This window comes from Pogona vitticeps, chromosome 3 (assembly GCF_051106095.1).
Source record: "Pogona vitticeps strain Pit_001003342236 chromosome 3, PviZW2.1, whole genome shotgun sequence".
Lineage (NCBI taxonomy): Eukaryota > Metazoa > Chordata > Lepidosauria > Squamata > Agamidae > Pogona > Pogona vitticeps.
Window position 1 is genome coordinate 110,469,870 of NC_135785.1, and position 288,358 is coordinate 110,758,227.

Here is a 288,358-nt window from a genome sequence, read left to right on the forward strand (position 1 = left end):
GTCTCCCTTTCCCTTTAATTCATTTCTTAGCTTCTTTTTGTGTTTTCCTTGTTCAGCTTAGACAATTGCCAAATTCTGCTTCATGCTCTTTCCAGTGAATCCTTTACAGGAAAAATGCCATTCTGTGGTGGAATTATAATAATCCCATGCAGCTTGGCATTTCTTCCTGGAAAAAAAAATGACCACAAAACATCTGAGAAGTCCTTTGAGATTTTGGGGGCTGGGGGCAGAATCTTCTGTAGAGAAATCTCACTGTAAGGAGAAACAAGTATTTTTTTTTTTACCCCTTCGTTTGTGTCCTATACGAAGAGCTCTCTGAGATTCAACTCCCTAGCTTCACAAACAGGGGGTTCATACAGCTACCCATTATCATACAGTGTAATGTCTGGCACCACCTGCCCTCTGTGCCCTCCGTTGATCTTTATGGAAACAAAGACGCTATTAAATGTGAACAAATAAAGGACACACTTCTGTAATAGTGCCCAGGAAATAATAAGATAATTTTCCAATCTCCTAGCCAGGAGATTGCTGTTGACATGTGCAAGTCATTATTATTTGGTAAAAACCCTTGAATAGGAACTATCAATATGAAATTTCCAAACCTGCCTTAGTTTGATTCTGTTTACTTAGGGTTGCATCAAGAAGCAGGGATTCCTTTCCCATTATAGTTTCTTAGCACAGTTAAGGAGATGGAGTCACCAACAATTAATGCTATTATGAGCAGTGAGTGACCTTACTCTGTGTGAATTTGATGTACATGTTTGCAGAAAATAACACTTCACACTCCTGGAAATGCTGTAGTCCACAAAGTCTTAAATAAACTTTTGTTCTGGGGTTTGGGCAGTCCTGGCCCTCTTTCTGCTTTTTCTTTTGCTATACCCTTTCCTCTTTTTCCTCTTCCACAATTGTTCAGAGACTCCCAGACAAGGCCAAACTAGACAATCTTCATTACTGCACTGAAGTGAATCAGTGTCAGCACAGATGCCTCTAGATTTATGTAGCTGAAAAGGACAGGGATTTTGAACAGAAGGGTTCTCCTCCAAGTGCCAGGAGTTGGAGAGATCCACTCCCAAGAGATCCTAGTAACCATTCTTACCGCCAAATCGTTATCCTCCCCTTTAGGAACTAAAGTATCCTCCCCTTTAGGAAGAAGACAACACAGTTGGAGGCTAGCAGTTTCAATAAATAAATCTCACAAAGTATTCAGCCTTCCAGGGAATATCTCAACGCTGAATTGCAGCTGGATGAGTAAACTGTACCACATAGAGAAGTGGGTGGTACAGATTTTGTAAATTTGTAATTCCATTTTTATTGCTATGGGTTCATACAGCAGTCTTCAGTGTAGCTGTGTTTCAAGTGGAAACATTGAACAAGTACAAAGAGGTTTTCAACAGAAATGTATAGTTGAGTTTGTGTGTGTGTGTGTGTGTGTGTGTGTGTGTGTGTGTGTGTGTGTGTGTGTGTGTGTGTGTGTGTGTGTGTGTGTGTGTGTGTAAGAAAGAGAGACAGAGACAGAGAGAGCTTGAAATGTTATTTTTCAAAAGGAATGTTATCTGTTACTCCATAGTTTCGGTCAATAGCACATCCTTACTGTGACTGCCTACAAAAGTAACTTGTTCCATTGTTTGTTGCTGCTGCTGCTAAAGTGGCCAGCTCTGTTTATTGAACTAAAACTCCCTGTACATGATCCAGTTGGAGGTGGTATTTGATTGGCTTGTATTCCAGGAAATAAATTGAACTGTAAGAATAAAATGGTTTTCTGCAGAACTCAGTCCACTTGATATTTCTATGTATATCTAACAAGATGAAAACAAGGCATTAAAAATTACATCTATCCTGGTTAGTTGGAAGAACTACAGGAGGTCCTTCTAAATGAAACACCCAGGTTTAGAGACGGTATACCTCTGAATACCAGTGATAGTTTGAATAACTAGTGTGGTAGAATCCTGTTTATGGATCCTTCTCACATCCTGTTAACCCACCACCTGCCAGTCATAGACTAGAGATTAATATGGAAAATTGGTTTATTGGTTTTGCTGATTCCATGTACAGTCATGCCCCACTGGACGATTACCCCTCTCTACGACAAATCCCCTTTACGTTGGCATTTTTGCGGTCGCTTTTGCGATCGCAAAAATGATGTTTTAAATGGGGTTTTTTTTCGCGGTGCGATGATTGGTTCCCTGCTTCGGGAACTGATTTTCGCTTTACGACGATCAGCAAACAGCTGATCGTCGGGTTTCAAAATGGCCACCGGCTGAAGAAAATGGCCCCCGCTGTTTTCTAGGATGGATTCCTCGCTTTACAGGCACAGAAAATGGCCGCCGTATGGAGGATCTTCGCTGGACAAGCAGGTATTGAGCCCATTGGAACGCATTGAACGTTTTCAATGCGTTTCAATGGGTTTGTAAATTTCGTTTGATGACATTTTCGCTCTACACGATTTCACTGGAACGAATTGACATCATCAAGCGAGGCACCACTGTACCCCAAAGATAACTACAATCCCCTAGCAATCACCTTTAACTTGGCCTTTTATGCCAGTGAGTGAGCATGAGCATGCACAAAAGAGGGAGAGACAGCAGACTTTTACACTGGCAAGAGAATGGGTTGCACAAGAGAGGGAAGTGTCCATTAGAGACAGTGCAGGCAGATGCAAGAGAGAGGACATAAGTAGGTGCAAGAGAAAGTGAAAACAAGGGGATGCATGCAAGAGAGACAGTGTTTGTGTGTGGATATGTGTGGAACACAAAGTGCATGTGGAAGAGAAAGCATGAGACTGTGCATGTGGGAGCTCCGTGATCCAGGGTCCCTCTCTGCCACCATCACCGCTGCCTGAGGCCTCTGAGGGCTTCCCCACTGCTGCCGGAGGCCTCTCGGAGGTCCCTTACTACCGCCATCGCCACTGCCCAAGGGCATCCCCACCACTGCCGGAGGCCTCTCAGAGGTCCCCCGCCCCCACCGACACAGGCTTTCCCAGGGTGGCCCAGGCCTACCAGGGGAGGGCTTCCCCTGGTAGGCCTGGTCTACCATCCACTCCCCATAGGATGGAACTTTCCCTCCAAATCCATGACAGACAGGTAACATCAGTGCTGTATGTAACACCTCCCCTCTTTATAAGTTGTTTTGTAGGGGGAAAGCTAAGGTGCTTTTCACCAAAAAACAACCTGGACCCAAAACATACAAAAACAGTTATACATTAACATACAATACCATACTTACTTATACTTACACTCTATTAGGCATTTAAACATTTACCATTAACAATACATCAAGTTACCTTTATTCATACAAACCAACATGTTTAATAAACAGACACATTTGACTTTTTGTCATCAAAATATATACATAGTCCATGTTTCTTTCGCCGTCTTCATTCTTCAGGTCTTCTTGACAAGGCGTCAGCAACACAGTTCACTGACCCTCTGACCACCTTCACTTCAAAGTCATAGTCTTGCAGGTTTAAAGCCCACCTCATAAGTTTACTATTGTGGGTTTTCATTGTCTTTAACCATTGCAGTGGTGAATGGTCAGTGCACAGAATAAAATGTCTTCCCCAGATGTAAGGCTTGGCCTTCTGGATCGCGTAGACTATGGCCAGGCACTCCTTTTCCACGGTTGCCAAATGTCTCTCACCTTTCTGGAGTTTCCTACTCAGGTAGGACACTGGATGCTGGTCACCATTCTCATCCTCCTGGCAAAGAACTGCTCCTACCCCGCTGTTAGACGCATCGGTGTAGATGATGAACTCCTGGTCGAAGTCTGGAGCACGCAGCACTGGATAGTTGATGAGCGCCTGCTTCAACCTCCGGAACGCCTCCTCACAGTCGCTGGTCCACGGGATGCGGTCATCAGCCTTCTTCCTCGTCAGATCGGTCAGCGGAGCTGCAATCTCGCTAAACCTCGGGATGAACTTTCTGTAGTAGCCCACCAACCCAAGAAATGATTTGACTTTTCTCTTGGTGTTGGGCCTGGGCCAATCACGAACTGCTTCTATCTTGGCCTCGAGGGGTTTTATCACTCCTCCCCCTACTATGTGACCCAAGTATTTTGTTTCTGGACTACCCAGCTGCAGTTTGTTCTCTTTGCAAGGCCTAGGCCAAAGCACTCCCTCCCCTGGGTTAAAGTGCCTCTCCCTGCCTTCCTGGTCATCCCAAGCTTTCTTTCTGACCTTTTGAGCTTGCAGGGTCTCTGCTGCTAGCTCTAGGTTTCTCTTTAGGTCATTCCTTAAAGAGTCTCTATATGTCACAACGTCTTGTGGGTCATCCTGGGTGATCTGCTCCCAATTTTGTTTGATCAAATCAAGGGGCCCTTTCACCCTTCTCCCAAATAAAAGTTCAAACGGACTGAACCCGGTACTGGCTTGTGGCACTGATCGATAAGCAAACAAAAGGGATTGCAGCTTCTGGTCCCAATTGTTTGGATTCTCTGCCAAGTAAGCCCTAATCATGCGCATTAGAGTCCCATTGAACTTCTCAGTTAACCCATTACTTTCAGGGTGATAGGCAGTGGTTTCCTTGTGCTTAATTCCACAGATTTGCCATAACCGTTTCATGAGCTTCGATGTGAACGATGCGCCCAAATCTGTGATTATTTCTGAGGCAAATCCCATCCTGGACATATACCCCACCAAGGCATCTGCCACTGTGTTAGTTTCAATGTTAGTCAAGGGAATGGCTTCAGGGTACCTCGTGGCATGGTCCACAATGGTGAGAATGAACCTGTTCCCCCTCTTTGTGGCCTTGGGCAAAGGTCCCACAATATCCACCCCTATGCATTTGAACGGAGTGTCAATCACAGGCAAAGGGCACAACTTTGCTTTGGTCCTGTCGCGGCTATTCCCCTGCCTTTGACACACATCACATTGTTTACAGAATTCTTTGATCTGCTTCCCTATTTCAGGCCAGTAAAAATTCTGTGTGATTCTCTGCTGTGTTTTGTTCACCCCTAAGTGCACAGCAAACATGTCAGAGTGCCCCCTTTGTAAGATCATGGGGCGATACTTTTCAGGTACCACTAGCTGACTTCGGATCCCATCTCCCCCTTTTGAGATATTCCTCAGGGTCTCTCTATACAAAATCCCCTTTTTCTCTAGAAATCTCACTGGGGTTTCAGGTGTTAGCTGGGCGTCAGTCACCTGTTCAAAACACTTTTGGAGAGTGGCGTCTGCCTTTTGCTCTTGGCCAAATCGGCTGTCTGTGGTTAAGGTTTCCACCACAGCTTCTGAACTCCCCTCTGCTTCCGTCTCTGGCTCATCAGTACCCCCCTGAACTGTCCCCGTGGTGGCTTGTGAACGTGTAATCACTAGCACCCGTTTCACATGTTCAGCCAGGTCATTTCCCACGAGCACGGCTGCTGGCAGAGTCGATGAAATCGCTAGCCGCCAAACTCCCCTCCAGCCTTGAAAGTTCACAGGTACTTCCGCTACTGGCAGTGAGATCACCTGCCCCTCAATCCCTGCCACCTTCATGCTCTCATTTGGGATTACATACTCCCTAGGAATAATATCTGGATGGCACAGGGTCACCTGGGAACAAGTGTCCCTCAGCCCCCTATACTGATGGTCAAGTATTCCTACGTCCACCCCTGCTGTTTCAAACAACTGTGACTCTGTTCTCACAAGTAAGCAGCGCTTGACCTCCACAAGAGGACCATTTTCCTCAGCCTGATCAGCAGATGTCACTGTTCCAGATTGAGTAGCCATGGCAACAGGCTCCCTCAGTGACAAGGAGCTTTGCTCTTTCTGGACACAGAACACAGCTTTTGGCTTGGTTCCACTAAAATCATGAGGCACATTTCCCTTTATCTGCTTCCATTTCTCACACCCTGAGATTAGATGGCCCTTTCCCTGACAGAAATAACATTTTCTGCTGTACTTGGAGTCTTTCTCATCTTGTTTTGGTTTTCCCTCCAAAATCTGGTTCCTGGACTGGCTCTGCCCAGAAGTTTTATCAACAAAATGGCCGCCCATTTTTGGCGGGCTCTGAACTAACCCTTTGGAGTCCTTAGGGTCCCATGTTTCCCTCATGTTTTCTTCAGAATAATTCAGGTTTTGATGTTGTGCCTTAACCTGTGTGCCTTCTTTTGGTTTCTTTTCTAGCTGCAATTCCTTCTCTTTTATTCTCAAATCCAGCTCCTTTTGCTTAGCCTCAAACTCAGCCCTGATCTGTAAAAGTTCTTCCTCAGCCCTAGCTTTTATCTCTTTTACTTTTTCTTCAGTCTTATCTCTGATTTCTTTTAATTTAATGTCTTTTTGCTGATTATATTTTTCAAGATCTTGCTCACTTTGTCTGACCTGAGCCTCATACTTTTCTTTCTTTGACATTTCTTCAACTGATAACTTGTTATTTTTCTTATTTAGGAATGTTACTTCTAATTGTGCCATTCTAATTCTGTGTTTCAGTTCCATCTCTTTCATCCTCATGGCCATTCCCCTTTTCTTGGCATCTGCCTCTGCCTGTCTGATTTCAGCTCTTTCTCTGGCCTTCCTCTCCCTCACCCTCAGCTCATGCTGTTGGGCTAGGAGCATTTTTCTGAGTTCTGGGTTCTGTTCTCCCGTGCTGTCCTCCTGCACTGAGCCAAATTCATCCTCAGAACCTTGGTCTACCTGGGGTTCCCTCACTTCACCCATTTCTGCCATTTGGCTTCGAGTCAAGGGCATAATCCCCCCCCCCCCAGAACAGGCTGCTTTCAAAAGTCAAGCCTCAAAATAAAGCGACCACTTTTTTTTTCTTTTGCCTCAGAACCAGCTTTCTATAGATTACTGCTGTTCTTCAGCACTAACTTGCAACAGTTGCGAGCCAGAGTCTACCCCCCTCTGCTAGGCCTCTCAGCAGGCAGGCTAGATCACTGCTACTACACAGTTTTGCCTCAGCTTTTTCCCGCCAAAACAGGTTGCCTCAGAGCTCCCTAATCTAGTCCCCAATCTGAGGTTACACGTTCTTCTACTAGCACACCTCCCCGTGAGGTACACCTAGAAGATTACCTACGTGCTCTCAGATTGTCCCTGACTAGACCCCCCTTGCTCTGGGCACTCTTGCCAAGGCTTTGCTGGACCACTGGACAACTGGACCAGTCGTATCCCACACGCTGGACACCAATCAATGTGACAAACCCAGACCTACTAGGATATGCCACACGTTAACTAAGCTGCCACCAACCATTCCCTATAAGAAGTCACACAGACCAGGGATGGATTTTTAACAAATAAAAGAACAAGGTTTATTAAATAACACACAGGGAAAAATAAAAGGATCAAGTGAATAAGATACAGTAACGTGGCTTAGTCTCAATCATACATACACACAGTTTGGTTCACACAGAACACTTAACTTGAAGCACAGACCCTGAACCTATCAGTTCTGGCTAACCATACAGACACCTGAACCTATCAGGTTGGTACTGACTGACACACAGTAGTACCCTGTCTGACACACAGACTCCCACTCAAGCTTCTTCTCTCAGCTTCTCCTCCAGCTTCTCCTAACTTCTCCACACAAACTCCACATATATATACAGTACAGCCCCTCCTCCTGATGTTCCGCCTTCCACTCCCCATAGGATGGAACTTTCCCTCCAAACCCATGACAGACAGGTAACATCAGTGCTGTATGTAACAGGCCTGGTCTACCAGGCTTTCCTGGGCAGTAGATCGGGCCTATCAGGGGAAGCCCTCCCCTTGTAGGCCCAGGCCACCTTGGGAAAGCCAGTGGTGGCGTCGGGCGGACCTCCAAGATGCCTCCCTTGGTGGGGGAGACAAGGAGGAATAGGTTGGGGGCAGCAATGGACACAATCTCCTTGTTCACTCTGAGCCCCCCTCTTATCACTCCCTCCTTACTGTAAGCTTTAACTTTAAACTTGTATTATTTGTTTTTTTTAAAACAGCACCAGCGGAGAGCTGCAAGGTCTGCGGACTGACAGTTGCCTTCTTCGTTTGTTTGTTTTTTAAAGGCAAACTGGGTGGGTGAAGCCCAAGGTTTTCCCCCTCCACACCCGAACCACGAAGCAAATTGTGGGGTTGAGCCGGTGCCCAGTCCCCCACTCCTCTTTGCCTGAAGTCGCACGGCCACGTGGTTGAAAACAAAACCACCGTGGACCGCCGTGCCATCAACCCTGCTGCATCCAACTTACCTCCGATGAAGAGGGCGACAAGGGCCAAGAAGCCCTTTTAAGGCTTCTGTTCTCACCCACTTGCCCTGATCCTGCAGTGTCTCGCCTCCTCTGGACAGGCGGGCAAAACAACCCAATCACGGCAGCTGCGTGCCTCACGGAGAGGCCGTTCTTTTCCACACATATTTGCTTGTGATCTCTTCTGCACACCACAGTCTCTGACCCACACAAGGCTGCTCAAAGTCTCAAGTGTGCACATCAACTCACATTCCCTCTGCTATGTTTGCACCTGCTCACTCACCTTATCTGCCTGCCTGAAGTTCCATCACTTGTGCATGCAACCTGTATGCTCTCTCGTTGGTCTCTCTCTCTCTCTCTCTCTCTCTCACACACACACACACACACACACACACACACACACACATTTCTGTCCTTTGTCTTGCACTCTCATCTGCCCCCCTTCTTTCTCTCATGCATGCCTTTCCTCCCTATTCATTCTGTCACTGTTTCATTCTATTTGGACTGCACCCCTTGCCCAAGATGGATTTAGAAAAAGTAGCTTAGGAAGGCAGGGGCGGTGAAAGAAGCACAACTATTTCAGGACAGAGTATGAATGAGTAGGGGTTAGGGTTAGGGTTGGGGTGGAGGTCTGTGGCCTTGAAGCAGCACATCATCCCATGGTGTGTTTACATTTCTTTGTCAGCTCCTGTCCATTACTGCTGCTCTCCCTCCCTAGTTCTTCTCTCCCTCCAATGCATCCTCCAACAAAGGGAGGTCCAGCAGATAACATCTCCTCCTTCTTTTTCACTTCTGAAACCCTGCCTCCCCCAGTAATGAGTAACAGGCAGACACCCATTTGTGTTCCATTGTATCCAAAAGTAGTAATTTCCAGTTATGGCCATTAAAAGAAAAAAAAAAGTAACTTTGTTCATTCATTGTATGTAACTTGTTTCCAGAGTAACTTGTAAAAATGAGTTATTTCTTAGCTCTGATGTTTGAGTGTGTGTGTGTTTGCCTGTCTTTCCATCTTCACCAGAGATCAAAAATTGGGAAATTTTGTATCCAATATTTTGATTTTAAAAATGGATTAATTAATTAAAATCAATATATAGCCTGCAGTACTGTTTTCAGACGCTAGATAGTAGACTTCTCCAACCTTACCCATCTGCAGAGAAGACTCCTGCAGAAATTCTGAGATAATTATTTCCCCAGAGGGCCTTTAAGCAGATCCATTTTCCATTTGATGCTTTCTTTTGCAGATGCCACCTAAGACTTCAAAGTGGTTAGAAGGGGATGACCCTGAAAGAATAAAGGTTCTGCTGTCTGGCAATGGGGTGCAGAACGGGAGCAGACAAAAAGACTGAAAGAGTGAATTATGACGGGAGAGGAAATTTAGCAAGAAAAGAGACAGGAGTGGGGGACTGAAGAGAAGGAGCAGAGTAGACAAGAAAGAGTGGGAAGTGGGACCATTACAATGCTGGATCCTTCTGCTGGTGATTGTTATTGGCTTGATACCAAGCCTGTGTTCCAGTGGATAGCTTTCAAATGGGGAAAAACTCAATCAAACCTGAGAGGAAGAGAATTTCTGTGGTCAGAGTGTTCTGTGTGATGGACATGAGTTGCCGTAGAGATTTATTGTTACAGAGGCCAAAAGAGATCACATTTGCAGTGACCCCTGTCGTGTCACATGATGTTGAGCCCTCCTATGGTTCAAAATGGCACACAATCTGATTCTTTTCTGCTCCAGTTTTTACAGATGCACAAGAGTATCTGGCAAGTACAAGACAGCCCCCTTTTCCCACCAATTGTCTGCCTGCTCCTTCCCCATCCTTCCTTGCCTCTCCCTCAGCCAGTGTCACTGCTTTGTTCTTTTTCTCCTATGCCTCTCTGTTCATACATGCAGATATGATTCCTTTTTCATTAAGCTGTAATTAAAATCTCCTATCCAGAGGTGTGCATAAACACCTTTTTTAAGATATAAAAAGAAGGGTGAGAGCAGGGCATGATGTTCCCATAATGTGATGTCTCACCCAGCCTCTGACATATCCACAGTGGCCTTGTGCATGGATAAAAACAAAGGGGAAAAGGCACTGTCATTTGGCCGTGTGTTACAAGCAGAGTTGTGTCTTTTTGCAGCTAACCCACAGCAAACACACCCTGCCCTGGTTGATCACAAACATGTATTTGCAGCCTGAGGGTAATTAGAGTGGGCCATGTCTGACTTCAGCATACTTCCACATGTGCTGAAGGGGATGTTGTGTTGATTTCTCCCCATTAGCAGCAGTTTTTCCTGCTGCTTAACAGAGCAGTGCTTTGAGGAAAGTCTCATGTGACCGTCGGTAGCAGCTTTTCTGGAGCACAAGATTCTGCGGTAATTAGAAAGTGGTTGCAAGTCTCCCCTGCAAATAGTGGTCCTAAGAAAAGTCTCCTTCCTACTTGATATTTTACAGCCTTTAATAATAATGTTAAAAGTGCAAAGTTGGATGGGACCCTATGGATCATTGAATCCAATCCCTGTCAAGGAGGTGCTGTGGGGAATTGAACCTCTAGCTCTTTAGCCAGATCCCCAAACCACTGAGTTATCCAGCAGTCCTTCAATTAGTGTACATGTTGCTGTTAGATTAGCAAAAGGAAATGTCCTGTCCTGAGGGGCTTATATTTCAAATGGAGATGAATAAGAAGCAAATGAAGCTGTGTGGAAGATATTGTCTGAACCATAGAATCGGGAACTAAGCCAAAGTCATCATAGAAGAGTTAAAGATTTTTGAGGAGAAGGCTGGAAAAAAAATATAGAAGTGCCATTGCATAGGAATTCTTGAGAGACTTTCCAGGTGTAATATGTAGCAAGGAGAACAGGCCAGTCAATTAAAAAAGCAGCTGTTGTATAGTTTGAGGCTGTAGAATAGGTGAGGATTTGTGACTTAGGATATGCAGAGCTACTCATCTTGATCTTGTCAAAGTTCTTCTTTGTTTAGGCTCTAAGCTTGTTCCAAACTGGGTCCATGTCTGATAGCAAGCCTTCCCTCCGACTGACAATGTGAACATATTTCCATATAGATTTTTCAAAGTAGCCAATTTTTGGATGCTCCTGTTTTCCAAATTTCAGATATTTGAGTGTATCCTCCCATTGGCTAAAGTATGTTGGTGTACATTATTTAAAAAAAAAAACAAATGGATTTCCCATTAATATTTTTCCAACATGCTTCCAGCACAATGGCAAAACAAGAAACACTTTCCAAATTGTGTTTTCCACTTCTGCACAAAATAAAGTAGCAAAGAATGAATATCTTTTTTCTAAGCATACTCACACGTGAGGCACAACAGGATATGCTGAGTGCTGGTCAAAATGCCAAGAACCCATCTAATGCTTCTATGTTTTCAAACTCCATAGTAGAACAAAGAGGAAGTTGTTATAATTTCAATTGTTGTACCACTGTGCAAAAAGCAATCTGAAAAATGTGCAGATTCTATCCAAGACTAACCCCTTGCCCAATCTTTGCCACCTCATGATGAGGAGAATATTTTTGAGATGTATTGTCTACTTCTTGATGATAAGAAAATCCAGGATTTGCATCTTTTATTTTGTACACAAAATCTGATCTGCAAATCAAGGGAAACGTCAAACATATGGATTCCCATAATGATTTGATTCATCCTCATGTAGTAAACCTATGCCCCTGAAGATCCCTTTGCTAACCCAGAGAGGGGCCCATGAAGGAGGGCACTCCTACCATAGGAATAGCTGGATCATGTTGTGAAGAGAAGCTTTTCTTCAAGAAACACTCTTTTTAATGTTTGCTTAAATGCATGTCTTCAGATAATTCAATTTATTCTCCTCCAGTGACAAGGACGGTGCAATCGCTTTTTTCAATGAGTATTAATTTAGACAGAGTTGTCAAGGAGCTGGAAATTATGATTATATTTTTCTAATCAAGCTAAATCATTGCTGTTAAGGCCAAAATGGATATAAACAATATTTTGTTTCACCAAGGACTTTTAATAAGTTGAATACCAAGCAAATCAACTAAGAGTCAATTATCTTTATTAATGCTTGCAGGGCTTTTGCCAGCCTTGATGCCTAAAATCCATTCTCCTTTTCAATGAGGTGTATGTCTGTCCTTCGTGCACATAACTAAGCTCATTTGTTTTACAAAACATAGAGGATACCTCCAGGAGTCTCCCTCAAACAGTTAGAATAAATTTGATGCAAATATTTTTTTCCATTTTGTAACCATATATTGAATGAAAATTGGCCAAATATTAGACTGATAGATTATGAGATGAGGTAGAGACAAAATCAAAAGGATCAAGAAACATCAGAAAGGGCATGACACTCAAGTTTTGAGATTTATTTTAAATCAAAATGCTGATTAGTAGTCCAAATATTACAGCAAAACGTTGTTGTATCTGTAAATGTCTGTCTTTTTCCTTCAACCTTCATCAATTAAAAAAGAATACCTTAACTGATTAATCTACTGACTAAAGGGAAAAAAAATAAGGTTTCAAGCAATCATAAAATGCAGTAATTTAAGTTGAACTTTTGGTCATTTAATGATATTGTATTTACTGTACTTCAGTTATTATTTGCAAAGATGGCAGTATGCAAACCTGACATTATTATGGTTAAGTATATGCATTTCTTGTCCCTGTCTTTCTGTTCATTTTCCAACATCTCTCGTTTCTATTTTGGATCAGTCAGTCTGAATGTCATGCAGTAATTTCCCCTCTTTAATGGGTTTATTCTGAGGATGGGTGGCCCTCTTCTTTTTCAGTTTTTAAATATTTTCAACCAACCATTGCTCCCACTCTAAAACATGGGTTAATGCAGGAAATCCATGCCATCAATCTCTCCTTCTCCAGACAGTGATGAATTTGCTGACACTAACAGATACCACCTGCCGTTTTGCCTCTCTCTGTGAAAGATGATGTTTGGGGTATACGTGAGCTAAAATGGCAAGATTCCTCACGAGTTATTTCATCTCTCCAGAATGCCTTCTACAGGCACAGCCAGGCTTTAGAAAACAAGGAGCTTGTTTTTCTTCTCCTTCCTTTCTTAGGCTGCAATCCAATACATCTTTATTTGGGAGTAAATCTCATTTCCACACATTCAGTGCAGAAACTGCACTGGATTGTGCAGTTCCAATACATTTATCTTTCTGATTAGCTTTGTTTTAACTCCATATTTCAAAACTCAGCCACACCAAATAGCTGATTCTTTTTCGTGGCCTCTGTGATTCACACCCTGGATGATCCGTGCCTGCGCGGAGCCTCATCGGAAAGTTCTAGAGCTTCTGTGGTAGCAAAAACACATTAGAATAAGGCCCCTCCCCCTCATATAAGTACCTTGGCGCCAAGGCTCCCCTTTCAGTTTTCTTTCAACTGCTGCGTTGAGAACCTCATACTTTTGCTTCTGTGGGTACAGTGAAATAGCGAGAGAAAAATCCTTTGTTGTGTTGTGAGTTGTGTGGCGTCTTTGAGAAGTAATTTTTTTATTTTGTAGGGTTGGAGATGGTGGAGTGATGACGTGTGTTGCCGGAGGAAGTTGGAAGAAATGGATGCGGTAGCTGTCGAGTATCATGGACACTACCCAGGCATCTTGGTGGTGGATTCCCAGACAGGTAGGAGTTTCCAGAGGGCAGGATGGGTGGCATGGTGTGCGATCTCGGTCATGGGAGCATCAAACGTGATGTTTGGGCTTGTGGTCGTTGCACCTAGTAATGGGTTGTTGGCAGGGTTTATTTCTTTGATTTCTGAAATAAGGTGTGTAAGATGTTTGTTTTGGAGGATCACGTTGGAATTTTTGATATGAGTTGTACGGTCATCTCCACTGATTTTGTTGGGGGTGTTGTTGGTAAGATGGATAAACTCTCCAATGTCTAGCTGCTGATTTTTTCTTTTGCACGTTTTCCAAAATACTGTCAGTTTCAGCATTAAAGAGGCCTGCCCCGTTGAATGGAAGGTCTTTGATATGTGTGTGGGCATCCTCAGCCAGACCAGCTGTCCTTAGCCAAGAGAAACATTGTAAGGTTACTGAAGTGGCCATTGACTTTGCTGTGGTGTCTACCGTGTACCTAGCAGAAAGCATCTGTTGTTTGGCCATGGAAAGACCTTCTTGTTGAAAGGTATGGGCGAGTACTTTTTTATCTTCTGGTAAAGATTCAACAAAGGTTGACATATTGTCCCAAAGGAAACATTAATATACACTCGTGGTTCCCTGATAGTTAGCGAGATGCATGGTGAACGCTGATGATGAATAAAGCCATCTTCCCATTGAGTCATTCCTTCTACTGTCTTTATTTGATGGCATGAGGGTTTGTCAATGTCAAGATCTGAACTGTTAGGCTTTGACAAAAATAGTTTGAAGCTGGTTGTTTTGAAGAAATAGAGCTCCAGGATCATGAACTCTGTAGAGGTTATCATTTAGACATGGTATGGGAAGAGGTTTGTTTTGTCCAGGATCATTGAGCAGTGCTGAATAGAGAGGGAAGCATCGAGATGTGTACTAGAGTAGTTGTATCTTTAGAGATAGGGTCGTATAAATGATCAGACGGTTCTGTCGAAGGTGGATTTGGAGATTGAGAGACTTAGCCATAAGTCTGGAAGTCTTCCACCAGTGATGGTGGGTTGGCATTGGCGAGGTCAGATTCCAGTGAGGTGAGTAATACTGACAGTGTCTGAGGTCTGGATCCATTATCGAAATTACTGGGATTGTGTCGGGAGTCAACGAGTTGTCGATCAACCTCGGTGTCGATAGGTTGAGTGTCATAGTATTGATGTTTGTGGCTCGGTGTCGATGGAGCCGGCATGTCCTTGGGCATTTGTCGCTGTCAACGATTTTCGATACCGAGAGATGTCATCCGAGTGTCCATGGACCTTGTTTGATATGTTTGCACATTGGTGTTGAACTCGGGGTCATAGTGATGTCGAGTTCGATGGCTTGGTTCTACTGGGCGATGGAAATCATGCATCGATAGAGGGACAGAATGAGTGTCCATGGACCAGGATGGATATCAAGGATCATGGATATCAGAGCCTGTTTCTTGGTGATGACGAAACAGAAGTTGTTGATGAGCTGGTAAAGCAGTGGAGTATATAGACACTGGAAATGCTGAGCGATAGGAATGATTTCCCTCTTCTGGATTAGCAGAAAAATATCAGGAGGCTGTAGCTGTAAAAGCCTTGTGCGTAGAAGAAAATTGCTCAACCATCCTGGATCTTATAGGTGCCAGGTAGGGAGCCGAACCATCAACTCATATGTCCTGCAGCGGCAGCTCCTCTCTTCTTCCAATGCTTCAGAGCGCCGTTCGGCTAGCCACATGGCAGCCTTGCAGGGACGCTCATCCTCCCTCCCTCTCCCAGGAATGGCTAGACAACTGGGAAGAGAATGGTGCTTGGGAGCCATCGGAAGAATGAGCAGGGCCAGCGGTGGTGGCGGACATGTGGGTGGTCGGTGGGCCGGACCCTCGTTAACTCCAGCTGCGTGGGGATATTCATATTCGTATACAAATATGGATACCCCCCTCTCTATTCAAGAGCTATTAGTTTATTCTACATATATGCTTTGCTGTAAACATTAAAGTTTTTACCATAACCAAGTGAATATCAGATCCAACTGCTGGCACACACAAAGGAAAATATGATTCACAATTTTCTGTGATTTTTTTAAATACTAGGTTTGAATCACTGTGTACAAACCCTCGACACTTTGTGACCATTTATCAAATGCCATTGCAATTGGCTTCTGCAGGAGGACTGAAGTTCAAGATGCCACTTTATCCTTCACTTCAGGTGGAAAAATATTTGGTCCAGCAGTGCTGCAACTTTCATTCTCTCCTCCTCCCTGATTCCCCAATATTCTTGGACCTTTGTAGCGGAAGAATGGGCCCATGGTGCTGGGGAGGGGAATACCCCTTCCTTCCAAGGATATCAAACAGCCCTTCTTCTTTTTACCATCCGTTCTTCTGCCTCCCTTTTCTATGAGGAGAAGCCAGCAGGAGTGACGAAGCCATATTATCATGTTAGATAGATAGATAGATAGATAGATAGATAGATAGATAGAGAGAGAGAGAGAGAGAGAGAGAGAGAGAGAGAGAGAGAGAGAGATAGGGATAGATAGATAGATAGATAGATAGATAGATAGAGAGAGAGAGAGAGAGAGAGAGAGAGAGAGGGATAGATAGATAGATAGATAGATAGATAGATAGATAGATAGATAGATAGATAGATAGATAGATAGATAGATAGATAGATAGATAGATAGATAGATAGATAGATAGATAGATAGATAGATAGATAGATAGATAGATAGATAGATAGATAGATAGATAGATAGATAGATAGATAGAACTGTCTGGGAGAAATAAACATGCCAGAATAATTAAGCACTTGCCAAACAGAGGAACAGCTTTAACATATTGCTGCCACCCCCTCCCTCTGCAAAACTGGAGGATTTTTACCAGCCTGAGAGGAATGCTAAAGCTGGCATATGCTACCTCTTACTTGTATCACTTAATCTTGAACAAATATAACAACCCTTCTGATAGAGGCGGCCAAGGGGCTAAGCTGCAGTGGCAAGCCCCATCATGATGATATATGCACAGTTCACAGAGTGCTAAATCATCGCATTTGGCTCTATGGCCCACAATTATCCACGCAGCAAGTCTCGGGATCTAAACCACCCTCCTTGTCTTTTTTCTTCACAGCTATTGCAGGCCCTGGAAAAAGGAAGATCCGGTTTTCTTTGTGAGTAGTGTAACATTTACATATTACAATTCTGTCTTGTATTATTAATTTTTTTAAAAAAACACCAACTACGAACTGCATTAACAGAGTCACTGTCAAATTTTTGCAGTGACTCTGTTAATGCAGTTCGTAGTTGGTCAGTAGAAAGTTTGTGGGAGTTGGGTACCTTTGATGTCTTTTTAGTTTGAATTCCAGATGTCCAAATGGCATCCAGATCCAACCTTCAGGGTCTATAGGAAGGGTGACCACAATTTGTTCATCAGTGCTGCTTGGAAGGTTGAATAGCATTGTTTCCTGGCTCCACGACTGCAGTTTATCCAAGGGGATAAGAGCAGACGGAGATGTGTGCGCTGAGATGGGGAAGGGAAGGCTCCGTGTCTATATCCATGTATATATACCTGCATATATGTGTGTGTAGACCCCACTTCCCAGTCAATGCCACCAAAGTTGTCCTCTCCTGAGGGATCCAGTCCAATTTATCCAGTGCAAAATGGTGGAAGTTGTGTCTGTTTGTTTTTGGCTTAATTGTACAGTAGCTTATTTTTGGGATGTGCAGCAACTTGCATTTCATTCTTTTTTTCCCCTTTAGGCTGTCAGATTAGGACACAATCCTTAAAACACTGATTATGAAATTACTGCAGGTGGGAGTTTTGGTGGTGTTGCATGACATTGGAGTGGCTGCTCATTTCAGAGGTCCTAATATTGCATGGCATGGAGATTTTATTTAAAGAGTTAAGGTAGTTTGTTTCAGATTGTTTCTATTTAGATGGCTTTAGTGAGAGTAGAACTGTAGTCTGCATTGTGTGGGAAAATTTCTGAATGTAACAATTGGCTTGATTTGGAGAATGCTACCCTTTTCTTCATTGGAACATTTCTGTTCTGACTTTTACTTGAAAATGTTTTGTCCTTTCTAAACTAACAAAAGGCATTCACGACGTCTCCCTGTTCCTTGTGCGAAACTTAAGCAATTTTTCCAATTACGTGCACCTGTAAACAGCCTTGAGTCATTTCTGGTTATACCCTTCTTCCCACTGGGATAATAAGGACCACATTTTCCACTGCAATTGAACACAGTGGAATTACTTCCAAGGAAGTGAGTCAAGGCTTTGACTGCATGTTTAATTTGGTTTCCTTGGGCCACCATAAGGAAGGGTGACAAAGAAAAATCTCCTCAAAGGTAAGGCCTTATCCAATGGGCCACTGCCATCTATGGTAATGTAAGCCTTTGTACATACAGTGGTGCCTCGCTTAACGAGCACACCGTTTAACGACGAATCCACATAGCGATGCATTTTTTGTGATCACTAATGCGATCGCATTGCGATGATTCCAATGGGCGAAAGTCGCATTGCGATGATCGGTAAGCGTTTCGCTTACCGATCTTCGCATTGCGATGTTCTAAAAACAGCTGATTGGCTGTTCCAAAATGGCCACCGGAAGAATAAAATGGCAGCCCGCTCTGTTTTCGCGCCCTGCCCTCACTCACCGAGGCAGCGAAAATGGCGGCCAGATGGGGAATCTTCGCTTACTGGTGAGTTTTCGCCCCATAGAAACGCATTAAATGGAGTTTAATGCGTTCCTATGGGGTTTTACATTCCGTATAGCGATGTTTCCGGATAGCGAATGGATTAACGTCGCTATGCGGGGCACCACTGTATTGCTCATGGAATTGCCACCTAGTGGCTAAAGTGCAAACCCCTATTGCTTGCAAAAGTTAAGGCTGTGCATGCTCAGATGTTGGACCAAGATGAATAACAGGCTGAAGCTTGGATGGAATACAGGAGGAAACAAAATAAAACCTGTTTATTTCTCACATTGTTGGTATAGCTTTCATATATTATAATAAGTGTTTGAGAGTGGAAACATCCCCAGACTGTTGAATAACAAAGTCATGCCCTCTTCCTCCAAACAAAAGGATGTAGAACATTTCATTATTTTAACATTTTCAGGTGCCATGTCCAGCTCTAAGAACCACCGTTTCATTAAAATACGGACAAACTGGAATATTTCCAGAGGAGGAAAACAAAGATAGTAAAGGATCAAACATTATGAAGAACAGTTGAAGAAACTAGTTCTGTTTAGCCTGCCTAGTAAAAAGAAAGAACCAGCTCTTTGTTACACTTGTAATCACATTCGACATCGGAGGGAGAAAAATGAGCACAAAAATATGTAATTTTTTTTTAATGAAGGATACCTACCCTGCACAAAAATGCATATCAAAATGCACTCAGGTGCCTGTATCAGGAGAAATGCACACACACAATTAAGCTTTCCAACCAAAGATGGAAACAGGAAGGAATGAACTTAGCAATGGGTTTGGCCATCCCTATTTCAAAGCTAAAATGGAAAACTAATCTTAGTGCTTGACACCAGAGGTGTATGTGTCAAGGTGGCTTTGGCCCATGAAGAGATAGGAAATGAGCAGAGTGAAAAACTGTGCTTCTATACAGAGTACACGGATCTGAAACTTCTTTATTTTGTAATGTTTGTGAAGCCCTGCCCAATAATCTTGGTTCTTGAAGTGTGTCCCAGTAACTGCATTGGATTTACAACCAGATGGTATTTCTATCACATTGTAACAGATCTAGAATGTCAGGTGCTGCGTAGTGTCAAACAAGGATAGCCTGTGGTCTTCTGGCTGTCCTGCCCTGAAAGGGGATAATGGCAAAAGGGGATACTGGAAGAGACAGGTGTTCTCCAGAGAACCCTCCCCAGTCCGCCAGGTGTCCTGGCTGCCCTTATCATTGCCGCTGCTAATCTGAGCAGATGGCTTCAATGGGAATTAAAAGAGAAGAGAGCATGAAATCGACTGCATTCTCTAGGCCTGTCCCTCTTCTCCATAATCACGCTGCCGTTGTATTCACAACACAGTTTTCTGAGAACATGCAGAATTGATCTTGCAGGCAATCATGAGAGGGGGGGGAAGAGCATTCAAATGAACGGTGGCATAAAAATATAAATTCATCATCGGATTTTCACCAAATGTTCTGACAAGCAGTCAAGGAAGGAAGGAAAGAAAAATTAAGAGTTTTTTTTAAAAAACTATAATAATACTACATGGCTTTGAAGAAATGGTTGTGGTAGTTTGCTTTGCTTTCTTTTCTTTTCTTTTTCCCCCTTTGGCTGCAAACTATTTGCTTGTAGCAACCCTGTCTGACTTGTCGTTTCATTAGTGGAATATTTTTGTATACCATGCCATTTAACCTTGCTATGATAGCTCCTGAAATCCCAATCTGAGGTTTGATTGACATGTCAGGTCACGCCATGGGCATCCTTTGCTCATGAATAAGGCAAAAGGCGACGTCCTCGCCCGCCGGAGAGAGGCTTTGTGTTGCACATATTGCGACGCAGCTTCCCCTCCACTGCCGCCAGTCGATTACACAGAGAAGTGAAAAAATAATGACTTGCCCTTATTGGTGAGAGCGCACCCGGTCTTGCCAATGGTGCGGTGCTTTTCAAAACGGGTCTCAATTTAGTCTCCAAACAAAAGGAAGTGACAAAAAAAAGGCCATGAAATCTTAATGAGGGCTGTATTGGGCCAGGGTGGTGGTTCAGCTGGACCATTGTCTTGTCTCTGCAAGTAGTCACTCTGTCAGATGTGGCTGTTCTTGCCACTCTGAACGAAAGAAAAAAATAACACACACACACACACAGCCACAAGCTCATTCCTACTTGTGATGGATCTCGTTGAAGAGCAGAGCTACTTATCAATCTATGGCTTTTGGTTTGTTAAACATGTGGTGTCTTCTTCAGGAGCTTTAAATCTAGTTTTAGATTTAAGTGGGGTGTGTGTGTGTGTGTGTGTGTGCATGTGTGTGTGTCAGTCACACTCTGGGGCCAACTAAGGTGAGGGTGATTGATGTGGTAACTAATGTTTCTCTTTGTTTGCAGAAGAGTCTGGAATGTAGGGATGTGAATCTTTGTTTATTTCATTCTCACAGCTGATTTGTTTAAACCCTGCTGGATGAGGTAGGGATGAGATTTTTTTTTTCCCTCCCCTCCCTTTTTTTTGGATTTCAGCATTTACTCGTATCTGCAAAAAAATTAGTGGAAGTGGGTCCCCCTGGGGAAAAAACATTCTATTTTGTGCAGAAAATGCAGAAAGGTTTTAAAACATTTTAATATATAACAATGGGCAGGGTTTTTTTGTGATTGTTGTCACTGATGACAATGTTTATGATTTTTTAAACTCCCACATATGACCAAAAATTTCTGCTATCATTGCCTATTTTTACGGCTAGATGCCTGGTTGTGTCCTGATACCCTTTATTGTTGGGAAGAAGAAAAATTGTAAACATGTATTACACCTTACGTGTTAGCAGACCAGCTCTACTAAATTCTACACTTGGAGCAAGACCCCTGTGATCTGACTTTTTTGCTGTGTCACAGATGTTAAAATACCTGCCACTCATGCAACTTCCAAAGCCCAGCCTCACATACAATGAACCCACATAGGGACTAAATCAAAACAAATCAAACTATCTCTCCTTTCATGGATTCACAGGAATATATCTACAGTATATGTTGTACAGTATAGCTATATCTAACAATGGTTAGATTCTTAATAAGAATATTAAGAATATTAAGAATCTAACCATTGTCTTCGACCATCTCTCTCTCTCTCTCTCTCTCTCTCTCTCTCTCTCTCTCTCACACACACACACACACACACACACACACACACACACACACACACACACACACACACACACACACACACACACACACACACACACACACAGAGGAGCTGACTCGATAGCTCAGTAGTTTAGGTATTTGGCTGCCGAACCAGAGGTTGGGAGTTTGTTTCCCCATTGTGGTTCCTGTGAATAAAGCCAGCCTATGGGGCCTTGGGCAAACTGCACAGTCCCATGGAGCCCTCAAAAGAAGGGAGTGGTAAACCATTTCTGAGTAGCCTCGACCTGGAAAACACTGGAAAGGGCAGCCATAAATTGGAATCAACTTGATGCCATGCAATTATCATCTACTATGACTACTTCGATACCTGTCCCTTCACATTACAGCCAAAGGTGGCTTCCACCCTGCTGTCCCCCACCCCGTTATTGGGTGTTTGTGTGGTACAGCCACTCTGGACTCTTGGGAAAGCTTGGAGGAGGGGGACCCAGGTGTCTCCAGGGAACTTGCAGATGAAAACATCTGGTGGGATGAGGAGAGCATCTGTCGGCATCAGTAAGGGGGGGCGGAGTAGAAGATTCAGGGTATCCTGAGTCTGCGGCTCCCAGTGAGGGGGGTTGGCAGAGGAGGAGGGGCCCATCTTTTACATGGGGGGTGAGCTGACTTGGCACTGCGAGGATGGCCCCTGGCGGGAGTCAGCAAGCAACTTCACTGTCATGTCAAGGCTGGGGATGAGGGAGTTTGACCTCACCAGCACCACAGAAGTACTTCTGAATACTGTCTACCTAGAAAACCCTGGAAAGGCTCACCATAAGTCAGAATTGACTTGATGGCATGTGGTTATTATTATCATTCATGCATCAGGGCATCTTCCAAAGACCAAAAAGACAGATCCCTGCCGCAAGGAGCTTACAATATAAATTTCAAAAGAGGAGGAATGGAAAAAAAAAGATGAGGAAAGAATACTAAAAGAGGGAAATGCCTACCAAAGAATGTACATTCAGTAAGCAAGCAAATTTACTTCTACTTTGCCATTTCAAGATAGACTGGAGAATTAAGCCAAATGTATTTTTTTGTGTTTACATTAAAGACTCAAGAAGGGGGCAGCATCACGTTTTTGAAAACAGCCATTGTGATTTTTGGTATGAAAAGGGTCTATCACATATGAGGCAAGTTCACTGATTATCTCTTCAAACAAATGTCCATCGTTTTGAAGTACCCCACTGACTACTATGGGCTTTGATATCTTAGAAAGGAAAATGAAAAAAAATAAGAAATGACCTTTGGTTTGGGATGAGATGAATTAACTACAGGACTGTTACATAGATACTGAAATCTACTCTTTTTTGTTGTCGTTTCTTGGAGTTAAAGTTATTTTAGTCAATGCAATACATTCTCTTTCCCTGTGGTAAGCCCAAATGTTGGACAGGCGGAGAGAGCAAGCAGCCCTTCAATGAGCAGAAACTGTTCCTCTGGGAGGAGAATGGAGAATGATTTGGTGGCCATGCTGAGCCTGCCTCTAAAGGTACTGGAAAACAAAGGAATGTTTAACGTTTTGTAAAGAGACCTATAGACAGCCAGGGTGGTGTAGTGGCTACAGAGTTGGAGTACGATCCCAGACACCCGGGTTCAATCCCCTGCATATCTATGCAATCCATTGTGACTTGAGCCAATCCCACCTTACAGTCGTGCCCTGCTTAATGATTGCCCCGCATTACGATGAATCTGCTTTACGATGGCCTAAATAAGGGAATTTCGCTTAGGGATGATCGGTTCCCTGCTTTGGGAACTGATTTTCACTTTATGACGATCAAAAACAGCTGCTCGTCGGGTTTTCAAAATGGCCACCGGGTGCTTAAAATGGCTCCCCGCTGTGCTTAGGGACGGATTCCTCGCTATACAGGCACCAAAAAATGGCCACTGTATGGAGGATCTTAGCCCACTAGAACGCATTGAGGGGTTTTCAGTGTGTTTCAATGGGCTTTTTAATTTTGCTTTACGATGTTTTCGCTTAACAGCGATTTTCCTGGAACGGATTATCGTCATTAAGCGAGGCACCACTATACTTTGCTTTGTGCCAGCACTGAATCTGCCCATTCTCCTTTGACCTAAATCTCTTAGAGATCAGTCCAAATCAAGCTTATTTACTCAATAATTCAAGCTTTGGACAAAGTTGGTGCACATTACAGTTCCTGCTGTCCTTCCTTCCACCCCAACCCCACTTTTAAACATTTAAATACATTTAAGAAAGCCCCAGGTGTGTGTTTGGTTTCTTTTATTTTTTTAAAAAAACTTTAAAAACGAATTAAACCAATATCCTAACAGTTCTTGCATTTATTTCTGACAGAATACATGAAGAGCAACATTGAGGGAGTAGGATTAAGAGCAGTGATTCCTGTTGTTTTTCACACTGTGATCCCCTTTTAGAATAGCCAAGTAACTTGCGACCTCTCAGCCACTTTTGCATCAAAAGGCTGTTGTCGACATGGTGGCACCATTGATGATGACTATCATTATGATACACACCCTCCTGCTGTTGACACTAGCTCCACCACTACTTCAAAACTTGGGAGGGAACAGGCTAGAGGAAGTTAAATGTAGGGAGAAGAGAAGGCAAAGAACTTCAGTGATGGGCCACAGGACATTGCAGACTCAGGGAGGAGACAAAACCTTAACATAGAGAGGATCCCCCTCAGAAAACAAGCAATGAAGCTTTCCCTGTACCCACTGCGGAAGAGATTGACCATTTGTTTTTGTGTCCCCTTCGTGAGGGAGGAGGGGTTGTTGTATCTGTGGTTTTCTTCTCTCCCCCCTTTCCTCCCTTTCTTTAGGCTCTCTGGACGTGATGTGCCAGAGTTAGAATCCCTTTCTTGTGGATTCAGCAGCAATTATATCTTTCCGCTAACATTTCTTTCTTTCTTTTAATTAAAAAATGGTCCCAGTCATCTTTTCTCAAAAAGTAGAGGTTTCTTTCTTTTTTTCCCCCAGCATGTCCTCTTTCTCATTCCCATCCAGTTTTGGCTGAGGAGAAAGGTTAGTTGTAAAATGTTTTGGTTCTTGCCCAGGGAAAATACCTGAGGAATTATGCTAGTTGATCTTTCACAAGGCTTAAAAGAGAGAGAGAGAGAGAGAGAGAAATTACACAGATTTAAACAGCAAGTATCATTTCCCCAGACTGTTAAAAAAATCACTTTTTTTGGCAAAGCAAGCTTAACAGAATGATGATGAAGGAAGGAAGGAAGGAAGGAAGGAAGGAAGGAAGGAAGGAAGGAAGGAAGGAAGGAAGGAAGGAAGGAAGGAAGGAAGGAAGGAAGGAAGGAAGGAAGGAAGGAAGGAAGGAAGGAAGGAAGGAAGGAAGGAAGGAAGGAAGGAAGGAAGGAAGGAAGGAGAGTGATTAAACTGGGTCTCTGTAGGAATTTTTCTAGAGTGGCTTCAAAGCTTCATAGTAGCAAAGTAGCATAGTTTTTGTGCACCACTGAAAAAAGTATTTGTATACATTAAAACGATGAATTTAGGATTCTGAGATGAGGCAAGCACCACCTTGCTCCCCTGTGGGGGTGCCTATGATTAATAACACCAAGCTGAATACCTTTAGGTCAAATGAGCAACTTTGGAGTATCCAGGACTCATTGCCCTCCCAACCCTGGAATAAAGATGCGAGACAATGATATGGGTTAAATACGGGCCACATTTTATTGATATAATCCAAATCCAAAATCTGCCAACCTTTGGCAAAAAGAGGGGGCCTGCTGCAGTGCGGAAAAGGTAAATGGCAGGGGTATCCAAATACCCTTTGATCAATAAATGGGGAAGTCCCTGGCCCCATGTTCCATGCAGTCTAAAGAAAGCAGGAACCTGGCCAACCGCTAATAAACACCCCCAGACCTCAATCCATCTTTAGTTGATGACTGTTAGTCTGGAAGTGGCCCAGTGCATCTCCCCCCCCAGAACAATCTGCAGTGCTGGGAGGTCAGATGCGCTGTTGGCTTACCTGAAATTACATTGAGACACACCGAAAATACCTGTTATTTCTGCACTACCCACCACAGCATCAGGACTAGCCATGCTATGTCCCATTCCCGCCACAGAGCCTTTTGACCTCAACAAGCAGGCCCCCTTTGATGTCTTCCAAAAAGACCTCTAAACCTGCCTCTGAAAGATGGACACCGTCGCTCCTGAACAATCCAGGCTTTTCCACTTGGATCCTGTGGTGACCTATCACTGATCCAAGGCCGCTGCAGATGCCTCTGCATACTTCTATGTTAACGTACCACTGGGCCTTGTTAACATCGCCAATCCTCTCAGAGCCTCGCCAGACTAACCGAGAAATAATTGTGGACCATAAGATCTGCATTGCAGGATACTTGTCATTCAACCACTTTAATTAAGGTTGGTGTTACGGGCATAAAGTTTGGCACCCATTTGTTTAGGATTGGAGCGGCATCCACTGCAGCAGCTCTGGGTTACAGCCCAGAAGAAATTAAACAACTAGGCTGGTGGTCATCTTCAAGCTATAAAAGATATATTAGGACCCTACCTAATGTGTAGGCAGGGGCATGGCTTGTTCTTTACAGGTCCCCTTGGGTCCGGAAAACGAAAGTGATCATTGGCCATAGTTATATTCACTGGGCAGAGCGCTATGCTGCCACATCCATGGGGGGGAGCGATTTGAGGCTTGGAGACCAGGCGCACATTACATGGAAAAGGCTGCAAGGATGATGGCTTTTGGGCAGTCCCTACCAGATGTGCTGGTAGTTCACCTTGGAGGCAATGATTTGCCTAGAATATCTGGTAAGGTGTTGATACTGGACATTATGCGTGACCTGGAACATGGCGGGCATGCACTAATATGTTAAACTTCAATGCCCACAGCGTAAAGGCCCTGACCAGTGTCATGACCCATTTTGATTGCGATGTAAGATATAAACAACCACTTGGTTGTCACACCTGAAACTAACCACTGCGTTTGACCATTCCTCTGCCCAGAGCCATATTGCACCCACAATTAGAAAAAAATTCATAAAAGGTCAGGTCCCTCATGATACCATTTTTATGCCATCCATCTGGCCTTGTGCCTGAGCACCACCTACCTTGGAAATAGATGCCGGATTCTAAAGATCCAGCCACGTCTGAGTTCACCTGGAATTCTGCTTTCAGCCCCATATCAGCTCTCCAAAAGGATATCCCGTCGAAGTTATCGAGGAAATGACTCCAAACCAGGAGATCTTCCCTCATTCCTCGAGTTACCCTAGTCCTATGCGTTGGTCATTTAAGAGCCCTCATGGTTGCACACAGGCACCTGAGGAATGCTCGTCCAGGTGCAACAATTCTATAGGCAAAGCTTAAATGCCCAACTATTTCCTGCAGGTCCTTAAGTGATGCTTTTCTCTTAAGCAACAGAGCATCTATCCTGGGACGTGGTGGTGCTGCAGGCTAAACCGCAGAAGCCTGTGCTGCAGGGTCAGAAGACCAAGCAGTCATAAGATCGAATCCATGTGACGGAGTGAGCGTCCGTCGCTTGTCCCAGCTCCCGCCAACCTAGCGGTTCAAAAGCATGCAAATGCAAGTAGATAAATAGGGACCACCTTGGTGGGAAGGTAACAGCGTTCCGTGTCTAAGTTGCACTGGCCATGTGACCACGGAAGATTATCTTCGGACAAAAACGCTGGCTCTATGGCTTGGAAACGGGGATGAGCACCGCCCCCCAGAGCCGAACACGACTGGACAAAAATTGTCAAGGGGAACCTTTACCTTTACCTTTATCTATCCTGGACCTAAGGTCAACCAATTTATTCTGGGGTAACCTTGACAATTGCTGAACCGTGTCTAGCTCCATACCCAATAAAGTTAGGGATGTGGCTGGAAAAGTGGGCCTGAGCTACCACAGACCTGTTAAAATGAAAATTCCTCCAAACTAGAAAAAAGTCATGCTCATTTTTCGAATGCATATTCCATAGAGTCTATGTTTTTTTATCTTTCGCTATTTTGAATGCAATTGCCATTTATGTGTTATTCTTAAAACAATATAATTCTTTTTCAAGTTCTATATTTTTATTTCACATTGTCTAAGAGAAAATGTTTACCTATACTTGTCACTCAAGTTGTCGTCAAAATTCAGGCAATTTCAGAATGGAGTTTCAATAGCACTGCCTTCATAAATGACAACCCTGTGCCAATTTTCTTGTTCTGTTCTCAGACTTGTTACAGTTTAGCTCATGTACCAAGACAGAGATGCTCTGCACGTTCCTGTGTACACAAACATTAGCTGCCACTGGCTTGTGAACAGTAGGATAACCAACTGGATGACAGAGGTGGAGAGGAAGATGAGTATGCAATGCAACCCCAGTAAAATAGTGTTAAATTAGATATGTAACGGTGCTCTTCAGGACATTCCCTATAACCAGCTCTCTGGCAAACAGAGCCCAATAAATCCATATCAACAGACAAAGAGCAGGTATTTTATAATGCTAATGGCTCTTAATTGCACATTCCGTATTAAACTACTGATAAATACTTCCCATTAGAAGAGGTAGAGGTAGAGCTTGCAACAATATTCCATCTCTGAGAAAATTCATCTGTCTCTCAGCTGCTATGAGGATTGCAGCGAAGTTCAAAGGGAACAGAGAAGCCTGAGGAGGGTGGCAGGTGGTATCACAGTCAGTACTAATGAAAAAGTCACAGGGCGCCAATCCTATAAGCTCCACTAAGCCACTGGGCAACCCCAAGTGATCTGGGCTGAGGTTTCCTAAGGTCCAGGTCAAAGCAGAATGGATAGTTTTGGTTCTAGGGCAAAGTGAAGGTTATCTGGACTGATCCAGTGATTCAAATGTCTAAATGAGAGGAGAAAGTCAGACTGCAGGGAAGGAGAATGTAACAAATCATTGGGAGGGAGGAGGACAACCAGGCTTTGCTCAGTGACAGCCTTAACGTGCAATCTGGGGCCACACTTTCACTTGAATCTCGGTGCTTTCAGGGATCAAAGTTTGAAGATACTGAGTACAATAATCATAAAGCTAGCTATCTGAAATTTGGCAATTTTACTCCTCTTCTTCGGGTCTGTCCTATTTCCAAGTGTCATGTGCATCATTACAAAAAGAAAATACAGCTACAGTTTTTGGTTTTCCCGGTCAAGTCAAGGGGAGGTCTGCTGATCTGATTTTACAAATAAACCCGATCTGAGACACAAATCGAATAAGGCAGGACACGGATCATTCAAGACCAAATCAGGATCCATCCCAATGTCCTGCATTGGCCTCCAAATTGAATAAGGGGACCCATGCACAGCCCTAGCATGCAGGTAATGCAAGCAGGCTACAAAGATGGCTTCCAAAAGGTACTTTTAAAAGACAACATGCCATTGCCTCATCGAATGTTGAATATCTCCCTCTGTTGAATGTTCAGTTCTTTGGAAGGCATGCTGGGCATATAGATAATCCTGTGCAAGATGCTCACATGCATTTTGAAGCATGGGGCAAATCACTGCTGAAATGGCAGCTTTGTTAGCCAAGACTCAGAAAGCTGACCCTCTATACCCTGAAACTTCCTGTTTTCCTCCATCAGTTATCCCTGTGGTGGTACATTGCCCGTCCAGCCCAGAATAAAGAGACGAGACATGTGAAATGTGCTTAACTGGGCCACAATGTTATTAACTTTTAACTTTAATTCCCATTTCGCAAGGGGGCCTACCGTAGTGCAAATTCTGGTCTGTGTCCAAAGTCTATCAAGACATTCTGGTCCAGACGTCTCTTTAATGAATTCCTGTTCCTCAAGCGTGCTGTTCTACCATACAGCATGCATTCAGGCATAATGTAACCAGAGTACCCTTCATCCCCTCCCCTCAGCTAACCTCTGCTAATTCCAGCCTGAGAGGTGGGGTGCTTGGCAACCCTGGATTGCCCCCTTTTGAACTTACCTGAACCTCTTCCTTTTACACTACCCACCACGGCAATGGGGCTATAGTGTATGCTCCACGCCCCCACCAAGCCGAATATTTCAGCCCTAAGGCCCCCTTGTAAATCACTTAGGAAAATATATAATCCCAGATAACATCACGTCCTTCCTCTGCAAAGAGGATATCAATGTGTCTTTTTTTGCTGATGCTATCAATTCACTAAAACGCAGGGCCCCAAAAAACACTATCGACATTGCCACTTTGAAAAGGCAAGCCTAAAAATGGCCTTTACAAACTAGCATCCACGTTTGTACCAATTTTATTAAAACATCAGGGGTAAAAGGTGAACGAGAATCCTTAACCTTACCTTGCTCATGATCCCAACCCTCAATAATTTTCCTTATGTAGAAATCTACAGCATAACCCTTGCACCCTTGCACCTTGGCATAAAACGCCAGGGCAGACATCCGCCCTTGAATTGACCTGGGTGCTAATCCCTTTCGATGCAGATGCACTGCAAAGTGCTTCATATGGTCATCCAGAGTAGGCCAATCCTACCTAAAACCTTCCTATTCCCTAAAATTGAAGAATTTGTTGCAAGCTGCTGTATAACTACGTTGGTACTAGGAGCCACAGCTAAACTCATGACTCTGTTGGCTTCAACCCACCAAGATTCCATACCTCGATCAGCAGCATGTCCGGATAAGCCTGTGCCCCCGGCGCCAACATCCTGAACCGGTCCTTCTGTTGATGGGACAGGGCGTCAGCTATGGCATTGTCAACTCCGGGAAGATGATGGGACTGAAAGACTATGTTAAATTGCAAGCAGCACAACACCATGGCCCTAACCAGTGTCATCACCCTCTGGGACCTGGATGTCGGTGAGCTAGCTATGTGTACCACTGCCTGGTTGTCACACCAGAAGGTAACCACAGAGTTAGCCCACTGCTCACTCCATAACCAGAAGGCCCCAACTGTTGAGAAGAGCTCCAGGAAAGTTAGATCCTTGGTAATTCCCAATATATGCCACTATCCTGGCCAAGTCCCTGCACACCAATGCCCTTTGAAGAAGATGCCATAACTCAGTGATCCCGCTGCATCAGTCTGCACCTGAAGAGCCTTTCCTAGCCATACCTTATCTCTCCAAAAGGAAACTCCGTTAAATTCTTTGAGAAATTGTAACCACGCCTTTAAGTCCTCTTTCATATCCCGAGTCAACCTTCTCTTGGGATGAGGTTTCCTAAGGCCCTTCATTGCATCACACAAGCGCCTTAGGAAAGCTCTAACTGGGGCAACCACTTTGCAAGGAAAGTTGGGGTGCCCCACAATTTCCTGCAATTCCCTTAAGGTGACTTTGCTTCACACCCTCAGTTCCTGTAGCCGTGACTGCAAACCTGCCAATTTCTCCTCTGGCAAACAAATGGACTGTTAAACCATGTCCAGCTTGATCCCTAAAAATACCACTCTCTGACTAGGTCCCTCTGTTTTTTTCCTCTGCTAGAGGTACCCCTAACTATTTGGCTAGCTCCTGAAATGCATTCATGAGCCCCAGGCATTGTGAAGTACCCCTAATTCCACAAAATAATGAAAAATCATCCAAATAAGGAACAACTCAGGCACCTCTCACCTTATGCCTTACCACCCATTCAACAAATGAGCTAAATTGCCGAAAAACTGAACAGGATATCAAATATCCCTTCGGCAACGCCATATCCATATAATAACTTCCCTCAAAATAAAATTCCAGATCAAAATCATGGAGTTAAACTGGGAGTAGTCTAAATGCTGATTGAATTTCACATCTCCCTAACTCTGCCCCTATCCCGCAACTCCACACCATGCACACTGCCTCATCAAAGGACATGTAGCAGATGCTGCACAGCTGTTGCGGGATTCTATCGTTAACAGGATCGGTCTCAGGAAAAAATAAATGGTGAATCAAACCTCTCCCCCAATATGGGATGTGACGGAGTCATCAACCTGAGCCACAGAGTGTCATGTGGGATGTCCCAGCGCATGCTGGGGTGCAGCACCACATGCATACAAAACCCCTCATCATAGAGCAGCCACACATACCCTGGGAAATCCACATAGGCTCTGTAGGTCAGGTCCATGTACTGAATCAATGCCCAGGCACTTTCTGGATGAACACGAACTATCATTCCCACATAAATAAAAAACCTTCTCTCTCTCGCTCTCCTTCTCTTTGCCCTTCTTCTTTTCCCCACTCTTTCTATTTAATAAATCAAAAACATCTACCTATTTTGCTTTTCAAATTTTCTCAACTGTTGCCGGTAGGAGATGGTCACCAAAGGGCAACGATTGATCACCTTCAGGAAGGGTTCATCACACCACTGAATTATACTCTGTGTCAGTTACAGTTGGAAGCACTACTTGCTGTGCTCCCGGCACTCCACTGGCTGGCTGCCCACAGAGCACTCAGGGAGCCAAGCCTAAATCTACTCCTGTGGGTGTATGAGTTACCACCGCTATGGACTGCTGAGGCAAGGCTGAAGGGACCGGCACCTGCTGGGCTGGACAGCTTTTTATGGCTTCTGTTTCTAGCATGCCCTAGCCTCACAAGATCTCGTTGCCACTGGACAGGTGGGCAAAGCGGCCCCACCTTGGCAACTCTGCGCCTCAAGGAGCAGCCATTATAGTATTCTCCTGTCCTCTAGGCGCATGTTGTGTATCTAGATAACACATAGTAAATGGATAAAAAGCTCCCAAGAAACAATTTGTTATTAAAGAGGAAGGAAGGAAGGAAGGAAGGAAGGAAGGAAGGAAGGAAGGAAGGAAGGAAGGAAGGAAGGAAGGAAGGAAGGAAGGAAGGAAGGAAGGAAGGAAGGAAGGAAGGGAGACTTTCATTGTAATTCAATTTTTCATTTCCCCCCTTTCTTTGAACATGTTCAACAAACGTGATGGTTGTTGAACATGTTCAACAAATGTGATGTTTGGTTGAAGCCTGCTGACAAATTATCTGGAAATTATAAATTATCTTTTATAAAGAATGCCAGCACCTCTCTCTGCAAAGCTTTTTTCCCAAGCAATTCTTTTTAATAACATATGCTTTGCAGATGTCCTGTTTATTTATTTTATATACCTTAACAATTCATCCAGTCAACAGCATAAGATGAGGAAATTGAGTCTTTGAGGACATAAAGCCTTCTTCAAGCAGTTCCTTTGAACTGCACTACCTACAGGAAATTCAAATGGAACTGCAGTTAGAAGAGACTTTTTCTCCTCTGTCTGTATGGTCACTTACATCAATGAGAACTGGACACTCCAGTGTGATTTCTCAGTGAGAGAATGTGAGTTAATCTGCATTTCCCTTGCTGTCTAGTCACACCTTAAGTTACAACCCCATTATGTTGTAATTGTAACTTAAAGACAAATAGATCAACTCATTTTGAAGGGTAAAGGTAAAGGTAAAGGTTCCCCCTGACAATTTTTGTCCAGTCGTGTTCAACTCGAGGGGGTGGTACTCATCCCCATTTCCAAGCCATAGAGCCAGCGTTTTGTCTGAAGACAATCTTCCGTGGTCACATGGCCAGTGCGACTTAGACATGGAACACTGTTACCTTCCCACCGTGGTGGTCCCTATTAATCTACTCGCATTTGCATGCTTTCGAACCACTAGGTTGGCGGGAGCTGGGACAAGTGACGGGCACTCACTCCGTTGTGTGGATTCGATCTTACGACTGCTTGGTCTTCTGACCCCTGCAGCACAGGCTTCTGTGGTTTAGCCCACAGCGCCACCACGTCCCTTTTGAAGGGTAACTGTAACTTATTAATGACTTCTGTGGTTATGGGGAGATGGCCTCATGGAACAGTGGAGGAGCAATAGTTGGAGGAGCATCACATAAAAAGTGGTTCACGGGACTTGACTTCAAGTGATGTAGTTATGACTTCTGCTGGTCCCTTATCTTCTGTAGTGGATGTGAAGACAACAAGTGGCTGAACAGGAGGAGAGTGCCTTTTTTTTTTAATGACCTAGTGGCTTCTAGTATTCAGCTCCTCCCCCCACCAATAACCAGGGTTCTTTCAAGCTTCATCAGGCTGGGGCTCCAAAAATCACAGCCAAATGTCCGTGCTTGTCTCCATTGTTTAAAGGAAGTTTCAAAATGGGAGCTGCAGATTTAGGTCAGAGATGTAGCATCTAGACTACACCTCAAGTGATGCAGATAGGAATGCCTCTCCCAAGAGGAATTCCAGGCCTTTCTGAAACCCCTGTTTCAAAACTGCCTACAGCTCTGTACTCCCATGTTTGTCTTGCACCATCCACCACCCTCATGGAGACTCAAGTAAGCTCAAAAGCTAGCTCATGTTTGTGAGTTTACAATGGCCTACTGATGGTGTATCACTCATCCTTACCTTTGGATTGTGTATGAGGACCACACAACTATTTTTAATGGTACATATGTTATTTGTGGGCTGATCTACAATGGCATGAACAGAGTTCAATTGACTGAATAGGTGAGTTTTATTTTTATTTTATTTATTTTTTTAACTTATATGCCGCCCACACTATCCAAAGGTCTCTGGGCAGCTTACAACAATTAAAATACAGATTAAAAAAATAAAACAATTAAAATACAATTAAAATATATACTCCAAAAATTGCCATCAGGACCCACAGTTGATATTATTTCAATTGAAAGCCTTCTGGAACAGGAAGTTTTGACCTGGCACTGAAATGTCATCAGCGTCGGCAATAGATGGATCTCAATTGGGATGACCTTCCATAGTCTGGGGGCAGCTGCCGAAAAGGCCCTTTGTCTACAAGCCATCCCTCTTACCTCCTTGAGGGACAGCTCCTTCAAAAGGGCCCCCTGGCTAGATCTTAACTGCCTGGTAGGCTCATATGGAAGGAGGCGGTCCTTCGGGTATCCAGGGCCCAAGCTGTTTAGGGCTTTATATGTCAAAACAAGCACTTTGAACTGGGCCCGGGCAGCAACTGGTAGCCAATGTAATTTAAACAGAATCGGCTTGATGTGTTGTCTTCATGGAAAAACAGTGTCTGAGTTGAGTTGAGGTCATATGAACAATATGATCTCTTGTGGTGGCATATTCACACATGCAAGTAATTACAAGGATCATAAGGGTCTATAATGTCACATCAGCATCACAGAACAGCAGACCTGGAAGGAACCCTATGGATCATTGAGCCCAGCTCCTGTCAAGGAGGCACAATGGAGACTAAAATTCCCAGCCCCTGTCTCCACAGCCAGATACTTCAGCCACTGAGCTATCCAGCAGCTACACTTGATTGTGCACGCATAACATTTCACACCAGATAGGACTGTACAACAAGTTAAGTGCATTCAGCACTTTGTTGCATATTTTAAACATATGGAGCACAGTAGAATTTCCCCAGTTTTAACCCACCAGATAATAACACCCAAATCCTTTTATTCCATAAAGAGCTTGCTTTTGCTGAATGGTATTAGAAATCAATAGCAAAAGAGACTGAAAATTAAGTAATGTGGTTAAGTACCTTTGAATAATACCATTTTAAAGAGCTGATTAGAAATAAATATGCCAATTGACACCTAGATCTGAAATAAAACGATTCTTAATCAATTTAAGCTGGTGAGAGAATGAGAGGCTCTTCGCAACGAGAGTCTGGAGAATGCATTGTGCAAGCCCTTGTCAAGGAAGACAAAAAACCGGATTTTTATTGACACAGCAGCTGCTATGAAATGGGAAGCAGATGAACTCCCAGGGAAACCAGGTGAGACCGAAAGGGAATCAAGATCTCCATTCACAGCAGCAGAGCTAAGGATGACCATCACTGGCCTCACAAGAATGGCTGGCCGAGGAGATTTGAGAGGATTATGCGGTTCAATTAAGGGTAAGCTCCTTAACCTACTAACCTATGATGATGCGCCAAGAAAGAAATGAAGTGACCATTGTCGATGGTCTCAAGCTGTCTGGGTTTTGTTTGGAGGCACCTAATTATCAAGCCACAAAAACATCTGCAACATTGATGTAGCAGCACATTCAGAGAAGGGTCGAGGCACTGCCTCTGACCAAAGGAGCTGGCTTTGTGTAACTAAGAAGCCCAGCTGCAGTTTCTTAAAAAGAATCATTTGGAGCACATTAGCAAGCAAGCAAACTAGCCAGCCTGCGAGGCGAGACAGAGAAATTGGTCAGAGGGATAGAGCCAAAGGGGAATGCTGACATCTGGAGCTTCAAACAGTGCCGGAAGTATGTAGAGGAAGACTGACATACATGTGGCAGAAGGGCATTGAAATGCAACTGAAAGGCACTGCTTGATTTTGCGGCCCAGATGGCTTTATATGTCAAAACAAGCACTTTGAATTGGGCCTGGGCAGCAACTGGTAGCCAATGTAATTTAAACAGAATTGGCCTGATGTGTTGTCTTCATGGAAAAACAGTGTCTGGGGTCATATGAACAATATTAATCAGGCAAAAGGGCTGATTAATAGGGAAATGGTGCTCTCTAGAGCTCACTTGGGTACCTGGATATGGCAAAAATAGAAACACTGACATTTCTGGACTCACATGGTATAGTCTGTATAGGGCTGGTGTGAAACTTTGGCTAAGGAAAAGGAATTCCTACTCCTCACCATTAAAAAGCCTGTGCCCATTTGGAGTTGGTGTCCTTACCCACTGAGCTGGCCAAGACTCAAACAGAGACTTGCATGCCTCTCCTCATTGTGTTATGGGGGTGCGGCTAGGAAAGAGGGCATAACCAACATAGGCAGGACCACAGTCTGAACTCCTCAGATCGTGAGCTGCTACAACAAAAAACAACATCAGGCATTCCTTCCCACACAGGAGCAGCCCTGCAAGGCTTCCCTGGGTTTAAAATGAAGCTCTAAGCATAGTTTTTCTGCCTGATGTCACTTCATTTTCAAATGTGAGCACTGGCAGGAAATGACATTCAGAGAACCACTGCCAACCAAAGAGAGGACTTACGGGATCCCTCCTGTATAGTGAATCTTTCCCATGCCTCATACCGCACCCTGTCCTCCAACCCTTAGGGAAATTTTTGTTTTACCAAATGATGTGTTGGGGGACCATAGAAAGGGACCATGCCACTCAAAGATTTGGGCATCTCCAGCATTCCTGTAAGATTGTTTTAAAAGTCAAAGTGTTCTTTTTTTTTCTCCTAAAGTTTAAGCCACCGTGGCCAACACAAATTGAAGTGTTGCCCTGTATGAACTGTTGAAGCTTCCTGTCCTTAACAGCAGCTAATGGATTGCTGCCTTCATTTAAACACTCCATTAACACATGTAACACCCCATCCCAGTGCCATATTGCACACACAAACACACCCAAAATACTCTTAAAACCTATGCTGCTGAATTTCTGCAGCAAAACTCACCATCGAATTTGGACATCAGGGTGGTGCAAAGCACTGGAGCTTTTTGCTGCCAAAGTCTATAGGAAATTAGGGGAAATCCCATTTAAAGAAATAAAAAATAAAAAATTGTAGAAATCTACCCCCAAATTTCAGCAGCAGGCCTCTAGAAAGGTAGACCTTTTCTGCTGTTGTTTTGGCAGTGTCAGACAGCACATAGTAGACAGTGGAGAGACCAAAGTGCCTTCAGATCACATGGAAATGTCCATGCTCTCCTTTAAAAAAGGTTTATCATAACGTCTGCACAAGCCTAACTTTACTTAACATAAATCAAGGTCCTCTCTTAACCAGGATTTGAAACCTATTGGTCTGTTTGAGTATTTGTTTCTGAGTCACTTTTTGGGACAAATAATAACCCAGCCAAATTCCAGTGTGGTGTAGTAGATAAGAGAGATGAACTAGGACTCCGGAGAACAGAGTTCAAATCCCCACTCAGCCATGGAAATTCATTGGGGGGATGGAACTGGTACAACCACTGCTTAAATATCTCACAACTTGAAAGCCCCATTACAGCCTCTCTAAGTCAGTTCTGACTTGAGAGCACAGAACAGCCCCACACAATAACCTAGCTGCCTTAACATAAATGAGGATCCTCTCTTAATCAAGATTTGAAGTAAAATGTTGTATTTGGATGTTCATGAGTCCCTTTTTTTCACCAAATAGCCCCCCCCCTCCACCTAACATAAACTAGGGCTTTATTTAACCACATTTGGAAGTCTTGTTTGTTGATATATTTTTGTAGTCATTATTTGGTCAAAATTATCCCCCTCCATGTGTATTACAATTAAATATTTACTACAGTTAATAATGGTAGTACTTATATGCCTCCAAGCCAATTCTGACATATGCTGACATTCCTCAGGGCTCTCTAAGTGTAAAGTACTCAGAAGCAGTTTGCCATGGACTCTGCTTGGCACTCTGGGACCAGCTAGCTTGCCCAAGGCAGCATAGGGCAGCTCCTGTACTGGGAAGTACAGGGCAGAAATGAATTTTTGACCCTTGGCTTCAGAGCCAGATGCTCTGATCCACTGAGTTATGCCAGCAGATTAATAATTAAACACTGAAAACAGTGAAACACAATTAACTAACTAGCAAACTAACTGAACACTTTTAAAAAGTGACCCTTTTTGATTCTGAGAAATCCTCATGCCCTCCCCACTGCTCCCACACTATCATCCAACTTCCTTTGACCAGAAGTTCAATTCCAAATGTAAACTTAAAATTAATATAAAACATAAGGAAAATCCTTTTAAATTAAAGATAGACAAGCTTTTTTTTTTTTTTTTGAGATATCCCAAATTCTTATAATCATGTCTATTTAAGGTAATAAAATATTTTTCCCTATATGAAAATCCCACAATTTCCCCACTCCTTACAATACCTTGAAATCTCCGTAGGGGAAATGATGCAGTCCCCAATTTCAGAACCTGTGCTTATTACACTGCAATTCCAAATGCTAGCGATTACATAAAGCCAGCATAATTTTGCAGTTCAGAAGTCTAATCCCCATCCCTGCCCTTTATTGTTTTGCCACTTCCCTATGCAAAAGGAAATGGATAGCCCTAATGATCTCTGTAGTGCTCAATAAAAGCCCACAAGCAGCCGCTGTGGCGAGCAAAAGCACATTAGATAGTGAAAGGTGCTGCTGCTGTAGCATTCAGCAGTGCACCCTGGCTCGTCTTGAATACATTTCACATGGCGTACGCAAGAGCAGAGCTGTTTCATTGTGCGGGGGGAAAAGCTTCTCATCTACAGCAAGGAGACCTCATCTGCTCTTTCCTGCCTGCCCTTCTCCTCCTCCTCTTTTTATTCAAGGACATGACTGCCAAACTCTGAGCCTGGCTCCTGTGCGCTCTTTCCCAGGAGGCCCTGTGAAATCAAGTTGCTCTCTTCATGCCAGTGTGGCTTTTGTTCCATCCCCGATCAAGCCAAGAACTGGTCACCCTGCCAGGCACACAGGCTGCCGACGTCGGGAATGGAAAGGTGGATGGAGCGGGAGAGGAGGAGAACACCCACCTCCTGTTTTATGCGCCGAGTGGTTTCATCTTTTAAAGCCAACAGCATCTACAGCCAGCTGCGGCAGGGAAAAACATACAGACATTGCACTTGGTGCTAATAAATGTGTTTTCTATTAAGTGGCTGTTGTAATGCTTTGCTTGTTTGCCTTTCTGGCTGCACTTTCATCATTCACTGTAGCACCGGTATTGCCTCGTTATTTGTCTTGGACGTTTACACTTCCGGCTTCCAGTGCACAACCATGTTAAATCAAGTAATTGCTTAGGTGTGTGATAAGAAAACATCCCTGCCAAAATCCAGGAACAGCCTTGAGACAGCCCGCAAATTTACTGATAGTCACATTCCCCAATTCACTTCTCCTCTATGACAGACTGAATTATAAAATGCCATTAATTTTTTTTAATCATTATTGTGCATTTACACGTGCAGACATGTACACTCTTAACAGGCACTCTGGCAAGAATCCTGCTCGTGTTCATAACCTGAAACAGCCAACTGGCTAATTGATGGAGTTCCATTGTTTGTGCACTTAGGAGAGTGAGCAGGCACATGGTGCGTCATCTTCCCTGGTACCTCATCAATTAACTGCAGCTAGCAACAGTAAGTTGCACAAACTTTAGATAGAGAACCAATAGGATTCTGGCCTTTCTCCATTACCTAATTAGTCATTACCTACCCTGTAGCAATCTACCGTATTTTTCTGTGTATAAAGCGACACTTTTTCTTAAAATAATTAGAGGAAAAATTGAGGGTCGTTTTATACACGGAAGGAGGCAGAGGCAAAGGAGCAGTCGCACATGTGCTTGGATGCCTCGCTGCTGCTGCCACCGCTGCCCAATTGGCTCTTCCAAGACTCACGGCTTGTCTTCTTCAGTGGCAGAGGCGGCGGCAGCAGGAGATGGAGGCAAAAGAGCAGTCACACGCACTTGGGCACCTCTTGCTGCTACCTCCTCCGCCCACCCGATCACCTCCTCCAGTGGGACTGACGGGGTTCACCTCCAGCTCACGTTGCCCGCCTTGTCCCCTCTGGAACTGTGAAGCTCAGTTTCTCAGCATTGAACTCAACCATCTGAATTGGACCCTACAGGCAAATGGCTACTCCAAAAATGAAATCAGAAGAGCCATCAAACCGAAAAACAACAACACTGAACTGAAGAAGAAAAGCAGCCACCCACAAATAAAGTATTTCTGCCATACATCAAAGGGGTCACGGACCGCATGGGAAAACTTTTGAAAAAACACAACCTACAAACACTATTCAAGCCACCACAAAAATACAACAAATTTTACAATCAGCAAAGGACAGAAGGGACCCACTCACCACTGCAGGAGTATACTGGATACCTTGCAGTTATGGCCATGTATATATTGGAACCACAAAACGAAGCATCCACACCAGAATCAAAGAACATGAGAGGCACTGCAAACTAAAACAACCAGAAAAATCTGCAATAGCTGAACATGCCCTAAAACAAACTGGACATGAAATTCTATTTCAAAATACTGAAATACTGGACAACACGAGCACTCATTACGTCAGACTGCACAGGGAAGCCATTGAAATCCACAAGCATCAGAAGAACTTAAACAAAAAAGAGGAAAGTTTGAAGCTCAACAAAACTTGGTTCCCAGCTCTCAAAAATACAGAGTGCAAAAAGGTCAACGAACCCTACCCAGCCACAAGGACTGGGGATCACTACACACAAAATGACACCCATCAGTCACAGTGACAGATAATCTCTCCTCCTTATCACAATACACCCAAAACAAGACACACTAATCACCCATTTACAGACAAAAGACTATCTCACAGCCATAAATACTTCACTCCCAAGCCAACTGCACCAGAGCACAGAGTGCTGTCCTCTGAAGATGCCGGCCACAGAGACTGGTGAAACGTTAGGAAGAACAACCTTCAGAGCACGGCCAAAGAGCCCAAAAAACCCACAACAACCATTAGATCCTGGCCGTGAAAGCCTTTGCGTATCACATACTCCTGTATTTACATTCTATAGCAGTATCCCCATTGATCTGGAAACCAAAAACCTTACGTTGCTGTAGACTGAAAAGTGATTGCAAATTGTTAGCCACCTTTTTGGCCATTGCAGACTGGTAGATTTTTCATTTCACTATGCTTTTAAATAAAAATTTGGTAAAAATCTAGGATTGCTTCATATTCAATATGGAAATAATTTTCTCCTTAAATTGCCTGAATGCAATTCACTGATGCAAGTGAAACTAACTTGCTTCTTCCATCCTTACTTTGGCTTTTTGTCAGCCCTGAGATCTGAGCCCCCAGCAGGTTTGGCGTCAAAAAATCCGAGAAATTTCATGCCATACCTACACAGCTGTGACCCCTGTCTACTGCTTCCCTCCTTTTTATCAGGCCAACACATGCCATACTTCTCAAGAGCTTGCCAGCCCTTAATGTTCTGACAATGACCCAGTGTGTCAAGTCTTATTCAAAGGAAGAAACCAAATTAATTCATAGTGAGAATTAAATGCTATTTAGCCTTGCCTATATTCCTGCCGACTTGTCAATTTGTCTGCCTCTGATGTAATTACCTTTCATTTATGTCCTTAATCCTACTTGCCCTATATCTTGCCTCTCCCTTCCACCTTTGATTCAATCAAGCTACGTGGAAGTATCTCATCAAAGGAGGAGACACACTGAGGCAGTGTTGCTATGTATCTGGGATTCATGTTTCCCCCATCTCAGAGAGAAGCAAGGTGGAATATGAGCAAATATGAAGTACAAATTCAGGCTGCAGAGCAGGAAGACACTATCTAGTCCATGTCACTAGGGCCAACCCAAGACATTTGATGCCTGAGACAAAACAGATGGGCAGGTGAATCTCACTTCTGCAGCACTGAGGGGAAAAAATGACCTCCACCAACCTGAGGACAGTAAGCTAGCATAGAGGGTCATGCATACAGTTTCATCTATGAAAACCTCATTGCCACACCTGCTATTCAGTCTCCCCTTCACTGCATGAAGCAGTTGCCTCATTTTGCCTAATAGCAAAGTTGGCCCTGAATCTCCCCTTAAGAGTGAGATGTGTTTTAATAACCCAATTGTCCTAAGGCCTATTTGGCATCTACACAGAAGAAGGGGTCTCTTGCTCAGCCCCTTCCTATTCCATTCTTGCCACCACATGTTCAGCCATCATATCCTGGAGTCTAGCAATGGTCTGTATATAAATTCAGCATCAGAGAAGCTAGTGGGGAAGACCCCTGGGCCAGGCAAGCCAAAGAGCCCAGAACCAGTGAAGTCAGACACCTTAGAACAGAAGAGATCCAACATCCCAAACCTGAGGCCTTCATTCCTGCTATACTCTTGGCATGTTCATCCACTCCAACATTAACCATATCCTGTGTTCATAAGAACAATGAAGTTTAACCATAACCACTGCAACCCACCACCTATCTGCATAGCAGGCAGTGCAAGTGTGTTAACAGAGCGCTGGTCACCAGTAGTTTTTCCTGAAGCAGAGCTGAGGCAGGAGATGAGCTGTGTTTGGGAGGACATTTTAATTGGTGAGGTATGGCAACCCAGTAGTTGTTTATGTTTAGTCGTTAAGTCGTGTCCGACTCTTCATGACTCCATGGACCAGAGTACTGTACACCAGGCCCTCCTGTCTTCAGTAGTAGGACATATCTGTTGCTCTCCTCTGCTGGGTTGGCTTTTTTTTTTCTTTTCCTCTTTTCGCTTCTCATTCTTTCTAATTTTTTTACCTCTACTCTTTTGTATTCACTTTAACTTTATTGTACTTCAGTTCTAGTTATACCAAGTTTTAAGCTACAGTAGTTAGATTTTGTTTTGAGCCTCTCTTTTGTTTCTCTTTTTGTTTTTTCTCCTCTCTTTCGTGTTTTGCATTCTGCTTTTGGGTTTTTCACTCCCTCCCTGACCCCTCCCGCTTGCCTGGGCTTTGCCTGCTGAAGATAGAAGTCCTTGAACAGACTTTTTATCTATCTATCTATCTATCTATCTATCTATCTATCTATCTATCTATCTATCTATCTATCTATCTATCTATCTATCTATCTATCTATCTATCTATCTATCTATCTATCTATCTATCTATCTATCTATTTATTTTATTTTATTTTATTTTATTTTATTTTATTTTATTTATATCCCGCCTATCTGGTCAATTACAATTAATGCTTTGCAACCGGGCTGCTGTGGCCTCAAGGAATGGCGGATGGTCCCCTGCTCCTGAGTATGGGCGTTTTCCCCACAGTAGTAAGATACAGCTTGCACCACGGAGGTTTGGACTGCAGCTTGGAAATGTGATGACTCTGGTGGTGATTCAAACATTGACCACCATGGAACTTCCTGGTAACGTGATAGAACTGAAGGGAGCTGTGGTTGCTAAGGATGCCAAGACAACACTGCTGGTGTGCTTGCCCCAGGTGGCTTTTTACCTCTTGCAGCCATCATTCCTTCGGGGTGCGATTGTTGGCATTCTCTCACAGATGACCCTAGTTTCAGCTGCTGTTACTCCTGCCTCTGTTCCCCGGCTGTGCTGGTTGATATTCGAACGAACCTGGTCCATTGCCTTTTGGAAAGTTGTGGTGTTGTGGTTCCTGCAACAGCAGTCGGGCCCTTGGAGAGTGCAGGCCATTCCATCTCTGTCGTCCATTAACAACACTGAGAGGAAGAGAGAGATTAAACCCAGTGATTCTATTCACACCTTTTGTTCTGGAGGAGGCAAAGTCTCTGTTATCTAAGTGCAATGGGGAAGAAGGAATGATGGGGGGACTCTTCGCCTATACTCTTATTATTTTTATTTTGTTCAGTTTTCCTTAAATTGCTTTCTTTTTGCATAATTCTATATGAGTTATAGTGTTAATTGTGTAATTTATGTATATTGTTAGTGATGTCTGATTAATTTGGATATTATTGCATTTATTACGTTATGGTTTGTTTATTTTGTTTGATCATTTATTTGATTTTATTGTTAATTCTGTTACTAATTGTCAGCTACTCTTTAGTTCTTAAATCTTTTGGTTTCTTTTTTCTTTCTTGGTTGGCATGGAGTAGAAGGCTTTCCCCTCTCCCCTGGCAGAGGGAGATATGGTGTAGGTGCTGTTGCCATTCGTTCCAGAAGAATGGTGAACAGATGCTTGAAATCTGTTCACTGTTATGGCACTGTAACCTCCTGCCAGACTCAAGGTAGTCAACTTAGCTGCCCCTCCACTCTAAACCTGGTGTTGTTGAATGCCAGATCTGTATCAAATAAATCCCAGATTATACAAGATCTGATTGTGGAGGAGGATGAAGATCTGGCATGCATAATCGAAACATGGATGGGCAGGGAAGGGGGCATTCCCCTGATTCTTGCCTGCCCTCCTGGTTATGCAGTCCAACACCAGGGTAGACTGGAGGGGCAGGGCGGGGGAGTAGCCATTGTCTACAAAAACACCCTTCAGGTTACTAGGCACTCTGCTGTGGTGACGCCAGGTCTAGAGGCCCTCCATGTGTCAATTGGGGCCAGGGATGGTAAAGGGATCTTGCTGGGTTGCCGCGCTCTCCGCAACCCAGTCATTTCCTTACCGGAGCTGGTGGACTTTGTCTTCACACCACTGTTGGGGTCCCCAAGGTTTTTGGACTTGGGTGACTTCAATGTACATGCGGAGGTGGCGGTTTCTGGTCCAGCTCTTGAGTTCTTGGAGACCACGGCCACCTTGGACATGTCCCAACTCACGTGGGTGGCCGCACACTGGACTTGGTGTTCTTCACTGAACAGATGAGCATGCTCCAATGGTGACTGGTCTAGTGTCTGTCCCCTTGTCATGGTCGGATCATCGCCTAATTAAATGCAATCTCACAGTGGCTCTCCCTCGCCATGGGGAGCAAGGGCCTGTTTTAATGGTTCGCCCTTGAAAATTATTGGTTCCTATAGGATTCCAGGACACCATGAGAGGGATTCTGACCAATTTGACTGGCGCTCCTGTCAAGGCTCTGGTTGATAGCTGCCTGTTGACATGATCACACCTAAATGCCCTCTCCGGCAGAGATAGCCCTTTGCCCTGGTTTAATCCAGAGCTGCGATCAATGAGGTGAAATAGGAGAAGGCTAGAGTGCATATGGAGGTGAAATACGATGGAAAATACTCAAATAGCTATCTGGATTGCGACTAACCTCTACCAATTTAAGGTGAAGGCTGCTAGTCGATCTTACTTTGCTGTCCACATAAGTGAAGCCTCCAACCAGCAGGTGGAATTTTTCCGTATAGTCTGCAATCTATCCGGAGCTGGTCATAGTGACTAGCCTCCCACTAGCATCTCAACTGACCAATTTGCAGCCTTTTAAAAATGAAAAGCGGAGGCCATCCACCAGGATCTTACCCCCTATTTGAAAACAGTGGATAGAGTAGAGATGTCCAGCGCTCCATCTTGCCCGATGAGACTTAACCACTTTCAGCCTGTGATATCAGACATGGTGGACAGAGTGCTTGACCGCTGTCATACCACCACCTCCTCCCTTGACCCTTGCCTGGCCTGGCTAATCAAAGCAGCCAGGCCTATAACATCTGAATGGGCTACGGCAGTAATTAATGGCTCTCTCTCAAGAAGACACTCATTAGGCCCATTAGGAAGAAACCAAGCTTGGTGGCGGACGATATTGGTAATTATAGGCCCGTCACCAATGTTTCTTTCCTCAGCAAGGTAGTTGAGAAGGTGGTGGCTGATCAGCTGCAGGCTCTTCTGGATGAAACCAATGCCTTGGATCCATTCCAGTCAGGCTTCAGGCTGTGCCACAGCACAGAAATGGCATTGGTTGCCCTGTTTGATGACCGACTGAGGGAGGCAGACAGGGGCAAAATGTATCTGCTGGTCCTCCTTGATATCTTGGCCACTTCTGATGCAGTGGACCGTGGTATTCTCCTGGGGAGGCTCTCCAACTTGAGAATCGGTGGTCTGGCTCTTGCCTGGCTCCATTCCTTCTTGGAGGACTGTCCCCATAGAGTGCAGATTGAAAAGACTTTCTTGGCCCTGTAGAGCCTCAATTGTGGGGTTCCGCAGGGCTCAATTATCTCTCCAATGCTATTTAACATTTATATGAGGCCACTGGGAGGGGTTATCAGGGGATGTGGGACTTCATGTCATCAGTACACTGATGGTACTCAGCTCTATATCTCCTTTTTTCCAATAACAATGGATGCTGTTTCGTCCCTTGAGCGCTGCCTGGGGCCTGTTCAGCAATGGATGAAGGTGAATGGACTGAGGCCGAATCCGGGCAAGACAGAGGTCCTTCAGGTAGGTGTCCCAGACATCAGTAGTCTGGGAAACTCACTTTCTTTTTTGGGGGGGTGACTCTTACCACCAAGAGTGCAGTTCGCAGTTTGGGTGTACATCTAGACCCGGCACTCACCATGGAGACCCAGGTGTCGTCAGTGGTCCATTCCACACATTTCCACCTTTGGCGGATTGCCCAGCTGCATACCTATCTTGATGTAGAGACGCTCACTACATTGGTCCATGTGCTCGTAGTCTCAAGATTAGACTACTGTAATGTGCTGTATGTGGGGTTGCCTTTGAGACTGACGTGGAAACTTCAGATGGCACAGAATGTGACAGCCAGACTTCTTACATATTTCCCCCACGCTGGCCGTCTTGCATTGGCTGCCCATTCATTTCCTCATTGATTTCAAATTTCTTACAATTACATATAAATCCCTAAATGGTTTAGGACCTCGATATCCGGCAGACCCAGATCTGCCAGAGTCACTTGTTCTAGCCAGGCCGAGAGGCTGAGGGGCCTAATGCCTAGGGAGGTCTGGAAGGAAAGAACAAGGAACAGGGCCTTCTCAGCAGTGGCCCCTCGCCTTTGGAACCACTTGCCAGTGGAGATCTGCCTGGCTCCCTCTCTGGGTGTTTTCAGGAATGAACTTAAAACCTGGCTATTTGGGCAGGCTTTCCCTCCTGCTGTATCTTAATTTCTTATACTTTTGCCACCTTGGATCTATAATATATGTTTTTTGGTTTTATGTCCACGAATGAATGAAATAGTAATACGCTATCATTTCCATTAGAGAAAGTTTAGACATTCAGTGTATGGCATTATATGTCAGAACATAGTCCACAATTGCTTGGCTATGATAAATAGTCTTTATAGGCAAAATCTGGTTGCAAAATACCATATATGTAGTGGTATGGTTTTAATAATTAGCTCGTTTTCATTAGAGTGAATGGTCATGCAACCACATGCACATTCCTTCACACACACACACCTAGAGGACAATGGTAGTGATAAAAACTGCCAGTGAAATGTCTCCTGTTGTTTGTGCAAGTGCACAAGCACGCAACACAATAGAAGCCTATAAGCCTACTTATGAGTAAGATTAGTGATGTACGACTTTAATTAGTGGGTTAATCAACACAAGCCACAGATGATTAATTGCCAGGGAGGCCATTTTAACCAACGAAGGCAAATATTCGTGGAGTGAAAATGAGAGTTAAGACCTGTACGTGTGTGTTTGGGGCAAGATGTTTTATTTTGGTTTTCTTAGGTACTTTGGATTCTGCAATGCTAGCTCCTGTGTTAGAGACTGAGGGGGGAAATGAAAGATGTCCACTGTATCTAACAGTGGGTAGCAGCGTAGATTTAATTATTAGATTTGTAAATTACAGTGCAAGTTTCCTTCAATTAAACTGTTACACGTTATATCAAGGCTGTGGTGAGATGCAAATAGATCTAAATGCAACCTATTCAACAGCTGAAAGGCAGATTATTAATCAACTGAATGTTCTGTAATTGGCTGACGGCCCTTATATATTAACACAAGGAGTAACTCTCTACAGGTGCCTCTAGCTGGTTCTGCGCTAAAGAAACAAGGCATGGCAGCTCAGCTGCCAGCCAATGCAGTCAGGCTGCATTCGAAGGCGGGGGAAGGTTTCCGCTGAACAATGCATGGGCTCCCCTCCCAGAAATCTCTTTAGCTTTCTCAAGTTAAATATGATGCATGTGGGAAATAGAGTGAAGTACATTAATTGCCTTATTCATCACATCGTTAAAATTATAGGCCTTGCTGCAGAGTAGCCGCCGATGTCTTAGCAGCATTTCTGGTATACATCATTAATAAAAGCATTCCTGTTAGTCGTACGCGAGATGTACTTTCTAAATAACTGTGCAGCGATTTGGGGCTCACTTATGCAACATATTGCTACAAACCATTGTAATACCCCTGGCGCTTGCTTAAATTCATCGGGCTAGTGACGGAATTAATGAGGCCGCCGCTGCCGCGCCAGTATGCTGAGCACGCTCAGTTCCCTTTTGCCGTTCTTTGTCTGCAGCTCTTGTCTTTCTAAGCAGGGCTGTTGCTCTGTCTCCAGGGCTGATCCTTGGATCCGATAATGAACAGCCTATCGGGTGGATAGTGGTGGGGATTGCTAGGGGGTGGGTGGGTGGATGGGTGGGGAACCGGAGAAGACTTATTATTCCTTCACTCTCAAACAAAACAAAATCATTGAACTGTCAGGGTCATTAAGGACCCTGGGGTTGTCATGGAAACGACCTTTGGGGGTTTATGGCTGTAAATGCATGAGTGACTGTATTGTGTGCATGCATGTAAGAGGGTCAGAGTTTTTGTTGGTGGTTTCTTTTCTCTCTTTTTTTTCAAGAAAGAGAAAAATCAGATGGTCGGTATTAAATAAATGTGCTTTATGAAGTGACTGGCTCTTTTTGGAGGTAGCATCTGGGACCCAAAGAAGCTGTATTGGACAACTTTTGTAAAGATGGTGTTCTCTGATGTTCAAATACTTCTCTTCTGCCCATGCCTACCCACACACAAAAAGTCCATTCGTGCATTAAAAATCTCTATATGCTCACAGTAGCCAGGGGAGAGCATTCAAGCTCCATCTCTCTGTTCTGGGGTTTGTTGTTTTCTCACATGTGGAGAGCAAGAAGTCTGGAGCAGAAGCATTCCTCACAATCTTTGCAGACTCTCCATGAGCTGGGCCCTCAGCTTCATGTGAAGAGAGAGAGTGCACCTATAGTGAATCTTTGCCTCTTTGGAGATAGAGTCCTCTACATCAGTGGTCCCCAACCTCGGGCCTCCAGATGTTCTTGGACGTCAACTCCCAGAAATCCTGGGTAGCAGAGGTGGTGGTGAAGGCTTCTGGGAGTTGTAGTCCAAGAACATCTGGAGGCCCAAGGTTAAGGACCACTGCTCTACATGCAGAAGTGCAATGAAAACAGAAACATCCAATGCTTCCCTCTGACCAAGGCGAGTGTACTTAGATTTTTCACATCTCGCGTCTCTCCTTCTATGCCTAGCCACATGACGTGTGATGTCCGGACTATAACATTCCACCAGATTGCTGGTGTTGGAAACAGTAGGCCTGCAGTAACTAGCCTTGAATCCTCCAGTTTTTTCTATGTTTTTTTCTTCCCATTTTCACATCATTTTGCAACTTTTTTTTTTAAAGCGCATTCAAAAAGTCATGTACACATTTATGAGCATTTCTCCTAATACCCACACTTATAAGCATCCTTCCCCCAATTTTGTGGTCAGTTTTCTCCAAGATCAGAGTTTTACAATCCCATTTCCTCAGAAGAATGTGTTCCTATGTGTGATTTTCACAATGTTCGCGTTTTTCTGCTAATATGCACTTCTCCATCTGCACTGTGTAACTGGCAAATGGCAGTGCAAAATTAAAAAAAGTGCAGATGTAAATGTTGAATTGCCCTTGGGTTTATGGAGGGAGAGCTAGATACTGTGAACTGAAAATAGTTTTCCTGTTCTTGGTCTACAAATCATGTGATCAACCAACCCAAACTCCAAAGCCATGAATGCTCGCCAAACATTTTTGCAGGTATTTCCCTGCAAAAGCAGGAGCTGTCAGATTGTCATCAACTTGACATATGAGAGTTGTGAACAGAGTTTGACTTGATTGCTGCTAAGCTGTGCAGGCCTGTAATAAGGGAAGAACCAACAAGTACTTCACAATTACACAGTGAAGAAAGCTGAGAGGAAAACATATTAATTCATTTGAAGTGTGGAAAATGCTTTGCAGATACCATGGACTTCCAGCAAGACAAACAAGTGAGTAATAGATCATTTATATATTATTTATTTATTGAACTTAAATCCCATCCATTTAGTGGTGAACCTGCTTAATATAACAATAACAGTAACAAAATAACAAGCCAAGCATCATAGACATGGTGACAACAATCATGTCAGAATTCTTCCTGTTAGCCAAAATGACTAAATAAGTTATTGTATTTTGGCCACATCACAGGAGAAGACTCACTGGAAAAGAAAGCACTAGGAAAAGAAGATCAAATAAGAGATCAACTGACTCAATAAAGGAAACTACAGCTTTTAGTAGAGGAGTTGAGGAGCTGCTGACAATAGGGCTTTTTGGAGGTCACTAATTCATAGGCTTGCCATAAGTTGGAAGGGACTTGATTGGCATATAAAACCAACAAGTGTTTTTAAATAATTGGGACAATTCTAATGCTTTTAAACTAGACAGTGAGTGATACTACATATTCTTGTTTCAAGTGATTCTGAAGGGTTTTCTTCTTCTGTGCTTTGTAAATTGTAAGTAAACTGTGAATGCTCTGTAAATTAAAACAAGCGAATACCTTGCTGGAAAATCATCCTTTGGAAAAAAGCACCAATGCTCTAACATCTGCTTGCTTCCAACACAAAAGCTCTGACGTCCTTGGGTCAGTTTGTGTACAAACCATAATTTGGAAACCCAAGACCTTGTGGCCTTACATGTTAGTATTAAGGCTTACCATTTGCACACTACTATTCAAATGTGAGCTCCCATCACCTGTCCCAGCTCCTGCCAACTAGCAGTTTGAAAGCATGTAAAAATGTGAGTAGATAAATAGGTACCACCTCAGTGGGAAGGTAACAGCGTTCTGTGTCTAGTCGTGCTGGCCACGTGACCACGGAAACTGTCTTTGGAGAAAAGGGTGGCTCAATGGCTTGAAGACAGGGATGAGCACCGCCCCCTAGAGTCAGACACGACTGGACAAATTTGTCAAGGAGAACATTTACCTTTACCTATTCAAATGTCCAAAGAGTTTTGTATTAATTGTCAAGTAGCCTCCTAAAGTAGCTCTGTGGGGAAGAATATATACTGTTCTTACACCTAGATCTACTCAGATCACCCGCACGAGCCAAGAGGTGAGGTTGAGGAACCTAACACTGAGGGAGGCCCGGAAGGAAAGGACATGAAACCGGGCCTTCTCGGCGGTGGCTCCTTGCCTCTGGAATAACCTTCCTCCAGTTATTTGTGCGGCCCCTACACTGGGTACTTTTAAGAGTCAACTAAAAACATGGTTGTATGTTCAGGCCTTCCCTCCTGTCAATATTTAATTCTTTCTTTATTTTTTCTTTCATTTATTATTTGTTTTATTATTGTATGTGTTATGGACTGTTTGTAAAATTCTTATATTTTATCGTATACACTTTATTGGAAGCCGCTCAGAGTGGTTGACCAGACCAGATGAGTGGGATATAAATCAAATAAATAAATAAATACTGTAAACAAACAAGCAAACAAACAAATAAACAAACAAACAAATAAAATACTGTACATGATGAAGGCCCTAATACAGTGGTTCCCAACATTTTCCATTTGCTCCTCCCTTAACTTACTGGCCATGGCTCCCCAATTACAATATTTTGGATGAGGACAGAAAAAGGGATGGAAGGGAAGCCTGGCCTTCCACAACAGACTTCTCCCACAGACATTCCACACCTTCTCCTACTGCACCTGCCTCCGGGGGGGGGGTGTCCCTCTTTCTTTCACACATGCATACCTCCTTGACCATGCTGTTTCTTATTCTCCATTCTGCCCACGGAACCCACCTCATGCCATGTGTCATTTGCCCCTTTGAAAGCCTGTCATTTCTGGCCCCATTCCTGTGATTCAATGTCGGCCAAGCCCAGCCATCAGTCAAAACCACCCCCACCCTCTTCTCATTGTGCCTCGGCCACCAAGGATGAGAGAATTCCTTGACACCCCTGGCTAGGTTTGGCAACACCCCAGGGTGGTGTGGCTCACAGTGTGGGAACTACTGTCCTAATTCCTTGCTATAATCTCTCCAGTTTAATGGCTCCAGTTTAATTACTACTACTACATTGTTTTTGCTTTACGACTACATTATGTGCCACACACTCAAATTTGACCATCAAAGGGCTTTCAAGCTATATGAAATATTTAAATAGTTTTATTTGTGACCACCTCACAGTAAGATTGTGTGGCTGAGCAAAGATTCAAATGCAAGTCTCCTCAGTCCTAGTCCATCACTCTATACCACACAAATTCAACAAATCCAAGGGATAGAAGAAAGAGGACAGAGAGAGGGAAAACTAGTTCACATTAATAAGGACAGAACAATCATAAATTAAGCACGTGAATTAATTGTTGTTGCTGTTTAGTCGTTTAGTCATGTCCGACTCTTCGTGACCCCATGGACCAGAGCATGCCAGGCCCTCCTATCTTCCACTGCCTCCTGGAGTTGGGTGAAATTCATGCTGGTAGCTTCGATGACACTGTCCAGCCATCTCATCCTCTGTTGTCCCCTTCTCCTCTTGCCTTCACACTTTCCTAACATCAAGGTCTTTTCCAAGGAGTCTTCTCTTCTCACAAGATGGCCAAAATATTGGAGCTTCAGCTTCAGGATCTGTCCTTCCAGTGAGCACTCAGGATTGATTTCATTTAGAATTGATACGTTTGTTCTCCTTGCAGTCCAGAGGACTCTCAAGAGTCTCCTCCAGCACCATAATTCAAAAGCATCAATTCTTCGGAGGTCAGTCTTCTTTATGGACCAGCTCTCACTTCCATACATTACTATAGAAAAAAACCATAGCTTTGACTATGCGGACTTTTGTTAGCAAGATGATGTCTCTGCTTTTTAAGATGCTGTCGAGGTTTGTCATCGCTTTCCTCCCAAAAAGCAGGCATCCGTTAATTTTGTGGCTGCTGTCACCATCTGCAGTGATCATGGAGCCCAAGAAAGTAAAATCCGTCACTGCCTCCATATCTTCCCCTTCTATTTGCCAGGAGGTGATGGGACCAGTGGCCATGATCTTAATTTTTTTCAGGTTGAGCTTCAGACTGTTTTTTACATTCTCCTCTTTCACCCTCATTAAGAGGTTCTTTAATTCCTCCTCACTTTCTGCCATCAATGTGAATTAATACACATGGCCAAAAGAGTCCAATAGAAGCTAAAAGATACAGGTTTGAAAACAGATAAAGCAGCAAGATCTGTAGACCACTATGTGAATACACAGTGTGTGTTTATCCCACCAATTTTGAAGTCTCTTCATAATTATAAGGTCTCAGAGAATCTGTTTATGCTGTCCCTCTATTAGATTTTACTTTACAGATTAAAATTAAGCAGTGCGTGAAAATCTTTAAATATCAAAGATTCTTCTGAAACAGAATTGATACAGATCATAACCTTGAACCAAGAAAAAGCAACCAAAGGTCAAAACCTGATCGTATGCCTCAGGGAGAGATTAATCTGCACTTTATCTGATGTTCTGGAATATTGGACACTTATTTCAGAAGAAGCTAAGTATCCAATATTTTCAGAACATCTTTCTTTTCCCAACCTATCTCAGTTTTGAATATAGATAAACAGTACATACGGGGATAGGACAGCTTTTCATTGTTTGTGTGGAACATTGTAAAACTTTTTTACTATCAAATACATTACATTATAACAAATATTTATAAGCAACTAAAGTGCAGCACAGTTCCCCTGCAGATGCAATTAATAGTACCAGAGACTCCAAAGCGCTCAAAAATGATGGCTCATAAAAGGACACCAGAAGGTACTATAATTACAAATATGCCATTCAGTACTCTTTGCTGGATGGAAGGTGGAGTACCACAGGACATGAAGGATGCAAACATCGTCACATTGTAAAAGAACAAAGGAGACAGGGGTGACTGCAATAACTACAGTGACATCTGTCTTCTCAGCATTGTAGGGAAGCTGCTTGCCTTTGTTGTGCTGAAGGGACTCCAGGTGCTGGCAGACACAGTCTATCCAGAATCACAGTGTGGATTTCGAGCTAATAGATCCCCTCCTGACATGGTATTTTCCCTCAGACAGTTGCAGGAGAAATGTAGGGAACAACAACAGCCACTCTTTGTGGCCTTCATAGATCTCACAAAGGCCTTTGATTTGGTTAGCAGGGAGGGCCTTTTTAAAATCCTTCCCAAGATTGGATGTCCACCTCGACTCCTAAACATCATCAGGTCCTTTCATGAGGAAATGAAGGGCACTGTAGTTTTTGATGGCTCAACATCAGATCCCTTTGACATCCAAAGCGGAGTAAAACAAGGCTGTGTCCTTGTGCCAACCCTGTTTGGGATCTTTTTTGCTGTCATGCTGAAGCACGCCTTTGAAACTGCAACAGAAAGTATCTGTCTCTGGACTAGATCAGATGGAAAGCTCTTTAATCTCTCTAGATTGAGAACGAGGACCGAAGTCCAGCTGAAATGCATACAGGACTTCCTCTTCACTGATGATGCAGCCATTGTTGTCCACTCTGCTGAAGACCTCCAACAACTCATTAATCGTTTTAGAAAGGCCTGCCAAGACTTTGGACTAACAATCAGCCTGAAGAAAACACAAGTCATGGGCCACGGTGTGGACTCACCTCCCTCTATTACCACCTCCAAACAAGAACTGGAGGTTGTTCATGACTTTGTGTAACTTGGCTCAGTGATCTCTGACACTCTCTCCCTAGATGTTGAGTTGGATAAACGCACTTGCAAAGCAGCTACCATGTTCTCTAGACTCACAAAGAGAGTATGGCTTAATAAGAAGCTGACGACACATACGAAGATCCAGGTCTATAGAGCCTGTGTCCTGAGCACACTCCTATACCGCAGTGAGTCCTGGACCCTTTGTGAACAGCAGCAGAGGAAGCTGAATACATTCCATATGCGCTGTCTCCGATTTTTGATATCACCTGGCAAAACAAAGTTCCAAATAGACTAGTCCTAGAACGAGCTGGAATTTTTAGCATGTAAACATTACTGAAACAGCAATGTCTATGTTGGCTTGGACATGTCATGAGAATGGGTGACGGTTGGATTCCAAAAGATCTACTGTATGGAGAATTACGAGTACAGGGAAATTACCCCAGAGGGAGACCACAGCTGCGATACAAGGATATCTGCAAGTAGGATCTGAAGGCTATAGGAATGGACCTCAACAGATGGGAAACCTTCACATCTGAGCGTTCAGCCTGGTGGTGCATCATGACCTCTTCTATTTTGAAGAGACCCTTGTTCAGCAGGCTGAGGCAAAGAGGCAGTCCCAAAACCAGCAAAATCAGTGAGCTGGACAGAGGACAGATTGTATTTATCTTCAGTGTGGAAGGGATTGTCACTCTCAAATTGGCCTCCTCAGCCACACTAGACGCTGTTCCAAGACCTCTATTCAGAGCACGTTACCATAGTCTCTCGAGACTGAAGGATGCCTACTAGGATTCAGTACTCACAATAGGGATGCCCATTCTTGCTTATTGTATTCTTGGAGGCAAGAACACATTTTTAAGTTATTCCCAGTGGGGAAGACTTTTGATTGATTAGTGCATTTCAGGACTCTACCCAAAAGAAAATATGAAGTGATATTTGCACAAAATTTTGCAAAAAATATAATTGCTGATACAGCTGATGCTAAAAACAAACAAACAAACAAACAAACAAACAAACAAACAAAAACAAAACAGAAAAGCCCTGATCTTTTTCTTCTCCATGGTAGTAAAAAAATACCATGGCTGTTTCTAGCTTTTTCGACAGTTTGTCCCAATAGAAGGTAGCCTCTTTGTTGTTGTTGAGGACCGGAAAATGTTCGTGTTTATTACATTCTTAACTGACTAGGCACAGAAACTGCAAGGAGATGCATGCTTTCTTCTTTCTATATGCACAGATCCTAGTGCCATCCACCCAAACAGGGATGCCTTGTGGAGTGATCCTGAAATTACGCTTGAATGCTACTTACCATAAAAGCAATATGCTTTATTATGTAACCTCAGTATGTGCATGTTCATTATTTGGAAAAAATGGACAAATGTGGACTGAATCAAGGGTATTTGTGCAGTTTTGGAGTTCTATGGAGCGGAGTCAAGAGCTCAGAGACACAATTGGCATTAGCCCAAACAGACCCCTCATATTAAATCTGGCATCTACTGTAAGTGTCATGATCAGAAGTGGGGAAAGGGAAAGAAAACTAAGAGTGATCCTTAGTTGATGCCAATTGTTTTGTCAAGGCAAGACCATCGGAATCTGGAGACCTCCATTGAGGTCTCCAGATTCCGAAAAGATACAAAACCTTATTAAACTGACAATAGAGATTAAAGCGAAAGAAAGAAAGAAAGAAAGAAAGAAAGAAAGAAAGAAAGAAAGAAAGAAAGAAAGAAAGAAAGAAAGAAAGAAAGAAAGAAAGAAAGAGTAGTGAAGGAAAAAAAAAACCTTCTGTCCTTTCTGCATGCCAGAACCCTCTGAAAAAAGGCAGCAGGAAACCCTTGGAAGTCAGCTGTTGCACAGCACCTCTCTGGGGTCTGGCCAATGCTGGTGATCAGCAGTGGCCAAAGCCATAGCCCTTTTCAGTCATTGCACCTGTTCATTACTACATCTTTCTCTCAACTAGTTTCTTGGATGTCTGGATTTCATTAATTGGCAAAATGATGAAAAGCAATTTACTAATGAGCAAACTGGTGTCCAAACTAGACATCAGGGGATGATAAACTCAGACATCAAAGCATAACTCCTTCGAGGAATGTCTGACCAAGATATGGCTTATTGGTTTTTGAACTTCTTAACTGGAACATCTGGAATAAGCAATTTGGTCATTTGGTCAGACTGGTTTCTGCCAACTTCCAGCCCTTGACATTTTCTCTAAGTGAGTTGTATTAATCTCTGATGGCTTGTGAGATAGCAACAAAGGCATTTCACAGCATCTTGAGCACTAGCATTTAGATCATCTTAAGCAATGGAAACAAAGAAGACTGTTAGTACATATCACACATGCCACACAAGCCAGAAGTGAACACTGCGTCTTCCTTGTCATTCTTCCATGTTAGTGCTGCCACAATGAAGAAGAAGGGAAAGGTAAAGAATGAGGTAAAAAGAAGTCTGCTCTTTACCTCACAAATGAATCTCTCTTGTCTCTTTTGGTGCAAAGTCATTGGTTAGATCACGAAAGTCTGTATTGTGGCCATAGCACAGATCAAGGGAGGGGAAATGTCAAAGGGAAAGAAAAAGGATGAAAAGTACTGATGGGAAGAGCAGTTTCCCTTTGGTGCCTTTTAAGAAGAAATCAGAAAGGGTAATTTCCTATTACTTTTATTCATTCTTTCTCTTTGGCATAGGAAGCTGCTTGAGGCTTCTCCAGGCACCTGAGAAAATGAAGCAGAGGAATAAAAATAAAATGGAGTCCTGCCTGCACCCTAAAGTCTATGACCCAGCTTTGCTATTTGCTTTTCCCTTTCCCTTTCATAGGAAAAGGGGTTTCCACAGAGAACTAGAAATGCATAAATATCTTCATAGACTTGGACAGTGATAGAATCAGAGCGTCTCCAAAAGGGCACAAGGCAAATTGGGCTGTAATCTGCATATCCTTATTTAGGCATGCACTGTGTCAGGGTGTCAAAGAACATCCTTAATAAACCCAAATTTAGAGCATGGATAAATTACTTTTTTGGTGGACAGTTCCCTGATCTCAGTGGTTTAGACCTCTGGTTGTGGAGCCAGAGGTTGGGAGTTCAATTCCCCACTGTGCCTCCCTGACAGGGGTTGGGTTTGATGATCCATGTGGTTCCTTCCAGATCTGCCATTCTAAGATTATGATGATGATCCCCCTACCAGCATGACCACCATCTTTGCTGGCTGCCAGACTCTTGTGTGTTTAGTTCTAAAAGCAACTTTTAAAAATCTGCAGCTTCTAATCATGAGCATCCACCAGCTTCAGGCTCTAGTATTTGAATCTCCCAACTTTCTTACCCTTCTGGTTCACCACACTGCCTGTGGTCCAACATCTCTTCGTAGGAAATCCTAAAGTCTCTGTTTCGGGGGTGGGGATGGGAAATCTTCTCAATATAACCTCGCTCAACTTATTACTCTTCAAAGGCACATGAATTCTCATATTAGATAGCGAATTATTTCACTTTCATTATTTAGCCAGTACCATCTAGATGTTAAAAACCAGGTATGTTTCAATTAATGCTTCCTCTAATCCTGTCTTTTTCTTCAGATTATACGGATTAACAAATGTAAACTATCTTTACTGTCATGACTTTTGCTCCTGGGATCAACTCACTAGTCACTTTTCCCTGCACCGTTTCAAGTGTTATAATATCTACCTTTCTTCAGGAGGATAGAATGGTTCACTGGTAATTCCAACCAGGCTGATTTCCTGTTTCCATGGCTTTGTATAATGAGGACATTTAACACAGTTAAGCAAATGTTTCTGTTCTTTGATTTTTCTCTTTTTTTCCCCCTTTCCTTTCCTTTTCTCTCTTTTTTTGGTTCTGTGCCGTTCTTTGGTGATGTGCGATGTAGCTGAAATTAACCTCTCTGACATAAAAGCCAATGGCATCTCACTTTAGAAAAGACACAGAGCTAGAGATGGGAAATTGCATTTATAAAGAAGAGCACTGAAGCTGCAGGTCCTTCCTTTCAAAGGCTGTCAAGTGTTCCTGAGGTGAAAATTTTGGGACAAAAAAAAACAACAACATCAAAGGGAATGGTTACTTCATTTTCAACCAGGCTAAGGCCCACTTGTGTAGAATTTTAGTCCAAGGAGGTGTATTTAACAGATACAAGTCAGCCCACAAGTCTGCTTCAGAGGAGGGATCACACCAGCAGCCCACTCTATGGGATAACTCTGTAGACTATCGAAAGAAAGAGAAAATTGTACCCTAGGGCTTCAGGGTCCTCCTCCTTGGGCAATAACCACAACACACACCTTTGTTTTCTTTTAGTTCCCTGAGATACTTCACTCCCTTGTAAGCATCAAGTAGAAATACTGTATCCACATTATGGAACCAGAGTAGGTCAGATGTCAGGTATTGTCTCTTGACATTCCTGCCAGTTGAGAGGCAAAGGGTGGGGCACACCCTGCTTTGGTGTATAGCTTTTCTCCCTCACTTAGAACAGGAGCAAAGCAGCGGCTGGTCTGCTTGGTAGTGCTGCCCAATCCTGCAAAAATTCATCTGCCCCAATATCTGGGCCCAGATTGTGTTATCCCAGTGCCAGATGACTCCAGCTTCAGCTGAGCTCCACTTAAAACATAGCACCGCATAGAGTTTCAAGCGCCCAACATAGGACTTATATCAGTGAACTTTTCAGAGTAACACACTTAAGAGCCTACACATTTGACACATCTAATTACCTGGCTCTAGATTAAGGTGACTAACTGGCAGGTATCAGGTTTAAACCACCACCACCTTGATGTTCCTGTGTGCACTCATCTCCCCTTCCATTAGAGCAATAAGTAAATGTCATTCACTCCACAAGAAAAAGTAAATTGCTGAGCCTAGAAATAATGCAAAAGCAAATTTACTCTCTTTCCTCCTTCCCTGACTTCTCAACCAATCCTTGCAGTTTATCAGTCCCTTTTTTTGCACACACTCCACTTGTCATTGTGATAGGCCATTTGCTCATATTGTAATATATGACAATAGCGAAGAAGTAGCATTTTGTAAGGGCACATTAACCGTTGTGTGCTAATAATTCCATTGCCAATACACAATCTTCATTTGGTGCCAAAGATTGGCAGAAATCAAGTGGCTGGGGGAGAATGGAATGAATGAAAACTATCCCCTCTTGTCCTTCCAACAGCTGCTGCTTTCAAAACCTGCACATGGGAGTTGCTCTTGAGCTTTCATTCATCTTGTTGCAGCTGATTCTGCTACAGAGGAGTGGCCCCCATCCCTATTTGGTGAGAATGGGTCAGGCACAGCCTTTGCAAAGGTCAAAGTGAGTCATGGTTAGACCATGGTGGGCAAAGGAACCGGTGCAACCTGCCTCTAAAGGAGCCTTGGTTTCATATTTGATACCTCTTAGGAAATGAAAGAGACTTAGAGCAAACAGAGAGGAGATGTTGAGCATCTCACATCCTAGTTAACCTCAGTCTGATGAGAGAGGAGGGACTAAGAATCCGAGCCCTTTGCACAACTCACTAAATCCCCATAACCTGGGACTGGTCCTTCCAAACAGTACCCAAACTGCATATTTCCTGGACCCAACACCCCATCTCAAAAAGACTATCTGACAGTGAAAGGAGCCAGTTTCTCTCTGTAGATCAGCAACCCTTTTTTGTTTGCATAGCCCTGCTTGATCCTGGATTGTACTGCGATCTGTTAAACTAAGCTTTGAAGCATATGGAGCCCACATGCATCACTGAGATAAGTAGTCTAGCTCTAACCCCTCTATCATTGTTTTAACTATATAAGGATGGCTGTTAGAAGAGGGGGAGGTTATGGAACAAAACCAAGGTTCTACCTCACATGAAGAGGCTACACGGATATAGCAGTCTCTTCAAATCTCCAGATTAAAAGCATTTGTTCATGTGCTTGAATGTCCACTGTATAGTCATAAAAGAAGAAATAGCTCTACCCACTTTGTACACAGGAAATTTCATGACAGGAAGGAGAAAGATACTGTCTCTCATAATCTTCCGTCTGCATGAATTTGCTTCTTTTCTCCTAGAGTAACACAAGCCCCCCACACTTTCACAGCATAAAGTGACACAATCCCAAACACTTTTTTCACTTCATATGCCATTTGTGAGGAGTGTAAAAACGTCTTGCAAAAGCATGACACAACAGAAAGTTGGGCAGTGAGGAACAGGGGACAGTTGAAAAACCACTGTGTTGAATAGGCTGCAAACAGTGCACTTCAGTTCTTTTCCTAACTTTAGCAACATTTAATTGTTGGGCCAGAGAAAGAGGTTTTGCTGCCTGAAGCAGGTCCTTCCTCTAAACCCAAGTACAGGTGCCCATCTCAACTTCTCCAACAGCAAAATAACAGTGAACAATTTGCTGCCCTTTTGTGACACCCAAAATCCATTGCCTGAGGCAGCTGCCTTGCTGTTTACATGGCGTAAGAAAGCCAATAAGAACTTGACCATTACTTCCAGCCCCCTTGATGAGGCGGAGAATAGCAGAGGGCCCTGTTTCATCCCACATGAAGTGGTCATAATGGGTGGTTGGCTCTTAACTTTTGGAGAAGTAGCTTGTACAAACTTCTTCCCAAGAGCCATTGTAACAGAGGTGGTTTGTATCAGCAGTGGAATTAAATTAGAACCTCGATTTTACTCTCTCAGGTACTTAATAACAATCAAATCCACTGAGACAGTCTAGGCTCATTTGACTTCATAATGTTACATCTCTTTATACCCAGCAGAAGGTTTACATTGTTTTCCTAAGAAATGAGGAATATATTCAGAAGATAGCAGAGGTGGGGGTGGGGGAAATGCAGCTGAGAGGAGATCCATGAACCAAGGAATTCTTAGTTGGTTAATCATCTGCCTTTTAGCTGATAAATTAAAGATTGCATTGAAACGAATTTGCATAATAACAATATGTGCCCTGTTGAGATAGTTGAGGAAGTGTGAGAAGTTATAATTTAACAAATTAAAGCTACCACTCATTGCTGAAAGGAAAGGCAAACTTAAATATTTTCTTTTTAAAACATCAGAACCAAAACACTTTTTGTAAAACACACACACATACGTTTAATCCTCCTGCTGGTGGATTTTTATTAAAAAAGAAAACCTGCAGTGACTTTTGGAATATTTTCTGGGCCCATGGGAACTGCAATCTATTGCTCGGTATAAAAATGCCCTATATCTTTGGGAGGGTTCATGGATGCAGAAGTATATTCCATAATATTCAAATGTCCACATCCACAAAACACAGGGGCACCTGGATTAAAATGTTTGTTTTGACCTGCTGTCATCCCACTTTAAAAAAAATGAACCTGTTTCAAGTGTTTCCCGGTCTGCATCCCCCTTCATGCGCCCCAGCACCTCTCTTGCTTGCTCCAGGCTTCCTCCTTGACTCTGCACATGCATTTATTTTCCATGATTAGGACAATATGCTATCTAGGGCCAGCTTCCTGGGAGGCCTAGGGTATTGTGGGAAGTTTAGTTCTTCAAGGGTTCCCTATATGTAGCCCAATGGGCAAAAAGAGCAGCTTGTGGAACAGGCAACACAGTGTCTTCAACTTCAAACATGCTTAGTCTTTAGTCATTCTCAGAATCACTCTGAAAGAGCTGTTCCAGTGCCTCCTTGAAGTACAGCATTTTTGTTTTATTGCATGTTCAGACTGCAACCTATATATGCAGTACATAGCTACTTTTCTCCATCTTTTCTTTCATCAGTTCGGAACCAATTTCTCCTATTCAGTCCCACATCGAGCAACATGAAGGTGAGATGATATTTCCCGTCCCTACGCATTGTATTCAGATCACAGCAAAATAATTTGGAAATATTTGCAAACATATCTATTGTTGGTAGAGATCCAACCAGAATAGACCACATGCATTTATTTTTCAATGAACACTGACTTTTCTAGAGGCTCCTGAATGTCTAGGTGCAAAGTAACTGATGGCATACAGTATTTCCCCCCCTCATAGGGAGGAAACTTGAATATCTTTGTAAACTGTAGGTAATCCATATTCATTCAGGAGGAAGGATTTCAGATTACAGTTGTCTTCTAGTTTTTCTCTATTTGGGCAGGGGAAGGGATTGTTTCTTGTCCAAGCATTCACACCAGCTTCTTTGCATCATACATGAACCACAAAACTCTGTGGAATATTTTTTCTCTTCATAGTTTATGTTGTCTGGGACAAAAGAAATAAAGTGATGCCCTGCTAGACGATTACCTCACAAAACGACGAATCCCATGATGATGAGTTTTTGCGATTGCCATAGCGCTTCGCAAAACAGTGTTTCCTATGGGCGATTTTTGCTATACGATGTTTTGGTCCGTGCTTCGCAAGAAAGATTTTTTTTGGGGAGACGACAATTTTGACAGTTAGGTCCACGACTCACAAAATGAGTGTTTTCGGGACTGATTTTCACAAGACAGCGATTTTAACAGCTGATCGGCACTTCGCAAAATATTTTCTCTATGGGTGATTTTCGCAAAACGATGACAATTGGTCCCCATGGGAACGCATTAAACGGATTTCAATGCATTCCACTGGGGAACTGCATTTCGCAAGAAAATGTTTTCACAAGAGAGCGATTTTCGCTGAACAAATTAACATCTGCTTGCGGGGCACCAATAGCCTAATAGATTTGTTGGGACAATGAATTTGCTGGGATGAAGCCATTTTTTGTCTGTTTAAGTGTGCTTGACAGGTGGCATGACTTCTGGGGTACTAAAATGTCCCATCTGCCTCCATAAAGTTTAACCAAGTTTAAATTGGTTAAACTTGCCAATCAATCAAAACATGGTCATTGTTGAATCAAAGCTGGCCCCATCAGTGAAGCAAGTGAAACAAAGTTGATTAGTGCACGGATTAAATTTAATTGAAACCCAGATAGTGAGTAACAGAGTGACAGTATAATCTTAAACATGTCTATTTAGAAACAAGCCCTATTGCATCTAGTGGGACATACTCAGAACTAAGTGCTACAGAATTGCTATGTAATCTCTCCCTGAACTCAATGGGTGTTAATTCCATGGGCTTGCCCTGTATAACATGTAACCCAGTTGGAGCTTGCAACCATATTAGAACTGAGCAAGGTGAAACAGAAGATTGTCTGCAGATGTAAAGACCAGGTACATTTTAGTAAATCTCTAAGCAATTCGGATGGACCGTGCTGTACAACCATTCTAAATCTCAATATACCACCGGCACAGTGGTACCATGGTTGCTCACGCCTGTTTCAGACCCATGTCTGAACTGTTCACATTTTTCAGGAACAGGCCACACAGGATCTAGTCTGGAACTAGAGGAACCTGTTTTATTTTCAATCGCTCCCTCCATTTATTTGGATGGGCAGACCAGTTCCATTCTGGGAAAGCTGGCCCAGAAGTGAATGCAAGTTTGCTTTAGATAGCATTTCCCCATAAGAGTTCCAAAAGGGGACAAGAGAGCTGAGATAATGGGAAATTCCAAAAGGAGCATATTAAAAGGCAATAAAAGACAAACTCACCTTAGTTACACAGAGTATATATCAAAGTTAGAGATGGGCACGAAGCGGATGATTAGTGGTTACCGACAAACTAACAAAACATGAACTATCATGAACTCTCCCCAAAAGGTGAACTGGTTCAAAGTTTGTTTTTCAGGTTTGTGCTTCTGAGAACCGCCCACCTGCCCCTGCCCCCATCACCAATCTAACTTGTCTTGAAGCCACCGCCACCTCCTCCACTGCCACCATCCTGAGAAGCAAACAGAAGCTGGCCAAACCAAACACACTAGGACAGCAACCTCAAGGTGATCAAGAGTCCCCAGAAAACAACAGGAATTCCAATGGGTGGAAATGTAAGAAGCTACTAGCCAATGAAGGACTCAGCAACTACTTTGAGTCGCTTTTCTGTTTCCTGTACCCCAAGTTTCAAGACATAAGAGTAAAGGGCAACGGGCCAGTTTCCTCAGCAATTTCTCCTATTTTAGGTCTCCATCTCTTAGCTCCAGGATGCATTTGTTTTCTGAGAACTCTGAGGAGTTCGTGGTAGGTTAGTGTGAGCTCTCTTTGGTGCTGAAGTTTCTACAGTCCTTTCTTAAGACAGGAGCTAAGCCATGATGCGCAGGTTGAATGTTGGCCGCCCTGATTTGAGGTCATTGCTTTCTCCTTTTTGATAGTGGTGAAGTTAATAATAATAATAAAATGATTATACCATCAATATGCATGTCACGCTGCAGAATACGAAGTGGTAGTCTCTGTCCTGGGAAGCTTACAATTTAAAATCCTTTGAACGCAGGAGAAACAACAAGACAAGGTCATTGAAAGGAAGTGGGGACACAGGAGGGAAGCATTAGATGAATGTTTCAGTTGTACATGCTTAGGGCTAGTGACAAGTTCAATTACTATCAGGCTTGACCACAAACATTGGCCCAGATCCAGATGTTAACTCTGTTATTCCTCTGCATAGGAGGTTTCTGATCTTTTGGGACTTACTAGGATCTACAAGCATGCAATTCTCAATATAATTGCCACATTATTTATTTATTTATTTATTTATTTATTTATTTATTTATTTATTTATTTATTTATTTATTTATTTATTTATTTATTTATTTATTTATTTATTTATTTATTTATTACCCCACCATTTTCCTTAAAAGGACACAAGGTGACTTACATCATTAAAAGACATTAATGAAGCTAGCCACAGTGAGTATACAAATATTAAAAAGGAACTACAAATACCATATCCCCCCCCCAAAAAAGCAACACCTAAACACATTCAAAGAAGTAAGGTAGAACAATCCATTAAAAAACCTCACTCAGGCAGCCAGTCACTGAGAGAAAACCTTCCTGAAGAGAAAGGTCTTCACCTGCTTGCAGAAGGACAGGAAAGATGGGGGCAGCCCAGCCTGTTGTGGGAAAGAGCTTCAAAGTCTGGGAACAGCAACAGAGAAGGCCCTCCCCTTGCACCAAATACACCTGTGAAGGTGGAAGGACTGAGAGGAAGGCCTGTCCTAATGATCTTAATACTTGAACAGGATCATAAAGGGAGATGTAGTCCTTGGGATAGCTTTGAAGGAAAATCACAAGGGTTAAAAGAGCCTGAGAAAGATTCAAAGTTTCCCAATGCATGCTGTCCTATTAGCAAACTATATGTGAAAAACATTTACAGGGTTTTGCTTTGTGTGTCTGCTCCCATCCGCCATCCACATCCCCGGGCATACACAATTCAAATTAAATACACCTTCTTTGAAACCTAGACAATGTAAAGACTTCCACTAACTGAGGACTTTTCTGCCTTGTCAGAGTGACCAGACAGCCATGAAACAGGGGAGCATAGACGAGTGAAAGCATGGTATGATGTATCAAAACTACAGTAATGTTTCTTTTTCCTACAGGGTAAAGTTTCCTTTAATTTCCTAAAGTCTACTAGGCAGCATGTTAATATAACCAGATAGTCACATTATGCCAGGCCATCTTTTTATGGTCAGTTTAATGATGTACCTGCTAATTTACATCTCATATATACCTTGTGCTTGGAGGTCCAGGCAGCTTATAGGAGAGCGCTTCTTTTTATTGAGCCCGGATGGGGCAGTTGGAGACATGCATTAAATCAGTGCAAGTACATTTCTAACCATGCAGACCTAATTAAGTTGTTCAGCCAACTTTTGGAAAAGTAAAAGTCTCTTCTGTTAATGCAATAAGTTGCTTCGATGAAAGTCTTGCATTGCTCTTCAGAAAGAGGGCAGACGCTTTTCTAATTGGCCATGCTGTCACAACTCAAGAACAAGATTTTGAATTTCTCCATGTACTGTTCCTTCTTGACTTTGTTCCAAGGGGGCTCCGAGTGTGAACGTTTCCGAGAAGGATTGTTTTTTTCACAATGCTAATATATTTTCCACATTATTATTATTCATTCTGTTTTTTAACATGCTTAAAATAGCAAGCTGCTGTTTGGGATGGGGAAGGATCCCATTCCATTCACACCATGATATCGACCCACTCCCTTCACATTTCTCAAATCAATATGTGAACCAAAATACATTTTCTCCTCAGTATTTCTGCTTCTCTAGGTTTTGCCATGCAGTTCTCCCACGGGGGAAAAATGTTTTTAAAATGCACGCTTCAGAAACAAATATAGCTCCCAGGGTTTTGTTCTTTAGTATCTTCTGGAAGCTTCTCAGCAATACTGTGATAGGAAAATTAATAGCAGTAGGTCAGCTATCCCAAAGTAGTCTGTCCATTATTGAAAATTTGTACCATGCAATGTAAAGCTTCAGAGAGGTGTTAAGAGATTCCACATGATTTTAATTAGGAATGTAGACCAGCTTTAGAGAAAAGTTTCTAAGCCACACAGTTCATAGGAGCTTTGCCTACACTGAAGGTCACTCTGTCCCACGTTGTATCCCTTTGTTTACACCATTTGCAGCACGCCCCCAATCTGGAATCATGCAAATGCCTGCAAATGCATTCAGTATTAATTATGCTGGATGCTAGTTAATTTAATTTTAGGGTAACAGCAATGCAGTTCCTTGGAATAACATATCTTATATATTAATGTTTATTTGTATTGTGGATATTGGTCACTGACTGTAATAAAATCTATCTATCTATTTATCTATCGATCAATTGAACAGGAAATGTATAAAATCACATCCATTTGGGCCACCTCCAGATCCGGTCAGGGTGAGTCAGTCCCGATATGCATAGCAGTTTGCAAACAGTCAGATAAAAATTGGATCAAATGGTACTCACCCCCACCCTATCTTAGCCCTCGTTTTAACAGCCAGGAGCAAGGCCTACAGGACTCATTCAAGTAGTAATTAAAGTGTCTTAGCAAACTAAAAATTTGTGGCTTAAAACCTCTAACTACACAGTGGAAAGTTCAGTGATCCTACAGGAAGTCCTTCAAGTTTCCCCACAATAAACCACCACTTATTGTTTGTTCTCATCAACTGGTACTTCTGTCTCAATAACTAACTCAGAGACAGTGGTAAGAGAAATAATAAAAGATTCCATTTACTCACAATTCTGAATAGCTGAAAAAGAGCATGTTGAAAAATAATGACTGGTTATGTGAACAGCTTAACTGAGTCATAGTCTGCTTACTGACTACATGGCTGACTACATGACTGACTGGAAACTGACTACATATTGACTAATTGACCACTGAGTGAAAAAGAGTGGCGAAAGGCCTCCTCTCATCAAAATCTGAGGCAGAGAGGGAACATCTGATGACTGCTTGGTTGATTGACAGTCACTTCAGCGCAGAAAGGTTCCTCCCAGCCAAAACCTCTTAAAGGCAGCATATGAAGGTTGCTAAATTCCAACAAAAATTGCATCCCAAAATTTAAAACAATAAACGTAGGTCCACATCTGGTATTTTTAATGCAAAATGCAACTTGGAGAGCTTGTAGCAAGCCCAATGTGTCACCTACCTATGAGCTTATAATGTGCAGAATTTAAAGGAAAACATGACAAACTCCTCAGAACACTGGAGGAGAACTGAGCCCACGTTTTCAAGGTGATGTCAATTCCATCCAAGCAAACAGATCTGGTAAAGGAATTGGCATAGAGATCAATTAGCAGATAAATAATTAGTTGTGGAATCTGAAAAGGGAGAAACTTTCCAGACAGGAACCTAGTAAAGTGGTTTGGTTTGGCTTGCTTTTTTGTTGCAGAGCCTGGCCTCCTCAGATATAATTACTATTAATATCTCTCACAGTAAGAATACAAATACCATATTATCTGATTGGCTGGAATTTCCCTAGAGTTCAGGCTTGTCAACCAATATCTGTTTGGGGTACCCTATGGCCTATATATATTGAAAGTCAATCTGACAGCCCTTGTGATCGTCATTGGATGAAAACATTCTCAGGTGATTTGACAAACAGAGGGTGAAAGAAAGGGCCCTAAAACGTTACACAAAAGAGGAACATGAAAGAAACATGAAACTTTCTTCCATCCTCTCTTAACAATAGGTCATGGCTGTCTTAGAGACTCTCTTTTGGCAATCAACAAGAGAACACAAATTATACAAAAGAGAGCCTCTTTCATGTTTTGGGGCTTTTGTGTAAACCCAAAGAAACGCTCAGCCCCAATCTCTCTTGCCTTCAGTGGAGCCAGGATGACAGAGGTCACCAGGATGGAGAGCATTCAAATTATTAAGTCATCCTCTGCATTTCTAACAGGATTCCAGCCCATGTATTTGCCTTGGTATGACTCCTTTTACTGCTCTAATATGTCTCCTCCTTAGTAAGATAGATATATCTTACATTTCTGTAAATATGCACAGAAGTGTGCTATTAGGAAGGAGAAACAGGCAAAATTGCTTTCTTTCAGAGCTGCTCTCAGAATATCCTAGCCAACATGGTCAATGACTACCTGGGCTGAGGTATTTTGGATGCTATGGTCCCAAGAGGCAGTTATCCAAGCTCTGCTGTGAATCTCATTCACAATAGATCCCAGAGCAGTGAAACAAAACAGCTGCAGGTAGATGTTTAGGATGGATTTATAGTGAAGAGGGGTGGAAGCAAAATATAGAGGTGCCACATTGGATTAACACTTGTTTTGACACACACGACCAAATTCTGTTATTTACGTCCACAAGTGTAATGAAGACAGAATCTTCTCAAGCCAAGAAATCACTATAGACAGATGGTGCCTGTAGTGATTTATTAACTCGAGGCAATTTGCCTGTAAAGGTTATGCCACTGAAGTTACACTGGCACAAAATCCTTGTAGGATTTTGGTCATAGAACTGAAAAATTGAAAATGATAAGGAAGTCAAGCTGGGATAGTTTCTAGTTATAATACATTTAGTTTTGATGGAATTCATACCTTATTTTGCCCCTGATTTCTGCTGTTCCTCCTTGTTTTGCCCTGCCCCTTTCTCCCTGAAAATCAGATAAGAGCGTGCTACTTATAAGAAATTCCTGTAATGTTCTCATGGATCTGTAAAAAAAATCTGCCCTCAGTAAAAACTGATGGCAAAAACTGACAGCGTCTCATGAGAATATCATCTAAAGCAGCAGTATATAGCAAAATACCATTATTTCTTTATTGGTTTTATTTATAGACATTGCTGTTTTGCATAGTTCCATGCCCTTTTTGTCCCCAAACCATCCTGTAAAGCAGAGTTGACTGAGCAGTGTTGATTGGCTGAAGGACACCAAGTAAACTGTGTGATGAAGCAAGGATTTTGACTTTGGTTTCCTTGTTCTGAATGCAGTGCTCTAAACATTTCACTATATTGTCTCCTTCAGATCAGTTTTACTATATAAATGATGTCAAGACTGAAGCCAGATCAGGACACCAGAAATAATTAATTTAAATTAAATGAAAGCTTCCTAGCCACATACCCCCTACAATTCCCTTTTGTCCTGGGGAAGCCTTTGAGAGGCTCAGGATGGGGAAAGTCTTTAAGGATCAAAAATTAAAGAAATACCATCACTGGGATCGGAACTTCTAGCAGTGAAGTGGCAGCAATTACCTACCTACCTACCTACCCACCTACCCACCCCCAGTCACAAGATGAGTTAATGAACCCTAGGGAGCCTTGGGACTTGAAATAGTGGTGGGAGTAGGAAGCTTACGTTTAATTTCAATTAATTATATTCAGTGCCTGGATCTGGTTTATGCCAGCATATCACACCAACAGGACTCTTAACTTTTTTGTTGGGGGAAAAATATAATTTAATGACCTTATGTTCCAAAAAGGGAGATGCCAGATCCAGGTGATCATTCTCTCTCTTTTGGATTATCCTACACTTCAGTTTCCTCACTCTCAAATTCTTACCGACCCTCAAACATGAAGAAAAAGAAGAATTTCAGCATACAGTAGTCTTATAGGTAATTAATTGAGTCTCCCAGATCCCTAATGTACTAAACAGACTTCTTCATGGCAATTCAGGGGTATTTAAAAACTAGCAGTAAGGCCTACACCATTACTGGGGCCTATGCTGTCACACAGCGTTGAGATGAGCCATAAAATGTCTGAAGTGAGACCTGGTTTGATCCGTTTTTTAGAATTTAGAAGCATTATTTTCATTTCCTTAGGACTGGAAGGCAAACTTCATTACCAGACCTTGCTTGATTAAAATTGACTGTCTGCCAAAGGCCAAACAGAGTTTTATTCAGGGCTACTTTAAGGCTGCAGGCTGCCAGTTGGCCACCCAGAAAATATATAATTGAAAGGTCCAACATACACAGGAACTGAAGTAGTGCATTTAAGACAAACTGGACTAAAGACAATTTTATAAGGCCTGGCTGACAGCCCTCCAAATCTAATATTTGTAGTCTAATAATCAGCCTTTACTGGATTCTAGGACTGAAGAACAACCAAGTAATCCACACATGTTATTTAAAGATCCCAAATTATTTCTGTGGCAATTTTGCACAGATTTGTATTGGCATGCATGGGATATGTGCTAGAAATAGCCGTTAGAACACTTGAGAAATGTGAAAGAATGTTTGAGAATGGAATCTTGCTGCCTTGCTGGAGAGGTTCTGTTTTGTATATAAAGGTGTATGTGTGAGGGAGAGGATAAATTAAGTAATAACTGTAGATTAGTTAGCGATGTCATTCAGAGCTGTGTGAGAGTGGTCTATTTTGGGAAGAGGTTGTGAATGAAAGTGTGGTTTTGTAGTACCTGTGTCAAAGAAAGTTTATCTATCTGTCTGTCTGTCTGTCTGTCTGTCTGTCTGTCTGTCTGTCTGTCTCTCTCTCTCTCTCTCTCTCTCTCTCTCTCTCAGAAAGACCCATTTAGGACAAGTAATTCAAGAAAAGGAATCTAGATTACAGGTCACATACTGTATATGTACATTTGTCGTCAAAGAACTGGACAAAACACAAACATGGACAAAACACAAACACATCTTCTATTATGTACACAGGAATTGTACACACTCTCAGAGATGCACACACAGAGAACTCAGAGTCACAACTTTCCACAAATTTTGGTATGTTGTCTATACACAGTACTCATTCCTGTTTAAGGAAGAAGGCGCGTGCTGCTCATTCCCTCAGTTACCATTTCTGTTACCCTGCATGTGTCACTAGTTAAGATAGCTCAGTAGTTTAGGTATCTGGTTGCGGAGCTATAGGTTGGGAATTTGAGTCCCCATTGTGCCTCCAGGGGAAAAAGTCAAGTCTGTGTGGCCTTGAGTAAGCTACACAGTCCCATGGCACCACCGAGAAGAAGGAGACAGTAAACCATTTCTATGTATTACATATCTAGTAAACCCTGGAAAGTGTCATCATACGTTTAAATCAACTTGACAGCACATTATTATTATTTATATATGTCACTAACACACCCTTATCCCTAATATGTTTAACTCAATTCTGATGCTGCCTTAACAGGGCTAGTTTCTTCCTCCTGTGTGTGTACGAGTGATCTCACAACAACACCACTAGCTTGGCTCAGCCTGACCGGGCTTGTATGCAGAATGTCCATTGCATGATTAGTCTAGTCTTTTTCCTCTTGGAAGGGCTTGGCAGGAGAGAACTCTTTGTCTCTCTGTCGCTTGGACTGATTCATGGATTCAGACTTAGGCATCTCTTTTGCAAGCCACCTGCTGCCTGAATATTGGATACCAGCCTACTTGTCTTGATACCAGCAGAGATACCTGCTTGAGGTCCGTCTGTGTACCCATTGACTGCAACATTCCTGTATGGCTGCCATGTCCGCTGTGGTTCATGGCAGCTACTGATTGGCCCCATGGTATATGTGGTAGCCATTTTTGTGGCTGGTATACTCTTCAGCCACAGACTCTGCTCTCTTTCTAACCGCAAGAGAACTGTACACCAAAGATAATGGATTGACCCAGATCTGTGCTCATGCAGTTGGCCTGGTGGAAATGGATGTCCCCTGCCTCTCCTCTCCCTAGCTAGAGCTGTTCCAGCTATCTGAGGAGCCTTTCCTGAAAATCAAGCAAGGGTATATTCTATCAACAAAACCTTTTCCTTCACAGAAGGCCTAGCCAATTCAGTATATATAAATGCAGTTATTTGATGTAACAATAAAACATTTCCTTGTGGCAAAAGGGCTTAGAATGGCCCTCCCTTCTGTTGTCCGCCAACATTCAAAAACTCTGATTGTTTATTTTATTGTTTATTTTCTCTGATTGGTCAGCAATGGGGAATCTTTATAAAAGCACCAAACTGTCATGGAGGACAGGTTACAGTAATAACTGGTGCTTTGTAGACAATGTCAGCTGCAAGTTTCCCTCAGCCTCAGGCTGCAGTCTCCTAAGTCTGTGGTGTGAACAATAACACCTTCTGAGTCATCGTAAATACAAGCTGGTCTAGGGTGGTTCTATGCACATTACTCTCTCTAATCACCTAAGTGTTCTTTGCAGTCGGGGCTGATTTGTTAATTTGCTCTCAGCCTTGAAGATTCCATAAAACTTTATTACTGCAGCCACAAATTCCAAACACATACTGTTTCTTACATACAGTATTTGCACATTCCATGAATACCACATTGGTATGACATGTTTCGAAAAGTGAAACTTAATATTCAAAACTGGGCTTAAATCTAAATCTGTGCCTAAACTGTGTGCGGACACTGTATCCTGCACTGAACGCTAAATATGGGATGGCACTTGAGACACATGCTATAGTTATTTCCGGGCTAGATTACTGCACAATGTGGGGCTGCCAATGGAAAGTGTCAGGAGACTTCAGTGGGTCCAAAATACAGAAGTCAGATTGCTAACTGGGGCTGCTTGCATGGGTCATGTAACCTCCCTCTTACAGCAGCTCCTCTGGCTGCTGATCAGTTTTCAGGCATAATTCAAAGTGCTGGTTTTAACCTATAAAGCCCTAAGTGGCCTGGGTCCAAGCTATCTCAAAGTATGTATCTCCTATTATGAACTGGCTTGGGTGCTAAGATCATCAGGGGAGGCCTTTCTCTAGGTCCCACCATCTTCACAGGTGCATCTGATGCGGTCACAGGAGAGAGCCTTCTCTATTGCTGCTCCCAGATTTTGGAACTCGCTCCCACAGGAGGCCAGATTAGCCCCATCTTTACTGCCCTTCCACAAGCAGGTGAGGAACTTTCTCTACAGGCAAGCCTTTCCTCATAACTAGCTACTGGTGTGTGATTTTTAGATGGGTTGTTATGCATTACGGCTTTAACTGGGTTTTTAGTCCTAATTGCGTTTTCCATTTTTGTGCTTTCCATTTCTCAGAGTAGCATTTTTAAATATTTGTATGCTCATTGTTCTTCGCTTTAATATTGCCTTTTACTAATGTACGATGCCTCTTTATATTCATTGCTCTTAGTTTTAAATAATGTCCTTTAATGATATTAACCATTCATTGTTTTCAACTTTAAATATTGTCTTTCAATGTTGTAAGCCGCCTCTGGCCCTTTTCAGGGAGAAAGGTGGGGTAAAAATATTTTTAATAAACGAATTTTTCAAATTGATGCTCTGGCTGTGGAGCCAAATAGATGGGATTGTTAGGGTCAAAATATGTAGACAGAAATTCATGACAGCTCTGCTGTGATCCTTACATTTTTTTCCCTTTGAATGAACGACAATAATTTCTGTCTGGGCGGCACTGTGCTGTACTGGTGTGCTCTTATGTGTGCTACTATCACAGCATAGCTGCCTGAATACCATCTGGTGTGCTTTTCCTACTGATGTGAAAAAAAGAAAAATCCTCCCCTTCTCCCCTCTGCTCTTAAAGATACCTTCAACAGATGGATTCTTTGATAAAAAGTGGGCCACTGTCTGAGGGATCTCAGACTCTGGAAAAGAGGCAGCTCTTCCAGGGCCTTGAGATGAGATAAATAATCAAGCAAGAGTAAATACCGTTTGTTTCCACCGAGGTGTTAAAAACCCAACTTGTGATAAAATAAGGTCAAAATAAAATGGTCCTTGTTCAGAGGAGGGAGGAGGATGCCCCCAGTTTCCTAACTGCAGCAAACACATTTTCATTCTGGGCATACATCTGTTCTCTTCCACGCACATAATACAGCATGTTGTAGTCAGGGGGCCCTCGCTGCTTGTTCATTATAGGCTCTGCCTGCTGATAAATGACAGGGAATAGGTGCAGATCAAATGGCAGTGGTAACCGTCAGATAGCCTCCCTGACTAATAGGCAGGAATTTGAACTAGTGACCTAGAAATTGAAGAATCGGTATGTCATTACTGATTCCTCATAAAAGGCCCATCTAGACTCCTCTATGCGTTTACCTAAGTGGTAGTTTCTGGGAACCCTTTGAGAAGGGTTATAATTACATGCCTATACTTGTTTGGTTAAAGAAAATACAGCTTCCTTCCAAGGACTTACACATTCTGCTACAAGTTACAAACAAGCTACAGGTACTCCATGCTTTAGAAAACAACACACCTCTGTAGAAAGAAAAAACAATCCTTTGGTTTGTACAGATTATGCAAACTGAAGATATTTGCATAATTCCAGTAACTGTGGATGACTCAAAAGACCGCTACCATTGTTACCTTGCATAATTTGTAGTAATCTTGCTAGGTGCTGGGGAAAGGCATGGAAATCTCACCCCTATCATATTCAGTTATGATTCTGAGATCATAGTCATCTTAGGAATTGTTAATGGTGATCTTAGAATGGCAGAGCTGAAAGGGAGCCTATGGAGTCCAGCCCTTGTCAAAGAGGCAGAGTGGGGAATTGAACCCCCAGACTCTGGATCCTCAGCCAGAGACCTAAACAACTGAGCTATTTAGCAGTGATGTCATATATTGCACATTCCTATATTTCACAGCCACAACTATATGATTTATACACTTTATTTTGAAAACAAAAGCAGAAATTTCTTGGAAGCTGAATTCTGCCACCTCTGCTACATTCTACAGCAGGGGTGTCCAACCTTTCACCTTCCCTGGGCCACATTAGAAGATGAAAATTTGGTTTGGGCCGCACATACATTTGGTTTGGGCCGCATGAGGGGGGCAGCCCTAGCTGTCCTCCGCAGCCCTGCTCCAAGCGCGCTTACCAGCAGCTGCGATCTCAGAGGGCAGAGGCTGCCAGATTCTACTCCGGCAGCTTTATGGGGCTGGGAGGGGGTCCACCTATTGAAGGGGATGGTGCAATGCAGTCATGCAGCCCTCCTGTCCCCTCCCCTCCCACCCCTTCCTTCCCTCTCTCCCCCTCTACTGTTGTGACATGCCCCGGCCACATTCCGGCCACAAGCGCCGGCAGTGTAACTTGAAACTTTGGAATTTCTTTAAAAATAAAAAATTGCACTGGGCCGCATTACGAGCTGACCTGTCCCGCATGCGGCCCTCGGGCTGCAGGTTGGACAAGCCTGTTCTACAGTTTCCCTGTGCTTCCATCATGCAATTTTTAATTAAGTTCTGGCATCCAGGAGTATCCTGATTTATTGCACCCTGCTAACAAATTTGCACAATTTGGTAGGAAAATACTAAAAGTCACACTCAAATTATTGGGGCTTCCTATGAAATGAATGCTTTGGTCTGTCTTGGAAGTACTCTTCACATCCATCCTGAATTGTTTTTTTAAAAAAAGGACATACACAATCAGATACATGTCATTAAAACTCTTAGTCTGCAGAGGTTTTATCAATTGATCATATCACTTTTTGTTCTTCAAAAATTCATTGGGCACAAAGAGGATGGACATGGGGTCATGCTGGTGTCATTGAGGTGCAGGATGTTGGGGAAGATGCGCAATGTATGTTCGATCAAAAGTTAAGTATTACTAGTATGATTTCAGTAGCAGAGATTTAGTAGATGATTCAGTCGCTCACTAAAATCAGTGAGAGTTGAAAAAGCTTCCGTTTCCCTGCCTTGTACTTTCCATTACATATCTTCAAGACTAAGAAACTGCACATGTAAGTGCAATTCTTCATTTTACCTTTTGTGAGCACGGAGATGTCGCAATGAAACTTGATGCATGCATCTATGAAACTATCTCATGTTTAACCAGTTTTAAGCCCTGCCCCTTGCCTATGGGTGGAAAGCTGGAAACTGCATTTATATTTGACAGTCTCCCTTGAAGACTAGGCATGAGAATGTTCATGACATTTTGTTTGGGGTCTGAGCAACAGTTTAATATTCACGGCAGTTCATGACAGTGATGGAAATACGACCACGTGCATCATATAATATCTGATTAGAAGGGATCATACTATGAAAAAGAAAGTGCCTCTGGAGATGACAGAAGTCTAACAGTGTATTAGATGAAAGAAAGAAAGAAAGAAAGAAAGAAAGAAAGAAAGAAAGAAAGAAAGAAAGAAAGAAAGAAGGAAGGAAGGAAGGAAGGAAGGAAGGAAGGAAGGAAGGAAGGAAGGAAGGAAGAAAGAAAGAAAGAAAGAAAGAAAGAAAGAAAGAAAGAAAGAAAGAAAGAAAGAAAGAAAGAAAGAAGGAAGGAAGGAAGGAAGAAAGAAAGAAAGAAAGAAAGAAAGAAAGAAAGAAAGAAAGAAAGAAAGAAAGAAAGAAAGAAAGAAAGAAAGGAAGAAAGAAAGAAAGGAAGAAAGAAAGAAAGAAAGAAAGAAAGAAAGAAAGAAAGAAAGAAAGAAAGAAAGAAAGAAAGAAAGAAAGAAAGAAAGAAAGAAAGAAAGAAAGAAAAGACTTTATAGATTGCAAACCTATATAAACTTACTTGAGAACAAATTACAGAATGGCATGGACATAATTCTGTATATACGACTGCATTTTCTCTCATGTTGAAAGTCGGGTTCTTACCTCTTAAAAGGTCAAATGTCAAATTTCACTGTACCACTAAGTCTGTTTGGCTTTAGAGTGGCTGGTGTTCCTCACTTCTAAGCCAAAGCACACAATACCCTAAACTGATATAATAATTTTTGCATTCAAGACAGACTCTTTCACAAGCACCTCCTTCACACAAATATAACAAATTAAATACACCTTCCTTCAAAAACGCTGAGATTGCCAGGCCCTTGTGTAGTTCAAAATCTGTGTGTAATAATTACGTCCCTCCCAATGTGACTATCTGTCCGTAGGCATCCTTCAGTCTTGAGAGGCTATGGTAATGTGCTCTGAATAGAGTTCTTGGAACACTGTCTAGTGTAGCTGAGAAGGCCAATACGAGAGTGACAATCCCTTCCACAATGAAGACAATCTGTCCCCTGTCCAGCTCCCTCATTTTGTTAGTTTTTGGACTGCCTCTTTGCCTCGGCCTGCTGAACAAGGGTCTCTTCAAATTGGGAGAGGCCATGATGCACCGCATGCCTCCAGGCTCAATGCTCAGATGTCAAGGTTTCCCATCTGTTGAGTGTTACATAACAGCACTGATGTTACCTGTCTGTCATGGGTTTGGAGGGAAAGTTCCATCCTATGGGGAGTGGAAGGCGGGACATCAGGAGGAGGGGCTGTACTGTATAAATATGTGATGCGTGTGTGGTGGAAAAGGAGATGCTGAGACACTGAGAGACACTGTGAGACACTGGGTTGTGACGAAGCAGCAGCTGGGAAGAAGAAGCTGTTGTGGGAGTCTGTGTGTCAGACAGGGTACTACTGGGTGTCAGAGTACCAACCTGATAGGTTCAGGTGTCTGTTGGTTAGCCAGAACTGATAGGTTCAGGGTCTGTGCTTCAAGTTAAGGGTTCTGGGTGAACCAAACTGTATGCTTGTATGAGGGAGAATAAGCCACGTTACTTTATTTTATTCACCTGATTGTTTATTTTTCCCTGTGTGTATTTAAAATAAACCTTATTCTTTTATTGTTTAAAAATCCATCCCTGGTCTGTGTGACTTCTTATAGGGAATGGTTGGTGGCAGCTTAGTGTAACTGTGTGACATATCCCAGTAGGTCTGGGTTTGTCACATTGATTGGTGTCCAGCGTGTGGGATACGACTGGTCCAGTTGTCCAGCGGTCCAGCAAAGCCTTGGCAAGTGTGCCCAGAGCAAGGGGGGTCTAGTCAGGGACAGTCTGAGGCGCGTAGGTAATCTTCTAGGTGTACCTCACGGGGAGGTGCGCTAGTAGAAGAACGTGCCAACTGGGGAGACTTAGATTAAGGTGCTCTGAGGCAGCCTAGTTTTGGCGGGAAAAAGCTGAGGCAAAACTGCGTAGCAACAGCGAGCTAGCTTGCCAGCTGAGAGGCCCAGCAGAGGGGGGTAGGCTCTGACTCGATACTGTTGCAAGTTAGTGCTGAAGAACAGCAGCAATCTCTAGGGAGAGCTGGTTCTGAGGCAAGAAGAAAAAAAGTGGTCGTTTTATTTTGAGGCTTGACTTTTTAAAGCAGCCTGTTCTGAGGGGGGATTATGCCCTTGACTCGAAGCCAGATGGCCGAAATGAGTGAAGTGAAAGACCCCCAGATTGACCAAGGTTCTGAGGATGAATTTGGCTCAGTGCAGGGTGACAGCACAGGAGAGCAGAACCCAGAACTCAGAAAATTGCTCATAGCCCAACAGCATGAACTGAGGATGAGGCAATTTGAAATGGAGGAAAGGGAAAGAGAAGAAAGGGAAAGAGAGAGACAGCGGCAATTTGAAAGAGAGAAAATGGCGTTTGAATTAAGAAAACTGGAACTGATGAACCAGAACAATAATAACAATAGGGATTCTGAGGGAGGCCAATTGTCTAAGGCTGACCTGAAGAAATTCCCTGTGTACCACAAGGGAGATTGTCCTGAGGTGTTCTTTTCCTTGGTGGAAAGAGCGTTTGTGGACTTCTCAGTGAGGGAAACTGAGAAGATGACCATCATGCGGTCTTTAATCAGTGGTAGCCTGGCTGAGGTTTATGCCGAGATGCCTGAGGAACTGATGAAAGATTTTGCAGAGTTTAAGAAACTGGTGTTTGCCAGACATGGGATAAATGCGGAGCAGCTGAGACAAAGATTCAGGTCCCTCACCAAGAAACCAGAACAGACTTTTACCCAAGTGGGGGCCCAATTGGTGAGGCTGCTTGAGAAATGGCTATCGCAGGAAGGGACAGAGACCTATGAGCAGCTTAAAGACTTGATAGCACTGGAACAGTTCTATTCAGTCCTGCATGGGGAATTGAAATTCCAGGTGAGGGAAAGGAAACCGAAATCTGTGGCAGCAGCCGCAGAGATCGCAGATTTTATTTCCCAAATAAGAAAGCCCTTGGGTGAGGGGAAATCTGTAGGTAAACCCAAAGAAACCTACAGCAAGTACTCTCAGGGACCAGGGAAAAGCCAGCAAGGGGGAGGGGCCCATGGTGAAGGGAAGCCCTCAGACATGAAACTAAGACCTCAGATTTTGGAGGGAAAACAAAAACAAGATGAGAGAGAATCAAAATACACCAGAAAATGCTATTTCTGTCAGGGAAAGGGTCATCTAATCTCAGATTGTGAGAAATTAAAGCAGCTAAAAGGAATGGTACCTCAGGAGTCTAGTGGGACCAAGCCAAAAGCTGTGTTCTGTGTCCAGAAAGAGCAAAGCTCAGTGTCACTGAGGGAGCCTGTTGCCATGACTACTCAGTCTGGAACAGCTACCTCTGCTGATCAGGCTGAGGAAAATGGTCCTCTTGTGGAAGTAAAGCGCTGCTTGCTGGTGAAAACAGATTCTCAGTTGTTTGAGACAGCTGGGGTGGACGTAGGAATACTTGACCGTCAGTATAGGGGGCTGCGGGACACTTGTTCCCAGGTAACCCTGTGCCATCCAGATATCATCCCTAGGGAGTTTATAATCCCAAATGAGAGCATAAAGGTGGCAGGGATTGAGGGGCAGGTAATCTCTCTGCCAGTAGCAGAGGTACCTGTCAACTTTCAAGGCTGGAGGGGAGATTGGCGGCTAGCGATTTCATCGACTCTGCCAGCAGCCGTGCTCGTGGGAAATGACCTGGCTGAACATGTGAAACGGGTGCTAGTGATTACACGCTCACAAGCCACCACAGGGACAGTTCAGGGGGGTAATGATGAGCCAGAGACGGAAGCAGAGGGGAGTTCAGAAGCTGTGGTGGAAACCTTAACCACAGACAGCAGATTTGGACAGGAGCAAAAGGCAGACGCCACTCTCCAAAAGTGTTTTGAACAGGTGACTGACGCCCAGCTAACACCTGAAACCCCAGTGAGATTTCTGGAGAAAAAGGGGATTTTATATAGAGAAACCCTGAGGAATATCTCAAAAGGGGGAGATGGGATCAGAAGTCAGCTGGTGGTACCTGAAAAGTATCGCCCCATGATCTTACAAAGGGGTCACTCTGACATGTTTGCTGCACACTTAGGGGTGAAAGAGCCCCTTGATTTGATCAAACAAATTTGGGAGCAGATCACCCAGGATGACCCACAAGACGTTGTGACTTACATAGACACCTTGATGAATGACCTAAAGCGAAATCTAGAGCTGGCAGCAGAAAACCTGCAAGCTCAGAAGGTCAGACAGAAGACATGGTATGACCACAAAGCTAGAGAGAGGCACTTTGACCCAGGGGAGGAAGTGCTTTGGCTTAGGCCCTGCAGAGAGAATAAACTGCAGCTCAAATGGGCAGGACCATATAGGGTCATTTCCAAGATGTCAGACCTGAACTACCTAATAGAGCAGGAGGAGAACCAAGCAAGGAGGGTGGTTCATGTGAATGCCCTAAAACCCTACTACAGAGGGGAACAGAGGGTTTTATTCGCGATAAAAGCAGCTGAGAGTGAGGAAGCGGAATTACCCTTCTGGGAGGGTAGAGGGGAAGTAAAATACAACCCAGAGGAGGTAAAGATCAGTCCTGCACTCACCCAAGACCAGCAGCAAGAACTAAAAATGCTGCTTAGTAAATATCAACAGGTGTTTTCCAACAAGCCGGGGATAGTGAAGGGAGTGATGCATCGGATCCACACAGGGGATGCACCCCCGCAGGCAGTATCCCCATACCGAGTAACGGGACCCTATAGGGACAAGGTGCGGAAGGAGCTGGACGAGATGCTGAGGGAGAACATAATCGTCCCCTCCTCTAGTCCTTGGTCCTCTCCGATAGTCCTTGTGGACAAGCCTGATGGGAGCATTAGGTTTTGTGTTGATTACAGGAAATTAAACCGTATAACCACTCCTGATGCCTACCCAATGCCCAGGCTAGACAACCTGATTGAAACCATAGGGGGTTGTCGGTTCATCTCATCATTGGACCTGGTAAAGGGATATTGGCAATTAAGAATTGATCCCAGGGATCAAGAAAAGACTGCCTTTTGCAGCCCTTTTGGTCTCTATGAGTTTCGAGTCCTGAGCTTTGGTCTCAGAAATGCACCAGCCACATTCCAAAGGCTGATGGACCAGACCTTGGCAGGGCTCAGTGACTTTACAGTGGCCTACATTGACGACATAGGGATCTTCAGTAATACCTGGGAAGATCACCTGATACACCTGGAGTTAGTGCTGCAGAGGTTAAGTGCAGCAGGGCTAACAGTAAAGGCCAGCAAGTGTCAGCTGGGTAGCCCAGAAATAAAATACTTGGGTCACATGGTAGGGGGAGGAATGATAAAACCCCTGGAGGCCAAAATAGAAGCTGTTCGTGATTGGCCTAGACCCAACACCAAGAAAAAAGTCAAATCATTTCTTGGGTTGGTGGGCTACTACAGAAAGTTCATCCCGAGGTTTAGCGAGATTGCGGCTCCGCTGACCGATCTGACGAGGAAGAAGGCTGATGACCGCATCCCGTGGACCAGCGACTGTGAGGCGGCGTTCCAGAGGTTGAAGGAGGCGTTAATCAACTATCCTGTCCTGCGTGCTCCAGACTTCGACCGGGAGTTCATCATCTACACCGATGCGTCTAACAGCGGGGTAGGAGCAGTTCTGTGCCAGGAGGATGAGAATGGTGACCAGCATCCAGTGTCCTACCTGAGTAGGAAACTTCAAAAAGGTGAGAGACATTTGGCAACCGTGGAGAAGGAGTGTTTGGCCATAGTCTACGCGATCCAGAAGGCCAAGCCTTACATCTGGGGAAGACATTTTATTCTGTGTACTGACCATTCACCACTGCAATGGTTAAAGACAATGAAAACCCACAATAGCAAACTTATGAGGTGGGCTTTAAACCTACAGGACTATGACTTTGAAGTGAAGGTGGTCAGAGGGTCAGTGAACTGTGTTGCTGACGCCTTATCAAGAAGACCTGAAGAATGAAGACGGCGAAAGAAACATGGACTATGTGTATATAATGATGACAAAAAGTTAAATGTACCTGGTTTTGAATTTGGTTTGTATGAATAAAGGTAAATTGATGTAATGTTAATGGTAAATGTTTAAATGCATAATTGCTATGGTTGACTTAGAATGTAAGTATGAGTAAGTATAATATCGTATGTATAAATGTTGTTGTGTGTTTTATCAAGGTTGTTTTTTGGTGAAAAGCACGTTAGCTTTCCCCCTACAAAACAACTTATAAAGAGGGGAGGTGTTACATAACAGCACTGATGTTACCTGTCTGTCATGGGTTTGGAGGGAAAGTTCCATCCTATGGGGAGTGGAAGGCGGGACATCAGGAGGAGGGGCTGTACTGTATAAATATGTGATGCGTGTGTGGTGGAAAAGGAGATGCTGAGACACTGAGAGACACTGTGAGACACTGGGTTGTGACGAAGCAGCAGCTGGGAAGAAGAAGCTGTTGTGGGAGTCTGTGTGTCAGACAGGGTACTACTGGGTGTCAGAGTACCAACCTGATAGGTTCAGGTGTCTGTTGGTTAGCCAGAACTGATAGGTTCAGGGTCTGTGCTTCAAGTTAAGGGTTCTGGGTGAACCAAACTGTATGCTTGTATGAGGGAGAATAAGCCACGTTACTTTATTTTATTCACCTGATTGTTTATTTTTCCCTGTGTGTATTTAAAATAAACCTTATTCTTTTTATTGTTTAAAAATCCATCCCTGGTCTGTGTGACTTCTTATAGGGAATGGTTGGTGGCAGCTTAGTGTAACTGTGTGACATATCCCAGTAGGTCTGGGTTTGTCACATTGAGGTCCATTCCTAAGGCCTTCAGATCCTGCTTGCAGATAGCCATGGTCCCCCTCTGGGGCGATTTCCCTGCACTAATTCTCCATATAGGAGATCTTTTGGAATCTGACTGTCAGCCATCCTCATGACATGCCTGAGCCAACATAGATGTCGCTGTTTCAGTAATGTATACATGCTAACAATTCCAGCTTATTCCAGGACTACACTATTTGGAACTTTGTCCGGACAGGTGATGCCAAAAATGTGTCAGAGATGACATATATGGAACGTGTTCAGCTTCCTCTCCTGCCATGCACAAAGGGTCCAGGACTCACTGCAGTACAGGAGTGTGCTCAGGACACAGGCTCTATAGACCTGGATCTTGATATATGCCGTCAGCTTCTTATTAAGCCATACTCTCTTTGTGAGTCTAGAGAACATGGCATTAACAGTTGATTCACACACAACCTATGTCAGGCTCACAGTATGCCTCAGCACCCCATCCAGCCACCATGTGGAGCCAGTTTGACAGGACAGGGGTACGGCTGAGTCACAGCCATCAGATTGGGGGGCACTGTACTGCCAACAAGAGGGGACAATGTAAGTCCAAGAGACAACTTTTCTCAGGCCGCTTCCTGGAGATGAGTATCAACACCCTTTTTATTGAATATTTATTTATTGGCGAGCAGGGAGTGTAGAACCAAACCTTTGCTGCTCCTGTGCAATTCGAGGGAGAAGTGTATCCAGTTACTGCCCTGTCATAAAGTCCCAAACTGAAGCAGCCACTTCACTCTGCCTAATTTAAGGTTTCTCCTCTCAGCTTACCTCCATACTTCATATCTGAAAATGGGAGAGGGAAGCATAACCCTGGCCATCTGAGAAATGTTACATTTGAAATGTATGTTATGTTAACACATTAGAATATTTAAAGAAAAAAAAGGAATGAATACTAAGTCTTGTTTTGTAAAACTTTGGAAATTCACATCTTTTATTTTTCTGAGAAATATCAAAGGAAAATTTGAATTCTCAAACAGATTTGATCATTTTAGTCTGATGTTTAAACTCTACACTTATTGGCATATTTGGGTTGTTTTCATTTACACAGCGCTTCAAACATTAAATCCCACACGCTGTCAACTGTCAAATCCTAATTCGCCCTGCATGTTGTCGGTCACATGTTAAAAGATCATAAAATATTATCTGCCAACTACTGGACACCATCTAATGCCAAACATGAAATGTTAAGCATCACTGCATCCGAATAATCACTTCTGCTCATTTTTGGTGTAGAGAAGAATGGTAAAATTGCTGATGGATCATAGAAGCTGGAATGACTCTTGTGATTAATTCCATAGTGACCCCTAACATGCATCTGATGACTGAGTTGAACAAAAAGTAAAAGCTTTGGCTCACTTGATGTGTCTTCTCTTCTTTAGATATAGTAGCAGGAGATTAGGGCTATATAGGGTGCAATAAGAGGACTTCTAATTCTTCTCTCCCCTCCATGTTCCTGACAAAAATCACCCTATTTGTCTCTGGGATTCCCCTTTTTCCATCCTGGAGGCACCTCCCGATATCTCTACATAAGCCCAGAAGCTACTATACAGCTGCACACCCTAGGTGTATTCTAGAAACACTTCTTCATGGGCCAGACACTAATGTTTGGCCTTAACCTAAACTCACCAGTTTGTCTACAGAAGCTTATTGTAGTTTTTGCCCATTTTTCACAGTTTTGGACTTTCCCCAAAGCATCTCATGAAAGTGTTCTTTCTGCCAACACTATGCATTTGGCAGAAAATCCCTTGTAGTTGTTGTTGTTGATTTTTTTTTGCAAAATATTGTTTTGAATATAAGTGTTGTGTGAAATACGAATGCTTTTGCTAAATGAAAAAAAATGCTGGCCTTTTTATTCTTGGGCAGGAATGAAAAATCTTGCAGTAGGTTTTTTTTGGACAAGGTTCAATATGTTGAGATATCTTCTGCCACTGAGGACTAGAACATGTGTGAGTATTCATTACAGCCTCATCTTTGGGATCTGTAGCAGACCCCACAGCGGTGGCATTGTTGTTGCCTTTCTTTATACCAATGCTCTCCACCAGGCTTCCAGGCTCCAAGCTATGGATCTCCTCACAGAAGCATCTGCTCCTTCACTCACATGTACAGTAATGCTGCTACTCTTCCTTTCCTGCTTCGTCTATTTCTTTTGAATCTATCTTCAATGACTGTATTCTAGCCATCGTTAAGTCTCATTCCACCAGGTTTCCATAATGCCTTTTAAATCCTACTTGCCTTCTGAGTTCAAACTCATCTTGCTTGTTTTCGAGGCTCTGTTCATTGGGGAATGTGAATTTCACAGCCTCTCAGTCTCAGAAGCTCAAGAAAAGGGAATCCCTCTTTTGTTCTTGCAGTGAGATTTCTCTGCATGAGGTTTTTCTTTTCTCCCTGAGAAACCTTGTGGGATTTCTTGGATGCTTTGCACTTATATTTTCTTCTTGAAGAAACCCCAGTTCCAGTGCATAATGGCCTATTTCCTGCACAAGATCCCCTTTTAAAAGGGCATTCAATCTTCCTGCACAAAACTGCAGATGAAAAAGGCAAGGAAAAAGTGTGTGTGTGTGTGTGTGTGGGGAGGGAACAAGATGGGAAGTCTCATGGGAAGTCAAGGAATTTTGCTGGTGCATGGGGAATTATTGGTGACAAGTCTCAGCATTGCAAGTTTGGTAGACTGCTGAGAATGATATATATATTTTTAGAATATTTACACCTCTACTTTTGTCTAGTATAAGAGCAGACATGCATAGAAGGCAATCGATCTGCTCTGTACCTGAATACTGGGCATACATATTGTGTCCAAGCTACCCTCTGCCTTTTAATAGACACTTCAGCTTGCTTTGTCTGGAGTCTGTGATGCTATCTGTCAAGTTCGGGTGAATGCAAACAGCTACAGACCAGCGTTCCTGACGTCGGGGGAGTTGCCTGCATTATCTGCCATCCCCAGGCACGGGGTGAGAGACGTGTCTGGGAGAATTTCTGGCCTGCACTCCCCGGCCTTTTTCAGGACCGGGACCCTGTTGCTACTGCTCCTGCTGCTTCAGGCCACCCCATCCCCTTCCATAACATCAGCCACCTGGCTGGGAGGGGAGGGAGGCCATAAAAGCTGGAAGCTTGTGCCAGGGCCCTCACAGACCAGCGTTCCTGATGTCAGGGGAGTTGCCTGCAACATCTGCCATCCCCAGGCACGGGGTGAGAGACGTGTCTGGGAGAATCTCCGGCCTGCACTCCCCGGCCTTTTTCAGGACTGGGACCCTGCTGCTACTGCTCCTGCTGCTTCAGGCCACCCCATCCCCTTCCATAACATCAGCCACCTGGCTGGGAGGGGAGGGAGGCCATAAAAGCCGGAAGCCTGGTCCTGGGTGGTATGCCATGTATATTATTTGTATCCACTGTATATGGTTTATTTTTAATTATTATTTGATTTATTTGTATTATTATTAATTGTATTCAATTTATGTTTATTTACTTTATGTATATCATTTTTATGCACTGTCTTACTGTATTTGGTTAATTTTCTTTTTTGTTATTTGACCTAGTCTTATTAAGTTAATTTTTTTTAAAATGTAATGTATTGTAGTGTTTTTACTAATTAGAATTGCTTATTTATATTGTTATTGTATTTTATTGTTGTTAGCCGCCTAGAGTGGTCCTCACCGACCAGATAGGTGGGGTATAAATTAAATAAATAATAATAAATAATAATACAACCTGGGAGGTCACACAGCACTACCTATTTCAGGGATGCTGGAGCTAGGTTGGCAATGAATGTTAGTCAGAGACTGAAGAGACAGCTGGGGGAATTGATATTTGAGTATCAGACCCCACCTTTCAGTTTGCTGCCTGGATAAGTCACTAGTCTCCACATAATCCAGCATTCAGACAGTTAATAGAGGAACATAAGTAGGGCTCTGAAGACCCAGACCAGAATATAATCTAATCTAGCATCCTCTTTCTCCCAATGACCAACAGCATTCACAGGAAGCCAACTATCAGGGTCTGAAGACAACCTCCCCAACCCCTAAACTGTTGCTCCTCGCTGATTTCTTGGTCTCTATGTCTCTGCTAATGGTGGTTCCCCATAAGTTAAATCCATACTGAACAAAGTTCCCCCATGCCCTTTTAAAGGGATTTCAGCTACTGGCCAGTATGACACTTCACAACCATTATTACCATAAACCAATCAAGTATTCTTTCCAGAAGTAATTTCTTTTATCAGCCCCAAATCTACACCCAAAACTAAATTGCATTGGGTGACCCCCATCCTACCATTATAGCATAGGGAGCAAAGCTTCTCTGTAGCCATTTTCATCATATAATGCATAATTATATAAACCTCTATCATGTGATCTTTTAGTTGCCCATTTTCTAAAACCAAAATGCACCTGGGATTTTAGATTTTGACAAGAAGGGTTTTTCTAGTGACATGACGATCAGAAATGTTCTCCCCTTTTAAATGATGCTTCCTAACAAACTCGCAAGATAAGATGTTACACTAACTGTCTGGCAGTCCCCTGGAGCGCACTTAAATTTTTGCCTTATGACGGATATGTTTGACTCCTCTTAGACAGGAGACCATTTTAAGGATAAGAAGTGTGGGAATTTGGTTTCTGTTCATTTTTTTATTAAAAAAAAACTGCCAGAACTTGTAATTTTTATCCAATTCAGTATGAAAGAATTTGAGATTTATTTTTTAAAAAAATCTGAAGGGAAAACTCATAGATTTGCTCATTCAGTTGTGCAGAGTGCACTGTTTGACTTTTAGAAGTCTCTGCTTGAAGTCCTATGTATTCAGACATATTTGTGGTCCCATATTAAGGTGGCCATTGCTTCTTTCTCCCAGGATTTTCATCTTTAACAGTTGTTTGGCCGACAAAAACAACATAGACCCCTTAATGTAGAGAGCAATTATATTTGATCAATGAAAAATAGCGAAGAAATTCACTGAAGTTCATTTTTGAAGAATTTTGCAAAAAAGCAAACACAAATTTGCAAATTTTTTCATATTTGTGATGAAAAGAGTTTTTGTTTTGTTTTCTTTTTTAAGTGAGTGCAGGAGAAAGCAGAGCTTTCCCTGTTGTTAGGGCCAAGGGCAAAGTACCAACACTTGGGAAGTTCACAGGCAGGATATGAGCTGTTCAATCTGGCCATGCTGACACATGCCTTAGTTAAACAGTGGTGCCCCACTTGACGCTTACCCCACATGACGTCGAAAACGCTTTACGATGAGTTTTTTTGCAATCGCTATTAGGATTGCAGAACAATGGTTCCAATGTTTTTGGTTTTTTTTTGCTTGACATCGATTAGGAGCCTGCTTCACGAACCATTTGTTGGCTAAACAATGATTTTTCTGGTTCCGCAAAATGGCTTCCCTTCATAAAATGGCTTCCCTCTCTTCTCAAAATGGCTGCTTTCCGGACCCCTGCTCAGAAAACAGCTACTGTTTTTAAACAGCTGATTGGCGGTTCTCTATGGGCAGTCTTCGCTGGACAATGAGGTATTTCCCCATTGGAACACATTGACCAGTGTTCAATGCCTTCCAATGGGTTTTTTCTCGCTTAACGACGATTTCACTTAACAGCGATGTTCCTGGAACGGATTATCGTTGTCAAGTGGGGTACCACTGTATCTTGTTTGAGGTTTGGGAATGTGCTCTACATGGAGTTGCTTTTCAAGAGTTTTTGAAAACTTCAGCAGATTCAGAATGTTGCAGCCAGACTGATGGATGGCTTTGGTTATAGAGAGCATACACCTATAAATCCAACAGTCTCCCTGGCTGCCAGTCTGTTTCCAGGCGCAATTCAAACTGTTGGTTACTGGTACTTATAAAACTCTATACAGCTTGGATACAGGCTATCTGAAGGATTGAATTGGCCCATATGAGCCTTCTTGGCTTTTGAATCTTCTGGGAAGGCCCTTCTCTTGGTTCTACCATCTTCCCAAACTCATTTGGTGAAGACTCAAAAGACTGCCTCATCAGTGGTTGTTCCCAAGCTTTATAATGAATGGCTCTGAGAAGCCAGTTTGGATCCCTCTCTCTTGTTAGGAAAAGTCTTTCCTTTTCAGGCAAGCTTTTAAGCAATAAGTGAGAAGCTCAGAAATGCTATATTTATTAAATTTAAAGATGCCTGAACTGTTTTTAAAATGTTCTCAAACTTTGAATCTTAGTGTTAATATTGGCAGATGTTTAACTGCTTTTAATGTAGTTTTTAATGGTATTTTTAAACATGTGAGCACTCTATAGTTTTGGTTATTGCAAGCCACACACATGCATGTATAATTTTTGTATTATTTCTATCTTTCCATAAATTATATATATTATATAGGTTATTTCTGCTAGCCCCTGGAAAGATAATTTTTGGACTATCATCCAAAAAAAATAAAATCTCGTAGCAGGCCTGGGCACAAAAGTCAAAGTTCAAAAAGAATGGTCCCCAAAAATTCCTTTTTTGAAGCTCTGATCTCTACCATGTGCGAAGAAGAAAAAGGATCGGCAGATCTGAAAAGACTGTAACACTAAGAGATTCTTCCTTTTCTGTAGCTGCATAATGGATTGTGCTCGATTGCCGCAGAATGTCAAGTAACCTAGCCTGGGATGCCTTGTGACTTTGTAGGCCCCCAGACCGTAATAAAGAAAGGCGCATGGAAAAAACATATGGGGAACTGCATGACAAAATCTTTGTAATATCACAAGCACTTTGCTGCAGCCATTTGGAAGATACATTAGCAAGATAAGTATTAACAGAAGGGCTGCCCATCATTTGACTTCCCCCTCCCTTTCCTAAAGCAACCACCTTTTATTACTCCCGGGAGATTTTTATAAATCACCTTATTATTTGGATGATTTTTAGCAACCCTTGTTTTATATATATATATATATATATGCATGCTGGCTGAAACATCTTGACTGTAACATAAAAGGGACCTGGCTTAATCCTCACATTAAAATATGCAGGGAATTGCCTTAATGGGCCAGCCAGATTGATGGAAATGTTTTAACCTTGGCAGACGTCATAGGTTTGGGCGTGATGTATTTTAATCAATGTCAACATCAAGAGCAGTCAGACTGCTGTTTGTGGAGCATGTGCCAGACAGGGAATTCCTCGGCCTTTGCAGTTCAAACCTTCAGTGCAAAAGACAGCAAAGGGCAACCCTTGGGAAACTGAGGGGGACTCAGAAATATGAGGTGGTATTTGTGAAACATCCAGACTCATCAAAGGAACTGGGCTTCTTGAAGAGCTGAGCCAAATGCCTCTTGCAGGTAGGAATGGAGATGTCAGAAGCTTCCTCCTGTATTGAGAGGCATGTAGGCCCTGGGAAAAGTTTAGCTGTCAGTGCTAACAGAAATGGACCCTTGTACTGTGGGCAGCCTTGGTGCAACAATCATCTGTCCAAATACCTTTGGCTAAATGAGTCTCAGCTTGGTGAGGTTTCACCAATAGGAGAGAAAGAGAGAGTAGTGTTATGTACACAAGGAGCTGAGGAAGGAAATATTTATCAACCTGGACCAATAAATGATTTGGTTTGGTTTATAACTGTTAATGGCAGCCCATAAGGAAAAGTGGCTTTTAATGTGGCAGATCTCTCCAGAAAGAGATCAAATTACAAGCAAACTACACCAGAGCACAGAGTGCTGTCCTCTGAAGATGCCAGCCACAGAGACTGGCGAAACGTTAGGAAGAACAACCTTCAGAACACGGCCAAAGAGCCCGAAAAACCCACGACAAGCATTAGATCCCGGCCATGAAAGCCTTCGCGAATACATTCTCCAGAAAGTCTTCATGTGAATAATTTTTAGAAAAGCAGCACTGTTAGTCTGTTTCAGCAACAGCCAACACAAAAGTATCATACTTTCAAGACATGCAAATTTATTTCAGTCTGAGCTTCTGTGGATTACAATCCACTTCTTTAGACACATGCATTTAATAATAATAATAATAATAATAATAATAATAATAATAATAATAATAATAATAATAATAATAATAATAATAATAATAATAATAATAATTTATTGTCATTGTAAGTATATACACATACAACGAAATTCATTTGAGTAACTTTGTAATGCTAGTACCTGAATTTGCAACTCTGCATGTTTCCAAACAAACATACATGTATAGAAACATTGTCTAACAAGAATTAGCGAGAAACACTAGCAATTAGGGTGTGAGGTCTCTGAGCACTGTATGAAGTCTCAGGGAATTGCTATGCTTCTCTGGGTCTTCAGATGGGGAGATAAATCCCAGGATGTCTACCCATCTCTAATCGATGCCAGGCCTCACTGCCTAAGTGTGAAGGTGTTTGTGTGTTGCTCGAAATTACACTATGCACATATATGAACTCAGTAGGTGTTTCCTCTTGTTTCTGTCCATGGAGTTTTCTTGGTAAAGATACTGGAGTGGCTTGCCAGTTCCTGCTCCAGTGGATTGCATTGAATCAGAACTCTCCACTATGATCTGTCCATCTTGGGTGTCCCCGCATGGCATAGCCCATAGCTTCACTGAATTACTCAAGCCCCTTCGCCATGACAAGGCAGCAATCTGTGAAGCAATCATCGAAGCTACCAACATGAATTTGACCAAACTCCGGGAGGCAGTGGAAGACTGGAGGGCCTGGCGTGCTCTGGTCCATGGGGTCATAAAGAGTCGGATACAACTTATTGACTAAACAACAACAAACAACAACAAAGGTGTTTCCTCACCACCCTCTCCTTGCTCCTTGAGTTTTGGCATCCAGGATTGGGTGTGTTGTGTCATTTGGAACAAAGCAGGGAGTACAGCATCAACATCATGACTCATGAACCTTATTTTTTGCACAAGCTTGGCAACAGCAGTGCAAAACCTGGACATAACCACCCCAACACACACGCACACAACATTTGTTTGTCCCATCTCCCAGATGCCGTAAAGATCTGCCCCCAGTGTCAGATTTTGGCCCTGAAACCTTAGCCTGCTGGCCTGCCTACATTAGGAACAGCATTATTATGGCTGAAGTTTTTTTTTCTTTACTCCCTCTAAATCTCTTTCAGCTTTTGGAAAGAAGGCCCGTTCTTTATGGAATTTTCTCACTTGTAAAACAAGTGTGTCAAGCCTTAATTAGCCCAAGTACTCAATGAAATTTGATACAGTTTGTCAACGGGGGTGGTGGTGGTGGTTCAGAATACAAACCAAACCAGCCTCATAGTAGTATTTGCAGTACAGTATTATGCTGCATTCTAATTCAGTTCCTATACTCTATAAAACCATTTCCAGTTAAAGAGAGGTGCAACAAGCTTCTCCTAATCTGAAGAAGCCCTTCCCCATCCTAGAAACCCTCTTTTTTTGCCTCAAAGAACCTTGATGAACTTTCTGGTGCTCGGAGAGGAAATGCAGCGATCAGCAATTGCCTTGTCTGGTTCAGTATACACTCTCTGTGTATGTGTGTGTGCATATGTGCATGTGTCTGCGTATTGTGTTTTTTCACAGCACTCTCAAGAAAAGCTTAACTAAAACAAGTGAAAACTGAGCTTTATTCATCCATCTCTGGTACTCATCTGCATTACAGATGCCTCTCTGCTTTCTTTTCTGCATAAAAAAGGAGCAGACATTCACACAAGCACCAAGAAAGGTGATTTAAGCCAGTGGTTCTTAACCTTTGTTACTCAGGTGTTTTTGAACTGCAACTCCCAGAAACCTCAGCCAGCAGAGCTGATGGTGAAGGCTTCTGGGAGTTGCAGTTCAAAAACACCTGAGTAACAAAGGTTAAGAACCACTGATTTAAGCCTGATGTCTGAAAATATTCCAGGACAGACACGTGGCCAATTTGAAACAGGCTCATTCTTCTAAGTTTTCTTGACCCATAGCTTTTGTTTTTAAGCTTGATTTCTGGAGCTTAACTTGTCAATGCCTTGACAGTTCCAAATTTTATGGGACCCACTTCCCAAAGCCTGGGAAATTCCTTGTTGGAAGAAAGATTGTAACAACATGCTGAAGCGCTCCTGAATGGAGCAGTGGAAAGATAATGCTCTGAGATCCAGAGTATCATCCTACTATTGCTCAGATATGGATGGCTCAGCATATCATGATAGTACTTTGTTTTAATAGGAACATCTGCCACTTCCACCAGCTGTTCATGTTGTCCACCAAAGTGCCCAAGCTGAATCAACATAGCTTCTACAGAGAGAAATACCACAGTCCTAAGCCAAGGAAGGACATGTGGTGACAATTGCAATTGATTAACTAGTTCCTGGAAACATTTAACTCACTCTCCCCAAAAAGTAACAAGGTTGGTGGTTTAATGTATTTGCGAAGGCTTTCACGGCCGGGATCTAATGGTTGTTGTGGGTTTTTCGGGCTCTTTGGCCATGTTCTGAAGGTTGTTCTCCCTAACGTTTCACCAGTCTCTGTGGCCGGCATCTTCAGAGGACCAGAGCACAGAGTGCTATCCTCTGAAGATGCTGGCCACAGAGACTGGCAAAACAATAGGGAGAACAACCTTCAGAACATGGCCAAGGAGCCCAAAAAACCCACAACAACCGTTGGTGGTTTAGTTATTTTGAAAAAATCACAAAAGCTACATTGGTCTGTAGATAATCTTCTCTTGGCTACCTTTCCATTACCTCAACATACACTACAGTGTGTGAGGCTGCATCACCAGGCAGCACTTGCTCTGTACTATTCTTTCTCTATCACTTAGTGAAGTCAGTCTCCCATATGTGTATAAAACTGATCTCTGAACTTTGCACTGCATTGCAAAAAGAAGGGCAATCACAGATTAGACATCAACCTTAAGAGCAGGGGTGTACAAAATTCCAACCAGACTACAAAGGTGCTCAAGACAGCAGCCTCAAGAGGACTTACATCACCTCTCACAGACATGCACCATCAATTTCTGGACTTTTGTCTACAATTTGTTTTGCACTATCTATGGGGTAATTGTGCTAAGCCTGAAGAAGTATAATTTTGTCCATGAAAGCTTGCCATTTGTTTAATTTTTAGTGGCCCAATAACAAGTATCACCCACTCTTACATTTGTGCATCCTAATTTAAGTTCTGATAATATTTAAACATATTTATACCCTCATTGTGGGGAAAAAAGGAATTCATTATAAGCAATCAGTCATTTGTAACTAGGTATTTCTAAGGTTTTTGTCCCTTCATTATGTTTGGGAAGGCTTCAGTATTAATTTCTTTAATGAGAAGCCTAATTCTGTACAGGTGGTACTTTCCAGATTAATATGAAGTTATCTGTCATCAACTACAATGCTATTGACGTACATGTTGTGCTAATGAGAGATGTTGGCAAGATAAATTTGGCTCACGTATTTAATACGAAATGACCTAATTCACACTTTCCAAGTTAATATGCAAAACAGTACGCTACTTCTCTGAATTCTGCGAGGTGCCTCTCTGCCTCAGATATATGCAAAACACATGTATTAGAGTAAAATACTGTACAGAAGGGCTTAGGGTATGGGGCATTGCTTACAAAATGGCCTGCCTTTGTACAAAATGTGTGCAAAACCCAAACTGCATGTGTTTAAAGATCTGTCAAAAGATGCATTCAGGTTTCCATATCGACCTTGAAGAAAGCACTCGCAAATGAATGCAGAAAGAGGATAGGATGAATATTGTGTGCAAAAGTGAAAATGTCCTGAAAAGTGGAAGGGACCAATTCATCCATCCCTGGCATTCACTGAAAGCAAAACAGGTTCCTATAAAAGTAGTACTTACAAGAAAACAGACCCCCTTTTACTATATTAAGGAGCTGTCATTTTTAAACCATCTGTATAAACACTGTTTGTACATCTCATTGCTTTCTGAACAAATCAGACTTTTTGCAGGGTAGCCATCCTCTTGGAATTTTATATGCACTTTTCTTGATTGGCAGGGAAGCAGCAAAATATTCATTATCCTTTTAAAGGTTCGGCTTGCCAGAAGAAAGGAGACCACCATGCTTCTGGTATGCAATAATGAGCCTGTGCAATTTTTTACTGCCTAGAATGTTTCAGCCATGTCCAGGTGCAGTGTGTGGTGAACTCTGTGTACAAAGTTGAGAATAAAAGCAAAGATAACCATGCTCATTTTAATTCTTTGAACTGCCAAGAATGAGGGAGATATTCACATTTAACCCTAAGATCAGCCATTTTCATGTTTGACCTTAAATTAAATAAATCTTGTGTTCCTTCAGTGATATAGCAGGTCTATTTGCATGGATAGTTGCTTGGGCTGGAGTCAGGGCAGAAATCAGAGCCTGGAAAAGCCATTTCATTCTTTGGAAAGGACTCCATGGAATATCCCAGTCAACATCACTGTTAGCTGGTGATCAAAGTATCTTCTCCTTGAAATTTAGGGATGAGTCCATGAGTTGCTCATACCCTGCTATGCTTGCTGCAGATTCTTTAATTTGGAGAATATCAGTTATCAACCAAGAAGAAGAAGATTTTCAATCTCTAGAGAATCAGAAAGTATTTATTTTTAAAAAGAGATCTATACCATCCTTCAGTAGTATTTCTTGGACACTTTATAAAAACTAGATTAACTACAGGAAGCCAGGCTGCGATGAGGAGCACAGAAAATCAAGTAACAAACTATGTTGTTACTATGTTGTAACAAACTATGTTGTTAAACTAAGAAGCACATGACAGGCAAAGTCAAGAAGTAAGCTGAGGTCTTTAAAGAGAATGGATTCCTTCTGGGCACAAAGAAGCCATTAAACAAGGTTTGTTCTAGAGAGTCACCTGACCAGGAATTATAGGAATCAAAAAGTACAGGAAAATGCTGTGCTTTTCAGCAGTTACATTGCAGCAGCCAGTACTCTCATATAGCTGTGGCTGGCAGACTCCTCCTAGTTGAAGCTCCTCAGGAAACCCTATCCCCAAAGTGCCTTGTATTGTACCCTTGAACTCCTCCTAAGCAAGGCAATTCTGCTCTGCCTCTTTAAGTGCCATCATTCTGTGGAAGTTAGGATAGCTCTGCCTCATCTTCTGGTGCAAAATTCCCCTCCTCTGGAGGGTGCAAGTCCTCTTTCATCTTTCTGGGGCTCTAAACTCTCCCTCATGTGGTTTCAAAGGAGGTGCTGGCAGCTGAGGTCATGGGTTCTTTGGCTCTTCAGCTGCAGCATGTCATCCTTGAGCAACTACTTCTAGGAAGACCCCGCCAGCTGGGGCATCACCCTTGGCTCTACAAAGAAGCTGAAGATCAACTGGCTTTCCGCATCATTCCTTGTCATCCTTTCATAGCACGATTCCTATGCTTGCATATTTCCAAAACCAGAGCCTCCTTCTTTCCTCTCTTCTTTTCCTTAGACAGCTCATTTTGTCTTGAATATCCAGGCAGAAGGTTATCTTGATAAAGTACCAGGGAACACTAATGTGATTTCAGCTAGAACAACATGCCATTTGTAATGTATCATCTGGTACCAAGCGGGGAATTGGCCCTGTAGAGAGCACTGAGCATTGGGAAGCAGCTAATAAAGGTAGAAGTCTGAACACATACTTTCTGAATTACATCAGGAATTTTATGTGGAGCCCATCTTGAAGGTTTTCAACTTATTTCTGTTTTAAAGAAAAATCTAATAACTCTTAAGATCCCAAGTAACATCCCAATGTCATAACTGCATTGTACGGATTTTTCCCAAATTGTGAAAGTTATGTTAGCTAATTGAGGCTAATTGATGAGGTGCTGGCTGTATGCCTGAACACATACCACACACATGACCAGGCACTCACATGGGACCTTGTTTATTTACCTCAACCAGCCACAATTCCTATGACATTGCACATGGGGGGGGGCAGACACCAACAGGATTCTCTTAAATTTTCAAAGCTAATCTGTAGGCTTTTTTTGCAATCATTTAATTTCTCAATTATTTAATATTCTCAGTTGCCTCAGCATCTTGGGGCTTTTGCCTGTTTCTAAATTTGCAACAAAGTTTGACAAGTCCCACAAGTTCACAAAGGTTATTGGCTTCCAAGTTTTTTTTAAATATCTGTTATATCCAAGTTACTCATTAGTTGTAGAGTGACAGCCTCCCCTTAAAAAGAGAAAAGAACACATTCTCTTATGTATAAATATTTGCCTTTCTGCAGAAATACAATTAGTTTTCTTCCATTTTACAGTGTACTTGTAACTGTATTTCTCCAATAAAAAATAAATAAAGCTTGCCTGCCTGATTACCAGGAGGCAATTATTGCTCTCCACTAGCAATCAAGGTCATTTACAAGCCTGTTGTAAATCCCAGCCTCAGGGTAAACTGGAAATACCTGAAGCTTTCCCCCCACACATTTCTCTTCCCAAATACCTATATCAATATTATTGTTGTGTTTCCTCTCTTCTATTTATCTTACACTCTCCAATCCATATGTGATAGAATTTCTGGTCTGCTTTGGGGCTTCTGTCTTCTAATGTTACACACAGGGGCATCTGACTCATTGTAGAACACTTGCAACCTCATCCGTTACTCACCACTACCGTCCATGACTCAATTGTTTCATGATTATCGTCCCTCATGAGCTGCTCCCACGCTAGTTGATTTCTTTTTCTTCTTTTCTCCTCACTTTTCCCCCCAAGCAAAGGTACCATTACCTACCTTATCACTCCCTCACATCCCTCTGCATGAAGCCTATTGTTCTGTTACTTTACTGATAAAGTTGTGAACTAACCTTCCCCCCTCCTATAATTACTATTTATTTGACAAGATGTGATTTTTCAGATCTCACAAATAAATGTGTCCCAAGACTAAACAAGACAGGTAGAGGCAGGGGATGCCTTACAGCACATCACTAATTGTGTCCATCTTCCACCAATACTCCAAGTTTTCTTTAAAGCATCCACAGCAGAAATACTAGGTCGTCCGTATTTTTGAAATGTATATATGGAATATTTGACTTGTCCACCCTCTCTTGGACTAAAGACATATTTTCAGATTTAATCTTATGGCTGCAATACACATAGCCAAGGCTACTCTGTTCCTTCTTGCTTCCCAGGACTAGACCATTGAAAGTCTGACCTCCCATAAAACAAAACATGGCAAGGGCTCTGTTTTGAATCCCCCCAGCAAGAACTGTTTCACACTGAACCCTGGGCTGTTAATCATTTAAGAAGTTAAACCTCATGGAGGAAAGTGGATGTGATTAGGGATGGGCACGAACCGCTAAACTGGCAGTTCGTGCTGGTTCGTTTCTCAGCCAAACAGGTTTTTGGCAGTTCCCAGCCCTGCTTCACCTGTCAGGCACCCAATCAGAGACAGTGCCCCAGCTTCCCTGCCGTGCCTCCTCCAGGTGCTGCCTCTGAGTGGGCACCTGTTGGAGGAGGCAGGGCTGGGAACTGGCAAACACCTGTTTGACTGAGAAACAAACTCATCTCTAAATGTGATGCATTCTCTCTCTCTCTCTCTCTCTCTCTCTCTTATTTTGCCAGACAAACAATGAAGAACCTCAAGGTTTCCCTGAGGAACTGATACACCCTGCACCTGTGAGAATGGGGTAAGGAGGTTGATACGCCAAGGAAGATGCCTGGTAGAGAAACTTAAATTTGTCGAGGGAACCAAAGATAACAGATGTCTTTGTCTCAGGAAAAGGAAGCTAGCTTCAGTTCAAGTCCCATTGCTGGAAGAAAGGCAATAAATAAATATAAATAAATAAATAAGTTGAGTCTGCGAGGAGACCATCCTTTCCTTTTGCTCCCATGTAAGCCAGGGCAGACAGACAAGGACTGCATCGATTTGAGCATTAAGGAGGCTGAACCAAAGGGGTTATTGGAAAGCAGCAATGATTTATATTGCAATACAAAGAAAGAGCTAGAAAAGAAAAGAGCCAGATAAAGAACTGCCTCCTTGCAATGCAGTCAAAGACAGAAGCTTTCTAATGCATTAATCAAATAGCCAGCTTTACCTGGGTTCCAAAACTACTATCCCATCCACCACATTATATTCTCTAAATCCTCCTCTTTTTGCTTGTCACTGGTCTGCTTTCCTCCACCTCAATATGTATTCAATATGCACATGGGTTAGATATCCTTTAGTGCCTCCCTTACAGAAGCTTTTTTAAACATTTCCTTCTGCTCGTTCTCTCCTCTCCTCCTCCCCTTTCATTTTTTCTTGTGGTTTTCTTGTCCATCCACCTCAGGGCTCACTCTGCCTTCCCCTCTTCTTGTTTTTGTCCATCTTCTACTCTCTCTATGTCCAGGGTGCCATATTCCAGTTTTCAATAGCCACACAGCCAAAATATATGCATGAATTGTGTGATGCAGCATGAAAGGTTCTCTAACACTCACACCCTACTTTCTCACTTCGCAACATTTCTTTATAGGTAGGAAGCACAAGGTTTGGTTTTCTTGGGTTCTTTGGGGTGTGGAAAACGCAACCCAAAATGTTTTGTACACCCTGTGACCCTTCTCCTATGCCACCTTCTTGTGATGTTTTCTTTTCCTGGAGATCCTGTCCATTTACAAGGGACTTCAGGTTTCTAAGTTTAACAGTCTCAGAGCTATGATGGCTAGACAAGGATGCATATGTTTGCATGCAGACACAGACCCACACTTCTACCATCATTTTCAAGGGGTAGCGGTGTTACTCTCTTGCAGCAAAACCAACAAAGAATCCTATGGAATTTAACAGATTAAAATACTTAATTTGGTTTACGCTTTCATGGATTGCAGTCTTCTTCTTCTGACACAAGGTGCTACAAGACTCATTGCTCCTTTTATTAGTATGAAAGGTTTGCATTTACTGATAGGTTGACGGTTTTTGTCATTGCACAATTAATATTCTGACTAATCTCTTATTTGTTTGGAAATGACTTGGCTTTTTAGGTCGGTGCGTTCCGTTATGTGTTCTACTTTTAAGATTTTGATTGACACAGAGTTCAATGCTATGCATAGTTACTTGGAAACAAATGTCATTGATGAGCTGTTTAACAATGGACAGACAAAAGTTGGACAACAGGAGTGCTTTAGTTCTGGATTTGTGTATTGGCAGAGGATTTGACTAGAAAATCCTTACATTTTCCTTTCCACGATTCTGTGAACTCCAAAGAACTAATTCTGAGTAAACCTTGGGTTTTCCCTTTTCTGCCTCTGTGAGCCCCCAAGGGCTTATTTCTGAGTTAACTTACATAGGATTCGATTGTCAAGAATTTCATATACAATATGACTCATTTCAAAGCACTGGGTCTTGTAATTTACAGGTTTCTTAATGAACTTTTAAAATACTCTTAAGTCCCAAACTACACCTTCTTTGTCAAATAAATTAGGACTTTATTCAGTTCCCAAAATTGGGACCCACAATTTCCTCTAACATCAAACGGTGGCAGAGCTTCTGCTCAGAATAATAAAATGGAGTATGGATATTTCTGGCATCATTTATGTTTATGTGAGGACTCCCACTTGGGAGAATGGAGCTGCTATCTCTTTCATTCCAGTCTCTGTTTTGCTTAAAAAATTAACAACAAATGTTTCCAGCAATGTTTTGAACCCATCAGTATGCCCATAGGATCAGAAATCTTGCTGCACAGAATTCATTTTAATTTTCTGTTTTCGGAAGGTGGAAAAAAAGAGCAGTTTGACTGCCTGCAAAGCTGAAAACACAGCCTATGAAGTATATTTTAAAAGCTGTTTTTCCCCAGCCAATAAATAAAGAGGCGAGGCACAATGACTGAGTTTCAAACTTGGGACATAATTTTACTAGCTATTTAACCTCCTAAACCAAAGTGGGGCCTAAGTTAGTGGATAAAACATATGGAGAGGTGGACCATCCAGACCCCTCTCCAGCTTGGACTGGGTAAGTCTCTTGCTTTGGGGCCTGCTGTACATTGCCAGCCTTGCCTTGGCTGGCCTAATTGGGGAGACATCCTCAGGTCCATATCCATATTAATTCTCACGAATCAAGGCTGCCTCAGAAGGCCATCCTGGCTTGTGTACCTGAATCTCACAATTTGTGGCATCCATTAAGGGGAGCCAATTGCCTAATAGCGTCCTGTGGGGCTCATTGCTACTACCCCTCTCCTGCACTACCTACTCCAGGAAGAGCTATCTCATGCTTTCTTCCCTGGCCCCATCAAGCTGTCAAACACAGCCAATAGGCCCCACAGCAGGTCTTCTAAAAAGATGTCAGCCCATGCATCTGATAAATGCACCCCATCTCCCTGGAACAACTTAGGGTGATTGAATAAGACACCCATATGTTCCAGATTTTTTTAAAAAAACCAGTGTTTGAAGACCCAGGTCTTCAGTTCCCTATTTATTTCTATATTTTCCCAAGCCAAACAGTGAGGGCTGCAGTCTGCTTTCCATACCTGCCTGGCCAAGACAGCTGATAGGACAATGATTACCCCTGCCCAGCTGCTGCAAACTTCTTGGAGGTCTCTAACTGCTCTTAAGACCAGTTCCTTCCCTTTCAACAAACCGATATCGTTGCCTCATAGATGAACAACTAAAACTTATGGGGCCAACAGTGGATGCTCTCTTAGAAAGGCTGGCAACAGGCCACCTCAACCCATACCTCTTCTGCCTTTCTACTCCAGGGTTGCCATCTCCGCAAATCCTAAATGGGGTCCTACCACTGTTGCCTTCATTCTCCACACTGACCAGAATAGTGTTCCCAGCAAGAACTCTCTAACTACATGAGACACTGATTAAATTTTTCCCATTCAAACATAATGTGATCTGAATCATATATATTGTTCAAAATGAGGCTATACTATGAATTTATAAATTGGTGTCCTGTCAACAACACCATCAACAAAAAAATGTTGCAGCTTCACCTACTGTCTTAAGGCAGCATTTTAAATAAAGGAGAGTGTGCTGAACATGCATTTATACACTGTTTTGTAGTAAAAAAAGAATTAGTAGTTATACCATGTCACAAAAACTTGGAAACTGTGTGGCCTATGGGGATCCATGGACCACTGACTGACTGACTGACTGACTGACTGATTGATTGATATCCTGCCTGCCTCCCTTGGGAGATCCAGGGCTGCTTAGAATATAAATTTTAAAACAGGTGCAGCTAAAAAAGTTGAAGTAAATTAAAGCACTGAAACATTAATAAATAGTTGATCACATTAAACAAGAAATAAACTAGTTTTAAACAATTTTAAGACAACAACAAAAGAACACTCGCTCTTCAAAGGCCAAAAGCTTATCTAAATAAAAATGTATTTTTCTGCCAATGGAAAAATAGGAATCTGACAGGGTTGCTTCTCATGCCTACACTTGAATTTTGGGGATTTAGGAAAATTCTGATAAAAATGAAGCTAATATTAAAAGCTCACTTATCATTAGGGGAGAGGGGGAAACTGTTAGCTTTGCTTTCTCCCACATTTAAATAAGGATAAGATTCATAAATTCTGATCAAAAATGAAGTGAACAAAATTCTCATCCATTCTGGATTTCAATCATTGTGCCTGCCAGGCCAGATAAAAGAATCAGTCAATAAAAAAACACAACAACAAGTAATTACAGTGACACTAGTCAGAATCCTATTAGTATTTGCCTAAGATGTGTGGGACATGGTGTGGGAAGGGACGTGGTGGTGCTGCAGGTTAAACCACAGAAGCCACTATACTGCAAGGTTCAGAAGACCTGCAGTTGTAAGATCAAATCCATGTGACGGAGTGAGCCCCCGCCACTTTTCCCAGCTCCTGCCAACCTAGCGGTTCGAAACCATGCAAAATGCAAAATGCGAGTAGATAAATAGGTACCACCTTGGTGAGAAGGTAATGGTGTTCCATGTCTAGACACGCTGGCCACGTGACCATGGAAGATTGTCTTTGGACAAAACGCTAGCTCTATGGGTTGGAAACGGAGATGAGCACCGCCCCCTAGAGTCGGACATGACTGGACAAAATTGTCAAGGGGAACCTTTACTTAAGATGTGTGTAACTTGATGTGGCTAATTGTTGAAGTGCTGGGGCACATCTCAGTTATCCAGTTAGGCACAACTGACTATGGTAAATCAAATTTTGGATACGTTATATGAACACCAATAGGATTCTAGCCATTCTGTATGTCTAAACCCAGTGGATGCAAGGGCTTGGGGAAATGAAGTAAATAGAACGGTGAGAAGACAATGGAAGGCCAGACCATCTTCCCCCGCCTTCAGGGGATAACAGGAGCTATAGTCTAATACATCTGAAGGGGATTGGGTTGGAGAAGGCTAGGGTAGATAGGCAGAGCAATGAGTATGGATGAGTTGAAAAGAAGAGCCGGCAAGGAACAGCCCTTAAGAAACAAAGGAAAGACACTGCTTCCTACACCCGCCTTCATCAACAGTTGCAGCTCTGGAAAAGCAGAGCTTTCTGTGTCTCCAGAGGGACAGCTGCCTTTCCACACTTGCAGTAGATTGTTTCTGTGCAGCTGAACTGGGCTCCTTGCCCAGGTGTTTCCTTCTTCACGAGCAGGTGTTGGAAAGGAGAAGTATTGCTTTGCTGGCTCTTCAAAAAGCATATCGGCTTTATCAAAGGCTGGCCAGGTGCAAAAGAGGAGAGGGTACTTGCATTTCTTTTAAGAGCTGCAGCAGAAGAGGGAGATTTCAGCAGGAACAGCTTGTTCTGTTCAGGAGCAATCCTCTCGGCCCCATTTCTCAGTAGGAGGGCCCAGTAAAAACTGCAGCTAAAATCTTCATCTTTAGCTTTTCAGATCTGGCCTTTTAAGGCTGCTTTGAAAATCAGTCCTCTCATATCTTAAAGGCATGCATTGGCAACGGAAAAAACAAAACACTTATCATGTCCGTCTTCCTGTGGAGTTTTTTCCACATAAGAAAACATATACCTCTCTGAAACTCAGAACCACATTTCCAGAAGTCTTTTCTTCTTCTTTTTAGAGGCCAAAATGCTCTGTTTTTTCTCACAGTGCACAGTTAGCAGGCATTGCCTTGAAGTTGTAGGCAATCCCTTCCAGGGAAGGATGAAGGTAAAATCCTTTTAGGCCCTGTTTTTATGCAAACTCAATGTGCATTAATTTTCATCTTTTTTTAAAGGAAGGGCATTCTCATATCTTTGAAAATGCATGGATATTGATACAAATGGAATGAAACAGGAAATGGAATTTGCAAGTGAACAAATTCAGAAGATTCAGAACAAACAAAACCAGGAGACAATTTGGATCTGAAACCAATCAGAACTCACAGATTCATCTATTCTGGCTTCTAGATTAGATCTTTATTGTGCTATTATCCCAACTCATTCATGGTCCTCCATGTTTTGAAATCTTGGAATCTATGGAAAATCCGCTAAATGCATCTATCTGCTTTGAAGCATCCTGGCCAGATGCCTCTCTTGGCTCTGGGCTTCTAGGAACTTACAGTCCAAATAACACTTCTTCCCATCTCTATCTTGGCAGTCTGATCATAATCCACTAGAAGGGGTCGGTCACTCTATTCCCAGTCTGTGCCTCACAGATAGCATTCTCCACCCCTGGAAAGAAAAATCCAATTAGAAAGATTAATAGTCAAAATCCAATTACTTACATAAGCTGGCAGGAGGCAAATGGCCTACTTCACAGCAGCAAATTGCTACTAGTTAAGGAATCCACCCTTGAATTCCTTTTCACACACCACCTCATGTGACCACTGCATGATGAGGAAGACAGACATCAGTTTCTCAACTAGTGGCAATTCACTGCTGGAATTGCTCTATTTGACTTTCGCTGGTGCTAACATCTATTTGTTTACTTAGACATCTATTGATGAACCTTGTAAGCACAATTTCACAAAATAAGCTTCTTCTTATTCACAGTTTTATAACAGACAATAACAACAAATGCTATAGTTTTGTGCACCAAGGCCTCGGCAACAGCACCAATACAGACGTTGCTTGTAAAAAAATTGCAAAGTGCAAGTGTCCTTTTGAATTCAAATTCAGACAAAAATCCAAGATATCTTCCTCAATGAGGTTTGATATCCATAACCTAGGAGAATCAGCTCCACATGTAGAGTCTTCAAAACCCCAGAATAAAATATCATTTTAGTTGCATATGCATGAATTCACTATGTGAATTCACACACAAGCACCCCAATACAAACATGTAGGAATTATACTTCAATGACTTCGGTAGGTGGAAACAGCAGCTCTGGCGTTCTTAGCTCTCCTGCGCTTTCTGATTCAAATCTCTCACTCAGAGCTCTGCTTTTTCTTAGTCCCACCTATTTTGGCTGAACCAATATATCACAGAGGTTACACTGGCATACATAGGTAATGAAGTTCTGGCCAGTAATTAACATGCTGTTGTGCATTCACTATGTCCCCAACAACCTGTTATCTCAAGGAGCGTTCTCTCTTGGTGTAATGGAAGAGCTGTCATATTAAGGACCCTTTAAATTCAGCAAGGGAATAATTCCTCCTGTGTGTAGGCCCACATTCCTGGCCTCCTTCAGATGCATTAGGAGTGGCCTAGGTATAGTGATGACACAGCAATGTGGGAAGCAGGTGAACTTTTTTTGGCTTCAGTTTAAGTTGACATATGATATTTACCCAAGCACCACAGGAAGCAAAACCAACCAGCTAGTCTTCCTTTTAAAAAGTTTATTCACAGACTAATAATTGCTTTTTATTTTTAACTTGTGTTGATTTGAGCTATGCTGCTTTCTAGCTAGGATGAGCACTCTCTGTAGCAGCCCCATTAATTCCAAATGAATTCATTTTAATCAGTGTTATTACAGCGAATTGCAAATGCATTTCTAATGATCAGTCACTTTAAATAAAAGGTGTAACCATTTTCTGGTACGGTGTGATAATGATATAAATTTAATCCAAAATAAATAAAAAACAGAAACTAAATTCAAATGAGATTTAAAAATGACTAGCAAGGAAATTTAAATTTAAGCCTTTTACTGTTGACGAATGCCCTCTGGATTCTCCTCAAGGGCATCTTTAAAGTGCAATTAATAAAATATGTAATTATGTTTTTAATCTATGTTTAATTAATTTTTTGCAATTTCTTTTTCTCTTTCTTCAGGTTTTATAACTCAGCTAAAAGAATATTGCTTTAGGCTGGCAATAGACTTGAAGGTTTCAAACTAGTTAGTTTTTCTTTCAAAAAAAAAAGAGAGTTTGGCACTTTTTAAACTTTCAGGAGCAATGCTCCCCCAGCTCCTCATTGGGAGAACTGTGATTTTTAATTAGAATGTGTGTGCATGCAGAGTAAAAGTATGGAATTCATTGCAATAAATTGAAGAGATTACCCCAACTAAGAGTCAGGCTGCATATTATAGGTCAGTGGTGGTGAACCTTTTTGAGCCCGAGTGCCCAAACTGCAACACAAAATCAACTTATTTATTTCAAAATGCCAACACTGCAATTAAAACCCGAATGCTGAGGTTTTAGTTTAGAAAAAACAACTGCTCCTGCACTGCAAGGGTTAAATGCTTGGTTGTTTTCCCCCCCCTATGGGTGGTATTAACAAATAAATACTTACTGGTCCTCCAGTCCCCCAGTGGGCTGGACCGGTCATGGTCGCCATTGGACCCCTCCACTGGACCACTGCACCAGCAGAGAGGAGTGCCAAAATCTGGGATCAGGGGATGGGTAAGTATTTCTCTATGGCGACTTATGGCTCGTGTGCCCACAGAGAGGGCTCTGTGTGCCAGATGTAGCACGCATGCCATATGTTTGCCATCACTGTTATAGGTCATTAGCTGGCTGCTATGTCTTTTGTTCTAAGTATGGATGAGGGGAACCTGAGGAAGATTAGAATCCTGGAATCATAGAATAATTGAGTTGGAAGGAGCCTATAAGTCCATTGAACCCAACTGCCTGCTCTGTGCAGGAATCTAAATTAAAGTATATATGACAGACAGTTGTCCAATTTTCTCTTGAATGTCTCAAGTGTTGGAGAACTTACCACCTCCTGAGGTAATTGATTCCACTGTCATACTGCTCTAGCAGTTAGGGAGTTTTTCCTGATATTCAGCCAAAATATAGCTTCTTGTAACTTGAGCCCATTATTACATTTCCTCTACTCTGGGACGACTGAGAAAAGATCCTGCCCTTTCTCTGTATGACAATCTTTCAGCTATTTGAAAATCACTATCCTATCTCCCCTCAGTCTTTTTTTCTCTAGACGAAACATGCCCGGCTCTTTCAGTCTCTCCTCCAAGTGCTTGTTTTCCAGCCCCCTGATCATCCTTGTTGCCTCCTCTGAACTTGTTGTAGTTTATTGATATCTTAAAATCCAGTGTCCAGAATTTGACACCAAACTCTAGATGAGACCTAGCAAGTGCTGAATAGAATCGGACTAGTACATCACAAAATTTGGAGACTATACTTTTGTTAATGCACCCTAAAATCAGCTTTGCCTTTTTTGGAGCCACACTACACTGTTGGCTGATACTCAATTTGTGATCTATAACAATTCCAAGATCTTTTTCACTAGTAGTATTACTCAACCAAGTATTCCCCATATTGTAACTGTGCATTTCCCCCCTAGGTGTAGAACTTTGCACTTATCTCTGTTAAATTTCATTCTGTTGTTTTCAGCCCATTGCTTGAGTCTACCAGGGTATCAGCTATCCATCCAATTTTGTGTCACCCCAAATTTGATAAGTATTCCCTGAACTCCCTCATTCAAATCATCTATAAAAGTTTATATTAGAACATTCACATGAGAGCTAAGGCGACTTTTATCCTTTTAGCCCCACTATAATTTCAATCCTGATCAACTAAGCCCGCCCCATGTGAGCATTATACATATAGCCCAAAAGTGACCCATTAAAAGAAACATACAACTTTTGGGCAATAAATACTGCAGGTGTGGGGATGGGGCACGGTCAGTTTTGGGATCCCCATGTAGGAGAGAGAGGAAAAGGGGTAAAGCCTCCCCAACCTTCATGCTACGTCCCTAGCAAAATCAGTTCGCAAGGGCTTACTCTGGAGTAAAAAAAGAAGCATAACTATTTCTTATATTTTGAAATACCAATATTTTTCTGTGTATAAGACGCCGCCATGTATAAGATGTATAAGACACCACCCACTTTTCTAACCCAAACCTAAGAAATCCATATTTTAAATATAAAGTTTAGCTTAGAGACCTTTTTCTTTAGTTTAGGGATGAAGTGTGGTGATAATTTCCTCTTTTCTTCTCTCTCTTACTTTCTTTTGCTTACCCCTTAGGTGGAATTAAGTCCTGAGGATTGCAAATCAGCCAGAGAGCTGGTTATGTGGGGGCAAAATGGAATATCGGTGGTGACAGGGAGAGGGAGATTTGGTGCTGGAGGGAGTGCTGGCTGCTTCAGAAGATCCCAAGTTCGGCACTTGGTTCCGATCCTGGGCTCTAACGTTTCCTTCTCTGGCCAGATGCAAAGTTTTTCCTCCCTCCCTTCTCTTCCTACAATGGAGCAGGATGCCTGTTACTCCAGTGAGGGTGCTTCAAATATATGGGTAATTACAGGCAGGGAGAGATATGGTGTTGGCACAGTAGCAATCAAACGTAGAAGTACAGCAGACAGAAGTTTGAAGGCTGTCCCCTGTTCTAGCTCTGCTGCCACCTGTTCAAACCTAGGTAACCAGCCTAGCCGCCCTCCCTCTCCGACCCTGGTGTTGATAAATGCCAGGTCTGCCCACAACAAAACCCAAGTCAACCAGGACTTGATCCTGGAGGAACGGGCAGACCTGGCCTGTATAACTGTATAACTCTTTCCCTCATATGCCCACCTGGGTATGCCATCCAACACCAGGGCAGAGCAGGGCGGCTGGGGGGGAGTCGCCATTGTTTATAAGTACATCTTCGAGACTGCTAGGCTCTCTGCGGTAGCAAGCCCAGGTCTAGAGGCTGTCCACATGTTGTTTGGGGCCAGGGGTGGCTTGGGGATTGTGCTGGCTTACCGCACTCCCCACAGTCCAGCACAGTCCCTGGCGGAGCTGGCAGATTTAATCTCTATGGCATTGTTGAGGTCCCCCAGACTATTGGTTCTTGGGGACTTCAACATTCATGCGGAGGCTGAGGTTTCTGGCCCAGCTCATCAGCTCCTGGAAACCATGGCTTCCTTGGACTTGACCCAGCAAGTCAAGGGTTCTACCCATGTGGCGGCCATATGCTGGATTTGGTCTTTGCTGCCGAGCAGAAAGTGTGCTCCGATGGTGGCTGACTTAGTATTGGCCCCCTCACCACCTAATTAAATTCAGCCTCTCAGTGGCACTTCCCTCCTGCGGTGAGCTTGGACCCATTAAGATGGTCCATCCCTGCAGGTTAGTGGATCCTGACGGATTCCAAGATACCATGTGGGGGAATTCCAGCTGACTTGGTTGGTGCTCCTGTCAATGCCCTGGTGGATGGCTGATATACCAGCAGCTGAAATGCCCTCTCCATTGCCGAGCCCGACCAGCTCCCTGGTTTAAGCCAGCAGCTGGTTAAAGCAGGGAGCATAATTTGAGAAGGCTAGAGAGTATCTGGAGAAGGGCCCTGATGGAAACTAATTTAAATACCACCAGGATCGCGTCTAATCTTTACCTAGCAGAGTAAAGGTTGTCAGATGAGCATTCTTCACTGACTGGATAAGCGAAGCTCGCAACCAGCAGGCGGAACTTTTCCGTATAGTACGTGATCTATCCGGAGTTGGCCACAGTGATAGGCCTCCCTCTAGTATCTCTTGTGACCAATTTGCGGCATTTAAAAAATCTAAAGTGGAGGCCATCCGCCGGGACCTTGATCCCTTTTTACAGATAGTAGATCGAGCTGAGATGTCCAGTGCATCATTGAGGTTAACTTGCTTTCAATCTATGACGTCCAATGATGTGGACAGGATGCTTGTGTGCTCTTGTGCCACCACCTCCTCTTTAGACCCTTGCCCAGTCTAGCTCATCAAAGCAGCCAGGCCAGTAACAGCAGGCTCCCACTCAGGGGCAGTGCCCAGAGGAGGTGGGGCAGGGAAGCTGGGACACTGCCTCTGAGTGGGCATCTGCCAAAGGAGGCAGGGCTGGGAAGTGCCAAACACCTGTTTATGTAACAGACAAACTGGCACAATCTGCTGGTTTGGCGGTTCATGCCCATCTCTAGTCACATATACACTTTATTCATGTAGCCCTTTTTGTCTAGAACGCTGATTGCTAACCTGGGGTACATGTATCCCTAGGGTACAAACCAGGACATTTAGGGGTATGTGAAAAAAAATTGAATAATGGGAAGAAGTGGCACATACATCAACGGTGTAAGACAAGATACAAGTCAAAAGTTGTGAAATTAATTGAGTGTTATGACAAGTGATAGAGCACATTTTCTTCATTATTTCATCTTGAGTAAAGCCCCATCCCCTTGCTTTATCATTTTGGTGAATGTTGGGGAGTCTCTCTCTCTATACAATATCATGCAAACATGCCACTATGGTACATGTGCTTGGCATCATACCGGTTCCAGCGTATGCAGTACATAAGTGGGCACTTCAGTTAGTCCTGTGAGTCCAGGAACCATATTATTTACAAACCTTTTGCAAACATGAAGGATACAATTTATGGCCATGGCCTGACAAGGGGTTCATAAGTGAAAAAGGGCTAGAAATAATAGAATTTTGTAACTATGCACAGGATCCAATATTTATTTTCTCTAGATCACGAATAGGCAAAACATTTTTAAAGGATTTCCCTTTGTCTTTTGATACCTTCCCAGTGTTTTCATGCCAAACAAAAATGGCATACAACAACAGCCAGAAGTGTCCTAGATATTAGGAAATGACTATAATGGGCATACAGAATGAACTATGAACAGCCGGAATGCCAGCAGCATTGGGGAAGCAGAGGATCGGTTGCACCGGGAGTGACAAATACCCTGGCAGGCAGACTGCAGCAGCAGATAGCCTGTGGAGAGTGTGCCAACAGCATGGGGCACAGCACAGGTGAGTGAGTGAAAATAATCTTGGAGGAACAGTTAGAAAAATAAAAGGGGGCAGAATTAAGGGGCAATAGATTGAAGCATAGCACACCTAGTTGTCAACTTTCTTAGTGGAAATCACAGTTTTTGCAGAGTAATTGGTGATTCAGACAGTCCAGGAATAACTCACACATAGTCCAGCAGCATTTCCTTCAGCAACGTGTATTTACAGCAATATTTACAGCAGTCAGGCAGCATAACGAGTAGGTGTGATCTTCATGCAGGTGAAGATACAACTAACTGTACAATCCATACATATATACATATACAGAACCAATCAGGTTACACATTACCTCATCCCTGGATTGCATCAGCCCTGGATTACATCATCTCTTCTGAGTGATCCTGACTCAGTTTCAGCACACCTGATCATTATGGCTTCTCATTAATACACTCCATTCTTCTAAGGCCTGCAATTTTCCTTGACACTAGTACTGTGAGCACAGTATGTCACTCTCTCTTACTTACAGGGGACTTCAAGAAAGCCCAGCAGTGGTAGGATGACCTCAAGGAAATTTTTTTTTCCTGCAGAACTAGAGGCTGCTCTGCCACCTCTTTGTCAGAGACACACACACCTTTTTTGCTGCCTACTCTTCTTTCATAGTACCAATGCTAAACAAGACATCTGGGTAAAAGATTTTGTTTGGGGAACTCATAATAGCAGTTGTAGCCTATCTTTTTTCTCTCTCCCACATCTTTCGGTAGAGGCTTCTGAAGTGGTGCAGACAGCATTCCTGCAGCCTTCCCCAAGTGCCTACTTCTACCACACCATGTTTCACACTGCCTGCAGACTCTACCCAAAGAAGAACAGTATCTAATTCTTCTACAGCAGAACACAGACCCTTCCAATGAAAATCACTCGCACAGAAAATCTATTAATTATATATGTCTATACAGTATGTAAAAAAAAATCTTATTCCCCTGCCTGATATATCCCAAAAGGGCCTGAACCTAATATAATATTTCCTTGCTGATTTATAACATATTTACTTTTAAATTGACTAATCCTAAATCTCTTTCCTTAAGTAAAGAATATACGAGATGCAGTAAATCAGGGGTGTCCAACCTTTCACCTTCCCTGGGCCACATTAGAAAATGAAAATTTGGTTTGGGCTGCACATAAATTTGGTTTGGGCCACATCGGGGGGGCATCCCTAGCCATCCAGCAGCTGCGATCTCAGACAGTAGAGGCTGCCAGCTTTGATTCCGGTGGCTTTATGGGGCCAAGAGGGGGTCCACCTATTGACAGGGACGGCGCAATGCAGTCACACAGCCCCACTCTCCCCTCCCCTCCCGCTCCTTCCTTCCCTCTCTCCCCCCCTACCATTGTGATGTGCCCCAGCCACATTCCGGCTGCAAGCGCCAGCAGTGTAACTTGAAACTTTGGAATTTCTTTAAAAATAAAAAATTGCACTGGTCTGCATTACGAGTCGACCTGGGCTGCATGTGGCCAACGGGCCACAGGTTGGACAAGCCTGCAGTAAATGTAAATGTAAGTTGAGGGTTCAGAAAAGGACACAGAGAAAATTACTGCAGTGCCAGAAAGCATACAGTGGTGCCTCGTTTAGCGATTGCTCCGTTTAGCGACAAAATCGCTTAGCGATGCTGTTTTTGCGATCGCTTTTCAATGTTCTCTATGGGGTATTTTCGCTTTGTGATGATCGCAGAGAAGCAATCATCGCAAAGCCCCCATTTTCGCACAGCTGATCGGCGGTTTCAAAATGGCCACCTGGAAAAAAACATGGCTGCCCACTGTGTTTAGGGATAGATTCCTCACTTTAGAGGCACTGAAAATGGTGGTGCTATGGAGGATCTTCACTCAACTGTGAGTTTTAAGCCCATAGGAACGCATTGAAGGGGTTTCAATGCGTTTCTATGGGCTTTTTAATATCGCATAGCGACGTTTTCGTTCTGCAGCAATTTTTGCGAAACGAATTAATGTCGCTAAGTGAGGCACCACTGTATTCTAAGAGCAAGTGCTATAGAGATTTATAAGCAGTTGAAAAGAAACAATGTGAAAAAAATACCTTTTAATGTTTGTGCTTCCTTCAAGATTTCATTGGTGCAGACAGACATTATATACAGATTTTGCTCTCAGCCCAGCCCCACTTCCTTGGAAAGCCCATGGCAACCCCAGTCAGGAGACACTGAGTTCTCTGCCCCCACTTCCCTTGGTGTTAAACTGTCTTTAAGTTACCGTTCTTAAGAAATCACTCCAGAATGCCTGATATACAAGTTCCACTTCCTCTAGCAAGCAGAAACCTAGGCTTTTGCTGGGAGTAAATGGGACTCTTAATATTAGGAATTATTATTGGAACAATCAAATGTGGATATATTTGGAACTCTCCGAGTTTGGTGATATTCAGTGAATTCTGAGTATTTCTGAATCCTAAGACACATCCTTAGTTTTAAATGGAGATCTAAAAACACAAAGACAAAGTCACAGACAGAGAAATGGTATGGCTCAAAATGTCCCCTAAAGGGTACAGGAAAGGTCATCCTCAATCTGTATACTCTGTATTCGGTTACAAAGCAGGTTGGGGGCCTACACACACACACGGTTTCCCATCTCTGTTATCACTTCCAATTTTGGGGGGCTCTCTTCTTTTCCTCTCAGTGATCCCAACCAATAAGAGATTAAGTACCTGGATTATGATGGCCACTTACACAATTACCAGAAAAGTAGGCACACATCACCAGAAATTAGGGACAGCAGTCGATTTGCACACAATGCACATGCTAATTTACATGTGCAGATGCAAAACAGGAAATTTCTTTTTAATAAACAGAATAATAGTGCACCTCACCTAAATGAGGAAGATTGGATCAGCTGGCCTCTGTGCCTTCTGAGTCTTCTATTCAGATGCTAACTATAGATGGGCAACCTCCAAGTCTCTGCTCTCCCTTTGTGGATCTTCATCTTTGAATCAGATGACCTGGAGTAAACTCACAGGATAACACAAGAAACAGTGGATGCTTTTGAAAGACTGTCCCCTGACAGCTCTTCAAATAAAATATTGTCCACTGTAAAAGAAAGTACATGGCCTCCCTAGGTCCTGAGCTCAGTTAAGTTGCAATCAATTATAATGAAAAAGATCTAACAACTGACTGTTGTTACCAAATGGGAGTGAAACTTAGTGGCTAAAATTCTGTTGTTTGAGCTAGGAAATCACACTAGCGTAGGTACACTGAATCAATGGGGATTTGGTGACTCAACTCCTGCATAAGTTTCATTGAGTCAAATAAGCCTACTGTACCTGCAAGGCCTTTTAGCAAGTGAGAAGTTGAATCACTAAATTCCCAATTATTTAGTGGGCCTACTCTAGTGCAATTTACTACACTAAGCAACAGGATTTTGGCAGCTAATGAGAAGACCTCCTTCTAGTATTGATTAAATCCACAGTTCTAGATGTTACTAAGAATTGAACCTGCCTCAGTCTTTTAGCAGCGGCCCTTGAAAAACTGTTCAAAGTTTTTCTCAGAAAAATCTTCAGTCCAAAAAAAATGCTGTATTCTATTTTGACTGGTATGTTTTGCAAAGCTGCCGTTCTCCCCAACTGTGCTCTACTGTGTTTTGTGCATGTTTTGATTCCTTTAGTGGAAAAATTAAACTCTGCGTCACTTTACACTACTGTCTAGCAGGTTATGTGACTGAAAAAGCCAAACCATCCTGGAAAACTTCAAAGCAAAGTGCTCCAATTAAATTCTGAATGAATAAATATCATCAAAGCATGTAGAAGGCCACCAAGCCAATTTGCTCAGAAGACTGCCAGCAAAGTCCTCCTGTAGACTTGGCCTTAGGTAATGAAGCCATAAACTCCAAAGAACGTAAAATGTAACCATGCTATATTTCAGTACAGCAGAATCCTTGAACTTCAACTGAACTCTGACCATGTGCATTCCACTGAGAATGAAGCTACATTTGCTACTATCCTCCTAGCGGATACTCTCATCAGAGTCACCGAGTGTACAGTCTTGACATAAGAGACCAAATGTCAGACTGTTCTCCTTGTATTGTATTTACATAAAGGGTACTTGTAAATTCAGAGGGCAGCACTTGAATTCCTGATTAGATTGCCTTTGTAACAGGAGGGGTTCATTCTCTCTCATTCTCTCTCTCTCTTTTTTAAAAGCCAGGGCAGTGAATATATAATTCTACTCCCATCAAGTACAGACATTTAACTCCCCTCTGTTAGAAATGGTTCTCTCTATACATAAGCCGTCTATTATAAATGCTTATTTAACCTTTCACCAGCCTCTTCAGAAAAAGGATTTTACTGCTTTCCTGATAAAGGATCAATTCCCATGAACATGAACAATTCACATTTTTGAGACACCCATCAATGTTTTAATCCATAAATAATCCATAACCTGCACTTGCACATTTATTTACATTCTGAGTTTATGAAGTAGCCCACTTTAAAGTACAGTTCCAAACAAAATTATAAAATTAAACAGCTGAACAATAAAACGAGCTTTAACAAGAAAATCAAAAGATCACGTATGAAGCAATAGCCGAAGAGCAGTCATGAACCTATCCCAGCCGAAATCCCATTCAGATAAACTTGCTACTATGAGTTTTGGCAATTTTGGGCTATCAAATGTTCCATCCTCCTCATGTCCTAAGATTCTCCAGGGCCAGGGCTTCTCCAGGGCAAAAGGGAGCTCTAGGGGGCCTCAGGATGTGGGGAAGGGGTTAGATTAAATATCCTGGTTGCAGGGTGATGATGCCATCCTACTTGCACAGGGGGTAAAACATCTGTGGGGTTAAATGGGTAAGATTTAAAAGATAAGATTCGAGATGTAGAAAAAGAAATTGAAAGTGCCATTACCTTATATGGGAACCACTGAGCCTAAGAAGAAGGCAAGTGGCAAATTCACACACTCTCTTCAGGCCCGATACCTCTTTGGCACTCTCCCAGCTCTGAGGCATGGGGAGAGGCTGTCAGTCACGGCACCAGTTGTAGAAGCTCCTCTCACTTTTCGTTTTTCAGCTACAGTGTGAAGTGAGGAACTTCCATCTGTGTAACATAATGTCTGTTTTTGCTTCTTGTGATAAACTTACTAACACTACTAAGACTGTTTGTGTATATGTGTGAGAGAATGCATGTGTTTGCATAGATGAATACCTCCATCCTAAAGTGATGCTAGGGTCTGTCTACCTCATATTCCTTTTTCCTCTTGGTGTAGTGGTGTCACTACTAAAGCTCATAACAATTGTCCTATGCTGTTGTGTGTGTTGTGTACAGATGTATGTGTGTGCAGGTGTGTTTTGTTTTCTGGGCTGGAGGTAAGCAAATAATTCTGTCAGAAATAATTTATGTAAATGCATTTTAATGCTGTTTGATTGTGTTGTTTATTTGTATTTTATTATTTTTACGTTCTGTCCTGTCAAATTGATATTTTAATTATCCTGGTGCTGTGCTTGTTGTAAACCACCCAGAGTGGCCCTCAGCTAGCTGGGTGGTATGAAAATGAAATAAACAAATGTTCATGATGCTATATAACCTCACCATTACAAGTCATAGCCACTCATGTTTCCCAGTTCACTGGAATAGGTTTTTCACTGAGGTCTGACAAATACTGATATAGACAAAGATTGACATGGAATATCTACAAAAGGGCACAGGATAGGTCAGGCCCTGATCTGTTCCCTTTGTAGGTTGAGGGACCAGTGCACATCCCCTGCATCTCAGGAGTGGAGATGCCATAGACAAGGAAGATTAAGGATTCAATCTGTTAGACAGATTAAGAGGGTAGCTACACAGCCAGAAAAATGTAAATAGATCAGCTGTGAAGTTGCACATGGGAAGTCAGTTTTCCCTTGGTTAATTCACTTCAGCCAACCACTCAGGATTTAGCAGTGAGAGGAAAGAAAATCAGCTTTGTTTGCAGCTTTTTAACCATTTGAATCCTTTTCTTCCCACACCTGTTGCTTGGGTCTTACTCTCTCCCTCTTCCCTTCCTTCCCTCCCTCCCTCCATCTATCAGCCTGGCCTGGCCTGGCCTGCTTGCTTGGGCTTGCAGATGTAGCACTAGAACAGCTAGGTGGCTAAGGAGAGAAAAAACAACAACCAGCGGAGACACAGATGAAAATTTCCACTTCAGCCTTTTTTCCAGCTTGGTGGTGGTAAAGGTGGTCATGGACTCAACAGTTGAGACAGAGGAGGAAGTTTTAAAGTAGCTCTGTTCTGATCTTCCAGATTTCTAGGAGACAAAATTAGAACAAAGCTACTTTAAAATGTTCTCTCTCTTTGCCAGGTCATCACTCCCCTTCCCTTTGGTCTCCTGGCTGTTTTAGTACTAGATTACCAACTCTTTAAAAAGAAGGAGAAAAGAAGGCTAGGCAAGGAATGACATGGCATGTGGGAAGAGCAGAATTCAAGAGGCAGCAAGGTTCACTACTGCTCTGCCTCTCTCATTGCTGCTGTTAACTGGTGGGAATGGCTTCAGATGGAACATTATGTGAACCAATACGAATTCATTTGAGTCCCAAAAAATAGAAGCCCAGGCAGCAGGGTAGTGTAATCTCACACTAATAGAGCTACAAAGACTACAACAAGGCAGCTCCTTCTATAACTTTTCCTGTTTCTGCTGGAGAGATATTCAAGGTGGGTATACAACCTGGAATTCTGAATAGAAAGGACATTGATGGGGTAATTCAGAAAAGGAAATAAGGGAAACAATATAAAAATTGCCACCCAAACTAATTTGGAAGGGTACATGGAATGAAATAGTGCAATGACCCTCCCTAGATTGAAGAGGACCCTAAGAGATTGTTATCAAGAAGAAGTGTCAGGAAGTTCTATATCACCTTGCCTAATGCTTCTTAGAGAGCTGAACACCCAAGACATCTTGTAGTGGGCCATTGGCAAATGACTAAAAGAAAACTCCACTTTAAAAGACACTGCTTTAACATATAGCCCCTGTTTGATACAGACCCCTGGATTCAATTTTTAATGGGTCATTACTAAATTAGAAGGTGGCTGTATTTGTACATCAGTGTTACTTTACTTGCAAGATAGGTCAACAGATGATGCTATGCTGGAAAGGTGTAGAATTATTACCAGCTGGAATAGGGAGAAACAGTAGAGACTGACCACACATGTGGAAGAAAAACTCCAGCCAGCTGCCAGAAGTGTCTGCTGATACTAAACTGGAGATCCGTGTTGGTGTGGGGCCAGAACTCCAGAGGCTTAATGAGGCTCTGGCCTCAAGAAAACTTCTTAGAGTCCAGTTGAATGTGAAGCTTGGCAAGAGCACTCTGTTTAAAAGACAAGCCTTGAAAACTAAGGATACCAGTTACACAGAGCCTCTTATCAGACTGCTTCCGTTCCTCCCACTTAAATTTAGCAAAGTAAAATACTTAGAGGTGGGGAGAAAATGACATGAGAGATTAATGATTATAATACAGTGGTACCCCACTTGATGATTACCTCATTGTATGACAAATCTGGTGTACGATGAGGTTTTGCGATCGCTATTGGGGAAAATCCGCTTGACGATGATCGGTTCCCTGTTTCTGGAACTGATTTTTTGCTTAATGATGATCAAAACAGCTGATCATCGGGTTTCCAAAATGGCTCCCCGCTGTGTTAGGGGTGGATTCTTCTCTCTACAGGGAGCAGAAAATGGCCGCCCTATAGAGGATCTTCGCTTTACGATGAGATATTTCATCCATTAGAATGCATTAACCGGTTTCTAATGCATTCTAATGGGTTTTTTACTTTCACTTAACGATGATTTCGCTCTACAGCAATTTTGCTGGAACGGATTAACGTCGTCAAGTGAGGCACCACTGTATAGTATATTGGATATGGCTAAACATATATACAAGGCAATATACATTTGGCATTACAACATTCAGAGCAATAATGACATAGAAGTAAATGACCACCAGACTTACCGCTGAGTGGCAAAGGTCTGTTCTGTCTTTGTTACATTTATACCCAGAACAACCAATCACATTTCACCATTACAGCTGGTCTTGCTTAACAAACATGCATTACATCATCTTGTTACACCTGTATGCTGTTGGTCATTACATTGGCTTTTACTCTACATTTGTGACTCTGCACTTCCATTACAATATTAAAATTTAACTCCCTGTTCACCAAAAGAACAAAATCCTGACAATCCAAGAAACTGTGAGTACTACACCTGAGTCTTGGTTAAGGAAGGGAGCTGGAGAAATTAGGACAAGCTATGTGAGAGTGAAGATATTTCTCCTATTACTCTGTTAATTCAGTAGGCCCTTCATTACTCTGTTGATTCTCAGGATGTGAAAGTTCTAGGGTTCTGAATTTATTCTACAGCCTCAACATCACCAACAAGAAGGTCCATGATAGTTATTGAACCTAACACAGAAAAAGCTAATGGCAAGCTCAACAGACAAAAAGTTCATATAGGTAAGAGCAGGTCTTCAGATACTGTAGTCCAGGATCATTTAGGACTTTGTCAGTCAACAGCAGCATTTTGAACAGGACTGAGAAACAAACTGGAACTGGTGCTGGCCTTTAAGCTCTAGGCGAGTATATTGAAATAAGTGACTTCTGGACCTGAAAGGCTTTATTTTCAAACAACTGAAGTTTCCAAATGCTGCTCAAAACCAATTCTGTGTAGAATCCATTGCAATACTTTGGTCTGCCAGTCCTCAAAGCACTGACAACTGTGCAAAGGTACCTTTCCTCAAGGAGCATCAGAACTTGTGCACCAGTTGAAATCACTGAACTGTACTTTGTCAGAGATGCTGCTCAGCTGTTTTCCAAAGAGTAGGATCTAATAGCACATTCAAACCAGGTCCTTAAAGAAAATGTAACTCCACCAAGAATACTTCAACACTACCTATTGCTGCCCTGCCACCTCATATTTTGTGTTTTGCCTTTATCAAGTGTGGTGGTTCCCAACTTTGGGTCCCCAGACATTCTTGGACTACCACTCCCAGAATACTTCATCACTAGCTGTACTGGCAAGGGTTTCTGGGAGTGGCAGTCCAAGAATGTCTGGGGACCCAAGGCTGGGAACCACTGATCTATTATATTATGACCCAAGGAAACAGTTTGGGAGGACATTGACTGAATCAACCAAATATGAAGGAAAGGAGTTTCAGAGTTGAATGTAACTGCTAGCAGAAAGCTGATATTACCTTTCAAACCATTCTCCAGTAGTTACATACTGTATATGTCAAACAGTGTAGGAGAGAAACTGGAACTCCGTAGTGGTCCACATATAAACCTCACTAGAGAGAACAGAGGTCTTCTGATGCTACTCTCTTAAATTTGCTTACTGGGTAGAGTCAAAATTGTAACAAATACAGTGCTCCAATTCTCATTTAGACATGTGGCCAAGAATGATACTATAGTTGGTGGATCTATGGCTAGTGCCAGGCTCCTCTCCTTACCTGTCTCCCAATGAATGCCATTGGTCAGGCAACCATGGCAATGTCAGGACCCAGTTTGGTCAAACAGTAATAGAGCCAAATAGTAATAGATCCAAATAATATACAGTGATCAGAACGTCTGACCTCAGCTGTAACCACCAACCTGAGCAGCAGACCTCAAAGGTGGATGTTTATGGTAGCAAGCAATACTTGGTCAAACAATCTGAGACCCAAGATAGTTTTTTCAGAAATAGTCTCAGAATTGACCATCCAAGGTGTTGGGATAACTAGCTCTATTAATAAGGCTTGTGGGAGCTTTTGGCTTCAGTTGTATTTATTTTTTTAATCACAGCTATGAATAGCTATTGCAGAAAATTGAAGAAATAGGCTCAAAACAAATCAATATGATGAGAAAGAGTTCAAAAGGAAGTGAATCTGTACCATTGCCTACTCAATGTGTAGCCTATCATGCTGAATAAAGTCTATCTGCATATATTATAGCCTAGAAGGTGCTTGAATCTCTGCCTCTATTCTTGAAATTCCAAGATGTCAGTGAAAGCAGTTGGTTTATCAAACCTGTAGTGGGCTATCATTTTAACTGATAATCATAATTCTTAAATGCCATCAAGTCAATTCTGACTTATGGCAACTCTTTGCAGGGTTGTCTAAATATAGAGTACTCACAAGTGGTTTACTAGTCCCCTTTTTTAGAGGTGCTATAAACTGTGCAGGTTGCCCAAGGCTACCTGAACTTGGCTGTACTCTCAGGAGGCACTTTGGGGAATTGAAGACCCAGTCACTGGCTCCATCGTCAGATACTAACTCATTGAACTATCCAACCTGCTTTCAACCTTTATAGATCTATATTAAGTTGAATCCAAAAAGAGATATGAAGTGATCTAGATGCTTAACCTTGCTGACGTGATTTACAGGCAGTCTGGTATAGAGAGAATATGGATGTACCAAACTCAGGAATGATGGGAAAACATGGCCCTTAAAAACAATGACAACTATTATAATTTCTCCAGATCCAAGGTTTAACCTTCTGAAGCCAAGAAAAGAAATCCTTTGACCCACCAAATGACCAGCTGAATGTGCAACTCTCAATCTAAGCAGAGGGATCAACAGAGAAGCTGATCCCAACATTCTGAATGCAAAGTAAGTTTGTTGTGAACATAAAAAATTATTCCATGAAGTCCTGCATCATCAGTTGACATGACTGCTGATTTACAGGTTAGGAACTGGGTGGTGATAGTGGCAGCAGTGATGGAGAATTAGTTGCACATCTCTAGACCCAAATGACATTGGAAGGTCATGGAGAAGTTTGCTCTTTCCCACAGGAAGGAAGCTGGCCTCGTGCTCCAAGATTCTGAGCTAATCCATGTGTCTAGGTGTATTTTTTCTGAGTATATATAGACACTAGTCTATTAAATACAAGGGAATGTCACTGTGCGTGATTTCTTGTCATAGCAATAGTTTCTCCCCTTTTTGCAATGTTATGCTACAAAACCGAAATTAAATATCTAACTATTATACAATATAGTCTAACCACTACTCAAATAATTGTCACTAAAATTTGTCTGCCTCTTTGCCTTTTCCAGGTCAAGAAACACTAGATAGATTGCTTTTTGGTACGTCAAAGAATGCATTTTTTTTTTAACAAAAACTGGTAGCACAGGAAATTAAAAGCATCACGCAAATTACTGCAGTCCCCAGTATAATTTAAATGTCCCTCTGGGGCCACCTGATATATGCCGCTTTGATCTCCTCTTCCCCTTGTAAACCACACGTAACCTCTCTCCCCAAATTAAAAACATACAGTTTTTTTGATCTCTAGCCACCACAGTGGAAAATTCATTCGGTTCTGCTATGCCCTATGGCTCCATCCCCTGCTCAAGATGATTCTTTTATTTTCCACAGTGATCTGACTGAATTAGTCAGTGAAATGACCTTTCCTTCTTAGCAGGAGAAACCAGCTCATATTTTGCTGGTTTTATTTGTATTAAAATTTGAGCAAGGATTCAAACTCTTTACTGTAACTCTCCTTACAATTTTGACCCACACATCAGAGTGTTCATTCATGGTGCTCTCAAATTTGAAGTCACAGCATTTGCACACACACACACACACACACACACACACACACACACACACACACACACACACACACACACACACACACACACACACACACACACACACACACACACACACACACACACACACACACACACACACCTCCTTAGGACCATTCATAGCAATATTGGCACAACTTAAATCATGACACAGTGCATAGTATGGGCAATCTGTATTAGCACATGCATAGTGTTTGAAACCTGGGTTGTGGGCAGAGAGAAATACTCATTTTTGAAGTTTTTAATATAAAGTCAGAACAATCAGAATTTGAACCTCCATCACTGTCGTGCCTCACCCAGCGGTATCCTCTTCTGAAAAGGAGGAGGTGGAGGAGCTTCAGGAGTTTAAGCCAGTGCCAGGGGAAGCCAAATCAGAGGAAACGCTATCTGATCCCAGCAGCGCTGGTAGCACTCGCTCAGATGAAGAGACACCGGCCTGGAACATCTCAAGCCCAAGACAACATTGCAAACTAAGCATTTGGGAGAATAATGACCATTCTGATCTGCATGTTGATGCCCCCTGGACATACCTAGGGGTCCATAATGAAGGCAACTGGGGCTATCTCCAAGTCCTTGAATGGCCCCTTCCTTTGGAAATTGGAGAAGATATTGGAACTGTTTCTTTCTTCTCTCTGCCACCTCGGGAGAAGAGCCTCCTTCAGCAGATTGCCCACCCAGGTTTTTCCATTTGTTGTGGAGGTCACATACTGGGTCATGTTCCGTTTTGGATGTTAAAGATCAGCAAGGAACAAACTCATCTTCTGGCAAGCCCAACATTTCCACAGCGGTCTCTTTCTTCTTTCTTTTTACATCCTTTCTAACTGTGGGGCCATGTGCCCTCCTGTAAGCTGAAGATTCCTTTATTTAAGAGTTTCCAGAGTACAGTCTTCCATTTGAAGGGCTGTCTGGTATAAATCTCATTTAAACAATCCATAAGGAGGGAAGTTCACCTTGAAGTTTTTCCCCTACAGTTAGCAGCACTTGAATTCAGTAGGCACATAGCTCTCCCAGTCACAATCTTCCTCTCTTATGAGAGATGCATCATAATTCTGTTTTAAATAATTTTAAAAAAAACTTATTTTTCATCTGTATATAAAAGTTAGCACATGCACTATTGTACAGTGGTGCCTCGACTTGTGAACTTAATCCATTCTGAAATGGTGTTCGTAGGTCGAAATGCTCATAAGTTGAAGCACCATTTCCCATTGAAATGCATGGGAACAGGATTAATCCATTCCAGCATTTTAAATGAATGAATGAATGAATGAATGAATGAATGAATGAATGAATGAATGAATGAATGAATGAATGAATGAATGAATGAATGAATGAACAAGTAAACAAATAAACAAATAAACAAATAAATAAATACACAGAAAGCCCAATTGGAAGGTACTGGGGCTTTTAAAAAAACAACAACCAAAAATAAACAGAGCAAGCCCTGAAGGCTACCAAAAACAAACAACACAGCACAGAAACATAACCCCCCCTCAGCCAAAACCCACCCTGCAAAACCCACCCAGAAGTTTCTAAAAAGCAAAAAGCAGCCCCTTACCAGGCAGACTGAAGCCTCCTCCGATGGCACTCACTCCCTAGCAGATGGCGGCCGGCAACAGGGCCTGGCTGGCTGTGTAGGTGGGGCCAGCCATGATGGAGGGAGCCCTTACTCATGAGTAGACCCACGCCAGGGATGGTCAGGGAGCACACAGGCTTCCCATGCCCGGTGGTGATTCGGAGCCACCCCCACCTCTCCTTCCTCTTCCTGCGCCACAGAGTAAAAAAGTTCCCTGACCCCCCTACTCTAACCATTAGAGTGAAAGAGCTAGAAAGAAGCAGCCTCTTCGCCACCAACGTTTTGAATTTCCTGCCTTTCCCCCCTGCCTTTTTCTGTTCTTACGTCGAAGCTCCGCTTGCAAGTCGAAGCAAAATTTTGCGGTCGGAGCTGTTCATAAGTCAAAATGTTCATAGGTAGGGGCGTTCGTAAGCCAAGGCACCACTGTACTAATCTGTGACCCCTCTTTGGCAGGAAGGATAAGGGAGCTAGACTGTATATGGGAAAGGCCAGCAGTGGTTCCCAACCTTGAGTCCCCAGGTGTTCTTGGACTAAAACTCCCAGAAGCCTTCACCGCTAACTGTGCTGGACAGGATTTCTGGGATTTGAAGTCCAATAATATCTGGGGATCCAAGGTTGGGAACCACTGCTCTACAGTCTGTTATAAGGCCCGTTGATTAGAAGGTTGCCTTCAGCCCGAGTTGAAAGCAAGGAGGAAATGGCTAGATTGCGGTTTGCTGAAATAAGTGTTTAATGGCAGATGTGGCTGTGGTTACACAGACAATTTGAATCAATTTCTGTTCAGACTTTTTCAAAATCAGGTTCAGGTCATGTGATATTTAAACCAGTAGTCACATTCACATGCCCTGAATGGAAATCATTTCATTTCTGGTTATTTGAATTGGTTTTGGAGTCTACACTGCTGAAATTAACTCACTTCCTTTCCTTTCTAGGAACGCACTGTTCTTAAAGGTTTGGGTTTTTATTTTACCTTTTTAAAAGTAAGTAATACAATGATACATCGAGTGTCTAGGAAGTGCCACCTGGTGTCATAATAATTGCTAGAAACTACAGGAGAAACACCGGAGAGGAAGACCCCAGCCAATTAACGATGAAAAACAAATGAGAATGGGGGTGGAGGGGAGGCTTCCAGCTCCTGTGCAGGATGATGCTCCTAGCACATGGAGCATCCTTTGTGTCTAGGTGTGCCTGCTGCTCTGCTGCTTGTCTGCCAGCTTCTTCATTGGTCAAATGAAGAGAACGGGGTGGTTGGTTATAATGTCAAACATATTGATGAAGTGATGCAGCAATAATCATTTTAAGAAAGAATGTAAAAAAAAAAAAAAAAAGTGAAAATAGCTTCCGCCACCCAAAATCTGCATAGGCACAAATTAAAACAGCAGCATTAACATCTACAAAACTGCATTGAACCATATCCATTTTAGAAGAGAGGTATTTTTAAAAGCCCCTGCCGGTCAGTTGAAAAAAAATGTATTCGCAGCCCATATAATTCAATTCCACCCTTGTATCATTTGAATGATAAAATCTAAATCAATTTAAGTGATGCTTAAACGCAGTTCTTATTGCCGGTGTGACTGAAGTCTATGTCAACTTTTATCCTGCTCTGGCAGTCTCACCTTAAGCGCAGCTGGCTACACACTAATAGTGAAATTGGTTGTGTGGCCAGTTGTGCAAAGGGATGTGTGCTAGAGGCTGAAATTTTGCTATGTAATTCCTCCTTACAGTCACAAACGTGAACAGGATTTTGGTCAATGAGAGGAAGTTGCATTGTCACCTTGGTATTACCCCCAAATTTATTTGAGGGCTGAAAATCAGACTTCAAAGCAGTCACTCAGATAAACCTTCCAGAATTTCCTTTTTTTGCATCCAATTTTAATTCTTATTTTATTAACTTTCTGGATTACTCCGCAGTTGAAAAACAGCATATAAGATTGCAATAAATTAATGTACAGTAATAAGTGGCTCACTGTAAGAAGCCTCTCATTCCAGTTCTAGTTGCTTATGACTATAGGAAAATGTAAGAGACAGGATTCTCTTTAAAAATTGATCTACCTATTTTCAGATACAAAGCAAATATAAGCAGCTGTGAGGCAGATGACACACTGCCAGACCCAGTGCCTGAAAAGAGAGCAAAATGTGATAACTGAACCTTTGAAACAAAACTCTTTAATAATTCTCAGGATCCAAATTAAGCAGGTCACTTATCGGCCTCTTTGTATATAAAGCTTGTCAGGTTTTTGTTTCAATCCATTAGTTTGCTGTAGAAAGAGCTTTATACACGATGGAAACCCCCCCCCCACTTAAACTGGGGAGCCATTTATCTCAAGTATTAAAGTCCCAGCCACTTGTGACCATGCAGCACTGATCAGTTAAATCCCCGATGATTCCTCAGAGGGAATGAAGCGTGGTGCTTGGATACTAATGCGTCCCCGGTGATGCATTATTTTTAGTTCTTGTTTGGATTTGCTCATGCTTCCACGAGCCGCTTGGCAAAGTAAGGTCCCAAGGCAGAAATCTTAAAGATAAGTGAGTGCCGCTGACAAGTGGAACCCAATTGTGCCTCCTGGGAACAAGCTGGCACAGCTTCTTCCCATTGCTGAGTTTAGAAAAATGTCCTCTTATGAAGCAAGAAGGGTGGCAGAATGCTAAATGTTACTGAAAACACAGGGTCCTATGAGGCTGTATGTCCTCAGTAGCAATGTTCAGTAGTCAAAATACACTAGAAGGGGTGCCTTGGTCGGAGAAATGGGACCCTGCTACCAAACTTCAAGCAAGCAAAATTATGCAAGTCTTTCTTTCTGCACATTGTGCTCTGTCGTTATTTCAGCTTTGTGTAATTAATCCAGGCCCAGTCAGGAAGAGGTGCAAGTAGGCATTTATGGCACTGAATTGCCTCCTTAGCCCTAACTCTAGAGTTGAGCAAAAACACCCAGCAACCCCCATCTCCAACACGCGCAAACATTTGCTGCCATATTTCAAGTGGCCGAATAGAAAGGGAAATCCGGCTTTTTAAGGGAGAGAAATTATTTGGAAGTTCACGCTTGCTAAGTAACTAAGATTTTTCATATTCTTTCTGAACGTTCAGCTTTGCTTTGCTAGTGCACGATACCATGAACCCCCACTGGCCACCTGCCATTCTGCACCCCCAGACTGGTCCCAAGTGCTGGGAGGAAATTATTTTACTGGATTGCAACTCCTATGCTAGTTTAAGGACATGGGGAGTTGTAATGAGGAGCTTTGTGGTGATGCTGTGGTTAATCCACAGTACTAAAGTGAAGACTTTGCTCATGACCTGAGTGTAAGGAAATCCTCTTTGAGCTAACTGGCTGAGCTTTCTTTAGTCATTACCCACTCACTTTCAAATGTATCTTCACAATCATTAGGGCATGAAAATGTGCAGCGCTTTGACTTTCTGCTAAAATTCATTTTGCTATGCAGTAGAAGTACAGAGATTCAGAGTCCACCCAAAGTCTCTTGAATAGACACTTAAAGTCACAGTAACCGAGACATTTGTAGCAGAAAGAGTAAGAAAAATTATTTACAGTTGCTTGAAATTTCAGATTGGCATATGCTGCTTCCTTTACTGCACACATACTTAGCAACCAACTGAACAAATCAACAACAAACCAATGCCACCAGTTAAGGATAGAGCAGAAAAAGAATACTCAGAAGAGTAGTGTAGCTTTCTTTGAAACAGAAGGCTGGAAGGAATGATTGCTTAGTGTTGTATAGATAGACAATCATGCCAGCCCAGTAAACTCCCTCCTAGTCACACAAACCACAGACAACATGCAAGCTGGCAAACAAAATTCCAACAGAAACTTACTTTTCTTGAGGATTATTGCTGAAAGCTTTATAATAAGGATTTTTTTGCCAGGATACCATCTGACTGTTATCACAGCATACACGGTCTGGGCATACACCCCATAGGTCATTAAAAAAACCACTAATTTATGTTATGAAATCTACTGGAAAATGAAATTAAGGATTTTTTTTTTCCAAACAGGAGTTCTGAAAAATAGAAAAAGACCCTTGGTAAACTATGCCAAAGGTCTTTTAATCTGGCATTCTGTCCATAGACACACCCTTTGGAAAAACTCATGAAGAAAGCATGCCATTTGTCCCCATCTTCAGAGATATAATGTATCTGACCATGATGCTTACTTACAAAGCCCTAAACAGTTTAGGACCTCGATACTTGATGGAACGCCTTCTCCCACCAAGATCTACCCGTGTCACTCGTGCAAGCCAGGAGGTGAGGCTGAGGAGCCTAACGCCGAGAGAGGCCCGGAAGGAAAAGACCAGAAATAGGGCCTTCTCGGCGGTGGCTCCTCGCCTCTGGAACAACTTACCTCCTGAGATTCGCGCGGCTCCCTCGCTGGGCATGTTCAAGAAACAACTAAAAACGCTGTTGTATAAGCGGGCCTTTCCAACAGAAAACTCCTGACGATTTTCTCTCTATATCTTTTAATTTCTATCTCTCTTAAATTGTAATGTTTTTAAAATTATGTTGTTGTTGCTTGTTGTAAGCCGCCTAGAGTGGTCTAGTACGACCAGATAGGCGGGATAGAAATAAAATAAAATAAAATAAAATAAAATAAAATAAAATAAATAAATAAATAAATAAATAAATAAATAAATAAATAAATAAATAAATAAATAAATAAATAAATAAATAAATAAATAAATATTTAGCTATCACTGCTGATAGCCATCACTAGACCTATCCTTCAGGATTTGTCTAACCTTTTTAAAGAACTATCAAAAGGAAAGTGCTTAAACTATACCTCTATTTCATTAAGTTCATGCATGATTCTGTTACAGAAATAAGCATCAGAGCTGAGCAGGCTGGCATATAAGAATGCAATCATAGTCATGTGGAATCATATGGAGCCACATGCAAAAATACAATGGTGTGATCCATTCATAGAAGTAAAGTTCTGGAGTAGGCAATACCTTTTTTTGGGTCACGAAAAAAGTTGTAAGCAAAGTGATTTTTCATGTTGTACAACACTCTTCATTCAAAGGTGGTATAAAATTCGATGTTCAAGCAGAAAGTTCAAAAATTAGGCCCCATGTGATGCCCGCGATGTATGCCGTCAGACCACCAGGGGATAGGGAGGAGCGGAGTTTTACATTCTAGATGGAAGAGAGGTGGCACAAAGGCATCACTTTACAGGCTCCCACCTCACTGAGGACAAAGGCTTAGCCTCCCCCCCCCCCGGGCAGATCTGCTAACCGCCCTATTCATGACTGCATCTGCGGTAGTCTTGCAGCAGAAAAACGTGGAGCTGATGTCAATCTCGTTAGAGCCATCATCTGTCCTGCCATGAAGTTAGCTGAGTTTGGCTAACCAGAACAAATGCTTCTTCCAGGAGGGGCAGTTGTACCCTTTTAAAAGTTATCGGCTAAGTGCTGATCTTAACAGCAGCTCCTGGGCATGCATGTGTCATCCTTATCTCACAATGCACAAGTGCAAACAGTTTTCCCCCCCTAGGAGTTCAACACCTTTTTGTCACACCCACATCCCTTCATTTATTTTGTGCCACTTTGTGCTGGCTCCCTTCTCAGCCCAAAGCTGGCTGTTCCCCTCTTTTTTTCTGTTTGAAAGGACTTTTAGCACCTCTATCCCAAAGTGTATGTGTGGGCGGACAATAGTTTACTGTAATGGCCCTTCTCCAATCTTTAGAAAAACAACAAGAGACAAAGCAGGTGATTGTGGGAGGAAGGGAAGATGCCAGGTGGCAGAGAAATTGATAGGGCAGGGGCAGCAACGTCTGGAAGTCACTGCAGGGGCACAGACAGCAACCCATAACACTGGATGCCAAGAGTATCTTTGGGAACTCGCCATTGGCCCTCTCCAAGTCAGTATTCAGAAGTTCCATGACAAAATACCCATAACAGCCTGTTGATCTGCTAAAAGGAGACAACAAGAGGGATGGGGTTTTAGTGCCTCAGGAGCTGCTTGCCTCCCTACACCTATCTCACTTTAGGGAGAAACCCAGTTCAGATATAAAGCCAATAACTAGGAGTAAATTGCATATTTTCTCAGAACCAAGGAACTCTCAGAGACGGGACGGGAGACAAAAAAGTAGTACAAAGGCCTCATTTGGAAGAGCCAGGTGTAGCACTAGCAAATATTTGCAAATAACAAATCATCATCATCATCATCATCATCATTGTGCCATTTCTGACTTACAGCGATCCTATCCAGGGTTTTCTAGATAGATAAAACACTCAGAGGTGGTTTACATTCCCTTCTTCTGGGAGCACCCTGGGACTGTGCAGTTTGCCCAAGGCCACACAGGCTGGCTCTACTCACAGGCGGTATAGTGGGGAATCGAACTTCCAACCTCTGGATCCACAGGCAGATACCTAAACCACTGAGTATCCAGCCAGGTTAACAAATAATAGTTAAAAAGAGACACTAACAAATTTATGTTACATATGCACATATGAACATGAATATTTCAAGCACACATGTAAATAACTCTCAAAAACAAACTGGAACCACAGGATTAAATCCTTAGGTCAACAAAACATTTCCTTGCAAGCCAACTATCATTGCTAATTATTAATAATTTTGTGATGATTTTTTTGTAGCTGCACAAAATAATATATCTTAGAAACTGATTCTTCGTAGATCTTGGGCCAATTGCTTAGGAAACAACATTGTAGTGGTATGAAGGAGAGCCTTTGGATTGCCTTGGTCGATCAAATGTAAGTATGGTATTGATTAGAATATGAGTGTGGCCTGAAAAAAAATATCATTAAGAGCATTCTGAAATATGGCTCTTCATAGTGCTGGAGATCAAGTGCTAATTTGCAAATAAAGTGAGTGGCCCTCCACAATATTGCTTTTGGAGGTAGGGAAGGGTGACACACTTCTGTTTTCAAAGAGACACACTGTGTGAACTCAGAACAATGTCTCTGTGTGGAAGCCCCTGTCATAGCCATCATGGTTCATAGGCAGCACCTTCTCAAGCAGAATTATATAGTCCATGTGCCAGATGCCCTTCCCTGGATGATATTGTGATACCTGCAGCTCTCCAGAAGAAAAAGGAAAAAATTGACATTTTTAATCAAATCTCCTCCATAGGAGGACTGCACCCTAGGAGGCATGGTTCATCTCCAAATTAAGGTAAAACTCCCCATCTTGAATTAGTAAAAGAAAAGGTAACGACGACAACAGTGACAAATCATTGAAGTTGTGTTGTGGGGTTTTTCTCCCCAGAGAAAAGGGACCTTAAGAGGTTCTGCAGCTCAAAAAAAAAAAAAAAAAAAAAAAATGAAACCCCTAGATACCTAGATAATAATCATGTGCTCTCAAGTCAAATCTGACTTATGGCAACCCTCTTCAGGAATTTTCAGGTAGAGAGTACTCAGAAGTAGTTTTGCATTTCCCTTTTTCTGGGGGTGCCCTGGGACTTCACAGCTTGCCCAAGGACACACAGGCTAGCTCTCCTCACAGGAGGCACAGTGAGGAATCGAACTTCAAACCACAGGCAGATACCTAAACCACAGGAGACATAGTAGGGAATCACACTCACAACCTCTAGCTCCACAACCAAACACCTAAACCATACAGCCATCTCCATGCTGGTAAACATGTTGTGTATCTTGTTTCTTAGGCCCATGATGGTAAACCTTACATAACATAATGCTGTCTTCATCTGTGCGCCCACTTCCAGATTTCTCTACCTTTTGGATCCCGATCTGTACCCAAAACAATCCTTTGAGAATGTGGGTCAGAAGCTGCAGCCACTGGTCTAGAACGGGCCATCGGATAATAAATGCAACCTATTCCAGGAGTATCCATGGCTGTTAAGAGTAGTATGAACCGAGAAACAATAATAAAACAGAGGGCTAGCAAAGTTAATTTGCTGCAGCAATAACAGATAGCTTTGTGGAAATGTAAGGATCACAAAATTCATAGCATATAAGGATTTATGGTCTAGAGGACACTTAACCAGGTGTTATAGGTCACCATATGGGAGGCTGGAACTTAACATGAAGCAGTTACAGATTAGATAAAGAACAGGTGGAGATACACTGACATTGTTAAAAATGTCATCTTCACCAAAAATCCTTAGCACTGTATTTTTTGCTTGCATACGTGAGGGAGTTGCAGCCAGAGCAACTGGCGGGTGATGTGCCCTCAACCCACAGCACCCTGAGAACATGGGCAGAGCTGACACTCTAGGCTCACGGAAAGGTGGGGGGGAGGAAAGCCCCGGTGTTTCTGGAGAGTGGGATGAGAGGGAACAGCTGGCCAGAGGAGAGGAGGGCAGGCTAGCATGGAGGCAAAACTCTGGGACCTTCTGGGTCTGTGACACCAAGTGAGGTGTTGGCTGAGAAGGAGACCTGAGCATTTGTTTGGGGTTTTGTGAAGACCAGTTTGAGAATAAGCAATATTGAACAGGATGGAAGACTTACCTCTGTATAACAACACCACATATTCAGTAACATGTACTACTGCCAAGACCCTCTGTGAAAGAGCTTTAGGTCTGGTGCCTACAATTACCTTGTAATACACTAACTGCAACCCCACAATAACAGAACTTTTGTCTGGAGTTCAGATGCTGGACAGAATTGATATCTTGATGAGCAAATGACAGATTATGCTAGAATCCTTTCACACATTCCTCCCATGTGTAGGAGCCACTGATGGCCCAATCCTCCATGGATGTATGGAATGCATTTTTGGTGGCGCTGCAGGTTAAACTGCTGAAGCCTCTGTGCTGCAAGGTCAGAAGACCTGCAGTTGTAAGATCGAATCCATGTGACAGAGTGAGCCCCTGTCACTTGTCCCAGCTGCTGCCAACCTAGCAGTTCAAAAGCATGCAAAATGTAAAAATGCAAGTAGATAAATAGGTACCACCTCAGTGGGAAGGTAAACAGTGTTATGTGTGTAGTCGCACTGGCCATGTGACCATGTAGGATTGTCTGCGGACAAACACTAGCTCTATGGGTTGGAAACAGAGATGAGCACCGCTGCCTAGAGTCGGACACAACTGGACAAACTTGTCAAGGGGAACCTTTATTTTTACCTAAGGTAGTAGCCATTACTTTGTCTTGTGACAGCAAATTATCAAATACCCTTTTGAGATATTTGAACTAAACAGCCTTAGAATACAATTTCATTAACGCTCCCTTTGTAGCATCCTTGCTGAATGGACCATTCTCTTTCTGTGGGAGAATCCGAGGTGTAGTTGACCATGTTATGTCTTCTTCCTCTTTTATTTGTTGTGCCAATTGGAACAGGAGGCAGGAATGTTGCTATGGCAACTTCTAGAGTAGAGATGGGGACAAATATAAATATGGATCAGTTTTTCTGACGAATATACTGTAGCCGATTCATCATATATTCATTGATTTGTATTTGTAAAATTTTAAATCTGGACAAATATGGCCTGACGAATCTTTCCTCGGTTTTATTCATCAATCCGTTCATATTCGTCTATATTTGTTACCCCTTTGGGGGGCCTCTCTGAGCTTGCTGGCACCAATTCGAAGCTCGGGCCAATCAGGACAAAGATCCTGGATTGGCATGTCCAGCAGCCAATAGCGCTGCTGAAAGGTGTATCTACTTTTACAGATGATTCATATAAGCTTTTCCCGTCCGGCCGTTCCACATTTGCTGTTAATGCTCTCCGGATTGAGAACAGTTGCTACTCGCTGGCTTGGTGGTGCTCTTGCGGTTTCGCTTTTGCGGCAGAAAGCAAAGACTTATGTTTTTCTTTTTCATCATCATTCATCAATCATCATCAACTTTACTGGGACTTTGGGGAGGGATTTCAGGTAGTTTAGGCTTCTTCTTCAGAAGGGCTTCATTTCATTTCAAATTCAAATCAACCAAACCTTTTTTTTTTCCTGGAGGCTTGTGTGTGTGTATCGTCTGGGGGGGGACTGTTATCATGTGACTGTGGAATCTCTTTTCCTTTATATTCAGTTTTCATTTTAGAGAGGCTTGTGGCTCTCAGGGAATTTGGTGGGTGGTTGGATCCATCATTCCTTTTTCTTCCAAGACTTAGCTGGCAGGGCTTTTCTTTTTGGACTTTTTTTGGCTTATCTGCCACAGTGAGTTGGGGGGAAATTTTCTTAATTACGTTATACTGAGGGGGGGCTTTGTTTAGGCAGGCAGGTCACATTTTAGTAAAAGAACTACACCACCATCATTCTAAAAATAAAATTTATACACACACTCTGACCCTCTATTAGCTTCCTTCCTCAATCTCCATTGCTTTATTTGTTTACAGTAGTTGGTTTGTTAGGCAGGCAGTAGAAAATGAAGGGATTTCTTCAGGGGCAATCCAATGGGAAGAAGGCTGTGAAGCTATGCAGGATAGGTAGCAGCACCGGCATCACAACCACCACGTGCACAACCATGTATATGACAACCAGTGCCACTGTTCCTCCTCTGGTGGCCTTGCAGGCAGGCATGGAACCAACGCTTCCAGAGGTGCCAAAAGAACTGCCGCTCCTCTTCCCAGAGGAATCTGAGGAGTTACTGTTTTCTGAAGATCCCCAGTCCAATTTGGAACCAGTAACAACAGGGCAGGCTTCACAGCCCCCCACCCCATCCCTATCCCCAGAGTCATCTGTTCCCTCCTCCCAGACCAGCAGCACCCCTGGGACACAGAGTTCTTCCCAGACCAGCAGTCAGGGGCAGGCAGTGGGTCCTCGTTTGGACAAACATCACAGAGGGGCCATGTGGGATCATTTCATGGTGCTCAGAGATGACCCACGGGTTACGTAGTCCTGGCGGGCTAAGTTTGTTCCACCTTTTGCCTCCCTGCTGGGATACATAGTCCCAGCAGAATAGGTTTTGCAGAACTCTTGCCTGGCATGGGTTAAACCAGATCAGCTCTGCAATCTGAAGCCAGGTGATATGGTGATGGGGTGACGCACAGACAGCCTTTGGGTGGGGCAAACCCAGGCTGGCCCTCTTGGCATCCAAGCCAAAACCCTCTCTTGGCACACCAAAGCCAATTCTACCCTACTTTGCTGCTGCCAACTTACCTCAGTGCCCCGACGGGGCCCCAAAGTCTGCTTTCCAGCTGCTGTGTGCCTCAGTGCCCGATGGGGCAACACACTCTACTTTGCTGCTACCAACTTACCTCAGTGCCCCGATGGGGTCCCAAAGCCTGCTTTCCTGCTACCATGTGCCTGAGTGCCCGATGGGGCAACACACTCTACTTTGCTGCTGCCAACTTACTTCATTGCTCCAATGGGCCCCCAAAGCCTGCTTTCTGGTGGCCGTGTGCCTGAGTGCCTCATGGGGCAACACTCTCTACTTTGCTGCTGCCAACTTACCTCAGTGCCGCAATGGGGCCCAAAAGCCTGTCCAGGCATTGCCCCATCACACAGCTTGAGACTGCAGAGTTTATCTTGTGCCAACAACAAACAACATCCCCTTTCTTCATCAATAGCAAAACAAACAACACCATCACACGGCTTCAGATTCAGATTGCAGAACTGATCATCTGGTTTTCCAAAGCTGTCCTCCTGGCTTTCCTGTGCCAAGAGGGCTGGGCCGACCCAAGCCCTTCCTGGTAGTCAAAAACAGCATACTTGACTAAATAATTAATTCTTTCTGGAGGCTTTTCTTTCATATGCCGCCTTGATGGCAACACCACCCTCTTACTCATCGTTGTTGAAGATTTCTGCCACTACACACCCAATGGGCAAAGCCTACTTTGCTGCCAATTGCCTCAGTGCCCAATGCCTATTAAGACATGCTTTCCCGCCTACTTTGGAGCCAACTACCTCAGTGCTTGATGCAGCAACACACTCTACTTTGCTGCTGCCAACTTCCTCAGTGCCCGATGGGGCAAGACACAGTGCTTTGCTGCTGCCGCCCACTACTGCAGTGCCTGATGAGGCAACACACTCTGCTTTCAGCCCCATGCCAACTCAGTAGGTAGGCAGAAGTTGGAACAAACTACCCTAACAAATTAGCTCAACTCACCAGTGGCCCAGTGGATTAACCGCTGTAGTAGCAGTGTGGCCAGGCTTTGCCCCACCCAAAGCCTATCTGCGCATCACCCAAACATGCCAAGAGAGCCATTTAACCCTTTTGACTGGCACAACCAGAACCAGTCCCTGCACCCCCAAACAAGCAAAGGGGGCCATTCAGCTCTCTTGGCTGACCCAGACTGAGCGGTAAGAAAAATGAATAAATAGTTGCTCTTGCACAACTAAAGTGTACAAGAGCAAAGTGTTGGGTGATGCCCATAATGTGCCAAGACAGAGGGCTGTCCGACCATGTTGGCACACCCAAAGCTGGGCTCTCCCCCATCCAAGCCTGTCCAGACATCACCCCATCACCCCATCACCCAGCTTCAGATGGCAGAGCATGTCTGGTTTTCTACCCGAGCATCTTTCTTTCTTTGAAGGTAGTCAGCAAGTCTAGTTAGATGTTGGTGGACAGGTGAGTCTCCTAGGCCAAACTCTGCCCCACCCAAAGCCTGTCCGGGCATCCCCCGTGTCCGGGAGTCCCCGTGCCAAAGAGGGCCTGTCTCAGCCCCACCCAATTCCTGTTCAGGCATCATCCCATATGTTATGAGTGCAGCCGAAGATCCGGAACCTGAAGGGTTAACTGTAGCTGAGGAGAATGCTGAGCAATTAGAAATACAAACACCTGAATCGCCTCCAGATTCTCCTCCCCCAGTATACAGGCTGAGGGCCAGGCTTCAGGGAAGACTTATGATGAAAAGGTCAGAGGATCGCTTGAAAGCTGCCAGCAGAAACATCTGATCAACTAGCCCTGAGTTCTGACAGGATGAAAAGGCTTCCAGCAGGCTGTTTTTACTATATAAGCAACTCTCAGACAGCTGAAAATCCATGGAAGCAATGAGTCAAACCTCTGGCTTGCATCCATGCTCCTGACAACCTTGAACCTTGTTCTCTGGACCCTTGGCTTTGGACTCTGACCCTGGACTATGTTGTGTGAGTTGGCTTTGGTATTTGGTTATTGGCTCTGCATTCCCTGAATTCTTGATATAGGACTGACTTATCGGACTCTGCTGTTGTAACCCCCGGGAACGTGACACCATCACCCTGTCACCCAGCTTCAGATGGCAGAGCTTGTCTGTTTTTCAACCTGTGCCAAGGGGGGGCAGCCTGTCTAAGTCTCCCCAAACCTCTGAGGGCTCTCTATTATATCCGGGCAGTCTCAGCAGCCAAGTTGCAAGCAATCCCCAGCTTTCTAGTTCTAAATGAGCATCTTTGTCGCCCCATCACCCGGCTTCAGATTGCAGAGCTGATCTGTTTCTGGCAGCCCCATGGATTAACCACTGTTAATAGCACTGACCCTGTTCAGCTGATGGTGCTGATGGTGCTGTTGGAAGTTACAAGCAACCTCAGTTGCCTCCTAAGGCAAAAACCTTTCCTTTGCAGGCAAATCTGATGTTGCTGAAGAAGACCAGAGTCTGCTCTGCTGCCTTTTGCCTCAGTGCCCCAATTTGGGGGGGGGGGGGGGCAAGACATGGTACTTTGCTGCTGTCAATTACCTCAGTGCCCAATGTGGCCAAAAAAAGCCTGCTTTCCTGTTGCCAACTTCCTCAGTGCCCGACGGAGCCAAAAAGCCCGCTGTGCTGTCAAATACCTCCTTGCCTCCAGTCCTCCTGAGGGCAAACTCTACTTCACTGGCAAATATAGTGTTGTGCTGAGCTGAAGACAAACTTGATGCCTCATGCATGCCTCTGCCAAAGGGACCTCTCATTCTGCTGGGGCTATGCCATGGGCTTCTGTGCCGTGTGATAAACTCTCCTGGTGGGACCCATTTTGTGGGTGAATAACTTGGAGTTCTGATATCTAGTCTTCACCAAAGTTGGCAAGCTTGTTGGGGAAAGACATAGGAAACTCTGTTATGACTCTGGAGTCTCTAAGTACTGGGGAGGAGTTTTCTTGGGGGGACCTCTTTGTGACTATATAACTCAGGGGTTCATGATCCAATGTTCACTAAACTTTCAGGGATTGTAGAAAGGCATCGGAGAAAGCTTCCCTGCAAATTAGATGTCTCTAGGCCATTGGGGGCCAATGTTATAACTGTTTAAATTGCAGATAAATTGACAGAACAATTCATTAATTCGTCAAATAATATTTGTATATTCGTATTTGTTGATTCATTAACCTTGATGAATAACAGATCAAAATGAATCACCATTTTTTTTTATTCGTCCCCATCTCTAATCTAGAGGTTACCACTAATATCAAATAGGAAGTGTGGTAAATGCTGTTTGTAGGCAGACTGGGATTCAGACTGTTTGCTGAACTATTCTATATAACAGATTAATAGAAATCAATGCAAAAATCACAAACAAGGAATTAAGAATAAAAGGCATTATAGTGTTTGCTGCAGACAATTTCCCCATATCTAATTTAGTTGCTCATTTGTTTTGCCTTTTTGCATATTATGTGTATCTACATTCTCATTTTCACAGTTATGACTGAAATACATATTCACAAGGGAGTTAGTAACTGTATTTTTTTCATTTTTGCATTTGTACTGATCTGTATTTTATGAAGCATTTGTCTGGTTCTCTTAGAATTGTGCTTGACATTACTTATTAGGAAAACATGTTCGACGGGAAAACTGCTACAGTAAGAAGTGCTGCAAACCTATTGCCCATATTTAAAAAAAGAAACTGAAAGAAAATTGTGTTATTGACAAAAATTGGAACATTAATTTTAAAATAACTCATTCCGTTATTCATTATATTGGATAATGTTATTGGTACTGGTACTCCATCTGCAAAAGTAAATTATTCTGTTATCTCTGTATTGCTAGGTGGTGGCAGCAGGAAAACAGGCTCTTTTGGCCCCATTGGGGCACTGAGGCAAAATGCAACCAAAGTAAAGCTGGTGGTTTCTTGACATGCCCTATATCTGATCTGGAATTGCACAATTATTCCTGCTCCACCTTGTTTGAACATTCTGCTCAGATGCCAATGGCCATTCTTAGGAATGTGTTTTCTATGGTGTGTTTAAAAGAGTTTTACCCCACCTTTCCCTTCAAAAAGGACCCAAGGCAGCATATATCATTAAAATACAATATTTAATACATTTTCAATGTGGATTAAATAGAATTGGACACTGGAGGGCACAAGTGAGCAACTTCATTTATTTTGCTGCACCAGTAATTGTAACAATTACACATTAGTGACACCCACTGTTTTGTAGTGTATAGAGTAATGGACAAGGGCTTAGGAACTATTGTTGTTATCTGCCATCATGTTGCCTATGAATGAGTGCTCTCCAAAATGTCCTGTCCTCAACAGCCCTGCTCAGCTCCTGTAAAACTCAAGTCTGTGGTTTCCTTTAGGTAGTCAATCCATCTCATATTTTGTCTTCCTCATTTCCTGCTGCCTTCCACATTTCCCAGCACTATTGTCTTTTCTAGAGAATCATGCCTTCTCACAATGTGCCCAAAGAAGGGCAGTCTCTGTTTTAACATTTCTGCCTCCACAGTTCAGGGTTGATTTGATCTAGGATTCACTTGTTTGTCTTTCTGGGAGTCCAGAGTATCTGCAAAGCTTTTCTCCAGCACCACATTTCATATCAATTTATTTATTTTTTCTTGTCAGTTTTCTTAACTGTCCAGCTGCCACACTCATATATGGTGATCAAGAATACAAGATTGTCGATTATCTTGCTCTTTGTATCTAGTGACACATCTTTATACTTGATGATCTATCCTAATTCTTTCATTGCTCACGTTCCTAGTCTCAATCTTCTTCAGATTTCTTGGCTGCAGTCTCCATTTGAATTGATGATTGAATCAAGGTATACAAAATAGGATCACACTTGATTAGGAAACATGGTACCACTCTGGCTTCAGGAATTTCTGGGCTCCCTGCCAAGTCCATTTCCTTAGCAACAGTGCTGCTGCTAGCTTCAGCTGCTGAAGACTGAAGAAGAAATACTTTTTTAGGCTGACTAAAATACCTATTCTTTTGAGTTTCACATTGAGACCAAAATGTCCCACTTCTCCACAGGAGAAACATTTCTTATTGACTTTAAGTTCAGAATAAAGAGTTTTATTAACTTTTCTCTCAGGAATATTTGATTTCAGGGGACTGTGCTCTGGGGATGAGGGTTTGGCTCTAAAATTGCTTCCCTTGGCTTTCTCCTGACTGAGGTAACTTTTGTTTTTACTGGATTTACTGTAGTCCCACTCTTTCCTACCAAAGTTTACCTCAGAAAATCAAGGATATCTGATCCCACTAATAGAATCAGCATATTCAGATGCTTGTAGCACTGATTGGTTCAAAATTGGGAAAGGAGTACGACAAGGCTGTATATTGTCCCCCAGCTTATTTAACTTATATGCAGAATACATCATGTGGAAGGCTGGACTGGAGGAATCCCAAGCAGGAATTAAGATTGCCAGAAGAAATATCAACAACCTCCGATATGCAGATGATACCACCCTGATGGCAGAAAGTGAGGAGGAATTAAAGAACCTTGTAATGAGGGTGAAAGAGGAGAGTGCAAAAAATGGTCTGAAACTCAACATCAAAAAAACTAAGATCATGGCCACTGGTCCCATCACCTCCTGGGAAATAGAAGGGGAAGATATGGAGGCAGTGTCAGATTTTATCTTCCTGGGCTCCATGATCACTGCAGATGGAGACAGCAGCCATGAAATTAAAAGACGCCTGCTTCTTGGGAGGAAAGCAATGACAAATCTCGACAGCATCTTAAAAAGCAGAGACATCACCTTGCCAACAAAAGTCCGAATAGTCAAAGCTAGGGTTTTTCCTGTCGTGATGTATGGAAGTGAGAGCTGGACCATAAAGAAAGCTGACTGCCGAAGAACTGATGCCTTTGAATTGTGGTGCTGGAGGAGGCTCTTGAGAATCTCCTGGACTGCAAGGAGAACAAACCTATCAATTCTAAAGGAAATCAACCCTGAGTGCTTACTGGAAGGACAGATCCTGAAGCTGAGGCTCCAGTACTCTGGCCATCTCATGAGAAGAGAAGACTCCTTGGAAAAAACCTTGATGTTAGGAAAGTGTGATGGCAAGAGGAGAAGGGGACGACCGAGGATGAGATGGCTGGACAGTGTCTGTGAAGCAACCAACATGAATTTGACACAACTCCGGGAGGCAGTGGAAGATAGGAGGGTCTGGTGTGCTCTGGTCCATGGGGTCATGAAGAGTCGGACACGACTAAACGACTAAACAAAAACAAGCACATTTTTAGGATCCTTGTCCTTGACCAGATAATGCAATTCCCCTGGCAAAATTAAATAAAATTGTTCTAGTCCAAACACATTTTTCATTTGGTCTAAGGAGGTGACATGTTCCTGTTCCAACCATTCAATGAGATACTGTGTCAAACGTGCCCCAAGCTGAGCAAAAGACTCCTCAGGTTTCTTTGAAATTGATCTAAATTTCCTTCTGAGGTGCTCTGAATGAATCCCAAATTGGGAATACTCCGTCTTTCTATAAACTAATAATAATAATAATAATAATAATAATAATAATAATAATAATAATAATAATAATAATAATAATAATAATAATAATAATAATAATAATAATAATAATAATAATGGTTCTTTTCCCTCAAAAAAGCCAAAAGTTTAAGCCTTTTTCTCTCTTTCACTTGTAACTAGGTTACGCTTTTCCAAGCAGCTGGCCTCAGCTACTCCCAGACTCACAACCCTTGTCACAATAGTTCCCTGTCTGGGCGATTCTTGTCTCCAGACACAAGAACAACTTTTGCTTAACCTTTGTTATCACCTCAGATCTATCCTGACCTAGGCTTCCACTCTATCCGCCACTGCTCTTTATCCTCAGAGCTCTGGATTTTGAGCTAGCCACTAGGTCTTGTAAATTCTGAGGTTTAAAAAATGGTCCTTCTTGACTAGGTATTTTCCTTCTCTTAGGATTCCCCAGATCTGGGTTCAGAAGCCCCAAAATTAAGTCTTCACGAAGACTCTAACGGGTAACCACTTCTTGCCACAGATCCTAATCCCTGCTAGCTAGGAATACCTTTTAACTCAAGCCCATTCAACTTTTCACTGGATTGCTTTGGATCCCAGCGCTGTGCCACCAATTTGTCACAATTCCCACGTTCCCCCTGCTTGTTTCACCGAACTAGGAGCTCACACTACATGCCCCTGAGCTGCCACCAGTTGATTACATCAACATTATCTATTTTTAATAATCGAGGTCCAGCCCATATGTCACTTTAAAACAGGGGTCAGGGAACTTTTTTACCTTTTACCACCCAAAAAATTTATATACGCCGACATTACCCCTTTATTTGAAAGGAAGGAAATCATACATTATTTGAATTAAAAATATTATTGAATCTACACAGTCTGTGTACTGAAGTAGCAGGATCACAAATTTAATAAAGATGTGCACTATTTTTGCTGGAACACATTTCACACAAGCCATGGGGTGGTATAGGGAGTAGTAATGTGTCCAATGTGCCTAGCAAGTTGCATTAAATTTTTGATAGCTTGCAGAGGATATAATCATCATCAATGGCTGCCAGAGTGGTGCTAGCAATGTTGTGCTTGCTAGAGACAGCCAACGCGGGGGGGGGGGGGCTTTCCCTACCAATTTAATCATTCTGTGTGTGGTGTGCAAAAAGGAACAAATCAGGCTAAAGGTCATGTCACCCACAGCCCAACATCAAAAGATCTGTGCGCTATTTTTTTTATCATAATCAATGGGAAACTCAGCAGTAGCCAGAGGATTGGAAAAGATCAGTCTACATCCCAATCCCAAAGAAGGGCAGTGCCAAAGAATGCTCCAACTACTGTACAATTGCACTCATTTCACATGCTAGCAAGGTTATGCTCAAAATCCTCCAAGGTAGGCTTCAGCAGTATGTGGACCGAGAACTCCCAGAAATACAAGCTGGATTTCAAAGGAGCAGAGGAACTAGAGACCAAATTGCTAACATGAACTGGGTTATGGAGGAAGCCAAAGAGTTCCAGAAAAACATCTCCTTCTGCTTCACTGACTATGCAAAAGCCTTTGACTGTGTGGACCACAGCAAACTATGGCAAGTCCTTAAAAAAATCGGAGTGCCTGACCACCTTATCTGTCTCTTGAGAAATCTGTATGTGGGACAGGAAGCAACAGTTAGAACTGAATATGGAACAAGAGATTGGTTCAAATTTAGGAAAGGAGTACAACAAGACTGTATATTGTTCTCCTGCTTATTTAACTTATAGCCTGGACTAGAGAAAACCCAAACTGGAATTAAGATTGCTGGAAGAAATATCAATAACCTCAAATATGCAGATGATATCACTCTGATGGCAGAAAGTGAGGAGGACTTAAAGAACCTCTTAATGAGGCTGAAAGAGGAGAGTGCAAAAAATGGTCTGAAGCTCAACATCAAAAAAACTAAGATCATGGCCGCTGGTCCCATCACCTCCTGGGAAATAGAAGGGGAAGATATGGAGGCAGTTCAGATTTTATCTTCCTGGGCTCCATGATCACTGCAGATGGAGACAGCAGCCATGAAATTAAAAGATGCTTGCTTTTTGGGAGGAAAGCGATGACAAATCTTGACAGCATCTTAAAAAGCAGAGACATCACCTTGCCAACAAAAGTCTGAATAGTCAAAGCTATGGTTTTTCCAGTAGCGATGTATGGAAGTGAGAGCTGGACCATAAAGAAGGTTGACCGCCGAAGAATTGATGCTTTTGAACTGTGGTGCTGGAGGAGACTCTTGAGAGTCCCCTGGACTGCAAGGAGAACAAACCTATCCATTTTGAAGGAAATCAATCCTGAGTGCTCACTGGAGGGACAGATCCTGAAGCTGAGGCTCCAATACTTTGGCCATCTCATGAGAAGAGAAGACTCCCTGGAAAAGACTCTGATGTTGGGAATGTGTGAGAGCAAGAGGAGAAGGGAACAATGGAGGACAAGATCGTTGGACAGTGTCACTGAAGCTATCAACATGATATTGACTCAACTCTGGGTGGCAGTGGAAGACAGGAGGTCCTGGCGTGCTCTGGTCCATGGGGTCACAAAGAATCAGACACAACTTAACGACTAAACAACAACATTTATAAAGTTATCAAGTATATTGAAATCCTGGACTTGTTTCCTCCAAAGTAAACCACCCTCAGAAAAGCAGCTACAGTGGTGCTTTGCTTGACAATGTTAATTCGTTCCAGCGAAATCACTGTAGAGTGAAAACATCGTAAAATGGAATAAAAAAGCCCATTGAAATGCATTGAAACCCATTCAATGTGTTCCAATGGGCTGAAAACTCACGGTCCAGCGAAGATCCTCCATAGGGGCGGCCATTTTCAGGTGCCCGTATAGCAAAAAATGGCTTCTGAAAACAGCGGGGAGCCATTTTGTACACCCGGTGGCCATTTTGAAACCCGACGATCAGCTGTTTTTAGATCGTCGTAATGTGAAAATCGGTTCCCGAGGCAGGGAATCAATCATCACAAAGCGGATTTTTTCCATTTAAACCATCGTTTTGTGATCGCAAAAATCTAATCATCAAGCGATTTCCTCATTAAGCGAGGGAATCGTTAAGCGAAGCACCACTGTATATATAGGAGTGGAGACTTTTAATGCATATTTTATACGCTACATAAAGTGTATACACACATTTAACTTATTTGAAATTTAGTGTTGGAAACGTGCTTTAACAATATCATGATTTGTCAGAAAGATAAGTTAAGCAAATTAAGTGTGGACTTTCACTAGAAGCTAAAATAACCAAACAAAGGGTATTGCACTACAGTGGCATCATAAGAACACAAGCTTACTGGAAAAGGCAGCAATGCAGGAAAAAGTGCAATGCAGTAGTAAAAGAGGAAGACTACATATGAGATAGATTAACTCAATAAAGAAACCCACAGTTTTTTGTTTGGTGCTGCAGCCAAAGTAGGACCAGCAGCCAAAAGACTGGGATTCACATTTTGGGAATAAACTATGATACTCTTGCCTGCTTTGGGGATGAGAAATAGAGAAACGCGATTGCTAAACATTTCAGACTTCTGCTGTTCTCAGCAGAAACTGCAGAACTAAAGGCAGTGGAGATTAACTTTGCAAGGTTCCTTTTGTCATGGTTTTATGAAAGAGTCAAGTCTCTGTGTGTGTGTCTCTCTCTCTTTCTCTCTCTCTCTCACACACACACATATATACACACACAAACCCTTCCTCCCTCAATTTTCAACAATCAGTTGCTTCAGTTCAGTATGTCCATTTCCTCTCATTACATTTAAACAAGCTTGATGAAGCCACCCGTCCCTCTCTCGCACCTTCCTTCCAGCCTTAACTGAAGCTTTCCCTCCTCCTTGCATCAGTTCCTTTTTTCAGTTTTGAGTCTCTCTCTCTCTCTCTCTCTCTCTCTCTCTCACACACACACACACACACACACACACACACACACACACACACACACAATTTTCTACCTACATATAAACAAGCTGATGAAGCCACCCATCCCTCTCTCACACCTTCCTTCCTGCCTTAATTGGAGCTTTCCCTCCTCCTGCTTGCAGTCACTTCCAGCGGAACTAGTCATTCACAAGCTGGATTGACAGCCCCGGGCTGTACTATAGCCCTAAACAAGAAAGCTGCCTTATTTCCGATCACTAAAAGAACGGATTTACAAGTGCCGCAACCAAGGAAGGTAGCAGGGATAGGTGGCTTACAGTTTGAGGTTTGGCTGCAGGGGATGGGGGTGGGGGGTAACGCTCTGCTCATTACCCCCAGGATTTTTCTCAGAAAAAAATCTCACACTGGGATGGAATTTTGCTACCTTGAGGTCAAGAATGGGAGGGTCCCAGGGTTGACTGCTCTCTAGCCCTTTTCATGAATCCCATTTCTTCTCTTCTTTTCCCTACCCCCTTTAGCTCTTGGCCTCCATCCTTTCCCAGACTGGGCCTGCATACCCTTGTTCCCCTTCTTGCTCCATCCCGGCCACTTCACATAACAGCCACTCTGCAGGAAAAAAAATGTCTGGGAAACCAGGCTTCTGAGCTGGCTTGGCATCTCTGCTTCCATTCCTCTCATTCCTCTGTGGTGCTGTGCTGCTTGGCTTCCACACTTCACTTTGCTGCCCCCCTCCAGCTTTGTACGTTCTGTCCTACTCCCCTCTATCTTGCCTAGGCTGAAGCTTTCCAAAGTCCTACTTTAAGGTGTTCCCTCTTCCTTGTTCAGCTACAGAAGTGTGTGGTGGCCTTTGCCAATATCATAGGTAGGCACCATTGCTCCTGATAATTCTCCTCACACCAAAGCATCAATTGTGATGGTGGAATAGGGCATGGTCTCAACTGACCCCAGAAGGTCATCATGGGGCAAATAACACTGAGCCATTCCATGGTAAATCACAAATGTTATATAACAATGAACACACTGGATCTTATATGACTTTAACCACTAAGGGCAGCCGGGCCTGATTAGCACTTGGGTAGCAAACCAAATATCAGATGTCTACATAGTGCTAGGAAAGAAACCTCCCTGAAATCCTGCAGCCAGTCAGAATTCACAGTAATGGCTTGGATGGACTCACGGTCTGACTCAGTGTTAAGGCTTCACTTCCTGTGGGTATCTCTCATTGGCCAAATTTGCATAGCCCATTTCCTGGTCACAAGTGTATGATACTGGAACGTGATGTGCCAGAGCTCGCTCCTAAATGTAGGAGACACAGACAAACATTGAAACTGGGAGCTTAATATTTTTCTTATCTGGCTGAGCAGTCTCTAGATATTGCTGTAGAGAGAGAAACTAATACAGAGAGATATTTAGATGTCATTTCTTCCTCATAAACAACCAGCACCTCACTCTGCCAGCCTTCTTTCTCTCTCCTAAGCTCTCTTATGCTCTCTTGGGAATATTTACTTCTCAGCGGGTGGAATTATTATGTTTGCCTTGGCAGCATAGCAGCAGCAGCACATGGCTCATAATGAAGGCCCAGCGCCCCCGTTACCATTGTTGGTAGCTGGTTATCTCATCCAAATGGTCTCACATGTCAGGAGCAGGTGCCTCCACTGCTGTTGCAAATAAAATGATTTTCAGCCCAGCTCTCGATTTAAAATGAAAGGAACAGCAAGCAGTCCTAGAGCATCTCCCTACATAAAAGCAGCAAGCAAGCAAAGCAAAGCACCGAAGCAAGCTGTTTATTTGGACTTAATGCACAACAAGAAAGCAAATATCTTTTAAAGTTAACTAAAGTTAAGATCATGTGGAAAACCATTATGCTGAAAAAGTTTTATTGTCTGTAGTTCCAATGCTATGGTGCTGTGAGGAAAACTATAAGGCACCTAGTGGTGAAATTCCAGTCTTTTCGTCTTCGTTCATATCAGAAGCACCAAAGTACAATTAATAAATATATCAGATAATTTTGACCCAACAATGGGCAACATCAAGACCATTTAGGTCAGCTAGCACCAAACTCTCCAGAGTACATACTAAAGGCCACAATATACACTGGTGTGGGTGTGATGATGTCTGTTCTCCTCCTCACCCACAAAGGACGGTGTTGGTACAAATCCTACATTTTCTTGGGTTCGCTTTGTTTCTGCCTACTCCACCCCATAGCCTATGAAGTGACTTGCAAGTAACCCAGGTCTGTGCCTGACTGCAGGGTAGACTTTCCTGTGGATACATCCATCTTAAGAGGTGTGTATCTCTCTCTTCCCACTTTGTGGTCCTGGCATCCTCCTCTGTCACTTCAAGATTCACTGATGTCCTAGAAAAACATGACCTTGATTTCAATCTAGGAGGGGCAGAGGGGTAGCCAAAGAGGGGTGTTCCATTGAGGAAAATGACTTTGTGTCTTTCACTACTATCTGCTACCTCCCTCTGTACATCACTGGGTGGAATGCCTGGTCATTAATTTATCAATAGGGATTGGCTTTAGGCACCCAGTAAAGATTTTATAGAAATTCCAGTGATGTCACAATGGACATGATGAAATCACTGTGGGTGTCTTCAACAACGGCAGCAAAATAATACAGAATAACACAATGATGACATCACTCTGGGCAGAGAAGGGATATTGAGAGAGAAGTGAATATGACAATAAGGAAAAAATAATCATTCTGAAGTGTCAGAAACTGCGAACAAGAGGAAACAATTACATATAAATTTTCTCCTGCAGTTTGGATTGAAATTTAAGTTGGAGAATAGTTTAAGTCCTGCCTGTAATCTATGCATCTGATTATTTCCCTATCATCATTCACTTGGCTACCTGATCTGATAGCAGTGCAGGGGATCCATAGCAGCACACCAGGTACACAGTTGAGAGGAGTATTCAATTTCTTCTCAGTTCTTGTCCACTGTAACCTTTATTCCAGATGGGTAAATGGGTGGATATGAGGGAAAGGGTGTGAAGGACCATGGGAGGAAACTGTGGGAACTGGACCCTAAGTTTACAACACTGGATGTGCAATAGATGTCATCTGACTTGGAACTGTGAGCTCAGCTATTTTCCAGATTTCTAAGAAAATTATTCTGTTATATTAGATGTCTGCTATAGCAGTTTTGCTATTTAACTGGTTACACAAAATATGGGTAACTGGAAAGAAATTCGGAAAATATCTGGTAGGAAGGTGACCCCTACTTTCTATGCTTTTATCGATCCTTTGCCGCCACAAAGTGTTCAAAGTAGGTTCTTCACATTTATCCCACCACTTGCCATTTCCCTCCTCAGAGTATGCACATATCCCTGCTGGTACAAGTAGCATCACACAGGGCAAAGTTTCAAGTTCTACTAGTGTGTGCATGTTGCTCAGGTTCAGTAGGCATTGGAGAGGAACTATGAGTTTGATAGGATGCCAAAGACTATCTCTAACCGTGTGGAAGGTCATCCTTTATGATGCCTTTGGGTAACTCTTTGTAAACCCCACCTTTTGGGGGTCTTTGGTCACAAATGCAAAGGCTGGGGAACTGCTTTCCAGATTTAAAAATTTGCGGGGGGGGGGAAGATATTTTTCAGGATGCTGAATTCAACAAACATTACTATATTCTGCATTTTTCCTACATAACTGCAAAATTGTGACACATATGGTTAAACCACGCCTATTTGTGGTTTCTGTTTGTGATACACTATAGCCTAATCCAATCATATAAAAGTGCATTGCATCAATGTGCAAAGGAAGGCTGTACGTAGGTTAGCCTTGCCTGCTGTCACTTCCTGTGCCTTCCTATGGATGGAGGGAGACATATCTGAGAAGGAGAACTTTTGTGAGAGTTGGTACTGGGCAGAACTGAACTTTACCTCATGTAGAGAGCCAGGGCTTTCTCCTTGAGAGTGTCTTCCTCCACAGATGAAGGGCCACAGAACTAGGAAGGAAAGGGATGGGATTAATGCATTTCCCCTCCTGAGATGTTGACTCAACACACTTTCAAATGACCTAGTTGGGTTTTTGTGTAAGCACCTTGTAGCGGTCAACCTGTCATGCATATTCAGCAGTTCATTTGCATGAACCAATAGGGAGCTGTTGGGAGGTGGAGCCAGCTATATAGAAGGGGGGCTGTAGCAGAGTGTGTGGAAAGATACAGAGGAGAGAGGATATAGAGAGAAAGGTCTGAAGAGAAAGGAGAAATAGTTTGGGTTTTGAGGTAGAGAGTGAACAGTCAGAGTGTTATCTGTATTAGTTAAGTATAGAAGAGGTTAAAGGAAAATACTGAATGCTTTCTGTAACTTTAATAATGTGCTTAAGAACTATTCCTGAAACTACTTGTAACCAATAAACCTGTTTTTATTTCAAAGTTAAGTACTGAATGGACCTCTGTCTTTCATAGGAGACATAGCTGGTAAAGAGATGAACTCGTGGCAGCATAGTAAAGGACATGTTGGATACATAATGTGAGCTCTGTGTTTGGTGAAACAAGCAGGGGCCATGTGGTAAACATCACAATTGGCGTCCAGTGGCGTGATACAAAATAATCCAGTAAAGCCAAAGTTTCAAAAAAGTGGATTTTCTGGAGTCATGGGTACCTTTCAATCAGAGATCTGTGGCGAAGGTTACCTCCTAGAGCTTTTGTGGAAAAGCTTAATGGTGGGGCTTCTGAACTCAGATCTGGTGGAACTTAAGATAGGGAACTGTCTCTAAAGAAAACTTTTTGATGTGTTCTTGGCCAGGATCTGATGGTTGTTGTGGGTTTTTCGAGCTTTTTGGCCATGTTCTGAAGGTTGTTCTTCCTAACGTTTCGCCAGTCTCTGTGGCCGGCATCTTCAGAGGACAGGAGTGAGAACTCCAGGCCTGAAATACACTGTACCATGTATTCACACTAAAGCATTAGAAGGGCTCAAGAAAATTCATAATGATATTTCATTTCAGTATAAGGATCTTGATCAAAGGCATCATTCTTGATCAAATGTTTGATCTTGTCCAACCGTTTATGCAGGTGATATAATAATGCAGTATAAAACATAGTGACTCACACATATAATTCTTATATATATATAAGAATTAAAAATGTGTGCTATGTATTAGGGATAAAAGCTTCTTATCACTGTTTATGTTATGTATGCACATCTTCTGACCAATTGATCTAATTAGTCTTATTTGTATACCTCCAATGAACTAAAACCAAAATACATGTGGTTACTGCTTTTTTATCTTTACAAGGCACCCTGCTAATAATGTGAACCCAAGAGACAATAACTTGGTCATTGAACCCCAGTGCATTTCAAGGTAAAGGAGAGATTTGAACTCATCTCTCTTAGTCCAAGTACACCATCTGATCTGCCACACATTGACTCTTCCTTCTGGAATAGTGTTCCTTATTCTCGTTTTCCCTTGGTGTTTCCTAAGGTTCTGTAGTCTCAGAGCATGGCTGTAAGAGTCAGTCTGATGCCACCCCATGACACCACCAAGTCGTGTTTCCCTAACCCAAAGCTGGCAGTCAGCGTTGTGAGTCAGATAATGCCATGCCATGTTATTTTATTGATTATTAAGTTGTTTCTGCTTCTATATCTTGCCTTTCCTGCCATTGAGTACATGGCTTTTCCTTTTCCCTGCTGTATCCATGCAACAACTCTGCGAGGCAGGTGAGGCTGAGAGAAGCCCAAGGTCGCTTGGTGGGCATTTGTACCTGGATCTATCAAGTTCCACCTTGAGCCTCTAGCCATTACACCACACTGTCTTTTATTGAGGTATGGTAGTGGAGACACAGAAGTACTTAGTAGACATTACCTCAAAGAGGAGGGAACGGAAAAGAAGTGCTATGCTTGCATGCTTCTCATTTCTCATGGAACTTCTCTAAAGCAATGCATTTTATCCACAGAGTGATCTGCCTCACTCCTTCCATTATATTAATAAGAAAGGAAGAGACGTTATTCAGCCATAAATCGCATGGGGCCTCTAAGGGTTTTGATAAACAGTTTTAATGACCCTCAGGAGAACTGAAATGCAGAATGTTCCGGATTCATCACTAGGCTGTTAACTTTGTAGACAATGTGGCTTTCTTGTTGTTTTAATTGAATAGGAGGGGAGGATAGCTGTTGATTAAGCCCAAGTCTTGTGCTGTTGTTAGTGTTGTTGTTTTGCCATTTCACAACAGAGCCCAATGGGGTTCTTGTTCTGATTAATACCACATTGTGGTAAATGCCTGGAGCCTGATATATCCAGAAGTCCTCCTGAAATGAATACAAATGAATCCCACTGAAATGAATAGTGGGTGGCAAGAGTAAGTCTTAGAACCGAATGGAGTGGAATGTAACCCTTTTGATGTTGTCACACCCCAGCCATCAACATAGGAACTGCTCAGCATTTGGTAGCTCCTCTAAAATTTTAGGAAAGGTGCCCCTGGTTGGTCCATTAGCTGCTTGTAGGATTTGGACCTGGCAAACAAGTTGTAGGGAATATAATTGTGCCCTAAACAGTTCCTGAGAGCCTCATTGCTAATAATCACATTTCTTAAACAGAGGTTGGATCCTCTCTACAGCATGAACATGCTTGGTTTCACCCCAAAATAGTTTTGTTGAGCTTGGACAGAGAGAGAGGAAAAGTAACAGGCAGGGAAGAGGTAAGTCACTCCCTCCTCATCTGCTCATCTGTCTCTGCTCCAAACATTCCCCCCCCCGCAAAATTAACCTTTGGGTTTTGTCATGAGTTCTTTTATTTAGCTCTGTCCTAAGAGATCAGCAACCCCAAAACAACTCCTGCAATGCTTAGTGTTGATGTAAGTGCCTGAAAATTAGACATAGTGCTATAGGGCAGTGATCCCCAACCTTTTTGATCCCACAGACTGGCTGGGGAAGGTGGGGCACCCCCATGTTTGTGCTTATACGTGAAAGAGCGTGTGCTTGTGTGCATGTGCAAAGGAGCAGGACGGTGCTCATCTGGGTGGGCACTCGTGCGCATGCACAGGGAGAGGTGCGGCACTCGGGGGCACTCGTAAGCATGCACAAAGGGGGGGAGTGCTCACGCAGGTGCAGATATGTGCATGCAGGCACAAATGGGCTGTGGGGAGGGAGTATATGCGGGGGGGAGAGATCTGCCTCCACGGCCTGGTCCAGCTCAGGCCACGGAATGGCACTGGGCCATGGAGCGGGCACCTCTGCTATAGGGGCGAATGGATGCCAATGGTATTCTCCTCCAGTGGCCTTCTCAAATGAAAAACAAAAATTGTGGAAAATTGAAAAAGAACACCTTGCCAGTATTCAGGCATGCAAAATCTTTTCTGTGGGTCATGTGCCATCAGGGTGGTTCTGCTGTGTAGTCACCTGAATAGAATTTTCAAGTTTGCAAGACATGTAAAGAATGGTTTTAACGTTGCTACCCCTTACATGAGTTTCCAGTACCAAATGGAAAGAGGAAGGAAGACACAATGAAAGCAGAGGCACTGAATGGCATTTAAAACAACAGAGTATGTACATGACTGAAATGTGGGATGAGGGGGGAGAGAAATGCTTCTAGTGTATTAGTCTAGTATAAGTAATGCCGGCACAATTGGGCTGTTGAGTGCAGTTCTGCTATGGCAAAGCTTGTGTTTTAATAGTGAAAGAGTGGAAAAAAGGAATCCTTTGGCTTCTTCTTGATATATGGGAAGCCTCTTCTCATCACTTGAGCATCCTTTCCAAGTGCTGGCATTCTTCTTCTCTCCTTTTCACCCCACTACAAAAGTACAAGTAAAGTAAGAATACTTCAGCTTCTGCTCATCATTTCTTGATTTTTCCATAGTGGAAAATATTCTGTGCAACCCTAAAAGCAGTTCTAATCAAAGGGAGGGCAGTTTGATTCAGTCTCTGTTAGATGTACATAAGCATTGTTGTCACAAGACAGCGGAAGCACTGCAGGCTTATATCAGAACCTTAATTATCATGGAAGGGATGCAGAAAGCCTGCTCTCTTCCATAACTGGAAACTGGAATCTGTAACCGATCTTGTATGTTCTTCAGGTGTCCACGCAGGGTGAGGCTCTTCCCTGGCTGCTGGCCTGTGCCTTACTTAGCTAATATTCTGTTTGATCTTTCAGTATGCCAGTACCTCTCACCATGAGGACAGGTGCTGGGATTAATGACAAATTATTGGCACTTTGTTAAATGCTGCTTGATTCCCTGCTTCCGGACATTTCCTCTTTGGGGCATACTAACTACTGTAGCTCCAAGAAAGAATATTAACTCCAGGCAGGATTATGACAATGGGGTCTTATATGCAGTTGAGGAAACATCATGCAAGGATTATTTTATCACTGCATAATCCGAGTCTTGTGTTTCAAGAACTGGTTTGGATCTCTGATGTAAATACAGTGGTGCCCCAGTTAACAATTACCCTGTTTAGTGACAAAATCGCTTCACGACAATGTTTTTGCGAACAATGTTTCAAAGGGCTTTTTTCGCTTCCCGATGATCGCTTCCCTGCTTCTGGAACTGGTTTTTCACTTTACGACGATCAGAAAACAGCTGATCGTTGGGTTTCAAAATGGACACCCGCTGTTCAAAATGGCTCCCCACTGTGCTTAGGACGGATTCCTCACATTACAGGCACCAGAAAATCGCTGCCCTATGGAGGATCTTTGCTGGACACAGAGGTATTTCACCCATTGGAACACATTGAGTGGTTTTCAGTGCACTTCAATGGGCTTTTTACTTTCGTTTGATGACAATTTTGTTCTACAGCAATTTCGCTGGAACGGATTAACGTCGTCGAGCGAGGCACCACTGTATATACAAGGTAGATTTGGATAAACCACTGAATCTCAGCCACAGAACATCTGCAATACAGGGACAGCAACACTGCACATCTTAGGGGACAACTACATAGTAGCCAAATAGTATAAGAATTGCTCCAGGATTGGCAGAGTCATAGAATACCAGAATACCAGAGTCATAGTATTTTCCATTGACTACAACAGTGGTTCCCAATCTTGCGTAACCCAGGTGTTCTCGGACTGCAAATCCCCAAAACCCCAGCCAGCATAGCTTGTGGTGAAGAATTCTGAGAATTGCTGTCTAAGAACATCTGGGTTACCCAAGGTTGGGAACCACTGGACTATATGGTATACAGCTCAGTGTGAATCAGCAAGGATATTTCCCCTCTTAATCCATATTTTTCCCCAGTGCCACTGGGGCTTCTACTTTTTTCAACTGTTTGCATCAGTGCAGGGATGTACGATCACTTGTGCTGATGCAACAGGGGCATGGGCAGGGGTTATGCTGAAGTTGATCCCTTAAGTGGGGTGTGTTCCCTAAGATTATGGGAATGCCCAGCCCTGCAATCTCTTTCCTTTTCACCCCAAATGATTTTATTTTTAAAATTAGAATTATCTACTTTAGAGCTAGATTAACTGGTTACTGGAGTGCTGGGAATACTTCTTTTGTGTTCATCCCTTGATTATGTCCCATGATTACCCTCTGCACTGGCCATACTAGTTCTTTGACTTCATAATCTCCAAATGCACCCCTAAATGCCCTGCATACAATTTCAAGTCTACAGCCTGTTGGTCTGTGTTTTCTCCTGACCTGTCAATTTTTTATATCAAATTAGCACTAGGGAATCTGTATAAATACTTTTTAAATGAAATCAGATGGAGATCTTGAGGGTGGGTGGCCCCAACATTGGTGGTTTGGGAAACTTCTTCTCCTTTGGGGGAGTGACTCTCACCACAAAGAGTGGGGTTCACAGCTTGGGGATCCACCTGGATCTGGTGCTTACCATGAAAACCCTGGTAATGATAACATATAAAGCCCTAAATGGTTTAGGACCTCAATATCTGGTGGAATGCCTCCTCCCACCTAGATCTACCCGAATCACTTGATGTTCCAAAATGTTGGATGTGGAAGAAAGTGAAATTGATTGATTTTCCCACTGTTTCCCCATCCCTACTATTCATTATGAGAATTGGTCACCTTTGCTTGTATGCAATGTTCCTGTAATATCTGTGTAACTTGTCACAGCTAACTCTGGCTACCTGACAAAATGTTGGGAGACATCTCAGTTATTTCTAAAAATGTACACATGTGGATTTTGGGGGGCAAATGGGCACAATATATTTTAAAGTTAGTATCAAAATTTCTATTTTCCTTATCTCCTGCTTCACAAAATGCCTTCATGGGTTCCAAAGCTTGGGGGCGGGGGAATTAAACAATCAAGGGAGATCCAATTAAAAAAAAGGTTGCTGTCCAAAAATAGATTTGAGAAATTCAGTCTTGACAATAAAAACCATGACCTTTCCTGGAGACGACTGAAGCTGTTCCCAATATATCTAGAAGTAACTTTGACTGTCCTTTGAGAGAATATTCTTTAGACTTGGATTCTTTGCCAGGTCTTTGTTTCAAGACCCTTAAACATCATGGTCATGATGGCATTTATATTATGTTGCCTTTTAAAAGCCAGAATCCAGTTGAAATTTTACTCTGGAGTAAAGATACAAATAGACAGCTAAATTGGCATGGCCTGGATTGGTCTTGATCATGGTAAACAGGGTCTCTTGGAGGTGTGGTATGTCATTTGGGGAGATTCTTGCAAGGATCAACTATATTGCACCTCAAGCAACCCTGTTTAGCACGATCAAGGTCTTCTTTCCCTTTAAAGGGAAAGATTTTGCAACATCACTAAACAGCTGGCTGGATCTTTGGTGAAGCTACTTAATGATCTGGAGAAATGGGAAGCTTGCTTTCTGTTCCCCTTTAAAAATTAAAAAATTAAAAAATATATTTTTAATTACTGCTAACTGACACAGCACATTAGCACTGCTTTGAGAGGAGTTAAAAACACTTTCAAATATTGCTGATATGTTTGCAACAATTACAATAGAAATGTAAAAGTTCATCTCTCTTGCCTTCCAAGGGTGAGCAGAAAGGAAGCTTCCCTTTCTTCATGGGTGTGAAGTGGATTCATCAAGAGGACAGCTAGCCATTTTGGGTCAATCTGGAAATGAACTAAAATCGAGAAACCCTACCCGCACGCACACACAAAAGGTAGCCCCTGATAGGGACTCCAAAAGGTGTGGGTAGGCTGCTTTGCAATGCCACTTATATCATGTGCTTGCCAGAAAAAGGCGTGAATGAGACCATCCCCAAACCAGAGCAAACCCCAGCATAAATGCCTATCTGATTGCACCACCAGTGAATTGCATAAGTCATAGTGGCAGCATGCTGCAAATTAAGAAGGTGCTTAGTCACACCTGGTTGTACACCAGCCATACCTGTTTGTGTGCCAATCATACTGACAGTCATGTGCCTGGAACATTATTAATTACTCACAATATGCTATCAATTTAGCTAAAATATTTTATAACTAATTCGTTTTATAATCTAGTGAACCAATTCCTGTTGTATAAGTTATCCTTGTAGAGGGGTGAGAACGAAAGATTTTTAGTAATCGAAGACTTCCTCCTTTTGTCCTAGGAGGGAGGGGCAGAGGCCTGGCAGAGATGAATCCAATGAAATCTTCCTCTTGCTTAATACAGGGAAGCAGAAGGTGGCAGTCTCAGTGGCAAAGACCAGTAGTGACATAAACCTCCTATGTAAAAACTGGTCCTTGGCATATGCCTTTGGCCTATAATTAGCTGGAGTTTTAAAGTTTAACATTACAAATCCCTCCCCCCATTTCAGAACAGTACCAATAAAATATTGTATACATATAATAGATAATAAAGCTCATGTGAATCATACTAAGAGACGCTAGACACCCATGGATTTCCTCTGTGCAATGGCACAGAGACCATGTTACAATCACTAGGCAACCTCAGAACTCATTCTTCAGGCATCAAGAAGGAAAGTTATTGGATTCCATATCTTGCAGTTGGCAAGCAACACAAACATTCTTCCTTCATCTCCCAGACCTACTAAAATAGCTCACAAAGCTGGAAGTGCAAGGCCACCAGAAGAGACCGCCATAACATGTTGGGTTAATAGTTGAAAAAAAGGCAGCGAGTGGTCTAAAGGGATTCGGTGCTGAAGAGTGCTCTTTTCAACAAACTAAGGAGAAACAGGGAGGTAGCTACACTGCTCAGATTCAGTATTCTGCATTCAGAATGCAGACTAATGGAAAGTGGAACACCAAACTGGATGCATTCCAATATGCTTAATGGCTTGGACCCGCTACAGTAAAGAACAACAGTCAAGGAATTCAGCTGATCTTTCCTCCATTTTCCTTAGGAATTGATTCCTAAAGTTAGCTCTAAACACACACACACACAAACACACTTATTCAATCAGGAAAGTATTCAAAACTCATAACAAATAATTGCTGCATGACAAAGTGAAATTGTTCTCCGAAGTGAGTCCCTCAGCAGCAGTCTGTCTCTCTCTTTCCCCTCTGCCTTTTATTTTACAGCCAAATAAAAGCAACAGATGTTAACAGACTTCTGCCAACATTTCCATGAGCCTTCATAGGCAGAGGGAGCAACCGAGTTGAGATGTCGCCATGGCAGGGTTTAATTCCAAAACTAATAAACAAACACAGGAAAACAATTAAAAAATGAAGTCTACAGGAGAAATGCTGTGAAAACCGGTAGAGGATATATATATATATCTTCCAAGTTCTGTCTTCCAAGACCATCTCCACCATGGTGTTTTGAAAATAAAAGCGATTATTGTAATAACTCCTTTTCACTGGATGAAAATTACTGTTGACTTTAGCTGTGCTTTATAATTATTTCAAGGTGGTCGAAGCACTGGGACACACAGAATATCTGTATATGGGATAGAGAGACTATTCCAGACCCCACAAATCCCATAGTTGTACTAAGGAGAAGATCTCAAACTACCCAGAGTGCAGTAGATGATCTGATGGAATTGGCAGTGCTACCAGTTAGCCCAATTAGTCAAGCAAAATTTGCTACTGGGCAGAAGAGGCAGGGTATGTCCCACACATTCAATCACCCAACTAAAAAGCAGCTCGTGGGGGGACAGTGAAATGGGAATGGCACCTAAGTTAATCAGCAGCTCAAATGTGTCCTGGCCTTTCGTAATCATGCATTTATCTTGTGAAGAGTTATACCTACAGCTCACAGGATTTTTAAAGCACACATACATACAGACACACACACACACACACACACACACACACACACACACACACACACACACACACACACACACACACACACACACACACACACACACACACACACACTTTTTAACATCCCCACCCATGTACCAGAAGAACTACTCCAAAAGTCACATACTGGGCCCAGATATCCCAGGTAGTTTCCAGGCCTTTAATCTTTTTGGACCAAGCTAAGCTTCCCAAAGATCACAGTTTCATAAAATATGTGTTTGAATTCAGATCTAAGCATCTGATCCCTCTTGAATTCAACAGACAGTAAAGGCACTAACGTTTTGAATTGAAGGGGCTTTGGAAATTAACTCTCTTTCTTTCCAAAGGCCCAAGCTGTTACGGGTTTGGCTTATGGCCTCTTCCAAAGTTCAAGTCTGGCTCATAATTGGCTCCGTTGGTGACGGCCCTTCCCTCTCAACAGTTAAAGACAGAGGTATCTGTCAGTTTTGCTTTCTCCCACCTTTGCATGAAAAAAAGGAAAAAAAATTCAAGTTCCTTTCCTTCCATAGGTTTATAAATGCCAGTTCAGTGTTTTAAAAAATCCAGTCTGTGTGGGCAAAACTTATCTAAACATCCTGAGAGAGAGGAAGTGACAGGAGAATCCGATGGAGTACAGTAGTATATATAATGGAGATACTTAAGTATCTAAGAAAAGTCTTAATTCTCCACTACTTCATCAGATATATTGTTTTAATTGCTCTGTATTTAGCTATATGTGTTATGTAAGATATACACCAAGTTACCCAATTTCACAACCTAAGTTATAGAAGCCACCATTAAAGAACGGCAACATTTAATTTACATGGAGGGTCTGCCCTTTTTTACATCACCATGATCACCATGAACTGTGGGCTATCTTTCAGAGTTGTCCATATATTGCCTATTATTGCAGGTACTGTTGTAACATACATATATAATTGAAAATGTTTGGTACCAAGCAAGGACTTAGAACCTCACTTGTCTTGTCATCACAGGCAAGGACAAGCAATAGCAACATTCCTGACTTCACTGGCAAAGTCTGTGAGGAGTTTCTGGCTTTCAGCCTAATTGAGAAGAATAATGTGTTGTGCAAAAAGTACCAGTTCCTTATTATTTTTATACACCTGTGCAATTCATAAACTGCACAAATTGAGCAAAACATCCACAAACAATAAGAAACACAGCTTTGTCCCTGTGCTACCCCACCACAGAATATGCTAGTGCCATGCGGTATAAATCAGCACATGCCAAACAATTGGATGTAACTCTTAATGAATCATGAAGGATTATTGCTGGATGCTTGTAACTTGTCCCCACTGAAAAAACATATTAACTGGCTGGTATTGCCCATCCAGAAGTACATTGAGAGGTGCTAGAAAATAATGGATGAAATAAGGCAACCAAACACTTCCACTTCATCAACTTTAACCCCCTAGCGAAAAGTATGTCTGTATTTCAAGTATTTCTGCACACATCTCAGGCTCTAAATATTAAACCAGAAGAAGCTAGGCTAAACACACCTTGTTAAATGGATGAATGCCAAGGTGTGACTCCCATCAGGACAAGACTCTAGCTGGACCATCTGGAAATCAATAGTCTTTGAAGTGAAATAGGAAGATCAAAGAATAATCAAGTAAAATGGGACTCCCTGGCTAGAAGACACATTTCTGTGAACATGGAGAAATTCAATCAATGGAGCATTTACGTGCATGCAATTTATACTCCACCACGTGTACAAAAGAAGATTTAGCAAAGAGCCAAGATAACATTATTGAAGTAGCCCACTTCTGGTCAAAAATAGTTTAATCATTTTAATATTACATTTATTTGAATTTTAATTGTATTTACATTTACTGTATTTGAATTTTAATTGTATTTTATATATTGGAATTGTGCAACACTCCAGTATGAATAAAGAACAGCCACAAATTAGAACAATGTCTGATTTTTACTTTAAGAATATGAAGCATTAGAAGGGTTGTTTGTTTCTTTCTCAATAGTCAATCCTTCTGGTCTTGTCCTATGTATGCTCTGCTGTGCTTTGCTTCCCAAAGAGAAAAGACACTAGAGGCATTTTGTGCAAATCATAGAGAACCCACAACAGAGGGAATAAGCACTCATTTTCATTTGGAGATAAGGACTCTTGAAGGGCTTTCAAATTCTTTCTCAAGGTGCCTCATCATATTGAAACAGCATATTGAAACAGAATGAGGAATTTCATGTGTATTCTGTTCATGTTTAGTTCATGTCATATTTCAGACATCAGTTTCCTCTTCTTCCTCTTCCTGTCTTCCCGTGGAATTCTGTTGGCGTATACATCCTTTACTTTTCTTTTTAAGAAAAGAAAACTTGTGGGAACCCAGAAGTTCCTGCAAGCCTCTTTTATTAACAGTTTCAGCTGTGTGAATCATGCAGCGAGATGGAGGCTTCAAGAGCATTCTGATGGCATACAGGTTGTGGAAATAAGAACTGCTAGTGCTTAAATCTTTGGAGTGAGGCTGTGAATACAGAGGATTGGTGAAGTTTTCTTGTTCAGGTGCCCACAAGAGGGTTGTGACTTGACATCATTAGTTGAATAGAGCAGAAGTTTGTTACTTGTATTTCATGGACCCTAGGCTTCATGGAGTCCATAAATTCAGTGGAAAAAAAAGTTTGCTTGGATTTTTTTGTTTTAGTTTTAGGGTTTTTTTGTTTTGTTTGTTTTTTCCAGATTTTTTTTAAAATTTTTTGCATGTTTAACATAACAATAGAAACTTAAATTACACTAAAAAGAAAAAAAAGAGTTTAAAATGAGCAAAACAGAGCCAAGAGAATAAAACAAAACAGACAGGCAAAAGGTCAATACAATACAGAATAGTATGATATTATATACGTTCACAATAAACTATATTATGCATTTACAATGAATCAATGAAGGGCTTCCATATATCTACACAGATATCCTCAGAGTTGCTTTCAAATAATTTCTAATGCAGCAGAATCAGATATATACAAAATGTTTTATGTGCATTGTTAAGTTTTCTGAGGAGGGTGTCCATTAACTTTCATGAGATTCTCAAAACAATCTGTAACCCAAAAAGTTTAAGAAACACTGGATTAAAAATCTCTACAAAGAAAGTTCTCTCCATGTATTATCCATGACAGCTAATCCAAATTTCTATGCTCAGAGCCAGTATACCTTTGAATAAAGCTTGGGAATGTAACTTTTTAGGACTGAAACTCCCAGAATTTCTAGACAGCACGGGCATTTAACCATGCTGTCTAAATTTTCCTGGTCGTTGTAGTCCACAAAAGCTCCACTTTGAATACTCAAAGCAAGCAGCAAGCAAGGAGGAACTGTTACCTTTTGGTCTTCCCAGAAACCTTGGTCTGGTTATTGTTTGCAATAGGATGCTAGTTGGATAACACTGGGGTGTAGAAAGTCCAACTCTCTGGATGTTGTCTGTCTGCAACTTCCAGCATTCTCACCATTAGCTATCCTGGCCAAGGGTAGTCATCGTGCAGTGCAACATCTGGAGGGCCAGATTTTATCCACCTCTGGTCTAGATAAAGGCTGGGAGTGATCTAGTAGGACTCTTCTGATGCTTTCAATTCAACAATGGGGCCACATCAGTGAGTATAAATGCTCACATGTTTGTGTGACACAAATTAAGTCTTCAGAATTTAAGTTAACGGCTTCCTTTCATGTAGACCTGGTGTGTGGAACGTAGAATCATAGAATGATAGACTTGGAAGGGTCCTATGAGGCCACCAAGTCTAAGTCCCTTCTCAATGCCGGAATACAAATCAAAGCAGATCTGACAGATGGTTGTTGAAATTTCACCCAAATGGCTCCAGCGTTTGGAGTGCTCGTCACCTCACTAGGTAATTGGTTCCACTGTTGCCCTAACAGGACATTTTTTCTGATATTCAATCATAAGCTGACTTCTTGTAACTTGAGCCCATTATTACATGTCCTGCACTCTGGAATGACTGAGAATAGATCCTGTCCTTCCTCCATATGACAATCTTTTAAGCGTTTGAAAAGGGCTTAGTTTCCAGTCCTTTGATCATCCTTGTGGCCTTCCTCTGAACTTTTCCGTTCGTCAGCCTCCTTCTTATTGTGTGATGTCCAGAACTGAACACAATATTCAAGATAAGGCCCAACCAGTGTCAAATGGAGGGGAACTAGTATTTCATGGAGACTATATTTCTCTTAATGTAGCCTAAAATAGCATTCATTTGGTGATCTACAGCAATTCCAAAATCCTTATTGCTCATGTATTACTGAGCCAAATATTCCCCCCCCCATCTTGTAACTACATTTGTTTGGTTTTTTAACTCCAAAGTGTAGAACTTTGCACTTTTCCATGTTAAATTTCATTATGAGAACTGGGCGCATGCACGGAGGCAAACCAGCCTTCAGGAGCCAGCCAGGTTGCCTCTCGAAAAAGATTATTAAAGAATTAAAAAAAAAAAACCTTTTCCCCCAATTTTTGAAAAAAAACTTATTTTGAGAGGCAGCCCAGCTGGCTTCCACAGGCTGGACTGCCTCTGTGCATGTGCCCACCTCTCAGCTGAGAAATTTTTTATTTTTTAATTTTTTATATTTGAGAATCAACCCAACCTATGGGATCCACTAGGCTGCTTCTCGATATGGTGGTGGTGGTGGTGAAGGAAAAGGCAGCAAAAGGTATGACGGAGGTGATGAGAAGACAGAGGGGGCAAGCTGTGGTGGTGGAGGGAATAAACCAGGAAGTTTGGATAAACACTAAAAAGTTTGTGGTTCGAGTTAATTTGGGTTCTTTTTGGAACTGACACAAACCAATGAACCAGCAATTTTCTACAAATTGCCTGCTCCACTTTTTGGTTTGTATCCTCTAATACATTCTGAAACTGGAGAATGGGACTGTGTCTCATTTATCACTGGCCCAATAGAAGAAACAACAGCATTAGCACTGAAGGCAAAAAACCATGTTGCACTTAGCACATCGCTAAAAGATGGAAGTCCTCAAGGACTGGATTATGTACGAGTGTCACAAGAGTCTTCGGGCCTTAAGCATGGGATTCATTTGAAGTCTCCTATCTCAAACAGACTGCCTGCCTGAATCATGTCTCTTCAACATTAATATGATCTGAACTCTAAGGACAGGTGAGTTCTGTTGTCTGTTTCTGCCTTAAGACATGCAGGATGATGCCTGATCTCTTTTTGTAGACTTGAGGTCATAGCTGGAGACAACAAAAACACCACACTGAAACAACTTAGACAGTCTCTCAGTATGTGTGAAACATAAACCCAAATTCCCCTTCTTTCCCACTCATTGAGAAGGAAAAAGAAGGGGGGGGGAGGAGAGAAAAGAATTCATGATACCCACAGACTTCAGAATGTAAGCCTTACAAATACTGCTTAATTTCATTCACAGATTTGGCAAGTGTAAAAATCTGAACAGTGACACAGCCAGCTCTAGTTGTCTGAAGGAAACCTGGATACACTCACACATATATAAAAAGGCATATTGCTCACATACATATGGATGCTTCTGAAAAGAGCCCCCTGGTGAGAAATAAAGCAGTCATGCCTCCCAAGCGCTCCAGACAGTCCCTTGCTATTCCCTCTGACATGTACATCTAGACCAGATGTTCTACACACAAACGCACACCATAAATTTTATGTATGTGTGCCTTTTTACACACCTCACACGCACACGCTCACAGAAACACATATAAGACCTCTCCAAGGAAGTCATGGTATTACTCTCTAATGTTTAAAAAGTAATATTTTCATCCGCAGTGCTTTTTTTTTTTTTTTGTGGCTGCAACCTCTTACGGAAACATTTTGTCAGGTGGGGAAGGATGGAAACATGCAAGGTCCGTTTCAAAAGGTTTTCCCCATGCTGGCCTGGCTGTTTCTTCTTTCCACCGGTATGGCGGCACCTGCAGAACCCAAGATATATGGCACAAATCTTGGACTTGACCCCTGATGCTAGCCAAGAATCATACAGATGGGAATTCACTAAAACAGGAACATAAAGATGTCAAGAGCACCTTAAACCATTTGAAAAGTCAGAGCAACTGAGAGCTGAATTAGAAATGACAGCAGGCATTCTGTGTGTTTCAGTGTGGAACTACCCCCATCGCACAGAAAGAAGGGGGTGGCATGAAGTTTTTTAAAAAAATAAGAAAAAGGGGTGGACTGATCAAGGGACATAGACCTTCTTTACTGCCAAAGGTTGCACCTCTTTGCTTCCTGGCCTAGGCCACCAAAATCCAGCTGTCTTCTCAAAGCTAAATAGAGATATGGGGCAGGAAATTCTCAGGAAGACACGGGAGGTGTTGAATTCTCTCATTTTGCTCTGTGGCATTCAAGGATCATTTACTCTATTCTGTGACATTATCTCTTTGAAGCGCTCCGCAACATGTAACAGGTATGTTCCGAGCAATGCTTGAAAGTAACAGGCTATAAGGAACACATTATTTGCAATTGATTTCTTAATGCAATATGCTTGTAGAAGGTGCAGCTACCTTACATTATGACAGCAACTTAACCAGGGATAATGTCACTCCTTTGGCAGAACATTTGGTTAAGTTTCTATTATAGGGTCAAGGCCCTGCTAAATGGTGAAAGAGGAATATCACACAGTTCAAGGACTGGCTCATGCTGTGCCTTATGCTGCTGCCTTGCACTCTGTTGCAGGTGTTGAGGCAACAACAAGGCGAATGAGAGGAAAGAGTGTTTTGTACCACAAATCAGTGACTACTGACAATCATTTATTTTACTAAAGAAACAAAAAAGGAACAAATGTAGTTACTGTTGAAAGATGGGAAAATTAAAAGTTGCTTAAAAGAATATACAACTAACCTGTTTAAGGATTTGGTATTCTAGCTGTAACTCATTTGTAAAATGCAATACTGTTTTGTTTTTTAAAAACAAAATCCTGTAATTTTAAAACTCTAATCCTGTTTTACTCGTGCAGAAGGCTGATGATGTCGTTAGCAGGGGATATTTTTTTAATTAAAAACTTCCTCCTCCTGTCCTGCAGCTTGTCTAACTCACAGCTAGTTGATTTCATTGTATGGAAGCCACAGGACTCACGGAATAGAAGGAGGAAGCATTTAATATCTAAAACAATTCTACCTGCCAATGATGTCATCATCCTTCCACATATATAACTTATGCAACAGGATTTTGGCCAATAGATAGCATTGTGGCCTGTTCATAGAAGTAAAGTTCTAGATTAGGCAATGCCTGTATTGGATCACTGATAAGTTACAACTAAGGTGAGCTTTTGAGTTCAACTGAAGTATGGCACTTGGTCAAAAGCCAGATTTACAGTCATATTGGTAGTCATGACCAGCATGCACAAAAGAAGGAATTCTCAGTGGACTGCAGAACCTGGTGGAAGGGTCTTTTGCTATGGAGTGGAGTTTCTCCCTGGCAGCTTATTGTGGGATTCTCAACAGCAGATGCAAAAAATAGTAATGTGATCCATTCATTCATAGAATCAAAGCTTTGTTTTTTTGTTATGTGCTGTAAGGTCACCTCAACTTATGGCAACCCTGTGAATGAGTGATCTCCAAAAGTGTCCTGTCCTCTACTGCCCTTCTCAGCTTTTGCAAACTCAACCCTTTGGCCTCTTTTAGGGAGTCAGTCCATCTCATATTAGATCTTCATCTTTTCCTGTTGCCTTCAACCTTTCCTGTCATTATTGTTTTTTTCTAGAGAATCCAATACCTTTATTAGATCACTAAAAAACGGCATTTAAGGTAACCTGTCTAATTCTAAGCACTCTTCATCAGGCAACGATGGTTTTAAACCCAGAGTTCGAGAAGAAATCTAAAAATGAAAAATAAGTAAATTAAAAGCTAACATGTAAAGCACTTTTCCAAGCTTTGGCTCCAACAGCAAGGATACATTCACAGCAGGCTCCTAAAGTAAAATTTTCACCTGTTCCTAATATTCGTGTGTTTCACTGGCTGCCACACAACGTTATGGCATCAAGACATGTCAAATATTATGGGGAACATGAGAAAATTGTTGCCAGCAGGATGTTTCTTGTCATATTTCTATGGCACTCCTAGGTTTAAACTCCGAATTGATTTAAACCTAGTTGTCCATCTTTATTAGTGATTTCCCACAGTCCTGTCTAGCGCAAGCTGGTCTCTTCCATGCTGGGTCTTAATTCTCCTTCTGGAAATAAGATAACAATTTTTTAAAACATCTTGAACCACTTTATTCATCGGCACTCAGGAAACAAGGTGTTTTTGTCAAGTACTCAAACTGAACACAGCCAGACACCCCAAGAAACCTACAACAACTCAAACTGTGCTTTTCCTAAAAGCTGTATTGTCCACTCGAAGGATTTACTGAGCCAGACAAAATAGGAGACTCTTCCAAATGACTTGAGGGGGGGGGGGAGAGAAATACACTGTCCTTCAGTTTTGATGTTCCTGCTCTTCCTATGCCAAAACTATACAGTCAGATTCTCCTTAATGTCAGATTGGCAGAATCATGACTACAGTGCTCCACTCTCTTCATGTGGCTGCAAGGAATGATAACCAGTGTGGTGTATTGGTGATGGACTCGGACTCAGGAAAAGACACTAGTGCTGGGAAAGGTTGAAGGCAGCAAGAAAAGAGGAAGACTAAATATGAGATGAATTTACAAGAACCCCCAAGCTTAAGTTTTCAACAGCTGAGCAGAGCTGTTGAGCGGAGAACATTTTAGAGATCATTCATTCATAGGGGTGCCATAATTTGGGGGGTGACTTTACAGCACATAACAACAGGACTGAAGAGCCCTGGGTTCGAATCCCTATTTGGCTATGGAAACTCATGGAAAGGTGGCATCAGGAAAAACCCTCCTTTAATATCTCACTTAGCTTGAAAGGTGATCACGGTGTTGAACAGGAGTGCCCCAGCACCACTACCATTCACAAAGTGACACCACACTAGGTATAATTCCAAAACATGACTCCTTTTTTCATGAGTTCATCACTTCTCACCCAAACACAAAGCAATTGCCAGGGCTGTTTTTCAACAAGCGTGAATGGTAGTGACCAGAAGAGGGTATCTTTGAGACCATCTTGGCTGATGCCTTGGGTGTTGTCAACATTTAGGCTGCCCTTTGCTTGGCATCTTTTTTCCTGCTGGCAAAATGGGTACAATATTATGCAGCAATATTGGGACATTTGCTGGCTTTTTGAATCATGGGTACATAAGCACAATATCCTACATTCATAAACCAGAGGGTTTTTTTTTTTAAGAATTGAATAAAGATATCACTGCCAGATAATAGCATTTCCATGTTTAGGCAAAATAAATAAATAACTGAAAGGGGACTCCCCTGTTTTTCTTTGCTTGTTTGCTTGTGTAACATTTTTAAGTTCTAAGTGGCTATTTGCTTACTTAAATGTCTGTTGATGAACCTTGCAGACACAATTTTACAAAATGAGTATACAGTGGTGCCTCGCTTAATGACGAATCCGCACAGCGATGTGGATTTTGCGATCGCAAAAGCGATCACATTGCAACATTTTAAGTGGCCAAAAATAGCATTGTGATGATCGTTAAGTGTTTTGCTTACTGATCTTCGCATTGCGATGTTTTAAAAACAGCTGATTGGCAGTTCCAAAATGGCCGCCAGGAAAAAATGGCCACCTGCAGCATTTTCACGTGGTTTCCTCGCATACCAGGTGGCGAAAATGGCGGCCGTATGGAGGATTTCCCCATAGCGGTGAGTTTTTTCCCCATAGGAACACATTAAACGTGTTTTAATGCATTCCTATGGGCTTTTTAGTCATGCATAGCGACGAATCCGGATAGCAACAATTTTTTCAGAACGGATTATCGTCGCTGTGCGGGACACCACTGTATTCTTATTCACAGTCATGTAACAGACATCATCATGATTAATTTTGCAGGTATTGATGGGGGCTTTTCTCCTTTGGCAAGGCAATTCTGTGAGGTTTTTTAATTTTATGTCATGCCCTCCCTGCCCCAGCTAGGCGGTTGCCAGCACTCCCTCTCTTCTCTGCTTCTTGGTCCTGCTGCTGCTGCTGCTGGTGGTAGTGGTAGTGAAGAAGGAGCTGGAGGGGGTCGTGGCCAGTGACGAGGGCTCGCACACCCCTCCTCCTCCTCCTTGGAGCTCCAGCTGGGCTAAGGAAACCCTGGGTGGCTTCCTCGGGCTCTTGCTCCACTTGGCAGAAAATCTGATGAGGCCCAGTCTCACCCAGATTCTGCCTCCAGTGGCCCTCAGGTAAATTGAGTTTGAGACCCCTGCTTTAGATGATCCATGCTTCCACAAATATAAGGAGGTAGCATTTATTCCTTCCTTTTGTTTCTTGGTGGACCTCTTTTAGTTACGTATAATCCTAATGGATCATTATTAGAAACTGAGGAGAAGGAGAAGGGATGCCTTAATTTGTGGTAAGCACCCTCCATAACTGTAAAACTCTTTGTGTTGGATGGTTCCAACATCCTAACAGAGCTTGAAGCTCCTGTGGCAAAATATACCGATACAGAACAACAAACCTAAAAATTAGCTGTTCTGATATAAGTGATTTATTTAAAAGGGTAAATTCAAGCCCAAGGTAAGGAATTCTAAGTCACATTGATTATGGGTGGAAAAAAAGGAAGCATTTGTTGAACTCTTTCAGCGAAATCAGTGAGCCAGCAAACCTATGCTGGAATTCTGCCTGCAGTTTTCTTTTAAGGTTGGGATGTTGGGACATAATATGTTAAATGATGTGTGATGACTGGACAGAAAGCAGCATCCCAGTCCAAGGATTTTCAGTCAAGCTTCTCTAATTTTGTATGACAGAGATACATTTTGCTGTTGTTCTCCTCTCCGCCACTGAAGCATATTGTCCTTCTAGGTATTAACTTTGTGGTCAGTGTCATAACCATCCACTCTTGTCTGCTACATGACTTCTAACTTCCCATTTGAATTTTCAGGCACAACGAAGCACTCTGGTTTTCTCATGGAAGCCAAACGTCATGTTTGTAATGGTGTGTTTTTATACCAGCATTTCAACTTACAATTATGTGCCATCAAGTCAGTTCTGAGTTATAGCTACCCTTGCTAGTGTTTCCTAGGTATGAAGAACTGAGACATTTTACCAGTCCTTTCTTCTCAGAGTGCTCTGGAACCCTGTAGCTTATGTGAGGTTACACAGGCCAGTTCTTCTCCTGGAAGGCACAGTGGGGAATTGGACTCACAACCAGGTACTCTAACTTGCTGAGCTATCGAGCTAGCCCATTCTAAAATAAATCAGGGGCTAAATCCACTTGTTAGTTCAAGCTAGAGTAGACTGTTTAAATCAGCGAGTCTTACATAACTGTTTAATTAGCAAGTCAATCTTTTGACATGTTATTGAAGTGTTGACCTCAAGTCCATGCAGTGAGTCTATTCTAGCTGGAATTAACAATTGGATTTCATCTCTAGATCAGTGGTTCCCAACCTTGGGTAATCCAGGTGTTTTTGAATGGCAGCTCCCGGAAGCCTTCACCACCAGCTGTAATGACTGGGGTTTATGGGAGCTGCAGTCCAAGAACACCTGGGCTAGTCACAGTTGGGAACCACAAATCTAGCTAATATGTTGGCTTCAAAGTAGAGATGTAACGACTCGCTTTGTGCCAGGTCATTGTAAGTTGTCAGTGCAGCACCACAAGTACCACACGTTCCCTTCCCCCACCCCCTGGCTGGCACCCCTACTCATCAGCCAGCATGCCATGATCATCCCCTGCTCTTTGCATGACCATTCAGTCACAGCAGGAGTCCAGGCTTCTTTTCTCTGCCTCCTCCAGCAGCTGCCCACTCACTTAAGGAGGCACGGCAGGGATTCCTGCAGCACTGCCTTTGAGTGGGCAGTTACCGGAGGAGGCAGGGAAAGGAAGTCCATGATCTTGCTGTGAGTGGACGTTCACACAAAAAGCAGGAGATGAGCAGTGTGTGCTGGCTGGTGAGTGGGGGAGCTGGCACGGGGGAAGGGAACATGTGGCACCAGTGGCGCTGCACCAATGACTTGTGGTGACCTGGCACAAAACACGTAATGCTCATCTCCACTTCAGTTAAGCAAAGGTTATCTCATCTATATATAAGATTCTCTTCTCAAAACAACAACAAACAAACAAACAAAAATTGGTCACCCAGATTTGTTGAATTATTTGTTGATAATTTCTCTATTTGTTATGTATTAATTTATTTTTATTGTTTTTATATTTTTTCCCTTATATTGTTAGCCGCCAAGAGTGACCTGTTTGCCAGATGGCGCAGGATATAAATTCAAGTAATAAATACATCGATAAACTGCATATCCCACCATCCACATTCACATCTGGATCAAAGCTGATAGAACAGAATGCTAGTATATATTCCTGGAATTTATTTACTCATTTATTTAGTTGCTGTGCTAATTATATAACATTTGATATAATAACAGCTTAGTGGTTTATGTAAAAACATATATAACACAATAGAGTATATTACAAGGAATTACAAAAGAACTGGAAGAACTGCATCTTACTATATTAAAGTAAGTCACAACTAGAGTAAATCCATTTGGATCAATGGAACTTAGAGAGGAACTGAGTCACCAATTCCTGATTCAGTGGCCCTTCTCTACTGTTACTTACTAGAAACAAACAAGATTTCAGCCGCTGAAACAGAAGTTAAAGTCAGAGTGAATATGGGAGTTTCTCCTTAAGTGCAGCAGTTGAAGAACTTCATAGGAAGCCAAAGTTTTCACAAAACCAGTGATATTTTTCTGTGGGAAAATGTGCATTTAGGTTGCTACTAGGTTTCACCCAGAAACAGTTTCAGAGCAAATGTGGCAGGTTCCTGATCTCTTAAACCATCTTTCCTAAAGAAGTCAAAACTTTATTTTAAAAAATTGCATGCCTTAACAATGGCAGCATTGTTACTAAGACATTGAGAGCAAATATGGAGGTTCACCTTCAAGTCATAATCTGGGTGAAATGTTGAGGAATGCTAGGTGAATGTCAATTAGATGTATATCTGTGAAGATTCTCAGTCATCCAGGTGAGGTTATCTGGAAACTGAATCATGGCAACTGCACTTCTTTCTTATTCGGTTGAAACATTTTGCTGCCCTCATCCAAGTAGCTTCTTCAGTCTGAGGAGAGTTGGTAGGAGACCCAGATATATCCTTCACATTGGTTTCACTCCCCCCTGGTCTGAATAGGCTTGTTAGATGGACAAAGGATGGGGGGGGGGATAAGTGAAAATCCCACTTTGGCAGTCCTTCTCCACCTGTTGTCATGGGTCAATTTAAATGCATAAAATCACTGTCTGCCTGACACATACATGCTCATGTGTTTGTGCACACATACATGTGTCAGTCACACATCACTCCCAAAGACATACTAAAATGTTGTGTAGAGTGAATATTCTTACAAGTTAAACCCCTGCCAAAGAGACATAGCAAATTCTCCTGCTATATTTCTGTGAGTCAATTACTTCTGAAGCTGGAATAAGAATATTAGACCAGCTCTGGCCTCTGAACCTTTCAATCAATATTTGAGATATGTTCTAAAGGTTTAGGGCTATTGAAATGATGGTGTTTAATGTTCTCTTATTTTTAAAAGCTGCTTTGTGGCAGCATAATATCCCAGCTACTGCTTGTTACTGGCAATCATTAGTTTTATCTCTATACACATGCACTTTGCTGCATGATGGGGAGTCATATAAAGAGATATGTCAATACTGAGGCATAGGCAGATGAGCATACAGTGGTGCCCTGCTTGATGATTATCCTGCTTCACGACGAAATTGCTTCTGAATGAGGTTTTTGCCATCGCTATTGCAATCGCAGAATGATGACTGAATGGGGAAAATCTGCTTTACGACGATTGGTTCCCTGCTTCGGAACCGATTCTTCACGTTATGCCGATCAACAACAGCTGATAGTCAGGTTTCAAAATGGCCACCCGCTGTTTCAAAATGGCCGCCCGCTATTTTCCGGACCTATTTCTGGAAGATAGCGACCAAAAATGGCTTCCCCTATGGAGGATCTTTGCTGGACGATGAGGTATTTCACCCATTGGAATGCATTGAATCGGTTTTCAATGCATTTCAATGGGTTTTTTTCATTCGCTTGACGACAATATCGCTTAACAGCAATTTTAATGGAACAGATTATTGTCGTCAAGTGGGGTATCACTGTACTGAAATTTGAGTGTGCAAGCCTGATGATAGCCAGAGACTCAAAGCTGTCTGAAGCACATGGACAGATCTGCAAGCTAAGTGAACTGCCAAGCCAAGATATTCAACCGTAGTAACTGGACTGGGTGAATGAAGAAAAAACAAAGGCACAAAAACAGAAGGTAGATGATTTGCAAAAGAAAGTGATTTATCTGGAAGACAGCTCAAGATGTCACAACATCAAAATAATGAATTTTGAGCTGCAAAAAGGAGCTGACCTTAAGTAGGAAGTGGTGACCTGGATAAACTCTATTATGAACTCCCAACATGTGGCCGAAGAGGATATAGAGAGAATTCATTTTGTTGGGAACCCCAGAAGCAAGAGACCAAGACTTATAATATTGAAAGTTTTCAACTATGTTAAAAAAGAGCAATTTCTCAACGGTTTGCGAAGCAGGGACGTAATCAACACAAAACAAAAAAACCCACAACCCATTGGAACCATCGTTTTGTGATTGCAATAGCGATCGCAAAAAACTCATCGTCAAGTGATTTTTTGTCAAGCAGTGTCGTCATCAAGTGGGGCACCACTGTATTTCCACTCTTGTAGGCCTACTTCCTTGCACCTTGGTCATCTTGATCTTCTTGCCATAGCCCCCACAAAATCAGCAAGTTCTTGCCTTCTTCAAAAGAGAAGATTCTGAAGAGGACTCCATCCTTCCATATTTTTAAAAAGACTGGATGACCCCAGTTTTATCTCCGTCCATTCTTGATTAGAATTGATGTAATAGGTTTCATCGTTTTTCTCCACTGTATAGATTCATTGCTTAAATCCTTATAAATCTGTATTGGGTTTGACCTATAAACTAATAGTTCCATTTTTCTTTAGTGACCTTGAGAAATTGCTCTTTTTTAACATAAAATAATGAGAATTTGTGTTTTTTTGTTTTTGCTTTTGTCTTTGGAGTTTTTGTTTTGTGGGATGCACAACGGGACCCAAAGAAAGATGGGATATAGATATAGAATGGATGTGGGGGGGAAACATAAGGGTAGCTACTTTAAATGTGAAAGGTCTAGGGTTGGTAACAAAGAGGAAGAGAATAGAAACATTATTGAAGAAGAATAAGGTGAATATTATTTATCTACAAGAGACTCATCAGTCAAAGGATGGAGTTAATGAACTGAAATTACAAAATATACATATTTATGGGAAAGGATTTGGGACTTCCAAATCCAAAGATGTAGCAATATTGATTTCTAAACATTGTGAATTTGTGGTAAAAGAAGTAGTAAAAGATAGTAGTGGTAGATATTTGGTAGTACAGGGTTTAATGGGGGAAGAAGATTATACGTTAGTAAATGTTTATGCACCAAATATGAATCAAGGAGAATTTTATAAAACTGTTGTTAAAGAGATGGAGAAGGTTAGACAGGGATATGTGATTATGGCAGGGGATTTTAATATGTTTTTGGATAAGGTAAAGGATAAATCTGTATGTAAAAAATATGAGCTGAATAAAAGAAGTACTCTCTTGAGTAAGATATTGAAAAATACGAATTTAAAAGATACATGGAGAGAACTGAACGGAGATGAAGGAAGGTTTACGTATTATTCCTCTGTACATAATAGCTATTCAAGAATAGATTTTATGTTTATATCTCAAAATTTAATCTAAAGTAGTAGGTATAATTATCAATGTGATAAAAATAACGGATCATGCGTTGATGATCATGGAGATGAAAGTTAAGAAAGATTACAGAGAAGCTAGAAGGTGGAGAATAGATTCCAATATTTTTCAGTATACAGATGTAATGGCTAGAGCTAAGAAAGAATGGATGGAAATATGGTCAATAGATGAAGCAAGTGGGAGTAAAATAGGAGTTTTATGAGGCACTATGAAAGTTATTATGAGAAGAATTGTTGTAAGAGAATCATGTAGAACAAGAAACTGGACTGGGGATGTTGAGAAATGGTGAGCACCAAGTTGGCAGACAGAAGGGAGTGTGACCAGATTGCAAATTAGGTGGCTCTCACCAGATTGAAGCAGCTTGCATAGTATTATATTAGTACTAGAGAGTGGGATGAACTGCTGGTTCAGCGGTTTATCCCAGTGCATCCTTCAGACAAACAGGTGTTTGGTGCTTCGCAGCTCCACCTCCTCTGGCAGTTATCTACTCAGAGGCAGTGCCCCAGCCTCCCTGCCCTGCATACTCTGGGCATTGCCTCTGAATGGGCACCTGATAGAGGATGTGGGGCTGGGAAGTGCCTAACATCTGGGCAGTTCATCCCCATCTCTAGTTAACACACCAGTAGAAGTCACGTGGCAGTGAAAAACACCATGGGGAAAAATGCTTGTACATAGGTCCTTGAGGTATAAAGCAATGTGGACATCCATCATGAGTTAAAGCCCATATATCAGCAAGAAGAAAACTCTAGTCAGAAAGCAGGGCCCATTGGCGAGCTTCACACTCAGTACCTGTGAAACTTTGAATACCTTTCTGCATTTTGGTTGAGTTCAGAGAGCTGTACTGTAGCACAGCATATGCACAATAACTCTGAAGCCTCCAACTGGTTTTTGTCCAAACAACAGAATCCAGTGCTGAAAAGCAGCAGTGTTGCATGTATATGCTTGTGTGTGGAAAACATCTACAATTATTTCCCATGAGGCCCTGTGTTTCAATAACAGTATTAAAGGATTTGGAAGTGAGTTGGAAAACAACTACTTTTATTATGAAGCCATCAATTATGAGTCATGCTCTTTTACAGGAAGAAAAACAACTAGATATTCAAAGACAAGCAATGTTTTTGAGTGAATACAGAGGCACAGTAGAAGCAAAAAGGAAAAACAGGACTGTTCACTGTAGGATTTAGAGGATGTTTGGAAGGTTTGAATTGCCACCCCCACCTTTCAGCCTTACTCCTTTATAGGGAGTAAAATATGATCTCAAGTAGTAAAAGAAGCCATGCACAGAGACTCCGCAACTCCTTGGTTTGGTTTCTGAGAAGCAATGTTGAGAATTAGTATCTCCATCATTTTTAGGAAAACTCATGCAAAACTGGAAGCTAATATTTCTCACCTCTTGTTGGACAGATTATTCAAACTAACCACAAGCACCTTATACACTGTTACACAACAGTAAGAAACAAACATCTAAACTGGCATGGATTCATGCTTTTATAACTCAGCTATGGTGTATTGTATCTTTAAATGTTCTACACCAAAAGAAGCAGCCATCTAGGAACCCATTCTCTCTGGCTTCACTGAAAACTATTACACCCCATCAAAGTTATTTCAGGCAGTGCTGCATGAACCCTACGATTATTTGGAAGTTTATCAGAGTTTCCTTCAACTTCTTCAATAAGGATGGACAAGATCATTAGGTCTCACCCAGTCATCCTGTTTACATGAGGCTATGATGAGATGGAGCAAGGCTAGCCACTGCCTTGCCTAAAGCCCTTCCAAAATGCTGCACATAACAGGTATTGCAAAGTTGATTTAAAACAAGGTTCAAATCAGAGTTCTTGCCAGTTTGGGTGGACCTTTTAATGAACTTCTCATAGCTGTGTGTATCATGGTGCCATAATGCTCCTCTAGTGTCCATGCCAGAGAGGTCCACCAATGCCATAAGGAATATATTAGCTTAGTTCAAGATTTTTCCATGCCATAGGACAGTGGTCCTCAACCTTGGGCCTCCAGATGTTCTTGGACTTCAACTCCCAGAAATCCTGGCCAGCAGAGGTGGTGGTGAAAGCTTCTGGGAGTTGTAGTTCAAGAACATCTGGAGGCCCAAGATTGAGGACCACTGCCATAGGAGACAGGTGACCCTAGACTGTCAACAATACATCCTCCTCTCAACCTTTCACTCTATGAAAATCTATTATTAACTGATAGGTTGCAAATAGGGTTTTTGGAGGTGTTCATCTCAGTATTATTCTAAAAAAGATAAATGAATGTCAATTGTGCAAAACTACTTGTAACTTCCAGTACTACACTGAGCCTTTAACTGATTTCTAAGAATTAAGGAGGTTCCTGAAGAGTAGGGGGTCTTCTGAAGAGCAGGAAGATTTGAAATTGAATCCAAATAATTGTAGCTGCTTTCATGTGTCACTACTTAAGCTTACTTAAATCTTCACATCTGCTATTTCTCACTGCTGGAACAACACAGGTCCTACTTCTGTCTAACCTAATTTGTTGCTTAGTGTTGCCCTTTTCTGACTCCATGTAGGAGTAGCAAAGAGTGAGAGTGAGGATCTATTATATTTGCAACTAGAGAGAAAAATGTGAATTTTTGCTGTATGCTATGTAGAAGAAGGAAAATCAGGAGAAAGAAACCTTTAATAACCCAATGAAAAGAAAGTGAAAGATAAATGCCATTTTGCACAGTAGACTGGCTTTTACTTCATTGTAATGATGTTACCTGGTGCCTGTTGTATTGACCTGAATTCCCAGATAGTGTTAAAAACAGAGTAAAGATGTACCCATACTACACAGTTGCATCGTTCTCATACACATTAATTTTTATGACTCCATCCTAAGATATCCTGCTCTTCTTTGTTTTGTGAGGGGTTCAGAACATATCAAGATACTCTGGGAAGAGAGGGATTGTAGATTAGTTCAATTTAATTCTTCTGTGTACCCAAGAACATGGGATACATTGAGAACTGTAGTTCAAAGGAGTAGACTTGAGATAGAGAATTCACTAGTGACAAATTCCAGGCTCCTTTCAAATTGACCCCTGCCAGTTACAGAGCTAAGAAACTGTATAACCGTGTGGTGGAGATACAATTTCAGTGCTATGTAGAAGCTGGGATAGAAGCAAAACCTATAATCACTAATCTGTCCAGTAAGACATAAACCAGCAGCTGCTTTTCAGTATGTCTAGCCACTGAGGGAAATCAAGACTGTGATTTAAAACATATTTCTGAAGATTTAAAACTGTAGGGTAATGAATTCACCTCTGCACTGCACTGGGACATGTGCTCGTGTGTAAAATGTCGTTGTTCCAATGCAGTGGTTCCCAACCTTGTATACTCAGCTGTTCTTGGCCTAAAACTCCTAAAAATCCTGGGCAGCACAGTTCATGGTGCAGGCTTCTGGAAGTTTTAGTCCAAGAATATCTGGGAATCCAAGGTTGGGAACCATTGTTCTAGACCACTGGTTCCCAACCATGCGTAACTCAGGTGTTCCTGAACTGCAGTTTCCAGAAACCCCAGTCAGCACAGCTAGTGGTGAAGGCTTCTGGGAGTTTTAATCCAAGGACACCTGAGTTACCCAAAGTCAGGAACCAATGTTCTAAGGCAGTGGTCCCCAACCTTGGGCCTCCAGATGTTCTTGGACTTCAACTCCCAGAAATCCTGGCCAGCAGAGGTGGTGGTGAAGGCTTCTGGGAGTTGTAGTCCAAGAACATCTGGAGGCCCAAGGTTGGGGACCACTGTTCTAAGGCATTACAATTATATCTCTCAAGTGTGAATGTTAGAACAAGCTAGGCAGGAGTCATAAGAAGGTGGCTTCTAATATTTTGCAGCTGCTTTTCCCTGCATTCGGAGCACAGAGAGGTTAAAATGAGTGAGTGTGTGAACATGGGGAAACGAGGGAGGGAACAGGATCAGGACAGATGTCCCCTTTCAGAGTCATTTTCTCTTTCAGACTGCAATTCATCCTGTATTCTCTTTTACAGAATGTGTCATAACCTGGGAAGTGTACTGATATGTGTACATTTCCAGATTTGGATCTTGGAAGAGAAAATTTGCAAAGTAACACAGCAGTCACAACAACAACAAACAGCCCCTTGATGGAATTAACTCCTCATCTGTCTCTATTTGTAGTACTTCCCTCTTGGTAACTGTTATTTTGGATATAAGACATGGAAGACAAAATATAATTCCCCCCCTCTCCTAATTCATTAGAAATTACTGGGAGAAAGCAGATCCACCACAACTCTATACAATACATTTTACTTAATTTGTTTTATATTGTTTTAATCAATTTATGTACTGCTTACCAGAATGGCTTGCCCTTCCATCTGTTATGGTGCTTATAAAAATAGAGACACCTGTTCCTGGATCAGTAGGAAAATCACACTTAAAATGTATAGAGAGGAAGACAAAAGCAGAAATATTCAAAGCAAACCTACAGTAGAACTAGTGAGACATGTTCAGTCTCTCTCTCTCTCTCACACACACACACACACACACACACGCACACACACACACACACACATATAGAGAGAGAGAGGGAGGGAGAGGGAGAGGGAGAGGGAGGGAGGGAGAGTTCCATATTAATATTATACAGATGGATCTCCTTTTTACAGAAAAAAAAACTAGTCATTAAAAAAGAAAATGCCACCAGATTAACAAAGATAACACAGGACCATATAAATCTATGAAAATCTCAGCCATATCCAATGAATATGGGTAGGACTCATAATGATACAAACAAACTTGCTAATATAATTAAGTGACATGTTTCCCTGTCAGGGCTTTTGGAGGTGGAGAAGTACAGACACCTTATTTGTCCCCATTACATGTTACAGGGGAGAGAAGAGTAATTCCACATGGATGGATATTTTCAGCAAAAGCCCGAGGTTGGTCCTCTAATTTCGCCTAAGGCTGCAATGTGTTATCCACAGTCACATGGGAGTTAGTCTTATGTAATTCAATGGGAATGTTTCTCTTTAGACATATATTTGGGGATAGGATTTGACACTGTTAATGTATGCCTTTTGTATCTCACCATGGATATCACAGAAAAAATAACCTTCATAAGTCTCTAAATGAAGGTTGCAAACATCGTCACATTGTATAAGAACAAAGGAGAAAGGGGTGACTGCAGTAACTACCGTGGCATCTCTCTTCTCAGCATTGTAGGGAAGCTGCTTGCCCATGTTGTGCTGAAGAGACTCCAGGTGCTTGCAGACAGAGCCTAACCAATATCACAGCGTGGATTTCAAGCTAATAGATTTACCACTGACATAGTATTCTCCCTCAGACAGTTGCAGGAGAAATGTAGGGAACAACGACAGCCACTCTTTGTGGTCATCATAGATCTCACAAAGGCCTTTGATTTGATTAGCAGGGATGGCCTTTTTTAAAATACTTTCCAAGATTGGATGTCCTCACGCCAACCCTGTGTGGGATCTTTTTTGCTGTCATGCTGAAGCATGCTTTTGGAGCTGCAACAGAAGGTGTCTATCTCCAGACTAGATCAGATGGAAAGCTCTTTAATCTCTCTAAGACTGAGAGTGAAGACCAACGTCTAGCTGAAATGCATATGGGACTTCCTCTTTGCCAATGATGCAGCTGTTGTTGCCCACTCTGCTGAAGACCTCCAACAACTCATGAATCACTTTAGCAAGGCCTGCCAAGATTTTGGATTAACAATCAGCCTGAAGAAAACACAAGTCATGGGCCATGGCGTGGACTCACCTCCCTCTATTACCATCTCCACACAAGAATTGGGGGTTGTTCATGACTTGTGTACCTTGGCTCAATGATCTCTGACACTCTCTCCCTAGATGTCGAGCTGGATAAATGCACTGGCAAAGCAGCTGCCATGTTCTCTAGACTCACAAAGAGACTATGGCTCAATAAGAAGCTGACAGAATATACCAAGATCCAGGTCTATAGAGCCTGTGTCCTGAGCACACTCCTGTACTGCAGGGAGTCCTGGACCCTTTGTGCATGGCAGGAGAGGAAGCTGAACATGTTCCATATGCATTGTCTCCAACACATTTTTGGTATCACCTGGCAGGACAAAATTGCAGATAGAGTACTCCTAGAATGAGCTGGAATTTTTAGCATACATACATTACTGAAACAGTGATGTCTACATTGGCTTGGGCATGTTGTGAGAATGGCTGATGGTCGGATTCCAAAAGATCTCCTGTATGGAGAATTAGTGCAGGGAAATCACCCCAGAGGGAGACCACAGCTGCAATACAAGGATATCTGCAGGCGGGATCTGAAGGCCTTAGGAATGGACCTCAACAGATGGGAAACCTGGACATCTGAGCGTTCAGCCTGGAGGCAGGCAGTGCAGCATGGTCTCTCCCATTTTGAAGAGACACTTGTCCAGTAGGCCAAGGCAAAAAGGCAGTCCCGAAACCATCGAAATCAGGGAGCTGGACAGGGTACAAATTGTATTTGTCTTCAGTGTGAAAGGGATTGTCACTCTCGAATTGGCCTCCTCGGCCACACTAGATGCTGTTCCAAGACCTCTATTCAGAGCACATTACCATAGTCTCTTGATACTGAAGGATGCCTAATGTAAGTCTCTGTGAAATAGTTTAGACACAGGAGCAGTTCCCAAATAATATTGCAAGGCAGATCTCTAAAAGCTTTTACATGCACAGGGGGAAATGTAATTCTAAACATGGAAAAGTACCACTCACAGCCTTTTCTCTAATCCCAAAATGGGAGCATTCAACAAAAAAATGGCTCCTACTGCATCTGAACACTGCCCACTCTGCAGAGATTGCATCACACTGGCTGTCTCATGGGCCTCCTGGGAAATGTGTCTGCAATAGAAGATAGCTCAGAACAGGAAAAAATATATAAATCATGTATGTACTGCGACTGGAAGCATAACAGCAAGTTCAGAATAATTATGGAGCTGGAAACAGGTTAGATAAATAAGGCTTTTCTAAGTACTTGTACAAAAAATTATTCTTAAAAATAGAACTAAAGGAAAATGTGCATTATCCACAATGACATCTGAATTAGTAATTAATTGCTAATTCTTCTTCATAATTTACTGTTTCTACTGCCTTTTCTCTCCTCCTGAGCCACAGATTAGAGAGATACTATCTGAAGGTGTAGAGAGAGGGAAAGTTAATGAACTACGTTTGGAGAATCTGCAGCTATGGATGGAAAGAACAATTGGTTCCAGTCATCACATTTTCACATGTGTTCATTCACAAAACCAATCTATTCCACAGTAATTGACAATCAAATAACAACAATAACAATGTGCTTGTCAAGTCAATTCTGACTTATTGTGACATTTTTCAGGGTTTTCCAGGTAAAGGACATTCAGAATTGGTTTACCATTCCCTTCTTCTGGGAGCGATCTGGGACTGTGCAGCTTTCTTAAGGGTGGCTCTACTTGCAAGAGACACAGTGGAGAATCAAACTCCCAACCTCTGGCTCCACAGCCAGATACCTAAACCACTGAACAATTATTTTTTTTAAAAAAAATAAAAAACAAAACAAAAATCTACAGAAGAGATGTATTTTAACATTAGTTTTAATGTACTATCCCACCAAAATATACACCGACAAACATTTTTTTCTGAAGGTACACCTTTTTAAAATTTACTTTATCCTAAAATATCAATTTGCATTTTTTCATACTTTCAGCCGAATGTTGCAGTACAAAATTGGGAGAAGAGCAAAGCCCAAAACAGAGCCGAGTTCCAATTATACATTAGTAAAAAAAAACAAAAAATTGTAGACTAGGTTAAATTACATATGTGGATTGCATGAAATCTTATTTTTAAATGCCACCTTTCATTTATCAAAGAAATTGCCCCTTCTCCCCAATGTTGTCTACCTCCACAACTGTATAAGGTAAAACAGAACTTTGTGAGAGGTCTGTCAGTGCCTTTGTGACCTCAGCAGGTATAATCTGAACCCCATATACATTTGGGACTGCTTCCAAATCTTTGTAAGGGACGTGGTGGCGCTGCGGGCTAAACCGCAGAAGCCTGTGCTGCAGGGTCAGAAGACCAAGCAGTCGTAAGATCGAATCCACGCGACAGAGTGAGCGCCCGTCACTTGTCCCAGCTCCCGCCAACCTAGCGGTTCGAAAGCATGCAAATGCAAGTAGATAAATAGGGACCACTTCGGTGGGAAGGTAACAGTGTTCCGTGTCTAAGTCGCACTGGCCATGTGACCACGGAAGATTGTCTTCGGACAAAACGCTGGCTCTATGGCTTGGAAACGGGGATGAGCACCGCCCCCTAGAGTCGAACACGACTGGACAAAAATTGTCAAGGGGAACCTTTACCTTTTTACCAAATCTTTGTGGATAATGAAAACTGTGGGTAAGAGTAGTTAGATAGCACTTAACGACAGACAGACAGACAGACAGACAGACAGACAGACAGACAGACAGACAGACCAACTGACCATGCATAAGGGGGTATTACTGTATTTTCCCAATCCCCATCATCATATGGAGCGGCTACGTGAAAAAAAAAAGACTTGGACTGTGCATCTTTATTATATAACTGTTAAAGGTGCAGGTGCCCTGCCTCCTTTTTCCATTTGGCTCTCCTATCAGATCTATGCCCACGACATATAGCATTAAGGAAAGAGGTAAGCATTTGGAAAACCGAGACTCAAGGAAGAACTCCCAGAAGCCTTCACCACTAGTTGTACTGACCAGGATTTCTGGGAGTTTTAGTTCAAGAACATCTGGGGATCCAAGGTTGGGAACCATTGCTCTCAAATTAGTCACGCTGAATTCTAACTCCAACTGCTAGTCCCAGCTAATTGCTGAATTGTGTTAAGGCGTATGTAAATTGATTCAATGGGTCTACCAACCAGATTTAGGCTTGAGTTTAATGACACTTATTCCCAAATATGTGCATAGGATTGCAGAATTAACTATGGCAATTTAAGTCTAATTAGTTTAAGAATGATTAACACAGCCAGCTGAGAACCATGAAGGGAAGGATTGCTGGCGTAGAAGGGGAATTAACAAACCAAGGAGTGGTGGAGTGGGATGGAGTCAGAGCAGCAGGAAGGAGACAGAGAAAGTATGGAGAGAAGGCTGGGCTTCCAGGATTTACATCTGGCTTGGCCAAACCAGAGGCTTTGGAGTCAAATTAAATAATACAAATAGTACATTGTCAGAAGCAGGAATTCCTTTGGTACTGAAAGACTTGTGGTTATTGTGACACAGGATTTTCTCACCCCCAGTACTCACAATAGTTTTCATTGTGAGTAGTCATCAGATGCTAAACAGAGACTTCACTGGCAGGTCTCATTTAATCATGCAGAAAGCTTGAAAAGAATGCCATCACTAACATGCTTTCAGCTTCTAAAGATGTGCTACCTGTATCATCCACTTTGGCTTTGATACAGTTTGCCAGTTGTGGAAGTAGACATTGCACATCCCTCTTTTTTCTTCTGTTAGAATGGGGCTAAAGAGGCTCAGGTTACACATATCTGAAGAATTCACAAGGTAGTGTCCCTGTCATAAGTGTGACAATCAAGCCCCAGGTTGAAATTCCATCTTTGTCTTGTACTTGTTGAATTATTTATTTGTCTGTATAGTTCCTGGGGAAAAAAAAACAACAACGTTCAGTTTTATTCCTTCTAAGACAGCTAAGTTATAACGTATACAAATACAAAACGCAAGTGTATCATAAAGCATAAATTTATAAAATTACAAAATCAGAATGCAAACACTAAACCATCTAAACATGCAATAACAGCAACAATTAAAAACAGTATCAACAGAACTAAACAATCTACATATAAAAATCTGCAGTAAAAACAGAAAGAAAAATAGTTGAATTCTGAGTATTCAAATATGAACTAAAAAGGTCTTCGAAATGCACATTTGGAAAAAATCAATTGAAGGGGCATACATATTTATCTAGGGTTCAATAAAAAATATGGTTCTATATCTTAAGATGCCCTGTATTTAATGCGTGCCAGTTGAAGACTCCCAAATGGCAGGCTCACAAATAGGGTCTCATGGAGTGATCTTAAGGCTCGAGTAAGTCCATTGGATTACTTGGTCCCAAACCCACTGGGACAGGTCTTCAAACTGGACCTGGAAACAAACTGGCAACTCCAACGTAGCTGATGTTGAGTTGGTGGCATAATTCAGTCAGCTTCCCCCCCCCCCAATACCTTGCAAGGCAACTTTCCACCCTTTCCCCCCTGAAATATATTGAAAAGTAACTTCATATACAGTGCACAACTAATCTGAGCATAACCAAGGCATGTACAATTAATGGTTGTTGTGGGTTTTTTGGGCTCTTTGGCCGTGTTCTGGAGGTTGTTCTTCCTCGTGTTTCACCAGTCTCTGTGGCCGGCATCTTCAGAGGACATCTTCCTCTGAAGATGCCGGCCACAGAGACTGGCGAAACATGAGGAAGAACAACCTTCAGAACACGGCCAAAGAGCCCGAAAAACCCACAACAACCATTAGATCCCGGCTGGGACAAGCCTTTGCGAATACATGTACAACTACTTTTTCTAGTTGTGGTGACAGATGGCAAGTCTGGTAAAATGTATTCTTAAGTACCAGTGTCCCTTGTGCTTCACCTGACAGCAGGGATTCCAGGAGAAGGCATAAGAGCAAACATGTTCCCTCTGGATGAGTCCAAGCAATACTTTCATTTTATCTGGATTAAGCCTTGGCTAGTTTACATTCCTCAAGTCCAAAATGGCGTTTGGATGTCTGCTCACAATTTCTTTAACATCCCTGGGACTAGCTGAAGAAAAAGAGAGAGGTTGTTGCATACCACCCGCATGCATGTAACGTTATACCAAAAGCTGCAGATAACCTCTCTCAGTATTTTCTTGGCGATATTAAAGAGCATGGAGGGATAAAAAAAACTTTGCAACATCTCAAAAACAGTGGCCATGACATAGAAAAAGCAGCTCATTGGCACCACATTTTGGACTGATCCCTCCAGGAAAAACCATAGCTACTATAAAACCATGCCTGTTATGTCAATTCCTTATCCTGTTGGACAGCTCAGAAAAATATCATGGATCATTGTTTCAAAAGCCATGAACTATTAACACAGTTTCCACACACCCCTCCACACCACACCCTTGTATGTCATCCATGCAGGTGATCAAAACTGTTTCAGCTCCTTAAACAGGCAAGAAATTAAACTAGGGTGAATATTATTAATGTCACTCAAGGGTATCTCAAGGCTACTACTTCCTCCATGTTTTCCTGCCCTTAATAGCATTTTAGATTGAATTAATGTTGCTGTGGTGATGACATCATCCCTGCCATACATGCAAAACAGCCCAACAGGATTTCATCCAATGAAAATGAAAAATAAGGCCCTGAATCTACTTGAAAACTCTAGCTAAACACATTTCTGCAGGATTCGGTTTTCAGACCTTCCTGAAGCATGTCACTGGATTGCTCTCAGCCTCACTGTAAGCCCCCAGCTCTAGAAACCATGTATTGCATCTTGCAAACCCAGAATGCAAAACATGAGAGAAAGAGGTGGTTTTTGACTCAAAAGCCTCTCAAAAAAGGCAGTTCTCTAAGCCAGTGATCCCCAACCTTGGGCCTCCAGATGTTCTTGGACTACAACTCCCAGAAGCCTTAACCACCACGTCTGCTAGCCAGGTTTTCTGGGAGTTAAAGGCCAAGAACATCTGGAGGCCCAAATTTGGGGACCACTACCCTAAGCTACTTCCCCTCCAAAAGGGCCAGATACTTCTTCCCTTTTCCCCTTTAGATGCACCTCAGTTATTTTAACCACTGAAAGCCTGTAACCACAGATTGGAATGATTAAGCAGATTAGAACCTCCCCCTTTATTTCATAACAACATTTGAAGCTCATACCAAAAATCCCACCCTGTCTAGCTGCAACAGTTTAAATGAAGAGCATCACAGGGCAAATGATAGGGCCCCTGTCTTTCAAAGTGACTTGTCTACAGTCTTATACAACATAAACTGAAAGGTGTTAGTCACAGCCTGACCAGACAGTTAAGGTACATTCATGCCTATTTCCATACCAGTGCTGATGAAAATAACTTAATTAGCAAAATGAGATGATAGGTTGGAGACGGCAGGATTCCAAGGGTTCTATCATCTGCTCAACAGAGCCATGAACAAGGAAGTCTACTGTGGAAAAAGTCCCACTATCTGACCGTATATACATTGGCAGATGTCTATGGAGATTTCTGAATACTGTATTGTGAGACCCGAGGCAAGGCTATACAAGCACTCCTCAGAGTGTCGTCCTCCTTTAAGAGAGAGAAGGAGACTCAAACGGAATCTACGGCTACTCGCGTCGCGGTCAGACATCAGGGTATAGACACCTGTGATTTGGAACAGGGTGTGAGGAGACTGTCAGTGGCTACCCAGACAGGGATAGAAAAGGCAGGAACACGGATGGGGGAGCGACCGTTGGTAGAGGTGGGACATGGGGATATAAAAATAGAGCAAGACAACATGCCATGGGGTTGGGAATTGATATGGGTGGAGGATCCCTGGACAGGGAGATGTGAGAAAGTGAGGGTGCCTTGAGAAGAGGCAGATTACAGATGACGAAGAGGTTTACCCCCCAAACTGTCCTATTGGAGAGAATCAGAAGCTAGAGAGTGGCGGAGAAGGTTGAGAGAGGAAAAGGAGGCGGTAGAGAGGGAAGAGAGGGAAAGGAAAGCATGGCATCTGGAGGAGGCTCGCCAGAGGAGGTATTTACTGGACCCTGGGACCCCTATGCAGAGGGAGCCGGCCCCTATGACCTGGAGAGGGGAGATGAGGAGACCTTACCCCTGATAGATATGGACAGTGAAGCTAAGGAACCGGCTGAGACTAACCCATTTTCCAAAGGACCCTGGTATGATCCAAGTTACAATCCCTTTTTACAAGATGTATGGACACCCTCGTTTGACCCATTGGCGATGAGAGAAAAGAACAATGACAAGTTTAATGTTGACACTTCTTTATTTGATGTTCCAATAAATCCTAGTTCTGTTTTTCAAAAACAAAACAAAACAAAAAAAAAAAAACGAGCATCCCGTGTTTGTGTCCGATAAGCCTGAGGTAACTATTGAACCCTCACATGTATGTGGTAATTTGTGTCTAAAAGTAACACAATTTATGTAATTCTGTGAGAGAATTTCAGCCATTGTGTCGAAGTACATGGTATGTATGCTCTTTATCTGAGCCCTTTATGAATAAGTCAGCTCAGGAGCTACCGGTGGATTTTGATGAGAAAGAGCTATTGACCCCAAGGGGCACCACTGAGAGCATCAGGTGTCTCCTGTTTCCAGACTCAGGTAATTGTTTTGAAAATCATAGCACAATAGCAGTGTTGCAGAGCTTCACCAAAACACATTGCAGCCTGAGGTAAAAGAAAGATGGTCCTCCCTCTATTCCCAGTAGTGAAACTGACTAGAGGTAGATGAATCATATTTCAACATGAACAGTGGGGCAGGATTCTCACCACATCTCAGGGCAGCTTATGGGAAGCAGGATAGCCTGTGGAGCACCCACAGCTCTGTCTTGTAACAGGAGAGAAGGGATAGGACCTCATGGAGAACAGCAGAGGGTCTGCCACAGTTGTCCGACGCAGCATCTACCATCTGAAGACGTTGCTGTGCTCCACCTAATGATAGCATTGGTCATGCCGTAATGGGTTTGTTCCATACAGAAATATTGCTATGAATTAAGAGATTTGGTGACTTTTACCTCAGAATATGATAATCTCATGGATTCATATTTGGAAACAATCTGGTATATTCTGAGTTAATAGCACACATGCAATAAAGCAGTCCAGTGATTATTTGCACTTCAGCTGTTGTGATGAAGCTGGTGTAAGTCTTCTTGGCTATTAACTCTGAAGGCTGCTTTAATTTAGAGCCTGTGTTTATTACCCCCAAACCCCTTAACTAAATGAATTCTTCCCATTATGACAATATACCAATAAGCAATTTCTAAGCCTGCAATCCCTCTTAAGCTCTCTTCTCTGTCTCTCGTTCCATTTAAAATAAAAATGAGAGCGAATCCTCAGCAGCACTTAAAAACATTTTTCAGTGGAATGACAGGATCATTACAAAAGGTCTGGAAATCAACACCTTTCAGAGCCTTCCCTTGGTGTGTGCCATGTTCCAACCCAAAAAGCCGAAGATGTCTAGGTAAGGAGCCAATCCATTTGTTTTGCCTGTAATTCATTTCATAGTAAACTAGCCCTATTCGCTAGTCCATGAACATCACATACATTTACACTCCCATTTTGTGCTGCAGTACATCAATCTGACAATTCCTCTCAGGGGGGAAAGGTCTATGTGCTCTCCGAATAGCTTTTCAAATGAAAAATATGTGCAATAGCCTTTCATCTTGGGACACTGGTGTTCAAAGCCTTGATTAGGTCACCAGTGGAAATGAGTTTCAGTGGTCTCTTCCTACCGCACCTTTGTGCGGGGGGGGGGAGGAAACTGCTCAACAAGACTCCTCCAGAAGGCTTTTTAAATACCTACACTGCTAGTATGTGGAGAAATCCCTTGAGACAGTGCAGGCGGTGACTTTGTACATAGAGGGAGGACAACCTCCAGCAAGGAAAGAGGGTCACTGGCTAACCCCAAACCTATTGGGAACCACACTGTGCCAGCACTATGCTGTCAAAGTTGCTACCAGAATATATTGGTGCAATGGCAGGATTGAGGAAAGCCCATATTTTAACTTCAAAAGCAAAGTGTACAGGGAATGGGTGCCTTGCTTTTCAGCCTCATCATAGGTCTAAGACGTGTGGTGTTAAAGGCCAGGCAGTAGAGTAGCAAACATGGCAGCCTGTGAGAGGAGAGCATGTGTTTTCCACTGCACAATTTGTCATTTAGAAAAGACACTGGAGGCCCTTGTTTGTAGGTACCCAAAACATGTTTGGAATTGCCATCTGGTGGACTAGCCCTAAAAGGTGGCCTGAAACACCTCAACACAGTGCATTAAATAAGCATAGACAAGACAGAGGTATTTACAGAGGAAGCGTAAGTGTGGCAGAGGTGGTCCCTTCAAAAACACCAGTTGGAGAACACCAGAAAGTATTCGAATGAGAACTGATCATAGTGAGTGGTCACAGAACACCAATCAATCAATCAATCAATCAATCAATCAATCAATCAATCAATCAATCAATCAATCAATCAATCAATCAATCAATCAATCAATCAATCAATCAATCAATCAATCAATCAATCAATCAATCAATCAATCAATCAATCGACAGGGAATGGAACATGTTTTCCTATATAATAACATGGATGGACTGAATCCTGCTCACATTTTGTGACAGCTGCTGTTTTCAGAATTCTGTTAGTATCCAGGGTGAGGAAGATGTTAAAATGCCTTTAGCTTCACAGAGATGAAGAACAGGCATCTGTGTGCAGTTCAGATGTATGTATGAGTTAAATATTCCCTGAATGTATACTGCCTCCCCATAGGAGATTACAGCAAAGCAAACAAGATGAGTGTAGGTGATCACAGAACAATAAGAAGGCTAATAGCTTTAGAGAGAAGTTGCAAAGAAGTTGACATGTAGATGTCCGCCAGCAGAGCCCCAGGATGACGCCCTGATAACTCCCTTTATTAACTGGCAAGCTTATACAGAATGTTGAAAGAATTCAGATAGGATACTGGTTACGTAATCGCTACTAGGATTGGCCAGAGAATGCTTTTGAACTAATAATTAACTCTAAGGGAAAAAGGCAGAATGAGTAGGTTACCCGCCCATCAGGAGCCACTGCTTCCTGCCAGGAGAGTTTGCTCTCACACTGAAACAGGAATGCAGCTAGCGACCTTGAACAGGATTTCCCATAGATGAGAAAGCCTTGATTGCCACCTATTAAGCCCTTCCCTTTAAAGTGCACCACCTGCAAACAAGGTGTAAACAAGTCTTCCCCTCTCTCCCTGTGTGGCCAGTCAATGCAGAGGGACCCAAGGAAATCTGAATTCTGTGGTGTGACCACAGTGAATGAATGCAAGTGAATTTACATTTCCCTTTGTAGCAACCCCAGACCTACTGGAGTATCCCACCCTGTAGTTATGCTGCCACCAACCATTCGCTCTCCCAAGTCATCCAGACCAGGAATGGATTCTAATAAACAAGAGAACAAGGTTTATTGAAAAAACAAACAGGGTAAATAAAAGGATCAGGTAAATAGGATACTGGAACTTGGTATAGTCCCAATCATACACATACAACAGATTGGTTCCCACGGAACACGTTAAGGTAACGCACAGACCCTGAACCTATCCGTTCTGGCTACCTAGATAGAAACCTGAACCTATCAGGTATGTACTATCTGACGAACAGTTGTACTCAGTCTGACCCACAGACTCCAACTCCACTTCTCCACATCCGCTCTCTTACGAAGGACTTCCCCCAAATATATACAGTACAGCTCCTCCCCCCTGATGTCCCGCCTTCCACTCCCCATAGGATGGAACTTTCCCTCCAAACCCATGACAGACAGGTACCATCAGTGCTGTATGTGACACCTCCCCCCTTTATAAGTTGTTTTGCGGGGGAAAAGCTAAAGTGCTTTTCTCCAAAAAAACAACCAGGATCAAAACACATAAACAGTTATACATTCTAATACAATCCCATAACCCATACTTACTCACTCTAGGTCAAACATATCACTTATGCATTTATACATTAATATTTGCAATACATTAAGTTACCTTTATTAATACAAACCAAGCCTGTTCAATAAACAGGTACATTTAACTTTTGGTCACCAATATACACAGTCCATGGTTTCTTCGCCGTCTTCACTCGTCGGGTCTTCTTGACAAGGCATCAGCAACACAGTTCATTGTCCCTCTGACCACCTTCACTTCAAAGTCAAAATCTTGCAGGTTTAAAGCCCACCTCATAAGTTTACTATTATGGGTTTTCATTGTCTTTAACCACTGCAGTGGTGAGTGGTCAGTGCACAGAACAAAATGTCTTCCCCAGATGTAAGGTTTGGCCTTCTGAATCGCGTATACTATGGCCAGGCACTCCTTTTCCACGGTTGCCAAATGTCTCTCACCTTTCCGGAGTTTCCTACTCAGGTAGGACACTGGATGCTGGTCACCATTTTCATCCTCCTGGCAAAGAACTGCTCCTACCCCGCTGTTAGACGCATCGGTGTAGATGATGAACTCCGGGTCGAAGTCGGGAGCACGCAGCACTGGATAATGGATGAGCGCCTCCTTCAACCTCTGGAACGCCTCCTCACAGTCGCTGGTCCACGGGATGCGGTCATCAGTCTTCTTCCGCGTCAGATCGGTCAGCGGAGTCGCCATCTCGCTAAACCTCGGGATGAACTTTCTGTAGTAGCCCACCAACCCAAGAAATGATTTGACTTTTTTCTTGGTGTTGGGTCTGGGCCAATCACGAACGGCTTCTATCTTGGCCTCTAGGGGTTTGATCACTCCTCCCCCTACTATGTGACCCAAGTATTTTATTTCTGGGCTACCCAGCTGACACTTGCTTGCCTTTACTGTTAGCCCTGCTGCACTTAACCTCTGCAGCACTATCTCCAGGTGTTTCAGGTGATCTTCCCAGGTATTGCTGAAGATCCCTATATCGTCAATGTAGGCCACAGTAAAGTCACTGAGCCCTGCTAAGGTCTGGTCCATCAGCCTTTGGAATGTGGCTGGTGCATTTCTGAGACCAAAACTAAGGACTCTAAACTCATATAGACCGAAAGGGCTGCAAAATGCGGTCTTTTCCTGATCCCTGGGATCAATCCTTAATTGCCAGTAACCCTTTACTAGGTCCAACAATGAAATGAACCGACAACCCCCTATGGTTTCAATCAGGTTGTCTAGCCTGGGCATTGGGTAGGCATCAGGAGTGGTTACGCGGTTTAATTTCCGGTAATCTACACAAAATCTAATGTTCCCATCAGGCTTGTCCACCAGGACTATCGGAGAGGACCAAGGACTAGAAGAGGGGACGATTATGTTCTCCCTAAGCATCTCATCCAGCTCCTTCCGCACCTTGTCCCTATAGGGTCCCGTCACTCGGTACGGGGATACTGCTTGCGGGGGTGCATCCCCTGTGTGGATCCGATGCATCACTCCCTTCACTATCCCCGGCTTATTTGAAAAAACCTTATGATATTTAGTGAGCAGCACTTTTAGTTCTTGCTGCTGGTCTTGGGTGAGTGCAGGACTGATCTTCACCTCATCTGGGTTGTATTTCACTTCCCCTCTACCCTCCCAGAAGGGCAATTCAGCTTCCTCACTCTCAGCTGCTTTTATGGCAAATAAAACCCTCTGTTCCCCTCTGTAGTAGGGTTTCAGGGCATTCACATGTACCACCCTCCGTGCTTGGTGTTCCTCCTGTTCTATAAGGTAGTTCAGGTCCGACATCTTGGAAATGACCCTGTACGGTCCTGCCCATTTGAGCTGCAGTTTGTTCTCTTTGCAGGGCCTAAGCCAAAGCACTTCCTCCCCTGGGTTAAAGTGCCTCTCCCTGGCTTTCTGGTCATACCAGGTTTTCTGTCTGACCTTCTGAGCTTGCAGGTTTTCTGCTGCTAGCTCTAGGTTTCTCTTCAGGTCATTCATTAAAGTGTCTATATACGTCACAACATCTTGTGGGTCACCCTGGGTGATCTGCTCCCAATTCTGTTTGATTAAATCAAGTGGACCTTTTACTTTTCTCCCAAACAAAAGTTCAAACGGACTGAACCCGGTACTGGCTTGGGGCACTGATCGGTAAGCAAACAAAAGGGATTGCAGCTTCTGGTCCCAATTGTTTGGATTCTCTGCCAAGTAAGCCCTAATCATGCGCATCAGAGTCCCATTGAACTTCTCCGTTAACCCATTACTTTCGGGGTGATAGGCAGTGGTTTCCTTGTGTTTAATTCCACAGATTTGCCATAACCGTTTCATGAGCTTTGATGTAAACGATGTGCCCAAATCTGTGATTATTTCTGAGGCAAATCCCATCCTGGACATATACCCCACCAAGGCATCTGCCACTGTGTTAGTTTCGATGTTAGTCAAGGGAATGGCTTCGGGGTACCTCGTGGCATGGTCCACAATGGTGAGAATGAACCGGTTCCCCCTCTTTGTGGCCTTGGGCAAAGGTCCCACAATATCCACTCCTATACATTTGAACGGGGTGTCAATCACAGGCAAAGGGCACAACTTCGCTTTGGTCCTGTCACGGTTATTCCCCTGCCTCTGACACACATCACATTGTTTACAGAACTCCTTGATCTGCTTCCCTATTTCAGGCCAGTAAAAATTTTGTGTGATTCTCTGCTGTGTTTTGTTCACCCCCAAGTGCGCAGCAAACATGTCAGAGTGCCCCCTTTGTAAGATCATGGGGCGATACTTTTCAGGTACCACTAGCTGACTTCTGATCCCATCTCCCCCTTTTGAGATATTCATCAGGGTCTCTCTATATAAAATTCCCTTTTTCTCGTGAAATCTCGCTGGGGTTTCAGGTGTTAGCTGGGTGTCTGTCACCTTTTCAAAACACTTTCGGAGAGTGGCATCTGCCTTTTGCTCTTGGCCAAATTTGCTGTCTGTGGTTAAGGTTTCTGCCACAGCTTCGGGACTACCCTCATCTGCTTCAGCCTCGGGCTCTTCAGTACCTCCCTGAACTGTCCCCGTGGTAGCTTGTGAGCGTGTAATCACTAGCACCCGTTTCACATGTTCAGCCAGGTCATTTCCCACGAGCACGGCTGTTGGCAGAGTAGATGAAATCGCTAGACGCCAAACTCCCCTCCAGCCTTGAAAGCTCACAGGTACCTCAGCTACTGGCAGTGAGATCACCTGCCCCTCAATCCCTGCCACCTTCAGGCTCTCATTTGGGATTATATGCTTCCTAGGAATAATGTCTGGATGGCACAGGGTCACCTGGGAACAAGTATCCCTTAGCCCCCTATACTGATGGTCAAGTATTCCTACGTCCACCCCAGCGGCCTCAAACAATTGCGAATCTGTCTTAACTAGTAAGCAGCGCTTGACCTCCACAAGAGGACCATTTTCCCCAGCCTGATCAGCAGATGTAACTGGTCCAGAGTGAGTCGCCATGGCAACAGGCTCCCTCAGTGGCAAGGAGCTTTGCTCTGTCTGGACACAGAACACCGCTTTTGGCTTGGTTCCACTCAAATCATGAGGCAAATTTCCCTTTAGCTGCTTTAATTTCTCACACTCTGAGATTAGATGGCCCTTTCCTTGACAGAAATAACATTTTCTGCTGTACTTGGAGTCTTTCTCATCTGTTTTTCGTTTTCCCTCCAAAATCTGAGGTCTTGGTGGTTTCATGTCAGAGGGCTTCCCTTCAACATGGGCCCCTCCCCCTTGCTGGTTTTTCCCTGGTCCCTGAGAGTACCTGCTGTAGGTTTCTTTGGGCTTACCCACAGTTTTCCCCTCAGCACCTAAGGGCTTCCTTATTTGGGAAATAAAATCTGCGATCTCCGCCGCTTCTGTCACAGTTTTTGGTTTCCTCTCTCTCACATGGAACTTTAGTTCCCCATGCAGGACTGAATAAAATTGCTCCAGCGCTATCAGGTCTTTGAGCTGCTGGAAGGTCTCTGTCCCCTCCTGAGACAGCCATTTCTCTAGCAACCTCACCAGTTAGGCCCCCACTTGGGTAAAAGTCTGCTCTGGTTTTTTTGTGAGTGACCTGAATTTTTGCCTCAGCTGTTCAGCATTTATCCCATGCTGGGCAAACACCAGTTTTTTAAACTCAGTGAAGTCTTTCAGCAGTTCCACTGGCATCTCTGCATAGACTTCTGCCAGGCTGCCACTGATTAAAGATCGCATAATGGTCATCTTCTCAGTTTCCCTTACTGAGAAGTCCACAAACGCTCTTTCCACGAGGGAAAAGAACACCTCAGGGCAATCTCCCTTGTTGTACACAGGGAATTTCTTCAAGTCAGTTTTAGACAGGCTGCCTTCCCCATTCCCTGGGTTCCCCTAATTATTATTGTTATTCCTATTTCTACTCATTATTTCCAGCTTCTTCAGCTCAAACGCCATTCTTTCTAACTCCAACTGTCTCTGTTTCTCTTCCCTTTCCATTTCAAATTGTCTTTGTTTCTCCCTTTCCCTTTCCTCCATTTCCCTCACCCTCAGTTCATGCTGTTGGGCTAGGAGCATTTTTCTGAGTTCTGAGGTCAGTTCTCCTGCGCTCTCATCCTGCACTGAGCCAAATTCCTCCTCAGAACCTTGGTCTCCCTGTGGTTCTCTCACTTCCCCCATTTCTGCCATTTGGCTACGAGTCAAGGGCATAATCCCCCCAGACCAGGCTGCCTTCAAAAGTCATGCCTCAAAATAAAACGACGACTTTTTTCCTTTTGCCTCAGAAACAGCCTTCTATAGACTGCTGCTGTCCCTCCAGCACCAACTTGCAACTGTTGCCAGGCAGAATCCACCCCCTCTGCTAGGCCTCTCAGCAGACAGGCTAGATCACTGTTACTTCACGCAGCATTGCCTCAGCCCTTTCCCGCCAAAACGGGTTGCCTCAGAGCTCCCTAATCTAGTCCCCCAATCTGAGTTTGCACGTTCTTCCACTAGCCTACCTCCCCGTGAGGTAAGCCTAGAAGATTACCTACGCGCCCTCAGATTTTCCCTGACTAGACCCCCCCCCTTGCTCTGGGCACACTAGCCAAGGCTTTGCTGGACCACTGGGCAACTGGACCAGTCGGATCCCACCCGCTGGACACCAATAAATGTAGCAACCCCAGACCTACTGGAGTATCCCACCCTGTAGTTATGCTGCCACCAACCATTCGCTCTCCCAAGTCACCCAGACCAGGAATGGATTCTAATAAACAAGAGAACAAGGTTTATTGAAAAAACAGACAGGGTAAATAAAAGGATCAGGTAAATAGGATACTGGAACTTGGTATAGTCCCAGTCATACACATACAACAGATTGGTTCCCACGGAACACGTTAAGGTAACGCACAGACCCTGAACCTATCCGTTCTGGCTACCTAGATAGAAACCTGAACCTATCAGGTATGTACTATCTGACGAACAGTTGTACTCAGTCTGACCCACAGACTCCAACTCCACTTCTCCACGTCCGCTCTCTTACGAAGGACTTCCCCCAAATATATACAGTACAGCTCCTCCCCCCTGATGTCCCGCCTTCCACTCCCCATAGGATGGAACTTTCCCTCCAAACCCATGACAGACAGGTACCATCAGTGCTGTATGTGACACCCTTGCTGTGAAATAAAAGGGAACAACTGAGTTTGCCACACAATAACTCAATTGGCTAACTCCACTTATTTATCTTTGTCTCTATACATACGGTATATCTAGATCAAATCCCAATATACAAGTTATGCACAATAATTTTCAGTAAAGCACACAAGTCTTTTTACTGATATCTGTTTTCCTTAAATGTGTCAACTTGTTTAACTGCTAGTTGTTCACATCATAGTAATTCTTCATACCATTTTTCACTGGCATCTTGTCTTTTTTTTTCTTTTGACTTCCTGTTAATATTTCTACATACAGGATGAAATGGTGTTGCACCTGGCATAACATAAATTTGTCAATTATGGATTTTTAATAGAAATATGTGGCAGGAGAAACATATATAATTTGAACGGAGTTTTCCTGTCACATATTTCTACTAAAATCCATGAGTGACAAAGTTACATCTGCAGACGTTAACAGAGAGTTAACACTCAGGCGGTCCATATTGTGTGCCTTATTCTGCAAGTAGCTGGGTGAGCACATGCTGGATCTTGGCATGAATTTTACAACTACTTGAGCAACTTTGAGTTACACAGGCATAGCTACACAACAGGATTTTGGCCACTATCAACTCACTCTGTAGCCTTGCTTCCATAGTCGTCTTCTCCAATATGCTGTTTCCTGGAAAATTCACCTTACAAATACCAATTTCCTAGCTGAAAAAATTTTCACTTCTGTGCCCTCTTTGGCTGCCTCTTTACTGTACTTACAATTCCCTACCACTCTTGATGCCCTTCTACCTAACCTCTAGTTTTCTTCTTCTGTTATTATATTCCACTTCTTCTTTAAGACACATCCAGTAACTCTTTTTCCCTTAATTGACCTCCCTTTCCCTTTTCTTCACCCTTTCTCTTTCCCTTCCCATTGTTCACTGTATATATGCATACAGGAACTGAGAGAAAGAATGGTATCCGTATACAACACTCTAATATCCTTGTATGAAAACTGGCCTACAGGAAAATAAATCATGCTGTCCTCTACTAGGATCAGCTGCCCTAACAATGACAAAATGAAAGGTACTTGTCTAAATCAACTTAGTTGATACTGCCCAAGACATGTATAGCTATTTCACACATTAATTGATACCGAATTAATTTGATACAGCAATGGTACTTAATTGATAAGTGAAATACTCATCACCAGTTTGTTGAGTTATCACTAGCAAATACATTGATTTGAATGTGTAATGGGCAATTAATTACTCAAAGTGCTAGATGTACCTCTTAAGATAATTAGACTTCAATGGAGGCTTTATTTACAGGCCATGGGCACTTAACATGCAACAAATGTTTTATTAAATATAAACAGTCTACTTTGTTCAAGATCCTCACTGAAATGCTTAGTATGCTGTTCTTGATGGGTTGTGAACTTCATTAAAAACAAAACACACACACTTTTTCTCAAAGACCACAAGAAGGCAGAACTCAGACAAACAAATTGACTAAAGGATCCATTAAATGTTGTTGCAAACATGAAATAATATTGTGTTGCTTCCAGTCTATCTGTCCTAATTTTGCACTATTTCTAAGGGTACAATCTTTGCTCCTTCCATTCTACTCTGTTCTTACTGAAAACCCAAAATCCCACATTGTTGTTAATGGATCAGATCATTCTCCTAACTGCTATTTACATCTAAGACTTCGTCACAAAACACCTTCATAGTCTCCTTTTTATTCCAAAGCCCACTCAAAACCTTCTTTTGCCATTATATTTTTGAATTACCGATTTGGTCTACACCTTTAATGCAAATGAAGCTTACTTTTTAGGCACATTCATTGGCCAAATGCATCATGTGGCTTGTTCTCATACCACTCTGGTTATACTAGTGGAGGGAAAACACAAAAGCCTGACTGACAGCATGTTTAGTTTTCATGTTGTATCTCTTGGCTGTCAGGCTGGGAGATGCTGCTGCTGTAGGAAGAAATAAAATCAGTTGTTCATCATGATAGCAATTTAAGCATTGTAGCAATATAATTTATTTTTATTTTATTTATTTGAATTTTTTTACCCCACCATTCTCCTTGAAAACCCCCCAAAGCAGCTTACATAATTAAAAGACAGCATTTAAGCTAAAACCAGTAAGCATACAAATACTATAAAGGATTTTTTAAAACCACTGAAAGATGGTGAACAAAAACAACGCATCAACAGCGCATTCAAAGTGGTAATGCACAACATCAATTTAAAAACCCCACTGAGTCAGTATTTACATAAAGTATTTACATTAAGAGAAAGCTTGCTTGAAGAGAAAGGTCTTTGCCTGTTTGTGGAAGGACAGCAAAGATGGGGCCAGACCGGAGATCCAAAAGCCTGGGGGCAGCAACAGAGAAAGCCTTCTCCTATGTCCCCACCAAGACACCTGTGAAGATGGTGGGACTGAGGGAAAGGCCTCTGATGATGATCTGAACACCTGAGTGAGCTCATAAAAGTAGCCTGCTCGGGTCTTAACCAAATCTCAAAATGGGAGTATAATTGCACATGTAGGACCTTTTCACTCTCAACATCACTGTCACCTCAACATGTTTCCAGTCCTGCTTAGACCTTTGTGTTCAGTGCATGAAGGTTTAACTACTCTAAGATGTGAGGACATGAGAGGCAGGGTTCATGTGTATCCCCACATCCCCACCATTGAGACGAATGTAGACCTTCATGTACACCCCTGAGTAAGGCTTTTATGAACAAGGAAAACTTCTGTTTGAGTGTTTAATATATAGATCAAGAACTGGACATTGTTAACCTTTTCTGAAGTGCATATGTTTTGGAGGTAATGAGGAAGCAAAAATAAACATATAACATCATAGAACTGTAACCAACTAAATAAGCCTTCGAGAACTAACTAAAAGCTTATGAGAATACATTTAACTAAATAACCTTTCCTTTTATAACCATATCTACTGTCTGGTCACTATCATCTATCAGATTTGCACAGAGCCTAAGAGGATCCTACAGAACGTATGTATAGGTAATACTGAGAGCTGAATTTTACAAAGATCCTGGTAAGCCAGAAGGGAAAGAGGGTGGAGGAGTTTGTATTGGCTCACGATAATGAATTCTCTAGTTGCCACTAGAGAAGGGCAAGGGAATGCTAGGAGGGGTCATCCAAGGGAAGAAGGGTCATCATACTTCTCCAAGCCAGATCCTTCTGACAGCTGTTACTAGAACCAGTGGGGAAGCAGCCACATGAGAGGAAAATGCCACAAAACTCCAATTACATAGGAATTGGTCTGTAAGATATATCTACTGAACTCCTGACATAACTGGGATTTTTAACAAGATTTTGAAGTTTAAGATCTACATCCGCTCAACACCCATTCTTTTTGATAGGTCACTCCCACACTCTCACACTTCTGAAATTTATTTCTGCAGCTGTAATTGGATGTAGCAAACAAAAAAGGTGAAAATCTTACTAGTTTTTCAACTTCTATTTTACATGCAAAAAAACAGCTGAGTCTATGCAGTGCACATTACATATTGTAAAGCAGTAATCATTCTAATAGTTGGGTGCTGAGGTTGATTACTAGCTTAGTGCATATAGAATAAATGGACTAGAGGGGGAAAAATCTAAAAGCAAGGCAGGATACTCAGAATATATCAGATTTAATCAGGCAAATGTATCCCTCCAGGCTACTTTTGCCTGACCTAAGCTTTCCGTAGGGAAACGGGAGTTCAAAATAGTATTTCTGCAATGTAATTTCAGGTGCAATGAAGTCACATTAGAAAAGAAGCATGGAAGCTATTTCTCATGCTGGGATTTGCATGACTAGTAAAGTTAACACCTTGCAACCTGACAGCTTTGAATATGATTTCCAAATGTCCAATACCTTTTAGTTCCATAGCTGCTGAATGGACACACACACACACCCCCAAACTGAATCAAATTGAGCTATAACTCTCTCTCTTTTTGGTGTTCACTCAGAAATGTGTCCATGCTGTTAGGGTAATCTCACCTGTTCCCAGCTGAGTACAGCACAGCATGAACAAAGGTGGGTTGCAAGCTATTTATACAGGACTTCTCTTGGTCTATTAGACTGGTTATCCAAATGACTCTAAACAGTTCAACAAATTTAGCAGTGACAATACCAGTTCTGGTGTACTTAACCTTTTGTAAAATTTCATCCCCACAATGCTTTTCAGTGGTAAATCTGGGATGACATTTTGAAACATTGTTATTGCAAGTAAACACACTTCTCTAGGTTTCTGCCACCTCACCTATACTTCTACACATTTACTTTTCTTGGGCCAGAGGGATGGGTCACACATCATTGCAGGAAGTCACATCATGAGCATCCCTCTGCTCACGGCATGGCTCGCCTTTGGAGGAGAGTGACATACCTCAAGTGGACATGCATGCAAATACATGTGTAGAAAGATGAAGGAACCATGTAGTCCTTGCATACTCTACTATTTACATGCTACAGCAAATAAGGTTCATTTTGAGTGGTTGAATCTCATGACACATTATCAGGTCAGCTCTTTTGAGACTACTTAAATGCAGCCTACAAGAGGAGGTCAAGAGCCTTTCATGGTGTCAAAAAAAAAGGGGGAGCATAACTCTTGCACTGTTAGCCTGTGATATTTTGCACCTTGAGGTAGACAAGATGGAACCTTCACCTCACTTTCATGCATAAAAACTGGCCAGATGCGCCATTTTCTCCACCCCTTTCAATGGGATAGTGACCTGCAGTACACCTGAGGACAGCAGGCTAGCCTAGGTAACAGAAGCCAAGCTTCTGTAACCAAAACAGAACACATAGCACATACAGTACTGCCTTCTGACAGCTTGGCTTCTGTTTTATAGTCACATTGAATGCATGACTCCATGAAGAACCCATGCATAGTGAATCTTAGCTGATTACTGTAGGGGCAAAGAAACGCATAGGTGGAACACAGACTTTATAACAACTATTAAAGATTAATTTCTCCCTCAGTCTCCATGTCCTTCTGTATCTGTCTTTGACTTCATTTGTCACAGATTGTCCAACAGATTGACCTTTTGGCATGTTAGTAGTAATCCTGAGCACTTAATATTTTCCTTATCCCTTATTACCCCTTCTCATCAACTTAATACAAAAATGTAAATATAATGAGGGAATGCCTAAACATATTGGGTACAGGCTATTTGAAGGATCGCATCACCCCATATGAGCCTTCTTGGCTTTTAAGATTTTCTGAGGAGTGGTGGAACCTTCTCTCAGTTTCACCATGTTCCCAAGGTCACCCAATGAGGACACAAGAGAGGGCTTTCTCCGTGGCTGTTCCCAGGCTTTGGAATGCACTGCCCCCAGAAGCCAGGTTGGTCCCCTCTCTCTTGTCCTTCCATCATCAGTCAAAGACCTTTCTCTTCAGGCAGGCTTCTAAGCAGTAATCTATCTCAGGCATGCTTGGGTTTTTATTTGCAGGTTTTTAAATATTTTTGTGTTTTTTTTAATGCTAGTTCTTTTAATCTTAATGTATGTTAAATTGTGTTTTAAATGTGATATTTATATAGTGCTTTTAAATTTGTTATTTTATCTGTTGTAAAGCCACCTTGGGTCCCTTATGAAGAAAAAGGTGGCATATAAGTCATGTAAATGAATGAATAAATAAATAAATATTGTCGTATTGATCAGATAGGCGGGGTACAAATAGAATAAATAAATAAATAAATAAATAAATAAATAAATAAATAAATAAATAAATAAATAAATAAATAAATAAGTGTCCTTCCTGGAACAAGTAGGTGTTTTTGTTGTTGGTGTTCTTTTAATCATTATGAGATTTAGTTTCTTTGATGGGTTGACTGGTAGAACAGTCACATCAGGAACTATTGATCCAACACAATTGTCATCAGTTAGTCTGGTTAATGGAGGTGTTGCTCAATGTGGAACTCCATTGCTTGTCTCAACAAGGATCTTCAGAGTCTAAAGCCAGCTTCTTGTCTGCTAAGCTGATCTATACTCCATGTGTTCTGTGGCCTCAAAGCCTGATTCAAGCATGACGTAGGTAGAAAAGGAAAGGTGGCATGTAGTCCTAGTGTACTCTGTTTATTCTGAGACCTTTGGATTGTCTGTCTTTGTTCAGCCTGACAGACTTGTCCACTTGCCTCACCTCAGATTCCAGCTGAAGTTTCTCACCTCGCCTGCAGCTCTAGCTACATTAACTGCTCTTAAGGCCCCTCTTGGGATCTGAATTGAGCTGGCTCGAATAGTAACAATTTGGGGGACCTATTTCTGCATCTTCTCCCTCCCACATCACCACCAGATTATGCAAGCATCTAGGAAATAGTGAAGCCTCTGCTAGGCTTATGGATACCTGTACCGTGGCTAAAGGCCCATACAGATCTGGATTATCCCTGTGCACGTTTATTTTTTTTATTAAGCAGCAACAACTGGATATGTAAACATGTGTGCATACATTTATGGGCTTATCATGCATTCCGCAGCAACTAAAGGCCTCACTGAGAAAACAAGCATGCAAATTTGCAATTTGCAATGTAAAAATTTAGGAGTGACATAAAAGGATTTCTTTTTCTTACTATAGCTTCCTGACTGTACTGCACTGTGGCCGTGCTGGCTGGGGGATTCTGGGAATTGTAGTAAAAAAGAGTAAATTTTCCAGTCATTCCCTATTGTTTAATTGCATGTGTGTGTGTAGATAGATAGATAGATAGATAGATAGATAGATAGATAGATAGATAGATAGATAGATAGATAGATAGATAGATAGATAGATAGATAGATAGATAGATAGATAGATAGATAGATACATACATACATACATACATACATACATACATACATACATACATACATACATACATACATACAGTGGTGCCTCGCATAACGATTTTAATTGGTTCCAAAAAAAACGTTATGTGAAACATCATTATGTGAAACACCATTTCCCATAGGAATGCACTGGAAACCGGTTAATCCGTTCCAATAGGCACGGATTGCCGTCCTTAAGCGAAAAAACCCATAGGAAACATCGTTAAACGATACAATGTTTCCTCCATTGGAATGTATTGAAGCTGACTCAATGCATTTCAATGGCTTTGCGAAGTCAATTTTTGCAAATTTAAGTGTGTCATAAAAGGGTCAAAAATGGTTTTAAATGCTTGGATTAGCTTCTGCACCCTCTAAAACGGATGCAAAAGTTAATTTGGCTTTGATCTGACTTTTCGTTAATTTATGGTGAATTTTTTCCCCCAACTTTTGACAGCTGTCAAAATCTGACAGCTCCATTGGTTCCTATGGGGGAAGAAAAAATTCACAAAAAATTAACGAAGACTCAGCAACTGTTCTAAATGCTTGGATTCGTTAGAGGACCCCCTAGGTCATGTGCAAACCTGATTTGGCTTTGATCTGACTTTTCGTTAATTTATGGTGATTTCTTTTTCGGCCCATAGGAACCAATGGAGCTGTCAGATTTTGACAGCTCCATTGGTTCCTATGGGCCGAAAAAAAAATTCACCATAAATTAACGAAAAGTCAGATCAAAGCCAAATCAGGTTTGCACATGACTTAGGGGGTCCTCTAACGAATCCAAGCATTTAGAACCGTTTTTGACCCTTCTAAGACACTTTTTAAATTGAAAAAATAAACATCATTAAGTGAAGCAGGGGACCTAAAATCACATTCGTTATGCGAAGCATGGTCCCAAACTTTGCTAAGCGAAAATCGCCCATAGGAAACATCGTTATATGGTGCATATTATTTTCTAAAAAACCCACATCATTATGCGAATTCATCGCTAAACAAGGCACTCGTTAAGTGAGGCACCACTGTAGATAGATAGATAGATAGATAGATAGATAGATAGATAGATAGATAGATAGATAGATAGATAGATAGATAGATAGATAGATAGATAGATAGATAGATAGATTGATTGATTGATTGATTGATTGATTGATTGATTGATTGATTGATTGACTGATTGACTGATTGACTGATTGACCGATTGACCGATTGAGTGATTGATTGATTTACTGCCTGACTTAGTGGGAACTTATGAAGTACGAACTAAAGAAACCCTGTTGCTGCTGCTGTTGTTAAAAATATCAGGCACAGTAAAAAAAATTATAAAAACATTGACTGGTATTATGTAACAGATAAAAGTTTTAACCAAAAACCTAAGTATCTGTTAAATATTGGTGCAGGATGTATGCTGTTCCTAATATTGCCATTTTTGTAGCTCTGATGGTGTGGTTTCTGAGATCTGCAACTGCTTTTAGTACTGTGTGAAATTTCTTGATAGTCTTCCCAAAGCCCCAATGATTACAGGGACCACTGAAGTGTGTTTCCTCCAATGGCAAGATGTTTTGATTGCCAGGTCTCTGTACTTTGTTAGTTTTTCTAGTTCTTTATTTTCAACTCTGGCATCCCCTGGAATTGCAATGTCAATGATCCGGACATTTCTTCATTCTATTACTACTATGTCTGGTGTGTTATGTTTAAGGTGTCTGTCCGTTTGGATCCAGAAATCCCACAAGATCTTGACTTCCCCATTTTCTGACACCTTCTGTACCTGATGTTCCCATGGGTTTTTGAAGGTTGGCACATTATATTTTTTTTCATAATGACCAGTGCGCTAATTTTGCCACTCTGTGATGTCTAATTTTGTAATCTGTTTGTGCATTCTTTGGACATTCACAGATGAGGTGTGAGACAGTTTCATCTTTTCCCTGGCAGAGTCGGCATTTGCAGTTAACACTAATTCCTTGGATCTTAGCCTTTGTCACGTAGGTTTGGAGCACTTCTTCTTGTGCAGCAAAAATCAGTCCTTCGGTTTCTTCTTAAGGGTCCCCAGATTTAGCCATGCCCATGGTGAATTACGATCATGCTTCCCATCAATATTTCTCAGGTGTTGTCCATATAGTGGTTTATTTTTCCAGCAGTTTAATTTATTTTCGAATTGTTGTTTCTCAAATTGAGCCTTTGTTTCTGTTGTTTGCAAAATATTCTCCAATATTCTCCATGTTAACCGCCTGAAGTAATGTTTCTATGCTTGTACTGATATAATCGTTTAGGCTTCTTTTTTCCTCCTCTACTACCTGCTGTATTTGCAATAATCCACTGCCTCCAATTTTTTTGTGGTAAATATAATCTGGCCACATCACTTTTTGGATGTAGTGCGTGATGCATGTTCATTAGTTTCTGCGTTTTCTGATCCATTTCTTCCAACGTGCTTTGAGTCCAATCTATTATTTCAGCTGGATATATAATTACTGGAACTAGCCATGTGTTTATGATTTTGATTGTATTTCCCCCATTTAATTTTGATTTTAATATTTTCCAGTCTTTTGATATATTCCCTTTCTGTCAGTTCTTTAACTTTAGTGTGCATGATGTTATCTCCTTCTAGTACTCCAAGGTATTTATAATTTTCATCAGTTGATAGTGATTTTATAATATTGCCATTTTAACTGTACTCCATCTAGTTTCTGGATCCCCCCACTTCCTTTCCCTGCCTTAGGCCCCACCCCACCCCCACCAACACCCTCTTACCTTAATCACTGCTGCCAAGGTCTTCTGGCCTCGAAGCCACACATGTAAAAATGCAGACTGTCTGACCTTTGCAAAGATGGCGGCTGCAGCTTCATTTAGGGTAGGGAAGCTGCAGCTGACATCTTTGTAAAGGGCAGCCTGGATTCTCTTAAGGCAGGCTAAGGTTTAGCCTGCCTTAAGAGAATCCAGGCTGCCCTTTGCAAAGGTGGCAGCTGCAGCATCCCTACCCTAAATTAAGCCATAGCTGCCATCTTTGCAAAGGGCAGCCAGTCTCCATTTTTACACGCCATGGCTACGAAGGCCTGATGGAGACGTGGCAGCAGCTATTAAGGTAATATTAAGCTATTAAGGTAAGGGGGTGTTGATGGGAGTTGGGTGGGGACTAAGGTAGGGAAAGGAAGGGGTGTGGGGTAGGCTGTTGGGGTGGCTAGCTGTATGGGTGGGTAGTTGCCTATCTGCTTCTGATCAGCTGATCAGTGGTAGGCACAATGGGCTTCTGTGCTGTGTGGTAAACTCTCTGGGGGGGGACCCAATTTGTGGGTGAATAACTTGGATGTTCAATATCCGATCTTCACTAAAATTGGCAGACATATTGGGGAAAGACATAGGAAGGTCCTCTGTCATTCTGAAGTCTCTAAGTTCCCGGGGAGCTTTCCTGAGGTTTCTCTTTGTGACTATATAACTCAGGGGTCCGTGATCCAATGTTCACCAAACTTTCAGGAGTTGTAGGAAAGCATCTGAGGAAGCTTCCCTACACCATTGGTATCTCTAGGTGGTTGGGGGCCAGCATTATAGCTATTTAAAGTGCAGAGGAATCAACAGATTGATTTGTCGATTCATTGAAGAATATTTGTATAGTCGTATTCGTTGATCCGTTCACCTTGACGAATAATGGATCAAAACGAATTGCCATTTTTTAATTTGTCCCCATCTCTAATTTGCACTGTGTTTAGCAGTGAGTCTATCTCCATAGAACTTTTTGCATATAGTTTAAGGTCATCCATGTAGAACATATGATCGTTTTTTTCCTGTTTGTTCTGAAATATGGTAGCCCAGTCCAGTTTTATTCAAAATTATTGACATGGGGATGATGATGATCCAATTGCTCTTTCTTTTCTTTTCCTCCATTTTAGGTTATCTCCCACAAAATGCTGCTAATGTGTTGCATATCCAGGACTCTATTCTGAACAAGTAGAGATTTCATATTTGCCCTGAAATCACACAGATTTACAGCATCCCCACATTTCAGTTAATTTTTTTTTAGGTTCATGCACAGCCCTTTGAAATGAAATAAGGTAAGGCACAGATAAAAATGAGTCATTATTTTAGCACAGCTGGAGACTAATGTGACAAATGCAATGAACAGAACATCACTTGGGATAAAAATGTGACAGTATTACCTAGCAGTGCGCTGGGCTTTCTGTTTCAAAATATTTTTTCTCCTTAGATGTGTTTGGAGTTTGCAGTTGGCTTTATTAATGTGAACACATTGTTCATGCAGCCGTGCATTCAGCTCCTTGGCATAAATAATTTAGCTGCAAGCTGACTTGGCTGGCAATGCTTACATAATTGAAAGCCAATCCCACACAGTTTACTGTTGAAGGTTTCTGGGGAGTGTACGGTCTCAGCTTCTGGAATGATGGCTTAAGACCCTGGATTGCAAGAGCAGTATTTATTGCCAGAATGAAAATAATTCAATTTTTTATTCTTCTCCTACTGGTATCGAAGCATCTTCCAAGGACGTTCCACATCCATCTGAACCCTTACATCTAAAGTGCAAGTTTTTAATATAATGATTTCTACACACAAATTGGTGTATTTTTTTGATGGTCAGAAACTATATTGAAAGCCAATGTGGTGTCATGGTTGGAGTGCTAGACTCAGAAAAATACGCTCAAAGCCTCACTTTGAGAGTGGGACAGAAATGCAACAAATAATCAGGAGACCAAATGCTAACTTGCTTGTTTCTCTCCTCTATTTCCTTCCCTCCTCTTCCCATTTTGTACATACTAGGCATTGCTGGTTGCAAGTACTCACTCCCCTACTGGTCTCGGAGAAAAATGTACCATATTTCTGCCTCTCCTGTACCTTCATAGTAGTTACCAGTCATTTCCTGCTGCAGTGGCAACATTCCCCCTGTATAAAACTTTGCAATGAGCAGTTGTGTAGGAAGGATGAAATTCACCCTGTCATTAGTTTCAGTGGTGAAACATTCACTGCTGTCACCAAGGGCGTCCGCAGAAATAATTCTAACTGTTCCAGCACTAGGGCAGAAATAATTACATAACTCTCTTTGGTACAATGGATCTTCTCTAATTGGCAGTAATAGTTGCATGTAGCCTTTAGTCATTGTCCACATTTCCCAGAAACACCAATTGATGCATTTATTTTAAAAGATTTTAGCTTTCTTCCCCTAAAAATGAGACATCTTACAATGAATATTTTAAAATAATATAAAATCAACTTAGAGAGCATGATAAAAGCTGTGAATAAAGCATCAGTTGACAATCCCAGGATTCAGTCTGTAAACTTTTAAGTCACCCTTCAATTCCTGAAGGTGTGCCAAAACAGAGCATGCTTTAGGAATGTCAATGTCATATCTTCCCAAGCAAGTCATTTCAGTGTCTTGCTGGTATTGACTAATTGACTAGGAGGCCAAACCCCTGCTTCCCTTTGGCTGAGAGATCCTGATTCCTGTGTGCTCTTTTCTTTACATGGAGACAATCCAGAGCCACTCCTGAAACCATCCTAGAATCTTCCAGAATAGTTCCTCATGAGGCACACTGGAAGGAAATATCATCTCTTCCTTATGTGTGAATGGAAGTGCTTTCTACCCATGGATGGATGCTTGAGAACTTCCCCCTTGATCTTATTTATGTCCTTCATGGCATTGTATAAATCACATAACAAACCTTATAAGGTGGTGTGTGAAGAACTTATTCCAGCCTGTGAACCTCTTTCAAATGTGCCAGGGCTCCCCAAGGGCCATATTGCCCCCACTGATCATAGATGCTCTAAATAAGCTTCTATACCGTGACCTCAAAGTGGTTTAAAATGTGGAGAGGTATTCATTATACCTAGACCAGAAAACTCTGTGATCTGATTCTCAGGTGCTGGTAACTGACATCCTGCCTCTTGAAACAGCTCAGTTCCTGGGATTTCTAAAACTGCCACTGTCATCTGTATTCAACCTTTGAACCATTGCTGCAGAGTATTTTCCATTTCCATGGGGATGCTTATTTTTTTTGCAATGAATTGTAATTTTGTTTGGGTGGCTTGGATAGAACTTCTCAGATGTTCATTGTTGCAAAAATAAATGTCCTATTATTTGTGCAGCTGACAGTTGGCTTTGTTGTCCTTCTAAACGGGAAGAGAAACATGTTGCAGAGACAAAAACAGGGCTACGTTTTATCTCCCTCCGCCCAGGCATTTAGTTTTTAATACAGAAGGAAAATTCAGAAGCAGATGGATTCCTGAAATAAAGATGTGTGAAATTCATTGCTTGGAAAAGGCAATCCTTTCTAATAGTGAGGGTTAAAAGTAAGAATGAATATGCATGTTTTTTATATTAACCCAAATAATATCATTCAGAGACAAACAGCTAGACAGATGAAATCTTTACAATGACTAATAAGTGTCCTAATAATACTTACAAAACCAATTAGAGGGAATGTGCAATTGCATAGAAAAGGAAGGGGAAGACTACATTCAGAAATAATGTGGGAAAAGCTCCAGGATTGTGATGATCTAAATCAAATCATTTTCAATTGACTGCATGATATAAATGTCAATATGAATCTCTCCAAAGCCACTTCTCTCCATCCGTATCTTTGTCCTCTGATACTGAGGTGCCTACTTTTTTTGGAATTCAATACATACACATGGATTCAGGTGGTGTGATCATTTGCAATGATGTGGTGTGTGTTGTAGCAATTTGTTCCAGCTAGCTACAGAAACAGTGAGAAGGGCAGAGCAGCAGGGGGGACTGTCTGTTGTTTGAATCCTCTACCTGATGCCTGCCAAATTTGTTCCATTCTGTTTCTTTTTGTCTTTTCTTCTTCTTTTCTTTTAAAGGCTTGCTAATCTAGCACCAAGGGATGTGGTGGCGCTGTGGGCTAAAACGCTGAAGCCTCTGTGCTGCAGGGTCAGAAGACCAGCAGTCGTAAGATCGAATCCACGTGACGGAGTGAGCTCCCATCACTTTGTCCCAACTCCTCGCCAACCTAGCAGTTCGAAAGCATGTAAATGCGAGTAGATAAATAGGTACCATCTCAGTGGGAAGGTAAAACGGCGTTCCCTAGTCACGCTGGCCACATGACAATGGAAAAAACTGTCTTCGGACAGGCGCTGGCTCTATGGCTTGAAAAGCGGGATGAGTGCTGCCCCCTAAAGTTGGACATGACTGGACTGAAAATGTCAAGGGGAACCTTTACCTTTACCTTTACCTTTACTAATCTAGCACCAGAGCAACTAAGTGACCAAAGAGAGGTGAAAGGCAAGGAATTGATGGAGAGAGAAGAGAAAGTTCTGTCTTCTGTAAAACTGGAAAGGTTGCAAATTGAAAATTTCTGTAAAATTGAAAAGAGGATTCAAGTAGTCAACAACCTGCAAACAAGGCTTATTTCCTCTCCTCTCTCTGCAGACTCTCGTGTGGTTGGCTGAAGCAAATTAAGCCAGGGAAAAAAACTTCCTGTGTCCAACTTCGCAGATTGATCCATTCACATTTTTCTTTCTGTGTAGTTGCACCTTCAGTTGTACAAGAGTGGTATTTAAAGCAACAGCCTTGTAGTTAATCAGTCGGCACTTCAGCACAATATGCATTTATCTGTGTTAAGTTTTCTTTAGTAGGCATTTTTGATCAAGAATTTAAGAACTGTTGTTGTGATCATCGCTGTCTTCATTTGATAGATGGAATCAAAGCTAACCTTCTCCATAATTTTTTCACAATAATGTCAGATAGCAATCTGTCCTTATAAAGTGCAGACTTTTTTGGACTACAACTCCCACCATGGCCAGTAAAGTGATTTTTTTAAAAACTGTGGCATCAAGGTGAACCATTAGAAATTGACCATCAGCCCATCAGAAAACCACATCCTGCTTTGAATTGTCCTAGAAGACATGGTGCTTCTCAGTTTGTTACTTTAAACAGGTTAAACATGTTCTGTTGTGGATTTTCCAAAATATTTTACGTTATATATTGATTGTATGTTATATTGTTTCTGTCATTGTGAAGTGCTTAAAGAAAACAGAAAATCAGCCCAAGAGGTCTACATTGTGGACGAGGTGGCATCCTGGCTTTCCTGTTCCCCAACTGAACTCAAAAGGATGACTGGCCATGCAGTGCCACTGCACAGCCCTCTGGGAACTGCCCAGTGGGCAGGGATCACACAAGCACTCCCTGACTGGTTGGCGTGAGCAGCGGGCAGAGCCAGTAGCTGGAGGAAGACCTGGAGGGAGGAGTTTTCAATCTGGTCTGCCGGACCAGCATTTAACAGGAGCTGGGCTGCTGGTAGCCTCAGTTGCTTCTAGGCAGCATCCCCAGGAGGATCTCCTGGGGAAGAGAAACAGCAAGGGACGGTGGCAACAAGGGAAGGAGGTGAAGAAGAAAGGCAACAAGAAAGAGGCAGTGGAGAAGAAAGGTAGCTGTGGAGAGCAGCAAGGGAGTGGGAAGGCAGCGGAGAAGGACAGGGGTCAGAAGGAAAGCAGAGGCTTCGAGGGACTACCCTGGATCAAGAGGACAACAGAGGGCATCGCCTGCAGGAGAAAGGGGGCACCAGGGATTGGTGGATTTTCAAAACATTTTACATTTATCTATAGATTGTACATGATATTGCTTCTTTCATTGTGAAGCCCTTGAAGGAAAAAGAATAGAAAGAATGGGCAGGAACAGTGGTGTAGAAAGAACGGATTTTTTTTGAGATCAGAAATTAATACCTCCAGGTCCACCAAGCATAAATTCCAGCAATGAATTTCCTCTTGCTAAGAAGTTAGCAGTTGTATTTCCTGTTGCACACCACTAGTGTGAGTTGGCACAGAAGAATAAATGCAAATATCAACTCCTCAACTAGCAGCAGCTTGCCCCCAAAATTTACATTAATGGACTTTCACTGGCTTAATTATTCAACTGGATTCTGACCAATAAACTAATTGATAAAAAGAAACGATTTGTCTGTTAAAATATTTAATTCCTCCACAGTCCTGGACTGCAATTAGTATTATTTTAAAATAAGCATTATCATCATTGTGGCCTTAATGTTTTACTTACTGACGGAGTGCAGTACAGTAGGAATTCTTCCTGTGAAAGCCCAGTGCAATTTGGCTTCTTATTCACCCAGTAGATAATACCTGTGCGGGCTGTCTGCGATCACACTCCACCTGCAGTTCTCCCCCTGTGCCGACCGTCTCTTAAGATTCAGACCCAACATGAATAGTTCCAGCTTTGGCTGTGATCCACAGCCTCAGTTGTATTTCCTGTGCCGGCTGTGACCTAGTTGTGCCATTGATCATTTCCCTATGGCTCAGAGATGTGAATTAAAGCAGGCAAGCCCTACATTACAGCATCCAAGGGGAGGGAGAATTTGGGCTTGATTGGTGGGAGGAAGTATAATCCCATCACACTCTCAAGACATTTCACAGTTCACCTTCTTGTCATCAACAGTGTCAGGTTAGATCAGGGGGAAAAACCTATTAGAGCAGACTGGCAGAACTTCCCTTATTGGCCTTTTTAGCCGAGCAGTATCTGTCAAAGAGACAAGGAGATGATGAAATTGAGGGCCTGAACACTCTTGCCCATGAGACTCCTGTACCCAATACGAAAGCCTTATTGACTTTGACGCATGACTACAGGAGCCCCTCTTATCAAAGCCACAGTGAAATTGGATCTCCACTTCAAATAATGAATATTGCCAGGTCATCCTGGCTGTAATTCATGTGTCACAGCAGCCGGATCAGCTCCCTAAGTTTGCCAGTATCACCCAAACATTTTCAGATCTTTCTCTCTCTCTTTCTTCATCTTTCAGGGCTAGGAACCTAGCTCCTTTTAAAAAACAAAAACACAGAAAGCTGCCATTCCTTTGAATGTAAATTCTAGTCAAGCCAACAACAGGAACTAGGGATGTGAAGAGTATTCCAAAAATTGCTTATTCTTGGCAATTTTTGATGAGACCCTTCACTGAGATATCTCTCTGTACTAGGAAATCTGCATTAGTAAGATTTCCTGGTTTCCTGTGCAAATGAGATTTCTCCCCCCCCCCCCACCACCTTATTTGTTTTTCACCTGCTGGATTGCAAAACACACTGGAGAAATCTGTGGAGTTCAATACCCATTCCGGCGTCTTGAACAGGAAATGTCCTGGTTTTGGCCAAGATTGTAGTAACTCTACATAGATGGGTGTTTCTTCCAAATAAAATATCTAGAAAACATCAAAGAAATGTTGCATGATTTCCTATGAGATTTCTCAAGAAGGAGGGACTTTAAACAGAGAAATCTCACTGTGAGAAGAAAAAGAGGGTTTTTTTCTCCCCTCTTTTCTTGCCAGGGATAATAGGCTATGGGATTCACATCTCTATCAGGTTATACAAAAAGCCACCCTCATTCCACTGGGTCTTTAACAGATCCCTTGCTGGTGATGAGCAAGAATGGTCTTCTCTTATATGAATCTAGCTGCAGTTTAAGATCTTTCTCAGGGCCAAACTGTATGGTACAGAAAGGCCATGATTAGAAAAGGGAATTCCTCAAGTGCTGGCTGTATCTGATTGTCACAATAGAAGCTCACTTCCACGGCTTGGAAAAAGGTATCCTTTGTTTGGTCCTGTTCTTTGCACGTAAAGAGACTTAATTTGCAGGTACAATTGTTCACTCATGAACATTTGCCTGAATCAATAGCTGCTCCCAGGAGAAGCCTTGTGATGCAGTGGTTAAACTGCAATATTGCACCCCAGACTCTGTTCATAACCTGAGTTCGGTCCCAATGGGCTCAGATCGATAGCTCAAAGCTGATTCAACTTTCCATCCTTCCGAGGTTGGTAAAATGAGCGCCCAGCTCATTGTGTGTGTGTGTGTGTGTGTGTGTGTGTGTGTGTGTGTGTGTGTGTGTGTGTGTGTGTGTGTGTGTGTGTGTGTGTGTGTGTGTGTGTGTGTGTGTGTGTGTGTGTGGAAAATAAGACAGGGTATTATATTAATTTTTGCTTTAAAAATGCATTAAGGCTTATTTTCAGGGGATTTTTTCCCCCCAAGAACAACAATCTCAATTTATTCATTTACCATCATTTATTTTTATTTATTTTGATTAATTTATTCTTGTTCTCCTTCCCCTTCTTTAAATGTACCTGGTGCCACTTCCTCCAGGGGTGCCTCTGCCGCTGGCAGGAGGCGTGGCCACGGTGGTGGCTCGGGTTCCTGCAGTGGCGGTGCCCGGGCTGAGGCTCCCGTTGGGGCTGGCAGGCGATGGGTTTGTTTTGAGGGGAAACAACAGCAGCAGTGAAGGGGGAGGCATTGGTGTGGAAGGGGTGGCATCCAAAGCCATTTTCAATCTTCTAATGATGGGATTCATTAGAGATTCAATCAGTAGCTACTCAGAATTAGAGCTTGGAAATAACTTGTTAAAATTAATTAGTTACCCTGATTTCTGGCCATGAGTTCAAAGTTCATTATGTTAGTCCCTTAAATGCCAGACGGTACTATTTCCCATTATGTTCAATTGTGGCAGTCGTCTTCAGCAATTCTAATAGTTTTAGGTTTAACAACATAACAGCCAAATAAATTGATTGGGGAATCAACTAACAATTTTAAGAATTATATTTCTTGCCATCTTAAAACAAATGAATTAGATCTCAGGCTGGAGGAGACTCTTGAGAGTCCCCTGGACTGCAAGGAGAACAAACCTATCCATTCTGATGGAAATGAACCCTGAGTGCTCACTGGAAGGACAGATCCTGAAGCTGAGGCTCCAATACTTTGGCCATCTCATGAGAAGAGAAGACTCCCTGGAAAAGACCCTGATGTTGGGAAAGTGTGAAGGCAAGAGGAGAAGGGGACAACAGAGGTGAGATGGATGAACAATGTCAATAAAGCTACCAACATGAATTTGACCCAACTCCGGGAGGCAGTGGAGGACAGAAGGGCCTGGCATGCTCTGGTCCATGGGGTCACGAAGAGTCAGACATGACTTAACAACTAAACAACAACAAAACAATTTAGTGTAAATACACTGGCACTCTGGATATAATTTCTAAGCTACAGTATACTGAGAATATGGCCTTCTCAGCATGGGATCAGTTAAAGATTGGTACTTTCTGAGAAAGGTTGCTAAAAGGTTTGGCTGCAGAGGGCATAGAACAGAAATGACATCTGTTGAGAACTCACATTTCAACTGTGCTTGCCTTTCAACTGGTCAGCCTGCAGATTTCTCAGTAAATATTTGTCACCACAAAGAAAACAGTAAGTGCTTCTCTACTACAGCTCAGGAAAGTGGTGCCCATGAAACCATGTCTTATAAAGTGCAAAATCCTGAGCACAAAAGATGATAGAGGATCTGAATCCTCCCTTCCAAAAGTTGTAGAAAAAATGTGTGTGTGTTTGGGGGTGGGAATGGGATACGAGTAACGTGCAGTCCTGGAATAATGGTGACACCTAAAGCCCCAGCTACTTCCACATGCACCTACTCATGCTCTGAGATCTTCACAGGAGAACCTCTGCCAGCCACAAGAACCACCCACCAATGGAACCAGTTGCCAACTAGAGAGACACCTAAGGAGATCTGCTACTTACCTCATTTGTTGGCCTTTTGAAAAAGCAAAGCAAAGCAGAAATAAAATAAACTCCCCACCACAACCCTATCCCTCTTGAGTTCGGAGAAAGAATTTTATTCCCACTGACAGGTTTATGATGGTTTGATTATTTTGTGGCTTATACAAGGCAATCCGATGCTCGGTATTGCCAAGGGAGAAGCTGCCTTGTCTTATATAACTCAGGAAGGGAGGCGAAAACATAATGCTCAAAAGATCCTCATATACCATAAAAAGAATATGTGACTTCAGTATCCATGGAAACATGACCAAAGCCTACCAATCAGCGACTGTGCCAGCCATAATGTCTGGGTGCTGCTCATCAATGGAGGAAGTCATGGGCCTCAGAACAACAAGGAGAATGACCCCCCCATGCATCATCAGCCCTTCAATCAACCTGTCTCAGGAGTTCAGCCAGCAATGTCTACTGCCACACCCTAGGCATCACCCTAGGCTTCCCACTAGCACCATTTTGAAGTGCAATACATGGAGTTGGGGGGGGGGAAGCCCACACAACACAGGAATACTCAAAGAGGTCCATTGGCAAGAGAGGACACCTAACCAGGCACAGTGTGCATCCTGTTAACTGTGGTGGAAGAGCCTGGGGAAATGAAAGGGAAACTCTAAGGTTATCTGGAGGCAAAGTGGGCCTCCCAAACTTCATTGTGTTGTACTGGTGCATCTTATGTACACATTATACTAACAGCAATGTATAACTCCCTCCTCTTCCAGAAAAAAAATCTTCCAGACTCTTAGGGGACACAAAGAAAGTAACAAAATAGTCAAGGGCTAGAGCAAATAGTCCCAATGTCTGGATGCGTAGGAGGTGTCAGTCAAAGAGTACGGGAGGAGAATAGGAAAGCTACCTGTATTCTCATGTCTCAATTCTTCCACAACACAGAGTAATATGGTGCATCTGTGTATCTTAAATTATGGATGTTCCTACCAATTTTCATCCTTCGTTCATTTGAATCTAATCTGCCTTTCCATATGGTATGGTCTACATCTCATTTGAACAGAGAAAGAAATAAAATACTCCTTGTATGACACCTCTACCAACGCACAATTATCCTGTTTCTCCATATTTTGTCTGAATAGTTGCCTCTTGTCCAGAGTTTAGGTTACTCATCAGGACATTCAAGTATTTTGGCACAGTTATTGCTATAAAAAAGAAATCATTTTCATAATCTACACAGTTGAAGATCTACTGTAATCTATAAAGCATAAATTTTGTTCTGAAATTACTTGTTACCTTACAAGAGCCAATATTTACAATATAGTCTCTAAAGCCTCTTCATTTTCTAAATCTAGGCTAAACATTTGGAATTTCTTGCTCTGTACTGTATATGATAGAAGTCTTTGTTGCAAAATATTGAAGACCAGTTGCCTGCATGGGAAATTAATATTATAGTCCTATAGTTTTTGACCACCTTGTTTGCTGTCTCAGCTTTCACTATTCCAGCTCTGTGTTCCCTGACACACTCAATACTGCCTCACTAGGTAAAGCAGGGGTCTCAAACTCAATTTACCTGGGGGCCGCTGGAGGAAGAGTCTGGGTGAGGATGGGCTGCATCAGATTTTCCGCCAAGTAGAGCAAGAGCCTGAGGAAGCCACCCAGGAGTTTCCTTATCCCGGCTGGGGCGAGGAGGAGGAGGAGGAGGAGGAGGAGGAGGAGGAGGAGGAGGAGGAGGAGGAGGAGGAAGCACCGCTGGGTGCTGAAGTGGCCACTGGCTGGGCTGGTGCTGGGGGTGCCGAGAGAGAAAGAGAGTCAGAGAGCCGCTTCCCTGGAAGAGGCAGCGGAAGCAGCAGTTGCTGTTGGCGGCGCTGTTGGAGGTGCTCTTTGAGGACAGGCTGGGAGCAAGCTCCGCTCTCAGGCATCGCTCGGTGGCGGCTCGGGTAAAAGGGCTGGCAGTGTGCCTCACTCGCCAGCTCTCCCCCAAGACAGCGCCTCTTGCACCTTCCATCCGGAACTGCAGTCTGCCAGCCGGCAGACAGGCAAGCTGGCTGGCAGGCTGCAGTTCCGGATGGAGGGTGCAAGAGGCACTGTCTTGCGAAAGAACCAGCGAGCGAGGTGAGGCTTTTTTTCTTTCAGTCTTCAATTTTGTTTGCCTTGAACACTGAAGGTTTTTTTAAAAGTTCATACCAAAATATATATACATTGTTATGCACACACTTCCTAATACATGCATTGTTATTTGCGATTTCGTCCATTATACACATGTCTTTGGCAGTAATATTTGTATCAAGTCAGGATTTTTGTCACTAATTTTAATATGAATTCAGATAATATCATGTTTTCCCAAATTCTGATATTCTTGGAAATGTGGGCATCTCTGTACCACCCAGTGGAATCTGCCAATTAAAAATGTGTTAAAACGTCAATATTAAAGAAAGTGCACACAAAATAATTACATGTAAAATTATTCTTCAAAAACATGTACAATTAAGAGAATTCTTATGGGACAGGGGTGCAGAAGGGAGACTCCTCTTATTTTGACAATCCTCATCTGTATTGCCCCTAACTGATGCCCATGACCCTGCCTTGTTCTAGCCATTCAAGCAGCAGGAACAACTATACCAGTGGAGTGCCTCACCAGTGTACTTGTCTGGTTCTACTGTCATATCTCTTATGACAGCAGCACATCTAATGCTGTATTGGCAGAGAAGGTATTCCTCTGAATCTACCATGGCCATTTTATGGTGGCTAGAAGGGTATCCCCAAACCCTTGCATCCCCATCAGGTGTCTTGCTTCACCTTCTACCACTGCCACAAAAGAAATAATAACAAGTCTTGCAGTCCCCCCCCTTTTCATCCAATGTACATGCTCCTCTTTCCCTTGTTTACAAGTAGAATCATGCTTCTAAGAGGACATGATATGTATGGCAGCAAGGACCAAGGGGTGTTGTTGCCCTTTGGGTAGTGTAAGTATAGGGTTAGCCTATTAAACTTTCTATATCCCCACTTTAATTCTGTTCTATTCCTTTTGTATGTCATCCAGGGAATACAACTGAAGGACAGTATTCAAATGCTTCCAGGTAAGAAAGTAGAAAGTAGTACTGAGTGGAGCCTCCCCCCACCCCCACCATGGGTTTTCAGCCATTCCTCCCACCCCACCCCCCAGCTGACATTTTGCCAGAAGGAGTGGATTTTTGCAAGGCAAGTGAAGTGCTTTCCTGCCCTGTTAAACTTCTGAAAAAATCCTTTGATGCCGGCCTCTGTTTATTTTTTCTGCTCTTGCTGAAGGAGGGTTTTGTGGAATTTTGGAAAGATACGATCTAAAGTTAAATCAAGGTAGCATTTTTATGAGCTTATTCAGCTGGAGATGTGAGATCACCTACTAAACTAGTAGGATCTGCAATCCTTTAGAGAGGCAGACCAGGAGTGAAAGAAAGGAAGGGGGAAAAACAAGATTTTTCATGACAGAATAGAATTTTCTGAAATGCTCAACACTGCCTTGCATAAATCCTTTCAGCAGTTCCCAAAGCTTAGGTGTGAGGGGAACGGGCACATGGATGTCCCTGTCAGGGGTCTGTCAAGCTCCAAACCAAGACACACACAACCTACCCAGCCTCCCAGTGAGCCAGCCATAGGGTCTCCCACACAAGAAGCAGAGGAAAGACACACCACGATGTGTTACTGGCTGGAAAGCAGGACTCAAATGGCAACCTACATGGTCATTTCAGCCCTGGGTATTGAGGGTGCCCTATAACGGGGGAGGGGAGTAGTTTTGCCCTGGATGCATGCAAGGTATAAAGGATGCTCTGCCACCAGAGGGAAAGAAGAAAAAAGAGGCACATAAGAAAGAGGGGGGCAGGGTGCTAGGAAGAGCCCCCAATAGAACCTACACATCCCAGGAGAGAGGGGCAAGGAGACCCTGGAAAACTCACAGTCTCAGAGCCAGGTGCCCTTGGAAGACTGGGAGGAGGAGACCCTGAGAAAAATGAATGGGGAGACACCCAGAAGTATTGGTCTGGGACCTACTGATTGGAGAACTCCCATGCAGAAAAGCCAGAGCCTCCTCACTGCAAGCATACCAACTCTCACTAATAGGAGTGGTTCAAAGGCAAGGAGGCCCAGACCCAGGGCTTCCCAGACTTTGGGTGCATGAATGCTGAATACCCCACAGGGAAGCACACTATCTCACCGCGGGTGGGGGGAGAGAAGGTGGAAACAGTATACTGAAGACCTATATAGAAAAGATTAAAGGATGAGACTCCTTTGAAGAGGAATCCTATGATGTGTGTTTAGTCATTTAGTCGTGTCCGACTCTTCGTGACCCCATGGACCAGAGCACGCCAGGCCCTCCTGTCTTCTACTGCCTCCCGGAGTTGTGTCAGGTTCATGTTGGTTGCTTCGCAGACACTGTCCAGCCATCTCATCCTCGGTCATCCCCTTCTCCTCTTGCCATCACACCTTCCTAACATCAAGGTTTTTTCCAAGGACTCTTTTCTTCTCATTAGATGGCCAAAGTACTGGAGCCTCAGCTTCAGGATCTGTCCTTCCAGTGAGCACTCAGGGTTGATTTCCTTTAGAACTGATAGGTTTGTTCTCCTTGCAGTCCAGGGGATTCTCAAGAGCCTCCTCCAGCACCACAATTCAAAGGCATCAATTCTTCGGTGGTCTGCTTTCTTTATGGTCCAGCTCTCACTTCCATACATCACGACAGGAAAAACCATAGCTTTGACTATTTGGACTTTTGTTGGCAAGGTGATGTCTCTGCTTTTCAAGATGCTGTCAAGATTTGTCACCGCTTTCCTCCCAAGAAGAAGGCGTCTTTTAATTTCAGGGCTGCTGTCTCCATCTACAGTGATCATGGAGCCCAGGAAGATAAAATTTGACACTGACTCCATATCTTCCCCTTCTATTTCCCAGGAGGTGATGGGACCTGTGGCCATGATCTTAGTTTTTTTGATGTTGAGTTTCAGACCGTTTTTTGCACTCTCCTCTTTCACTCTCATTACAAGGTTCTTTAATTCCTCCTCACTTTCTGCCATCAGAGTGGTATCATCTGCATATCGGAGGTTGTTGATATTTCTTCCGGCAATCTTAATTCCGGCTTGGGTTTCTTCCAGTCCAGCCTTCCGCATGATGTATTCTGCATATAAGTTAAATAAGCTGGGGGACAATATACAGCCTTGCCATACTCCTTTCCCAATTTTGAACCACTCAGTTGTTCCATGACCAGTTCTGACTGTTGCTTCCTGTCCCACATATAGGTTTCTCAGGAGACAAATAAAGTGGTCAGGCACTCCCATTTCTTTAAGAACTTGCCATAGTTTGCTGTGGTCCACACAGTCAAAGGCTTTCGCATAGTCAATGAAGCTGAAGTAGATATTTTTCTGGAACTCTCTGGCTTTCTCCATAATCCAACGCAAGTTAGCAATTTGGTCTCGAGTTCCTCTGCCTCTTCGGAATCCAGCTTGTACTTCTGGGAGTTCTCGGTCCACATACTGCTGAAACCTACCTTGTATGATTTTGAGCATAACCTTGCTAGCGTGCGAAATGAGTGCAATTGTACGGTAGTTGGAGCATTCTTTGGCACTGCCTTTCTTTGGGATTGGGATGTAGACTGATCTTTTCCAATCCTCTGGCCACTGTTGAGTTTTCCAAACTTGCTGGCATATTGAATGTAGCACCTTAACAGCATCATCTTTCAAGATTTTAAAGAGTTCAACTGGAATGCCATCACCTCCACTGGCCTTGTTGTTAGCCAGGCTTTCTAAGGCCCACTTGACTTCGCTCTCCAGGATGTCTGGCTCAAGGTCAGCAACTACATTGTCTGGGTTGTCCGGGATATCCAAATCTTTCTTTCCTATGATGAAGAACCTGCAATTCCCAAAAGTAAAGTTAAAGCTGCTCTGAAAGCACTGGGAAGAAATAAATCACCAGGGTTCCAAAAGAACTATTTCAAGCCACAGAGAATTTTCATGAATCTAAGGAACAATGATCCTAGCTTTGCAGAAACCTTGTGCAAAATGTGCATATATTATGCAAAAAAATTGTTCTTGCAAATTTAGGACCCAGTCTGAGAACAGCAGAAAATTTTGCAGTCTTTGCAGGGTAGATGAAGAATGTAATCATTCCTCACCCTTGCCAGCAAGGTTGAGACATGCCGAGATTTGCATCCTTATCCACAGCACATGACAATTGGTTACAAAATGTATTTTGAATTTATTTCTGTTTTCAATAGGTCAAGTTGGCCCTTAGAAACTAAGGTCACAAACGTAATTATAATGGGAGCAACAATTGGTCATGGCCTAATTAAAACACAATTTCATTCATTATGTTCACTGTTACACTACAACTATAACTATCTTTAGATTACATAACATAAACAAACAAAAATAGCAACGAAGACACATCATTTGTTACCTTTTCTTTTTTAAAAAGGTGTTTGTTATATTTATTAGTGTTTTTTAATTAGCATATGTGACTTTAGTTCATTACTTCAATAAAACATCACTCATCTCAAACAACCTGTTCTTTTGCCCTCCAAAACACAGCTGCTTGCAGTTACCAAATGTGTTTTAATTGATAGTCTTATCTTTTGATTTATATTATAGGTGGATAAATGCTCTTTTGCTTTCTCTCAGATTCAGGTTTGTTTGTTTGTTTTTTGTTTGAAATCTCATTGATGAAGACATTCGACCACTTTGCCAAATTATCCTAAAATATGAAACAAATATAATTCTCATTTATTAGCATAAAGGTAAGGTAAAGGTTCCCCTTGACAATTTGTCCAGTCCTGTGCAGAGTACAGCTGAAGACAGATGTAGTGTTTTAAGGCATTGAGGACAATTTGAAAGGACCTTCATTTCATTCAGTACAAACTTACATATTGCATTTCCCTTGAAAAATAACAAGTTTCCAGTCTAGATTAATTTGAGCTAATAGAAACCAGGTGTAGATGGTGCCTATTGGATAGCATCCATAACATCACTGATACAGTTTTTAAAATTGTTCTTAATAAGACAGTAGGAAAATGTATAAGAGTATAGTTTATGGAGGGTTTTTTTTAAAGGTTACACAACTTACCTTAAGCATAAAGAGAGGTAAAAGAGTGCCACCAGAACCTGCAGTCTACTTGCTCATGTGTATACATTTAAGACCAACAGAGAAACCAGGCTGAAACCATGAATGAGGTATTTGCTGTGACTACTGTTAAAATGTTCCATCTCTGTCTGACTGAACACAGAAGTAATTAACCATGACAAGATGCAAATCAGAGAAGTCCCAAAGTGACAATAGCTGAACTATTCAAAAAGCCATTCTTGACTAGGATTGTACAGTATTTGTTCTGCTTTGCTCAGAATGTAAACTGTGCATTCTGCTTGCCATACTAAGTTCCTTAACCTCTTGAAATTTGCCTTTAAAAGGATTTGTTGTATTTCATGTTGCAGCTGCTCTTTGGTACAGCTTAAAAGGTGCTGAAGGTTGAGCATAGTGGAGGGAATAGTGCCTCTCTTGAGTTTTGAGTAGAGATGGGGGTATTTGTATACAAATACAAATATCCCTGCACAGTTGACCGTAATGAGGATCGGGCCCCTGAGGTCAGACTGTCCACTCACGCGTCCACTGCCACCACCAGCTCCATTCCCCCTTCCAATTGCTCCAGACCTCGCAGTCAGCTATCCATCCGTCAGCCTGGCAGGGAGACTCATCTTCCCTCCTTCTGCCAGGAGTGGACGGTTGACCGCTAGCTCTGGATACAAATATTAATAACCCCATCTCTAGTTTTGAGCTGTGCAAGAGCAGCCATTGCAATATTTACAACATGCAAAATGATCTAAATTAATGCTTTCCCCTCAGAATTTCATCCACAAACAAGTGGTTAGGTTTCTGAAGAATAACTTTAAAAGCACACTTGCAAAACTGTTCTGATAAAGCCGTGGGTGCTACTCAATAGGCATCATCCACAGCTGGTAGCTGGTGAAGTTTACACATCTATCAGCTTCCAAAATATTTTCTTAAATAAAGAAAAAAAATTTTTTAGAAGACTTGGCTGACATACCCTTCACAAAATATATCAATCTTATCTAAACCTCCCCCCCCCCACCAAGTTATTTATTTGCTGAATACAGAAGGGAGCATTTAAACTAGATAAAATTTTGCTTCAAAAATTGCCCTCCTTCATTCTCATTCATATCCACCCATACCAGCTCCCTTCTTACTTTTGAAGTAGTACTGTGAAAATAACTCAGCCTCAGTTTTGTGTTTTTCTGAATCTTACCTGCATCATTTTCTTTCTTTCCTACCAGAATGCAAGACCTTACCTTTTTTTACTACACTGAAATTCATATGCACATTAATGTGCATTCTCCCACACAATTTTCCAAATGTGCATAATTTTTGTGCATTTTGCATAACATAACTAGCTTTTGCCTAATAACCATAGTGTTTTTGTGCACATTTCATCAACTAGGTGCATTTTAGTCATTCACATTTTAAAATGTGTGCCTCAGTTTGTGTGTTCTTTATTTGTCCAGAACACTATGGAAGTCCCACAAATGTGCAGGTCCTCAAAGCAAAATGTGTTCTTCCACAATGACCACAATCCTGTTGCTTAGCACAGTAAATTGCACCAGAGTAGACCCATCGAATTAATGGAGATTTGGTGAATCAACTTCCTTTGTAGGTTTTGCAAGGCAAAAATCTATAAAAAGCTGTTTGTACATTTGGAAAACTCTCTATGATAAGAAAGCATGTATTTCTAAAATGCACTTTCACTGTAATCCCTGGAGGAAATGCATTTAAATTAGAACCAGGCACCAGATTTGGACAAAACTGATTCAGATCTGCAACACAAATTGAATTGGATGGGCGCACAGATTGCTTCACCATCTAAAAGCAAAATTCAAAGGTATCTAGTATTCCACCCCCCTAAGCTAGCTAAATAAAATTTGGCAGGATTTTCCTCCCTTTTTAATATTTATCATATGTTCAAGTTTCATGTATATCAGTGCAAAAACAAAAAACAAAAAAACAATGCAAGTAAATTACATGTTTACAGACCCACATGGATCTAGGGTTCTCTCCACACCGAATTAAGATATCACTCCAGACTAAATTGGGATGTATTCAAAAGCTCCAAACTGGCCTCTTAACAAAATTGGGTGATCTGCGCACAGCCCAAATTCAAATGTGTACATTCTGAAATGAACATGCTCAAAGATAAGCACAAATTCCTCAGAGAGAATAAGATACCATAACCAGCTAAGAGAACTAGAATGGGATGAGAATGTTAATGTGATGTACCCATCTCTAGATCGGTGAGATTGCTCTATCAACACAGGCAGCCCTATTTGAGACAGGATACATTGTAAGTAAACAGTATAATTATATGTATACTATGGAGGATGCACACATAACTTGATTGGGGAGAGTCTGGGAATAGCAAAAGAGGGATAGGGCTGAGCAGTGTTTGCTTGCAAGAAGAAAAGACTGAGGTAATTCAGTGCCCTAAACCCTTGATTGCTAAGCAAAGAGTTTACTGTTGTTGCTAGTAAATACTGCATCTGCCCCAACCATATTATAATATTTGCTTGTGCAAAATAATATGAAGAGGGATGTGAAGTGTACAGTTCAGGGCTACTATCCTATTACTAGTCTCAACTAGAGTAGACTCATCGGCTGAAATCCAGTCCATGTAAAGTAAGCTGTGTAAAGCAGCTTACTTAACACCTGCCAGGACAATTTTTTGGAAATTAAACATGTCTTACTTCTGTCTCAAAGTACTTGTATCTCCCATGTAACCTGCTTCATTGTTGGGAACCTATGGGGGCTATGGGACAGGAGGAGGAAGTCTTTCATTACCAAAAATAACTGCCACTGGGATGATTTTACCAATGGCAGTGATTTTTGATAATGAAAGACTTCCTCCTCCCATCCTGCAGCCTCTATGGGTTCCTGGTGATAACACTGTCTGCCTAACGTGTCATGACTTAACCCAAATAGGATTTTAACGTCTGACTCAGTAGTATTTACACAATTGCAATTGATTCTGTGGCTTTGCTCTAGTTGGAATTAACAATAGGACATTGGCCAAGATATTTTATATGAATTGTCCAACTTCCAGGACTCTTATGTGAAATGGTTTCTGCATTAGGCTTGCAATCTTTGCCCATTATTTTCTGCTGTAATTGCTTATGATATTCCTCCAGTTCCTACTATCAATCACATCTCACAGCCATTTTAAAGGGGACTAGTGCTACTGTCAGAAGGAGTGGCCACATCTCTCAGAAAGTTTGCCTGTTCTTGCTGGTAGCCCTTGTGGAGCATCTTCTGAAGCAGGTGAGGGGGCTGGCGGCTCAGCCGGGCTCCTTTTCATTTCCACTGCTTCATGTCGTGCCATTATCTGCTGGAGTTAAATCAATACAACAGGTAAAACAAATTGCTGTTGCCTCCAACTCTAATCCAATATTGTGGCAGAATTAATATCCCTCTCTCAAACCACCAGAGAGTTGGAGCTATTAAATCCTAAATTAAGGGTGTTCTGTTTTGCATGATACAGTACAGAGCCTTTGGGGGGGGGTGTGTTAGTGTCACTTCCAAACAAGCTCCTGCCTCTGGTACTGCCTGCCTTTTTCATTAATACTCAGGGAAGCTTTCTGCCTTCTATTAACCTTTCCTGTCTAATTCTTCAGGTCTCTTTTGGCTTCTAAGTCCTGTATAAAATCTGGAAGCCAAGGATGAATTACTGCTGGTGGGTCTATGGCATTAGTGAAGATCAGTCAGAAGCGGGTGGGATCTCTGGCAACTGAACAGGTAGGCTGGTAGTTCCAAGAGTCAAAGGCACTTCTTCAATGATTCAGTCACACTCATTGTACAAATTCACAGAATTACTTATCCTCACCAGAGGTCAATTTCTGTGTCGCTTTCTATGGCCAGATTCCTGTTGTTCGGCATAGTAAATCACAACTGGAGTAGACCTATTGAATCAATGAGGATTTGATGATTCAACTCCTTTGTAGATTCCATGGATTCAAATGTGCCTCCAACTCCTCCAACTTATTTCAGCACAGTACATCATAGTTAGATAAGGATCGTTTGAATCAAAGGAGCTCATGGAGGAGTTGACTCATCAAATCCCCATTGATTAATTGAGCCAACTCTGGTTGTGAATAACTATGCTGAGCAATAGTGGTATGGCCTATGTGTCAGTGTTCTGGGTATCCCTCTTATCAACAGGATACATGATCCCTTCTGAACTCTGGGCATTTTCTTGCATCTTGGCAGGGCCATTGCCAAATGAGCATTTAAGAAGACTGCTTTAGAACATCATGGTAACTCTCTCCCCCCCCCCCCCCCAAATAAGTATCAGTATTGCTCCTGTTCTGCTCCATTTGTTGAAATTGCCCAGGCAGCAGCAATCTATATAGAAGACAATACACAATGTGAGACTTTGCAGGCTTTTAAAAATATTTGTCTAAAAGTCTGATTTATTGTGATCCTTTCCAGAGTTTTCTATGTAGAGAGTACTCAGAAGTGGTTTACCATTCCTTTCTTCTGGGTACATCTTGCCCATGAGTACACAGGTTGGCCCTTCTCTCTGGAGGCACAGTGGGGAACTGATCTCCCAAACTGACAGTTTATCGAGTTCTCCAGCCAGCTAAAAACCAATATTGTTCCTCTAAACACGTGAACAGATCTATCTGCCCAATATTGTTCCTCTAAACAAATGAACAGATCTATCTGCCCAATGTGTGGCCTGACGATCCTGACTGCATGATGGGTTCTAGGTTTGTTCAAGCAAAGGCAAGTAAAATTTTTTAGCCCTTTTTATTGTTTTGATAACTTGGGTTGGGGTGTGGGATACAGAAGGTAAGAGGGGGTGTGAGAGAGAAAAAGGGTTGAGGTTGAGAGGGGGAGGAGAAACAAAAATATTTATTTATTTATTTATTTATTTATTTATTTATTTATTTATTTATTTATTTAATATCCCACCTATCTGGTCGGTTAAGAGTATAAAAATATACTAACATCCATTCTATTCATATTGCAATATCAAAATTCAAACTCTGTTTTTCTACTATTTTCTGCCTTCCAGATTTTAGTTCACATTTTGATCTATGTTATTCAAGCACTATCTGGTGATTCTAACCATTTGTAGAATAAGTCCCATCTTTCAGTTGGCTTTTGTATAGGACAGTCCTTCATTACTTCTGATAGAATTCCATTTCTTCTCAGTAAGATCCTCTTGTTTCGGTACCACCAGACTTTTCCAATTTTTGGCATAGAGAATTTTGGCTGCAGTGACTATATACAGTGGTGCCTTGCAAGACGATTGCCTCGTGGGACGATTAATCTGCAAGATGATGGGTTTTTGCAATCGCGGTTGCGCTTCACAAAATGGTTTACTCTATGGACGATTTTCGCAAGATGATGTTTGGGCCTATGCTTCGCAATACAGTGTTTTTTTTAAAGACCGGTGCTTCTCAAGATAGTTTTTTTCCCCACTGGAATGCATTAAATAGATTTCAATGCATTCCAATTGGGAACCGCATTTCGCAAGACTTTTTTTTTTTTAGACCGATGCTTCGCAACACAGTTCCCCCCCCAATTGGAATGCATTAAATAGATTTCAAAGCATTCCAATGGGGAACCACGTTTCGCAAGATGATGTTTTCTATGGACAATTTTCGCAAGGGGATGATTTTTCCCCCATTGGAACACATTAAATAGATTTCAGTGTATTCCAATGGGGAACCGCGTTTCGCAAGACAATGTTTTCACAAGACAGCGACATTCACGGAACGACTTAACAAGGCACCACTTTCTATAACTATACACTTCTTTGCTTTATCTATATTATCTGGTATCATACTCAATAAAAACAGTTCTGGAGTTAATGGAACTTTACAAAGCAGTATTTGTTGTAACACAGTATGCACTCCTATCCAATATTGTTTTGCTACTCTACAAGTCCACCGTATATGATAATAGCTTCCCACGTGTGCTTCACATTTCCAACAGACATTTGATACATCTATATAAATCTTCGACACTTTTTCTGGAGTCATATGCCACCTATAAAACATCTTATATATGTTATTTATTTATTTATTTATTTATTTATTTATTTATTTATTTATTTATTTATTTATTTATTTATTTATTTATTTATTTATTTATTTATTTATTTAATATCCCGCCTATCTAGCCAACTCAGGACCACTCTAGGCGGCTAACATCATCAGATAATAAAAGTATACATACATACAACAGCGTAAATTATAAAAACTTTACAAAAATAGAAACCAAGTGCAGCAGAGAAGAAAAGAAACATCAGGAATTGTCTGGAGGAAAGGCCTGCCGAAACATCCATGTCTTCAATTGCTTCTTAAAGATACCCAGTGAGGGAGCCCCCGCGAATCCCAAGAGGTAGATTGTTCCAGAGGCGAGGAGCCACCGCCGAGAAGGCCCAATTTCTTGTCTTCTCCTTCCGGGAGAATTTATCCGTAAAATTTGTCATCTAGATCACTAACACCAGAACGTTTCTTCTTTAAGATTGATACACAGAGATATAATATAACATCCCTGATGAAAGCATGAAATTTCATGGAAAAAATGAGAAGAATCTGAAAATACAGGGTGAAAGAGAGAAGGAGAGGAAATCAAAAGAAAGATCCCAAGAGAAACCAACTCAAGCACCACAATCAGAATCAGACACAGAGCTAGGAGAACATGAAGTAGCCAAGTCAAGATGTACCAGAAGCATGATGAGGAAAAAAACAGAAAGATAGTAATCTATAACAAGATGACTAGAAAACAAATGAAGATTTTTTCAGTCAATGTAAATGGCCTAAACTCACCTCAAAAATGGAAAAAGATCTTTCTACAATTGCAGAAACAGAAATATGATATTACACGTATTCAAGAAACCCATATGAAAAGAGCAGACCAGAAACTGCTAGAATGGCCAAGGTTAGGAAAATTATTTGCAGCTTTGGACATAAGTAAAAAGAAGAAAGGTGTGGCTATATACATTAAGAAAGAATTGGAACAAAAACTGATTTTCGCCTCAGACAATGGAAGGATATTAATGGTGGAAATCCAAAAGGAATCAAAGAAATTGCTAATTGTTAATATCTATGGACCAAATGGAAATCAAGAAAAAAATTTAAACAATTAGAATTGACAAATAATTACGATTATTACTGTATGATAGGAGATTTTAACACTGTCTTTGACAAAGACCTAGACACAAAATCAGATAAAATAACTTTTAAAAAAGAGGTACAATCTCAAGAAACCTTTTACAACTGGCAGAAGAAGTAAATATCATAGACACTTGGAGAACATGTAACCCAATGACGAGACTATACCTTCTATGCTAATAGACATAAATCATGGTCAAGAATTGATACATGCTGGATCTCAACAAGCTTAATGAAAGAATTGGAACAAATAGACATCTTACCTAATACATTTGCAGACCACAACCCAATCTCATTACAATTGGGTAGCAAATCAAGAGAATTTAATTGGAAGCTTAATACCATACATTTAAAAAATGAGGATTTTAAGGAACAAGCAAAAGAAGAAATGGATTTTTTTTCTTTATACAAAATATAAGGCCAGAAGCCTCAATGATAATGGTCTGGGAGGCAAGTAAGGCATTTTTTTTAGAGGAATAGCTATAAGATTTGCAGCAAAACAAAAACGAAAAAGACAGAAAAAAATGAGAATTTGGAAAGTAGATTAGCGTCAGACAAGTTGCAGTTGAAACAAAACCCGACAAATACAGAATTGAAAGAGAGGATAAAGTCTGTACAACACCAGATAAATATATTGCTCACTGAAGAAACTGCAAAGAAGCTTAAATTTGCAAAGCAAAACTTTTTTGAAAATGCAAATAAACTGGGGAAATGGCTAGCATATAAATTAAGGAAAGAGAAGGTGAAAACAATAATACAAACACTGAAAGATGAAACAGGGATGGAGAAATTTAAACAGGAGGAAATAAAAAAGATTGCTGAGGATTTCTATCGGAATTTATACAATAAAAAGGAAGCAGATAAAGACGCTCAGAAAGAATATGCATGGAAACACAACAAAATGAAATTGACTAAAGAACAAATTCAGTCCTTAAATGAGCCTTTAACATACGTAGAAATTATAGAAGCCCTCAAAAAACAGCAAAAAAGGGAAAGCACCAAGTCCAGATGGTCTGCCAGTGGAATATTATAAAGAAATGGAAAATGTATTACTTAACCCATATAACAAGGTTTTGGAATGTATTGAAGAAGAGGGAAAATTGCCATCAACATGGACAGGAGCGATAATTTCCCTTATTCACAAGGAAAATACAGAGGGTAAAGAAATCCAAAACTACAGACTGATCTCATAGCTGAATGTGGATTATAAAATATACGCGACCATGCTGGCAACTAGACTGAAAAGAATTTTAATACAGTTAATACATCAAGATCAGTCTGGGTTTCTTCCAAAAAGGCAGATAAAAATAACATAAGGTTAATCCTAAATTCTCTGGAATACTATGAAGTACACCCGGAGAAACAGATGGCTATGATATTCTTGGATGAGGAGAAAGCTTTTGATAATCTTAATTGGAATTCTATGTTGTATCCGCTGGAAGTGCTGCAAGTTGGAGAAAGATTTTTGAAACTAATCAAAACAATTTATACTCAGCAAAAGGCAAAAGTGAGAATTAATGGAGAGTTGATGAAAGAAATACAAATACAGAAAGGTACTAAAACAGGGGTGCCCACTCTCACCATTACTATTTATCATGACTCTAGAAATATTAACCGAACAAATCAGAGATAAAAAAGGAATTAAAAGGACTGAAAATAAGAGGTCATACTTATAAACTCCAAGCCTTTGCAGATGATTTAGTCATTATACTGGAAAATCCAATGGACTCAATAGAAGATTTGATGGAGATGCTGAAAAATTTTGGCAACATGGCAGGAATGAAAATAAACCAAAAGAAAACAAAAATACTTGTTAAAAATATGAGCAAACAACAACAGAAGTTAATAGAAAAGACTAACTTCCAAGAGGAAAAGATAATTAGATATTTAGGGATTCAAATTACAAAGAAGATGAGCACATTATTTAAAAATAATTACATGAAATTGATTAAAGAGATACAGACCAACTTGGAGAGATGGGACAAATTACAGTTATCGTTGATGGGAAGAACTGCAACTATCAAAATGAATGTCCTGCCAAAAAAAATTATTTTTATTTCAGACAATTCCTATAATATTAAAACAGTCCTTTTTTTTCAAGAACTTAATAAGATAATTATGAGATTTGTATGGCAAGGTAAAAAACCAAGAATTAAAATCAAAGTGATGCAAGATGCCAAACAGAGGGTGGGTTTTGGTCTTCCAGATTGGGTTTTGTATTATAGATCCTGTGTATTAGATTGGATAAAAGATTGGATAACTTTGGAAAATTATAGATTACTCAGTTTGGAAGGGCATGATTTGCAGTTCGGTTGGCATGCTTTTCTATGGTATAAAAAAGATAAAGAGCAAAAACATTTTAATTCACATATGATAAGAAGAGCTTTATTAGGAACTTGAAAAAAGATTATTCAACAAATTTACCAAAGAACACCAGTATGGGTATCATCTATACAGGGCTTTATACAACCTAATCTTATGATGGAAGCGAAGCTTCTAAAATATCAAGATTTATTGGAAAAGGACTGTGAATTAAGGTCTAAAGAAGAGTTAGAGACACAGAATATTTACATAAACTGGTGGTCCAGAGCACAGCTGGAATCCAGATACAGAAAAGACAAAATAGAGGGTTTCTACTCAGAACAAACGACATTTGATAAATTTTTATTAGGCTCAAAAGATAAAATAATAAAGAAAATGTATAATTATTTGTTAGAAATTAAAATGCAAGATGAGATGGTTAAAGAATGTATGATTAAGTGGGCACAAAATATAGGACATAATATTGATATTGATCAATGGTTGCAAATATGGCAAAATAATATAAAGCTTACAAAATTGTTTAATTTTAAGGAGAAATTTCTTCTAGCCCTTTTTGATCAGTGCAGATTCAAAGTCTGAGCAGGTGTTGGAGGTGGGTGAGTTCACATGACAGTTCATTCCCCCAAATAGGTGGCAAAATTTAGCTATTGTCTTCCAGACATCATCACATGCTTTCAGTGGCTCCATTCCATTTCCTTGGTTGGAAATGGAACATGCTCAAAGATAAGCACAAATTCCTCAGAGAGAAAAGGGGGCTGGACCCTATGATCCATAGGGCCCCTTCCATCTCTGCAGTTATTCCCAGTATGTATTACTATAATTGAGTTGCTTATGTTGGAGGCAAACTGTATCTTCCTGCGAACTGGATTTTTGCATTACAGTCTTTAAATGTCAAACACTAATCTGGAATGTCAAGCATTAATCAACTATTTATGTATTTAGAGATCTATGTTTTGTGATTATTGATCATGAGCTTTAAAAAAATCTATGAGCCCTTCTTCTGTATATCTTGAGAAATAGATTTTCTCCCTCTTCTTTAGCAGCATGTTTTCTTTCATATGCTCACTTTGTAGGGCAGGAGTCTGTGGATTAATCAGAGTGACCCTGAATAACAGCTATGTAAGATAGCATTCATAAATAGGGGATCTTTTCCCCCTCCGTGTCATAATTAATCTGTTAGAGCTGTGTAAAGGAAGAAGATCTAATAAAGACCAAAAATCAATGGTATATATAAAATATAATGGCTACATTGGTTAATTAAATTTAATAATATGCTGGAAGAATATTCTAATTGTTAACAATAATAATAATGTTTAGATGGTTACATATAAGGCAAATGTAAAAATGTAAAGATGGTAATCTGTTCTCTCTCTCCCCTCCTTTTTGTTGTTTTATTTTACGTGGTCCCTGAAGACTGCCATAAATTGGGCAACACATTGGGCAGTTTTAAGTTGATATAAAGGATTTACTTTCTTACAACCTGAGACTGCAGTTTCTCGTTCTAAATTTGTTGGATGTACCAGTTCCTTTTGTTCCCGTGTCATCAAGGCAAATAGTAGAAGAAAATGGAAGGCACTAAATAAATCTTGCCTTCTTTATTCATATCAGGGTGTTGCACAACATAAGGATGCTAATGAAAATAGTAAATGAATGGGAACTCTCCTGTTGGATTACTTCTAAATAGGTGTCCAAACTGCACCTCAAGCACCAGTATCCCTGTTCCCCTTCTGTTGTGTAAGGTAAGGCATCCTTGGGTTACAGTCAGAGGTTGTGGCTCAGGAGAACCTCAAGAATCTAAAAGTGTTTTGAAAGTATTTTACTTTTTTCACAACAACATCCAGAATCTGCAGCCAGCATGGCCACAGGTCCAATTTGACAGGTAGAGCTATTACAAGAGGAGCATGTTGCATCTGCTTGCTGTGTAGCTATGAAAGATGTGGAGTCGGGGGGGGGGGGGGAGGACAGTCCTAAAATCTGTCAGTTTTGCTGTCTCCTGCACTTGAATCTTGAAATTTTAGGTTCTTCCCATCATTTTACAAAAACATCTCTGAATTCTAGAAAGGTCATATTTTTTGTTTTAATTCTCTGCCATCCCAACTTCAGGCAGAGCAAATGCAGCCTGCTATTTTTATTTCATCAGTGAATAAACAAGAAGACCCTTACCTTCAACTTTTTTTTTCCTGAGTATGAGAGTTTGAAGCTGTGAAGTCTGGACTCCCTTTGAACTGAATTACTCACTGCAGGTAGGTATAAGGGTGAGAGAGTGGTCTTCTAGTCAAGATATTGGGCGAAATGCTCTGAAATTCAAGAATCTGGATACGTTTGATTTTGAAAGACTCCAGAGCATGACATCATGGATGCTAAATAGTGAATAAAGCATAAATTGAAACAATGCCAACAACAAAACCCCATCAAAACCAGCCACTGGAAAACAGCCAAGGATGTGGGGAAAGGGAACCAGACGGAAAGGCAGACAACATATCCTGGGTTAGGAAATGAGTCTCAGCAGGAATTCAAGACATTTAAATTTTAAAGTTGCTAGGTCTCCCCCTCCCCTTTTCGTTTCATGTAAGTGATGTGTTTCAGTTACTTCCACTCTCCCTTGCCATCTGCATACAGAATCGAGTTGCATTTTTATCCCTTTTAATTCATTGACTTTTCTGCAACTGTGCAGCTGAATTTCACTGAGATGTCTTGGTTTGTGTATGCTGTCAGGAGGAATTGCGTCCCTGACCTTTTTTGTTTGTTTGTTTGTTTATGCCTACAGAAGCCAAGCAGCAGCCATTTTACTGGGTTCAGAAGGAAGCGGCACTTAAGACCCTGGAAAGAAAAGGAAAATCATAATGAGAAGAGAAATACTTTGGGAAAGTAAGGAAAGGAAAGGAAAGGAAAGGAAAGGAAAGGAAAGGAAAGGAAAAGGCTTGCTAAACAACTTCACTGCCTGGATTCATCTCATCATTTTATTTCTTCTGCTTTCTTTTCCACACTAGGGATGGAAAACAAATTTGCTAGTATTCATATCCTATCGCAGGAATGTGAGCAGAAGGGTAATTGCTTAAGTGTTCATCCCATTGTGCAACTGGGTGCATGACCAGTCTTGGAAATAGTTTATGTGACGGGCAGCTCACTGGAACAGTGGAAATACTTACTTTACTGCTCTATCTCTGCCTTGCTTAAATACTGGTTATTCTAATATTTAATTTTATTAAACTTATCCAAGTTGTGGGATGCAAGACAAGTGAAAAAAGGGGACTATCTTTCATCTTCTCATATTTGGGAGAAAATTGTGAGCATCAAATTCTTTTTACTTTGGGACACAAATTCTCATGTGTCTTATACATGAGGATAAAGAATTATCACATTCTTCTCTTCCCCAAAAACAATGGCAAGGAATCTCCTGATATTCTTGACAGAGTTCTCACAATGGCAAGAATGAAATCTCCCACACAACAGAGGTGGGTTTTGCACAAAGTTGCTCATTTTCTCCAAACTGCACAAATTGCTAAAAAGCCCGGATGATTGCTTCTATATTCAACATTTGAAGCATTGGATAATTTGTTTGCATCATTCCTAACAAGCAATCTTTTTGTGCTTGTGTGTGTGTGTGCGCGCGCGTGCGTGTGCGCACGTGCACGTGCATCATTATGCATGCACATGTATGTACATGTTTTGCTTATCAGAGGGAAAGGACATTTGATACAATTCACCATGCTCTTAAGAAGAAAAGATGCCCTTTCTCACTTTCTCAGCTGGAGGACAAGAATCTCACAGGATTCAGAATGCCTTCTATAGGTATCCTCAATGGTGTAACGTGGGGGGGCAGAAAGGCAGTTGCCCAGCGGTGCAATCTTGTTATTTATTAGTTTATGTATTAGTTTGATTTATATACCACATTTTTCCCAACAAAGGACCCAAAGCAGGTTTGGGTGCAACTGCTGCCCTTTCATGCCCCCTGTACTCTGTCTTGTTGGCTGGCCTGGCCTGGGTGGCTCTATCCATCCATCCGTCCCTCTCTCTCTCTCCCTCTCTCCTGCTGCCACCCCTGCATCCCTGCCTTCTGAGACTGTCTACTGAGCAGGGCAAGCCAGCCATCACCAGTCCAGCACAAACGCGGTGCCAGGTGATGAAGGGAGTAGACTGCCCCATTGAGGAGAGTGTGCCAGTAGCCTCCATCCAACCAGGGTTGGTGGAGGGGGCGCAGCTGCTACTGCTACTGCTGATGCTGGGCACCCAGAGCAATGTGAGCTGGGCTGGGGGGTGCCAGGGGTCAGGGTGCTGCTGTGCCTCCTCTTAAGTACCATTGGGCTGTTGGAGGTGCTGAGCCTAACTGGCAGGATCTTCCTGCTGGACTGGTGGCAGGAGCAGGGCATGAAGCAGGAGGCTGAGCCCAATGTGAGGCAGGCAAGGAGGAACTGGGGAAAGATGGGGGGAGGAGGGATGATGATGGAGGAGGAAGAGAGTGCCTTGCGGTACTCCTATTCGTAACAGAGGGAGGGGCTCAGGTCCACGGGTTAAATGTGCAACAGTTGCCCTGGGTTCTGGCAACCCACACTATGCCATTGGATGTCCTGTCATGTTGAGATGGCCTGAATCTCAAAAAACTACTGTGAATTCTTTCCATCCTGAATGCAAAAAGGCTGAACAAGTGAAACATGTGTAACTTTGAAACAACACACACAAATATATCAGTAGTTCAGGTAGTGAGAAAACTGTGTAAAACATACTTTTAAATGAATACATGTGGGAAAGTGTTACTAAAAATAAACAAAAAAAATCACATTTGAAGTAGAAGCAAGGTCTTGCAATCAGAGGCAAAACGAAGCCAGGAAAAAATATGCAGAAGGAATTTAGAATTATGTAACAAAATCAAGACCAAGTGATTTTGACACTGCTGTGCCATGCTTCCTTTTGTTCTGCACCAAGAATCAAGACTGTGGCGAAGCGCTCTCATACATACATGATGAATCCCTTTTAGCTGAATTTATTACATCTCTTCAATGTGGGATCCTTACAAATGCTTTTGCCAAGATTTTCATGCAGTGGCATTTCTGTACCTACAACAAGTTCCCCAAAACTAACCATTTCCTGCCGTAGGAGAGAAGCAGCAGGAGGAAGATGAGCTTAGAAAAGGTTCAAAGCTTAAGGAGCTCATTGATAAAATCCCCAGGTTTTCACTGGGGCTACTCCTGTAATTAACTTTGGGTGCTCATTCAGCTCCCCTGAACTGGACCCAGTCTGAGCCAGCCCTGCCCCCGGCTCCCTCTGTCTTGACCTAGACCCAGATTCGTAATGATATTTGGGATTCCAAATATCGAGGACTCCCATTCACTTGAGCCATTGTAACTTTGGAGCAGTTTTACAAAGTGCCATGAAACTTGCTAGCATATTACACATCAATAGGAAGATACACTTTGGCAAACTACTGCTGCTATTTGCTGTAAGGTAGGAATGGACATCCTTTCCACTGGAAGTTAGGCATGGCTGGTAGGGGAGGGTAGGCAGAAGGAGCTATCTTTGTGTACCAGGATGAACAAGAATGGGCCAAATGGCAGCAACATACCATATTCTCCTCTTTTAATTTGTGAGCTAGTGGCCTTCCATCAGAAACAGAACCTGGCAATCATGCCTTTCAGGATGTGCAAGAAAAGAAGTTCATTACCAGTGTGATCTGCTAATCTGGATTTCTCTTTTTGGACCCATCGTCTCCTCAGCTGTATTGAAGGTGCACATGGGAACTCTCAAGTGTGTGTGTTTGTGCGTGTGACCCAGGCTGCATGACCTAGAGCAACAGGGTTTGGCTGCTGTGGAAGGGGAGATCACAGCTGGGTGACATTGTCAAGTTGCATCTGCACCTGAGCACTCAAAGTCTAAACCAGAACATAGCGACCTAACACACACACACATACATCCCAAGTGTGCACATTGTGAACAATTGGAAAGTGCAGGAGAGGTCCTTCTTCTCCAGCGAGAGGTGAAGCTGGCAATCTCCTTCTACAATTTCTTCATCTGGTGCTATCTCAGCATCTACCTTACAGTATTCTTACTTTCTGTTTCACTTTCCCCATTTTTAGCATGCCATGCAGGGTGACTTAATATTTTTAACCCCCTCAAAAAAACATTTTCCCCACTGTGATCTGGGATCATTCCCCTCTCTACCAGTAGTAAGCTGAAGTTCTTCAGTTTGATTTGAAGTACCCCAGAATTTACACAGAAACTACCAATTCATTCCAAAATAACAGCTTTCATCCAAAACTGATGCACAGCTATAGTTTTACTAATCATTCTGCAAAAACTGCTTGTGCCCATTGTTGGCATAGGTCAATGAGAGACTGCAACAGTGCTACTATTTTGTCCCGACTGCCCTGACTATGCCTTAGAATAGGCTAGTATCTCACTTTTTCAACACAGTCTGAAAAATATTCTGTTATTCCACATAGAAACCAAAACATACCTGATCCCTCTCTATCCCATCACATAGACAGAATGTGAAGTCTACCTAGTGTGGTGCCCATATCATATACTGTACAAGGAAGCTGTCTTTACTGCCAGAGCCTATTTACACTAGTGTTTTGGCCTTCTCATATATTCAAGATTTCCATCACTCAGTATGGTGAGAATTAAACTAGGGATGATCTGGCTCATTCTTCACTAGCTTTAAATACTAGCTTTAAATACTGTGGTATTTGGCTTATTGTGATGCTTGAAGTTCAGATCCTGAAGCAAAGGGTTGCTTTTGAGCTCTAGAGATAGATCCTGGCAGTCTGAAGTGTCGGAACATGGTTGACAAGGAGCGAACGTCATTGGCTGAGATCCTATTCCTTAGTGTAATAAATCACACTAGAGTGGGCCCATTGAGTCGGTGAGGATTTGGTGAGTGAATGCCTTTGTAAGTTCCATTAATTCCAATGGGCCTACTCCAGTTGTGACTTAATTTAGGATAATCACAACTAGCATAGGCACACGGAATCAATGGAACTTATGGAGGAGTTCTCACCAAAGCCCCACTGATTCAATGGGCCTACTCTAGTGTGACTTACTACAATAAGCCAAACAACATCACTCATATCACTTTTGCTATGCACTGTCTTTCCATGCAGCCCTTCCCTCATTGGTCAGAATAAAGGAGAAACATGGGGTTAGGCCTTGGAGAAAGCAGCTTTCTCCCTTAACTTCAGTTTTATAACATGGGGTTCTATTCAGTTGGACCATTTGCACTAGGTATGGATTGATCTGTCTGCTTCGGCCTCTCACTGTTCCTTATGTTTCCAGTCTTAAATTCATTTTGTGCTGGTTCTTTTTTGAAAAGGCATGCATAAATGCTTGTATGGATTAATGTGTGCATTTATCCTCATGCATGGATCACAGCAGTCTGTCTCACATTGTGAATTATTTTCATTAATATTATTTTCATCAACACATATATATTTGTGTGTGTGCTTTTCCTACAGTAATAACAGTTTTTGGTATGTATTTCTGAGTGGAAAGCTCCATTGCAATATTTGGAAGTGTGGATTGTTTGAATGGAAGAGCGAGTAAGTGCATTTTGATAGGAACTGACCTGACAGGAACCTCTTGGACTAATATTCAGACCAGTTCAAATGTGTGGGGTTATATCAGTTCATATTAACCAGTAAATCTTGTACCAATTATCTGCCCAGGTCTTGCAAGACCTGCTGGCCCTAAATGGGCCATCAGCAATTGTGACAATGCTAAGAATAGTGAATAAAACCACATTTGCAGAAAGCACTCAGATTTCTGGATGGATCACTAGCTGACTCTTTCATCACTTCCCATTTTCCATAACTACCAACAGTTTCTTTTAGCACCTTGAAGGCAGCAGGATGTGTGTGTGTGTGTGTGTGTGTGTGTGTGTGTGTGTGTGTGTGTGTGTGTGTGTGAGAGAGAGAGAGAGAGAGAGAGAGAGAGAGAGAATGAAGGGGAGAAAAATATCACACTGCTATTGAATGGAGACAGCAAATATTCTCTTTGCAGACCCTTATCACTTTCATATTATTGTACATACAGCCAGCACCTCCTTTAATCAATTTAACATAATATGACCTATGAGTTAATCTTACCTAATGAGAAGGCCACCTTCACTCCATTAAGAGACAGATATATCTTCAACCTCAAGTTCCAGATGAAGAAGGCAATTATGAAGAGAGCCCGGAAACTGGAGATACCCACAAAAGGGAAGAAAATCTGATGGGTAGGGCAGGTCTGAAAGAGAGACCTGGTTTGCCAAAGGCAGAAGAAGCCACTTGGAATTTGTTCTGTTCCCCTTTTGACCAGACGTGCACCTCCCAGACGAAGGCACAAATTGGGATTTAAAGTAGAATCCTAACTCAAAGATGCACTTGTCAGATGAAGGAGATGAAGGACAGACAGGCTTTGGGATGTAAAGATTGCTTGCTAAATCATTTGCTCATGATCTTCTTAGGCTATCTCTCCTTGAAGAGACATCTCTATAAAGAATGTTCAAGCCCTGTGAAATCCGTTGCCCCTATGAGAGAGCAAGGAGCACTATTTTCTCTTATCAGGATCCCCATAATTCTATGAATCTACTCAGCATGAAATTTGCGTCCTTCCGGTTTGAGAAGCGAAGTACACCTGCACAATAAGCGCTATGCGAAAAGACTTCCCCTAGTGCTTCTGATCCTTAAAGTTGATCCAACAGAGCAGCAACCATCACCCTTTTGCACAAGGTGTGTTATTTGCATTGCAGCATAATTTACATAGTTTGTGCCATTTTGGATAATCTGCACAAACAATCCTTCTCTCATGAGTGCAGCAAAATACCTCCCCTTCTCATAAGGTGAGAAAAATAATTTTGCAATTCCTCATTCTCCTGTACAAGGACAAGCAAGGAAATCCTTTTCTGAAGGCAGAAATGCCCTTTCACCAGTAGAACTCTTTTCTGCCAGCTGATCTCAGAACTATTCCAATAGAGGAATGCCAAGCCATGGATGAGCCAAATCTGATCTAGCCCAAAGATACAGCTCCAGTGCCAGCACAAAGTTAGGCCAAGCCAAGAGTAATGTTAAGTAATTTTCAGCAACCTTAGGCAGAAAGAGGCCTGGATTTAGCCCAGCCTCATCTGGCCTCTGTGCACTCAGCTGGCCTTCAATCATCTTGGCTAGTCAGGATGGCACTCTTCTCCATGCACCAGCTTTTGCAGTTCCTGATACTTTCAATGTAGTTCTCAGATCAAAAATGTCACATTTTGAAGGAAAATACATTAGACATTTCTGCGAGAATCCGCAAAACTCTCCTTATTGACTCTTCTGCATTGTTGCATAGATGCATGGTAAAGCCTGTGTCTGACTTCCCTCTGTATTTAGCTAGAAATTTCAGTGTGAGGTTTTCCACAGATTAAAAAAGAAATCACCAATTTGGAAATGAAATATGTTTATACGTGCAAATATGAATCTGAAAGTGATCAAGGCAAGAAGTGGGCAGTTTTCTCTATCCCTAGGGCAGGCCAGTTGCTCCTGCTGTGACAATAGGATAATGTACTCAATTGTATCAACACCTTCTGTGGCCTAAATCTGATTGCTAGTTCTGACTGGAATGGATTTACTCAATCAGCAGAATTTACGTAAGTGTTGATTGGCCATTCAACAAGCCATTCAATGGTTCTACTCTGTCTGGGACTAGCAATTCAAACTATGGGTTCACAAAAACTTTGGACTACTTTAGGAAGCTGTCTTAATTTCTACAGATGGGTTCTTAAGTCATTAATGAATGGACAAGACTAGAAAATAAAATAAAATAAATATTTATTATGAGTTATCATTTACAAAAGTAAATAACATTCTTTAGCCTATCAGGGCTTGCTTAAAATAAAACAGAAACAAAGAAATTTAAAAACAAACTAAAAACATTTTTAAAGGCCATTTTAGAAACTGATGTTAAGGAGTGAGTACAAGCCTTTCAGATGAATATAGCTCTGGCTGCTCTCTAGCACCTCAGAGGGATTGGAATCAATCATTTTACAACGCTAATTTTATGGAAGTTACACATAGATTTGTATAGCACCCTTCAGTCTAAAAAAGGGTTCTGATGCCATTCCCAACAATCAAATAAGATAAATACAGTATTAAAACCAGGCCCACAATTAAAAAATAAAAAGGATCCATTTGTAGATAGAAAGGATCACAAGTTCCAGGGCTCATCTGTCTTACACTCACAGAAATGCACCCACATACCTTAATCCAAGCATAGTTTCTATGTTAAATCATAGCTATGTCTGGATATTTCTTTACTTAACGACATCTGGCTTTGTTTAATGTCAGTACATTAAGCAAACTGCATTTTGCAACAATTAATTGCACTCTAGTAAAAACCGTTGTGGGTTGGATTTGGGGAAATATTTATGGCAGGTCCATGTCAGGATCATATCAACATTAAGTAATGTCCCTTCTTTTGCAGGGAAGGCAGGATATGAAAATTTGGAAATCTCTAACACATGGCATCCTCCTCCTCCTCATAGTAATAATAATAGTAATAGTAATAATAGTAATAATTTATAATAATAATCACCACATTGATGAAAGTGTCACACATAAATTACATGGTGAGAGAAAATACTTGTAGAGGCTTCTCTTTTGCCCATTCTCTTCTCCATTACACACACACACACACACACACACACACACACACACACACACACACACACACACACACACACACACACACACACAGAGAGAGAGAGAGAGAGAGAGAGAGACAAGCAGAAGAACACATATACGGGGAAAGAAAGATGGAGAAAGACTGTGAAGAATCTCCTCCCCTGCCTCCGCAGCTACATTCTCCATTAAATGATAGTACTCGCTATTATGCATATCTCCTGCTGGAAAGCAGCCAGAAGAATATTGTTCTGAAATCCCTTTTCCTATCCCTTGGCAGATTCACAGTTTCAAATCTTAGAGATGCTTAATCCTCTGTCCATTGTGAGCCAAACACTTGGGAAATATCCAAGGCTGTACCAAGACAGCTTACTTCCTGGAGATTGTATCCTGAGCCATTCTCAGGGTGTTCCTATTATCTGTCCACACGAAGAAGGCATATCTGAAGCACTTTGCTTTCTTAGTTGAGCCCTGTTTGTAACCTCTCCTGTCTTGCTTGTGCAAGAACTGGTATATAGAAGCTAGGATTGATTCACAAGGAAATTCAAGACCTGCAGGGTAGATTTTAGTTTAAGCATCTACATACCCTATGTTCAATTAAAAAAAACCTTGGGTTTATGAATGTGGAATATTGTGGTTCACAGAAAATGAGTGGAAGCTTAGGCTGGGATGTATCTTCTTCACAGCTTGTTTTTTTTAATATTGAAATACTTGGGAGGAAGGGTTAATAGAGAAATAGTAATGTGACCTCAACACCTGCAACAACAGCCCAGATATAAGTTTATTTGATTTACTGTATTTGTACCCTGTCTTTCTCTGAGGGTGCTATACACATCCCCGCAATTTTATACTATAACGTCTGTCTGAGAGACAGTGAGCCACTAAATTATATGCTTGAATGGATATTTCAGTCTATCTCCTTTGAAACTCCTACCATTCCATTTTGACCCTCTAGCCACTACATACATTGTTCCTTATCATCACAAAGACACTTACGGTTCTGAATTCTTACGGTCCCTTTTCAGATACTATGCCTGATACCATAGAGAAAGCTAAAGGGATAGTGGGAAAGGAAGCATGCATGTAAACTCTACCCCCATGCTCCCCCCCAAATAATATACTCAAAATAATTTACTCATATATGATTGGACCAAAATTCTGCCGAGGAGCTTGAATATTTATTTATTTATTTATTTATTTATTTATTTATTTATTTATTTATTTATTTATTTATTTATTAAGTTTATACCCCATCCATCTAGACTGAAGTCTACTCTGGGCGGAATATGGCTTACAAAGTTCCTTTAACTGGGGATCCTGATAAGACAGGGTACACAATCATAAAAGTTCTTTAAGTTCATTCAGCTAGATTGGTATACAGGGTCTTGTGCAGACCTTCACATTAATCTCATAAAGGTCTGAGTGACTTTCAGGTGAGAGAGAAGTGGGCACAGGGCTTATCTTTGTCCCCATTTCTCACACCAACCATTTAATCCTCTCCATGATTTCAGGCAGAACTAGAATTACCATATTAGATGACTTGTTTTTAGCTCAATTTTTAGGCATGCCACCAGATGCTGTTTAGTTGCCTCTGATTTTCAGTGTTTATTAAACAGTTTTCCAAAGGCAAGGAAGATTTAAAAGGAAAGCTTCCCATGTTGTTAAGCAACTTAAACCGTTGTTGAGAAATGGGAAGCTTTCCCTTTCAATCTTCCTTGCCTTTGCAAGGGAACACAGACAATTCTACCTCTTTTTTTTTGCTAAATGATACAGCGAATCAGTGCTGTTTCAATTACATTTCAAAGTATCACTGATAATTTAGCAACAAGTAAAAAGAAATCCAAATTGTAGCCCTGCCATTGGGCCCCCAAAGGAGAAACCAGAGGAAGTTTCTAATTAAGTGGCTTCTTCAAAGACACAGCCAGCCAGTCTTCTGCTTTGGTTCAACTCCCAGTGATCACATGGAAATGAAGCGATCCTAAACACACCTAAAAAAATGAAGCCCATGACTGGGACTCAAAAAGGTGAGGGCAGGAATGCTCTGCGGACAGATTGGTTCATGCTGACAATTATATTGCCTGATCTCCAGCAAAAGGAGTGAACCAGCCTGTTCCCACAGGGGACCAAACAATGAGACTGTCATGATTCCACGTGGCCCCTGATTGTTTCACCAAACTAAGAGCTCACACTATGTGCCCCTCAGCTGCCACCATTTGATTTCATCAACAATGCCTATTATTCATAATAGATGTCCAGACCATATGTCATTTTAAAGGAACCAAATAGAAATTGTTTATTGATACAGGTGTTGACAGAACAAGCAAGATTGTTAACTCTTAAACAAACATTCTTCTTTATCTACCCTCAACCACCATTCTCCTGCCCAAACTTCAAAACTCTCTCAATTCTCTAATTCTCCATCTCAAAACCATATCTAAAAAACTTATCTTCCTCCTACTGAGTCTCTTATACCTTGTGACTCAGCCCCTGCAGCACTCCCATTGGTCTGTGCAAATAGCATATGAATATTCATGACCTGGGCAGACACCACAGAGACAAACGCCCATGTAGTCACCCCCTTAGCTGCCTCCCATTGATACTCATTCCTTTATGCACTCAAACAAGTTTTTGAACACATCCTATAATACATACTATTATAAACAGCAGTGAACTCCCTGAATCTCTTCATCTCACTCCATGTTTAACTGGTATTTCCCTTGTATTTTTGTGTAACAGTACAACCAGTGTTGTTTATTCATAAATTGATCATAAAGGTAGTGTATCTCTGTAGTATATTCTACTAATCTGCAGTGCCATATCTATTGCCCACAGTTCAATACTGTCAAAGGCTTTTTTTACCATCTATATACACACAATATAAAGGCAAATTACATTCTATTGATTTTTAACTAGCATTTCCATAGAAAGAATATGATTGTATTGATTGAAATTCTTTCTAAATCCTGATTATTTGATTGCTGTAGTAGTAATGTGCTGTCAAGTCACAACCAACATATAGCAACTCTAGTAGGGCTTTCAAGATAAATGAGATGTTTAAGGAGTGGATTTACCACTTCCATACTCGCAGTGAGTTTCCACAGATGAGTAGGGATTTAAACCCAGGCCTCCTACATCCTAGTGCATCATTCTATCCACTACACCACACTGGGTGTCGCTGACTGTTTGATAGACTGGTAATTTTTCTAACCTTTTTATTATTCTTGTCACTAATGCCTTATACATTTGTGATGACAAGGATATGTTTTCCTAGCTTCTTCTTAGATCCTTAAAAATTATATAACAACTAGAGAACTACTCCACTCTTTTGGTATTTTGTCATCCATTAGATATTTACTGAAAAATATTTTTAATGCCTCCCTTCTTTTTATCAGTTCCACTATTGCTCCATCTCTTCCTAGGACTTTGTTGTTCCTTGTACTTTTTATGTTAGCTAATATCTCATCTTTGTTGATATCAGGTATATCTTCTGAGTTGAGGTTTATAATTTTTCATTTAAGTTGTTCTACAACATCTGCAGGTGGCATCTGCTTTTGTTTACATATATTTTTCAGTAACTTAAGATTTTTTTTTCCTATCTGTGATTTCACTTCCACTTTTATCCTTTATCCTTTAACAGTGATATTTTTTGTCTCTTATGATCTTATATTTTTCATATTTTTATTTTGTCCAATCACCTGTTCAGTCATTCTCTCTATTTTCTTTCTTTTATTGATTTTTTCCCGGTGTTTTGTTAATTTCAGTGTATTCTGTTGTGCCTTGTTTCCCCTGCTTTAGCAGTTTTCTTCCTCTGCCAAACAAATGTTTTCTTTTAAAAGTTTGCTCTTACTCCTTTCTTTTGGGGACTTTAGCTACACCTTGGGTTGCTTATTGTGTTCAGAACATTGCTGATATGATTTACAGTTGCACCATCACATGCAGAAATTTTTATTGCCTTTCTCAATTCACTTTCATATTCTACATTTTTCTCCTTTAGAATTTTCCTCTTGATTTCAAATGTTGCTTTTTTTCTTCTCTCACATTTTGTGCTTATTTTGATGTTTGTTCCTATATTCTATTATTCTTGTTTTAATGTTGGCCAGTTTTGTTTGTATACTCCCTATTAGGGCTCCACCATGTCCTGTTCTAAATTATTTTTTTCTGAAAGAATGTGCTGACAGCATAAATTATTTATGTATTTTTATTTATTTATTTAATTTATATCCCGCCTATCTGGTCAGTTATGACCACTCTAGGCGGCTTACAACGTAAATAAAATACACATAAAATACACAATTGAATATAAAATTATTAACATATTGAACAATGGACAAATTCAACAAGATGGAAAACAAACAGTAGGGGAAGAAAGGGAAGGAAGACATCAGGGGTTAACTGGAGGGAAGGCCTGCCGAAACATCCACTTTTTTAGTTGGTTTTTAAAGGTACCCAGCAAGGGGGTCGCGCGAATCTCCAGAGGTAGGTTGTTCCAGAGGCGAGGAGCCACTGCCTCTTGTTTTTTCCTTGCGGGCCTCCTTCGGTGTAAGGCTCCTCAGCCTCACCTCCCGACTTGTACAAGTGACACGGGTAGAACTTGGTGGGAGTAGGCGTTCCGCCAAGTATCGAGGCCCTAAACCGTTTAGGGCTTTGTATGTAAGCATCAAAATTTTGAAGTCAGCGTGGAAACGAATGGGCAGCCAATGCAGCGTGGCCAGAATAGGAGAAATGTGATGGAATTTTCTCGCTCCCGTAAGGAGTCTCGCTGCCGCATTGTGCACCACTTGGAGTTTCCATGTCAATCTCAAAGGTAGCCACGTAGAGCACATTGCAGTGGTCTAATCTGGAGATTACGAGTGCATGAACCAAGGTGGTGAGTGCCCCCACATCGAGATAGGGTCGCAGCTGGGCTTTCCACCAAAGATGGAAAAAGGCAGAATGGACCACCTGAGTTTCCATGGTGAGCGCCGGGTCCATATGGATCCCCAGGCTGCGGACCCCACTCTCTGCGGCAAGGGTGACAACCCCAAATGAGAGAGAGTCACCCAAGCCACCAATGGTGTGGGTACCCACCCTCAGAACCTCCATCTTGTCTGGGTTCAGCCTCAGCCCATTTTCCTGCATCCATTGTTTTACGGCCTCCAGGCAGCACTGAAGGGACAGGACGGCATCTCCTGCAGTAGGTGGAAAGGAGATGTAGAGCTGGGTGTCATCAGCATACTGATGACATGATGCCCCACACACCCTGATGACCCCTCCCAGTGGCGTCGTATAGATATTAAACAGCATTGGGGAGATAATCGACCCCTGTGGAACCCCACAATTGAGACTCCACGGGGCTGAGACATTCTCCCCAAGCTGTACTCTCTGGGGCAGTCCCCCAAGAAGGAATGGAGCCAGGCAAGCGCCAGGCCACCAATTCCCAACTTGGAGAGCCTCCCCAGGAGGATACCGTGGTCAACGGTATCAAAGGCCGCCGAGATGTCGAGAAGGACCAACAGAGATGTTCTACCCCATCAGCCTCCCTAAACAGGTCATCATGCAGGGTGACCAATGCCATCTCTGTACCGTGGCGTGGCCTGAAGCCCGACTGAAATGGATCCAGGGCATCTGTTTCATCCAAAAGAGCCTGAAGCTGGTCAGCCATCACCCTCTCCACCACTTTGCTAATGAAAGAAACATTGGCGACGGGCCTGTAATTGCCAATTTCATCTGCCGCCAAATTAGGTTTCTTTCTTATGGGCCTAATGAGTGTCTCTTTGAGGGCAGGAGGAACCCTGCCCTCAAGGAAAGACTCATTAATTATCACTGTGGCTCATTCTATTGTTATCGGTCTTGCTGCTTTGATCAGCCAGGCTGGGCAAGGGTCAAGGGAGGAGGTGGTGGCTTGGCAGCGATCAAGCGCTCTGTCCACAATATCCGGCATCACAGGCTGAAAGCGATCGAGAATCACCGGACAAGGTGGTGCGCTGGACATCTTTGCTCGACTCACTGCATTCAAAAAAGGCGAGAGCTCCCGGCGGATGGCCTCCACTTTAGATTTTAAAAATGCTGCAAATTGGTTGGGTGAAAAACTAGGGGGAGGCCCATCACTCGGACCAATTCTGGATAAGTCGCGCACTATATGGAATAACTGGGCCTGCTGGTTGGATGCTTCGCTTATCCAGTTAGCTAAGTATGTATGAGCAGCAGCCTTTACCTTAGCTAGGTAAAGGTTAGTCGCAACCCTGACAGCTATCCAGTTATAATCCATCAGGTTCTTTCTCCACTTGCGCTCTAGCCTTCTCCTAAACTGCTTCATCGCTCATAGGTCCTGGTTGAACCAGGGCACAGGCCGAGCTCTGCATAGGAGAGGGCGTTTAGATGTGATCATGTCTACAGCCCTGGTGGCAGCAGTGTACCAGCCATCAACCAGAGCCTCAACAGGAGTGCCAGACAGGTCAGCCGTAACATCTCTCATGGCATCCTGGAATCCAACAGACTCTAGTAGCCTTTGAGGGAGAACCATAGAAATAGGTCCCTGCTCCCTGCGAGAGGGGGGAGCCATTATGAGGGTGCATTTTATTAGGTGGTGATCCAACCATGACAAGGGGACTGACTTAAGGTCAGTCACCATCGGACCACACTCACTCCAACTGGTGGAAAAAACCAGGTCAAGCGTATGACTGCCCACGTGGGTGGGGCCGTTGACATGTTGGGACATGTTCAAGGAAGCCATGGTTTCCAAGAACTCAAGAGCTGGTCCGGAAGTCTCTGCCCCCAGGTGCACGTTGAAATCACCCAAAACCAATAGCTTTGGGGATCTCAACAGTGCCGCGGAGACAAAGTCCACCAGCTCCAGTAGGGAGATGGCTGGGTCGCGGGGAGCACGGTAGCCCGGCAAGATCCCAATACCACCCCTGGCCCCAATCAACACGTGGAAAGCCTCTAGACCTGGCTTTACCCCCACAGAGTGCCTAGCAACCTCCAGGGTGCTTTTATATATAATGGCTACTCCCCCCTGACCCTCCAGTCTACCCTGGTGTTGGACAGCATAACCGGGCAGACAGATGAGTGCTAGGGGAGGACCCCCCTCTCTGCCAATCCATGTTTCGGTTATGCATGCCAGGTCTGCATCCTCCTCCAGGATAAGGTCGTAAATTACCTGGGCTTTATTAGATACAGACCTGGCATTCAACAACATCAGCTTCAGAGTGGAGGGTTGGCCGGTCTGGCTACCTCGATACTGGGGGTTGATCACAGTCTCAGAACAATGAATAGCTTCAAGCATCTGTTCATCGTTCTTCTGTCACAAGTAGGGGCTGTGCCAACACCATATCTCCCTCTACCCATGATCACAGAGCTGTTTTGGGGCCCCTCCCTGGGAGGGCAGGCCTTCCATTGCATATCAAAGAAGGGGGGAGGAGGGGAGGGAGGGGGAAAAAGAAAGAGAGTGAAGAGAGGAAAGAAAAAACAAAAAAAACTTAATACAGACAAATCAAATAACAAAAAGGAAAAAATAATCACATACAGTGTAAAAATATACCATATACAGATAGTATACATAAAGTGAACAAACATAAGCCAAGTACAGTGTAATAACAAAATCAAAATAAAAAAATATAAAATATATACTAAAAGAAAAAAAATCTAATTACAAAATCCCACAATGATTATCCTCCACCTTTAACCCAGAACTGTCTTTCTCAGCCACGTGGCCTTGTCCTTTTTGATGTTATTAAACTTAATGATGTCAATGGCGGCGCTGATTTGTGGTTTTCGTTAGAGGGGTAGGAGTGACAGTTCTCAACAGTGGGCTCAGAGTTCGCAATGTCGTACATAAGCAGGGTCAGAAACACCAAAGACCAGGCTGGAAAAAGCTCAGTCCCTGCCATTTTCCACCCTTGAAGGCCGGTTAGGGAAACATCCTTGCTGGATAAAGGAGAGCAAGCGGAGAAAGGGGGACCTGAAGAGAGAACTTCCAACATGGCGCCAGCGTTCCAATGCTCCGGCGACCTCATAGGCTCTCTCTGGCTCTCGCAAAGACCCTGCGCCCTCCTGGCTGCTGCCGATCCCGACGCTCCATCCACCCACTCCGTCAGGGGATCTCACCGGTCTCCAAATGCCAGCTACTGGGTTCTCCACTGAGAAGCCTCTGCTAAGATGCCTCCCAGGATCAGGCAGGGAGCCTCCGAGCTCCGATGAGCAGTCTGCAGGCGACCCCTGCGTCCCGAGCTCCAGCTCCGTTCAGCTCTATCCGCTCCGACTCAGACCCCACAGCCCACAGCCCAGGATTCAGAGCTCTTTCCGAGCTCACCCCCAGCACTTTGGGACAGGAGGGGGAGAAAGATAGTTCAAGGAAGGAAAATGAGCAGAAAAGCAAAAGATGGGCAGAAAAAAGAGTGTAAAAAGTTAAGAAAGCTAGCCAGGCAGCGGCGGTGAAATCACTATCTGCCCACCACCGGCGCCATCTTCTTCAGCATAAAGGTTTTGCTACTCCAGAAATTGTATGAGCAGCTGCCTCCTTTAATTTCTTTGACTTGATCCAAACTTTCTGATGTTCTCTTCACTGTTCTTGTTTTTCCTTAAAATCTCTTTTCTATTAAAATCTCAAGTCACTAAAGTGTACTGAAAAAAACCAAGTGTTTTCTATCACTGTTGTTATCTCTGCACAGAAAATTTATACCACGCCATCATGACATGCAGTTGTTTGGGCATATACTTGGACAATCTTAACATTGCAGAAGTTTGCCATTTTAACAATAATATATGATACTCTATTTGAGGCAGCATTGTATATATTTATATCTTATTTTATTTTCTTACATGTTATAATACTTGCATCTCCTATATTATCTTCTGCTGTTTCTCCACTATAATACATTTCCAGAACTGAATGTTATATAATGTTCTCCTTTTCCCCTGATTTCAGCCCATCCAATAATGTCCCAATTTGTTGTTGTCGCTATCTTCTCTGGTTCCTCCACTTTTTCATCTTTATTTATCGATTTTATTTGTGATTTAGGTAACTGGCTGCGGAACTAGAGGTTGAGAGTTTGATTCCCCACTGTGCTTCCTGTGAATTGGAGCCAGCCTATGTGGCCTTGGGCAAGCTCCACAGTCCTGGGGCGCCTTCAGAAGAAGGGAGTGGTAAACCACTTTTCAGTATTTTATACCTGGAAAACCCTGAAAAGAGTTGCCATAAGTCACAACTGACCTCATAGCACATGCTCATTATATGTTGCACTCACCAATTGTATACAGCAACCACTTCTAACTCTGGCTTGGAGCCCTGCAATTTGATTCATCCACTGTTGCCTTCTAGGACATCTCCCTGTCTTTGAAGACATCCACTTTGCTGAATCCTTAGAGAATGTTTCAATGGCCTCAGCAAGGCCCCAATCCCTTGTCTGCTTGCTGCTTCTACTGGAATCTGCACCAGAGTCTCTGAAAAGATTGCTCCGCATAGTTGGGGCCACTATTTGTGAGTGAGGATGAAGTTGGGGTAGACAGACTAAGGAGTTTCAACAAAGTTCTATATTCATATGACATACTCCTGACATTGAACTGCTAGCATAAAACATGGATAGTAATCCTTTGGTTAGACCAATTTTAGTCTATAAAGGAGTATGCATATTTGCAGTTAAATAAAATATTCACCCAATAGAGTAGTGAAAAGTGGTTTTTATCACTAGTTCTCAAATATTCTGATATAACATTTCCCCTTTTGGATTTCTGAGAAATCCTTATCCTTACCACAAATTTCAAGTCTCCATATTTAAAATTCATTAGTTAGAAAACAAAGATTAAACACAGCATAATTGTTTTAAATTTTCTCTTGTTGCAAAAACTGAATAGAAATGTACTAATTGTACTGTACTTCCTTTTCTCAACCATATTCATATCAAAATAATTTTGCTGACATGCAGATAAAATGGATGGATAAAACTGAGAAAACTAATGGTCGCCTTTGCACTACTACTATAGTATGGAGAAATTATCCTTTATATATATCCCAACAGCAGTATTGATTGATTGATTGATTGATTGATTGATTGATTGATTGATTGATTGATTGATTGATTGATTTAACTTATATGCAGCCCACTCTACCCAAAGGTCTTTGGGTGGCTTACAACAATTAAAATGCAATAAAAAGATAAAACAATTAAAATATAATTAAAATAGATACTCTAAAAATTGCCATCAGGACCCACAGTTGACATTATTTGATATAGTATGCCACCATTACTAGGACCAACCATAATTTCAATTGTGTAAGCTTTAGGGTTTTCCAGAGTTCTTCTTCTGGGCAGATGGCAAAATAAAATAACATAGATTTGTACGGAATAATAGTCCTACAGTTATTATATCCTTGTAGATTTTGGATTCTGTTTTGTTGTAGTTACATCTTCTTTCTGTTATTAGGACTAATTATTCATCAGTGCAAAATACCTCTATAAAGTGTTCTTACTGTGTCAGGTAGTTGGTAGGTGGTTTAAATCTTTTACTGTGTTGGCATACCCCTTTATTTTCCCCTTGATCTGTCTAATCAAGTGGGGAAGAGGTTCATTTTGAAACTGGAAGGTGCTGTTTAAAAAAGTGAATACACGGACTCATGTTAGGGTCCAGCTGGATTGGCCTCTCAGCTATGAAAAGCATTTCACTTGTGTAATCAGCCACTGATGTTTCAGGCTCATTATACTGGAGGATTCAGGTTTTAGTTGACTTACTGACCCATAAAACCCACTGGGTGAACCTGGGCCTGTTATTCTCTCATTTGGCCCAGCCAACCACACAGGAGTAAAGAGATGTATGTTTCTTCAGTGGAGGAAGAAGGGGAAAATGTAATTAACAAGCAAAGAATTAATAAATGTAAATCTCCCATAAGAATGTTTCCATCCCTCCTCCTAAAAAGCAATCAGGACTTGGCTTGCCTATCAAACCCGCCAATACCCTCAAAATTCTTCAGAGATGTTGACTGAGCAAGAATCTTCAGATTTCCTCCAATTCTGCAAATTTCCTAGGGCTGCAACCTACATATTTATATGCACACCTTCACACTACCTCCACCAACAAAGAGCCACATGCCTCTCTCATCCATTCCAGAGCCAACATTCTCTTGATATCACCTCTGGTATTGGTGGTGCGTGGGTGGTGTTTGTGTGTGCATGTGTAGAGCAGGTGGCCATGACTACTGCTATGTGTCTTCAATTCCCTCTCTATGCTTTCTTCCACCGCCTCATGCCTTCCGAGGAATGTCTTCAAGCCTCCTTCTTTGCTTTGTCTTCCACCTCCTTGCATTTCCTTGGAATGTCTTCATGTCCCACAGGATGTGAAACTGCACTGTACGTAGATAGATACTCTGGAATTAAATTTTAAAAAAAATTAAGAACACCTTTGGTTGGGTGCTCAAATAAAAAAAATCACAGAATTTTTGGCTAGAAAGGCATCTTTAAAGGCTGGCAGTATTTTTACAGCAGTAGAGTGTGGTCTTAATCATCACACTGTGAGGTCCAGTTACAAATAAACTGGATTAGATGAGGTTAGGGCCTCTGATCTTCAAATATGGTTCACTGTTACAGTTCAGTCCTCCATGCATCCACTGAAAAGAAAGCTGTTCTGAATTCAGTGAGGTTTTCTCCCAGGCAAGTGCAGGAACACAACCAAAGAGTATCAGAGGTGGACAGAGAGAGCATGATATTTAGAGATGCCTGATCCCATGGTACCAGGTGGAGTATCGGTGAATTACTCTGATTCTCTGGCTCTCCAGGCAAGTATAAAAATCTCAAGGTGGGCAGAACTGGAGAAGGAGGCAGTGAGGTATCTTTAAATCCCTGAGATTAGAGCATTTTGCTATCTCGATATCTGCTGAAAATGTATGCGCTTTTCCTGGCTTCAGGTTGCCTTATTATTCAGATTTAACTGGGAGTATGGGTCCATTTATCCATATTCTCCACATGTGTGGAGGACTTCTAGGTGCTTTCCCTATCATTGGCCTTCACAAGGAGCCATTCCTGTGACATCACAATAGCTCCTCCTTAGGCACAGCAAGAGGGTGCCTCCTGGAATCGAGATACTGCTCAGAAAGCTCAGGCTTTGGAGAGCTACCAATCTGGCATCTCACATAGTTTTAGCAATTACCACAGAAGAAGAATTACCAGGGGATGCCTCTCATTGCACTGGAAGTGAATCCAAAACCACCAGGCCACTGAATCGGTTATAAAGAGGGAGGCAGGGATAATTTGTCGGTTTTGTTTAGAAGCCGCTGGATGCAATGAACAGAGCATGGATGTCAGCTTGAAAGGTTTGTCTTCAAACAAAAACATCAGGAGAAGGGCAACAAGTGCCACATTCTAGTGATGGGGTTTATTTGGAGGGCGTTTGAAAATTGCTGGATGTTCACATTTTCAATTGTGAGCCATCCCTTCAAACATTTGATCTTTTTTTCCTCATCTCTACCTGCTCTTTGTGGGCTTCTAAAAGCACTCATTTTCCCCACTACACATGAATCTATCTTTTCTTCTTCTTCTTCTCAGGGACTGCCACACATGCCTTCAGATGGGCTCACTTTCTATTCTCTATTAAGTAGATTCTCTCTCTCTCTCTCTCTCTCTCTCTCTCTCTCTCTCTCTCTCTCTCTCTCTCTCCTTCAGCCAGGCACATGTATGCTCCTTTTTCTTACATTACAAACTGCAGTCCAATTGCAGAAGAAACAGCAATTGCAGACTTTCAGGGTCATTAGCTAGTGCAAAATATTCACTTTTACTCCCAATGCAAGTTTCACAATGAGGCAACACATTTAGACTGGGGTGAGGAATGGCTATTTTTTTAAAAGTTGGGGATAGTATTATCAGTTTGTAATACATTGTGATAAGATTTGGAGACAAAACATTTGACAACAGCTGTAAGAAAGAGAGCCTACAACAGCTCAGAACTGGAAACATGTAGCTGGCACTCAAAATGGTGGCCAACTTTCTTATTTACAGTGGAACCTCTACCTAATTCGTCCCAGAAAATGTTCATTAGTTGAAACATTTGTAAACAGAAGCAAAATTTCCCATAGGAATGCATTGAAAACTATTTAATCCATTCCAGCTGTTTTTTATTCTTATCAAGAGGTGCCGTTTTTAAGTCAAAGCATTAGTTCCTATAGGAACTAATGCAAAGCTGGTTAATCCATCCTCTACCACTAGGGGAATAATTTTTCTTCTTTTGACCTAAGATGACCTTAGGTAAAAAAAAAAAAGGGGCAGGAAAGGAGGGAGGGGGAGGGAGAGAGGGAAGGAACAATGGGGAAAAGAGGGAAGAAAGAAGGCCGTCACGGGGGCACACAGACCCCTCAGACAAAGGTTTGTGTTGTTAAGCACAAAAAGAGAGAAGAGAGGAAGAGAGAGAAAGAGAGAGAGAGAGAAGACAAGGGGGAGAACCTTGAGTCTACAGTAGACTCCATTTTAAAACTCCAGTTTAAACTCCAGTTTAAAGCCTGCCTGCCTGTATCAACAAGCACCACAGTTTTCTGATTTTAAAAGAAACAGACCTTGGAGCCACATTTTAAACACACATTTTAAAACAAAATACAGGGTTTGTGTATGTACTCACCCAGAACAGGCAGTCTCTCTGTTTAAAAAAAAAAAAGTCAAAAATCAAAAATCAAAAAGCCAAGAAAACCCCAGTCCATACAGTACAGTAACAGGCAGAACCAGGCAATACCAGGCAGTATCAGGCAGTCTAAAGACTCTCTCCCTATTCATTCTCTAACCACTTGGACGAGTGATGTTGCAGACAAAAAGCCTCTTTGCTGGCCAACAGACAACTGAAAGTTCAAACTTTGCGCTTTCCCTGCCTCCCCCACATTTTTTCCGTTCGTATCTTGAAGCTCCCTTTGCAAATAGAAGCAATATTTTGTGAATGGAGCTGTTCGTAAGTTGGATCGTTCGTAGCTAGGGACATTCGTAAGTAGAGGTTCCACTGTATGTTATTTATTACTGTGATGATCACCCACGTCACTCATGCTATTCATATTCATGAGCTGATTTGCATGAACCTATGAGAGGACTGGAGAGGCGGAGTCAGCAGCTACATGAGGTTTGACGGGAGAAGAAGGAATCAGATAGGAGTTGGTTAGACAGAGAGAGAGGGAACAGATACTGAGAGATATTGAGCTAGTTAGAAAATAGGTAGAAAAGGAGGTAATGATATAGCAAGAGAAAAGAAGTATGTACTGAGAGAACTGTTGATGATTTGCTTATGTATAATGTGTATCTGAGAAACTTCTGTTATTATTCGATTTGCTTCACTTCAATAAATAAGTTCTGTTTCTGTTCACAAGTCAAGTGTTCAGACAAACGTCATTTTGCTATGACAATATCCACGTATATTGTGGATTGAGGTAATCCACTGGTGGCAGCAAGAAGAAAGTGCAACATGAGCCTTTGTGAGGGAGGGACAAGCAGGGACCACAAGGGCAAATGCCACAATTACTCTTTCTGTACCACCTTCCTGCTAAAAGCCACCAAAGCAGTACTTAAAAAAATAAAAATAATCAATAGAACAGAGAAAAACATCCCTGCAAAAACAATGAAACCAGTTAAAAATATAGAAACCATGATGTGTGTGTGTTCAGTCGTTTAGTCATGTCCGACTCTTCGTGACCCCATGGACCAGAGCACGCCAGGCCCTCCTATCTTCCACCGCCTCCCGGAGTTGTGTCAAATTCATGTTGGTTGCTTTGATGACACTGTCCAACCATCTCATCCTCGGTCGTCCCCTTCTCCTCTTGCCTTCACACTTTCCCACCATCAAAGTCTTTTCCAAGGAGTCTTCTCTTCTCATGAGATGGCCAAAGTACTGGAGCCTCAGCTTCAGGATCTGTCCTTCCAATGAGCACTCGTGGTTGATTTCCTTTAGAATTGATAGGTTTGTTCTCTTTGCAGTCCAGGGAACTCTCAAGAGTCTCCTCCAGCAGAAGAATTCAAAAGCATCAATTCTTCGGCGGTCAGCTTTCTTTATGTTCCAGCTCTCACTTCCATACAACACTACAGGAAAAACCATAGCTTTGACTATTCGGACTTTTGTTGGCAAGGTGATGTCTCTGCTTTTTAAGATGCTGTCAAGGTTTGTCATTGCTTTCCTCCCAAGAAGCAGGCGTCTTTTAATTTCGGGGCTGCTGTCTCCATCTGCAGTGATCATGGAGCCCAAGAAAGTAAAATCTGTCACTGCCTCCATATCTTCCCCTTCTATTTCCCAGGAGGTGATGGGACCAGTGGCCATGATCTTAGTTTTTTTGATGTTGAGTTTCAGACCTTTTTTGCACTCTCCTCTTTCACCCTCATTACAAGGTTCTTTAGTTCCTCCTCACTTTCCGCCATCAGAGTGGTATCATCTGCATATCGGAGGTTGTTGATATTTCTTCCTGCAATCTTAATTCCAGTTTGGGATTCCTCCAGTCCAGCCTTCCGCATGATGTATTCTGCATATAAGTTAAATAAGCAGGGTGACAATATACAGCCTTGTCGTACTCCTTTCCCAATTTTGAACCAATCCGTTGTTCCATATCCAGTTCTAACTGTTGCTTCCTGTCCCACATATAGGTTTCTCAGGAGATGGATAAGGTGGTCAGGCACGCCCATTTCTTTTAGGACTTGCCATAGTTTGTTGTGGTCCACACAGTCAAAGGCTTTTGCATAGTCAATGAAGTAGAAGTAGATGTTTTTCTGGAACTCTCTGGCTTTCTCCATAATCCAGCGCATGTTGGCAATTTGGTCTCGAGTTCCTCTGCCCCTTCGGAATCCCGCTTGTACTTCTGGGAGTTCTCGGTCACGTACTGCTGAAGCCTACCTTGTATGATTTTGAGCATAACCTTGCTGGCGTGTGAGATGAGTGCAATTGTCCGGTAGTTGGAGCATTCTTTGGCACTGCCCTTCTTTGGTATTGGGATGTAGACTGATCTTTTCCAGTCCTCTGGCCACTGTTGAGTTTTCCAAACTTGCTGGCATATTGAATGTAGCACCTTAACAGCATCATCCTTTAAGATTTTAAATAGTTCAACTGGAATGCCATCACCTCCACTGGCCTTGTTGTTAGCCAGGCTTTCTAAGGCCCACTTGACCTCACTCTCCAGGATGTCTGGCTCTAGGTCAGCAACTATATTGTCTGGGTTGTCCGGGATATCCAAAACTTTCTGATATAATTCCTCTGTGTATTCTTGCCACCTCTTCTTGATGTCTTCTGCTTCTGTGAGGTCCCTTCCATTTTTGTCTTTTATCATGTCCATCTTTGCACAAAATTTTCCTCTAATATCTCCAATTTTCCTGAACAGATCTCTGCTTTTTCCTTTTCTGTTATTTTCCTCTATTTCTTTGCATTGTTCATTTAAGAAGGCCCTCTTGTCTCTCCTTGCTATTCTTTGGAAGTCTGCATTCAATTTTCTGTAACTTTCCCTATCTCCCCTGCATTTTGTTTCCCTTCTCTTTTCTGCTATTTGTAAGGCCTTGTTGGACAGCCACTTTGCTTTCTTGCATTTCCTTTTCTTTGGGATAGTTTTTGTTGCTGCCTCCTGTACAATGTTACGAGCCTCTGTCCAAAGTTCTTCAGGCACTCTGTCCACCAAATCTAGTTCCTTAAATCTGTTCTTCACTTCTACTGTGTATTCGTAAAGGATTTGGTTTAGATTATACCTGAGTGGCCCAGTGGTTTTTCCTACTCTCTTCAGTTTAAGCTTGAATTTTGCTATGAGAAGCTGATGATCAGAGCCACAATCAGCTCCAGGTCTTGTTTTTGCTGACTGTATAGAGCTTCTCCATCTTTGGCTGCAGAGAATATAGTCAATCTGATTTCGATGTTGCCCATCTGGTGATTTCCATTTGTAGAGTCGCCTCTTGTGTTGTTGGAAAAGGGTGTTTGTGATGACCAGCTTGTTCTCTTGACAAAACTCTATTAGCCTTTGCCCTGCTTCATTTTGAACTCCAAGGCCAAACTTGCCTGTTGTTCCTTTTATCTCTTGACTCCCTACCTTAGCATTCCAGTCCCCCAGAATGAGAAGAACATCCTTCTTCGGTGTCAGTTCTAGAAGGTGTTGTAAATCTTTATAAAATTGTTCAATTTCAGTCTCTTCAGCAATGGAGGTTGGGGCATAAACTTGGATTATTGTGATGTTGAAAGGTCTGCCTTGGATACATATTGACATCATTCTATCATTTTTGAGATTATATCCCATTACGGCTTTTCCCACTCTTTTGTTGACTATGAGGGCTACTCCATTCCTTCTACGGGATTCTTGCCCACAATAGTAGACATGATAATAATCTGAGTTGAAATCACCCATTCCCATCCATTTTAGTTCACTGATGCCCAGAATGTCGATGTTTATTCTTGCCATCTCCTGTTTGACCACCTCCAGCTTCCCAAGGTTCATAGATCTTACATTCCAGGTTCCTATGCAGTATTTTTCTTTCCAGCATCGGACTTTCCTTTCACTTCCAGGCACATTCACAGCTGAGCATCCTTTCGGCTTTGGCCCATCCACTTCATTAGCTCTGGAGCTACTTGTACTTGTCCTCCGCTCTTCCTCAGTAGCATGTTGGACGCCTTTTGACCTGAGGGTCCCATCTTCCAGTGTCATATCTTTTAGCCTTTTGTTTCTGATCATGGGGCATTCTTGGCAAAGATACTGGAGTGGAATTGCCGGTTCCTACCCCAGGTGGATTGCGTTTAGTCAGAACTCTCCACTATGACCTGTCCATCTTGGGTGACCCTGCACGGCATAGCCCATAGCTTCTCTGAGTTACTCAAGCCCCCTCGCCACGACAAGGCAGCAATCCATGAAGGGGAGAAACCATGATACAGCTCTGAAAGTGTGATCAGGTGGCTGTAAAGGCATGTACCTGATCACATCGGAAAGGTTCAGTTTAATGGGAGAAATTTCACTTAAAGCAGCCCTTCTATCTACTGAGGAACTGCTTCAGCCTGGCTGCCACAAGGAGACATCTTACATATTAAAACAGATCAGGCTCAGACTCAGGCTAAAGTGCATTTCCCTGTTTGTCATGTAGAGAAATAGAACTGAACTGAACTGTTCTGCAAGCAGTGCACACTGTGATCCATTTTCCTCTGTGATCTCACCCTAAGATGCATTTCAAAGAGTAGTTTCAAGTTAAAGATGAGGAGGATCATGTAGAAGGCAGCCTACATGTGGCCCCCAAGGGCATTTTTGCCACCCTGTGGCCCCCAAGATCATGCCATTGCAGAAAAATAAAATTTCAGAGAGGAGGGTGAATTGTTTCCTTGACCCTCCCAGAAAGCTAGAAAAATGATTTAGAGGACAAATCATTAGAGGACACGAGCACAAACATACGTGTTGCTTTAGGCCTTTCAAATATTTCTTCTGAGTCACATCTGGTTGTCATTAAAAATGGCTGTTGTGGCCCACTGCATCTCCAAGGGGCTGCAGAATGCCCCCCAGGTCTCTGAGGTTTCCTATCCCTTGGTTTAAAGAGGTGTGTTGTGAGATCTGTATAAGAGACTGGGAGGCTGCTTCAACCTTAAATGAAAGAGAGCAACAAACAAGAAACCCCCTTTCTATTTCCCTGGCAAGCAGGTAAATAAGGGTTATCTTTGTGGGGCTTCTCCTGCAGCTCTTAATAGCCAGTTGACATTGAATGTCTGGGCAATCAAAACCAACGTTTTGAACTGAGCATAGAGAGGAATTGGCAACCAGTGCAGGCCTTTTGTTACTGGTATAAAATTGTCTCTAGGTCATGCAGCAACTTGCATCCTACCTACCATGTTGTGCACCACCTGAATCTTCTGCATGCTTTTCAAGAGGTGTTTCTCTTGAAAGGCAGATCAAGGAACCGAGATGCAGCCTCTCATGGATGAGGTTACACTCCCCCTGAAAACACAGGTGTGCAGCTTGGGGGTTCTATTGCATTCATCTCTGAGCCTGGATACCCAGGTTTCAGCAGTGTTCAGGAGTGCATTTGCATAAATAAAACTGGTATGCTAGCTACCCCCTTCATGGATTGCTGCCTTGTCATGGTGAAGGGGCTCAAGTAATTCAGAGAAGCTATGGGCTATGCCATGCAGGGACACCCAAGACAGACAGGTCATAGTGGAGAATTCTGACAAAACGCAATCCACCTGGAGTAGGAATTGGCAAGCCACCGCAGTATCTTTGCCAAGAATACCCCATGAACAGAAACAAAAGGCTAAAAGATATGATGCTGGAAAATGGGACCCTCAGGTTGAAAGGCATCCAACATGCTACTGAGGAAGAGAGGAGGACAAGTACAAGTAGCTCCAGAGCTAATGAAGTGGTTGGGCCAAAACCGAAAGGACACTCAGCTGTGGACGTGCCTGGAAGTGAAGGGAAAGTCCGATGCTGCAAAGAAAAATACTGCATAGGAACCTGGAATGTAAGATCTATGAACTTTGGTAAGCTGGATGTGGTCAAACAGGAGATGGCAAGAATAAACTTTGACAACCTGGGCGTCAGTGAACTAAAATGGACAAGAATGGCTGAATTCAATTCAGATGATTACCATATCTACTATTGTGGGCAAGAAGCCCATAGAAGGAATGGAGTAGCCCTCCTGGTCAACAAAAGAGTGGGAAAAGCTGTAATGGGATATAATCTCAAAAATGATAGAATGATGTTAATACGAATCCAAGGCAGACCTTTCAACATCACAGTAATCCATGTTTATGCACCAACCGCCAATGCTGATGAGACTGAAATTGACCAATTCTATGAAGACTTACAACACCTTCTAGAAATGATACCAAAGAAATATGTTCTTCTCATTTTAGCGGAGTGGAATGCTAAAGTAAGGAATCAAGAGATAAAAGGAACAACAGGCAAGTTTGGCCTTGGAGTTCAAAATGAAGCAGGGCAAAGGCTACCAGAGTTTTGTCACGAGAACAAGCTGGTCATCACAAACACCCTTTTCCAACAACACAAGAGGCGACTCTACACATGGAAATCACCAGATGGGCAACATCGAAATCAGATTGACTATGTTCTCTGCAGCCAAAGATGGAGAAGCTCTATACAGTCAGCAAAAACAAGACCTGGAGCTGATTGTGGCTCTGATCATCAGCTTCTCATAGCAAAATTCAGGCTTAAACTGAAGAGAGTAGGAAAAACCACTGGGCCACTCAGGTATAATCTAAACCAAGTCCCTTATGAGTACACAATTGAAGTGAAGAACAGATTTAAGAAACTCGATTTGGTGGACAGATGCCCGAAGAACTTTGGATAGAGGCTTGTAATATTGTACAGGAGGCAGCAACAAAAACCATCCTAAAGAAAAGGAAATGCAAGAAAGCCAAGTGGCTGTCCAACAAGGCCTTACAAATAGCAGAGAAGAAAAGGGAAACAAAATGCAAGGGAGATAGGGAAAGTTACAGAAAACTGAATGCAGACTTCCAAAGAATAGCAAGGAGAGACAAGAGGGCCTTCTTAAATGAACAATGTAAAGAAATATAGGAAAATAATAGAAAAGGAAAAACCAGAGATCTGTTCAGGAAAATTGGAGATATTAAAGGAACATTTTGTGCAGAGATGAACATGATAAAGGTCAAAAATGGTAGGGACCACGCAGAAGCAGAAGATTCAAGAAGAGGTGGCAAGAATACACAGAGGAACTATACCAGAAAGATTTGGATATCCCAGACAACTCAGATAGTGTGGTTGCTGGCCTTGAGCCAGACATCCTGGAGAGTGAAGTCAAGTGGGCCTTAGAAAGCATGGCTAACGACAAGGTCAGTAGAGGTGATGGCATTCCAGTTGAACTATTTAAAATCTTAAAAGATGACGCTGTTAAGGTGCTACACTCAATATGCCAGCAAGTTTGGAAAACTCAACAGTGGCCAGAGGACTGGAAAAGATCAGTCTACATCCCAATCCCAAAGAAGGGCAGTGACCACCTTATCTATCTCCTTAGAAACCTATACGTTGGACAGGAAGCAACAGTTCGAACTGGATATGGAAACACTGATTGGTTCAAAATTGGCAAAGCAGTATGACAAGGCTGTATATTGTCCCCCTGCTTATTTAACTTATATGCAGAATACATCATGCGAAAGGCTGGATTAGAAGGATCCCAAGACGGAATGAAGATTTCCAGAAGAAATATCAACAACCTCCGATATGCAGATAATACCACTCTGATGGCAGAAAGTGAGAAGGAATTAAGGAAACTTGTAATGAGGGTGAAAGAGGAGAGTGCAAAAAATGGTATGAAGCTCAACATCAAAAAAAACTAAGATCATAGCCACTGGTCTCATCACCTCCTGGCAAATAGAAGGGGAAGATATGGAGGTAGTGACAAATTTTCTTTCTTGGGCTCCATGATCACTGCAGATGGTGACAGCAGCCTCGAAATTAAAAGACGCCTGCTTCTTGGGAGGAAAGGAAATGACAAACCTAGACAGCATCTTAAAAAGCAGAGACATCACCTTGTTAACAAAAGTCAGAGTAGTCAAAGTTATGGTTTTTCCTGTAGTGTTGTATGGAAGTGAGAGCTGGAACATAAAGAAAGCTGACCGCCAAAGAATTGATGCTATTGAATTGTGGTGCTTGGGGAGGCTCTTGAGAGTCCCCTGGACTGCAAGGAGAACAAACCTATCCATTCTAAAGGAAATCAAGCCTAAGTGCTCACTGGAAGGACAGATCCTGAAGCTGAAGCTCCAATACTTTGGCCATCTCATGAGAAGACTCCCTGGAAAAGACCCTGATGTTGGGAAAGTGTGACGGCAAGAGGAGAAGGGGACAACAGAGGATGAGATGGTTGGACAGTATCATTAAAGCTACCAACATGAATTTGACCCAACTCCGGGAGGCAGTGGAAGACAGGAGGGCCTGGTGTGCTCTGGTCCATGGGGTCACAAAGAGTCAGACATGACTAAACAACTAAACAACAACAACAAATGCTAGCTACATTGCTTTTTTGAGAGATCTGATCAAGTCACTGTGACACACTCTCTACTTACTTCCCCGCTGGATTACTATAACATGCTCTATGTGGGCTTGCCATCTCAATGGGTCTAAAATACAGCAGCCAGATTGCTGACTGGGGCTGGTTATAGGGACCACGCAACTCCCCTGTTATTGCAGTTCCATTGACTGTCGATTGGTTTCCAGGCAGAATTCAAATTCCATGTTTTAACCAAATGGTCTGGGTCCAAGCTCTCTCAAAGACCATATCTTCCATCATGAGCTGGTTTGTGTGTTAAGATCATCAGGAGACACCCCTGTCTCAGTCCCACCATCTTTCAAAGACAATTGAAAATAAAACAGCCAACGTTATAATGCCATTGTACAAAAAGCCACACCTGGAGTATTGCATACAGTTCTGGTTGCCGCACCTCAAAAAAGACATAGTGGAACTGGAAAAGGTGCAGAAGAGAGTGACTAAAATGATAACTGGGCTGAGGCACCTCTCTTATGAGGAAAGGCTACAGCATTTGGAGCTCTTTAGTCTAGAGACTCGACATACAACAGGTTGTGCTGATTGTTTGATTTTTTTTTAGTGATATAATAAAGGTATCACATTATCCTTAGATATTTGAATATCTATTACAAAACCATCATAGAGCTATGATGTTCTTCTAAACCATAAAAACTGGAAACATTTTATGGAATCTTTTCATGAACCAGACCCCTTTATATGAGGCTTCTATCAGTCGCAACTCTTAACTCCACAATCTATGTGAATGTCAAATTATGCCATGGATTTGTTCCTTGCTTTGTTCCTCCCCTCTTTGTTTGGTCTGTTGCCTTTTAACCTCAGCCCAGGCCAATCCAGTAAGGGCACATACCACCTACTGCCCTGCTACTGTAGTCATATCTCACTTTAGGAAGGCTTCACCTGTCTTTCCCTTTGTGGTTCATAGAGGTTCAACATCAAGTCTAAAACTCCTTGGCCTGAACAAGAAAGATGTGTCTGTCAAGGCACTTTGATGCCTCATGGTGAGAATTAACAGTGCCTACAAACTGTGGATATTGGCCATTGAGAAACAGATCAAAAGAGATGGATGACAGACAGATGATTTAACTACTCCATCTACTGGCAAATGGCTAAAGGGAGCTTGCAGAGATATGACAGTGTGGCTCCTTCCAGATCCTCCTTGCCTGAAGAATGCTCTCAGAATCCCCCATTGTCCTCATGGTCACCCTTTTTACTTCTCCTCCCCACCATGCACTGATGGTTCATGTTTTGACACATTCCATTTAGGCAGCACAACTTAAAGCTTAGCTGTGAATAATGGATGGGCCAAGAAACTCAGGGGAAAAGCATATTTTCCCAGTTACCTTGTACACAAATCTGAACCCTGTTTGACTCCATTTGCAAGTGCTGCTGCTGCTTCAAACTTCCTTTACTTTCACCATCTTGTTTCAGCTTTACTAAAGGCAACGTCCTACTTGCTGAAATTACGAGTGTGCCAAATCAAAGCGGGGGGGGGGGCTTTTCTGCATGACCACTCTTAGAACCCCCCTTCTGGCTGCAGAATTCAGAGTATACTAGTCTAAAAAAGTAAATTTTCTAGAGTCTCCCCTCAACATTACACCAGTGAGGATTAGACAGGCTTATGGAAAATCAACACTCTTGCTTTCTGCAGGTGCCTTGTTAGAGAATTTTTGCTTTTGTGAAACTTGGCAGACTGTCTTCTTCTTATTGCACGGCCCAAACACCTGATAGATTAATTTTCCTTGCTTCTACATCTGAATTTCACAAAAGTCCAGTGAGGCACAATGTCCTAACTTCATCTCACTGAATAAAATTTAGATATACAATTTAAATACATTTCTACTGTAAAATAATTTATTTTGACAGACTGTAAAAATAAGAATTACCCCCATTTGGAGGTTCATCCAGTCATTGTTCCAGGCATAATTTCTGATTGGAAAGAAATTGCCTCAGAGCATTTTATAGTCATAGTTTTTGGAGTTGTAGCTGTGTTAGTCTGTGCAATCTTTTCAAGAGAAAACACAACAAAACAAAAGCCAAAAAAAAAAAAAAAGACATTATCCCATTTTCATTCAGTCATGGAAGCATCCTTCACCAGGTCCTTCTGCTGCATCTTTATATCATGAGTGACTGAATGGTCAAACCACACCTGCACAAGCACAATGAACAGCACAACTCCACAGGATGACTCAAAGATGAAAAAGTGAGAGCAGTATATTCTGCAGAGAGATGCAGTAGGGAGTCGAAGATGTGGGTGGGTATTTTCAGCTCATAGAATGCAATAACTATTTATTTTGCTTCATTCTCATGGCAAGCTAGCAGCTCCCTGATGGCGCAGTAGTGTCAGCTGTCACACAGTCATTCTGTCAGCTGTCACACAGTTTGTGCTCCGCATTCAAGTGACTCAGATGAGGGGAAGGCTCCTTTGATCCAGAAACCGAGTGCCTAGTGGTTTTTGAGAATGAGTCCCATCAGAATTAATTCATGATTGTTTTTAAAGGATTTAGGGAGAGTCTATAAACCTTTGACTTTCATCTTAGAAGTGGTTGCTGTTTAGAGAAACTGCGTACCACAAATTTTCTTCAAGCTGAGGCACAAAAGCATGTAGTTTGTGAATGCCACCCCTCTGAGGGAGGAATAATAAATTTCTTTCTTTGCTAGGGCTGCTGTATACTGTACTTCGAAAGTGGTACTGGAGTCAGAATTCTGTTTTGCTGCACAAAACTGCCTGCTTTATAACATTCAGGTGGCATAATAAAATTGGCATTGTCAAGGAATGTAGGTCTGCTAGGAAGGAAGGGCATTACAAATAAACAGGAATGTTTTACATATTGCAAATATATGCGAGAAACAAAATTGTAAAATACCGCAATTTTACGACGACATGTAGAATATTTCCTTTTTCTGAAAGCTGAAAACATGTTTCTTTAACCTGTGATTGCAAGTGTGAGTAACCTTTGACCACATCTTGATCATAATCTGATGGAGCTTTGCATGCCAGAATTAGTCTTCTAGCTGGCAGCACCCTTCAGCAGAGCTTGGGAAACGTATGTTTTTTTGGACTGCAAAAGCCAGAATCCCTCTAGTTCATTATCCTTTAAGGATTAATTGGACTTGCAGAAGTTCCCTGCTAATGCTGGAGGAAGACAGAGTAAGGAGAAAATGAGGCAAAGCCAGGAGACCTCTATAGCTGAGAGCTGTTTTTGCCCTACCTGTTGTCCCACCATAGGGCAGTGCCTTGAGAGCTGGTCAAGTTCTCGGATTAGGACTTTAGAAATGGGTGAGTCCTGATCTGCCCAGCTTCATCTGTGCTTGCCTTCCCTATGCCAGGAATGCAAGCAGGGAGTATAGCCTGCTTTGCTTGGTCATGTTTGGAGAGTCAGCTGAATCCTTTTGTCCTCCATGACACCTTCTCCACACAGATGCCTTCAGAGGGTATAGTCAGGTCTCTGACTAGATGTTTCAGTCAACATTTTGGCCAGAAACACTGAGGGGCATGGCTGTACCCCCTGATACCATTCATCTGATCGAAGGGGCTTCTGTCAATAGGAGTCCATCATGCTACTAGAATCCATTCCTGCAAATAAAACTTTCCTGGCTCATTAAAGCCTAAGAACAATTATCTATTTCATTCCAAGGTGATTCTTTATATACCTTTCTCCAGCAAGCCTGTTTTTTTCTGGCAGTAGTATCCAAAGAGAATCAAAGTCCTACTCAGATATTTGTCTTGATCCAGTTCAGATAATGTGAAGAGAAAAGGCAGAACTGTCTAGGCAGGCCTGGGTCCGACGTTTGCTTTCTCTGCCAAGTTTTTATTTTCTTTGTTCATGCCAGAAGCACCTCAGTACAATTAATACAGAGATCAGACAATTTTTGCCCAAGAACTGGCAACATCAAGGTATAGCTATCCTGAGATCTTCCATGGGATATGCTGAGGGGAACAGAGAACACAGACGCAGATGTGAAGTTGCCTGTTCATCTCCACATTCCCAGATAATTGTGTCAATGCAAAAGCCCCATTTTCTTAGGTTCACCTTGTTGGTTGTGCCAACTCCAGATCATGGCCTTCAATCCACCCAACCCCCATCCATGTATCATGGACACATCTGCAGAAGGAAAACCCTGTCAAAACCAAGTAAACTGTCTCTGTTAACTGGACAGCCTACAAATTTTAGCAAGCTTTCTTGGTGCAGAAATGCCCACAGTGTACTGACCCTGGGGCAGCGGGCCTGGCAGGCAACATGACAGCCTGAGTGGGGCCCATGCACATTATGTACTGTTAAAACAATTTTTAAAAGAAACGTTCTGCTTGATGTAATTCTTAGTTGGCAATACTTTTCTTCTTTTTCTCGAGATGACTTGTTGAGATTTCTGTCAGACTCTGGAGTATTTCTGACACTCATCCTTTGCTGTTTTTTGTCAATACATCATTGTCTAAAATTTGTAATTCGCTTGTTCACAGCTAGAAAAATCCCAAATTACTGGGGGAGCGTTTGAAAACAAGAGCGTCTATATTCTTTTATATTCTTATCAGGAGATCTCTGCTTTTACAGATTATTTATTCCGGATGTTCTTTCCCCTTTTTGTATTTCATAAATGTTACAGGTGATTTAGAACACGGGGAGTTATTTAATCCTGGCAAGCAGATTTTACAGAAACTATGGCAAACTCTGCTAACGTTTGAAGACATAAATATGCAAGGCAGAAAACCTTCTTTGTATGCTTGCCTTAGCTGGTGTGCCACGGATTAAGAAGGGCCCGATTTATTCATGTATTAGTTGCATGGTAGATTTTTATTTACTAGTTTCTGTATCTATATATTACATTATATTTACAGTGGACTCTCTGCTTACGGAATTAATCTGTATTGGAATGGTGGCTGCAGGTCGAAAGTCTGTAGGTCGAGTCTCCATTGACCTACAATGCACTGAAAACAGATTAATCCATAAGCGGCCATTTTTGTTCCGTTTTTGTTCCATTTTGGTTTTTTTTTTCCTGGTCTGTAAGTCGATTCTCTGGCTGCAAGTCGAACCTAAATTTTCCAGCCTGAGAAGTCTGTAACTCAAAAATTCTGTAAGTCGAGCCGTCTGTAAGTCGAGGGTCCACTGTAAGTATATCCAACTTTCCGGGTTGAGAACAAGCTTCCATGAGGAAGTGAAATCTGGGGTTTAAAAAGGACTGTTTTCCACAGGATAAGATTCCTTTCTCAAATGCAGTACTGACATACAAAGCCAAGAGGAATCATGATGGAAAATAGCTACTCCTCAAGCATCAGATGTTAAGTTTCCTTTTCTTCCTCCTGGCATGTCTGTACCACTTTTGCTCTTTGAAGATCATCTGTTGTCTATAAGAAAAATACCCCACCACTGCCAGGTGTACTATTTAACACACAGGGCCAGGTAGCTCCAAAGAGTTTACTTCCTGGGTCAGGCTACCTCTTCATCCAGACAGATGAGCTCTCTGCAGTCCCAGGCATTCCTTAATGATGTAGGAATGGGGCTTGTGAGGACTGGGGGCAGGCCTGGGCCATTTTGCGTTGTGCTGCCTGTGGCAGGAAATGATGCCTCCGCCCACTCTAACTGAAGATGCACAGAACCAAAGTCTGGTCAAGTTATTTTAACACACAAACCAAAACGTAAATAGAAATAAAAATTGCACAGAGTTTTTTTCCCTCTTTGCATCCTACATAACTATCCCTATGGCATCTACTCCCTCCATCTGTCCCAAGCTCAGTTGTGTGTGGGTGGGAGACTGAAAGCAATGGGGCATGTGAACATTTGCATACATTTGAAGGAATACACACCAAACATGTGTGCTTTAGATTTAATCCATCAGGGTGCTTCTTACTTTCCTATAGTATGTGAGACTGCCTTTCAGAAGTTCTTACAAAGGGCAGCTGTTCTAGTAAACAGTCAACAGACTATTGACTGGGGCAAGACACAGGTAGCAGATTATGCCAATTTTTCAACAACTTCACTTGCTCTTAGATGATTTCCAGGATTAGTTCAAGAAGCTAGTCTAAATTACTGAAGTCCTAAACATTATCATTCCAGAATACCTAAAAGAATGCCCTTCTTTATATAAAAGTTCCTATAGTCCAGTTAATGTTTGAGATATGATGAAAGGTTGCACAAGGTCTTTTCAGTGGAGACATCTAGCCTTTAAAAAAAAGGCAGTGCAGATTCTTTGTGCCTTGATGATAAATTTGATTTCCTATATGGGACATGACATCTTTGCCATGATCCCAGTAGGACCAAGCATTTATAAAGCAGAAACATGGTAGAATTAACAGCATATGAGAGAATGGGTAGAAATGTACATATAGAACACTATATGTAGTGTGCTATTGTACTGCAAACAAGTGTGTTGATGCCTGCTTGATGACAGATTCTAAAATGGGATTATCATTTTAATATTCCTGGGGACTTCACCAGGCAAAGTTGTCTCGGATTGTTCTGAAAAGCTGTTAGTTTTGATTGGCTAGAGAGTCTGTTTCTATTGTTGCTGTTGATGATGATGCTATTACACTATTTTTTTTACAGAGTCCAGCTGAGGAGTTTAAAGGGTGATGGGTTCATTACAGCTATGTGAATCAAGGAAGGATGAAAATCTGATGAGAAAATGGATAAGAATGAAGAATTTAATTTGCCGCTGGTTGTGAATAAATCTGAATTCATATGAGATGAATTTAGGGCATTTGGGTGAGCTGAAAAAGGTCCTTGAGAAGGATGTGCCAACAACAGTTTCTCTCAAACTCTTCATAAAATCCGTGCCTCAGATTAAATAACAATATGCCTTTATGTAAAGCATCAGTTTAATAAATACTTTTAATTGATATTTTAAACTGACTCTAAGGATTGTGATGTATCTCATACCTATGCTCAGGTACAAACATACCAGTCATTTTACAAAACTGATTGCTGTGGGAATGATTTTGATAGTGGTAAGGAATCCCAAAGACTCAGAAGGATTTTTTTTTTTTTAAAGAGTGTCTGTAAATATGAAAGCAAAGGAAGGCATTTCCCATAGAGAACAATTGGCATGAACAGCAATTTAAAAAATGCATGGAATAATAGGAGGGGAAGAGGCTGCAGAACCCTTTGAATTCTTCAAAGTGGCAACTTTTCAAAATAAAATGCAATAACACTGAAGAGCTATGCAGCACTAACGGAAATCAGTGATGAGAAAAGCTCTCTTTATCTGTTGAATTTCTTCTTAATTTGCACTCCTCAAAGGTACACAAAATGTGTCACCAAAAAGCTCCCATTCGTAGCTGTGTTGATTTTCCCTGTCTGTCACTGCCTCCAATTTTGTTTGGTCTATATTCCCTGACAAATGCAATGAAATTTCAATTCAAGGGAATCCCTAGAGCTAAAAGTGCCACATTTATTCTCACTTGTGTCCCAAGGCACAAACTTGCTCAAGTATCAGTTCAGATTTGCATCACATTATGACAAAGTCTTTAAATACATGTACGTAAATATGCTGAAGTCAAGTAGCCCAAATTTAGAATGTCCCAGGCTCAACTTAGAGCAACTTCATGCATTATCTTTTTCCTGTATGCATGAGGGCAATGGATACATTCAGCCACAGAACTCAGATTCCCCACACTTGTGTGCCTTGGATGTGCAAAGAGATGGTGGGAAGCATTTACACAGGGGGAGGATTAGTAGGAAGGTGACTTCTTTCACTTACCCCCCTGCCCATCATTTTTATTGTGCCATCTATTCCATCTCCATAACCATTTACCTAGCCTCTCTCTAAAACAAGAGGCTAGGAAATGTTGGAAGAAATGTGTTGGGAAGAGGAAAAATTAACCACAAGCCACCCATCAGCTTTTCAGCTGATTGAAACATTTTCTGCTCCCCTGCTTTGTACAATGAGTAGAAATGCTGGAGTGGAAAGGTTTTATTTTCTGCCTAACATGAGAGTACATATGGGCTACAGGCTGGATGTTGTTCACACCTAGGCTAAAGCAAGTTCATCATCATCATCGTTATCTTAGAACTGCAGAGCTGGAAGGGACCCTGTGGATCACTAAGCCTGACCCATGTCAAGGAGGAGAATCTAACTCCCAGCCTTTAGCTTGGTCAACTTCCTGCACTAACCTCCCTACCCCTCACCCTGGACCACCAGAGAGCACACTCCTGCTGCTATCACTTACCATTAGTGGCAGCCCCCAAGGTTTCCAGTCTGTTGCCTTTGCCACTGAAACTGAGTACCAACTTCAGTGATTCTCTGTGATCCTGGATGGTGTCAGAATATGAGCAATTTTTTGTAGAGACCAAAGGTTCAAGATGGTTGATCAAGCTCTTTGTAACTAGAAGGACTGTTCCAAGGAGAATTCCCAGATGCAGGCAGTTGACCCTAAACAAATTTTCAAAAGCTCTCACTATCCACTAATACATTAAGTTGTTAGCATGAAACAGAATTGGTCAAACAGCATAAGTTCCCTATCTTACCTACATGCACAAACACATGCATACTTGGTAGGTCAAGCCAAGTATGGCAGGAGGATGTGGAGCTGAAGGATTTTCATGGTATATTCATGACTCCTTCCAGCTCAATTTTTCCACTTCAGTGGTGCATTTGAGAGGGCCTTCTCTGTTGCTGCTCCCAGACTTTGGAGACCAGACTGTCCTTCCACAAGCAAGTGAAGACTTTTCTCTTTAGGCAAGCTTTCCTTTATTTATTTATTTATTTATTTATTTATTTATTTATTTATTTATTTATTTATTTATTTATTTATAACTCGCCTATCTGGTCGTTGCGAACACTCTAGGCGGCTTACAGACACATACTACAACAAAAAATAATTTTAAAAAGAGAGTTATTATATTAAATAGGCAATACTTCAAGACGGGGTAGAAAAAAAATGAAAGATAAACCACAAAAGCAAAAGAAGAAAAGAATCATATTTTAACTGGAGGGGAAGGCCTGCCTGAACATCCATGTTTTTAGTTGGTTTTTGAAAAAACCCAGAGAGGGGGCCGCGTGAATCTCCAGAGGCAGATTGTTCCAGAGGCAAGGAGCCACCACCGAGAAGGCCCAGTTTCTTGTTTTTTTCCTTCCAGGTCTCCCTTGGCGTCAGGCTCCTCAGCCTCACCTCCTGGCTTGCACGAGTGACATGGGTAGAGCTTGGTGGGAGTAGATGTTCCGCCAAGTATCAAGTCCCTAAACCGTTTAGGGCTTTGTATGTAAGCATCAAGACTTTGAAGTCGATGTGGAACCAAATGGGCAGCCAGTGCAGTGTGGTCAGAACAGGAGAAATATGATGGTATTTTCTCGCTCCCGTAAGGAGTCTGGCCGCCGCATTCTGCACCACCTGGACTTTCCGCATCAACTTCAAAGGTAGCCCCAGTGGTCTAATCTTGAGATTACGAGTGCATGAACCTAGGTAGTGAGCGCCCCCACATCGAGATAGGGTCACAGCTGAGCTATCCGCCAAAGATGGAAAAAGGCAATACAGACCTCCAACGCCACCTGAGTCTCCATGGTGAGCGCTGGGTCCAGATAGATCCCCAAGCTGCAGACCCACTCTTTGCAGCAAGGGCAACTCCCCCATATGAGACAGAGTCACCCAAGCCACCGATAGTGGGGGCACCTACCCTCAGAACCTCCGTCTTGTCTGGGTTCAGCCTCAGCCCATTCTCCTGCATCCATTTCTGTACAGCCCCCAGGCAGTGCTGAAGGGACAGAATGGCATCTCCTGCAGTTGGTGAAAAGGAGATGTAGAGCTGGGTGTCATCAGCATACTGATGACACGATGCCCCACACCCCCTGATGACCCCACCCAGCGGCCTCATATAGATATTAAACAGCATTGAGAAGTTAATCGACCCCTGTGGAACCCCACAATTGAGACTTCATGGGGCCAAGACTGTACTCTCTGGGGACGGTCCTTCAAGAAGGAACGGAGCCAGGCAAGTGTCAGGCCACCGATTCCCAACTTGGAGAGCCTCCCCCAGGAGTATACCTTGGTCAACGGTATCAAAGGCTGCCGAGATGTTGAGAAGGACCAACAGAGATATTTTACCCCTGTCAACCTCCCTCAATATGTCATCATACAGGGTGACCAATGCTGTTTCTGTACCATGATGCGGCCTAAAGCCAGACTGAAACGGATCCAGGGCATCTGCTTCATCCAAAAGGGCCTGAAGCTGGTCTGCCACCACCCTCTCCACCACTTTGATGATGAAAGAAACATTGGCAACAGAACTATAATTGCCAATTTCATCCGCCACCAAACTAGGTTTATTTCTGATGGGCCTAATGAGTGTTTCCTTGAGGGCAGGAGGAACCCTGCCCTCAAGGAACGACCCATTAATTATTGCTGTGGCCCATTCTGTTGTTGTTCTTTGATCAGCCAGGCCGGGCAAGGGTCAAGGGAGGAGGTGGTGGCATGGCAGCGATCAAGCACTTTGTCAACAGTATCCGGCATCACAGGCTGAAAGAGATCAAAGATCACCCTGACAGCTATCCAGTTATAATCCATCGGGTTCTTTCTCCACTTGCGCTCTAGCCTTCTCCTAATCTGCTTCATCGCTCGTAGGTCCTGGTTGAACCAGGGCGCAGGCTGAGCTCTGCGTAGGAGAGGGCATTTAGGCGCGATCATGTCTACAGCCATGGTGGCAGCAGTGTACCAGCCATCAACCAGAGCCTCGACAGGAGCGCCAGCCAGGTCAGCCGTAACACCTCTCATGGCATCCTGGAATCCAACAGGATCCAGTAGCCTTCAAGGGCGGACCATAGAAATAGGTCCCGGCTCCCTACGAGAGGGGAGAGCCATTATGAGGGTGCATTTTATTAGGTGGTGATCCAACCATGACAAGGGGACTGACTTGAGGTCAGTCACCATTGGACCACACTCACTCCAACTGGTGGAAAAAACCAGGTCAAGCATATGACCGCCCATGTGGGTGGGGCCGTTGACATGTTGGGACATGTTCAAGGAAGCCATGGTTTCCAAGTACTCAAGAGCTGGCTCAGAAATCTCTGCCTCCGTGTGCACATTGAAATCACCCAAGACCAGCAGCTTCGGGGATCTCAACAATGCTGCAGAGACAAAGTCCACCAGCTCCGGTAGGGAAGTGGCTGGGTCACGGGGAGCACAGTAACCCAGCAAAATCCCAATAACACTCCTAGCCCCAATTGATACATGGAGAGCCTCCAGACCCAGCTTTACCACTGCGGAGCCCCTAGTAACCTCCAGGGTGCTTTATATATAATGGCTACTCCCCCCCAACCCTCCAGTCTACCCTGGTGCTGGACAGCATAACCAGGTGGACAGGTGAGCGCCAAGGGAGGGGCCCCCTCTCTGCCAATCCACATTTCGGTTATGCATGCCAGGTCTGCATTCTCCTCCAGGATAAGGTCATAGATCATCTGGAGCTTATTGGACACAGACCTGGCGTTTAACAGCACCAGTTTTAGAGTGGAGGACTGGCTGGTCTGACTACGTACCTCGATACTGACGGTTGGTCACAGTCTCAGAACAATGAACAGCCTTCAAACATCTGTTCATTGTTCTTCTAACACGAGTAGGGACTGTGTCAGTGCCATATCTCCCTCTACCCATAATCACAGAGATGTTCAAAGGCCCCTCGCTGGGATGGTAGGCCTTCTATTCCATATCAAAGAAAAGAAGAGGGGGAAGAAGAAAGGGGGAAGGGGGAAGAAAAGAAGAGGGGGGAAAGGAATTTAAATTACTGTAGTAACTAAATTAGTATAAACAGATTAAATAACAAAATAAAAATACATAAACTGGAAGCAATATAATAAAAAATGCATAAAATAAAATACATAGAGTAAGAATACATAAACCAAATACAGTGTAGTAACTAAAACCCCAAATTATAAGGTAAATTATAAATATACTAAAAGAGGGGGGAAACCTTTTTAGAAAAACCACACAGTGTTTATCCCCCACATATAGTCCTGAGTTGTCTTCCTCTGCCATGTGATCTTGTCCTTTTTGATGTTATTAGGCTTGATGTTATTGACGCTTGAGTGTGGATCTTGTTAGTGGGGCAGGTCACACAATTCTCAATAGTGGGCATAAAGTTCTCAATAATATGCACAAAAGGCATTGAAAACACCAAAGTCCAAGCTTGAAAAAGCGCTTTCACTACCATTTTCCACCCTTGAGAGCCTGGTAAGAAGGCATTAACCCAGAGAGATCAAACAGAGAGAGAAGGTCCTAGGAAAAATATTACCCTCTGGACACCCAACATGGCATCAGCGTCCCGGTGCTCCTGGACCTCACAGGCGCCCTCCGACAGCCTTCAGACAGCCGCAAAAAGACCCAGCGCCCTCCTGCCGATCTTTACTCCAGGCGCTCCAGGTGATCTTTACTCCAGGCGCTGCATTGGGAACCACTCCGTCAGAAGGATCTCATCGGTCTCCAGTCCCTGGATCCTCTCCCAACGATGCCCTCCAGATCAGACAAGGAACCTCTGAGCTCCACCAGCCGACCCGCATTTGGAGCTCCAGCTCCATCCGCGCTTCAGTGACTGGCTGCCTGAGCATGATTTTTTAGAGGTATTGTTATGCATTACTGCTTTTACTTTGTTTTTAGTATTGCTTGTTTTTTCCATTTCTCAGAATAGTATTTGTTTGCTCCTCTTTAATATTTCCATTCTTAGTGTATTCAGCTTTAAATATTGCGTTTTAATCATGTAAGGTCTTTTTATACTCATTGTTTTTATCTTCAAATAATGTATTTCAGTTATGTAAGCCACCTTGGGTTCCTTTGAACGAGAAAGGGAGGGAACAAACAAACAAACAAACAAACAAACAAACAAACAAACAAACACACACACACACACACACACACACACACACACACACACACACACACATACATACATACATTTCTGTCAGTTTTAGGCAACATGGTCAGCATATAGTACATATTTAGTCTCAAAGAATCCTTTGGTCTCGGTGGTGTAGCAAAATGCACATGGGCAAGTTGGCAGAGAACCATGTGTTGTCATATTATCCTTTACCGCAATTGTTTGTCATTCTGTTCATCAATCCATTAGGATATTGTGTGCTGTTCTCCCTCTCTCAACTATTGGCCTGTAAAACCTATAAGAAAGAAGCTTTCATGCATGCATTCATCTGCATTCATTTTTCAACCTGTGCAAATGCAAATTCCCACACTATAGACCCCTGAAGAGTCCTTCCATGAAGTTCTTCCAGGAAGGGAAGGGAAGACTTGACTTCTACAGAAATGCTTCTATCATCTAACATTGTCACACACAAAACAGATCAGGTAGGGCTACATAGCGCGTATGGACAACATATTTCCCAATCCCTACCTGTGTAGTTACATGGCTATATGTGTCATGTTTTAACCATAAACCAAAGGATATACCTAAGGATGCATTTTGCCTATTGGGTCATTTTATTAGCTGCTTTCTTCAGTGCAACTCAAGCTACACGCATAAAGAGTTTTCCAGGAAATCTCCCATTGACCAGACTCAGAATTACTTAGCTTCTACAATTCTATGTATCTCCAGCCCATGAATGAATTGTATGATTGTGTTCATAGATATCCTAGACACTTGTCAGGATGAGAGTCATGGCTTAAGATACCAGTTGATCTTGATGGCAAGCCCAGATTTGCCTCTGGATAATATCTAACATTTTTCTCTTTTGACAAAGCATGCCAAGATGTTTCCTGCACTTCTCTACTTCTCATTGTTTCTCTTTCCACCGTTTCCACATCACAGTGTGCCCATTTTTCTATGAAATACAACTGCTGTGGATTTTTTTAAAAAAAAATTTGCTTGCGTTTATCACATATTCTTTGCAGCGTTATTATTCTGCCATTGTTAGAATGGGCTTTTGCCTGTACTATTATTATGTTCTCTCAACCTCAACGTATTATTGTTTGAGAAAATAATTCACGCAGTGAGAAAATATCCGTGAAAAGGTTAAGCAATTTTCCAAGCCAGAGATAAAGGTAAACAAGATGCAAGGCCATCCAAATGCTCTCAGTTTCAGTTGACCATGCACAGATTTTACTGCTTTTCAAACAAACACGGGCCTCCATGTTTAGAGAGATTTAGTAATGTAGAACTTTTTCTTTGTAAGGGGAAAAAACCCATACAACTGTTTAGGTCTTTTGAAAGCAGTGATTCTCAGGCAAATATGTGGTTACTTTTCTAGCCAATTGCTTTACAAGAAATGAAAGTGCCACTGCGTTTCAGGCTGGTTATTCAATGAGTGAAGGATTTCTGTTGAAGAGACAGGGAAGGAAGGTTGTGAGGGAGGCAATATTAACAGAGAAAAACAGATCTGCCTGGATTTGTGCTTTCCTTGGGAGGAAAAAAACCTTACATGATGGAGCACGTTTGAAAGTTTTCAAGAGGAGATGGTGCGGATGGTCTGTGGCTGTAAGACAAAGCAGGCAAAACAAGCCCCAGAAAGAGTTCTGCCACATTTGGTGCAAGCTTTTGTAGACTGCAGACCACTTTATGAGCTATCGAGAGCGTTGCCTCACATTTGAATGGGACGATGCAGGAAGTGGAATGAGAGGGAAATGGATGCAAAAACTTACTGTACAAACATTGGTCATTATCTTAACTGAGGCTGTCAACAAACAGACAAACAGACTTCCTATCATGGATGAGTCAATAAACATACATAACCTCAGGACACAAGATGTATGTGCTTAAGTTCCTGAAGTTTTATGTGTTCCTTCTCATTAATATGTTTCACATTTGACCACTTCTGTAGGTTGCCTGGCCACCTCCTCTTGGCAAAACCCTCAAAAATTCATATCTGTGTCCCTAGTTTCACATATGAAACATGATGGATATTCATGGATCTAATATTATTTTGCCTGAGCAGCAGATACATATAGAATTATTTTTGGTCAACTATAGCCAATATCATTATTTTCCCATTCAACATGCATCTTGATATAAAAGCATAGCCAACTATATTTACACATGTACTACATTATCAAGAATGTGATAAAGGTTTTTCTTTTTTAAGTAGTTGAATTGATCAACTTCATGTCACTGAAAATACCAAAGCTATGACCTTTTCAGGAAAACTGTGAGTGATAATCCATTAAACATTTGGCAACAGATTTGAAAAAAAAGCAAGTGTAAAAATTGTATTCGCGAAGGCTTTCACGGCCAGGATCTAATGGTTGTTGTGGGTTTTTCGGGCTTTTGGGCCGTGTTCTGAAAGTTGTTCTTCCTAACGTTTCGCCAGTCTCTGTGGCCGGCATCTTCAGAGGACAGCACTCTGTGCTCTGGTGTAGTTGGCTTTGGGAGTGCAGTATTTATGGCTGTGAGATAAGCCCTTTGTCTTTTTCTGTAGATGGGTGATTAGTGTGTATTGTTGTGGGTGTATTGTTGTGCTAAGGAGAAGAGATTATCTGTTCCTGTGGTTGATGGGTGTCATTAGCTGGTCTTTTGTGTGCAGTGATCCCTGGTCCTTGTGGCTGGGTAGAGTTTGTGGTTTGGTTTGTTCAAGTTGTTTTGCAGAAATGAAAAAAGTGCCAAACTTTTTTCTGCTCAGCGCTTTGTTTTGCTTTGGCAAAAAGGATGCCCACTTGCCCCCTGCCCATGGCCCCATCACCTCCTTACCTAGTCCTGCCACTTCTTCCACCTCCTGGGCCACCAATTTCAGAGACAAGGCAGCCGGACCTGCTGTCTCTGTGCATGTGCCCACCTACTGGCTGATGGGCTGATACACATGCTCAAAGACATCCAGTCCAGCTCCTGGAAGGGAACCCAGGCCACGGTCTCTGAAGATGGTATAGGTAGAGGCAAAGGAGGAGCTGCAGGACCAGGTAGGGAGGCAATGAGGGCAGTGGGAAGGAAATAGCTGGCCAGCAGAGGGGGCAGAGATGGGGGGTTCCACCTTATCATGAACCAGAAAAATGAAATATGAACCAATTGGTGGGTAGCTACAAACCCACGAATTGCTGGTTTTCCAGTTCATGCCCATATGTATTTGATATCTATTAAACAAATAAGAGAATATGAAATCCTCGCTCGTGTCTTAAGAGTTATCCACATGAATTTGTTAATATAGAAGTAGTAGTTAATTTCTTGGCTCCTGGTAACATTGTAACGGCCTCTTGCTGCAGAAGGAATCACCCAACATCCATTTATGAGTGTTCTCACCATGTTTGAAGAAGTTCTAGGTTAGCCCTTGGTTATGCCCTTTTTGCCATGATTTCATAGCACCCACAGTTTTGCATTTTCTTCTAGTTGACTGTACTTTATGAATAGAGACAGAAACATTACAAATAGAGAAATGGCATATTAACTTTTTCTTGCATGTTCCTGCATTGTTTATTTAATTTGGTGTATTTTAATATTTCGAAAAGAGAGGATGCAATGACAATCCATTTCCAGACTGTCATTCAGAACTGAAATGGAGTGGACAGAAGAAGGAAAAAGCTTTGTTATAAAGAATAGCATAATTAGCTAGTTCTATCACCCCAGGGCAGATCCTGAATTTTGCAGTCCTCATTACCCTTGGAAAAATCCTCCCACAGATTCAGAATAATCTTTTGGGAAACTATTGATCTGCTCCAGCTGAGATGTCTCCTCCAGGACATGAGAACAGATTCCCTTTTTTACAGCTTTTAGCGGACCCATAGGTATGCTCATTTGAGCACCACCAAATTAACAGCATAGGGCTTTTTATTTGAATGGGATGGTGCATTCCTGTCTGGTGCTCAGCCTGTTACCTTATTGTGTAAGAACTGCAAAGCAAAAAGATTCCTTTGAGAATATAAAGGCTCACACCTTGTGAGGGCTGATCAGTAAAATCTGGGATGAGTTGGGTACTGCTCTTGAAAGCCCATGTTCTTCCCTTCCAGCAATAATAAGTTGCCAAATTCTCGTCCATATGACACTGCAGGGATAGAACCAATGTGAAGCTGCAACAGTGCCATTCTACCCGCCATTTGTTTATTTAACTCTGTATTGAACCCTTGTGTACACAGCCATGTTTGTACTGAATTAGGGTTGCCACCTTTTCTTATGCAAGAGGCTTTGCATCTTTAATATACGTACAACAGGCACAGAAAGGTACCTTTGGAATTTTGCAGATTTCCATGGGTGTAAACTTCACTGAGCACATATTAAGGAGAGAACCTGTGGTTTAAGAAATCCAAATGCAAGAGGAAAAGAAATTGACAGACTTTCTCATTCCTAGCAGAGATTCATCATTAGAGTCTAGGTACAATTCTGACTATCAGCTTTGAACTAACGGTAAGTGTTGTGATCAGAGTATTAGGGACAGGCAAGAAGTTCTGGAATAAACCTGCTATGGCAGAACCTGAATTATAAAACCTATGTCGCATTTCCCTCAGCTAATAATAAGATTTCAAATATTTATAAAATGTCATCTTTCATCAGAGGTTTTACTGCAGCTCCCATGAGCTCATGTGTAGGTAAACGATCTTGGCACATTTAAGCCACTGTAGGTGAGCTTCCATTGCAATTTTTGTTGTTTAGTCGTTTAGTTGTGTCCGACTCTTCATGACTCCATGGACCAGAGCACGCGAGGCCCTCCTGTCTTCCACTGCCTCCCAGAGTTGGGTCAAATTCATGTTGGTAGTTTCGATGACACTGTCCAGCCATCTCGTCCTCTGTCATCCCCTTCTCCTCTTGCCTCCACACTTTCCCAACATCAGGGGCTTTTCCAAGGAGTCTTCTCTTCTCATGAGATGGCCAAAGTATTGGAGCCTCAGCTTCAGGAACTGTCCTTCCAGTGGGCACTCAGGGTTGATTTCCTTTAGAATGGATAGGTTTGTTCTCCCTGCAGTCCAGGGGACTCTCAAGAGCCTCCTCCAGCACCACAATTCAAAGGCATCAATTCTTCGGCGGTCAGCTTTCTTTATGGTCCAGCTCTCAGTTCCATACATCACTGCAGGAAAAACCATAGCTTTGATTATGTGGACCTTTGTCAGCAAGGTGATGTCTCTGCTTTTTAAAGATGCTGTCTAGGTTTATCATCCCTTTCTTCCCAAGAAGCAGGTGTCCTTTAATTTTGTGGCTGCTCTCTCCATCTGCAGTGATCATGGAGCCAAAGAAAGTAAAATCTGTCACTGCCTCCATATCTTCCCCTTCTATTTGCCAGGAAGTGATGGGACCAGTGGCCATGATCTTGGTTTTTTTATGTTGAGCTTCAGACCATTTTTTGCACTCTCCTCATTCACTCTCATTCTGGGAGTTTTTGGTCCACATACTGCTGAAGCCTATCTTGGATGATTTTGAGCATAACCTTGCTAGCGTAGGAAATGAGTGCAATTGTACGGGGGTTGGAGCATTCTTTGGCACTGCCCTTCTTTGGGATTGGAATGTAGACTGATCTTTTCCAATCCTCTGGCCACTGCTGAGTTTTCCAAACTTGCTGGCATATTGAGAGTAGCACATTAACAACATCATCTTTTAAGATTTTAAATAGTTCAACTGGAATGCCATCACCTCTACTGACCTTGTTGTTAGCCATGCTTTCTAAGGCCCACTTGACTTGACTCTCCAGGATGTCTGGCTCAAGGTCAGCAATCACACTCTCTGGCTTGTCCGGAACATTTAGATCTTTCTTTGCATTGTTCATTTAAGAAGGCCCTGTTGTCTCTCCTTGCTATTCTTTGGAAGTCTGCATTCAATTTTCTCCACCCTTCCCTATCTCCCTTGCATTTTGTTTCCCTTCTCTTCTCTGCTATATGTAAGGCCTCGTTGATCAGCCACTTTGCTTTCTTCATTTCCTTTTCTTTAGGATGGTTTTTGTTGCTGTCTCCTGTACAATGTTATGAGCCCATAGTTCTTCAGGCACTCTGTCCACCAAATCGAGTTACTTGAATCAGTTCTTCACTTACACTGTGTATTCATAAGGGATTTGGTTTAGATTATATCTGAGGAGCCCAGTGGTTTTTCCTACTTTCTTCAGTTGAATTTTGAATTTTCCTATAAGAAGCTGATGATCAGAGCCACAATCAGTTCCTGGTCTTGTTTTAGCTGACTGTATAGAGCTTCTCCATCTTTGGCTGCAGAGAACATACTCAATCTGATTTCGATATTGCCCATCTGGTGATGTCCATGTGTAGAGTTGCCTCTTGTGTTGTTGGAAAGGAGTGTTTGTGATGACCAGCTTGTTCTCTTGACAAAACTCTGTTAGCCTTTGCCCTTCTTCATTTTGAACTCCAAGGCCAAACTTGCCTGTTGTTCCTTTTATCTCGTGATTCCTTACTTTAGCATTGCAGTCCTCTAAAATGAGAAGAACATCTTTCTTTGGTATCAGTTCTAGAAGGTGTTGTAAGTCTTCATAGAATTGATCAGTTTCACCCTCTTCAGCATCAGTGGTTGGTGTATAAACTTGGATTACTGGGATGTTGAAAGGTCTGCCTTGAATTCATATTGAAATCATTATGTCATTTTTGTGTGTAGTAAAGTTTTTCCCACTCTTTTGTTGACTCTGAGTGCTACTCCATTTCTTCTATGGGATTCTTGCCCACAATAGTAGATATGATAATCGTCTGAATTGAATTCATCCATTCCCATCCATTTTAGTTCACTGATGCCCCGGATGTCAATGTTTCTTCTTGCCATCTCCTCTTTGACCACATCCAGCTTCCCAAGGTTCATAGATCTTACATTCTAGGTTTCTATGCAGTATTTTTCTTTGCAGCATCGGACTTTCCTTTCACTTCCAGGCACGTCCGCAGCTGAGGGTCCTTTCGGCTTTGGCCCAACCACTTTCTTAGCTCTGGAGCTACTTGTCCTTGTCCTCCGCTCTTCCTCAGTAGCATGTTGGACACCTTCTGACTTGAGGGACTCATCCTCCAGTGTCATATCTTTTAGCCTTTTGTGTCTGTCTATGGAGTTTTCTTGACAAAGATACCGGAGTGGCTTGCCAATTCCTGCTGCAGGTGGAGCAGGAACATTGCAATTAGTGAGGGGATAAAACAATTGGAAAAGAGACTTCAGCAGCAGCAGCAGTTCCTGTTTCAAACAGGAACACATTATTTGCAGCGGCACCTCCCCCCTTTTTCTTGTTTTGCCCTCATTGTTCCCGCTTTTAGTTGGCCAGATAACTGTTGCACCCCAGTGACTCCACTGATGACATCACAGTTTTGTATCTGATGTTTTGTTATCAGTACTGTCTGTGAACAAAACGATGCAGGTCAGCCAAGAGGATGAAGCACAAGTGAATCCCAAAAATGTGTCTGACCGTGAAAAAAGGAAGGAAATGATCACATGAAAAAAATAGCAGCCAGCGGGGCAAAAGGTCTCTGAAAAGTATCTAAATGGAAATGTTCTGCCAAATGGAGTATTTTTATGGCCACCCTCTTTTGGTCCTACATTAGGTGCTTTGAATAAAATCATTAATGGTGTGTATTCAAAAAGAAAAATATTTAACAGAGTCCAAGCCATGATTCCACTTAGACTGCAAAGTGCATTCTTTCAGAGTAGCTTTTAAAAATCTAAATTAAAAACACACTCTTCCCCCACACCTCTTGCAACATCACCTCAAGGTCTGAAAATGTGCTTCCCCCCCCCCACCCTGTATGAATGCAGATTGGCTAGGGAACTATAATCTAACATTCTGAAATGGATTGGGGAAAATACACAATTCTTTTCCACTTGACTGCATGTATTTCTTTCAGCCTTGCTCTGGGAAGAAAAGAAAAAAATTCTTATGTCAATCTTAGTTTTCCATCTCCCACAGCAAACGGATGCTATTGCACGTAGACATGACAATGAACACCCCACCAGAGATTTCACCTCAGACAAACAATTCACTTTCCCCTCTGCTAAGCTCTCTGTCCCTTTGCACCTCCTCCCATATAAAAATCCCCACTCAAGGCATGCATATGCTTGCGTGTTGGTTTTATATTTCACAAACATCACAAAGAGAAAGCTGATGCTCATTTAAAGATGATTCAATCTTATGTTCAATCATATGTTTGGTTTATTCACCATGCTGTTTCCTCTGGCTCCACACACACAGTGACACAACAATACAGACAAGGAGACAGGTAGGACTGAAATTCTCCATGCACTTCATGCCTGGCATCAGTTGTAGTGTAGACAGGAATTCTGTTCTTTACATGGTAGGGACTAATCAGTTGTAATAATCCTCTGTTTCAGATCAGCTCATCTGTATTCTTCTCCTCAATCTCTTTCCCAGCAATAAATGGAAAAGAAACTATTTAAAAGCTGGAAAGGGAGGGAAGATTATAGGTATGTTTCAGGATTTTATGATTTTTCCTCTGTGGAAGAGACCTTCAATATGCCTTACAAATTCTCCTGAAACCTTGTGGAGCAATCAGCATTGTGTCCTTCTGTTTGAGGACACCATTGGTGCTTTGTTGTGATATCATATTGTAAGGCGTTTCACCATTGTTGACACTCCTAGTGGATCGTCTGTCCCAGTCCACCCCCAAGGATGCAAGCTGCAACTGAGACATCAGCTGTCTCAGGGATTAAAAAGAATACAGCCCAGGAACCACAAATCCAGACTGGGGATGAATTATTGAAGGAAGGGACCCTAGACGAAGGTGAGGAAGGAACACAACTCTCTTTAGGAAGGATCCCTGGAGAAAAACAGGGAAGAAACAATGGCTTTGAGCATAGAAACTATAAAAGGGGCTCTAGAGCAGATAGAAAAAGAGACAAGGATGATGAGAAGGCTAGGCAGGATCCTTCCAACTGGGAGGAAGAAGGGGCCTGTAGTGATGCACAGGAAAAGCTGGAGGAGACATATGATACTGAAGAGACCCCACAGCTTGAAGGCAAGAAGGAATATGTCTATCGAGAAGACCTTTAGACAGGGATCATAGTAGAGTTCAGGGTACACAAGGGAGAGAGCAAAAGGCTTCAGAGCCCCAGTGTTTTCCACCACCCAATACGCTTTGAGGACTACCACCGATGCCTGAGGTATCATTCCCAAACTGAGGTGGGTGTTGAGGAACCTACCCTGACTCAACTGCGATGCTGGAGAAGTAAAAGGCAGAAAGAGCACCAGCAACTTCTCCAGGAGCAGCAACAGTCCCAGACGTGTACCAAAGCAGGGAGCCTGGTATCACAGAGCACCAAACTTTGCCCACACTGTGGGCACAGCAACCCCAGCTCCTCTGGATCTCCAGTTTTAGCTCTTTGTGGCAGTCACCATTAAGAGAAACCAAAGGTACATGTGTTGTCAACTAGGAGTTAAAGAGGGTGTAGACAGAGGCTGAGAGCCTGATCTTACTGCTAAAAAACCCTCAAATTTAAATCAAGTTCAGCATGTTTTTAGTTCAATTTAAATTTGGGTGATTGCACCAAGAATGTGCAAGCAGGGGTTAATTTGAAAGGGGATCATATTATTTTCAGTGGCAGTGAGGGGGGTTTTTTGTGGGGTTTTTTTTGCTTCTCCGCAAGTGGCCTGTTTATTTAAATGCAGATGTAGAATTGGTATTTTGAAATCCATTCCACATGTTTGAGTGCCTCTGTCTGTGTCCATTCTTGCTTTCCTCTCTGACTTTGGGGGTGTTGGTGAGAGTCCAGAATGCAAGGGTGGTGGCACAATGGCAACAATGGGGGCAGTGGCAGTGGCAGCATGATGGTGGGGGCAGCAACAGAGCAGTGCCAGTGGCAGCACTACAGGAACAGGTAACACCCCCCCCGATGTGAACAAAAACCAGAACTGTGAACAGGTTCAGTTTTCTGGTTGGTTTGTGGTGATTCATGGTTCGTGGCTAACCACAAGCCATAATGAACCGCCATTTTACAGGTTCGTGCCCATTTCAACTCAAGGGTGAAGAGCAGCTTTTACTTTTGTTGCACTACAGGCCCTAGATGTGGCATGTTATTTGTCCCAGAAGAATAAATGACAACAGTTCATTTTTTTAATTGAATAAGTAAATGGTGCACTTGGAAACATACTAAGCTAAATTTTATTCTAGCCCAAACCAGAGCAGCCCCATTGAATGGATGGGATTTACATACATTTTGGCTTACCATTCAACAGTTGATTTAATAGATATACTCTGGCTGGGAACAGGAATTGGATTTCTGGGTCTGTGAAAGGATTTAACTTGCTTCTAGGCTGTAGTATCAGTTACCTATTATGAGTGAAGCCTGGTCATCTTGTTGTTTAGTCATGTCTGATTCTTCGTGACCCCATGAATGAGAGCATGCCAGGCCCTCCTGTCTTCCACTGCCTCCCAGAGTTGGGTCTCATCCTAATTGTCCCTCTTCACATTCATGGTAGAAGAGTGTGATGAAATTTTGCAA

General features: G+C 42.3%; 1 long non-coding RNA gene across 1 annotated transcript; it reads left to right on the forward strand.

Annotated features, from left to right (window-relative positions):
• Positions 1-35,124: 35,124 nt before the first annotated feature.
• On the forward strand, positions 35,125-38,688 carry LOC144588358 (uncharacterized). The gene is made up of 2 exons (XR_013543875.1): positions 35,125-35,231; positions 38,583-38,688. It is a non-coding gene; the product is annotated as an uncharacterized LOC144588358 (long non-coding RNA).
• Positions 38,689-288,358: the final 249,670 nt, after the last annotated feature.